Here is a 251,370-nt window from a genome sequence, read left to right as displayed (position 1 = left end):
GGAAGAAATACTGTGCTTTTAGATGCTCTAACTTGGAGGATTCCCCTGGTTAGTGACATTCCAACAATAATTTTTGGAGCTGATGTAACTCATCCAGAGTCAGGAGAGGACTCAAGTCCATCTATAGCTGCTGTAAGTGAATTAAACCCTGTGGATTAAAATCGTACTGTTGAATGTATCTTAGCCATTACTACTACTGCTACACAGGTTGTAGCCTCACAGGACTGGCCTGAAATTACAAAGTACGTGGGTTTGGTATGTGCTCAGCCTCATCGGCAAGAACTAATTCAAGATTTGTTCAAAACCTGGCAAGACCCTGAGAGGGGTACGGTTACTGGAGGCATGATCAGGTTTTATACCTTTTAACGCTGTTAGAGTTTCACACGACTAAATTTTGGGTTGTCATTAGTTAAGAGTCACCCTCCCAACGGTCTATAGGAATGAAGACGTTATACCGAGTTCTAGCTTGTTGATCCTGATTTGCTCATCTTCAATATGGCTGAGAATGGCACCCGTTTTGCAGTGATATTTAAAAAACTGGCTAAAGCATTGGACATAAATGCTTAGAAATATGAGGATCTATTTCATTTGGTAATAAAATGGATAGTTAATACAACCAAATTTCGTTGATATAGTTTTGAGATATTGGATTTTATAATTCATACAATACATAGCACTTTTTTTTTTCTTTTGTATTGAGTTTTGTAAGTGTCTTCAAGGAAGCACTTCTATTGTATTAATACTTGCTTACTGGGTAGCTTGCATTTTGCTTGAGAGTTGAGATCACTCACTGACTGCATGTATTAATGAACTCAAAATCTGCGTGTTAAGTATGAGCTGTTGTACACTTGTACTTACTGGCAGTTTAATAATTCATGCTACTGCAGGGAGCTCTTACTGTCGTTTAAGAAGGCCACTGGACAAAAACCACTAAGAATAATATTTTACCGGTACAGTCAGTACCCAAAGTTGATTAATCGCTAAGGGTCAAGGGTTTCAATTGTAATAATTTGTGTTGTATTCCATAATTTTTTTTAGAGACGGTGTTAGCGAAGGCCAGTTCTACCAGGTTCTGCTTTATGAACTTGATGCAATTCGTAAGGTTAGTGAACGCGGCTTATTTGGATTTTATGAATTATGCCTTTCATGTATTTAAATACTGGCTATGTTCAGGCTTGTGCATCACTGGAAGCTAGTTATCAACCCCCAGTTACATTTATTGTTGTCCAAAAGCGGCACCATACGAGACTCTTCTCGAGCAACCACGAAGACAGAAATAGCACTGACAAGAGCGGAAATATCCTACCTGGTAATAACTTCCGTTTCTGGTGGTTTTTTGTGTTTTTGTGATTGATCAATGGAATATAAATGAATTCTCCAAGGAACTAGTCAACCCTGCTGCCAGTGAAATTTAGTTCAAAGAAACCAAATAAACAACTGCATCCTTTGTGCCACAGATCTAGTCAAATTCTGTGGCTGAGCTAGTTTACGTTATTCAAAAGTAAAAACTGAGTTCTTATGAATTTGATGTTTTCAACTGCGCTGCAGGAACAGTGGTGGACACTAAGATTTGTCATCCTACTGAATTTGACTTTTATCTATGTAGTCATGCAGGAATCCAGGTTTGGGTTGGAAATTTTGCTTTGAATTTTTGGCCATAGAATCCCAATCCCATATATGTATGTAGCATGTTTAGTCAAACGCTCACTTACGCGGAAATGCTAATTGACAGGGCACTAGTCGACCTGCTCATTATAATGTTCTCTGGGACGAGAACAATTTTACTGCAGATGAGATACAATCTCTGACAAATAACCTTTGTTATACGTAAGAAATCAGTACCCATGTTGTTCCTACAATTTGCTTTGTTTTTTTTTTTTTTTTACAGTAAGTAATTATGTGGTTGCAGGTATGCTCGATGCACACGATCAGTTTCTATAGGTAAAAATCTGGTTATCTCTTGTCTTGAAACATAGGTATATGTAAGCAAATACTAGTACTAACACCCCATGTTGTTCCATCTTATGTTGCTGGCTACAACTATATGAATATGATAGTTAACATGCAGTAAAAATATGATTATTAAATACAATTGTTACTATATATGCAGTGCCTCCTGCGTATTATGCTCATCTGGCAGCTTACCGAGCTCGATTCTACATGGAACCTGATGCCCCTGAAAATGGGAAAATCCGACACATCCGCCCCTTACCTCCTTTGAAAGACAAAGTCAAGAATCTGATGTTTTACTGTTAAACCAACTCAAACAAAGTGGAACACAAGTACATAGGATAGAGATATTTCTCTATCATTCACTCACTCTAATTATGTAGCTCTATGTTTTTATTAAGGTAAGGAATGAATATGTAGTCTCATACAAACGAATTAATTGGTGGGCAGAGCATATTAATGGTAGAAATGATGGATGGATGACCATCATATGAAATCAAAGTTGGTGACTTTTTTTATCTGAATAATTAATATTTATTATTATCTTTTCAAATATTGCTTCTGGGTTGATTTTTTAATCCAATAATGCATCTTAATTTCTCAGAGTTAGGGGGCCATCCTTTTCAATTTTGAATTCTATAAGTGTGAATTGTGAAAGTTATCAGAAAGTTCTTAGAATCTTCATAAAGGTACTTTTTTTCCAAAAACAGCTAATGAGGAAACTGGAAAGAGTGAAAAGAGGATATTCTAACGCCCCTAATTTCCTAATACCTTCCTACATCAACATTTTTTTTTTTTTTTTTTTATTTATTTATGACAGGAGATGTTTGAAGCACCTTATGTGCATCTTAACTGATCTTCGAGACTGTGAAACTACTCGATTGAATAAGAGCTTTAATAATTACTCTTACTTATATCTGAAAAAAGATTTGAACTCAGAATTTTTTGAATAGTAGACTTAAGAATCTTTTATCGAACTTTATTAAGAAGATTGGAGGTACCAATTTCATTAAATTACTAAGGTGTGTTTGTTTTAGTATTTTGGATAGTATTTTTGAAAAAGTAAGAGTTTGGTGATAATAACGACGTATGATTTAAAAATTAACAAAAACATCTCCTAGATTTATTAATTTATTAAACACCCCTGTAATAAAAACATTAAAAATTACAAAAATACCCCCATCCACCCATTAAATGCCCGTCACCACCGCCGAAGGGTGGTCGGAGTCGCCGTATCGACGCATAACCGGCTGGATTTGGTCGGTCGTGCGTTGAGATAGCATTTTTTAGCCAGATCCATCGTGGATCTGACTGGAAAAAACCAGATCTGGTCGCGTTTGGTCGTCACTGACTGTCATATCTTGATCGTTATTGACGACTAGTTATGGCTAAAGATATGGCATTTTTCGACCAAATTTATGGTAGATTTGGCTGGGAAGCCGGAAAATGTTATATCGGCGTATTACTAGCCAAATCCAACCAGTAGTGTACTATTATACTAGATTCTAGCCATCTTTCGGCAGTGATAGCCAGAATTTGGTAAATATGGGTAGGTGAGGGTGTTTTTGTTAATTTTTAAACTTTTTTAGAGATGGTGTTTAGTTAAATTAATAAATTTAAAGGGTTTAAATAATTGAAATTAGGGAAAAAAAATATGTATTTTGAAAATGATAGGAATAGGATTGGACAAGAATAGGAAACAAACGCACCCTTTAAGCTATCATAGCTCATTCAAAATATCTTAAAATGAAAGCAAAAAAATAAACACTTTAATTTGATAATATATAATGCTGACTAATAGTGTAAAGTGGGAGTGGGACCACATAACCAATGGAGTGGGACCCTTAGATTGATGGTGGATCTTTAATTTAAGAAATGTCGCCTTCATCACAAATTGACCGGGATTGCGAAAGGTTGCATCGCTTTCGACACATGTTAAGGAATTGACACGTGAACGTGCTACTTACTGCAGAAGATGGTCCCCACTCCCAGTAACATACTACTTTTTTTTATGGTCCACGTAGTTTATGCACATCACGATCACATCGGGATCAACTGTAGATAGAATTTGTAAAAAGATTAATATTAATTTCTTTTTTTGTTATCATCAATCAAGTTCTTAATTATAATTTTTTTTTTAAAAGGCACCGATTGAAATTTATAGCAGTGGAAATGGGACATGTGTCCACTCTTTCACTCGACCTCGAACTCTCCCTCACTTCACAGTCACACTGGGTCTGGCGGGCCTGTGGTCTGTGACTCTGCCTCGGCCTCATTATTATTACGGTGAAGGGTCCCGTTTGGTTAATTGCCTTTATTTGGTTTGTTGCAGAAACTCACATGACCCCCTTTTTGAATTCAATTTTAGAATTCTGTTACGATGCTACAGACGTTACTTGTTTACCTTTGCTTTCACATGCCAATGTTACATTGTGTGATAGTGATAGCTCCCACCATTAAATTAATTAATTACAATTATGTGTTAAATTGGGCAATCAGCTGTGGGTTTAATCTTGTAAAAGAATTTTGTGTACTTTGATGAAAAGGGACAAGGGTAGTAATAGTGTATGGTAAAAGTGATAGTTAAAGCTTATATTGACAGAAACTTTATATGGAAGCAATTCCTGGCCTAGAAAGTGGAAGATGCCGGTTTCTGTTATCATCTTTTAATAAAACCCTTTACCACCACTGGCGTGTTTCTGGGATTATACTACTACACTACTCCAGTGGGTATCATCTAAGACATACCCCACCTCATACATATGCATGGTCCTCATCTCCCCCTATATCTATCTATTAGTATTATATGAAGCTATGATACCTCTCTACACACTATACCTTACCATATTTTAATCTAAGTAGATGATATAAATAAAAGTAAAAATTTGTTGTGTGTATTATAGTTGCATGAAGAGGTAGTAATAAAAACAGTGCAAACTACATATATTTCCTCCTCCAAGTAAAATCTCCTTGAAACTAACAAGAACTTTACTTAAAATTTACATGATGTTATTACTATTATTGGCGTGATGATTGATGATGGGATCGGGCAAGGCTTGCCATGCCGAAGCGGCGATGAGAGGGCGGCTGTGCCAACCCAGTGTCAAACACCCTTCGTTTTCCTCAACACAATATCCCTCCGCCGAGAAAAGTGTGAGAAGCATACTGGCTTGCCTAAACGCGTTAGAACCCAAATGCAAAGGCCTAAAACCGGCTCCTTGAAGCCGCGTCCTCCACTTTGCCAGCGGCTCGTGCCTCTCCACCCTAGCAGCTCCCTCGCAACACACAACGTTACATATCTCTCTCTGTATATAAATTTCGGCTACAGCCTTCTCCGGCTGAAGTGAACAAGCCTCAAGTGAGTCGAACATCGTTGAGTAGTAATACAAAGCCTTACTAAACCGGTCCAAGAATTCGGGTTGGTTATGATTCGCTTCTTGCTCAACTACTGTCATGATCTTCGGGTTCAAGTTTCGGATCCAACCCAGTACCATTTCTATCGGTGAATTTCGGCTAGGGTCCGACCCTAGTAGTTTATGCAGCTGCATGATTGAATTGACCGCCAAGGCTTCCTTTGGGCTAACCTGGAGCATCCACGGCTTTACATCCTCCAGGCGCGAAGCCGCTACGCCACGAAAAGCGAACCTGATATTCACGGACCGGGCCAACTCCGCCAGCCGCAACCCGATTTCGCGGAGAGAGTCACGCCCATCCGGCGACGGTGGGCCAATGCCCGTTAACCGCAACAAGGGAGGCCCACCTGGACGCAAAGCCAATGCCTGAATCAACGCTGGCCATTGCAAACCATGCATCAAATTAAAATCAACCACGTGGACACAGTCGTGACCGTCGAAAGCTTCTAAAATCGCCTGATTAGCTGTGAAGTGAGCGAATTTTAAGTAAGGACAGGCCTCGTAGAAGTGATGATATAAAAACTCATTTTCGTAGGCGGAGCCGCAGACGGCGCCACCGACTCCGACAATCCGGCGGCTCAATGCGTCGATGAAGTACCCAGCCACTTTTCCGATACCGCAACCGGTATTAACATGAGTGAGCAAGCTTTTCATATCTTCGATGAGCGAACCAGCTAATGCCAGCTCTCCACGTTGTACTGATTCGGCGCAAGTCAATAACATGTGGACCAGTCTTATTCCGGAATCTTCTTCCATGGCCGTAACCACCATCAACTGCGGCTGTTGCGCAGGTATATTCTGCTCAGGTAGTTGAGATGGAATTATATTGTCGGCCAAGTAATTATTCACTACCGTCTGATTTGGTGGGGGGCCTGGACCGGGACCAGCCATTAGATCGGGAAAGTCGGGTAGATTGGTTGGTACAGGGACAGGCTGGTTAAATTCGGACAAAAGAGAGTCAACCCAGGAGGCAAGATCAGAGGGATTGTAATGGACGGTATCGGAGGCGAGTAGAGAAATCTCAGCGGGAGAGTTAACCATAACGTTTTCAAGTCGTTCAAGACGCTGAGCCACCTGACGGAGCTCGGAAGATCGTACCTTGTAACCGGCTCCAGCGAGTAACCCATCGATGTCGGCGGATGGTTTGTTAGCTGAAGAGGAAGAGGTTCCATTGCTGCTTCCACTGGAAGCAGCAGGGTCGTAAGTAACCATTTATTATTTAAAAAATAAAATATTGGTGATAGGTTGGGAAGATGTTGATCAGATTTGGATATGAAAAGGGTTTAATGTATCGGTTATATTAATCATTTGATGGCGCCGCCTGCCTGAGAGAGTGGGAGTGAAAAGTGATAAGTGAAAGAGAGGAGAAGATGAGTTTTTGAAAAAGAGAGAATACAGTTAACAGGAAAGCAGAAGCAGATGTGTAGAGACTAGAGAGTAGATGATATGTACCATCAACCTTCATTCAACTATAAATTTTGCCCCCCTATTTTCTTCAATATCCTTTCTTACCACTTCACTTTTTCATTTTCAAACTTACTTACATAGTAACTGTTTTAAGACAATATAAGTCAATGTACCACATACCTTGACTTAATAACAGCGGTTATACTATAAAACTTATTTTTTACTAAATAAATATTCCATTGTGAAAATATCCATACATATCTGCATCAATACGTGGATGTCCACGTCAAAGCAAGCATTAGTATCTATTAAACTGAACCGGGGAATGAAAACGGACATCTCCATTACAACATTGCAAGTGATAAGCAGAATCAGTGAATCAAAAATGGCCTCAATTAAATTATTATTCTTGTTATATTATACATCTACGTAAAATCTGAAAATGACTTTTGAACAGATTGAAAGGACTAATATGATTTAATGTGAAAACGAACTTTGTTTATATTGATTAATTAACTAATCTACATGTAGTTTTCGTTATTAATGAAGGGTTTAGTGTCAGTGATCTCTGGCTATAGCTGACATCATTGTTAGGCAGCTCCAATTACACTTTGACCCCTCACCTATCATAGAACAAGTTTCCTTTCTTTCATATCGAAAACATACAAGTCACTACCATTTTTCAAATTCAAACATTAAATTTAACAAAAACACTAAAAGGGTAATATTGCCATTTAGCCTATGTCAACATTAAATAAAAAAATAAACGTAACAAAGAATGCCAATATTGCCTGTTGTGTCAGAACTACACACTAATGTCAGCATCACCGATTAGAATTTAACAATCACTTAAAGATAAAGTAGTATTAGCTGTCAAAACCCAAATCGATTCAAATATATATTTTATATCAATTATATCTCTTAATAAGATAAGGATTAAGAAGTGATCTTCACATGTCAAGACAACTTACAAAAACACTCATTCACCTCTCTTTAAGAAAGAAGGGGCCGGACATATAAGAGGTGGGCACAAACGAGAACTTCAACCATTATTTTTTCTCTGTAAATAAAATATTTCTCTATTTTTGTACACCTTGTAGGCAATATCAGAAAGATAGTCAGAGAATAGTAAAATAATAGTGGATGTATGATTCGTTTTAAGCATCCAAACCACTATAAAAATCTCTCTTGTCAATCTATTATTTATGTTTCTTGCAAACATGTATAATCTCTGCACCATAATCAACTGTCATAATCATTCACGTGTAATTTTTAAAACTTTTTTAGTATTTTACACATGCAAAGTTGTTGGAGTCAAAATCATGCATCAATATTACCCTTTTAAGAGGGTAATATTGGAGACACACAAACACTGTACATCTCTTTCTACCAAGAAGATGTAAGCGAATACAAAAATGAAACTTTACTCATATTTGCAAAACTAGATTTAATGGAGTACAATCACTGCACCAACAAGAGCTTAGCCATGTCACAAACCTAAAACAAAGAGGAGTAATGCTATGCTTACTCACGATCTTACTAACCATCTTACTATCCTGTATAAATATAAAGCATAATACGGATACTATACATATGGTACCCGTACTATGCTTTATATTTACACAAAATAGTAAGATGGTTAATAAGATCGTGAGTAAGCATAGTATTATTGAAACAAAGAGAGCCCCACCTCTCTCATGAGTCAATATTTCGTGTAGAGTGATGTGGAAAAGATTTGAAATATTTGGGAATGGTGGATGAAATTTGTTGTATGGAATATTTTTTTTTTTTTTTTATAATCCTCCGGAGTTCGAAATTATCGATTAAGTAAGAACTCTAATAAACTAGCGGTGGTTTTGTATGAAAGAATTTGTTGTATTTATAAGTTTGATTTTATTTAATTGGTGATCTAAATACTGGGAAGAATTCAAATATTTGAAGGCCGTGAATGAATNTGGATGTTTTTGGCTGGCTATGATGACAAAAAGGCCAGACTTACGGCTGCCACTAATTGTTTGGTATAGAAAGTGTACGTGTTGAGCCAGTTGATTTGATTTATTTACGTTTTAATGATTTTTCTAAAGTTTTTTTTTTTTTTTTTTTCCCTAATTCTAAACAATAATTTTTCTTACGGTTACCTGCTTGGTTGTTTTAGGTCTCCATCTCCTGTCAAATTTTAGCTGTTGAAAAGATAATGCAAGTATATTAATTGATATTAGGTCAGTATTCTTGCTTGGTTGATGCTGGCTTCACTTGAGTTTGTTGAGTTTTGATGATTTCATTGTGTTACAAGAGAAAAAAAAGATTTAAAAACTATAAATATCACGAGTAATGTTATATGTATTAACCAATTTGTACTAATTCAAGTATTAACGCCGAAAATTTGAATTTTTTTTTTTCTTTTGAGGAATTTTAAATTTTAAATTTTAGTACTTGAATTAGTATAAAATAGTTAGTGCACATAGTATTATTCAAATATCACAACAATTGATGTGTAAGATCTGTTTCTTCTTGAAAACAATTATTATTTGTGCAAAAAAGATAGATATTTGTTGATACGGACATACGTACATCGCGTTGCGTTGTAGTATTATATTTCACAGTAATTTTTTCTGTAAAGCCAAAATTACCTGCAATTACAAAATATGATTAAAAAAAACCAACTACATCAAAGAAGTTCAAAACCCAGAATAAGTACACCATAATCCAAATAAAAAAATTATCCCACCCCCCAAAAAAAAAAAAAAAACTGAAGAAATTAGTTGATATCTAAATATAAGTTGATGACTATTACAAATAATAATAATTTGATAAAAAGATTTGTTGAAGAGATTTCGGATGGAAATACATTGAAGAATGCTTTTTGCCCATTACTGAGGTTCAAAGGAAAATTTAATCGTACAATGTCTACAAATACATAGAAATACGTTCTCAGAAATAATCTTACCATTGCTTGTTATATAGTCAAAGGACTCAAGCGCCTCAGAAGTATTATGGTAGGATAAGACATGCACCAAGTGATTATCAACCCATCTAACACCATGAAGGCATAAATTAATATATTACAAAGTAAATGGAAATCTCAAATATGTAATATCATAATAATGTTATAAATCGAATTAAATTTCTTTACAAATCTCCAAAAGTCTAAGCTCAAATAATTACAAACCAAATTTACAATATGTGAGCTTAAATGCATCATCAGCGGATTTGGGGTCGGTGCGGGGGCCCCTCGGCCTGGGTTGCAAATGGCAACGCCGCGCGGGCCCGTGGGTTCTATTTTGGCCGTATCTGCAGGAGGGGTAGGCGGTGCGCAACGCGCTAGGCGTTGTTTGCGGCGGGTTTGCTGTTGCACAAGCGCCAACCGCGTGGCAAACACAACTCCGTCGGGTTTGGCCAAAAAAAAATTAAAAAAAAATGCAAAATTAATTTAGTTTTTTAAATTCACTTTTAACCCTTAAATAATCCGTTTATAGCCTTGGAGGGGTCTTTTTCGTCATTTTCTTTCCCCATTTTTTTCTAGAAATTGGCCCTAAACTCTCATATTTTTCTCAACTCAAATTCCTCTCATTCTCTCGAGGTGTCTGGGGCTCTATTGCTCGATTGTGCCTCTCATTATTCATTATTCTCTTACTCTTTTTTATCATTTGGCTCCTTATTTTAATTTTTATTAGTTTTTTGTCAATTTAATTCATATTTCCAATTTTCCAAATTCCAATTTCCATATTCCAACTTCCTCTTTCTTTAATTTTTATTTCTTCTACATCCATTTTTTTTTTCAACTACATGGATAGATATTTTCTGGGGTCGACCGTCGCGCGGTTGTGTTCTGGAAGTAAGGTGTCGTCTGAATGTCTCTGGCTATTGCGGGTCTATCCTAGTCCTCCCTGATTTTACTATGAATGCAAAGATTCAAATAGTTCCACTGTCCCAATCCCAGTCTCAGAAGCCGATACACCGCAAAATTGCCGTCGTGAGGGGGGGTGGGTCCAGACGAGGGGGAGCTCCCGGTGGTTCTAGAATCGTCCTCAGTAATCGTTGTCCTCGTCCACTTCATCTCAAGCTGAGGCGGGATCATCAACTCTGTCGAAAGCGCGACAGAGCACGACACAAGACGGTGGGTTGGGCGCATTTCGACAAGTTTAACGAGACAAACATGGCGTTCAAGCAAGAAAGCCAGATGCAATTTGTTCAAATGTTATAGAGTTGAGATTCAGTAATGGTACTAGTACTTTAAAAGGCATGCTAATAAACTATTATGGGAGGGGGGACTGCGGGGGGGGGGGGGTATGGGAATGGGGGGTCAACCCACAACGCGCCCAACACATTTTAGGATTTATTTAGTTAGGGGGGGGGGGGGGGGGGTTTGGCGGTGGGGGGTGAACCGGGGCCGTACCAATGGGGGTGGGGGGGGGGGGGGGGGGGCGAGGGGGGTGAGGAAATAGAGAAAGTAATCAAGCGCAGCAAATAACTATATGGGTACTGGGCGCTTGGCCGTTAATTCTGATGTAGGGTGATAGGGGAACATTACTTTATATATTGCTGCAAGCGGGGGATCAACCTAGGTCAGTGGGGGGTGAGGTGCTTTAAAATAGTAGTTTTGAAAGATGTGTTCAAATTCATTGTGTTCCCAGTGGATTGAAAAGGTGGGTGGCTAACATTGGAACTGAAAATTATGTGCAATAAAATTGGTTAAAAAATGAAATTAGAATTAAAAAATAAATTTTCATACTGGTCCGATATATGTGCTTCTACCTACTGCGCGATATTTGGATTGGTAGCATGCTCAAGGATTATATTGTATGTACAGTCATTCTTTGTGATAATACATTTAAATTAAATAAACGTTAGTAGGATTAGAGATTTAAGATTGGAAAAAAAAATCATAATGGTTTAGAAATCTATAATAAAATTAGTGAGTTTTAGAAGATTGGCGTGGGGCGATGATTGGGGACGTTTGTAGGTAAAGTGATAAGGTGGTCGGGGGTCGTTGAATACTGGCAATTCTAATAGTATACTATAGATTGGTTTCAAACTAATTATCGCTTATATAACACTTTGAAGTGTTTTCACTCAATCGTTGTGGCAGTGTCATTATTGAGTTTAATTGGTGAGACTAGGTGTTATGCAACAATTAAAAAAAATAGTGATAGAATTATGGATCTGATCTTGGAGAGGGTTACTGTAGTAATAAAAGAGCGGTGTTGAATTTCCGAAGCTTGTGTATAAAATCGATGATATTGCTTGCCTAAGGACTTTCCTGTGGATCTGGTTGCCGTAGGAGGGGTGGGAGAAACTTCGTTAGGAATGCTTGCGGATTGTTGGTGCCCTTATGCGTAATAGAATTAGTTGTATGTGGGGCGAAATAAGAGCTCCGTGCAGTAGTTTTGCATGTTGTAAAAGATTGAATTGGATATGAAGGGTTTGCTGTGCGTTCATTGTCATAATGGGGTGGGTGGTTGGGGGGTGAACGCGGGGGGGGTTGGGTGGTGGGGGGTCCGTGCTCGCCTGTGGTGCACGTTGGCGGGTGTTGGATTATTATGATCGCGACTAGGCCATTGGTACCCTACATGATAAACAATTTTCCGGAGTGTATTGTACAAAAAACAGAGCAATGAAAGTTAAAGCACCAAAGGGCAATGGAATTTTTTTGTAATATATGGGAGAACGCAGTCCTTTCTTGTATTTAGGTCTATATTTGATTCTAGAATAAATGACAGTTTAGAAAATGTCTTGGGAACAATGGGAAGTGAAACGTACAAACGAATCATTTTTGTCAATCAAATAGGAGAGGTAACAATGTCCTTTTCGAAGTAGTTTCCAATATGAATAACAGTCATTGGAGGAAACCCGGCAGTCGCAAGAAGCAAAGTGGATCCGGGGGGGAGAAGTTGAGCAGAAGAAACAGCAAATAAGACTTAACTCTTGAATTGCTTGAATAGGCCGAAGAGGACCCGAATCGCGAAGCACAGCCGGCAGCCTCTCTTCAACGCCACCACCACCACCACCAACAACAACAACAAACAACACTCTACTGTGGTCCCCATGGAGTCGCATATTAAGAACTTCACAACTTGGCACCCCCAAAGACACGAAATGTTTTCACAGGTCACTTTGATCGTGTATCTGTAGACTACCAGAAAATGTATTTTTCCGGTATTATCAAGACTTGCCTTGGATGTTTTCGCTGTTCCGGTCTCAACCGTCTCATCCGAACAAACATTTGTGCAAGTGGAAGGATTTTACATGAAAGAGGACTAACGTTGCTCCAAAAATGATGAGTCGCACATTCTTCGGATTGGGAACGTCGCCCATCAAATAAACGATTAGCGACAATGATTTAGTAGATCGTCAATTTTGTATATAAATGATACAAATAATGGATCCTTTGAACCGCCGCGCCAGAGCTGATTAGTTGGTTGTTTTTTTTGTAAAATGTAATTGTGGTGGTCAGTGCAATTGGTGGTTGTCATCGTAGGCAGCTGTCTTTGTTCTTACCAGAGTGCTCCCATTGGTTTCCTTGGTGAGTTTTGTAACGAGGCAATAATTTATAATTTCTTATTTATTTTTTGATAAATGAATAATTTTCTTATATTATAATTTTATGGTATCAAAATTGAATAATATTGGAAATGTTCAAACACAAAATTGAAATTGAATTATTGATATTTGCAAAAGTTAATTAAAAGCATATATTATAATTATTATTTTGAAAGTTAAATAAAAAAACACAAAAACAAAAAAAAAAAGAAAATCGGCGAAGGTCCGTGCGCCCAGCCCGCCACCATCCCGGCGGTATGCTGGCGGGCCGGGGGTGGGCAGCCATGATGTTTAAAAATGGCGGGCCTAACCCGGCTCTTCTTTGCTGGCAGCGGTTTAGCCCGCGCGGCGCGCAAACAAAGTAACTCGGCCGCGGGCTTGGGCGCGGCCGAGTTTACTTTTTCCACCTCTAGCTACAACACTGAAAACTGCATCGAAATCGTGTATTAGCCTAGCGTGAACACCCGCTCATTTTTTTACAATTTTTTTTTAGTGAACGGCCGTCCATCAAATTTGAACAATCATTACATTAATGGACGTCCATCCATATTTGAACGGCGTCCTATACAGGGACGGATGTCCCCATTTAAAGACGTCCGTCCTAAATAATTATGAAAATAAAAAAAAAAAAAACTTTGGGGAGCGGGCCGGTCCTACCCGTCCATACTTTAAAAAAAAAAAAAAAGTTCCCGTCCCACCAAAGTCTGTGAAGATATTACCTTGCTTCCCAAATAAACACTCATGTGACAAAGGGCATAAGAGGATCTTCATACGCAACTTCATTTGCTTGTGGAGGTGCCACCTCCACTTCTTCAATCACCAATGGCTTCCCAGCTTCCCACGCCCCAGCACTCATAAAGAAAACAAAACTCATAGTTTACAGTAACGAGTGATAACTAGACACATAAAAATCCTAACTCAGTCCCATTAAACATAAAATTCTTAACTATTCAGGAAAGAAGAAAACACGTACCTTTGCAGCGAAGACCTGCCAACAGTGCCATGCCTCTCTTCTTAAACTTTGAAATTGAGAACAAATAATAACACATATGAAGACTAATTTCTTATAAGCTTTATGACTCTTTTGTTTCGTGGGTAATGGTCCTTTTGAGGGATATTTATACTCCATGAAAGTAGACATAGTTAAATGAAGGTAAATATATTAATTCTTACTGGCTAATTTAGACTTTTCAAATGACAGTTTTTGAAAAACACTGCAATTGGGCGGTTGTGACAAAACCATTCCAAGATGTTGTTCACGGGATTTTTAAGCCCTGGTTTAGTGGTTTCACTGTTGGTTAAGGTAAAGTAAAATGAAGATAAAAGATGATGATGTGTTTTTTGTATTGTTTTAAATATCAAGTCAATGTTTTGAAATTCTAACCTGTTAAATCAAATGGATGCAATAAAGTTTCCATGGAGGCAAGTGAAGAAGGTGCAGACTTCCGCCCTCTACTTCTTCGTCTTCATTCACCTGTGTTTTTTTGAGAGAGGCAAGAGTTTTAATTTTTCGGGGAAGTCAGTACGATGAGAGAATAAGGATAGCTACAGAACTTCAACCAGGATGCAAACGTGCTATACGGCTGGAGACCCAAAAGTTGGCTGATGATGGCAGGAGATCCTGCATGAGATTGGCTATCACTGGAAAGAGTTCCAACAAAAACTTAAGTAATGAACGGGCGTCCATTCCTTACGGACGCTCGTCCCATCCAAAGTTTTTCTTTAATTTGTATAAACCAAAATAATGGATGCCCATCCAAACATTTTTTTTTTTTTTTTTAAGTATGGACGTGTTCATTAGAATGGACGCCCTTACCAAACGAAGGACAGCCCATCCAGTTTTTTTTTTTTTTTTCATAATTTATTTATGGACGGATCCTTTAATGGGGTGCCGTCCTTTGTATGACGCCCGTCCATCTATATGGACGGGCATCCATGTAGTGAATGGCCTTCCAAATTTATTTACGGGCGTTCACTAAAAAAAAATTGTAAAAAAAATGAGAGGCTTGTTACACTAGGTCGGTACAGTACGATTTCGGTTTTCAGTTTTCAGTGTCCGTAGGCATTATTGAATACATTAGAATACATCCGTATTTTTTTTTTAAATTAATGTTAAGTAACATTACAACTAATGCAATTGTTTTACTTAGCATTATTTAAAGTGGAGTATATTGCATTATTTTAGATTTGTAATTATTTAATTCTATACAATTTTGTCACTAACCACATGATTGCATTATTTAGTGCTATTCAATGTTTTTAATGCTATGCTGTGTCGTGTGTCAAACATGTCCTTAAAGGACAACTTAGTCTCGTGAATGTATTGGATATTGTGAGTGTATTGGGCGGACCGACAAAAAACTTGTTCCCAAATGTATTTAGGATCTTATTTTCCTCCATATATTTTGTTGATATATGCTAGCTCCAAATACATGGTAGGTAGGTTCGTAAAGGTATTATCCGCTTTGGGTTTTAAGGGCAGCACAATTTTGTCTTGAAAATGCCCCTTTGGGTGGTTAGTGTGTTTTTGTACTATATAAGCGACTAAGACCCTCGTCTCATAATCGATGTGAGATTTTGACACCAACATATTTGTTTATGAATAATTTAAAGTTTATTATTGTTACATAATTTCTAAATCCTATTTTTGTAGTTTAAAATTATTTTGGAATCACAAATAAATAGTAATAAAATATATTTCAAAAACCTGAAGGGGCGAATTGTAATTTTGGATAACCTGAGGGACTGTGAATTTTCCGGTTTATATTTTTAATTCAAAATTTCGAATGCTCTTTTATTTAACCCAAGCCCAAACGTCTCCTTTATTGTTCCCCCCAAAACCTCTCCCCAAACCCTAGTTTTCAATAGACGCAGAAAGAGATGGACGATAGAGACGACTCTAGGTTTCTGAAGCTAAACGATGCCGTTCTTTGTATAAATCAAAAAGTTAGCTTAATCGGCGTTATTCTAGAGGTTGCTTGCCGTAAGGAAAACGAAGACTCCGATAATCACTAATCATCTCTTGAAATCCTTCTAGTTAGTTCAATTTTTGTTCATCTTTCAGTTAACTATAAGTGTTTCAAAAACGGATGTTTTTGGCTGGCTGTGATGACAAAAAGGCCAGACTTACGACTGCCACTAATTGTTTGGTAGAATGATTAATGCTTCTATAAGGGGCACGTGTTCAGCCAGTTGATTTGATTTATTTACGTTTTAATGATTTTTCTAAAGTTTTTTTTTTTTCTAATTCTAAACAATAATTTTTCTTACGGTTACTAGCTTGGTTGTTTTAGGTCTCCGTCTCCTGTCAAATTTTAGCTGTTGAAAAGATAATGCAAATGCAAGTATATTAATTGATATTAGGTTAGTATTCTTGCTTGGTTGATGCTGGCTTCACTTGAGTTTGTTGAGTTTTGATGATTTCATTGTGTTACAGGGAAAAAAAAGATTTAAAAGCTATAAATATCACGAATAATGTTATATGCATTAATCAATTTGTATTAATTCAAATACTAATATTGAAAATTTGAAATTTTTTTTTTTAGAAAAATTTTAAATTTTAAATGTTAGTACTTAAATTAGTGCATATAATATTATTCAAATATCAAAACAATTGATGTGTAAGATCTGTTACTTCTTGAAAACAATTATTATTTGTGCAAAAAAGATAGATATTTGTTGATAAGGACATGCGTACATCGCGTCGCGTTGTAGTGTCATATTTCACAGTATTTTTTTCTGTGAAGCCAAAATTACCTGCAATTACAAAATATGATTAAAAAAAACCAACTGCATCAAAGAAGTTCAAAACCCAGAATAAGTACACCATAATCCAAATAAAAAAATTATCCCCCCCCCCCAAAAAAAAAAAAACTAAAAACTGAAGAAATTTGTTGAGATCTAAATATAAGTTGATGACTATTACAAATAATAATAATTTGATCAAAAGATTTGTTGAAGAGATTTCGGACGGAAATACATCGAAGAATGCTTTTTGCCCATTACTGAGGTTCAAAGGAAAATTTAATCGTACAATGTCTACAAATACATAGCAATAATGCTACGAATAGAGGTGGAAAAAATGGGCCGGGTTAGGCGGGTCAACCCTAACCCGGCCTGTAATAAAGAGGGTTCAGCCCGACCCGCCTTAATGGCGGGCCGGGTTGAGCCCAACCCGCCAGCAACCCCCGGGCGGGCCGGGTTGCAAAATGGCAACCCGCCNCATTCCTCCATTTTATGTAAACGATGATGTTATGACAATAATGGAATACCATTTCTATTCTATACATCACTAATTGTTAGCCCTCGTAATAGCCATAGCAAAGCTTTTGGAACAGGTAGTAGGAAGACTCAACCATACCAATCTTTTTGTAGAATACTAGCCATGGGCGATATTAAAGTCCCATGTAACATGAGTTCGGTAATTATGTAATGCAGTGACAGCCACCTAATCGTCTACATGTGTGATTAACAGGCGTTCGCAGATGCATCTTTTAGTAAGGTCTCCTCCATACCTGCTCTTCATACTCTGTTGCAGCTTCTTTAGGGCGCCCAGACTTACACTTTAGGCAGACTTCATTCTTGCTATAATTTAAGAAATCACACCTGTTGAAACAGAATGCAAACTGTGTTAGTAAAACTTACCGCTAAACCTTGAGACGAAACCTCAGCCATGAGAAATTGGTAGAGACTCACGAGGGACAGTCCCACTCTCCATGATATAGCAGTCTATTAGGCCGTTGCTCACGGCAACGCAAACAATTTTTATTGCGAGCAAAGTTCATGAAAAAGCACCTGCAAGCACATAGATGCCAATTGCTGAGAGTAGATCAAATTTACAGATGAACATATAATGCAAATAATAAGGAAACCTAAAAGCTCATGCTAAAGTCACCAATCCTAGAGATAGACTAAACATCAGAATGAAAGTCAAGCACTAGATTATATTTTTGGTCCTTGACGACAGCCAGGTTACAATTGAGAACATTAATTGACAATAATGTAGCTCCCATGCCAAAATGATAATACAGAAGCTTGAGCAAATATTTGTAGAAGGATAGCTTGTTATTGAAAAGAACTACCAAACACTTACCGAGGGCAGTTCCACTCTCCCTTCCTCACTTCTACCTCGTCCACAGCAAGCCTCTTTGGACCCCCTGCTTTGCACTTTAGGCATCGCGTATTTTTAGAAAAATTCATGAAATTGCATCTACAATACAAAGTGCAACAGTGAAAGGACAGGAAAAAGAGTGACAAGTTGGTATGCAATAACTTAATTATAACATATAAAAAAGGGGGTCGTCAGGGGTTGCTTGTCCATAATTTGTTGGATTGAGAACATCATCACATCCGAGATAAATACACACACCTACAGAGCATGAAGTGTATTACCACATACTAAAAGTATAAGCATAAAATCGGAACAGTGATTTATAATAATCGTGTCCGCACTATTTAGGAGAGGGGTGAAGGGCCAGCATTACACTGCTTTTGAGCACATTTAAAAAGAAACAATAAGGATATTTGTAGAAGCTCCCATGCAAAGACAATATGTAGCTCCCATGCACAATATAATACAGAAGCTTGGCAAATATTTGTAGAAGGATAGCTTGTTATTGAAAAGAACTACCAAACACTTACTGAGGGCAGTCCAATCTCCTTTCTTCATTCTACCCTGTCCACAGCAAGCCTCTTTGGACCCCTGCTTGCACTTTAGGCATCGGCATATTCTAGAAAAACATGATTGCATCTGCAATACAAAGTGCACCAGTGAAGGACAGGAAAAAGAGTGACAAGTTGGTATGCAATAACTTAATTATAACTATAAAAAGGGGGTCGTCAGGGTTGCTTGTCCTAATTTGTTGGATTGAGACATCATCACATCCGAGATAAATACACCACTACAGAGCATAGTGTATTACCACATACAAAAAGTATAGCATAAAATCGGAACAGTGATTTATATATCATGTCAGCTATTTAGGAGGAGGTGAAGGGCCAGCATTATACTGCTTTTGAGCACAATTTAAAGAATTACCAATAAGTTTTCACCAACATAACCAATGACCCCTACAACTCAATGGCACATGAAATGCAGGGATATATTGAACGAATATTTTTGTTTCCATAAAAAAATAGATATAATAAAATATATTCAACGACAGCAAGGTGAATAAAATTATCTTTGAACACAAAAACTACTGAGACCTAAAACCCATGTGAGATGGCAGGTGAGCAACATTCAATATTTTATAGTTTCTGTCCCCCAAGGGATTTATTTATTTATTATTTGTGGACAACTGGCCAATTTTGCATCTCATTTTACTTCTTTCCAACAATTTTCAGTTTCCAATTTAAAAAAAAAATATGGAGCTAGAGATGATTGCACACTACTCAGAGAATCCAGTCTCCTCCTTCTTTCAAGTCACCCACCAGAACTTTTAGGACCTCTTCCTTACACTTTAGACATATTAATTTCTAGCGAAGTTAAGAAATTGCATCTGCGAACAGAAGTGAAAGAGAGTCAAATTTTTGAATTGTTTGCTTTGAATTAGTTTATCCTTAAACCATAGATTCTGGGAACTTGATTCAATCTAAAAACACCTAATGCAAAAAGTTTCCATTTGAGTCTTAACAAATAATGTTCATTCTATTTATTTTTACTTTTTGTGTCTCATAGACCAATGAGTTAAAGTCCAGTCATACCACACTGAATAGGTTGATCAATAGTTCCTTCAAGTCATAAAGTATTGTAAATTATATTAACTTTCAAACCTTAAAAAAATTACACAGCAATAAAGTATGATAGATAAAAGTGTTAGGCTGCAGCAAAAGCCCTGAAGCCATATGATTATCCATTACACACTGGTCAATAACAACTAGTCTCAAGATGTTCTAACCCTTCATAATTATGCATCAGGTGTCAGCCATCAAAATTCACCTCCATGCTTGCCTTGGAAGCCTAAACCTTTGAAAAACAATCCTCAAGAACATCTAAGCACAAAAATCAAATATTTAACTTGATGCATCCCTAAGCATTTTGGTTCCCTACAATTGCCAAAATCAAAAAGTGGCTTCCCAATACGAAGGAAATACTTTTGTCAGATTTTCTCAAACTACATTCTACTTTAGTATCTCTTCTAGGTTTCAATACATGAGCTGTTAGAGGTCTAATTTCCCTCTAACAACTGTCAGATTCATATCAATCTAGAAGATGTTTTTTCGCCATAAAATCATTGGCAAGATAGAGATTCAACTTGAAGAAGAGAATATAAATTTTCAAGTGCTTACTTGGCCACATCCATCGCCTCTTTTCATTTCAACATCCTGTAATAGTTCATCCTTAACAAATTTGACTTGTTTCTTTTGCTGGACAGGTTTGAAGCGGTTTGAACGGCCTTGGAAGCAATGGATGGGGCTGTCTCACTCACTTGGCGAATCTGTGTACATCCCGTGACAGCATCCACCGCCACGGAGGAACTGTAGCGGCGAAACCGGAGCGAGGAAATTGAAACGTGGGCGAGGATACGTGGAGGATTAGAGAGAGGGATTATGGTTAGGTGTTCGACGTGAGAAGGTTGTGAAGAGGAATACCTCGTCGCTGACTTGTTTTGGCGAGTGTAGAAGAAAACTGAACCTTGAAGCTTATGTGCCTGAGACTTTTGAAGAAGAGCTGGGTTTTACTAGGGTTTTAAGCAAAAAAATTAAAATCTGAAAGTAAATCTTGATTCTTTTATTACACCCCTTTGTTCAGAAACTTAACCTTTCACCCCTTCAATTTTTTTCTCGTTCTCTCTAACGGATAACTTGTTAACTTTTAGTATGCACCAACATTCTTTGGTATTTAGTTGCTTTTGAACTTGTCGTGATCTTAGTTTTAAGGGCAAAAAATTTGATCTTGAGATTAGTTTCATTATTAGATTAAATTGATAATAGAAAAAGAAATTAAAATATAATAAGATAACTATTATTTAAACATATCAAGACCATGTTAATAATGGATTATCTTATATTGTGTCGTGGAATTATTCTTAATTATGTTTTGTATGCAACATAGCATAGTATAGGTAATTGCATAGCATAACATAAAATTACATTTATTTAATGTCATGCTAAATATTGTTGATGGTGTAGTAGAACATTGCTTTTATTATTTTTATACTGTCCTATATTTGGTGTATGATTACATTGTATAATTTTTTTCTAATAAAAAATTTATTTATTAAAAACCAATATATTTTTCAATTATCATTTAACTAAAAAAAGTTAAATTGAAACGGGTTAGTAGTTAATGTCAGGTCAAACAGTAGTCAAGACCATTGACCAACATCGACCATATTTTGATCAATTAGTATATATTTAAGTTACTATATTAAATTAATTGACAATTTTTTTTTTTTAAATTAATGTTAAGTAACATTACAACTATTCAATTGTTTTACTTACGCTTATTTAAGTGGAGTATATTGCATTTATTTATGATTTGTAATTATTAATTCTATACAATTTTGTCACTAACCACTGATTGCATTATTTAGTGAATTCAATGTTTTTAATGCTATGCTGTGTCGTTTGTCAACCTGTCCTTAAAGGACAACTTAGTCTCGTGAATGTATTGGATATTGTAGTGTGTGGGCGAACCGACAAAAAACTTGTTCCCAAATGTATTAGGATCTATTTTCCTCCATATATTTTTGAATATTGCTAGCTCCAATACATGTTAGGTAGGTTCGTAAAGGTATTATCCGCTTTGGGTTTTAAGGGCATACATTTTGTCTTGAAAATGCACCTTTGAGTGTTAGTGTGTTTTTGTACTATATAACGACTAAGACCCTCGTCTCATATCGATGTGAGATTTTGACACCAACATATTTGTTTATGAATAATTCAAATTTTATTATTGTTCATAATTTCTAATCCTATTTTTGTAGTTTAAAATTATTTTGGAATCACAAATAAATATAATAATATATTTCAAAAACCTGAAGGGCGCATTGTGATTTTGATAACCTGAGGGACTGTGGATTCTTCTCCGGTTTGTATTTTTAATTCAAATTTCGAATGCTCTTTTATTTAACCCAAGCCCAAACGTCTCCTTTATTGTTCCCCCCAAAACCTCTGCACCCCGCCCTGTTTTAATAGACGCAGAAAGAGATGGACGATAGAGACGACTCTAGGATTCTGAAGCTAAACGATGCGTTCTTTGTATAACAAAAAGTTAGCTTAATCGGCGTTATTCTGGATGTTTTTTGGCTGGCTATGATGTCAAAAAGGCCGCACTTACGGCTGCCACTATTGTTTGGTATAGAAAGTGTACGTGTTTTGAGCCAGTTGATTTGATTTATTTACGTTTATGATTTTTTCTAAAGTTTTTTTTTTTTTTTTTCCCTAATTCTAAACAATATTTTTCTTACGGTTACCTGCTTGGTTGTTTTAGGTCTCCATCTCCTGTCAAATTTTAGCTTTTGAAAAGATAATGCAAGTATATATTTGATATTAGGTCATATTCTTGCTTGGTTGATGCTGGCTTCACTTGAGTTTGTTGAGTTTTGATGATTTCATGTGTTACAGAGAAAAAAAGATTTAAAAACTATAATATCACGAGTAATGTATATGTATTAACCAATTTGTACTATTTCAAGTATAAAACGCCGAAATTTGAATTTTTTTTTTTCTTTTGAGGAATTTTAAATTTTAAATTTTAGTACTTGAATTAGTATAAAAATAGTTAGTGCACATAGTATTATTCAAATATCACAACAATTGTGTGTAAGTCTGTTTCTTCTTCTTGAAACACATTATTATTTGTGCAAAAAAGATAGATATTTGTTGTACGGACATACGTCATCGCGTTGCGTGTAGTATTATATTTCACAGTAATTTTTTCTGTAAAGCCAAAATTACCTGCATTACAAAATATGATTAAAAAAAACCAACTACATCAAAGAAGTTCAAAACCCAGAAAAGTACACCATAATCCAATAAAAATTAATCCCACCCCCCAAAAAAAAAAAACAACTGAAGAATTAGTTATGATCTAAATATAATTGATGACTATTACAATAATAATATTTGATAAAAGATTTGTTGAAGAGATTTCGGATGGAAATACATTGAAGAATGCTTTTTGCCATTACTGAGTTCAAAGGAAAATTTAATCGTACAATGTCTACAAATACATAGATACGTTTCAGAATAATCTTACCATTGCTTGTTATATAGTCAAAGGACTCAAGCGCCTAATAAGTATTATGTTAGGATAAGACATGCACCAAGTGATTATCAACCCATCTAACACCATGAGGCATAATTAATATTCAAAGTAAATGGAATCTCAAAAATGTAATATAATAATGTTATAAATGAATTAAATTTCTTTACAAATCTCCAAAAGTCAAGCTCAAATAATTACAAACCAATTTACAATATGTGAGCTTAAGCATCAGCACATTGTATTAACCTAAATTGTTTTATAAGCTGAACAGGTGAAAGTACATTGTAACCAATTTTTTAGACTTAGATAGCATTTTTTTTTTTTTCAATTTAAATATGTCATTTGGATAATATGAGTTCACTTGAAAATTTGTTTTCCAGGAGGTCCCATATTATCTGAAACCTATCTAGAACACAAAAACAGACAAGCATCAACCTTTCGAACCAACCTTAAACTGATCCTTTTTCAAAGACTCTCTGTGACTCTGTCTAATATATCCTACTTACTAACCATCAGTTATTCAATCAAATGACCTCAAAATCAGCAATCCACCTCTACAAATTCTGCCATTGTATAGTATTTCAGCTCCCCAATTCAAATATCATCAATCTCTAAGCCTTCTTATTATATCACACACCATACCCTGTTCACTTAAGTTTCTTGAATGCAGCCAGTACAAGGCAAAATGTAAGCAACAGATGCTCAAAAAGTAACCAAAATTAGATTCAAAGTTGATTCAAGTAGCAGATATCAAATAACAGAATAAAACACACGAATTACAAAGCAAAAAACGAAACAAACTGATAAAGAACAACATCTAGAACCAAATCAGCCGGCGGCTTGTTCCTTAGCATAGACCTTTGAAACGACAGCGACGCGACTGCAGCGAGCGCTCCGGCGAAGCCGAGAGAACGGCTCCCGGAGCGGCGGCCGTACGAACCGCAATTGCCACTGATGCCGCCGCCTGAGAGAAAGCGCCGGTGGGTTGTGGTGGCCACCGAGGCAAAGTGGTAGTAGAAGCGAGGGCTCTGGAAAGCAAAAACGAGTAAGAGGGAAGCTCTACGGATCGCCGCCATTCTCAAGCATAAGAAAGAACGGAAGATCTTTAGATATCTGATTTGAAAATTCAAGAATTTAACGTCGTTTTGAGAATTTTTAGTAATGGGGTTTAAGGAGGCTTTTAGAATGGGAACTAACTAGAAGGAGAACAATGTTACCGACCGGCGGTTCACTTGGAATTCCCTTTCAAGGTGTGCAAGGTTCGTTTGGTATAGGAACTCCTTATTTATACGATTTTTAAGTTTATAAGAGTGACACATCGTTGAGTATAGATGACACACGTTTGAAATTGAAAATCATTTAAAGAGTATAAACTATTTATAATTTGTATCAAACTAAATAAATAATATATTAAAGTTTAAATTAGGGTTAGAAAATTTGAACCGACTTAGGTTTAAATCATTTAGGTTGCGGTTTAATATTTTAATCATTTTGACACATTATTCAGAGATTTTGTCCAACAAATGATTATTTTGTCATATTTGGGACTTATGTAAGTGCTGTTCATCTTGTATTAGAGATGGGAATTTGGGCCTGGACCCAAAAACCAAGCCTAGACCAATCCTTGTGAGAACCGACCTATAAGGTTCAATCCCAAACCGGACCAGGGACTTGAAGAGGGCTCAGCCCAAGTTCGGTCCCTCCTGCAAGGCACAGGCTTAGGACGATCCTAACTTGGTCCTAAACCCTCCTGCCTAATTTTTTTTAACCCCTAATAATATCTAAAACACCCCTATTTATACAAATAGATAATAAATATAAGGCTATACAAAATTTTTACGTATTAGGGGTATATTAAAATTTTCTAGGCCCAAGGCCTGACTAATCCTAGGATCGATTCGGGCCCTAACAATTTCATGGCCTAAGACAATCCTAAAACCGATTAGGCTCGATCCTAATTGAGACTGACCCATTGGGCCAAACCCCAGACCGTTGGGCCCAGTCCTTACCCACCTCTCTCTTGTATGTGATTGGGCCAGAAAACCCCAATATCCCAAAAAAACAAAAAACAAAAAAACAAAAAAAAAAATTTTAGCCAACCTAGGTCACATCAAGAAATAAAATAGTTTCGGGTGAAATCCGAATTTGATTGAAGTTTGTGCATTTCCACATATTTATGGATTCGATTGTCATCAAACGTTCAACATTGTATCAATGTAAAGAGAGAAACCAAATCTCTATTTTTCAAATCCCCACAAAAATCAATCTCAACCCCTTTTGCTTTCTATTTTCTTGACAACATGTAGCCTTTCCTAGTTGGAATTGCCATGAATTTTAAGTACATGTGAAAGTAAGGAGAACACATTTCTCATCCTTACTAGCAACAAACCACAAATTTCATACAAATATTAGTCCTAAAGATTGTAGACAAAAAAATGATCTTCCTCCATTTATGTAAACGATTATGTTATGAAAATAATGGATACCATTTTCATTCTATCATCACTAATTGTTGGCAGCAAACAAATCTGGAATCTACTACAAATTGGGTAACGGTAGCCCTGTAACAGCCATAGCATAGCTTTTGGAACAGGTAATAGGAAGACTCAACCATACCAATCTTTTTTGTAGAATACTAGCCATGTGGGATATTAAATTCCCATGTAACATGAGTTCGGTAATTATATCATGCAGTGACAGCCACCTAATCGTCTACATGTGTGATTAACGGGCGTTCGCAGATGCATCCTTTAGTAAGGTCTCCTCCACACCTGCTCTTCATACGCTGTTGCATCTTCTTTAGGGCGCCCAGACTTACACTTTCGGCAGACTTCATTCCTGCTATAATTTAAGTAATCACACCTATTGAAACAGAATGCAACTGTGTTAGTAAAACTTACTGCTAAACCTTGAGACGAAACCTCAACTGTGAGAGATTGGGAGAGACTCCACTCACGAGGGACATTCCCACTCTCCATAGTTTAGCAGTCTCTTAGGCCGTTGCTCACGGCAACGCAAACAATTTTTATTGCGAGCAAAGTTCACGAAAAGGCACCTGCAAGCACATAGATGCCAATTGCTGAGAGTAGATCAAATTTACAGATGAACATATAATGCAAATAATAAGGAAACCTAAAAGCTCATGCTAAAGTCACCAATCCTAGAGATAGACTAAACATCAGAATGAAAGTCAAGCGCTAGATTATATTTTTGGTCCTTGACGACAGCCAGGTTACAATTGAGAACATTAATTGACAATAATGTAGCTCCCATGCCAAAATGATAATGCAGAAGCTTGAGCAAATATTTGTAGAAGGATAGCTTGTTATTGAAAAGATCTACCAAACACTTACAGAGGGCAGTTCCAATCATCTTTCCTCACTTCGAACTCGTCCACAGCAAGCCCCTTTGGACCCCCTGCTTTGCACTTGAAGCATCGCGTATTTCTAGAAAAATTCATGAAATTGCATCTGCAATACAAAGTGCACCAGTCAAAGGACAGGAAAAAGAGTGACAAGTTGGTATGCAATAACTTAATTATAACATATAAAAAAGGGGGTCGTCAGGGGTTGCTTGTCCATAATTTGTTGGATTGAGAACATCATCACATCCGAGATAAATACACGCACCTACAGAGCATCAAGTGTATTACCACATACTAAAAGTATAAGCATAAAATCGGAACAGTGATTTATAATATCATGTCAGCACTATTTAGGAGAGGAGGTGAAGGGCCAGCATTATAACTGCTTTTGAGCACAATTTAAAAGAATTAACCAGATAAGTTTTCACCAACATAACCAAACATGAAATGCAGGGATATATTGAACGAATAATTTTTGTTTCTCATAAAAAAATAGATAGATAAATAAATATATTCAACGACAGCAAGGTGAATAAAATTATCTTTTGAACACAAAAACCACTGAGACCTAAAACCCAATGTGAGATGGAGCAGTGAGCAACATTCAATATTTTATAGTTTCTGTCCCCCAAGGGATTTATTTATTTATTTATTTGTGGGATGCAACATTATAATGCAAAATAATAAGGAAACCTAAAAGCTCATGCCAAAGTCACCACATCCTAGAGATAGACTAAAAAAATAGAGAAGTCAAGGCGATTATATTTTTGGTCCTTGACGACAGCCAGGTTACAATTAGAACATTAATTGACAATAATGAGCCCCATGCCAAATGAAATAAGAGAAGCTTGAGCAAATATTTGTAGAAGGATAGCTTGTTATTGAAAAGAACTAACAAACACTTACTGAGGGCAGTTCCATCTCCTTTCCTCACTTCTACCTGTCCACAGCAAGCCTCTTTGGACCCCCGCTTTGCACTTTAGGCATCGCGTATTTCTAGAAAAATTCATGAAATTGCATCTGCAATACAAAGTGCACCCGTAAAGGACAGGAAAAAAGTGACAAGTTGGTATGCAATAACTTAATTATAACATATAAAAAGGGGGTCGTCAGGGGTTGCTTGTCCATAATTTGTTGGATTGAGAAAACACTCACATCCGAGATAAATACACGCACTACAGAGCATAAGTGTATACACCATACTAAAAGTATAAGCAAAATCGGAACAGTGATTTATAATATCTGTCAGCACATAGGAGAGGAGGTGAAGGGCCAGCATAAACTGCTTTGAGCACAATTTAAAAGAATATAACATAAGGATATTGTAGAAGCTCCCATGCAAAAGGTTTAAGGAGGCTTTTAGAGTGGGAACCAACTAGAATGGAGAACAATGTAACCGGACCGGCCGGTTCAGCTTGGAATTCATTTATCCAAGCGTGTGCAAGGTTCGGTATGGTACAGGAACTCCTTTTTTATTCGCCATTTGAAAATATAAATTTAAAATATTATTTAAAAGGTATTAAATTATTTATAATTTGTATTAATCTAAAATAAACAAATTTAATTAAAGTTTATAATTAGGTTCAGAAAATTTGAACTGACTTAGGTTGTTGTCAGATAGTAAGATTATAACCATTTGAATAAATTATCCAAAGATCCTCCATTAGAGTTCGTCAAAATGATTATTTATCACATTTACAACTTATTTGACTCATTCATCTTGTATGGTGTTAAATAAACCTCACAGATTAATTAAAATGCAAGTAAAATTATAAACTGGTCCAAACATCCCAATTATCCCAAAAAAATTAAAAAAAAAAATTTAGCCAACCTAAGCCAAATCAAGAAATATAGTAGTTCCGGGTGAGAATCGAATTTGATTGAAGTTTGTGCATTTTCACATATTATATCCATCCTATTGTCATCAAACGTTCAACATTGTATCAATGTAAAGAGAGAAACCAAATCTCTATTTTTCAAATCCCACAAAATATCAATCTCAAACCCATTTTGCTTTCCATTTTCTTGACAAAATGTAGCCTTTTCTAGTTGGAATTGCCATGAATTTAAGTACATGTGAAAGGTAAAGGAGAACACATTTCTCATCCTTACTAGCAACAAACCACAAAATTTCATACAAATATTAGTCCTAAAGATTGTAGACAAAAACAATAGATCATTCCTTCATTTTATGTAAACGATAATGTTATGACAATAATGGAATACAATTTCTATTCTATACATCAATAATTATTAGCAGCCACCAAATCTGGAATCTACTACAATATTGGGTAACGGTAGCCCTCGTAATAGCCATGGCAAAGCTTTTGGAACAGGTAGTAGGAAGACTCAACCATACCAATCTTTTTGTAGAATACTAGCCATGGGCGATATTAAAGTCCCATGTAACATGAGTTCGGTAATTATGTAATGCAGTGACAGCCACCTAATCGTCTACATGTGTGATTAATGAGCATTTGCAGATGCATCTTTTAGTAAGGTCTCCTCCATACCTGCTCTTCATACTCTGTTGCATCTTCTTTAGGGCGCCCAGACTTACACTTTAGGCAGACTTCATTCTTGCTATAATTTAAGAAATCACACCTATTGAAACAGAATGCAAACTGTGTTAGTAAAACTTACTGCTAAACCTTGAGACGAAACCTCAGCCATGAGAAATTGGTAGAGACTCACGATGGACAGTCCCACTCTCCATGATATAGCAGTCTATTAGGCCGTTGCTCACGGCAACGCAAACAATTTTTATTGCGAGCAAAGTTCATGAAAAAGCACCTGCAAGCACATAGATGCCAATTGCTGAGAGTAGATCAAATTACAGATGACATATAATGCAAATATAAGGAAACCTAAGCTCATGCCAAAGTCACCAATCCTACAGATAGACTAAACATTAGAATGAAAGTCAAGTGCTAGATTATATTGGTCCTTGCCGACAGCCAGTTACAATTGAGAACATTAATTGACAATAATGTAGCTCCCATGCCAAAATGATAATACAGAAGCTTGAGCAAATATTTGTAGAAGGATAGCTTGTTATTGAAAGAACAACAAACACTTACTGAGGGCAGTTCCACTCTCCTTTCCTCACTTCTACCTCGTCCACAGCAAGCCTCTTTGGACCCATGCTTTGCACTTTAGGCATCGCGTATTTTCTAGAAAAATTCATGAATTGCATCTGCAATACAAAGTGCACCCGTGAAAGACGGAAATTGACAAGTTGGTATGCAAGACTTAATTATAACATATAAAAAAGGGTCGTCAGGGTTTTGCTTGTCCATAATTTGTTGGATTGAGAAATCATCACATCCGAGATAAATACACGCACCTACAGAGCATTAAGTGTATTACCACATACAAAGTATAACTAAAATCGGAACAGTGATTATAATATCGTGTCAGCACTATTTAGGAGAGGAGTGGAGGGCCAGCATTACAACTGCTTTTGAGCACAATTTAAAAGAATTAACATAAGGATATTTGTAGAAGCCCCATGCCAAAGGACAATAATGTAGCTCCCATGCCAAAATATAATACAGAAGCTTGCGCAAATATTTGTAAAGATAGCTTGTTATTGAAAAGAACTACCAAACACTTACTGAGGGCAGTTCCAATCTCCTTTCTTCACTTCTACCCTGTCCACAGCAAGCCTCTTTGGACCCCATGCTCTGCACTTTAGGCATCGCATACTTCTAGAAAAATGCTGAAATTGCATCTGCAATACAAGTGCACCAGTGAAGGCAGGAAAAAAGAGTGACAAGTTGGTATGCAATAACTTAATTATAACATATAAAAAGGGGGTCGTCAGGGGTTGCTTGTCCATAATTTGTTGGATTGAGGCAATCATCACATCCAGATAATACACGCACCTACAGAGCATCAAGTGTATTACCACAACTAAAGAATAAGCATAAATCGGAACGTGATTTATAATATCATGTCAGCACTATTTAGGAGAGGAGGTGAAGGGCAGCATTATACTGCTTTTGAGCACAATTAAAAAATTAACCAGATAGTTTTCACCAACATAACCAAATGACCCCTACAACTCAATGGCACATGAAATGCAGGGATATATGAACGAATAATTTTTGTTTCTCATAAAAAAATAGATAGATAATAAATATATTCAACGACAGCAAGTGAATAAAATTACTTTTGAACACAAAACTACTGAGACCTAAAACCCAATGTGAGATGGAGCAGTGAGCAACATTCATATTTTATAGTTTCTGTCCCCACGGATTTATTTATTTATTTATTTGTGGAACAACTGGTCCAATTTTGCATCTCATTTTACTTCTTTCGAACAAATTTTCAGTTTCCAATTTAAAAAAAAAATATGGAGCTAGAGATGATTGCACACTCACTCAGAGCAGATCCAGTCTCCATCCTTCGTTTCAATGTCACCACCACGAATGCTTTTAGGACCATCTTCCTTACACTTTAGACATATTAAATTTCTAGCGAAGTTTAGAAATTGCATCTGCAAACAGAAGTGAAAGAGAGTCAATTTTTTGAATTGTTTGCTTTGAATTGTTTATCCTTAAACCATAGATTCTGGAACTTGATTCAATCTAAAAAACACCTAATGCAAAAAGTTTCCATTTGAGTCTTACAAATAATGGTTCATTCTATTTATTTTTACTTTTTGGTCTCATAGACAATGAGTTAAGTCCGTCATATCACACTGAATTAGGTTGATCATAGTTCCTTCAAGTCATAAAGTATTGTAATTAATGTTAACTTTCAAACCTTAAAAAATTAACACAGCAATAAAGTATGATAGATATAAAAGTGTTAACTGCAGCAAAACCCTGAGCCATATGATTATCCATTAACTGGTCCATTAACAACTAGTCTCAAGATGTTCTAACCCTTCATAATTATGCTCAAGTGTCAGCCATCAAAATTCAACCTCCATGCTTGCACTTGGAAGCCTAAAACCTTTTGAAAAACAAAATCCTCAAGAACATCTAAACAAAAATCAATATTTAACTTGATGCATCCCCTAGCCATTTTGGTTCCCTACAATTGCCAAAATCAAAAGTGGCTTCCCAATACGAAGGCAAATACTTTTGTCAGATTTTCTCAAACTAACATTCATACTTTAGTATCTCTTCTAGGTTTCAATACATGAGCTGTTAGGATTCTAATTTTCCCTCACAAACTGTCAGATTCATACAATTCTAGGAAGATGTTTTTTCGCCATAAAAATCTTAGCAAGATAGAGATTCAATTGAGAAGAGAATAATAAATTTTCAATGTGACTTACTTGAGACACATCCAATCGCCTCTTTTCATTTCAACATCCTGATAGTTTCATCCTTAACAAATTTGACTTGTTTCTTTGCTGGACAGGGTTTGAAGTGTTTTGAAGCAGGCCTTGGAAGCAATGGATGGGGGGCTGTCTCACTCCCTTGGCGAAATCTGTGTTACATCCCGTGACAGCATCCACCGCCACGGAGGAACTGTAGCGGCGAAACCGGAGCGAGGAGAAATTGAAACGTTGGGCGAGGATACGTGGAGGGATTAGAGAGAGGGATTTATGGTTAGGGGTTCGACGTGAGAAGGTTGTGAAGAGGAATAACCTCGTCGCTGACATTGTTTTGGCGAGTGTAGAAGAAGAAGCTGAACCTCTGAAGCTTATGTGGGCACCTGAGACTTTTGAAGACGATGGAGCTGGGTTTTATCTAGGGTTTTAAGCAAAAAAATTAAAATCTGAAAGTAAATCTTGATTCTTTTATTACACCCCCTTTGTTCAGAAACTTAACCTTTCACCCCTTCAATTTTTTTCTCGTCTCTCTAACGGGTAACATTGTTAACTTTTAAGTATGTCACCAACATTCTTTTGGTATTTAGTTGCTTTTGAACTTGTCGTGATCTTAGTTTTTAAGGGCAAAAAATTTGATCTTGAGATTAGTAATTCATTATTAGATTAAATTGATAATAGAAAAAAGAAAATTAAAATATAATAAGAATAACTATTATTTAAAGCATATCAAGACCATGTTAATAAATGGATTATCTTATTATTGTGTCGTGGAATTAGTCTTAAATTATGTTTTGTATGCAACATAGCATAGTATTAGGTAAATTGCATAGCATAACATAAAATTACATTGTATTATATAATGTCATGCTAAATATTGTATGATGTGTAGTAGAACATTGCATTTTATTATTTTTATACTGTCCTATATTTGGTGTATGAATTACATTGTATAATATTTTTTTCTAATAAAAATTTATTTATTAAAAACCAATATATTTTTCAATTATCATTTAACTAAAAAAAGTTAAAAATTGAAACGGGTTAGTAGTTAATGTCAGTCAAACAGTAGTCAAGACCATTGACCAACATCGACCATATTTTGATCAATTAGTATATATTTAAATTTATACATATATTAAATTAATTGACAATTTTTTTTTTTTAAATTAATGTTAAGTAACATTACAACTAATGCAATTGTTTTACTTAGCATTATTTAAAGTGGAGTATATTGCATTATTTTAGATTTGTAATTAATTAATTCTATACAATTTTGTCACTAACCACATGATTGCATTATTTAGTGCTATTCAATGTTNTTGATCAATTAATGTATATTTAAATTTATATATATTAAATTAATTGACACTATTTTATTTTTTTAAAATTAATGTTAAGTAACATTACATTAACTAATGCAATTGTTTTACTTAGCATTATTAAAAGTGGAGTATATTGCATTATTTTAGATTTGTAATTATTTAATGCTATACAATTTTGTCACCAACCACATGATTGCATTATTTAGTGCTATTCAATGTTTTTAATGCTATGCTACGTCGTGTGTCAAACATATCCTTAAAGGACAACTTAGCCTTGTGAGTGTACAACTTAGTTTCATGAGTGTATTGGATATTATGAGTGTATTGGGCGGACTGACAAAAAACTTGTTCCCAAATACATTTATGATCTTATTTTCCTCCATATACTTTGTTGATATATGCTAGATTCACACACATGATAGACAGGTTCTTAAAGGTATTATCTGCTTTGGGTTTTGAGGGCGGCACAGTTTTGTCTTGAAAAGACGCGTCTGGGTGATTATTGTGTCTTTGTGCTATATAAGCGACTAAGACTCTCGTCTTGTAACCGATGTGAGATTTTGACACTAACATATTTGTTTATGAATAATTCAAAGTTTGTTATTGTTACATATAACTAAATTTCTAAATTCGATTTTTGTAGTTTAAAATTATTTTGGAATCACAAATAAATAGTAATAAAATATATTTCAAAAACATGAAGGGGCTCATTGTGATTTGGGATAACCCGAGGGACTGTGATTTCTTCCGGTTTATATTTTAAATTCAAAATTTCGAATGCTCTATTTATTAACCCAAGCCCAAACGTCTCCTTCATTGTTCCTCCCGAAAACCTCTCGCCAAACCCTAGTTTTTAATAGACGCAGAAAGAGATGGACGATAGAGACGACTATAGGTTTCTGAAGCTAAACGATGCCGTTCTTTGTATAAATCAAAAAGTTAGCTTAATCGGCGTTATTCTGGAGGTTGGTTGCCGTAAGGAAAACCAAGGCTCCGGTAATCACTAATCATCTCTTGAAATCCTTCTAGCTAGTTCAATTTTTGTTCATTTTTCAGTTAACTATGAGTGTTTCGAAAATGAATGTTTTTGGCTGGCTGTGATGACAAAAAGGCCGGACTTACGGCTGCCACTAGTTGTTTGGTAGTAGAATGATTAATGCTTCTATAAGGTGTACGTGCTGAGCCAGTTGATTTGATTTATTTACGTTTTAATGACTTTTCTTAAGTTATTTTTTTTTTTTTTTTCCTAATTCTAAACAATAATTTTTCTTAAGGTTACTTGCGCCATTGTTTTAGGTCTCCGTCTCCTGTCAAATTTTAGCTGTTGAAAAGATAATGCAAGTATATTAAGTGATATTGGGTTAGTATTCTTGCTTGGTTGATGCTGGCTTCTCTTGAGTTTGTTGAGTTTTGATGATTTCATTGTGTTATGGGGAAAAATAAATAATTTTAAAGCCTTAAATATCACAACAGTTGATGTGTAAGATCTGTTTCTTCTTGAAAACAATTATTATTTGTGCAAAAAAAGATAGATATTTGTTGATAAGGACATATGTACATCGCGATGTAGTATCGTATTTCACAGTAATTTTTTCTGTGAAGCCAAAATTACCTGCAATTACAAAATATGATTAAAAAAACCAACTACATCAAAGAAGTTCAAAACCCAGAATAAGTACACCATAATCCAAATAAAAAAATTATCCCAAAAAAAAAAAAAAACCGGAAGAAATTAGTTGAGATCTAAATATAAGTTGATGACTATTACAAATAATAATAATTTGATCAAAAGATTTGTTGAAGAGATTTCGGATGGAAATACATTGAACAATGCTTTTTGCCCATTACTGAGGTTCAAAGGAAAATTTAATCGTACAATGTCTACAAATACATAGAAATACATTCTCAGAAATAATCTTACCATTGCTTGTTATATAAATAATGCTAGTCTTACTCACTCTTCCTACTCACTTCTTTTACTCATTTTTGTTAAAACAGTAAAAAAGTGGATAAGACTAACATTTTAACAAAAGTGAGTAAGAGAAGTGAGTAAGGCTAACATTACTCTTATTATATAGTCAAAGCACTCAAGCACCTCAGAAGTATTATAGTACATATTTGGGGATAAGACATGAACCAAGTGATTATCAACCCATCTGTTATGCCTAAGGAAGTAAAGGGCTGACGTGGGAAGAGTCACGTGAAGGGCGACCTGCTTCCGTCAGAGCAGCATACAGACGTCAGACCTGCCAAGTGATGTGGAGCCCACACGCGTCCATTCTCCTGCCACAAGTCGTGCGATGTCAGCTTGGAAAAAGGGAAAATGGGACATAAAGCCTGATTATATACTGACAATCACACCAAATCACAAGCATCCGTTTCAAGTAGCTCTGTGATGCTGGAGACAGCAGAAACAATAATTCTAGTGAAGAGGGAAAAGATTGTGGTGAGCGTAGATGTTGCTGATGAAGGAAGGAACTTCAGTTGACACAGCACCGACGATCATGAGCAGGATTTTGTCGATAAGCACCTGGCCATTTGAATGAGGCAGAAAAAAACAACATTTTGGGCAAGCTTCAATGCACAAGTGTTCAGAAAAAGTTATCGACACCCCTAATAGTGAGAAAACGAGAACCTAACGGCTCAGAAGCAGAGGCAAATGCTAATTCCAGAGGTTCACCTCCCAGAATGGACAGATGAACAACTGGATGAGCTCTTATCATTTGATTGAGATGAGGGGCTTTTCCCTTCACCTACGGACTATTCATTTTGTTACATAGGTATAGCTGATATGTAGCATGTAAATTCTGTAGTTCCTTTTCATTTGAGAAGATAAATAAATGCTTTGCACACAGAATATATAAAGGATTACGAAGATCCATCTACTGAATGCAGTGTATTCAAAATTCAAAGGAGTTCCTACCAAATCAATCGAATTAGGGAAGATGGCAATTGTGATTCATCGTCCCCATTGATTCTCTCAACAGTCATCTTCTCCAAATTGGATGTAATATAATGCAAATATGGAGGTTATTTTACCCATGTTATTCTATAGACGTAACGTTAAATTACGATATCATTGTAATAGTATTACAGAAAATTTTAATTAGTCCTTAAAATTTTTATTTTTTAAAAAATACCCCAAAAAATTACTATATAATCTCTAAACTTTTGATAATCTCCAAAACACCCCTATAATTAATTTAACCCTTTATTTTGAAATATTAAAAAACCCCTTAACCTGAACCGGACAGAAAAGCTGCCGGGTCCCTCCGATCGACCGTCGGTTCGGTTTTTAAAACAGAGCTCTTTATAACTAAAACTTCTTTATTATAAAGTGTTTTACAGAAAAGATCCAACAGACTCCTTATTCTTTAAATATAAATTAAAGAGTGAGTTTGACTCTCCCACATTTGGAGAGTCAATTTTACTCTCCACATTTAGAGGGTCAATTTTTACTCTTTATCCTAATTTTAAAATAAATTGCAAGTTTCTATGCATTTTATTATTATTTATCTCTCCTACTAAGTTTCTTTCTTGAAAAAACAATTCTCTCTCCTATATTTAAAAAGTCTATTGATATTAAATAAAAATTTTGTTTTTATATTTAAAAATCAATAAAATGTTTTTTATTATACAAAAATGCCTTTAAAATGAAGACCACTATTAGAGATTCTCTAATATCCTATGAATACATTCTCAATGTAATTGCGAAGTAACGTTCTTCGGGGTAATGGTTCTGGGAAGTTTGAATTAAATGTGACACTGTAACAGAAAGGGTGAAAGAGTAATGCTATCTTCTCACCATCTCCTATCCTTGAATATACGCATAGTACGTGGTATCATACTAGTACAGGTACTATATGTAATTTTAACAAAGATAAACAAGACGTTAGAAACTCGTGAATAAGACTAGTATTCTGGGTGGGAAATACCCTACAACCTAACTGTTTATTGACGTTAGTTAATTTACATATAACAACGTTTAATCATGGCACATCTTTTAGCTTAACATTGTTAATTAACACAACAGATGTGCCGTTATTTAACAGGAATTGTTTTAGCCATTATTTACTGTACTGGCTCAGTGTCAAAGAGTACTATCCTATACTATATGATCACCTGCTTCAACCACTCCTCCTACCACTTAAGTTACATTGGTATTGAAATTTTAATATTATGAGTTGTGTTACCATAAATTAGTAGTAACTGAAAATATCATGAAGATGGTGTTGTGTGTATAACTGTATATTCACATAGTTACAACATGATCATATCTTATCGTAAAGTGGGAACTGTATACATCTATCAACCTAAACTGTAAATCTTTAAAATTTCAAATTTTCGTAAGTACAAAGATGCTACCCAGGATAAACTATCATACTACTCTTACAATACACGCGAGAAAACTTCTCATCGAAGATAAAACTACAAGCAGAATGTATATATTATATCCGAAGCAAAAAGCCCGAAACAAATTGGACTATACTTACAAATCGTTATAACATAAATCTCACCGAATAGATTCTTCTTCTTATAAAGAACGACGCAAAGAATTCTCTTCTGTGGATCCAATCGAGATGTATGGTGCTTAATGTCGTCTTACCCGTCCTTCAAAGACAGATGGTCATTTGCAGAATGAGAATCAGTTCTGTGATATGCCCAACCCTCCCAAAATATTCCATCAATCTTCCCGTGATTCTACAAATTACCTTCCTTAATCTATCAGCAGAAACGGAGGCTCTTTTATTGGTTGGCTCCAACACCAGTGCATATTGAAAATCTGCAAGAGTCCACGAGGCCAATGACATCAGTTAAAGAGACTGGTACCATATCAGGGAGTATCCCAGAAATCCTTCTGGGCCAGAGCATTCTTGACAAATACTTGCTTTAATAACTCTCGGCTACACACTGTTGTCCAAGAATACCCAACTACAGGAAAAGGAAGAAGATTACCTGGCCCTCTGAGAAAGACCTAACTTTGGTTGTAAAGTTTCATTCACATCCCTCAAGGTTTGCAGTGTGGGAAATTTTCCTGGTTTGTAAAATAGGTAGAGACTCCCCATACAAGCAGGGTTTCTAGTAAATCTTATGGGAAATTTATTACGATTTTCATATTAATGAGTGATGTTTACAAATCTGAAAAAAGCAGGTTAGACTGTATTTTAATTAAAGCTTAGAGAGAAGGTTAATGAAATTTCCCTTGATTTAATTGTTTTGGTAAGTAACTATTGTCTCGGAAGCCACTGTCTTGAATTCATATTATTACGTCTGCTCTTTCCTTCTAACTAATGTTTACAAAGTACCAATTCCATTTTATCCTACAAGATGAAGATAATAATCTACCTTCAATTGCCTCCTTATAATAGCCAAGCATCTCTCCGCTGTGCCTCTTCGCAAATAAGCTTTCACTACTGACAAAAGATGGAAAAAAGAAAAACAAAAAATGTTATTATTCTCGTGAATAGACTTGATACAGCACAAAATATTTACTGCACCATCAAAATAAAACCTATGTCTCAAATCCTGAGCAGATTGAAAATTTGCAAGTCAAGAATCATGTCACTATTATGCTTGCACCCAAGCTCTAAGCACTGGCACCTATTTTCCCATGAATTAGCTCAAGAAATACATCTTAAAGGCTCTTAATTATCTTGTACCCACTAAAATAATTACTTATGTCATAGCTATTAAAGTAATTTACAAGACAGATGTTCGATATTCTGAGAGGATCTAGAGCAAAGTAACAATAAAACAACTACCATAATGCAAACTTTTACTAATGAATCTTGATCAATCAGAAAACTCATACCATAAAGTGGTCAAATAAAAAGCTAAAATCCCAAATTTATAAAATAGTAAAATGTAACGAGAACTGTGAAACTGCGCACACATAACAGCGTGTAAAAGAAAGCTTCAGTTTTGTTGGTCTCATTATCTTTAGTAAACAACATTAGAAAAACACACTAACATGTCTTTAATGATAACCAACTTATCACTCTTATCATAGCTCGTAGACACACTGTTGCGTCACATGTTGTGGTCCTGGTCCGAGACCTGAAGACCATCACCTAGCCCAAAGAGTAGAACTACCAAATTGCAAACTAAAAGAATTTGCTTTATGAGATATAGTCACCTTTTGTCAAGCTTTATAGCGTTCGTACAATCTGCTTCAGCTTGAAGGAAACTGAGAGAAAAAATGAAATTTAACAAACCATATTGCAATATATTAAAATAGGGAATTAACTACCAATAATAAACAATACCTCCCACCTCAAGATATGCTGCAGATCTGTTACTGTAATACGTTCGTTATTTCCATTATTTTGATCCTTCTGTATAAAGCCATAGCCTTCTGCCATTGTTTTCTTTTATATGTTGGTTGCCCTAAGTCAAATTCAGAGAATAATTGAGAATGATTTGTGAAGTGAATATGCTCTTGCTTAGTCAATTCACCAAACCAAATTTAGCAATGTAACAGCATAATTCAGCATACTGATATGAAGAAAAAAAAGAGAATGCACATAATCCAGACAATGATTAAAAACTTGTTCTTAGTTTGGAGATTTCAGAGGCTTCATTCCTAATATATCAAAGCGAAATATATTTATACACCACAACACCAAGACCGAACCTGATGCTGGTAATGACCTTGACTAACAATACCATAATATGATGAATTTATTCCCCCAGATAGTTCTACCATTCCACTAACATATTCAAGAGAGAATCACATATTTGTTAGGATTGAAAAGACCAAGTTATGTCCTCTATTTATTGTCTTGATAGCACACAGTAAGCATACATCTCATTATGGTCTATTTGTAACAATTGTTAACTTTAACTCCAAAGTCTGAAAAATTTGCACATGCAAAAATGAAAACACAGTAAAATAAATATGATAATATACTTTTTTTAGCAATCTCTGCAGATTGTTCCTTGCTGATAGCATTACTTGAGATTTGGATGTAGCTACAACATCAACCTGCTCTTGTAGAGACTTGAACATATTCTGCAGAGTATCCGCAAAAAGCGATCACCCCCATGCTTGGCAAAAGGAAACTGAAATAGACAGTTGTCATGGTATCCAAGTGGCACGTGACCTGAAAAATGAAGAGAAAAAGTTAAATAAAAATTGCATCACTTTCATCATAAATAAGTAAACCTAAACTGACAATGCAATTTGATTTTGTTCCATCCAACCAATGAAACTGTAGGTCAGTCAATTGAGAGAATATTTCACCTGACAGCACCTGATAAACTCGCAATACTCAGTAGACTGAATGCAGAGTTCTGATAATCCTCTGATGTAACTCTTTCCCACCAAGTTTTGGAGGAGGATAACAGTGGTTGGGATCACAAGTATTCTATCATCCTAACAAATACCACATCACAAGTAGTGCAGCAGCATTAGATATAGAAATCAAAATAGCACCACCTTATCTATTAGCAGAAAGACAACAAATTAGGACTCTAAACCCGACAATAAACAATGAAACACATAAAGATCTCTTTCTTATGGTAGAACTTAAAATGACTAATAAAACGACGTGTAGGTAAGTATGGTACATTCGCACAGCGGAGACTGAAAGGAGAAAAGACAAAGCCACAACTTTTTACATACTACCAACCGCAAATTTCTTTGTCTTTGTACATGTCAAGAGGAAGTAAAGAGTGAGGAAAAGAGTTGCTAGCACTTTTCTATAAATTGGCTTAAGGCAAATCTGAAAAGAGGTTTCAAGTTAATTCTTCTGATACCCTTTTCCGATTACTTCCCACCAATGTTCATTCCTCCTTTCCCCTTTTTCAAAACCATCAACAAAAAAAGACTTAGCTTACTTCCCACCCTTAAAGACCTGATATTTTCTTTTTGTATTTACAAATGGAGAAAGATGAAAGAAGCAAACAGTTTTTAAGAGTACAAAGCCAATCAATCCCAGAAATATTAGGTAAATACAGAAAACATGATCATTCACACCAAAAGCTATAATAATATAATAATTGTCATTGTTTTTTATACATAAAAAATATGTATACAAAATTTAGCCAAAAGCAATACCTGCAAAAGAGAATTAATAGCAAAACGCATTTCGTTCCTAACAGATTTGCAGTTTTCTATCTCTGTGTCCGATGTTTCCAGCATGTCTATTTGTGCTGAGATGGCAGGATCTAGAGTAGGCTTTTCTGAGTTAATCCATTCCTCATGATTATATTTGAACTCGTGTCTGCATTTAAAAGAGAGGCACCCTTAGTTAACCCATTACTTAGTGAAGACAACAAAGCATCAAATCTACCCAAATAAATACTTTGAAGCACATGCGCAATATTGTGTATTCCTGACCTAGTAGGAGAAAGACACATTTTGGTTAGAGTAGGACAACAAAATTTGATCACTTGAGTGACCTTAACATTAGCAGTTTTGACTGCAACAAATGAATATGGGCATAAAAAAGATTTAATCAGCCCCTCCTTAGCACAAAATCCCGTCAACTAGCTCTGGAGAAGGCCAAATTTGGCAGCCAACCAACAAATGATGTATTAAATACTCAATCCCCTTTTTCAGCTCTAAACTAAACAGCAGTTGACTTCACAGAATAAACTGCACGGACATGGATTTCAGTTATTAGAGGATGCAATGGAATAAAATCCAATAAGCACATTAAATTTATTTTGCACATAGTGCACTGTAAAGAATAGAATCCACGAGTGGAACAAAAACATATCCACTTCACTGGCTTATATCAAATTGACAACAGTGGACCACTAATTCAGCAAGAATGATCCTTTCATCTCAGTTTAAAGCTTTCCTGTGTTATACTTCAACACATGCATCATCCACTTTTTAATAATTTGTGCCCCCATCAATAGTAATCAGTCAACCAAACTTCAAAATCACGTTTCCTTAATAAGAAATTAAATGAGTACTTCCCAAGAAATTGAATAAATGACGGCAAAACTTCCCAGAATCTCCCACTGCACAACTCCATATGCAATGGGAGTCAAAATCCCAGGTAACCATATACCAGAACTAACTAATCATTTCAGCATGGAGAAGAGAAAACTAAGCCTGCTATCAAACCAACAAATGGTAAAAACAAATAAGAAATTACATAATCATCAGAGGCAATTTGCAAATGTGAGGTAAAACCACTAAATTGTATTTTTTTCAAATCATGCCACACAAGCAGATTTTGCACATAGCATCATGCACCACAGACAAAATGCTATAGAGGAGAAGTCTAGCAGATTCTAACAATATTCATATCACTAAACAAGAAAGCTCACCTTTGAATAAAACCGCATAAGGTTCGCAAGCACCCTTATTGAAGAAGTTTTAACTTCACCTTTTGTTTAATGAACAATTTCAAGCTTGGAACGTTAGAAGATAAATACTGCCCAAGATTTTCATGTTTCAACACTTGTCCTGAAGAAAATTAATAAATATATATTCAGAGAAATGACAAAGAACAAAAGTAAAAATTGAAAAGAGAAAAGCTAAAAGAAAGCTCCGCGAAAAGAACTTGCAGCTTCAGCATGAAACAGAAAAATCTTACTTCCGAAAAGCTTCTCAGTTGACTTTGTTACCACCTGAACATCCTGTCCACAGGAATTTTTGGCAGTTCAAAACAATCATCAGCTTGTAATTGGCCTGGGACTACGTTGAATTCCATAGGAAGCTGCGCAGCACATGGCACAACGGCGAAGAATATTAGGATCCCTAGCAAACCATCCTGCACATGATTTCACAAGTCAAAAGGTAATGAAATTTTAATAGGACACTGGCTACAATTACACCATGCACACAGCACTGCAACTGGTACAAAAATGACACATAAGCTTTGAAGTTTTCAATTCCAAACTCATGGGTAAAGACTAAAGTATCGGTCGGAGGGCCACAAATGAGCAACATAGCACAATACAAACTTAAATTTTTACTTAATGTTAGCCGATCTTGAATTTTAGGTTCTTTTAGTCACGATAACTTATCATGAATGTGGAATATATTCATGAACTTATATCACATTAATGAAGTACAACCACAAGATCAATGACCCAATCATGGTAGTTGGCACCAACTGGCACAAAGGACAAATTTCGGTTAGACTTCCCATCAAATTGCCAAAGTTTTGGTTTGAATCATTACTAGGGGGCAATAAACGGGTCTGAATTTCATAAGAAATTATATATAATTTAAATCCAATTATGTAATGCTGACCACAGAAGAAATGGCCAAGATAATCAATTGCATAAAAATTTTTTCTTTTTTACAATTGACTTACTTCTTTTGTTTTACATAGATGATCGTACACATTTATTCATCCAATACTGGCATTACCATCTAGATTTAAATTCATATCCAATCTTGCGTATATATATATATATTATTATATATTATATATATATATATAATATAGAAAGTTTGATTGAAATTTTGTCTTTTATATTAGTTGATGTAACTAATTGTTCTCGAAGCCCACTCATAAGCTTTGTATTTTAAAAAAATACCGATATACACATAAGTCATCACCATTTTCTTAAAATAAAAACTTAATTGACCTCACTAACAATTAGTTTGCACCAACTATCTAAAAGACAAAATTTCAATCATCTTTCTCACATCAATACTAAAATAATCTTTAATGTTAACTAGCACCATAATCGAGTATTTTCAAAATGTGAATATATCCACATCTGAAAATTTCATATAAGAATAAAGATCTCATTTCATTTTTGGATGTCCAAAACAACCCAAAAAACCACATAGCTTACGAAGAACTAACAGGGAACACCAAGACAATTAACTCAAATACTCATTCCCAAAAACACAAAAATGAAGATGAGATATAAAGTTTAAATATGGATTGTGTAATGCTAACAATAGATGAAATAAATGGCCAAGAGCGTCTATTGCATTAAAATTTCCCCTAATTAATGCAATTGGTTGCCAAAGATGATCTTGCCATTTTTTTCCTACTTCATCTAACATTGCACATCTATACACACACACACACATTTTTATAAATATGGCATGTTTATAAGCTTACCTCTCATTGGCCATTAAAATAATATACATTTTAACAATTGTAAAGAAAAAATTTAATCTTCATCATTAACTTGATAAGTCTTCAAGTACATCTGTTAGCCTTCTAACAACTAAGCACAACTCTTAGAAGGCTTATCAAGTTAATGATGAACATTAAATGTTCTCTTTATAGGTATTAAAATGTACATTATTTAATAACTAATGAAACATTAATTGCTTATATATATGACCCTTTCCTTTGTATATTACGCATGTTTTCCTTAAGTAACAAGGCTTCTTAATTGGTCCTTTTCAATACAAGTTGCACCTCATTGTTGTGAGCCATAAAAAGTAGTATAGTTTCATATTAGCCCCCTTAATATCCTCTTATCTATTTTAACCACTTTATTTTTTCTACTTTAGTGTATGTGTGAGTGTGTGTGTGTGTGTGTGAAGCGTTAGTAACTTTAGGACAAAATTTTGAAATCTTCGATGTGAGAAAATTTGACTAAAATTTTGTCTTTTAGCGTTTATTAATGCCAAATAATTGTTAATCGATGTCAATTAATGAGGTTCGTATTTTAAGAAAATGGCAATAGCTGGCATAATAAACACTAAAAGACAAATTTCAGTCAAACTTTCTCACATTGAAAACTGCAAAGTCATATTCTTTCAGGTAACGAACGCACGTAATCAAGAGAGTAACTTTAAAAAATTAGATATCCACACTGGAAATTATCATACATATTATAAAGATCTTAACTTGTTTAGCATGCCAATGACAACCAAAACATCCACAATGCTTACAATATTATAGGTAACAACAAAGGATATGAACCTATTATCTCAAACAAAAACACAAACATGAGACGAGATTCATTTGGGAATAAAGTTGCAAATGGTCATATCATTTTTTTTTCTTAGAGTCATGTAATTGATCAATACATACCAATGTGTCGAGGCTTTTTGAAACAGGCATCGTTCCACATGAGAAACAGCCCCATGAGAGGATCGAAACCCTATAATTCCACAAAATGAGGCAGGAACTCTCACACCACCAACAGTATCGATACCTGCCATAAGTGTACATAAGAATCACTCTCCTAAATTTAACACACTGTTTAATATAAATATTAAATAAACAATAGAAAAAAGTCAAAACCAAAACATACTAGCACAATTCTCATTAAATATAGAGCATGTAGCACTCAATATCATATGAATACACAAAAAATTAAGACTTTCCATAATTACATGCAATAGATCCAAATTTATCCTTCTCTGAGAAACACACACACACACACAAAAAAAAAAAAAAAAAAAAAAAAAAAAAAAATTAACATCAACACGATTATAGATATAGAAATATATTATTGAATCTTTGACATTATTACTGTATATAGGCCGAGATGCTTGCATATACCAAAATTTTGAGGAATTATTGTGAGAAATTTTAAGACAACAAACACGTTCTTGACCACAATAATTTAATCCATCGTATTTCAATCAATCAGTTCATGCTAGGGAAAGTAAGAGGTAATAAGTTACAAAAGATCACAAAAAGAAACTCACCCAAAGAGAAGTCAACAAGATTAGCTGCCACGCCACAGCAGCCCCACTACATGATCCACCAGGTACTCGAGCATGTGCGGCAGGATTAGTTGGTGTCCCAATACTTGTTCACTCCATTGATACTGAAAATAAAGCACCCAAAAACAATCCATAACCAACGTAAACCAAACGATACAAAAATTTACACATCACATCGAGAATAAGAACAGATATTAAAAAATCCAACATTCACCCACCAAAGTAGGATAATCAGTAAGTAATGATATATATGTCTCTTCAATGGCTTAATGTCACCATGACTAAGTTCTTTTTTTTCTTTTTCTTAATCATATGACTTCTAAACCAAAAACTGGACTTTTCAATCTTCAATGATGCAAAATCTACATTAAAAGCAAAATGTCGAGATTTCAGTACTTCAATACTATTTTTGGCCATTTCTCATGAACTTGATAATAAATTTCTCACTCAAATACAGAAGCAAAAACAAAAATTACAAACCTATAAGCCAGTTCATCCACGACCGTTTTACCAACGCAAGTGGCACCTCCTTCCACAAGAGTCGAAACCACCGTCGCCGTTCTAGAAGCTGCACCCCTTGTAGTCGCCCACTGAATGGCCGAAACCGGTCACATAACCCTCGATATCAAATCTATTAAACAACACACATTAATAAACACAACAAAAAACATAAATATCATCATTATTTCGAGCCAGACAGCGAGCGAGAGAGCGTACACACTCGGAGAAGGCGAAGGTGAGAGAAGTGAGAGGATGAGCCTTGGGAGGAGCAGGCTGAGGCGGAGGAGAAGCTGAAGCTTCTCAACGAAGGCTCCGAAGTCTTCTTTAATGTTCTTTTTGACTTTTTTGTGAGAGAGAATTCCGCGAGTCCGAGGCCAAGTAAAACCAGAGATTATGGTGTGAGAGCCATGGCTGAAGTGAACCGAAGATGAATCGCCGATGAAGAACAGAAATTTTGGATATGTCGAGTTTTTGAGTTGAGTTTGGGTTTTGGTTCAGTAACGACTAGGTTACCGAAACCTAAAAAGGATTTTTTTCGAAGACGGAAGCTCCGAGTTTTATTGTACGAATAATTACATTAGGGTCCCTGTACTATTTCGACTAATCTATTCCCCTCTTTTGTGATTTTTATTCTATACTGACCATGTAAATTTTGATAGTTTTATTATTATTTAAAATATTATTAATGTAAAAAAATAAATAGGTTTTATTTTTTATTTTTTTAAATTTCAACGGGAGCTTTTAGTTATAGGCAATTGAATTAATTGCTTTATATATTATAATATAAAAAATTCGGATTTATAATTGTCGGTTATTTTTTCTAAGTTTTGAAATGTGAAAAAGTTCATATGATAGGTCCATTTATTAATTTATCGATCTTTTGCTCTTTTTCGGTAGAATTTTATATTCATGATATTTTTTTTTTTTTTTTTTTTTTTTAATCAAGAAGTCCGTCAACTTTTCACTAATCCAAAGAGAGACTACTACAATAATCCAACACCATAACCCTATTTAAATCGCAGATGTTCGAATAGGGAATCAAACCTGAATGGATTTTTTCTATAAACTCTTATCCAAGAAAATGTTTGATTATAATGTTTATTTTGTTAGATTATTTTCTCTTTAGAAGTATCATAACAAAGGATCCATAGTATTATTAAGTGGTAAGATTTGGAACATTAATAAAAGAGTACTCCGCAAAGACTTCCCTTCAAGTTTGTGGAAGTATTAATCAAACCCAATTTTATATTATAAGAACCTACCATACTCAAAGCTAATATGTCGTATACCGTATACGTATACCGCCCTCTTCCAAACTTCAGGATCTCACTACAAATTACCCTGTACTAAATGCTTCACAGAAACTCTCTTCATAATACAAAGTAAACAATATTGATCCAAAACAACTCTTGGCTGAAATTTTATACAATCCACATTAAGTGTAGTGTTCTTCGTTTAATCGACTAATGATGACCAAAACTTTAGTCTAGAAACGATGAAGTGCAATACAGTATAACGCATAAATTATAATCATTTATCGCAAAACGAAAGGATAAAAAATGTTACTTATGATGGTCTGTTTCGCTTCTTGCAGAGGCACAGATATTTTAGCGCAAAAGCGATGAACTAAATGCTCCAAAAGAATGGTAAGGAAATCCAGTCTAGGCCTTAATTCTTGAAGACTCTCCCACAACGTTCTCCATTCTAGTGTACCCACCCGATTCGAGTGTGCTCCCCCATGTCTCTACCAGACCTTAGGTGACGAATTGGTCTTAAATACTCAATACAGCAAGTCAGCTAAATTAGGCTTCGAACCTCCTGTCATAAGAAGAAACTCGAAATACATTAGTATCGTGAAGGCTACTACAAAGAAGTGCGAGTTTATGCCATTGCAAGTCTCCTCAAGGCATTTGCTTCATTTTTTCTTTTTCTTTTTTTCCTTTCCCCTCTTTCTGTGGGTAACAGAAACAACAAAAGAAAATGCTCTTGCCATGCATTAAAAAACTTATTTTATATGTTAAATTAATGTTCTAAACATTTACCATTTAAAGTGATAGCTTGGCTTAAATAGTGGATTTTCAGGATAAGTGAACTACAATTGTCATAGTTGCTTAGTTTTTAAAAATTATGATATTGGTGAATACATGATAATAACCAATTACTAACTATTTATGCTGAAAATTGATGACAGAAACAATATCGAACACATACCAAGAAAGTCCCTACCATCTAGAGCTCCCCCCAGGTTTCTGCAGCTTCATACAGTGCAGCACGTTCATCAGTAATGTTAACTTCTTTTTCAATTTCTTGGACACAAATACATTGCTGCAGCTCCAGCATATTTCACAGTAATTTTTTCTGTGAAGCCAAAATTACCTGCAATTACAAAATATGATTAAAAAAAAAACCAACACCCAAGAAGTTCAAAACCCGAATAAGTACACCATAACCAAATAAAAAAATTATCCCAAAAAAAAACACTGAAGAAATTAGTTGAATCTAAATATAAGTTATGACCTATTACAAATAAAAATAATTTGATCAAAAGATTTGTTGAAGAGATTTCGGATGGAAATACATTAAGAATGCTTTTTTGCCCATTACTGAGGTTCAAATGAAAATTTAATAGTAAATGTCTACAAATACATTCTCAGAAATAATCTTACCATTGCTTGTTATATAGTCAAAGGACTCAAGCGCTCACAGAAGTATACGGTATATATTTGGGGATAAGACATGCACCCAGTGATTATCAACCCATCTACACACCATGAAGGCTAAATTAATATATTACAAGTAAATAGAAATCTCAAATATGTAATAATATTATATAATGTTATAAATTGAATTACATTTCTTTACAAATCTCCAAAGTCTAAGCTCAAATAATTACAAACCAAATTTACAATATGTGAGCTTAAATGCATCACACAATGTATTAAACCTAAATTGTTTTATAAGCTGAACATGTAAAAATCACATTGTGAACCAATTTGTAGACTTAGATAGCATTTTTTTTCAATTTAATATGTCATTTGGATAATATGAGTTCACTTGAAAATATGTTTTTCCAGGAGGTCCAATATATCTGAAACCTACACAGAACACAAAAACAGACAAGGCATCAACCTTTACAAACCAAACCTTAAACTGATCCCTTTTCAAAGACTCTCTGTGACTCTGTTAATATAATCCTACTTACTAACCATCAGTTATTCAATCAAATGTACCCAAAATCAGCAATCCACCTCTACAATTCTGCCATTGTATAGTATTTCAAGCTCCCCCAATTCATATCATTCAATCTCTAAGCCTTCTCATTATATCACACACCAATACCCTATGCACTTAAGTTTTCTTGAATGCAAGCGCAGTACAAGAAATGTAAGCAACAGATGCGGAAAAAATTAGCATTATGGAATATATCCATACCGCGCCCTTTGTCTCTTCATCATCTTCAAAGGATCCGCCATTTTCTCAGGAATTATCTTGTGGCCCAACTTATCAATTATACTGCACACACCACAGCAACATTAATGAAATCAGAAGGAATGTAGCTTGGACAATGCTTCAGGATTCTACAATTTAATTCAAAATTTCAAACCAAGAATTAACACAATCCATTTTAAATAAAAAATAAGATAACCTGATGAGTCAACCAGCTGTTCTCCATCCCCATCAGTGGTTACCTTTTATAAATCGGACCACTTGATCTCTTTCTTACTAAGTATTGACTTCCACAACTTTATATGGATATCATAATAGTCCAGGAAAGCTGAATACCCAAAAAAAAAAAAAATGTGATGCATTGTAAACAACTATAGCGAAGAGCAAAACAAGAATAAAAGAGTAACACTAGATAAGAACTTTTTCCAAGAACCTTAATCGCAAGAAATTAAACAAATCAAATAGAAGACATACCAGCTTATTAAATTTTCAATAAATCTTCATGAATTAAACAGTCAATGATCCTGATAAGTACACAATTCACTAGTAAAACCACATAATCATCTTACACTCACAAACTAAAGTTTCTTAATGAGAGATGCTGAAAATAAAAGAAACTAATCATTCAAGGAAAAAATCTTCAGTAGACCCAGCATGCACATATTTCATCTCATACCAATCCAATAACATCCCATCACCCACATTTATTGTTCTCTCTCCACCTACCCACCGCCAATTCATTATTTTAAAATAAAAAAAAAATGTTTGAATGATGGATTTTATTAATGGACGCACTGAGATTTGAAACTGCGGTCATACTAAATATTTAGAGTGCAGAGCCAGTAACTTCCTGCCAAACTTCAACCTTATAAAACAGTAACACAAAAACTTGTTTAATGCTCTTCTATACTCTTCAGCAACAAACTACACATTCAAACTAACTTTTCAATTCTTTTGCAATGATAGATTCAAAAGTTGATTGAAGTAGCAAATTAATAACAGAATAAAAGCACCAATTACAAAGCAAAAAAGGAACAAACCTTTAACTTTGTTGCAAAAGGCAAGCCTCATACTGATAAAGAACACATCCTCAGGAACCAAATCAGCCGGCGGCGGTTCCTTAGCATGGACCTCTTGAAACGACAGCGATGCCGCCCGCAGCGAGCGCTCCGGCAAGCCGAGAGAGACGGCTCCAGCGAGAGGCGACGTACGAACCGCAATTGGCACTGATGCCGCCCTTGAGAGAAAGCGACGGTGGACGGTTGGCCACCGAGGAAAGAAGTGGTAGTTGAAGCGAGTGTTCTGGAAAGCAAAACGAAGTAGATTGGAGGCTCTACGGATCGCCGCCATTTTCAAGCTAAGAAAAACGGAAAGATCTTTAGATATCTAGATTTGCAAATTCAAAGAATTTATGTCGTTCTGAGATTTTTTTTATTACTGGGGTTAGGGGCTTTTAGAGTGGGAACCAATTAAATGGAGACACATGTAACCGGACCGCCGGTTCAGCTTGGAATACATTTATTCAAGCGTGTGCAAGGTTCGGTATGGTATAGGAACTCCTTATTTATACCCATTTGAAGGGCGAACGACTTGTAATACCCAAAATTTACTATAATAACAGTTGGTACCCAAAAGGTTTAAAACGACAAATAAGTACCTTCCGTCATTTCTGTTAGTGATTTTTGTTTATTAATAGTGAAAAGACTAAAATGCCCTTCAAAGTTTCAATTTTGTTGTTTTTTATAAATTTAAAAATTTCTAAAAAACCCCCTGTTTTGCTAATTTTTAAACACCCCCATATATAAAAAGTTTGTTAATGACAAAAACACCCCCACCACCCAATGCCAGATTCCGGCCACCATCGCCGGAATCTGGCCGGAAAACTGATCCATTACGACACAGCCCCATCGGATCGTGTCGTAAAGTGCCGATGTGGCCTTTTCACAGCACGACCGCCACTCTCGGCCGGAAAAGGCAGATCTATGCCAGATTGGCCGTCGACCGCAGATGAGTTTTGCGGCGTCGACGGCCAGATCTAGCCGTAGATCTGGCCTTTTCGCGGCCGATCTAGCCGTAGATCTGCCTTTTCCGGCCAGATCTAGCCGTAGATCTGGCCTTTTCCGGCCAGATCAGCCACGGTCGGCCGGAAAAGGCCAGATCGACGCGTTACGACACAGATCCGACGGGTCGTGTCGTAACGCAAACTTTCCGGCCAGATTCCGGCTGGTGGCCGGAATCTGGCACTTGCCGGTGGGGGTGTTTTTGTTATTTATAAAACTTTATATTGGGGTTTTATGAATTTGTAAACTTAGGGGTTTTTTTGAAATTTTTAAATTTATAAAAAAACTAAAATTTAAACTTTTAAGGGTATTTTAGTCTTTTCACTTTTAATAAACAGTAATAAACAGAAATCACTAACAGACATGACAAAAGTACCTATTTGTCTTTCAAAACCTTTTGGGTACCAACTGTCGTTACGATAATCTTGGGTATGTATAAGTCTTTCTCCCCCATTTGAAAATAATAATTTAAATATTATTTAAAAGGTATTAAATTATTTTAATTTGTATTAAACTAAAATAACAAATTTAATTAAAGTTTAAATTAGGTTCAGAAAATTTGAACTGACTTAGGTCAAATCACTTAGGTTGCTGCCAGATAGTAAGATTTTAACCATTTCAATAATTATCCAAAGATCCTCTATTAGAGTTGGACTAATGATTATTTATCATTTACGACTTATTTGACAAATTCATCTTGTATGGTGTTAAAAACCTCACAGATTAATTAAAATACAAATAAAATTATAAACTGGTCCAATATTCCAGATATCCCAAAAAAAATTTAGCCAACCTAAGCCAAATCAAGAAATATAATAGTCCGGTGAGAATCGAATTTGATTGAAGTTTGTGCGTTTTCACATATAATATCGATCCTATTGTCATCAAACGTTCAACTTGTATCAATGTAAAGAGAGAAACAAATCTCTTTTTTTCAATCCCACAAATATCATCTCAAACCCCTTTTTGCTTTCCATTTTCTTGACACACATGTAGCCTTTTCTAGTTGAATTGCCATGAATTAAGTACTGTGAAAGGTAAAGGAGAACACATTTCTCACCTTACTAGCAACAAACCACCAAAATTTCATACAAATATAGTCCTAAATTGTAGACAAAACATTAGATCATTCCTCCATTTTATGTAAACGATGATGTTGATGACAATAATGGAATACCAGTTTCTATTCTATACATCACTAATTGTTAGCCCTCGTAATAGCCATAGCAAGCTTTTGGAACGGTAGTAGAAAGATTCACCATCCAATCTTTTGTAGAATACTAGCCATGGGCGATATTAAAGTCCCATGTAACCATGAGTTCGGTAAATGTAAGGCAGTGACAGCCACCTAATCGTCTACATGTGTGATTAACAGGCGTTCGCGATGCATCTTTTAGTACAGGTCTCCTCCATCCTGCCTTCATACTCTGTTGCAGCTTCTTTAGGGCGCCCAGACTTACCTTTAGGCAGACTTCATTCTTGCTAAATTTAAGAAATCACACCCTGTTGAAACAGAATGCAACTGGTGTTAGTAAACTTACCGCTAAACCTTGAGACAACCTCGCCATGGAGAATTGGTAGAGACTCACGAGGGACGTCCCACTCTCATGATATAGCATTCTATTAGCCGTTGCTCACGGCAACGCAACATTTTTATTGCGAGCAAAGTTCATGAAAAAGCACCTGCAAGCACATAGATGCCAATTACTGAGAGTAGACTCAATTTACAGATGAACATTAATCAATAATAAGGAAACCTAAAAGCTCATGCTAAGTCACCAATCCTAGAGATAGACTAAACATCAGAATGAAAGTCAGCACTAGATATATTTTTGGTCCTTGACGACAGCCAGGTTACAATTAGAACAGTTAATTGACAATATGTAGCTCCCATCCAAATGATAATACGAAGCTTGAGCAAATATTTGTAGAGGATAGCTTGTTATTGAAAAGAACTACCAAACACTTACCGAGGGCAGTTTCCACTCTCCCTTCCTCACTTCTACCTCGTCACACAAGCCTCTTTGGACCCCCTGCTTTGCACTTTAGGCATCGCGTATTTTAGAAAAATTCATGAAATTGCATCTACAATACAAGTGCAAACAGTGAAAGGACGGAAAAAGAGTGCACGTGGTATGCAATAACTTATTATAACATATAAAAGGGGGGGGTCGTCAGGGGTTGCTTGTCATAATTTGTTGGATTGAGACATCATCACATCCGAGATAAATACCACACACTACAGAGCATGAGTGTATTACCACATACTAAAAGTATAAGCTAAAATCGGAACAGGTTTATAATATCGTGTCAGCACTATTTAGGAAGGAGGTGAACGGCCGCATTATAACTGCTTTTGAGCACAATTTAAAAGAATTAACAATAGATATTTTGTAGAAGCTCCCATGCCAAAAGGACATAATGTAGCTCCTAGCCAAAATAATAATACAGAAGCTGCGCAAATATTTGTAAAGGATAGCTTGTTTATTAAAAAGAACTACCAAACACTTACTGAGGCAGTTCCAATCTCCTTTCTTCACTTCTACCACCCTGTCCCACGACAAGCCTCTTTGGACCCACATGCTCTGCACTTTAGTCACCGCATACTTCTAGAAAATGCATGAAATTGCATCTGCAATACAAAGTGCACCAGTGAAAGGACAGGAAAAGAGTGACAAGTTGGTATGCAAATAACTTATTATAACATATAAAAAGAGGGGGCGTCAGGGGTTCTTGTCCATAATTTGTTGGATTAGAACATCATCACATCCGAGATAAATACAACGCACTACGAGCTCAAGTGTTTACCACATACTAAAGTAAAGCATAAAATCAACAGGATTTATATATCATGTCAGCACTATTTAGGAGAGGAGGAAGGGCCACATTATAACTGCTTGTGACACAATTTAAAGAATTAACCAGATAAGTTTTCACCAACATAACCAAATGACCCCCTACAACTCAATGGCCACTGAATCAAGGGATATATGAACGAATATTTTTGTTTCTCATAAAAAAATAGATAGATAAATAAATATATTCCGACCGCAAGGTGATAAAATTATCTTTTGAACACAAAAACTCCTGAGACCTAAAACCCAATGTGAATGGACAGTGAGCAACATTCAATATTTTAATAGTCTGTCCCCCAAGGGATTTATTTATTTATTTATTTGTGGACAACTGGTCCAATTTTGCATCTCATTTTCTTCTTCGACAAATTTCAGTTTCCAATTAAAAAAAAATATGGAGCTAGAGATGATTGCACACTCACTCAGAGCAGATCCAGTCTCCATCCTTCATTTCAATGTCACCACCACGAACACTTTTAGGACCTCTCCTTACACTTTAGACATATTAATTTCTAGCGAAGTTATAGAAATTGTATCTGCAAACAGAAGTGAAAGAGAGTCAATTTTTTTGAATGTTTGCTTTGAATTAGTTTATCCTTAAACCATAGATTCTGGGAACTTGATTCAATCTAAAAACACCCTAATGCAAAATTTCCATGTTGAGTCTTAACAAATATGGTTCATCTATTTATTTTTACTTTTTTGTGTCATAAACCAATGGATTAAAGTCCAGTCAACGACACTGAATTAGGTTGTTACGTAGTCCTTCAAGTCATAAAGTATTGTAATTAATGTTAACTTTCAAACCTTCAAAAAATTACAAGGCAATGAAGTATGATAGATACAAAAGTGTTAGGACTGCAGCAAAAGCCCTGAAGCCATATGATTACCCATTAACAACTGTCCATTAACAACTAGTCTCAAGATGTCTAACCCTTCTATTATGCCATCAGTGTCAGCCATCAAAATTCAATCTCCATGCTTGCACTTGGAAGCCTAAAACCTTTTGAAAAAAATCCTCAAAACATCTAAGCCCAAAAATCCAATATTTAACTTGATGCATCCACTAGACAGTTTGGTTCCCTCAATTGCCAAAATCAAAGAGTGCTTCCCAAACGAAGGAAATACTTTGTCAGATTTTCTCAAACTAACATTTATACTTTAGTATCTCTTCTAGGTTCAATCATGAGCTGTGAGGTCTAATTTTCCCTCTAGAAACTGTCAGATTCATATCAATTCTAGGAAGATGTTTTTTCGTTCTCGCCTAAAAATCATTGGGCAAGATAGAGATTCATTGAATAAGAGAGTAATAAATTTTCAATGTGACTTACTTGAGACACATCAATCGCCTCTTTATTCATTCACATCCTGTAATAGTTCATTCCTTAACAAAATTGCCTTGTTTCTTTGCTGGACAGGGTTTGAAGCGGCCTTGGAAGCAATGGATCGAGCTCTCTCACTCAACTGGCGGAATCTGTGTTACTCCCTGACAGCATCCACCGCCACGGAGGAACTTTACGGGCGAAACCGGAGCGAGGAGAATTGAACGTTGGGCGAGGTACGTGAGGGATTAGGGAGAGGATTTATGGTTAGGGGTTCGACGTGAAAGGTTGTGTAAGAGGAATAACCTCGTCGCTGACATTGTTTTGGCGAGTGTAGAAGAAGAAGCTGACCTGAAGCTTATGTGGGCACCTGAACTTTGAAGACGATGGACTGGGTTTTATCTAGGGTTTTAAGCAAAAATTAAATCTGAAAGTAAATCTTGATTCTTTATTACACCCCCTTTGTCAAAACTTAACCTTTCACCCCTTCATTTTTTTTTCTCGTCTCTCTAATGGATACATTGTTAACTTTTAAGTATGTCACCACACTCTTTTGGTATTTTGCTTTTGAACTTGTCGTGATCTTAGTTTTAAGGACAAAAAATTTGATCTAGAGATTAGTAATTCATTATTAGATTAAATAGATAATAAAAAAGACAATTAAAATATAATAAGAATAACTATTATTTAAAGCATATCGAGACATGTTATAAATGGATTATCCTATTATTGTGTCGGGAATTAGTCGAACCATGTAGTCTTAAATATGTTTTGTATGCAACATAGCATAGTGTTGGTAAATTGCATAGCATACATAAATTACATTGTATTATATAATGTCCATGCTAAATGTTGTATGATTTGAGTAGTAAACATTGTATTTTATTTTTTTTACTGTCCTATATTAGTGTATGAATTACATTGTATAATATTTTTTTCTAATAAAATTTACTTTTTAAAACTAATTAGATTTTCAATTATCATTTAACTAAAAAAGTTAAATTGAAACGGGTTGTGGTTAATGTCAGTCAAATAGTAGTTAAGACCATTGACCACATCGACCATAGTTTGATCATTAGTGTATATTTAAATTTATACATATTAATTAATTGACATATTTTTTTTTTAAATTAATGTTAAGTAACATTACAACTAATGCAATTGTTTTACTATCATTATTTAAAGTGGAGTATATTGCATTATTTTTAGATTTGTAATTATTTAATTCTATACAATTTTGTCACCAACCACATATGCATTTTAGTCTATTCAATGGTTTTTAATGCTATGCTATGTTCGTTGTTCAAACATGTCCTTAAAGGACAACTTAGTCTCGTGAATGTATGGATATTGTGAGTGTATTGGGCGGACCGCCACAAAACTTGTTCCCAAATGTATTTAGGATCTATTTCCATCCATATATTTGCTGATATAGCTAGATCCAAATACATGTAGTGGGTTCGTAAAGGTATTATCCGCTTTGGTGGGTTTTAGGGCAGCACAATTTTGTCTTAAATGCCCCTTTGGGTGGTTAGTGTTTTTTGTGCTATATAAGCGACTAACCCTCTCTCATAATCGATGTGAATTTGACAACCACATATTGTTTATGAATATTTAAGTTTATTATTGTTACATAATTTCTAAATCCTATTTTGTAGTTTAAATTATTTTGGAATCACAAATAAATAGTAATAAAATATATTTCAAAAACCTGAAGGGGCGATTGAATTTGGATAACCTGAGGGAACTGATTTCCGGTTTATATTTTAATTCAAAATTTCGAATGCTCTTTTATTTACACAAGCCAAAGCTCTCCTTTATTGTCCCCCAAAACCTCTCCCCAAACCCTAGTTTTCAATAGACGCGAAAGGATGGACGATGAGACGACTCTAGGTTTCTGAAGCTAAACGATGCCGTTCTTTGTATAAATCAAAAAGTTAGCTTAATCGGCGTTATTCTAGAGGTTGCTTGCCGTAAGGAAAACGAAGACTCCGATAATCACTATCATCTCTTGAAATCCTTCTATTAGTTCAATTTTTGTTCATCTTTCAGTTAACTATAATGTTTCAAAACGGATGTTTTGGCTGGCTTGTATGACAAAAAGGCCAACTTACGACTGGCCACTAATTGTTTGGTAGAATGATTAATGCTTCTATAAGGGCACGTGTTCAGCCAGTTGATTTGATTTATTTACGTTTAAGAGCTTTTTCTAAAGTTTTTTTTTTTTTTCAATTCTAAACAATAATTTTTCTTACGGTTACTAGCTTGGTTGTTTTAGGTCTCCGTCTCCGTTCAAATTTTTAGCTGTTGAAAAGATAATGCAAATGCAAGTATATTAATTGATATTAGGTTAGTATTCTTGCTTGGTGATGCTGGCTTCACTTGAGTTTGTTGAGTTTTGATGATTTCATTGTGTTACGGGAAAAAAAAGATTAAAAGCTAAAATATCAGAATAATGTTGATATTACCATTTGTTAATCAAACTAATATGAAATTTGAAATTTTTTTTTTAGAAAAATTTAATTTTAAATGTTATATTAAATTAGTGCATATAATATTATTCAATATCAAACAATTATGTGTAAGATCTGTTACTTCTTGAAACAATTATATTTGTGCAAAAAGATAGATATTTGTTGATAAGGACATGCGTACATCGCGTCGCGTTGTAGTGTCATATTCACAGTATTTTTTTCTGTGAAGCCAAAATTACCTGCAATTACAAAATATTGATAAAAAAAACCAACTGCATCAAAGAAGTTCAAAACCCAGAATAAGTACACCATAATCCAAATAAAAAATTATCCCCCCCCCCAAAAAAAAAAAACTAAAAACTGAAAAATTTGTTGAGATCTAAATATAAGTTGATGACTATTACATAATAATATTGATCAAAAGATTTGTTGAAGAGATTTCGGACGAAATACATCGAAGATGCTTTTTGCCCATTACTGAGTTCAAAGGAATTTATCGTACACATGTCTACAAATACATAGCAATAATGCTACGAATCGAGGTGGAAAAAATGGGGCCGGGTTAGGCGGGTCAACCCTAACCCGGCCTGTAATAAGAGGGTTCAGCCGCCCGCCTTAATGGCGGCCGGGTTGAGCCCAACCCGCCAGCAACCCCCGGCGGGCCGGTTGCAAAATGGCAACCCCCACCCGTGGGTTGCTATTTTTGTCCTCTCTGCAGGAGGACCGCAACCCGACGGTTGCAGCGGGTTGGCTGTTGCCAACGGCCCACCCGCTTGGCAACAGCCAACTCGTCGGGTTGGCCAAAAAAATTAAAAAAAAATGCAAAATTAATTTAGTTTTTAAATTACAACTTTAACCCTTAAAATATAGCCGTTTTATAGCCGTTGGAGGGGTCTTTTTTCGTCATTTTCTTTCCCCATTTTTTCTATAATTGGCCCTAAACTCTATATTTTTTCTCAACAACTCAAATCTCTCATTCTCTCTCATATTCTCTAATCTCTATTTCTCCTCAATTATTCATTATCTCTACTTTTTTGTTATCAATTTGCTCTATTTTAATTTTTTTAGTTTTTGCAATTTCATCATATTTCCATTTTCCCAAATTCCAATTTCCATATTCCAATTCTCTTTCTTTAATTTTATTTCTTCTACATCAATTTTTTTTTTCAACACAATGGATAGATATTTCTCTCACCTCAATTTCAATAATGAAGAAAACTACTATCCTAGTCCTAGTCCCGCTGATTTACTATGATGCAGAAGATTCAAATAGTTCCACTGCCCCTCCCAGTCTCAGATCCGATACACCCAAAATATGCCGTCGATTCAAACTCCCGGTGGTTCTAGAAGTCGTCCTCGTAATCGTTGTCCTCGTCCACATTCATCTCACTGAGGCGGCGATCATCAACTGCTGTCGAAAGCGAAGACAGACCACATCAGACGTTTTGGCGCATTTCGACAAGTTTTACGAGACAGAAAATGGCGTTCAAGTCAAGAAAGCAGATGCAAAATTGTGCAAATGTTTATAAAGTTGATTCAGTAATGGTACTAGTACTTTAAAAGGCATCTAATAAACACTATAATCACATGGAAATAGAGAAGTAATCAACTCAATACTAATATGGGTACACTTGGCGTTATAATTCTGATGTATATAGGGAACGTTAGCTTATATATTGCTGCAGCTGATCAACTATTAATATGGCTGAAAATAAATATTTTGAAAGATTTGTTCAGAATTCATTTTTTCCCAGGATTTAAAAGTTTTCTAAAATTGTAACTAGAAATGATTTAATAAATTGTTTAAAAAATGAAATTAGAATTAAAAATAATTTCATACTTGTCTATTAGTGTGTCGCTAACTGCCGATATTTGGAGTGGTAGAGCTAAAACGAATATTATATTTATGTTACTAGTCATTATTTTGATAAAATTTAATATTAAATATAATCTTTTAGTAGGTTTAGATTAATAATGTGGACATAGTGGTTTAGAAATCTATAATAAAATATTGAAGTTTAGAAGATTATGATATTATTGATAATTGATAAGTTTAACTTTATAATGCAAGTTCTAAATGTAAAGCTATAGATTTTTTTCAAACTAATTATCCTTTATATAACAATTTAAGTTTTTTCACCAACGTTGTGCATGCACTGTTATAATTTAATTGTGAAAAGTGTTATGAAACACATTAAAAAATATTGATAGAATTAGGGAATCTTTAGCTTGGATTACTGGTAGTAATAAAGAAATGTTAATTTCAAGAAGCTTGTATAAATCAAATATGTCTCTGCGAGACTTTGCATAGAATATGCCTGTTAGATGAATAATACTTATTTAATGCTTGATTTATGTTTACCTTATGCCTAATATAATTAGTTTTTTGTAGCAATAATAGATGTCCTCATTATTTGAGGAATGATTGGAAGATAGTAAGTATTTCATCTCTTTTCTCAAATGTTTTTACCAATCCACTTTACAACTTTCTGGTTGTGTGTATTATCCTACTAGTCCATTGGTAATACATACAATTATAAAATTTCCGAGTTATTTACAAAAAACAGAGACAATGATTTTAAATGCACCAATAGAGCAATGAATTTTTTTTTTGAATATTGGGAACCCATTCCTTTTCTTTATTGTTTAGGTGCTATATTTGATTTAGAATTAAATTAGCACGTTTAAATGGTTTTTGACAATTTGTGAAAATTTACAAACCGAATCATTTTGTCAATCAATAGAGAGGTAAAAATAGTCTTTTCGAGATATTTCCAATATAAACAGGTGGGAACCCGCAGCTCAAAGAAGCGAAATATCCGGAGAAGTTGTAGCAGAAAAACAGCAAATGAAGACTTATACTCTTGGAATGCATTGAATGGCCGAAGAGGACCCGAATCCGAAGCACACCGCAGCCTTCCTTCAAGCACCACCACCACCACCACAACACAACAACAACACACAACTAATATACTGTCCTCCCATGGAGTCGCAGAGTAATGAACTTCAACAATATTTGCAACCCCCGAAATGTTTTCAACAGGTCACTTTGATATCTTAGAGTATTGGAGAGCCAGAAAATGTTTTTCCGGTATTATCAAGACTTGCCTTGGATGTTTTTCGCTGTTCCTGTCTCCACCGTCTCATCCGAACAAACTTATGGCAAGTGAAGGATTTTACATGGAAAGGAGGATAAACTTGCTCCAAAAAGATTTAAGTCGTCACATTTCTTCGAGATTGGGAACGATCGCGCATCAAGATTAATACGAGTTAGCTAAATACTTTAGTAGAATCGTTTCAATTTTGTATATAATGATACAAAAAGGGAGGTCCTAGTGAACCACCCCCAATTAGTTGTTTTGTAAAATGTAATTGGTAAATTAATTGTCATTATGCACTCTTTTTCTTTACCAAGTTTTTCTCCCATTGGGTTTTTCTTGGTGAGGTTTTTAACGAGGCAATATTTGTTATTTCTTATTTTATTTTTTGATAATGAATAATTTTTCTTATATTATAATTTATTGTATCAAATTGAATTAATATTTGAAATGTTAACAAACAAAAAAATTGAATTGAATTATTGATATTTGAAAAGTTAATTAAAGCAATTATATTTATAATTATTTATTTGAAAAGTTAAATAAAAAAACAAAAAACAAAAAAAAGGAAAATCGGGCTAACCCGGCCCAGCCCGCCACCTAACCCGGCGGGTAGGGCTGCGGCCGGGCTGGGCCAGCCATTTTGAAGAAAATGGCGGGCCTAACCCGCCTTCCTGCTGGCGAGCGGGTTAGGCCCGCCCCCACAAAGTAACCTCGCGCGGGCTGGGCCGGCCGGCATGTTACTTTTCCACCTCTAGCTACGAACACTGAAAAACTGCATCGAAATCGTGTATTAGCCTACGTTAACACGCCTCTCATTTTTTTTACAATTTTTTTTTAGTGAACGGTCCGTCCATCAAATTTGAACAATCATTCACTTACATGACGTCCATCCATATTATATGAACGGGCCGTCCATATACAAGGACGGATGTCCCCATTTAAAGGACGTCCGTCCATAAATAAATTATGAAAATAAAAAAAAAAAACTTTGGGGACGGCCTCCAAAGCCGCTCCATACTTTAAAAAAAAAAAAAAATGTTCCCGTCCCATCCAAAGTCATGTGAATATATTTACTTGGCTTCCCAGATAAACATCATGTGACAAAGGCGGTCTGAGAGGATCTTCATACGAACTTCATTTGCTTGTGGAGGTGCCACCTCCACTTCTTCAATCACCAATGGCTTCCATCTCCCACGCCACAGCAGCTACATAAAAGAAAACAAAACTCATTAGTTACAGTAACGAGTGATAACTGAGACCCAATAAAAATCCTAACTCGAGTCCACATTAAACATAAAATTCTTAAAACTGTATTCATGGAAAAAGAGAAAACGACTACCTTTGCAGCGAATGAACCTGACCAACAGTGCATGCCATCTCTCTTCTTAAACTTTGTAAATTGAGAACAAATTAAACACATAAGGAAAGACTATTTTCTTATAAGCTTATGACTCTTTTTGTTTCGGTGGGTAATGGTTCCAGTTTGAGGGGATATTTATACTCCATGAAAGTAGACATAGTTAAATTAAGGTAATATATTAATGAGTTCTTACTGGCTTAATTTAGACTTTCAAATGAACGTTTTGAAAACAACATGCAATTGGCGGTTGTGACAAAACCATCTTCCAAGATGTTGGTTTCACTGGATTTTAAGTCCCTGGTTTAGTGGTTTCCATCGTTGGTTAGGATAAAGATAAAATGAAGATAAAATGATGATTTTTTTGTAGTGTTTAAAAAAGTCTAAGCAATTGTTTTTGAAATTCAACCTTTAAATCAAATGTGCAATAAAGTTCCATGGAGGCAAGTGAAGAAGGTGCAGACTTCGCCCGTCTACTCTTTCGTCTTCATTCACTGTGTTTTTTTGAGAGAGGCACGTATTAATTTTTCGGGGAAGTCAGTAGCGATGAAGAAATAGATAACTACGAACTTCAACCAGGATGCAAACGTGCTATACTGGCTGAGGACGTCAAAAAGTTGCTGAATGGTCAGGAGATACTGCATGAGATTGCTATCACTGAAAGAGTTCACAAAAACGTGTAATGGACGGGCGTCCATTCCTTACGGACGCTCGCCCATCCAAAGTTTTTCTTTATTTGTAGAAACCAAAATAATGGATGCCCATCCAAACATTTTTTTTTTTTTTTTTAAGTATGGACCGGGTGTTCATTAGGAATGGACGCCCGTCCAAACGTAAGGGCCAGCCATCAGTTTTTTTTTTTTTTTTTCATATATTTATGACGGGCATCCTTTAATGGGATCCCGTCCCTTTTATGACGCCCGTCCAATAATATGGACGGGCATCCATGTGAGTGAATGGCCGTCCAAATTTGATGGACGGCCGTTCACTAAAAAAAAATTGTAAAAAAAAATAGAGGCGTGTTACACGGGTCTTTACACGATTTCGGTGCAGTTTTTTTCAGTGTCCGTAGCATTATTGAATAACAATAATCCACCTCAAAATAATCTTACCATTGCTTGTTATATAGTCAAAGGACTCAAGCGCCTCAGAAGTATTACGGTATATATTTTGGGGATCAAGTGCACCAAGTGATTATCAACACCATCTAACACCATAAGGCATAATTAATATATACAAATAAATGGAATCTCAAATAGGTAATCTCATAATAATGTTATAAATTGATTACATTTCTTTACAAATCTCCAAAGTCAAGCTCAAATAATTACAAACCAAATTTACAATATGTGGCTTAATGCATCAGCACAATTGTATTAAACCTAAATTTTTATAAGCTGAACCTGTAAAAGTCACATTGTAACCAATTTTTTAGACTTAGATAGCATTTTTTTTTTTTCAATTTAATATGTCATTTGGATAAATATGAGTTCACTTGAAAATTGGTTTTCCAAGGATGTCCAATATTATCTGAAACCTATCATAACATCAACAAGGCATCAACCTTCGAACCAAACCTTAAACTGTCCCTTTTCAAAGACCTCTATGACTCTGTCTAATATAATCCTACTTACTAACCATCATTATTAATCAAATGTACCTCAAAATCACAATCCACCTCTACAAATCTGCCATTGTATGTATTTCAAGCTCCCCCCAATTCAAATATCATTCAATCTCTAAGCCTTCTTATTATATCACACCCATACCTGTTCACTTAAGTTTCTTGATGCAAGCCCAGTACAAGGCAAAATGTAAGCAACAGATGCTCAAAAGTAACCAAAATGTAAGATTCAAAGTTGATTCAAGTAGCAAATAATCAATAACAGAATAAAAGCAACGAATTACAAAGCAAAAAACGAAACAACTGATAAAGAACAACATCCTTAGGAACCAAATCAGCCGGCGGCGGTCCTTAACATAGCCCTCTTGAAATGACAGGCGACGCGACTGCACGAGCGCTCCGGCGAAGCCGAGAGAGACGGCTCCAGCGGAGCGGCGGCCGTAACACCGCAATTGCCACTGATGCGCCGCCTGAGAGAAGCGCGGTGGATGGTGTGGCACCAAGGCAGAAGTGGTAGTAGAAGCGAGGGCTCTGGAAAGCAAAAACGAAGTAAGAGGGAAGCTCTACGGATCGCCGCCATTTTCAAGCTAAAAAGAACGGGAAGATCTTTAGATATCTAGATTTGAAATTCAAAGAATTTAACGTCGTTTTGAGAATTTTTTAGTAATGGGGTTTAGGAGGCTTTTAGAATGGAACTAACTAGAAGGAAACAATGTTACCGGACCGCCGGTTCAGCTGTGAATTCGTGCAAGGTTCGGTTTGGTATAGGAACTCCTTATTTATACGAATTTTAAGTTGTATAAGGTACACATCGTTGAGTATAAGATGACACATCGTTTGAAAATTGAAAATATCATTTAAAGAGTATAAAACTATTTATAATTTGTATCAAACTAAAATAATAAATATAATTAAAGTTTATATTAGGGTTAGAAAATTTGAACCGACTTAGGTTTAATCACTTAGGTTGCGGTTGATATTTTAATCTTTTGATACATTATTCAGAGATTTTGTCCAACAAAATGATATTTGTCATTTTTGGGACTTATGTAAATGGCTCGTTCATCTTGTATTAGAGATGGGAATTTGGGCCTGGACCCAAAACCAAGCCTAAGACCAATCCTGTGAGAACCGACCTATAGGTTCAATCCCAAAACCGACTAGGCCTTAAGAGGGCTCAGGCCCAAGTTCGGTCCCTCCTGCAGGCCATGTCTAGGACCGATCCTAAGCTTGGTCCTAAACCCTCCTGCCTAATTTTTTTTAAACCCTAATAAATATCAAAACACCCCTATTTTATACAAAATAGATAATAATATAAAGGTATACAAAATTTTACGTATTAAGGGGTATATTAAAATTTCTAGGCCCACAGGACTGACTAATCCTAGGGATCGATTCGGGCCCTAACAAATTTCAGGGGCTAAGACCAATCCTAAAACCGATTAGGCTCGATCCTAATTGAGACTGGACCATTGGGCCCAACCCCAACCGATTGGGCCCAGTCCTTGCCCACCTCTCTCTTGTATAGTGATGTGGGCCAGAAAACCCCAATTATCCCAAAAAAAAAACAAAACACAAAAACAAAAAAACAAAAATTTTAGCCACCTAGGTCACATCAAGAATAAAATAGTTTCGGGTGAAATCCGAATTTGTTGAAGTTGTGCATTTCCACATATGGATTCGATTGTCAACAAACTTCAACACCTGTATCAAGGTAAAGAGAGAAACCAATCTCTATTTTTCAAATCCCACAAAAATCATCTCAACCACCCCTTTGCTTTCTATTTTCTTGACAACAGGTAGCCTTTCCTATTGAATTGCCATGATTTTAAGTACATGTGAAGGTAAAGGAGAACACATTTCCATCCTACTAGCACCAACACCACAAATTTCATAACAATATTAGTCCTAAGATTGATACAAAAACAATAGATCATTCCTCCATTTTATGTAACGATTATGTTATGAAAATAATGGAAACCATTTTCATTATATACATCACTAATTGTTGGCAGCCAACAATCTGAATCTACTACATATTGGGTAACGGTAAGCCCTGGTAACAGCCATAGCATGGCTTTTGGAACAGGTATAGGAAGACTCAACCATACCACTCTTTTTTGTAGAATACTAGCCATGGCGCTATTAAAGTCCCATGTAACACTGAGTTCGGTTTATATCATGCAGTGACAGCCACCTAATCGTCTACATGTGTGATTAACGGGCGTTCGCAGATGCTCCTTTAGTAAGGTCTCCTCCACCCTGCTCTTCATACGCTGTTGCATCTCTTAGGGCGCCAGACTTACACTTTCGGCAGACTTCATTCCTGCTATAATTTAAGTATATCACACCTATTAAACAGAATGAAACTGTGTTAGTAAACTTACTGCTAAACCTTGAGACGAAACCTCAACTGTGAGAGATTGGGAGAGCTCCACTCACGAGGGACATTCCCACTCTCCATAGTTTGCATCTCTTGGCCGTTGCTCACGGCAACGCAAACAATTTTTTTGCGAGCAAGTTCACGAAAAGGCCTGCAAGCACATAGATGCCAATGCTGAGAGTAGAAGAAATCAAATTTACAGATGAACATATATGCAAATATAAGGAAACCTAAAAGCTCATGCTAAAGTCACCAATCCTAGAGATAGACTAAACTCAGAATGAAAGTCAAGCGCTAAGATTATATTTTTGGTCCTTACGACAGCCAGGTTACAATTGAAACATTAATTGCACAATGTAAGCTCCACTGCCAAAATGATCAATACGAAGCTTGCAAATATTTGTAGAAGGATGCTTGTTATTGAAAAGATCTACCAAACACTTACAGAGGGCAGTTCCAATCATCTTTCCTCACTTCGAACTCGTCCACAGCAAGCCCCTTGGACCCCCTGCTTTGCAGTTGAGGCATCGCGTATTCTAAAAAATTCTATGAAATTCGCATCGAATACCAAAGTGCACGCAGTGAACGGACGAAAAGAGTGACAAGTTGGTATGCATAACTTAATTATAACATATAAAAAAGGGGGTCTCAGGGGTTGCTTGTCCATAATTTTGTTGATTGAGAACCTCATCCACATCCAAGAAAATACACCACCTACAGAGATCAGTGTATTACCACTCTAAAAGTATAAGCATAAAATCGGAACAGTGATTTATAATATCAGTCAGCACTATTAGGAGGAGGGGTAGGGCCAGCATTATAACTAGCTTTTGAGCACAATTTAAAGAACTAACCAGATAAGTTTCACCAACATAACCAATGACCCCCTACAACCATGGCACATGAAATGCAGGGATATATTGAAAGAATAATTTTTGTTTCTCATAAAAAATAGATAGATAAATAAATATATTCAACGACAGCAAGGGGAATAAAATTATCTTTTGAACACACAAAACTACTGAGACCTAAAACCCAATGTGAGATGGAGCAGTGAGCAACATTCAATATTTTATAGTTTTCTGTCCCCCAGGATTTATTTATTTATTGTTTGTGGACAACTGTCCAATTTTGCATCTCTTTTACTTCTTTCAAACAATTTTCAGTATCCAATTTAAAAAAAAAAAATATGGAGCTAGAGTGATTGCACCTTACTAGAGAACAGATCCGTCTCTTCCTTCATTTCAACGTCACTACCCACGACACTTTTAGGAACATTTTCCGTACACTTTAGAATGTTACATTTCTAGCGAATTTCAAGAAATTGCATCGCAAACAGAAGTGAAAGAAGTCAAATGTTTTGAATGTTTGCTTTGAATTAGTTTATCCTTAAACCATAGATGCTGGAACTTTGATTCAATCTAAAAAAACACCATAAGCAAAAAGTTTCCATTTGAGTCTTTAACAAATAATGTTCATTCTATTTATTTTTTACTTTTTGTGTCCACAATAACCAATGAGTTAAAGTCCGTCAGTATCACACTGAATTAGGTTGATCAATAGTTCCTTAGTCATAAAGTATTGTATTAATGTTACTTTCAAACCTTAAAAAATTAACACAGCAATAAAGTATGATAGATACAAAAGTGTGTTAGGCTGCAGCAAAAGCCCTGCAAGCCATATGATTACTCCATTAAACAACTGGTCCATTAACAACTAGTCTCAAGATGTTCTAACCCTTCATAATTATGCATCAAGTGGTAGCCATCAAAATTCAATCTCCATGCTTGCACTTGGAAGCCTAAGACCTTGAACAAAATCCTCAAGAACATCTAAGCACAAAAATCCAAATTAACTTGATGCATCCCCTAGACATTTTGGTTCCCTACAATTGCCAAAATCAAAAGTGGCTTCCCAATCGAAAGGAAATACTTTTGTCAGATTTTCTCAAACAAACATCATACTTTAGTATCTCTTCTAGGTTTCATACAGGCTGTTAGAGGTCTAATTTTCCCTCTAGAACTGTCAATTCATATCAATTCTAGAAGATGTTTTTTTGCCATAAAATCATGGCAAGACATAGTGATTCACTGTGAAGAAGAGAGTAATAAATTTCAATGTGACTTACTTGGGACACATCCATCGCCTCTTTTCATTTCAACGTCCTGTAATAGTTCATCCTCAGCAAGTTGACTTGTTCTTTTGCTGGACAGGGTTTGAAGCAGGCCTTGGAAGCAAAGGATCGGGAGCTGTCTCACTCTTTGATCAACTCTGAAAACAGTTTCTTCACAGACCACGCTGATCTCTCTACCAGCAGTTTTCCCCCTCCTGAAATAACAAGCGGATCTATGCATAACAATAGTAATCCGTACTATGTCAACAGTACTTCAGCCCCTTCGGATCCTTTACTGTCACGTAAGCTCTATCACATGAACCTCGCAGATTGCATGCACTGCAACCTGCACAGAGGGTGACTTAGCCAGGTCAAAGTGAAAATTATTGAAACTTCATATGATAAACCTCCATTAATATTTCTCAAATACATGTTATTAACGTTTACTCACTTTTCTAGTTCATATTTTAATGCAATAAATAACATAAAATGAAAAAATAACATACATCTCCTTCTTCAAGCCGGGTATAGCTCTCAACCTTTTTGCTGAATTTACAGCATTAAGTAAAAGATTAGGGCATCCCTGCTCTACCACTTTTGAACATCTTCCACAGGCAACGATCTGCATCAACCAAAACACAATAGCACTTTTAAGTAGCCACTTTCACACTTCTAAAATAAAAACTCCCTTAATTCTAACTATATAAACCACATCTGCAGTATGCTTGAAATCCAAAGCATATCAAAACTACTTCTACTTCACATGAAATCTCCGTTTACTTCTGCTGTTCAAAATTAAAAGCTCACGGGTTACTTTATTCAGTATCTTTTTTTCCTCTAAATACCAAAGACTTCAAAACTAAGATAATATATCTAACAAAAACATTAAAACTATAGCAATGAAATGAAAACTAATGGCAGTTTTAAAACAAACCCGAGTTAAATATGCTTAGACAAATCAAAACTGCTATTACTTCGCATGCAATCTCCATTTATGAAATTAAAGCACCTTAACGAGACCAGTTAATATATGAGCAACCCAAGGAAAAGTATTGACAAAATGTCCGTGAGAATGAAACTAGATAACAAAAACAGAAAACCCTTAAACTTAAACCATCGTAGCAGTAACGCGAAGCTGAGACAAGCGGCCTTAAACCAAATTCATGTCCGTATAAACATTAACACTCTCATCAATTGAACTGTTCTCGCCCTCGAAGTAGCCCTTGGCCTTCAATCGGTCCACGAAAGTGACCCCACTCGGCCACGGTGATGAGGAGGGAACTTGGCGGAATCTTGTCACAATCCCGTGACAGCTTCCACCGCAACGGAGGTAACTGTAGCGGCAAACCGGAGCGAGGAGAAATTGACGTGCGAGGAAACGTGGAGGGATTAGAGAGAGGGTTTATGGTTACGAGTGAGAAGTGAGAAGGTTTGAAGAGGATAACCCTCGTCGCTGACATTGTTTTAGCGAGTGTAGAAGAAGACGCTGAAGCTTATGTCGGCACTTGAGAGTTGACGACAATGGAGCTGGGTTTTATCTAGGGTTTTAAGCAAAAAATTAAAAATCTGAAAGTAAATCTTGAATTTTCATTACACCCCGTTTGTTCAGAAACTCACAGTTCACCCCTTAATTTTTTTTTTTCTCGTTTCTCTCTAATGGATTACATTGTATACTTTTAAGTATGTCACCAACACTCTTCTGGTATTTAGTTGCTTTTGAACTTGTCGTGATCTTATTTTAAAGGACAAAAATTTGATTTAGAGATTAAGTATTCATTATTAATTAAATTGATAATAGAAAAAAAAAATTAAAAAATAATAAGAATAACTATTATTTAAAGTATATCAAGACCATGTTAAAATGGATTATTCTATTATTGTGCTAACTTAGATGACCATATATCTTAGGTATGTTTTGTAGCAACATACATAGTTTTAGGTAAATCGAATAGCATAACATTAAATTATATTGTATTATACAATGTCATGCTAAATGTTATGATGTTTATAGGACTTGCATTTTATTATTTTATACTAGCCTATTTGGTGTATGAATTACATTGTATAATATTTTTTCTATAATAAAATGTATTTATTAAAAACTAATATGTTTTTCAATTATTATTTAACTAAAAAAGTAAAAGTTGAAACTGGTTAGTGGTTAATGTCGGTCAACACATTGTCAAAAAGGTCAACACCATTGACCAACACACATGGACCATAGTTTGATCACAGCAAAACGGTTTGCCTTCCGGTCCGGGTTTTAAAACAATGAGTTTAACATGTCATTAGTGATGTCGTTTTTGTCCATTTTGATATTTAATTTTTAAAAAATCAATAAAATAAACCATTTTATTTCTTCAAAAGGTTTTTTTTAATAATTTTTTTAGAATTCTATATAAAAATTCATCGGTTATATTGATATAATTAAAAAAAAAAAAAGAATAGAATTGGTGTTACAATTATACTCCAGTTAATAGCATTATTCTATTCTCATGGGTGTTTCTGAAAAAATTGGGTGTAAAATGAAAAAACTAATCTCTCAAGGAGTCCGCATATGTTTCTTATTTCATAAATAGGAGTTCTTATTAACCCTTGATTTTTTATTTTACTTCACTTAACCCCCAAAAAAACCCCCAAGAAAGATTCGGAAATCTTCCCTCCCGAAAACAAACACGACCAACTCAAATGGAACCAGAACCCTGGGAAGCCCTCGACATTGATGAAGCTGAAGACTCTCTTCTCCTCCTTCCATGCAAACGTAAGAGCTCAATTTTAATCTCATCCACCAACTCCAACAAATTTGATCTTCGCCCCTGCTCTTTCAATCCTACTATTCCCGGCCCCGCTGGAGCCGTACAGTCGGCAATGCACCGTAAAAGCTCGATGAGTATCGGTGAGGAGCCAATCCCTACTCAGGAGTACATAAGAAGAGTTGTGGAGGACCCCTCTCTTCAAAACGACGACGATTTCGCTCGCGATCCTTGGCTTTTTGCTGTGGATTTTGTTCGCCGTCAAGGTATATGACTACAATTACAAACACTAGAGCTCATTGGATTTTTTTAAATACGATTTTACCCTCTGCCATTTCCCTTGAATGGTAGTGAAATTACAAGTTTATAAACTAAGGATTCTTGAAAATTATGATCTTTAAGCTGTTTGTGAATTGTTTTCTTTGTGTTATGGAAGGCTTGGTGGGTGAAGATGGCGTGGCGATCGGAACCCCGTTGAGTTGCATCAAGAATGGGATTAATATGGATAAGATTTCTCAGGTAAATTTATGCCAATTCTGTAGATTTATGTTGAAGCAAATAAAAAGCTCTTGAAGGGTGTTTTAGAGAAGCACTTGATAAAGGCTTTTCAAAAAAATGCTTTTATGTGCTTTCGGTTTCTGTTAAAGTAATAAATTTACTTAGTTATAGTGTATCGCATTAGTTTTTTCAAAGAATTTGTAATTTATGCGTTCTTTATGTGTTTACCTTTAATTAGATTGTCGCCATTGTAAAATCTAGCACCCCGAATGGCCTTGGCGGTATGATGGTGACTTTGAAGGTAAACTACTTAAAAATGAAGCTGTTTTTGCGGATATATTTCTTGTGTTTCGTTTGGTTTAGAGAAGATGCCAGATATAACTGATGGGGCTCAAATTTTGATTTCAGGATCCGACTGGTACAATTGATGCAAGCATTCATCATAGAGTCCTTACTGAGAGTGAATTTTCTAAAGACATATCGGTTGGAACAGTGTTAATACTCCAGAAAGTTAATATTGGTTTCCTTTATATATATATATATTGAGTTCTTCCAAACAGTCTCTAATGAAGGAAATATTTTTCTTAATAATTAATGTCTCAAATGGGAGTTAATGTTGTTGTTATCAGCATTGAAAGATTGACAGAAACATGATTTTTCAGGTTGCAGTTTTCTCCCCTTCTCATTCTACACATTATCTTAATATAACACTTGGCAACATAGTCAAGGTATGTATTATTTCTGTTTTCAGAATTTTCCATCATCAAGTGGTTAAAGACTTCTTTAAGTGCTTATAAATGAGCTCTATCGGCATCCAAGAATTAGTTCTCTTCTTCTTTTCCTTTGTCAGTCCATTTTGTATGGTACAGGGACAATATTGATACTTACCCTTTTTTCTGTAGCGATTAGTGAATGTAATATCTGTTTTTTGGTCTACATATATGTTTTTTTGGTGTACTTTTGGATCATAAAGAAAACATCCAATGGTTTTTCTGTCCTATGTTCTGCTATTTAATGATTGGCTTTATAGGTCATCTCTAAGGATTGTGAAATTCCGCTAGATCAAACTTATCCTTCATTAATGGTCAAACATGCTTCCACTACTGCTGGTAGGCGACAATTCTTCTTCAAATTTCTCAATTTGTTATTATACCAAATTTATTTTTATGTTATGAACTGTTTTGCTGGCAATGAGATTGATTATTAGTCTTGAATGTGACTGTCTTTGTATCAAATTGCTTAGCCGCTCTGTTACATAACTTCCTTGTGTTATAATAGAAATCAGAAATCTACAGCAAAATTTGATGTCACATCCTTCTCTTTTATTATAACAGAAAGCAGTGAGAAGTCCTGGGAGCCGCCTAAGACAGTCTGTGTGTCACAAGGAAGAACTGAAGGAATCTTGAATTGTCTCAGACAGAATACTAATATGAGAGGGGCTGAACACAATGACAAAGAATTGGAAAAAGGAAACGCATCAGTTTCAAGTAGCTTCTGTGATGCTGGAGACAGCAGAAACAATAATTCAGTTGAAGAGGAGGAAACGATTGTGGTGAGCGTAGATGTTGCTGATGGAAGGAAAGGAACTTCAGTTGACACAGGCACCGACGATCATGAGCAAGGGATTTTGTCAAGTAAGCAGCCTGGCCATTTAAATGAGGCAAGAAAAAACAACATTTTGGGCAAGCTTCAATGCACAAGTGTTACAGAAAAAGTTATCGACACCCCTAATAGTGAAGAAAACGAGAACACTAACGGCGTCAAGAAGCAGAGGCAAATGCTAATTTCCAGAGGTTCACTCCCAGAATGGACAGATGAACAACTGGATGAGCTCTTATCATTTGATTGAGATGAGGGTGGCTTTTCCATTCACCTACGGACTATTCATTTTGTTACATAGGTAATGCTGATAGATAGCATGTAAATTCTGTAGGTTCCTTTTCATTTGAGAAGATAAAGAAATGCTTTGCTACACAAAAGTTGATAAAGGATTACGAAGATCCATCTAACTGAATGCAGTGTATTCAAAATTCAAAGGAGTTCCTACCAAATCAATCGAATTAGGGAAGATGGGCAATTGTGATTCATCGTCCCCATTGATTCTCTCAACAGTCATCTTCTCCAAATATGGATGTAATATAATGGCAAATATGGAGGTTACTTTACCCATGTTATTCTATAGACAGTAACGTTAAATTACGATATCATTGTAATAGTATTACATAAAGTTTTAATTAGTCCCTAAAATTTTTATTTATTTCAAAAATACCCCAAAAAATTATCAATTAATCCCTAAACTTTTGACATATCTCCAAAACACCCCTATAAAATTACAGTTAACCTTTATAATTTTGAAATATTACAAAAAAACCCCTTAACCTTGAACCGGACCAGAGAAGCTGCCTGGTCCCAATCCGATCGATCGGCCTGGTTCGGTTTTTAAAACAGAGCTCTTTATATGAACAAAACTTTTTATTATAAAGAGTTTATCTACAGAAACAAGAGTCCAACAGACTCCTTATTCTTTAAATATAAATTAAAGAGTGAGTTTGACTCTCCACATTTAGAGAGTCAAATTTCACTCTCAATATTTAGAGAGTCAAATTTTACTCTCTATCCTAATTTTAAATAATAAATTGCAAGTTTCTATGCATTTTATGTATTATTTATCTCTCCTACTAAGTTTCTTTCCTGAAAAAACATATTCTCTTTCTTATAATTTAAAAGTCTATTGAATTTAAATAAAAATTTTGTTTTTCATATTTAAAAATCAATGAAGATTTTTTTATTGAGTAATGTTACAGCCACCGACGGTAGTGCACCGAATTTGTGCACTGAATGACATGATAAAATCCTGACCATTGATTAATATTAAGTTAAAATTAATCAACGGTCAAAATTTTACCACGTCATTCGGTGCACAAATTCGATACACTACCATCGGTGGTTGTATTATTATTATTTTTTTATTTATATGAAAGATGTCCTTTAAAATTGAAGACCAATATTAGAGATTCTCTAATGTCCTATGAGAATACATTAGTTCAATGTGATTGCGAAGTAACGTTACTTCGTGGTAATGGTTACTGGGAAGTTTGAATTAAAGGGTGACACCGTAACAGACAAGGGTGGAAAATAACCTACAACCTAACTGTTTAATTGACGTTAGTTAATTGTACATATAAACAACGTTTAATCATCATGGCACATCTTGAACACAATACCGAACGACACATCTTTTAGTCTTAACATTGTTAATTAACACAACAATGATTGCCGTTATTTACCAGGAATTGTTTTAGCCATTATTTAACTGTACTGGCTCAAGGGTCAAAGAGATTACTATCCTATGACTATATGATCACCTGCTTCAAACACTCCTCCTACCACTTAAGTTACATTGGTATTGAAATTTTAATATTATGAGATTGTGTTACCATAAATTAGTAGTAACTGAAAATAATCAATTGAAGATGGTGTTTGTGTGTATAACTGTATATAATATCACATAGTTACAACATGATCATTATTCATTATCGTAAAGTAAGGGAGACCTGTATACATATACTATCAACCATAAACTGTGAATAATCTTTAAAATTTCAAATTTTCGTAAGTACAAAGATGCTAACCAGGATAAACTATCATACTACTCTTACAATAACGCGGAGAAAACTTCTCATCGAAGATAAAAACTACAAGCAGAATGTATATATTATTATCCGAAGCAAGAAAGCACCGAAACAAAATTGGACTATACTTACAAATCGTTATAACATAAATCTCACCGAATAGATTCTTCTTCTTATAACAAAGAACGACGCAAAGAATTCTCTTCTGTGGATCCAATCGAGATGTATGGTGGCTTAATGTCGTCTTACCCGTCCTTCAAAGACAGAATGGTCGAGTTTGCAGAATGAGAATCAGTTCTGTGATATGCCCAACCCTCCCAAAATATTCCATCAATCTTCCCGTGACTCTACATGAATACCTTCCTTAATCTATCAGCAGAAACGGAGGCTCTTTTATTGGTTGGCTCCAACACCAGTGCATATTGAAAATCTGCAAGAGTGCCACGAAGGCCAATGACATCAGTTAAAGAGACTGGTACCAGATTACAGGGAGTATCCCAGAAATCCTTCTGGGCCAGAGCAGTCTTGACAAATACTTGCATTTAATAACTCTCGGCTACACACTGTTGTCCAAGAATTACCCAACTACAGGAAAAGGAAGAAGATTACCTGGCCCTCTGAGAAAGACCTAACTTTTTTGGTTGTAAAGTTTCATTCACATCCCTCAAGGTTTGGCAGTGTAGGGAAATTTTCCTGGTTTGTAAAATAGGTAGAGACTCCCCATACATGCATGGTTTCTAGTAAATCTTATGGGAAATTTATTACGATTTTCATAATTTAATGAGTGATGTTTGACAAAGTCTGAAAAAAGCAAGGTTAGACTGTATTTTAATTAAAGCTTAGAGAGAAGGTTAATGAAATTTCCCTTGATTTAATTAGTTTTTGGTAAGTAACTATTGTCTCGGAAGCCACTGTCTTGAATTCATATTTTTACGTTGCTCTTTCCTTCTAGACTACTGTTTACAAAGTACAAGTTCCATTTTATCCTACAAGATGAAGAGTAATAATCTACCTTCAATTGCCTCCTTATAATAGCCAAGCATCTCTCTCGCTGTGCCTCTTCGCAAATAAGCTTTCACATACTGACAAAAGATGGAAAAAAGAAAAACAGAAAAAATGTTATTATTCTCGTGATATATAGATCTTGATACAGCACAAAATATTTACTGCACCATCAAAATAAAACCTATATGTCTCAAATCCTGAGCAGATTGAAAATTTGCAAGTCAAGAATCATGTCAGCTATTATGCGTGCATCCCAAGCTCTAAGCACTGGCACTATTTTCCCATGAATTTAGCTCAAGAAATACATCTTAAAGGCTCTTAATTATCTTGTACCCACTAAAATAATTGCTTATGTCATAGCTATTAAAGTAATTTACAAGAGCAGATGTTCAGATATTCTGAGAGGATCTAGAGCATAAGTAACAATAAAAAACAATACCATAATGCAAACATTTTACTAATGAATCTTGATCAATCAGAAAACTCATACCATAAAAGGTGGTCAAATAAAAAGCATAAAATCCCAAATTTATAAAATAGTAAAATGTAACGAGAACTGTGAAACTGCTGCGCACATAACAGGCTGTAAAAGAAAGCTTCAGTTTTGTTGGTCTCATTATCATTCTAGTAAACAACATTAGGAAAAAACACTAACATGTCTTTAATGATAACCAACTTATCACTCTATCATAGCATCAGTAATGACACACTGTTGCGGTCACATGTTGTGGTCACATGGTCCGAGACCTGAAGACCATCACCTAGCCTCAAAGAGTAGAACTACCAAATTGCAAAACTAAAAGAATTTGCTTTATGAGATAAGTCACCTTTTTGTCAAGCTTTATAGCGTTCGTACAATCTGCTTCAGCTTGAAGGAAACTGGAGAGAAAAAATGAAATTTAACAAGACCATATTGCAATATATTAAAATAGGGGAATTAACTACCAATAATATAACAATACCTCCCCAGCTCAAGATATGCTGCAGATCTGTTACTGTAATACGTTGCATTATTTCCATTAAGTTTGATAGCTTCTGTATAAAAGCCAATAGCCTTCTGCCATTGTTTTTCTTTATATGCTTGGTTGCCCTAAGTCAAATTCAGAGAATAAATGAGAATGATTTGTGAAGTGAAATATGCTCTTGCTTAGTCAATTCACCAAACCAAAATTTAGCAATGTAACAGCATAAATTCAGCATACTGTATATGAAGAAAGAAAAAGAGAATGCACATGATCCAGACAATGATTAAAAAACATGTTCTTAGTTTGGAGATTTCAGAGGGCTTCCATTCCTAATATATCAAAGCGAAATATATTTATACACACATCACCACCCAAGACCGAACTCTAATGCTGGTAATGACGTTGACTAACAATATAGCCATAATATGATGAATTTATTCCCCCAGATAGTTCTACACATTCCACTAACATATTCAAGAAAGAGAATCACATATTTGTTAGGATTGAAAAGACCAAGTTATGTCCCTCTATTTATTGTCTTGATAGTCACACAGTAAGCAGTACATCTCATTATGGTCATATTTGTAACAATTGTATACTTTAACTCCAAAGTGCTGAAAAATTTTGCACATGCAAAAATGAAAACACAGTAAAAATAAATATGATAATATACCTTTTCTTTAGCAATCTCTGCAGATTGTTCCTTGCTGATAGCATTACTTGAAGATTTGGATGTAGCTACAACATCAACCTGCTCTTGTAGAGACTTGAACATATTCTGCAGAGTATCCAGCAAAAAGCGATCACCCCCATGCTTGGCAAGAAAGGAAACTGAAATAGGACAGTTGTCATGGTATCCAAGTGGCACAGTGACCTGAAAAATGAAGAGAAAAAAAGTTAAATAAAAATTGCATCACTTTCATCATAATATAAGTAAAACCTAAACTGACAATGCAATTTGATTTTGTTCCATCCAAGCCAATGAACAATGTAGGTCAGTCAATTGAGAGAATATTTCACCTGACAGCAACCTGATAAACTCGCAATACTCAGTAGACTGAATGCAGAGTTCTGATAATCCTCTGATAGTAACTCTTTCCCACCAAGTTTTGGAGGAGGATAAGCAGTGGTTGGGATCACAAGTATTCTATCATCCTAAACAAATACCACATACAACAAGTAGTGCAGCAGCATTAGATATAGAAATCAAAATAGCACCACCTTATCTATTAGCAGAAAGACAACAAATATTATGAAGCTAAAGCCCGAACAATAAACAATGAAACACATAAAGATCTCTTTTCTTAATGGTAGAACTTAAAATGACTAATAAAACGAAGTGTAGGTAAGTATGGTACATTCACACAGCAGGAAGACTGAAGAAGGAGAAAAGACAAAGCCAACAACTTTTTACTATACTACCAACATGCAAATTTCTGTGTCTTTGTACATGTCAAGAGGAGAGTAAGAGAGTGAGGAAAAGAGTTGCTAGCACTTTTCTATAAAGATTGCTTAAGGCAGAATCTGAAAAGAGGTTTCAAGTTATATTCTTCTGATACCCTTTTCCGATTACTTCCCACCAATGTTCATTCCTCCTTTCCCCTTTTTCAAAACCATCAACAAAAAAAGACTTAGCATTACTTCCCACCCTTAAAGACCTGATATTTTCTTTTTGTATTTACAAATGGAGAAAGATGAAAGAAGCAAACAGTTTTTAAGAGTACAAAGCCAATCAATCCCAGAAATATTAGGTAAATACAGAAAACATGATCTATTCAGCACCAAAAGCTATAATAATATAATAAACTTGTCATTGTTTTTATACATAAAAAAATAATGTATACAAAATTTAGCCAAAAGCAATACCTGCAAAAGAGAATTAATAGCAAAACGCATTTCGTTCCTAACAGATTTGCAGTTTTCTATCTCTGTGTCCGATGTTTCCAGCATGTCAGATATTTGTGCTGAGATGGCAGGATCTAGAGTAGGCTTTTCTGAGTTAATCCATTCCTCATGATTATATTTGAACTCGTGTCTGCATTTAAAAAGAGAGGCAACCCTTAGTTAACCCATTACTTAGTGAAGACAACAAAGCATCAAATCTACCCACAATATAATACTTATTGAAGCACATGCGCAATATTGTAGTATTCCTGACCTAGGTAGGAGAAAGACACATTTTGGTTAGGAGTAGGACAACAAAATTTGATCACTTGAGTGACCTTAACATTAGCAGTTTTGACTTGCAACAAATGAATTATGGGGCATAAAAAAGATTTAATCAGTCCACTCCATTAGACACAAATCCCGTCAAACTAGCTCTGGAGAAGGCCAAATATGGCAGCCAACCAACAAATGATGTGATTAAATGACTCAATCCACTTTTTCAGCTCTAAACTAAACAGCAGTTGACTTCACAGAATAAACTGCACGGACATGGATTTCAGTTATTAGAGGATGCAATGGAATAAAATCCAATAGGAGCACATATAAATTTATATTTGCACATAGATGCACTGTAAAAGAATAAGAATCCACGAGTGGAACAAAAACATATCCACTTCACTGGCTTATATCAAATTGACAACAAGTGGACCACTAAGTTCAGCAAGAATGATCCTTTCATCTCAGTATTAAAGCTTTCCTGTGTTATAACTTCAAACACATGCATCATCCACTTTTTAATAATTTGTGCCCCTCATCAATAGTAATCAGTCAACCAAACTTCAAAATCACAGTTTCCTTAATAAGGAAATTAAATGAGTACTTCCCAAGAAATTGAATAAATGACGGCAAAACTTCCCAGAATCTCCCACTGCACAACTCCATATTGCAATGGGAGTCAAAAATCCTCAGGTAACACCATATACCAGAACTAACTAATCATTTCAGCATGGAGAAGAGAAAACTAAGCCTGCTAATCAAACCAACAAGATGGTAAAAACAAATAAGAAATTACATAATCAAGTCAAGAGAGCAATTTGCAAATGTGAAGGTAAAACCACTAAATTGTATTTTTTTCAAAATCATGCCAGCACAAGCAGAATTTTGCACATAGCATCATGCACCACAGAACAAAAATGCTATAGAAGGAGAAGTCTAGCAGATTCTAACAATATTCATATCACATAACAAGAAAGCTCACCTTTGAATAAACCGCATAATGTTCGCAAGCACCCTTATTGAAGAAGTTTTAACTTCACCATTTGTTTTATGAAACAATTTCAAGCTTGGAACGTTAGAAGATAAATACTGCCCAAGATTTTCATGTTTCAACACTTGTCCTGAAGAAAATTAATAAAATATAATTCAGAGAAATGACAAAGAACAAAAAGTAAAAATTGAAAAGAGAAAAGCTAAAAGAAAGCTCCGCGAAAAGAACTTGCAGCTTCAGGCATAGAACAGAAAAAAACTTACTTCCGAAAAGCTTCTCAGTTGACTTGGTTACCACCTGAACTATCCTGTCCACAGGAATTTTTGGCAGTTCAAAACAATCATCAGCTATGATAATTTGCCTGGGACTACGTTGAATTCCATAAGGAAGCTGCAGCAGCACATGGCCAACACGGCGAAGAATATTAGGATCCCTAGCAAACCATCCTGCACATGATTTCACAAGTCAAAAGGTAATGAAGTTTTAATAAGGACACTGGCTACAATTACACCATGCACACAGCAACTGCAACTGGTACAAAAATGACACATAAAGCTTTGAAGCTTTTTCAATTCCAGAACTCATGGGTAAAGACTAAAGAATATCGGTCGGGAGGGCACAGAATCAGCAACATAGCACAATACAAGCTTAAATTTTTTACTTAAATTGTTAGCCGATACTTGAATTTTAAGGTTCTTTTTAGTCACGATAACTTATCATGAATGTGGAATATATTCATGAACTTATATCACATTAATGAAGTACAAACCACAAGATCAATGACCCAATCATGGTTAGTTGGCACCAACTGGCACTAAAGGACAAATTTCGGTTAGACTTCCCGCATCAAATATGCCAAAGTTTTGGTTTGAATCATTACTAGGGGGCAATAAACAAGGGTCTGAATTTCATAAAGAAATTATATATATAAATTTAAATCCAATTATGTAATGCTGACCACAGAAGAAATGGCCAAGATAATCAATTGCATTAAAAATATTTTCTTTATTTAATGCAATTGACTTACTTCTTTTGTTTTACATAGATGATCTTACACATTTATTTCATCCAATAGCTGGCATTACACGTCTAGATTTAAATTTATATCCAATCATTTGCGTCTATATATATATGAGAAAGTTTGATTGAAATTTTGTCTTTTAATATTAGTTGATGTTAACTAATTGTTAATCGAAGCCCACTCATAAGCTTTGTATTTTAAAAAAATACCGATATACACATATAGTCATCACCATTTTCTTAAAATAAAAAACTCATAAATTGACCTCAACTAACAATTAGTTTGCACCAACTAATACTAAAAGACAAAATTTCAATCAATCTTTATCACATCGAACACTAAAAATAATCTTTTAATGTTAACTAGCACCAATAATCGAGTATTTTTAAAAAATGTGAATATATCCACATCTGAAAATTTTCATATAAAGAATTAAAGATCTCATTTCATTTTTGGATGTCCAAAGACAACCCAAAAATACCACATAGCTTACGAAGAACTAACAGGGAACACCAAAGGACAATTAACTCAAATATCTCATTCAGCAAAAACACAAAAAATGAAGATGAGATATAAGTTTAAATATGGATTGTGTAATGCTAACAATAGATGAAATAAATGGCCAAGAGCGTCTATTGCATTAAAATTATTCCCCTAATTCAATGCAATTGGGTTGCCAAAGATGATCTTGCCATTTATTTCCTACTTCATCTAACATTGCACATCCACACACACACACACACACACACACACACACACACACACACTCTTATAAATATGGCATGTTTATAAGCCAAATTACCGTCTCATTGGCCATTAAAATAATATACATTTTAACAATTGTAAAGAAAAAAATTTAATTCTTCATCATTAACTTGATAAGTCTTCAAGTACATCTGTTAAGTCTTCTAACAACTAAGCACAACTCTTAGAAGGCTTATCAAGTTAATGATGAAGCATTAAATGTTTCTCTTTATAGGTATTAAAATGTACATTATTTTAATAACTAATGAAACAATTAATATGCTTATATATATGACCCTTTCCTTTGTATATTACGCATGTTTTCCTTAAGTAACAAAGGCTTCTTAATTGTGCCTTTTTCAATACAAGTCTGCACCTCATTGTTGTGAGCCATAAAAAGTAGTATAGTTTCATATTAGCCCCCTTAATATTCCTCTTATCTATTTTAACCACTTTATTCTACTTTAGTGTATGTGAGTGTGTGTGTGTGTGTGTGTATAGCGTTAGCTAACTTTAAGGGACAAAATTTTGAAATCTTCGATGTGAGAAAATTTGACTAAAATTTTGTCTTTTAGCGTTTATTAATGCCAAATAATTGTTAATCGATGTCAATTAATGAGGTTCGTATTTTAAGAAAATGGCAATAGCTGGCATTAATAAACACTAAAAGACAAAATTTCAGTCAAACTTTCTCACATTGAAAACTGCAAAGTCATGTCTTTCAAGGTTAACGAACGCCAGTAATCAAGAGAGTAAAACTTTAAAAAATATAGATATCCACACCTGGAAATTTTCATACATATTATAAAAGATCTTAACTTGTTTTAGCATGTCCAATGACAACCAAAACATCCACATAGCTTACAAAGTATTAATAGGTAACAACAAAGGATAATTGAACCTATTATCTCAAACAAAAACACAAAACATGAAGACGAGAAGTCATTTGGGAATAAAGTTGCAAATGGTCATATCATTTTTTTTTCTTAGGAGATCATGTAGAATTTGATCAATACATACCAATAGTGTCGAGGCTTTTTGAAACAGGCATCGTTCCCACGTGAGAAACAGCCCCATGAGAAGATCGAAACCCGATAATTCCACAAAATGAGGCAGGAACTCTCACACCACCAACAGTATCGATACCTGCCATAAGTGTACGTAAGAATCACTCTCCTAAATTTAACACACTTGTTTAATATAAATATTAAGAAATAAACAATAGAAAAAAGTCAAAACCAAAACATACTAGCACAATTCTAACATTAAATAATAGAGCATGTAGCACTAGCAATATCATATGAATACACAAAAAATTAAGACTTTCCATAATTAGCATGCTAATAGATCCAAATTTATCCTTCTCTGAGAAACACACACGAAAAAAAAAAAATTAACATCAACACAGATTATAGATATGGAAAATATATTATTGAATCTTTGACATTATTACTGTGATTAAGCACCAGAGATGCTTGCATATACCAAAAAAATTTTGAGGAAATTTATTGTGAGAAATTTTAATGACAACAAACACGTTCTTGACCACAATAATTTAATCCATCGTATTTTCAAAATCAATCATGTTCATGCTAGGGAAAGTAAGAGGTAATAAGTTATCAAAAGATACAAAAAGAAAAACTCACCCAAAGAGAAGTCAACAAGATTAGCTGCCACAGCCACAGCAGCCCCACTACATGATCCACCAGGTACTCGAGCATGTGCGGCAGGATTAGTTGGTGTCCCATAATACTTGTTCACTCCATTGATACTGAAAATAAAGCACCCAAAAACAATCCATAACCAACACTAAACCAAACGATACAAAAATTTAACACATACAATCGAGAATAAGAACAGACTATTAAAAAATCCAACATTCACCCACCAAAAGTAGGATAAGTCAGTAAGTAATGACTTATAATTGTCTCTTCTAATGGCTTAAATGTCACCATGACTAAGTGTTCTTTTTTTTCTTTTTCTTAATCATATTGACTTCTAAACCAAAAACTGGACTTTTCAATCTTCAATGATGCAAAATCTACAATTAAAAGCAAAATGTCGAGATTTCAGTACTTCAATACTATGTTTGGCCATTTCTCATGAACTTGATAATAAATTTCTCACTCAAATACAGAAGCAAAAAACAAAAATTACAAACCTATAAGCCAGTTCATCCACCACCGTTTTACCAACGCAAGTGGCACCTCCTTCCACAAGAGTCGAAACCACCGTCGCCGTTCTAGAAGCTGCACCCCTTGTAGTCGCCCACTGAGGATGGCCGAAACCGGTCACATAACCCTCGATATCAAATCTATTAAACAAACACAAATTAATAAACACAACAAAAAAACATAAATATATCATCATTTTACGAGCCAGACAGCGAGCGAGAGAGCGTACACGTCGGAGAAGGCGAAGGTGAGAGAAGTGAGAGGATGAGGAGCCTTGGGAGGAGCAGGCTGAGGCGGAGGGAGAAGCTGAAGCTTCTCAACGAAGGCTCCGAAGTCTTCTTTAATGTTCTTTTTGAGCTTTCTTGTGACGAGGAGAATTCCGGCGAGTCCGAGGCCAAGTAAAACCCAGAGATTAGTGGTGTGAGAAGCCATGGCTGAAGTGAAACGAAGATGAATCGCCGATGAAGAAGAGAGAATTTTGGATATGTCGAGTTTTTGAGTTCAGTTTGGGTTTTGGTTCAGTAACGACTAGGTTACCGAAACCTAAAAAGGGATTATTTTTTCGAAGGACGGAAGCTCCGAGTTTTATAGTACGAATAATTACATGAGGGTCCCTGTACTATTTCGTCATAATCTATCCCCTCTTTTTGTGATTTTTATTCTATACTGACCATGTAAATTTTGGTAGTTTTATTTATTAGTTAAAATGTAAAAAAAATTACATAGGTTTTATTTTTTATTTTTTTTATTTCAACGGGAGCTTTTAGTTATAGGCAATTGAATTAATTTCTTTATATTTAATAATAAAAATAAAAATTCAAGATTTATAATTTTCGGTTTAGTTTTTTCTAAGTTTTGAAATGTGAAAAGAGTATCATATGATAGGGTCCATTTATTTAATTTATCGATCTTTTGCATCTTTTTCGTGTAGAAACTTTATATTCATGATAATTATTTTTTATGAGAATTTTTTTTTTTCTATAATCAAGGAGTCCGAATCAACTTTTTCAACTAATCCCTGAAAAAGACTACTACAATAATCCAATACCATAAACGCTATTTAAATCACAGATGTTCGAATAGGGAATCAAACCTGAATGGGATTTATTTCTATAAACTCTTATTCCAAGAAAATGTTTGATTATAAGTGTTTATTTTTGTTAGATTATTTTCTCTATTAGAAGATATCATAACAAAGGATCCATGAGTATTATTTAAGTGGTAAGAGATTTGGAACATTAATAAAAGAGTACTCCGCAAAGACTTCCCTTCAAGTTTGTGGAAGTATTAATCAAACCCAATATTTTATAATTATAAGAAGACCTACCTATACTCAAAGCTAATATGTCGTTATACCGTATACGGTATACCGCCATCTTTCCAAACTTCCGGAATCTCACTACAAATTACCCTGTAACTAAATGCTTCACAGAAACTCTGCTTCCATAATACAAAGTAAAACAATATTGATCCAAAACAACAATCTTGGCTGAAATTATTATACAATCCACATTTAAGTGTATCGTTCTTCCGTTTAATCGACTAATGATGACCAAAACTTTAGTCTAGAAACGATGAAGTGCAATAGCAGTATAACGCATAAATTATAATCATTTATCGGCAAAACGAAAGGATAAAAAATTGTTACTTATGATGTCTGTTTGCGCTTCTTGCAGAGGCACAGATATAGTTAGCGACAAAAGCGATGAACTAAATGCTCCAAAAAGAATGGTAAGGAAATCCAGTCTAGGCCTTAATTCTTGAAGACTCTCCCACAACGTTCTCCATTCTAGTGTACCAATCTCCGATTCGAGTGTGCTCCACCATGTCTCTACCAGACCTTAGGTGACGAATTGGTCTTAATACTCCAAATACAGCAAGGTCAGCTAAATTAGGCTTCGAACCTCCTGTCATAAGAAGAAACTCGAAATACATTAGTAGTCGTGAAGGCTACTACAAAGAATGTGCGAGTTTATGCCATTGCAAGTCTCCTCAAGGCATTTGCTTCATTTTTTCTTTTTCTTTTTTACCTTTTCCCCTCTTTCTGTGGGTAACAGAAACAACAAAAAGAAAATGCTCTTGCCATGCATAATAAAACTTATATTTATATGTTACAAATTAATGTTCTAAACATTTACCATTTAAAGTGATAGCTTGGCTTAAATAGTGGTATTTCAGGATAAGTGAACTACAATTGTCATAGTTAGCTTAAGTTTTTAAAAAATTATGATATGTGGTGAATACATGATAATCAACCAATTAACTGAACTATGTCGCTTGAAAATTGATGACAGAAAACAATATCGAAGCACATACCAAAAAGTCCCACCATCTAGAGCATCCACCCAGCGTTTCTGCAGCTTCATACAGTGCAGCACGTTCATCAGTAATGTTATACTTCTTTTTCAATTTCTTGGACACAAATACATTGCTGCAGCTCCAGCATATTTCACAGTAATTTTTCTGTGAAGCCAAAATTACCTGCAATTACAAAATATGATTAAAAAAAAAAAAACCACACCATCAAGAAGTTCAAAACCCAGAATAAGTACACCATAATCCAAATAAAAAAATATCCCAAAAAAAAAAAACCTGAAGAAATTAGTTGACATCTAAATATAGTTGATGACCTAATCCAATAAAATAATTTGATCAAAATTTGTTGAAGAGATTTCGGATGGAAATCATTAAGAGCTTAGAGATTTCGGATGGAAATAATTAAAGAAGCTTTTTGCCCATTACTGAGGTTCAAATGAAAATTTAATAGTATAATGTCTACAAATACATTCTCAGAAATAATTTACCATTGCTTGTTATATAGTCAAAGGACTCAAGCGCCTCAGAAGTATTACGTATATATTTGGGGATAAACATGCACCATGATTATCAACCCATCTAACACCATGAGGCATAATTAATATATTACAAAGTAAATAGAAATCTCAAATATGTAATATCATAATAATGTTATAAATTGAATTACATTTCTTTACAAATCTCCAAAAGCTAAGCTCAAATAATTACAAACCAAATTTACAATATGTGAGCTTAAATGCATCAGCACAATGTATTACAACACCTAAATTGTTTTATAAGCTGAACATGTAAGTCACATTGTAACCATTTTTAGACTTAGATAGCATTTTTTTTTTTTTTCAATTTAAATATGTCATTTGGATAAATATGAGTTCACTTGAAAATATGTTTTCCAGGAGGTCCAATATTATCTGAAACCTATCACAGAACATCAAAAACAGACAAGGCATCAACCTTTACAACCAACCTTAAACCGATCCCTTTTCAAAGACTCTCGTCTAATATAATCCTACTTACTAACCACCAGTTATTCAATCAAATGTACCTCAAAATCAGCAATCCCCCTCTACAAATTCTGCCTTGTATGTATTTCAGCTCCCCCAATTCAAATATCATTCAATCTCTAACCCTTCTCATTATATCACACACCATACCCTATGCACTTAAGTTTCTTGAATGCAAGCCCAGTACAAGGACAATGTAGCAACAGATGCTGAAAAAAGTAGACATTGTTATGGATATATGCCATACCGACGCCACTTTGTCTCTTCATCATCTTCAGAAGCTGATACGGCCATTTTCTCAGGAATTATCATGTGCCCCAACTTATCAAATAGCTGCACACACCACATGCAACATTAATGAAATCAGAAGGAATGTAGCTTGGACAATGCTTCAGAGATTCATACAATTTAATTCAAAATTTCAAACCAAGAATTAACACAATCCTTTTTAATAAAAAATAGAAAACCTGATGAGTCAACCAGCTGTTCTCCATCCACCATCGTATGGGTACCTTTTTAAATCGGACCACTGGATCTCTTCTTACTAAGTGGGACTTCCACAACTTATATGGTATATCATAATAGTCCAGGAAAGCTGAGATAGCCAAAAAAAAAAATGTATGCATTGTACGACTATAGCGAATAGCAAAACAAGAATAAAAAAGTAACAGCTGGATAAGAACTTTTATCAGAGGCCTTACATCGCAAGAAATTAAACAATCAAATAGAAGTCATACCAGCTATTATAAATTTTCAATAAATCTTCATGAATTAAACAGTCAATGATGCCTGATAAGTACACAATTCACTAGTAAACCACATAATCATCTTAAACTCACAAACTAAAGTTTTCTTAATGAGGAAATGCATGAAAATAAAAGAAACTAATCATTCAAGAAAAAAATCTTCGGTACCCAGCATACCACTATTTCACTCATACCAATCCAATACCATCCCATCACCCATCCATTTATTTTCTCTTCTCTCCACCTACCCACCGCCAATTCATAATTTTAAAATTAAAAAAAAAATGTTTTGATAGTGGATTTTATTAGATGGACGCACTGACGATTTGAAACTGCGGTCATACTAAAGATATTTCAGAGTGCAGAACCAGTAACTTCCTGCCAAACTTCAACCTTATAAAACAGTAACAACAAAAACTTTGTTAATGCTCTTCTTATACTCTTCAGCAGCACAACTAAACAAACTCAAACTAACTTTTCAATTCTTTTGCAATGATAAAATTCAAAAGTTGATTGAAGTAGCAATAATCAAATAACAGAATAAAAGCAACGAATTACAAAGCAAAGAAACAAACCTTTAACTTGTTTGCAAAAGGGCAAGCCTCATACTGTAAAGAACAACATCCTTAGGAACCAATCAGCCGGCGGCGGTTCCTTAGCATAGACCTCTTGAACCGACAGCGACGCCCCTGCAGCGAGCGCTCCGGCGAAGCCGAGAGAGACGGCTCCACGAGCGGCGGCCGTACGAACCGCAATTGGCACTGATGCCGCCGCTTGAGAGAAAGCGACGGTGGCCGGTGTGGGCCTCCGAGAGAAGTGGTAGTAGAAGCGAGGGCTCTGGAAAGCAAAAACGAAGTAAGAGTGGAGGCTACGGATCGCCGCTTTTTCAAGCTAAAGAAAGAACGGGAAAGATCTTTAATATCTAGATTGTCAATTCAAAGAATTTATGTCGTTCTGAGATTTTTTTTATTACCGGGTTTAGGAGGCTTTTAGAGTGGGAACCAACTAGAATGGAGAACAATGTAACCGGACCGGCCGGTTCAGCTTGGAATCCATTTATCCAAGCGTGTGCAAGGTTCGGTATGGTACAGGACCTCCTTTTTTATTCGCCATTGAAAATATAAATTTAAAATATTATTTAAAAGGTATTAAATTATTATAATTTGTATTAACCTAAAATAAACATTTAATTAAAGTTATATTAGGTTCAGAAATTTGAACTGACTTAGGTTGTTGTCAGATAGTAAGATTATAACCATTTGAATAAATTATCCAAAGATCCTCCATTAGAGTTCGTCAAAATATTATTTATCACATTTACAACTATTTGACTCATTCATCTTGTAGGGTGTTAAATAAACCTCACAATTATTTAAAAGCAAGTAAAATTATAACTGGTCCAACATCCCAATTATCCCAAAAAATTAAAAAAAATTTTAGCCAACCTAAGCCAAATCAAAAATATAAGTAGTTCCGGGTGAAATCGAATTTATTGAAGTTTGTGCATTTTCACATATTATATCCATCCTATTGTCATCAAACGTTCAACATTGTATCAATGAAAGAGAGAACCAAATCTCTATTTTTCAAATCCCACAAAATTCAATCTCAAACCCATTTGCTTTCCATTTTCTTGACAAAATGTAGCCTTTTCTAGTTGGAATTGCCATGAATTTAAGTACATGTGAAGGTAAAGGAGAACACATTTCTCATCCTTACTAGCAACAAACCACAAATTTCATACAAATTTAGTCCAAGATTGTAGACAAACAATAGATCATTCCTTCATTTTATGTAAACGATAATGTTATGACAATAATGAATACAATTCTATTCTATACATCATAATTATTAGCAGCCACCAAATCTGGAATCTACTACAATATTGGGTAACGGTAGCCCTCGTATAGCCATGGCAAAGCTTTTGGAACAGGTAGTAGGAAGACTCAACCATACCAATCTTTTTGTAGAATACTAGCCATGGGCGATTAATTGATCCCATGTAACATGAGTTCGTAATTATGTAATGCGTGACAGCCACCTAATCGTACATGTGTGATTAATGAGCATTTGCAGATGCATCTTTTAGTAAGGTCTCCTCCATACCTGCTCTTCATACTCTGTTGCATCTTCTTTAGGCGCCCCGACTTACACTTTAGGCGACTTCATTCTTGCTATAATTTAAGAAATCACACCTATTGAAACAGAATGCAAACTGTGTTAGTAAAACTTACTGCTAAACCTTGAGACGAAACCTCAGCCATGAGAAATTGGTAGAGACTCACGATGGACAGTCCCACTCTCCATGTATAGCGTCTATTAGGCCGTTGCTCACGCAACGCAAACATTTTTTATTGCGAGCAAAGTTCATGAAAAAGCACCTGCAAGCACATAGATGCCAATTGCTGAGAGTGATCAAATTTACAGATGAACATATAATGCAATAATAAGGAACCCTAAAAGCTCATGCCAAAGTCACCAATCCTACAGATAGACTAAACATTAGAATGAAAGTCAATGCTAGATTATATTTTTGGTCCTTGACGACAGCCAGGTTACAATTGAGAACATAATTGACAATAATGTAGCTCCCATGCCAAAATGATAATACGAAGCTTGAGCAAATATTTGTAAAGGATACTTGTTATTGAAAAGAACAACAAACACTTACTGAGGGCAGTTCCACTCTCCTTTCCTCACTTCTACCTCGTCCACAGCAAGCCTCTTTGGACCCCATGCTTTGCACTTTAGGCATCGCGTATTTCTAGAAAAATTCATGAAATTGCATCTGCAATCAATGCACCAGTGAAAGGACAGGAAAGAGTGACAAGTTTGGTATGCAATGACTTAATTATAACATATAAAAAAGGAGGTCGTCAGGGGTTGCTTGTCCATAATTTGTTGGATTGAGAACATCATCACATCCGAGATAATACACGCACCTACAGAGCATAAGTGTATACCACATACTAAAAGTATAAGCATAAAATCGAACAGTGATTTATAATATCGTGTCAGCACTATTTAGGAGGGAGTTGAAGGGCCAGCATTACAACTGCTTTTGAGCACAATTTAAAAGAATTAACAATAAGGATATTTGTAGAAGCTCCATGCCAAAGGACAATAATGTAGCTCCCATGCCAAAATAATAATACAAAGCTTGCGCAAATATTTGTAGAAGGATAGCTTGTTATTGAAAAACTACCAACACTTACTGAGGGCAGTTCCAATCTCCTTTCTTCACTTCTACCCTGTCCCAAGCAAGCCCTTTGGACCCCATGCTCTGCACTTTAGGCATCGCATACTTCTAGAAAAATGCAAAATTGCATCTGCAATACAAAGTGCACCATTGAAAGGACAGAAAAAGAGTGACAAGTTGGTATGCAATAACTTAATTATAACATATAAAAAGGGGGTCGTCAGGGTTGCTTGTCCATAATTTGTTGGATTGAGAGCATCATCACATCCGAGATAAAACCCGCACCTACAGAGCATCAAGTGTATTACCACATACTAAAAGAATAAGCATAAAATCGGAACAGTGATTTATAATATCATGTCAGCACTATTAGGAGAGGAGGTGAAGGGCCAGCATTATAACTGCTTTTGAGCACAATTTAAAAGAATTAACCAGATAAGTTTCACCAACATAACCAAATGACCCCCTACAACTCAATGGCACATGAAATGCAGGGATATTTGAACGAATAATTTTTGTTTCTCATAAAAAAATAGATAGATAAATAATATATTCAACACAGCAGGTGAATAAAATTATCTTTTGAACACAAAAACTACTGAGACCTAAAACCCAAGTGAGATGGAGCAGTGAGCAACATTCAATATTTATAGTTTCTGTCCCCCAAGGGATTTATTTATTTATTTATTTGTGGACAACTGGTCCAATTTTGCATCTCATTTTACTTCTTTCGAACAATTTTCAGTTTCCAATTTAAAAAAAAATATGGAGCTAGAGATGATTGCACACTCACTCAGAGCAGATCCAGTCTCCATCCTTCGTTTCAATGTCACCACCACGAATCTTTTAGGACCATCTTCCTTACACTTTAGACATATTAAATTTCTAGCGAAGTTTAGAATTGCATCTGCAAACAGAGTGAAAGAGAGTCAAATTTTTTGAATTGTTTGCTTTGAATTAGTTTATCCTTAACCATAGATTCTGGGAACTTGATTCAATCTAAAAACACCTAGCAAAAGTTTCCATTTGAGTCTTACAAATAAATGGTTCATTCTATTTATTTTTACTTTTTGGTCTCATAGACCAATGAGTTAAAGTCCAGTCATATCACACTGAATTAGGTTGATCAATAGTTCCTTCAAGTCATAAAGTATTGTAAATTAATGTTAACTTTCAAACCTTAAAAAATAACACAGCAATAGTTGATAGATATAAAAGTGTTGGACTGCAGCAAAAGCCCTGAAGCCATATGATATCCATTAACAACTGGTCCATTAACAACTATCTCAAGATGTTCTAACCCTTCATAATTATGCATCAAGTGTCAGCCATCAAAATTCAACCTCCATGCTTGCACTTGGAAGCCTAAAACCTTTGAAAAACAAAATCCTCAAGAACATCTAAGCACAAAAATCAATATTTAACTTGATGCATCCCCTAGCCTTTTTGGTTCCCTACAATTGCCAAATCAAAAAGTGGCTTTCCAATACGAAGGCAAATACTTTTGTCAGATTCTCAAACTAACATTCATACTTTAGTATCTCTTCTAGGTTTCAATACATGAGCTGTTAGAGGTCTAATTTTCCCTCTAAAACTGTCAGATTCATATCAATTCTAGGAAGATGTTTTTTCGCCATAAAAATCATTAGCAAGATAGAGATTCAACTTGAAGAAGAGAATAATAAATTTTCAATGTGACTTACTTGAGACACATCCAATCGCCTCTTTTCATTTCAACATCCTGTAATAGTTCATCCTTAACAAATTGACTTGTTTCTTTTGCTGGACAGGGTTTGAAGCTGGTTTTGAAGCAGGCCTTGGAAGCAATGGATGGGGCTGTCTCACTCCACTTGGCGAAATCTGTGTTACATCCCGTGACAGCATCCACCGCCACGGAGAACTGTAGCGGCGAAACCGGACGAGGAGAAATTGAAACGTTGGGCGAGGATACGTGGAGGATAGAGAGAGATTTATGTAGGGTTCGACGTGAGAAGGTTGTAAGAGGAATAACCTCGTCGCTGACATTGTTTTGGCGAGTGTAGAAGAAGAAGCTAACCTCTGAAGCTTATGTGGGCACCTGAGACTTTTGAAGACGATGGAGCTGGGTTTTATCTAGGGTTTAAGCAAAAAAATTAAATCTGAAGTAAATCTTGATTCTTTTATTACACCCCTTTGTTCAGAAACTTAACCTTTCACCCCTTCAATTTTTTCTCGTCTCTCTAACGGTAACATTGTTAACTTTTAAGTATGTCACCAACATTCTTTTGGTATTAGTTGCTTTTGAACTTGTCGTGATCTTAGTTTTTAAGGGCAAAAATTTGATCTTGAGATTAGTAATTCATTATTTAGATTAATTGTAATAGAAAAAGAAAATTAAATATAATAAGAATAACTATTATTTAAAGCATATCAAGACCATGTTAATAAATGATTACTTATTATTGTGTCGTGGAATTGTCTTAAATTAGTTTTGTATGCAACATAGCATAGTATTAGGTAAATTGCATAGCATAACATAAATTACATTGTATTATATATGTCATGCTAAATATTGTATGATGTGTAGTGAAACTTGCATTTTATATTTTTATACTGTCCTATATTTGGTGTATGAATTACATTGTATATATTTTTTCTAATAAAAATTTATTATTTAAAAACCATATATTTTCAATTATCATTTAACTAAAAAGTTAAAAATTGAACGGGTTAGTAGTTAATGTCAGTCAAACAGTAGTCAAGACCATTGACAAACATCGACCATATTTTGATCAATTAGTATATATTTAAATTTATACATAATTAAATTAATTGACAATTTTTTTTTTTTAAATTAATGTTAAGTAACTTACAACTAATGCAATTGTTTTACTTAGCATTATTTAATGGAGTATATTGCTTTATTTTAGATTTGTATTAATTAATTCTATACAATTTTGTCACTAACCACATGATTGCATTATTTAGTGCTATTCAATGTTTTAATGCTATGCTGTGTCGTGTGTCAAACATGTCCTTAAGGACAACTTAGTCTCGTGAATGTTTGGATATTGTGAGTGTATTGGGCGGACCGACAAAAAACTTGTTCCCAAATGTATTTGGATCTTATTTTCCTCCATATATTTTGTTGATATATGCTAGCTCCAAATACATGGTAGGAGGTTCGTAAAGGTATTATCCGCTTTGGGTTTTAAGGGCAGCACAATTTTGTCTTAAAAATGCACCTTTGAGTGGTTAGTGTGTTTTTGTACTATATAAGCACTAAGACCCTCGTCTCATAATCATGTGAGATTTTGACACCAACATATTTGTTTATGAATATTCAAAGTTTATTATTGTTATAATTTCTAAATCCTATTTTTGTAGTTTAAAATTATTTTGGAATCACAATAAATAGTAATAAAATATATTTCAAAAACCTGAAGGGGCGCATTGTGATTTTGATAACCTGAGGGCCTGTGGATTCTTCCGTTTGTATTTTTAATTCAAAATTTCGAATGCTCTTTTATTTAACCCAAGCCCAAACGTCTCCTTTATTGTTCCCCCCAAACCTCTCGCCAAACCCGTTTTTTAATAGACGCAGAAAGAGATGGACGATAGAGACGACTCTAGGATTCTGAAGCTAAACGATGCCGTCTTTGTATAAATCAAAAATGTTAGCTTAATCGGCGTTATTCTGGATGTTTTTGGCTGGCTATGATGACAAAAAGGCCAGACTTACGGCTGCCACTAATTGTTTGGTATAGAAGTGTACGTGTTGAGCCAGTTGATTTGATTTATTTACGTTTTAATGATTTTTCTAAAGTTTTTTTTTTTTTTTTCCCTAATTCTAAACAATAATTTTTCTTACGGTTACCTGCTTGGTTGTTTTAGGTCTCCATCTCCTGTCAATTTTAGCTGTTGAAAAGATAATGCAAGTATATTAATTGATATTAGGTCATATTCTTGCTTGGTTGATGCTGGCTTCACTTGAGTTTGTTGAGTTTTGATGATTTCATTGTGTTACAAGAGAAAAAAAAGATTTAAAAACTATAAATATCACAGTATGTTATATGTATTAACCATTTGTACTAATTCAAGTATTAACGCCGAAAATTAATTTTTTTTTTCTTTTGAGGAATTTTAAATTTTAAATTTTAGTACTTGAATTAGTATAAAATAGTTAGTGCACATAGTTTATTCAAATATCACACAATTGATGTGTAAGATCTGTTTCTTCTTGAAAACAATTTATTTGTGCAAAAAAGATAGATATTTGTTGATACGACATACGTACTCGCGTTGCTTTGTAGTATTTATTTCACAGTAATTTTTTCTGTAAGCCAAAATTACCTGCAATTACAAAATATGATTAAAAAAAACCAACTACATCAAAGAAGTTCAAAACCCAGAATAAGTACACCATAATCCAAATAAAAAAATTATCCCACCCCCCAAAAAAAAAAAAAAACTGAAGAATTAGTTGATATCTAATATAAGTTGATGACTATTACAATAATAATAATTTGATAAAAGATTTGTGAAGAGATTTCGGATGGAAATACATTGAAGAATGCTTTTTGCCCATTACTGAGGTTCAAAGGAAAATTTAATCGTACATGTTCTCAAATACATAGAATACGTTCTCAAAATAATCTTACCATTGCTTGTTATATATCAAGGACTCAAGCGCCTCAGAAGTATTATGGTAGGATAAGACATGCACCAAGTGATTATCAACCCATCTAACACCATGAAGGCATAAATTAATATATTACAAAGTAAATGGAAATCTCAAATATGTAATATCATAATAATGTTATAACGAATTAATTTTCTTTACAAATCTCCAAAAGTCTAAGCTCAAATAATTACAAACAAATTTACAATATGTGAGCTTAAATGCATCAGCACAGTTGTTTACAACCTAAATTTTTTATAAGCTGAACATGTGAAAGTCAAATTGTAACCAATTTTAGACTTAGATAGCATTTTTTTTTTTTTTTTTCAATTTAAATATGTCATTTGATAAATATGAGTTCACCTTGAAAATTTGTTTTTCCAGGAGGTCCAATATTATCTGAACCTATCAATGAACTCAAAAACAGACAAGGCATCAACCTTTACGAACCAAACCTTAAACTGATCCCTTTTCAAAGACTCTCTGTGACTCTGTCAATATAATCCTACTTACTAACCATCAGTTATTCAATCAAATGTACCTCAAAATCAGCAATCCACCTCTACAAATTCTGCCATTGTATAGTATTTCAAGCTCCCCAATTCAAATATCATTCAATCTCTAAGCCTTCTTATTATATCACACACCAATACCCTTTTCACTTAAGTTTCTTGATGCAAGCCCAGTACAAGGCAAAATGTAAGCAACAGATGCTCAAAAAAGTAACCAAAAATGTAAGATTCAAAAGTTGATTCAAGTAGCAGATAATCAAATAACAGAATAAAAGCAACGAATTACAAAGCAAAAAACGAAACAAACTGATAAAGAACAACATCCTTAGGAACCAAATCAGCCGGCGGCTGTTCCTTAGCATAGACCTCTTGAAACGACAGCGACGCGACTGCAGCGAGCGCTCCGGCGAAGCCGAAGAGACGGCTCCAGGAGCGGCGGCCGTACGAACCGCAATTGCCACTGATGCCGCCGCCTGAGAGAAAGCGCCGGTGGATGGTGGTGGCCACCGAGGCAGAAGTGGTAGTAGAAGCGAGGGCTCTGGAAAGCAAAAACGAAGTAAGAGGGAGCTCTACGGATCGCCGCCATTCTCAAGCTAAAGAAAGAACGGGAAAGATCTTTAGATATCTAGATTTGAAAATTCAAAGAATTTAACGTCGTTTTGAGAATTTTTTAGTAATGGGGTTTAAGGAGGCTTTTAGAATGGGAACTAACTAGAAGGAGAACAATGTTACCGGACCGGTCGGTTCAGCTTGGAATTCAACTATTCAAGCGTGTGAAGTTCGTTTGGTATAGGAACTCCTTATTTATACATTTTTAAGTTGTATTGACCTGTTGGTAAGTGAGACACACGTTTGAAAATTGAAAATACATTTAAAGAGTAAAACCTATTATAATTTGTATCAAACTAAAATAATAAATATAATTAAAGTTTATAATTAGGGTTAGAAAATTTGAACCGACTTGGTTTAAATCATTTGGTTGCGGTTTAATATTTAATCATTTTGACACTATTCAGAGATTTTGTCCAACAAATGATGATTTTGTCATATTTGGACTTATGTAAATGGCCATTCATCTGTATTAGAGATGGGAATTTGGGCCTGGACCCAAAACCAAGCCTAAGACCAATCCTTGTGAGAACCGACCTATAAGGTTCAATCCCAAAACCGGACCAGGGCCATTGAAGAGGGCTCAGGCCCAAGTTCGGTCCCTCCTGCAAGGCCAGGCTTAGGATCGATCCTAACTTGTCCTACAACCCTCCTGCCTAATTTTTTTAAACCCCTAATAAATCTAAAACACCCCTATTTTATACAAATAGATAATAAATATAAAGGCTATACAAATTTTACGTATTAGGGGGTATTAAAATTTTCTAGGCCCATAGGACTGACTATCCTAGGGATCGATTCGGGCCCTAACAAATTTCATGGGCCTAAGACCAATCCTAAAACCGATTAGGCTCGATCCTAATTGAGACTGGACCCATTGGGCCCAACCCAAGACCGATTGGGCCCAGTCCTTACCCACCTCTCTCTTGTTAGTGATGGGCCAGAAACCCCAATTATCCCAAAAACAAAAAACAAAAAACAAAAAAAAAAAATTTTAGCCAACCTAGGTCACATCAAGAAATAAAATAGTTTCGGGTGAAATCCGAATTTGATTGAAGTTTGTGCATTTCCACATATTATATGGATTCGATTGTCATCAAACGTTCACATTGTATCAATGTAAAGAGAGAAACCAATCTCTATTTTCAAATCCCACAAAAATCAATCTCAAACCCCTTTTGCTTTCTATTTTCTTGACAACATGTAGCCTTTCCTAGTTGGAATTGCCATGAATTTTAAGTACATGTGAAGGTAAAGGAGAACACATTTCTCATCCTTACTAGCAACAAACCACAAAATTTCATACAAATATTAGTCCTAAAGATTGTAGACAAAAACAATAGATCATTCCTCCATTTTATGTAAACGATTATGTATGAAAATAATGGAATACCATTTCTATTCTATGCATCACTAATTGTTGGCAGCCAAAATCTGGAATCTACTACAATATTGGGTAACGGTAGCCCTGGTAACAGCCATAGCATAGCTTTTGGAACAGGTAATAGGAAGACTCAACCATACCAATCTTTTTTGTAGAATACTAGCCATGGGGGATATTAAGTCCCATGTAACATGAGTTCGGTAATATATCATGCAGTGACAGCCACCTAATCGTCTACATGTGTGATTAACGGGCGTTCGCAGATGCATCCTTTAGTAAGGTCTCCTCCACACCTGCTCTTCATACGCTGTTGCATCTTCTTTAGGGCGCCCAGACTTACACTTTCGGCAGACTTCATTCCTGCTAATTTAAGTAATCACACCTATTGAAACAGAATGCAACTGTGTTAGTAAAACTTACTGCTAAACCTTGAGACGAACCTCAACTGTGAGAGATTGGAGAGACTCCACTCACGAGGGACATTCCCACTCTCCATAGTTTAGCAGTCTCTTAGGCCGTTGCTCACGGCAACGCAAACAATTTTTATTGCGGCAAAGTTCACGAAAAGGCACCTGCAAGCACATAGATGCCAATTGCTGAAGTAGATCAAATTTACAGATGAACATATAATGCAATAATAAGGAACCTAAAAGCTCATGCTAAAGTCACCAATCCTAGAGATAGACTAAACATCAGAATGAAAGTCAAGCGCTAGATTATATTTTTGGTCCTTGACGCAGCCAGGTTACAATTGAGAACATTAATGACAATAATGCAGCTCCCATGCCAAAATGATAATGCAGAAGCTTGAGCAAATATTTGTAGAAGGATAGCTTGTTATTGAAAAGATCTACCAAACACTTACAGGGCAGTTCCAATCATCTTTCCTCACTTCGAACTCGTCCACAGCAAGCCCCTTTGGACCCCCTGCTTTGCACTTGGACATCGCGTATTTCTAGAAAAATTCATGAAATTGCATCTGCAATACAAAGTGCACCAGTCAAAGGACAGGAAAAGAGTGACAAGTTGGTATGCAATAACTTAATTATAACATATAAAAAAGGGGGTCGTCAGGGGTTGCTTGTCCAAATTTGTTGGATTGAGAACATCATCACATCCGAGATAATACACCACCTACAGAGCATCAAGTGTATTACCACATACTAAAAGTATAACATAAAATCGGAACAGTGATTTATAATATCATGTCAGCACTATTTAGGAGAGGAGGTGAAGGGCCAGCATTATAACTGCTTTTGAGCACAATTTAAAAGAATTAACCAGATAGTTTTCACCAACATAACCAAACATGAAATGCAGGGATATATTGAACGAATAATTTTTGTTTCTCATAAAAAATAGATAGATAAATAAAATATTCAACGACAGCAAGGTGAATAAATTATCTTTTGAACACAAAAACCACTGAGACCTAAAACCCAATGGAGATGGAGCAGTGAGCAACATTCAATTTTTATAGTTTCTGTCCCCAAGGGATTTATTATTTATTTATTTGTGGACAACTGGTCCAATTTTGCATCTCTTTTATACTTCTTTCAAACAAATTTTCAGTTTCCAATTTAAAAAAAAAAAATTGGAGCTAGAGATGATTGCACACTTACTCAGAGCAGATCCAGTCTCCTTCCTTCATTTCAACGTCACTCCCACACACTTTTAGGAACATATTCCGTACACTTTAGACATGTTACATTTCTAGCGAAGTTCAAGAAATTGCATCTGCAAACAGAAGTGAAAGAGAGTCAAATGTTTTGAATTGTTTGCTTTGAATTAGTTTATCCTAACCATAGATTCTGGGAACTTGATTCAATCTAAAAAACACCTAATGCAAAAAGTTTCCATTTGAGTCTTAACAAATAATGGTTCATCTATTTATTTTTACTTTTTGGTCTCATAGACCAATGAGTTAAGTCCAGTCATATCACACTGAATCAGGTTGATCATAGTTCCTTCAAGTCATAAAGTATTGTAAATTAATGTTAACTTTCAAACCTTCAAAAAATTAACACAGCAATAAAGTATGATAGATACAAAAGTTTTAGGACTGCAGCAAAAGCCCTGAAGCCATATGATTACTCCATTAACAACTGGTCCATTACAACTAGTCTCAAGATGTTCTAACCCTTCATAATTATGCATCAAGTGTCAGCCATCAAAATTCAACCTCCATGCTTGCATTTGAAGCCTAAGACCTTTTGAAGACAAAATCCTCAAGAACATCTAAGCACAAAAATCAAATATTTAACTTGATGCATCCACTAGACATTTTGGTTCCCTACAATTGCCAAAATTAAAAAGTGGCTTCCCAATGAGAAAGGAACTACTTTTGTCAGATTTTCTCAAACTAACATTCATACTTTAGTATCTCTTCTAGGTTTCAATACATGAGCTGTTAGAGGTCTAATTTTCCCTCTACAAACTGTCAGATCATCAATTCTAGGAAGATGTTTTTTTGCCATAAAAATCATTGGGCAAGACATAGTGATTCAACTGAAGAAGAGAGTAATAAATTTTCAATGTGACTTATTGGGACACATCCAATCGCCTCTTTTCATTTCAACGTCCTGTAATAGTTCATCCTCAGCAAATTTGACTTGTTTCTTTTGCTGGCAGGTTTGAAGCAGGCCTTGGAAGCAATGATAGGGAGCTGTCTCACTCAACTTGGCGGAATCTGTGTCACATCCCGTGACAGCATCCACCGCAACGGAGGAACTGTAGCGGCGAAACCGGAGCGAGGAGAAATGAAGCGTTGGGCGAGGAAACGTGGAGGGATTAGAGAGAGGGTGTTTTATGGTTACGAGTAGAAGTGAGAAGGTTGTGAAGAGGAATAACCTCGTCGCTGACATGTGTTTTAGCGAGTAGAGAAGAAGCTGAAGCTTATGTCGGCACTTGAGAGTTTTGACGACAATGGAGCTGGGTTTTATCTAGGGTTTTAAGCAAAAAATTAAAAATCTGAAAGTAAATCTTGATTTTTTCATTACACCCCCGTTTGTTCAGAAACTTCACAGTTCACCCTAAATTTTTTTTTTCTCGTTCTCTCTAATGGATTACTTTTAACTTTTAAGTATGTCACCAACACTCTTTTGTATTTAGTTGCTTTGAACTTGTCGTGATCTTAGTTTTAAAGGACAAAAAATTTGATTTAGAGATTAGTAATTCATTATTAGATTAAATTGATATAGAAAAAAAAAATTAAAATAATAAGAACAACTATTATTTAAAGTATATCAAGACCATGTTAATAAATGGATTATTCTATTATTGTGTCGTAGACTTAGACGAACCATATAATCTTAAGGTATGTTTTGTATGCAACATAGCATAATTTTAGGTAAATCGAATAGCATAACATTAAATTATATTGTATATACAATGTCATGCTAAATGTTGTATGATGTTTAATAGAACATTGCATTTATTATTTTTATACTAGCCTATATTTGGTGTATGAATTACATTGTATATATTTTTTCTAATAAAAATGTATTTATTAAAAACTAATATGTTTTTCAATTATTATTTAACTAAAAAAAGTTAAAAGTTGAAACGGGTTAGTGGTTAATGTCGGTCAACATTAGTCAAAAAGAGTCAACACCATTGACCAACATCGACCATAGTTTAATCAATTAATGTATATTTAAATTTATATATTATTAATTAATTGACACATTTTTATTTTTTTAAATTAATGTTAAGTAACATACATTAACTATGCAATTGTTTTACTTAGCATTATAAAGTGGAGTATATTGCATTATTTTAGATTTGTAATTATTTAATGCTATACAATTTTGTCACCAACCACATGATTGCATTTATTAGTGCTATTCAATGTTTTTAATGCTATGCTACGTAGGGGTGAGCACGGGTAATGGGTAGAACCGAACCGGGATAAGAACCAGAACCGGAATCAGAACCTACCCAGAACCTGCACTGTGCGGGTAGGTTCCGGTTCCATTTTTTAGAACCGCTACTGTGCGGTTCCGGTTCTGGTTCTTGCATATGGAGGAACCGAATCGGAACCGGAACCGGAACCGGAACCTGTAAAAAGGGTACCCGGTTTGGAACCTGTAGGGGTACCCGGTTTGAAGTTTGGAACCGTAGGGGGTACCCGGTTTGGAACCTGTTTGGAACCTGTTTGGAACCTGTTTTGGAACCTGTTTGGAACCTGTTTGGAACCTATTTGGAACCTGCTTTGGAACCTGTTGAAACCTATTTTGAACCTGTTTGAAACCTATTTTGGAACCTGTTTTTGAACCTATTTAGAACCTATTTGGAACCTGGACTATATGAAATATTGTTAAATGTAAATAATGGGGGAGTTTCTATTATTTTACATAAAAAAATTTAAAATAGAAAAAGTTAATTTTAGAATACCTAATTAAATAAATATACGAATACAATTATACTTATTACATATAAATTACACCATATTAAAAGCTTTAATATATTATAATACATTAATATTAAAGTTTTGATCAATTAAGTGAATAATTGGAATTATGATCCAATTAAAAGTGTTTTACATTTTTAATGTATTATAAATAATTTTTTTGAATAAAATAGTATATCTGATTGAGTAATATATATTTAGTTATTTCTTCAATTATCAAATTCTAAGTATATCTATAATAAATTAGTAATAATTAATTATATATGATAAATTGATAAACATTAATAAATTTAATTACTAGTTAAATATCATACTTAATCAATTATAACATTATATTATAGTTAAATGATTACTTAATTAATTATAATTTATAACATTACTTAATTGATTTATAGTATAATTAATTATAACATTACATTAATGATACTACTAATTAATTGACTTATAAGTTATAACATAATTAAATAGTTAATTAATTGACTTATAATTAGAAATTTAATTAATTATAGCATTACGTTATAGATTTCCAGTATAATTACTTAATCATTGTAACATTTTATTACAAACATTAGTACAAACTTAATTAAATGATTAAAAATTTAATTAATTATAATTACATTAAAATTTATATTATGATTACTTAATAGTTATTCACTATAACATTACATTATTATGACTATAATTAATTATAACATTACATAATTAAATAATTATAATTGATTATGTCTTATATTTATAATATAGTAATTACTAATTTACTACATAACATTAGCAATACTTAATTGAATGATAGAATTTAATTAATCATAACATTACCTTATAAACATTTCATTATAAACATTAATTAAGCATTACATTATAGTTAAATAATTACTCAATTAATTATAATATTATTATATTACATTATATATTATGATCACTTACTTAATTATAGCATTATATAGTTAAACGATTACATAATTACATAATTAGTTATGAATTTATAACATTACATTATAAACATTAGTAATTTCTATTTTATATATTATTGCATTACTTAATTAAACGATTAAAATTTAATTAATTATAACATTACTTTATATATTTATAATATGATTACTTAATCAATTATAACATTCCATTATAAACATTAGTATATTAATCAAATGATTTGAAATTTAATTAATTATAATATAATTATAGATTTATAGTATAATTACTTATACTATATAGTATGATCATATAATTAATATACATTCATAATTAAATGATTACTTAATTGATTATGAGTTATGATATTAGTTTTAAACATTAGTAATTACTAATTTACTACATAAACATTAGCACAATACTTAATTAAATAAGAAATTTAATTAATTATAACATTACCTTATAAACATTTCATTATAAACATTAATTAAACATTACATTATAGTCAAATAATTACTCAATTAAATTATAATATTATTATATTACATTATATATTATGATCACTTACTTAATTATAGCATTACATAGTTAAATGATTACATTTACTTAATTAGTTATGAATTTATAACATTACATTATAAACATTAGTAATTTACTATATTATTACATTACTTAATTAAACGATTAAAAATTTAATTAATTATAACATTACCTTATTATTTATAATATGATTAATTAATCATAACATTCTATTATAAACATTAGTATATTATCAATGATTTGAAATTTAATTATTATATATTAATTATAGATTATATATGATTACTTAATTCATTTAATATTACATTATACTATTATAGTATGATCATATAATTAATATAACATTACTAATTAATGATTACTTAATTGATTATGAGTTATGAATTATGTTTTAAACATTAGTAATTACTAATTTACTTCATAGACTTAGCATAATACTTAATTAAATGATAAGAAATTTAATTAATTATAATATTACCTTATAAACATTTCATTATAAACATAATTAAGCATTACATTATAGTTAAATAATTACTCAATTAAATTATAATATTATTATATTCTTATATATTATGATCACTTACTAATTATAGCATTAATAGTTAAATGATTACATAATTACTTAATTAGTTACGAATTTATAACATTACATTATAAACAGTAGATTTACTATATTATTACTTACTTAATTAAACGATTAAAAATTTAATTAATTATAACATTACTTTATATATTTGTAATATGATTACTTAATCATTAAACATTCCATTATAAACATTATTATTAATTAAATAATTTAAAATTTAATTAATTATAATATTATTATAGATTTATAGTATGATATTTTATCATTATAACTTACATTATACTATAAGTATGATCATATAATTAATATAACATTACATAATAAATGATTACTTAATTGATTAGACATTATATTATAAACATTAGTAATTTACATTTACACAATACTTAATCAAATTATCATACATTATATTATAAATTCATGGTATGATTATTAATTAATTAAACTTCTATTATAAACATATTACAATACTTAATTAAATATTAACAATTCAAGTGTTGCTTAGAGATTACAGGTTATGAGTTACATTGGACACAAATGAATGAATAATGAAAATTTGTTAGGGGTGTATTTATAAACTTATAAGGTTTTTTGTTATTTTTTAAACTAATAGGGGGGTAATTGATTTTTTACAGGATACCCTGGAAAGAACCGGAACCTGCATTTTAGGTTCTGGTTCCTTGAATTGAAGAACCTGCACTGTGCGGTTTCGTTCCGGTTCCCCCGAAAAATGCAGGTACCCGGAATCGCTCACCCCTAATGCTACGTCGTGTGTCAAACATATCCTTAAGGACAACTTAGTCTTGTGAGTGTACAACTTAGTCTCGTGAGTGTATGGATTATGCAGTGTATTGGGCGAACCAACAAAACTTGTTCCCAAATGTATTTAGGATCTTATTTTCCTCCATATATTTTGTTGATATATGCTAGATCCACACATATGGTAGGTGAGTTGTCGTAAGGTATTATCCACTTTGGGTTTAAGGCCGGCACAGTTTTGTCTTGAAAAAGCATCTCTGGATAGTGAGTGTGTTTTTGTGCTATATAAGCGACTAAGGCCTCCGTCTTATAACCGATGTGAGATTTTGACACCAACATATTTGTTTATGAATAATTCAAAGTTTATTATTGTTACATATAACAAATTTCTAAATCCTATTTTTGTAGATTAAAATTATTTTGGAATCACAAAAAATAGTAATAAAATATATTTCGAAAACCTGAAGGGGCGTCTTGTAATTTTGGATAACCTGAGGGACTGTGATATTCTGCCGGTTTATATTTTAATTCAAAATTTCGAATGCTCTTTTATTTAATTCAAAAGCCCAACAGTCTCCTTCATTTGTTCCCCCCGAAAACCTCTCGCCAACCCTAATTTAATAGACGCAGAAAGTGATGGACGATAGAACGAGTATAGGTTTCTGAAGCTAAACGATGCCGTTCTTTGTATAAATAAAAGTTAGCTTAATCGGCGTTATTCTGGAGGTTGGTTGCCGTAAGGAAGACCAAGGCTCCGGAATCACTAATCATCTCTTGAAATCCTTCTAGTTAGTTCAATTTTTGTTCATTTTTAACTTAACTATGAGTGTTCGAAAACGAATGTTTTTGGCTGGCTGTGATGACAAAAACCGGACTTACGGCTGCCACTAATTGTTTGTAGTAGAATGATTAATGCTTCTGTAAGGTGTACGTGCTGAGCCAGTTGATTTGATTTTTTACGTTTGAATGATTTTTCTGAAGTTTTTTTTTTCCTAATTCTAAACAATAATTTTTCTTAAGTGTACTTGCTGGCTGTTTTAGGTCTCCGTCTCCTGTCTTTTAAGTATAAATAATTTTAGCAGTTGAAAAGATAATGCGAGTGTATTAAGAGGGATTTGGTTCAAAAATGTTAGATATTAGGAATGTTAAATTATTTTGGAAGATTATTGAAAATTTTTTGGAAAATATGTTGATTAGTTGGTGGGTATGTTATTTAATATGTTTGATTATGGGAAATAGATTGGTGATTGTCCATTTTTAAATATTATATAATATTATTTTTATATTAATTTTTGAATAATTCTTTAACCTCCATTATTTCAGATTAGTTAAAATACCCTGTTTATATAAAATTTAATTTATTACAAAATCACCCCCACCTCCTACCGCCACCGCAAAGCACAGCTGAAAGCTCCGAAATTCCCCATGAAAGGCTCACCGTGACTAAGAGGCCTGATATGGCCATTTCTAGCCATATTGGCCAAAAACGGCCATATCAAGCCAGATTTGGCCGAAAATGTTCCGGTCATTTTCAGCCAGATCTGGCCCGATATGGCCTTTTCAACCATCAATATGGCTAGAAACGGCCATATCGAAGCCTCCTGGAGCCTCCCACCGAATCTCATTCTTTTTTAGGACTCTGATGACTTATCGACGACGATCCGTAGTGGTTGGCCACTGTCGACGGTGGTCGTTGGGTGACGTGGTGGTGGTGGCTAGTGGCAGTGGTGGTCTGTAAATTGTTTTAAATATAAGGATATTATTGTCCAAAATTTTAGTTAAATAAGGGTAAAATTAAAATAGGTATTATGTAAATTTATTTTAAAATGAGGGCATTATTGTCTAAAATTTTTATTAATAAAATAAAATTATAACAAAAAAAGATAACCCTGATATCTAGTATACCTAAGAAAACGGAGATAATCAGATTACCTTCAATATTATAATAGTACTACTATTGATATTTGAAGATTACCGGAATCTTATATATTTGACAACCAAACGTGGTAATCAATAATATAGATGACATTATCCCAATATCTTACATTACCGTCAACCAAACGCCCCTAAGTGTATTGGGTTAGTATTCTTGCTTGGTTGATGCTGGCTTCTCTTGAGTTTGTTGAGTTTTGATGATTTCATTGTGTTACGGGGAAAAAAAAGATTTAAATACAAATATCATAACAATTGATGTGTAAGATCTGTTTTCTTCTTGAAAACAATTATTATTTGTGCAAAAAAAAATAGATATTTGTTGATAAGGACATATGTACATCGCGATGTAGTATCGTATTTCACTGTATTTTTTCTGTGAAGCCAAAATTACCTGCAATTACAAAATATGATTAAAAAACCAACTACATCAAAGAAGTTCAAGACCCAAATAAGTACACCATAATCCAATAAAAATTATCCCCCCCCCCCCCCCCCCCAAAAAAAAAAAAAAAACCTTGAAGAAATTACAGAGGTTCAAAGGAAAATTTAACCGTACAATGTCTACAAATACATGGAAATACATTCTCAGAAATAATCTTACCATTGCTTGTTATATAGTCAAAGGACTCAAGCACCTTAGAAGTATTACGGTATATATTTGGGGATAAGACATGCACCAAGTGATTATCAACCCATCTAACACCATGAAGGCATAAATTAATATATTACGAAGTAGATAGAAATCTCAAATATGTAACATCATAATAATGTTATAAATTGAATTACATTTTCTTTACAAACCTCCAAAAGTCTAAGCTCAAATAATTACAAACCAAATTGACAATATAACGCTTGTTATGCTTAAATGCATCAGCACAATTGTATTATAACCTAAAGAGTAATGTTATGTTTACTCACGATCTTACTAACCATCTTACTATCCTGTATAAATATAACGCATAGTACAGGTACTATTCGTATGGTACTCGTACTATGCCATAAGATAGTAAGATAGTTAATAAGATCGTGAGTAAGCATAGTATTATTGTAACCTAAATTGTTTTATAAGCTGAACATGTAAAAGTCACATTGTAACCAATTTTTAGACTTAGATAGCATTTTTTTTTCCATTTAAATATGTCATTTGGATAAATATGAGTTCACTTGAAAATTTGTTTTCCCAGGAGGTCCAATATTATCTGAAACCTATCATAGAACATCAACAAGGCATCAACCTTTACGAACCAAACCTTAAACTGATCCCTTTTCAAAGCCTCTCTGTGACTCTTGTCTAATATAATCCTACTTACTAACCATCAGTTATTCAATCAAATGTACCTCAAAAATCAGCAATCCACCTCTACAAATTCTGCCATTGTATAGTATTTCAAGCTCCCCCAATTCAAATATCATTCAATCTCTAAGCCTTCTCATTATATCACGCACCAATACCCTATGCACTTAAGTTTCTTGAATGCAAGCCCAGTACAAGGAAAATGTAAGCAACAGATGCTGAAAAAAGTAGACATATGTTATGGAATATATGCCATACCGACGCCAATTTGTCTCTTCATCATCTTCAGAAGCTGATACGGCCATTTTCTCAGGAATTATCTTGTGGCCCAACTTATCAATTATAGCTGCACACACCACATGCAACATTAATGAAATCAGAAGGAATGTAGCTTAGACAATGCTTCAGAGATTCATACAATTTAATTCAAAATTTCAAACCAATAATTAACACAATCCATTTTTAATAAAAAAATAAGAAGAACCCTGATGAGTCAACCAGCTGTTCTCCATCCACCATCAGTATGGGTACCTTTTTATAATCGGACCACTTGATCTCTTTCTTACTAAGTGGATTGACTTCCACAACTTTATATGGTATATCATAATAGTCCAGGAAAGCTGAGATACCCAAAAAAAAAAAAAAAATGTGATGCATTGTAAACAACTATAGCGAAGAGCAAAACAAGAATAAAAGAAGTAACAGCTAGATAAGAACTTTTATCACAAGAACCTTATATCGCAAGAAATTAAACAAATCAAATAGAAGACATACCAGCTATTATTAAATTTTCAATAAATCTTCATGAATTAAACAGTCAATGATGCCTGATAAGTACACAATTCACTAGTAAAACCACATAATCAATCTAAAACCACATAATCAATCTTACACTCACAAAACTAAAGTTTTCTTAATGAGGAAATGCATGAAAATAAAAGAAACTAATCATTTAGACCCAGCATACCACATATTTCACTCATACCAATCCAATAACATCCCATCACCCATGCATTTATGTTCTCTTCTCTCCACCTACCCACCGCCAATTCATTAATTTTAAAATTAAAAAAAAAAATGTATTGATAGTGGATTTTATTAGATGGACGCACTGAGGATTTGAAACTGCGGTCATACTAAAGATATTTCAGAGTGCAGAACCAGTAACTTCCTGCCGAACTTCAACCTTATAAGACAGTAACAACAAAAACTTTGTTAATGCTTTTCTTATGCTCTTCAGCAACAAACTAAACAAACATAAACAGACTTTTCAATTCTTTTGCAATGATAAGATTCAAAAGTTGATTCAAGTAGCAAATAATCAAATAACAGAATAAAAGCAACGAATTACAAAGCAAAAAACGAAACAAACTGATAAAGAACAACATCCTTAGGAACCAAATCAGCCGGCGGCGGTTCCTTAGCATAGACCTCTTGAAACGACAGCGACGCGACTGCAGCGAGCGCTCCGGCGAAGCCGAGAGAGACGGCTCCAGCGTAGTGGCGGCCGTACGAACCGCAATTACCACTGATGCCGCCGCTTGAGAGAAAGCGACGGTGGACGGTGGTGGCCACCTAGGAAGAAGTGGTAGTTGAAGCGAGGGCTCTGGAAAGCAAAAACTAAGTAAGAGTGGAAGCTCTACGGATCGCCGTCATTTTCAAGCTAAAGAAAGAACGGGAAAGATCTTTAGATATCTAGATTTGAAAATTCAAAGAATTTAACGTCCTTTTGAGGATTTTTTTAGTAATGGGGGTTTAAGGAGGCTTTTAGAATGGGAAAATGGTAGAGTTACTGAAAATTACACACTGAATTCATGTACTAAATGATGTGATAAAATCCTGACTATTGATTAATATTAATATATAATGAATCAACGGTCAGGATTTTATTATGTCATTTGGTGTACGAATTCGGTACACATCTTTTGATAACTGTAACACTACTCGAATGGGAACTAACTAGAAAAAGAACAATGTTATCGAAACCGGTTGGTTCAGCTTGGAATTCAACTATTCAAGCGTGTGCAAGGTTCGGTTTGGTATCGAAACTCCTTATTTATATGGATTTTAAGTTGTATAAGATGTCACATCCTTTGAAAATTGAAAATATCATTTAGAGAGTATAAAACTACTTATAATTTGTATCAAACTAAAATAAATTAATATAATTAAAGTTTATAATTGGGTTAGAAAATTTGAACCAACTTAGGTCAAATCACTTAGGTTGTCGTCTGACAGTAAGATTTTAACCATTTTGATAAATTATCCAAAGGTTTTCTATTAGAGTCCAACAAAATGATTATTCGTCATATTTGAGACTTACCTAATTGGCTCATTCGTCTTGTATTAGAGATGGGAATTCAGGCTCGAACCCAAAAAACTTATCTAAAAAACCAGGTCTGGGACCCGTCCTATAAAGTCTAGTCCCAAAACTGGACCAAACCCATGGAGGAGGGCTGGACCCAAGTTCAGCCCCTCCTCCAAGGCCATGGCCTAGGACCGGTCATAAGCCTGGTCCCAAACCCCCCTGCTTAATTTTGTTTAAGCCCTTAGTAAATATCTAAAACCCCTCTGTTCTATACAAAATATATAATAAATATAGAGGTTAAACTAAAATTTTATTTATAAGGAGGGTATATCAAGATTTTCTAGGTCCTATAGGCCCATGATCGATCCTAGGGATCGATACGAGCCCTAAAAAATTTTATGAGCCTAAGACTGGTCCCGGGACCAATTGGGCTTGGTCATAATGGGACTAGTCACTAGTCCCAAATTGGGACTAGACCATTGGGCCCAACCCCGGGACTGATTACTCTCTTGTGTAGTGATGTTGGCCTGAACACCACAGTTATAAAAAAAAATAAAAAAAAAATTGAGTAGACCGAGGTCAAATCAAGAAATAAAACAGTTTCGGGTGAAAATCGAATTTTATTGAAGTTTGTGCATTTTCACATATTATATGGATCTGATTGTCATCAAACGTTCAACATTGTATCAATGTAAAGAGAGAAACCAAATCTCTATTTTTCAAATCCCACAAAATATCAATCTCAAACCCCTTTTGCTTTCTATTTTCTTGACAACATGTAGCCTTTCCTAGTTGGAATTGCCATGAATTTAAGTACATGTGAAAGGTAAAGGAGAACACATTTCTCATCCTTACTAGCAACAAACCACAAAATTTCATACAAATATTAGTCCTAAAGATTGTAGACAAAAACAATAGATCATTCCTCCATTTTATGTAAACGATGATGTTATGACAATAATGGAATACCATTTCTATTCTATACATCACTAATTGTTAGCAGCCACCGAATCGGGAATCTACTACAATATTGGGTAACGGTAGCCCTCGTAATAGCTATAGCAAAGCTTTTGGAACAGGTAGTAGGAAGACTCAACCATACCAATCTTTTTGTAGAATACTAGCCATGGGCGAATATTAAAGTCCCATATAACATGAGTTCGGTAATTATATCATGCAGTGACAGCCACCTCATCGTCTACATGTGTGATTAACAGGCGTTCCGATGCATCTTTTAGTGAGGTTCCTCATACCTGCTCTTCATACTCTGTTGCATCTTCTTTAGGGCGCCCAGACTTACACTTTAGGCAGACTTTATTCTGCTATAATTTAAGTAATCACACCTATTGAAACAGAATGCAACGGTGTTAGTAAAACTTACTGCTAAACCTTGAGACGAAACTCAACTGTGAGAGATTGGAGAGACTCACGAGGGACATTCCCACTCTCCATATATAGCAGTCTCTTAGGCCGTTGCTCACGGCAACGAAACAATTTTATTGCTAGCAAGTTCATGAAAAAGCACCTGCAAGCACATAGATGCCAATTGCTAAGAGTAGATCAAATTTACAGATGAAACTATAATGCAAATAATAAGGAAACCTAAAAGCTCATGCCAAAGTCACCAATCCTAGAGATAGACTAAACATCAGAATGAAGTCAAGCGCGAGATATATTTTGGTCCTTGACAACAGCCAGGTTACAATGAGAACATTAATTGACAATAAGTAGCTCCCATGCAAAATGATAATACAGAAACTTGAGCAATATTTGTAGAAGGATAGCTTGTTATTGAAAAGAACTACAAAACATTACTGAGGGCAGTTCCAATCTCCTTTCTATTTCTACCTCGTCACAGCAAGCCTCTTTGGACCCCGCTGCACTTTAGGCATGGTATTTCTAGAAAAATTCATGAAATTGCATCTGCAATACAAAGTGCACCAGTCAAAGGACAGGAAAAAGAGTGACAAGTGGTATGCATACTTCATTATAACATATTAAAAAGGAGGTCGTCAGGGGTTGCTTGTCCATAATTTGTTGGATTGAGAAAATCATCACATCCGAGATAAATGCATGCACCTACAGAGCATTAGTGTATACCACATACTAAAGTATAAGCATAAAATCGGAACAGTGATTTATAATATCATGTCAGCATTATTTAGGAGAGGAGGTGAAGGGCCAGCATTAGAATGCTTTTGAGCACAATTTAAAAGAATTAACCAGATAAGTTTTCACCAACATAACCAAATGACCCCCTACAACTCAATGGCACATGAAATGCAGGGATATATTGAACGAATAATTTTTGTTTCTCATAAAAAAATAGATAGATAAATAAATATATTCAACGACAGCAAGGTGAATAAAATTATCTTTTGAACACAAAAACTACTGAGACCTAAAACCCAATGTGAGATGGAGCAGTGAGCAACATTCAATATTTTATAGTTTCTGTCCCCCAAGGGATTTATTTATTTATTTATTTGTGGACAACTGGTCCAATTTTGCATCTCATTTTACTTCTTTCGAACAAATTTTCAGTTTCCAATTTAAAAAAAAAATATGGAGCTAGAGATGATTGCACACTCACTCAGAGCAGATCCAGTCTCCATCCTTCATTTCAATGTCACCACCACGAATTCTTTTAGGACCATCTTCCTTACACTTTAGACATATTAAATTTCTAGCGAAGTTATAGAAATTGCATCTGCAAACAGAAGTGAAAGAGAGTCAAATTTTTTGAATTGTTTGCTTTGAATTAGTTTATCCTTAAACCATAGATTCTGGGAACTTGATTCAATCTAAAAAACACCTAATGCAAAAAGTTTCCATTTGAGTCTTAACAAATAATGGTTCATTCTATTTATTTTTACTTTTTGGTTTCATAGACCAATGAGTTAAAGTCCAGTCATACGACACTGAATTAGGTTGATCGATAGTTCCTTCAAGTCATAAAGTATTGTAAATTAATGTTAACTTTCAAACCTTCAAAAAATTAACACAGCAATGAAGTATGATAGATACAAAAGTGTTAGGACTGCAGCAAAAGCCCTGAAGCCATATGATTACTCCATTAACAACTGGTCCATTAACAACTAGTCTCAAGATGTTCTAACCCTTCATAATTATGCATCAAGTGTCAGCCATCAAAATTCAATCTCCATGCTTGCACTTGGAAGCCTAAAACCTTTTGAAGAAAAAAATCCTCAAGAACATCTAAGCACAAAAATCCAATATTTAACTTGATACGACACAGATCCCCATCGGATCTGTGTCGTTCAGTGCCGATGTGGCCTTTTCAGGCCAATCCGCCACGGATCTGGCCGAAAAGGCCAGATACTGCCAGATCTGGCCGTCGAGCCGCAGATGGAGTTTTGCGGCGTCGACGGCCAGATCTAGCCGTAGATCGTGGCCTTTTCCGGCCAGTCTAGCCGTAATTCTGGCCTTTTCCCGGCCAGATCTAGCCGTAGATCTGGTCCTTTTCCGGCCAGATCAGCCACGATCTGGCCGAAAAGGCCAGATCGACGCGTTTACGACACAGATCCGACGGTTCCGTGTCGTAACGCAACTTTCCGGCCAGATTCCGCGGCTGGTGGCCGAATCTGGCACTTGCCGGTGGGGGTGTTTTTGTTATTTATAAACTTTTATATATGGGTATTTAGTGAAATTTGTAAACTTAGGGTTTTTTTTGAAATGTTTTAAATTTATAAAAAACTAAAATTTAAAACTTTAAGGGTATTTAGTCTTTCACTTTTAATAAACATTAATAAACGAAATCACTACACAACATGACAGAAAGTACCTATTTGTCATTTCAAAACCTTTTGGGTACCAACTTGTCCGTTACGATAATCTTGGGTATGTATAAGTCGTTCTCCCCCATTTGAAATATAAATTTAAATATTATTTAAAAGGTATTAAATTATTTATAATTTGTATTAAACACAATAAACAAATTTAATTAAAGTTTAATTAGTTTCAGAAAATTTGAACTGACTTAGGTTGTTGTCAGATAGTAAGATTAAACCATTTAATAATTACCAAAGATCCTCCATTAGAGTTGACTAAATGATTATTTATCATTTACACTTATTTGACAATTCATCTTGTATGGTGTTAAATAACCTCACAGATTAATTAAAATACAATAAATTATAACTGGTCCAAATCCATTATCCCAAAAAAAAATTTAGCCAACCTAAGCCAAATCAAGAAATAAAATAGTCCGGGTGAATCGAATTTGATTGAAGTTTGTGCTTTTCACATATTTAGATCGATTGTCATCAAACTTCAACATTGTATCAATGTAAAGAGAGAAACCAAATCTCTATTTTTCAAATCCCACAAAATATCAATCTCAAACCCCTTTTGCTTTCATTTTCTTGCACCATGTAGCCTTTTCTAGTTGGAATTGCCATGAATTTAAGTACATGTGAAAGGTAAAGGAAACATCTTCTCATCCTTACTAGCAACAACCACAAAATTTCATACAAATATAGTCCTAAAGATTGTAGACAAAAATAGATCATTCCTCCATTTTATGTAAACGATGAGTTATGACAATAATGAATACCCTTCTATTCTATACATCATCTAATTGTTAAGCCCTCGTAATAGCCATAGCAAAGCTTTTGGAACAGGTAGTAAGACTCAACCAACTTTTTTTTGTAGAATACTAGCCATGGGCGATATTAAAGTCCCTGTAACATGAGTTCGTAATTATGTAATGCATTGCCAGCCACCTAATCGTCTACATGTGTGATTAACAGCGTTCGCGATGCATCTTTTAGTAAGGTCTCCTCCATACCTGCTCTTCATACTCTGTTGCCTTCTTTAGGGCGCCCAGACTTACACTTTAGGCAGACTATTCTTTGCTATAATTTAAGAAATCACACCTATTGAAACAAATGCAACTGTGTGTTAGTAAACACTACTGCTAAACCTTGAGACGAAACCCCACATGAGAATTGGAGAGACTCCACGAGGACATCCCACTCTCCCTATATAGCAGTCTTTAGGCCGTTGCTCACGGCAACGCAAACATTTTTATTGCGAGCAAAGTTCATGAAAAGCACCTGCAAGCACATAGATGCCAATTGCTGAGAGTAGATCAAATTTACAGATGACATATAATGCAAATAATAAGGAAACCTAAAAGCTCATGCAAAGTCACCAATCCTAGAGATAGACTAAACATCAGAATGAAAGTCAAGCCTAGATTATATTTTTGGTCCTTGACACAGCCAGGTTACAATTGAGAACATTAATTGACAATAATGTAGCTCCCATGCCAAAATGATAATACAGAAGCTTGAGCAAATATTTGTAGAAGGATAGCTTGTTATTGAAAAGAACTACCACACCTTACTGAGGGCAGTTCCACTCTCCTTCCTCTTCTACCTCGTCCACAGCAAGCCTCTTTGGACCCCCTGCTTTGCACTTTAGGCATCGCGTATTTCGAAAAATTCATGAAATTGCATCTGCAATAAAGTGCACCGTAAAGGACAGGAAAAGAGTGACAGTTGGTATGCATAACTTATTATAACATATAAAAAGGGGTCGTCAGGGGTTGCTTGTCCATAATTTGTTGGATTGAGAACATCATCACATCCGATATAATACACTCACCTACAAGCATGATTATGTATTACCACATACTAAAGTATAAGCATAAAATCGGAACAGTGATTTATAATATCTGTCAGCACTATTTAGGAGAGGATGAAGGCCAGCATTAAACTGCTTTTGAGCACAATTTAAAGAATTAACAATAAGGTATTTGTAGAAGCCCCATGCCAAAGGACAATATGTAGCTCCATGCCAAAATAATAATACAGAAGCTTGCGCAAATATTTGTAGAAGAAGCTTGTTATTAAAAAGAACTACCAAACACTTACTGAGGGCAGTTCCAATCTCCTTTCTTCATTCTACCTGTCCACAGCACCCTCTTGGACCCCATGCTTGCACTTTAGGCATCGCATACTCTAGAAAAATGCATGAAATTGCTATCAATACAAAGTGCACCAGTGAAAGGACAGGAAAAAGAGTGACAGTTGGTATGCAATAACTTAATAAACTATAAAAAGGGGGTCGTCAGGGTTGCTTGTCCATAATTTGTTGGATTGAGACATCATCACATCCGATAATACAGCACCTACAGAGCATCAAGTGTATTACCCATACTAAAATATAAGCATAAAATCGGAACAGTGATTTAATATCATTCAGATCTGTCAGCATATTTAGGAGAGGAGGTGAAGGGCCACATTATAATGCTTTTGAGCACATTTAAAAGACTTAACTAGAAGACATACCAGCTATTATTAAATTTTCAATAAATCTTCATGAATTAAACAGTCAATGATGCCTGATAAGTACACAATTCACTAGTAAAACCACATAATCAATCTTACACTCACAAAACTAAAGTTTTCTTAATGAGGAGATGCATGAAAATAAAAGAAACTAATCATTCAAGGAAAAAATCTTCAGTAGACCCAGCATAGCACATATTTCACTCATACCAATCCAATAACATCCCATCACCCATGCATTTATGTTCTCTTCTCTCCACCTACCCACCGCCAATTCATTAATTTTAAAATTAAAAAAAAAAATGTATTGATAGTGGATTTTATTAGATGGACGCACTGAGGATTTGAAACTGCGGTCATACTAAAGATATTTCAGAGTGCAGAACCAGTAACTTCCTGCCAAACTTCAACCTTATAAAACAGTAACAACAAAAACTTTGTTAATGCTCTTCTTATACTCTTCAGCAACAAACTAAACAAATTCAAACTAACTTTTCAATTCTTTTGCAATGATAAGATTCAAAAGTTGATTGAAGTAGCAAATAATCAAATAACAGAATAAAAGCAACGAATTACAAAGCAAAAAAGGAAACAAACCTTTAACTTTGTTGCAAAAAGGGCAAGCCTCATACTGATAAAGAACAACATCCTCAGGAACCAAATCAGCCGGCGGCGGTTCCTTAGCATGGACCTCTTGAAACGACAGCGATGCGCCCGCAGCGAGCGCTCCGGCGAAGCCGAGAGAGACGGCTCCAGCGGAGCGGCGACTGTACGAACCGCAATTGGCACTGATGCCGCCGCTTGAGAGAAAGCGACGGTGGACGGTGGTGGCCACCGAGGAAGAAGTGGTAGTTGAAGCGAGTGTTCTGGAAAGCAAAAACGAAGTAAGAGTGGAGGCTCTACGGATCGCCGCCATTTTCAAGCTAAAGAAAGAACGGGAAAGATCTTTAGATATCTAGATTTGCAAATTCAAAGAATTTAATGTCGTTCTGAGATTTTTTTTATTACTGGGGTTTAAGGAGGCTTTTAGAGTGGGAACCAACTAGAATGGAGAACAATGTAACCGGACCGGCCGGTTCAGCTTGGAATACATTTATTCAAGCGTGTGCAAGGTTCGGTATGGTATAGGAACTCCTTATTTATACGCCATTTGAAAGGGCGAACGACTTGTACATACCCAAAATTTACTATAATAACAAGTTGGTACCCAAAAGGTTTTAAAACGACAAATAAGTACCTTCCGTCATATTCTGTTAGTGATTTTTGTTTATTAATAGTGAAAAGACTAAAATGCCCTTCAAAGTTTCAATTTTTGTTTTTTATAAATTTAAAAATTTCTAAAAAACCCCTTAGGTTTGCTAATTTAATTAAACACCCCCATATATAAAAAGTTTGTTAAATGACAAAAACACCCCCACCACCCAATGCCAGATTCCGGCCACCATCGCCGGAATCTGGCCGGAAAACTGCATTACGACNGGATACCCTGGAAAGGAACCGGAACCTGCATTTTAGGTTCTGGTTCCTTGAATTGAAGAACCTGCACTGTGCGGTTTCGGTTCCGGTTCCCCCGAAAAATGCAGGGTACCCGGAATCGCTCACCCCTAATGCTACGTCGTGTGTCAAACATATCCTTAAGGACAACTTAGTCTTGTGAGTGTACAACTTAGTCTCGTGAGTGTATTGGATATTGCGAGTGTATTGGGCGAACCAACGAAAAACTTGTTCCCAAATGTATTTAGGATCTTATTTTCCTCCATATATTTTGTTGATATATGCTAGATCCACACATATGGTAGGTGAGTTCGTAAAGGTATTATCCACTTTGGGTTTTAAGGCCGGCACAGTTTTGTCTTGAAAAAGCATCTCTGGATAGTGAGTGTGTTTTTGTGCTATATAAGCGACTAAGGCCTCCGTCTTATAACCGATGTGAGATTTTGACACCAACATATTTGTTTATGAATAATTCAAAGTTTATTATTGTTACATATAACTAAATTTCTAAATCCTATTTTTGTAGATTAAAATTATTTTGGAATCACAAAAAATAGTAATAAAATATATTTCGAAAACCTGAAGGGGCGTCTTGTAATTTTGGATAACCTGAGGGACTGTGATATTCTGCCGGTTTATATTTTTAATTCAAAATTTCGAATGCTCTTTTATTTAATTCAAAAGCCCAAACGTCTCCTTCATTGTTCCCCCCGAAAACCTCTCGCCAAACCCTAATTTTTAATAGACGCAGAAAGTGATGGACGATAGAGACGAGTATAGGTTTCTGAAGCTAAACGATGCCGTTCTTTGTATAAATAAAAAAGTTAGCTTAATCGGCGTTATTCTGGAGGTTGGTTGCCGTAAGGAAGACCAAGGCTCCGGTAATCACTAATCATCTCTTGAAATCCTTCTAGTTAGTTCAATTTTTGTTCATTTTTAACTTAACTATGAGTGTTTCGAAAACGAATGTTTTTGGCTGGCTGTGATGACAAAAAGGCCGGACTTACGGCTGCCACTAATTGTTTGGTAGTAGAATGATTAATGCTTCTGTAAGGTGTACGTGCTGAGCCAGTTGATTTGATTTATTTACGTTTGAATGATTTTTCTGAAGTTTTTTTTTTCCTAATTCTAAACAATAATTTTTCTTAAGGTTACTTGCTTGGCTGTTTTAGGTCTCCGTCTCCTGTCTTTTAAGTATAAATAAATTTTAGCAGTTGAAAAGATAATGCGAGTGTATTAAGAGGGATTTGGTTCAAAAATGTTAGATTATTAGGAATGTTAAATTATTTTGGAAGATTATTGAAAATTTTTTGGAAAATATGTTTGATTAGTTGGTGGGTATGTTATATTAATATGTTTGATTATGGGAAATAGATTGGTGATTGTCTCATTTTTAAATATTAATATAATATTATTTTTATTATTAATTTTTGAATAATTTCTTTTAACCTCCATTATTTCAGATTTAGTTAAAATACCCTGTTTATATAAAATTTTAATTTATTACAAAATCACCCCCACCTCCTACCGCCACCGCAAAGCACAGCTGAAAGCTCCGAAATTCCCCATGAAAGGCTCACCGTGACTAAGAGGCTCTGATATGGCCATTTCTAGCCATATTGATGGCCAAAAACGGCCATATCAAGCCAGATTTGGCCGAAAATGTTCCGGTCATTTTCAGCCAGATCTGGCCCGATATGGCCTTTTTCAACCATCAATATGGCTAGAAACGGCCATATCGAAGCCTCCTGGAGCCTCCCACCGAATCTCATTCTTTTTTAGGGACTCTGATGACTTATCGACGACGATCCGTAGTGGTTGGCCACTGTCGACGGTGGTCGTTGGGTGACAGTGGTGGTGGTGGCTAAGTGGCAGTGGTGGTCTGTAAATTGTTTTAAATATAAGGATATTATTGTCCAAAATTTTAGTTAAATAAGGGTAAAATTAAAATAGGATATTAATGTAAATTTATTTTAAAATGAGGGCATTATTGTCTAAAATTTTTATTAATAAAAGATAAAATTATAACAAAAAAAGATAACCCTGATAATCTTAGAATACCTAAGAAAACGGAGATAATCAGATTACCTTCAATATTACTAATAGTAACTACTATTGATATTTGAAGATTACCGGAATCTTATATTATTTGACAACCAAACGTGGTAATCAAATAATATAAGATGACATTATCCCAATAATCTTACATTACCGTCAACCAAACGCCCCTAAGTGATATTGGGTTAGTATTCTTGCTTGGTTGATGCTGGCTTCTCTTGAGTTTGTTGAGTTTTGATGATTTCATTGTGTTACGGGGAAAAAAAAGATTTAAAAGCTTTAAATATCACAACAATTGATGTGTAAGATCTGTTTCTTCTTGAAAACAATTATTATTTGTGCAAAAAAAATATAGATATTTGTTGATAAGGACATATGTACATCGCGATGTAGTATCTTATGTTTGAGTCGATTTCTGAAATGGTCAAAAGAGGTTTTGTCTTTTTTGTTCCAAATTTTACTTGCTGGTAGTTTAGATGGGTCAATTTTGGGCTTTTATGAGAAGTGAATGTATCAAATTGTAAAGAGAATTATACAATGCCCAAAACATTCTTTTCTATGATTTGATTGCTGAGACCAACAACTTTTGCGAACAGTTCTACTCGTAAAAACTTTTATTAATAAAAATGCCTTCTGCAAAACTGTACTTGGACTAGTCTTACCGAACAAACTTATTATATATGCTTTAACTAAGCACTGGTTGCTCTACTGCTGAGTTTGGAACCTTGGATTTGTGTCATCTTAGTTTTTCACCAAGTATATATGTATTATTTGCAGATAGCTTTTATGCACTAACAATAATTGATGAATCATATAATGAAGCTGGGATTCCAGTTAATTTTTCCACTGACACTGTGGAAAAGCTACCTCGTATTGCTTCTATTGGGGACATTATTCTGCTTTCTAATGTCATGGTATGATCTGATACTGACTTACTTTCTATTGGAATATAACTTTCCCAGCGCTTTTCTAGGCTTTGCTTCTTTTAATGTTAGTATTGAGATACATTTTGGAACATGTTCTCCACATGTTGTGAGTTTCATCAGATCCTATTTCATTTTCATGTTGGGAACAATCAATACTTTGATGAAATTCTTAGAGCATTTGTTGGTGAAAGATGAACAAAGAGAAGGGGAAAAGGCAATAAAGCAATAGGAAAGAGCGAAAACCTTAAACTTACTTTAAATTGCTATTTATACCAACCATAAAACTGTCAGGGGAAGACGATTAGTGAAGAATATTCCCAAATTTGAGATTAAAATTGATGTTAAATGTTAGCTATATGCTACATTGAAGACAAAAAGTGGATAATTTTAGGCAATGAAGCTTTAAGGACTTTGTTGGTTATGACATAGGCAGATTCTGTTGTTCTATGGGTATTGTTAATATTATTATTGTGAACATTACTGATTAATTTCAACATGCATTTTGCAGTATATTGCGCATTAGATTAAATATCATATTGGTTTGTATGGTCACTGTCAATCCATATAGCAATCTTTTTTTTTTTTTGTGTATTTTTCTTGGAAAAATAAATTTTGGCTAGAATGCTTTAAGTGGGCAGATATAATTCTGCAGATGAAAACTGATGACGGCCAAGCATATGCTTTGTTCTACAAGAAGTTTTCTTCCTTTGCTTTGTATGAAAGGAAGGATGGTGAAGACATCCTTCCTTACCAAGTTTCCGTAAGATTTCACCCAAGAGAGTTCGACAAGAAGCTTATAGCAGGCTTGAGAAAATGGTTTCACAGTTTTCAACTTAAGGAAGGTTCGCACGACAATATGTATTAATGGACAATGATTTCATTTTTAATCATATTGATATTTCCACCAGCAAGCTATATGTTAAATGCTATAATATGAAGATGCTAACGAAATTAAAGCTATCAGTTGATTTAAATAAGAGAATTATTTGTGATTTTAGTTGAGGAATTCAGTACTGTGTCCTGGATGCCTTTTCAATGAAATTCTGGAAAAATAACGTTTTCCATGTAGTTAATTGTGCTTCAAAAAATAAAAGAATTGGTACATGCATTATTGACATATAATGCCCATGTGTATCTATACCGCAACTACCAATGGCTATGGTATTTATAATATTAACTAGAATTAGTACTTGCATTATTGATGTCTGATACTTATTTTCTAATGCCCTTGTTTTCTTGTCATAGTGCCCTGCTGCTAAGTTTCAGATCATGCTTCATATTCTGATAACATGTTTCAAACTTTTTGTGCTTGATAGATTTTTTAAACTTCACGTTGTTAAAAGAAATCAAGGAAGGTCAGAGCAGTAATTTGGTTTGCAAGGTGGTTCAATCATATTTTTTTATCCTTATATCCAGTTAATCAGTTGTCAAGAATTTAATCTGATTTATTTGATTGGAAAAGTTTCGTGCTAAGTCTGTTATATTTCATTTTTGTTTAATGCAAACTACTGATCAGTTTTGTTCCAATTTCTTTTTGCCACATTAAGATACTTCATGTTTGTGAAGTTGCGAAGAGTGAGTGGATGGCCTTTGTTTGGGATGGAACTGATACTTGGCCTGTCTGTATTCATTCAAAGTGAGTTGATATAAGTTATTTTTCCAGTTTTAATAGTCACTTATTTACCATATTTTTAATGTATATGAATTGTGCATGCGTAAAACTCACATACTCAATTACAATAGTTGCTATTAGAATTTGTTTTATAAACTTAAAGTTTAGGGCTTATTGAAAGAAATTAAAAGGAGAATATGAGGTAAGGAGGGGATTTAGGGGAGGGAAAATGGGCAATACGAGGAATAGATAGATCGAACCCAAGTTGGGTTTCAGAAAGAGAGGGATTGGGAAGAGGAGTGACTATTCTTATAATAATTTAATTTTCCAAATTTTCACTTTTCTTACAATCCTAATTTTTGGTTTCTAGGGTTATTAATCCTGAACTTATAAAAATGACTTCAACTTATTGCTCTGTTAAGAAAACCTAAAATTAGGTTCGCAATGTTTACATTTTTCTCTTTTTTATCCACTCCTGAAAATACGTGAAATCCCATTGTGATTTGACTTGCACTACATAAATATGTAGCATAACTATTATCTAATCTTTTCTTTTCAACATTTTGGTGAATAGTTATCTTAATTGTGAAAATGATACATCCATCCTCGTTCTTAGTAGATTTTTTTTGGGTCTTCTTACAAAATAAGTTAATTCATCAACGAACTCTTTCAAAAGCTACTTTCTTGACTACAAATGTCAGTTAGAATGGTGGTTGCTTTATAATTAATTTGTATCTTTGGTATTAAATTTTGAATATTTTCTGAAAGCTTGTTTTATGTTGTTAACTATGAACCTTAGGCTAGAAGATGAAATGGAGCACGAGCTTCCATTACAATTGGAGCCCTTTCCTTTATCAAAAGATATATTGTGTTCATTTCCCGCCGTTGGAAGTATCTTGAGATTGATCATAGACAAAGACATTGAAAAGCATATCCTTCACTTGCTAAACACCTTTAAATGGGTAAAAATGTTAAACGTGCATTGCAAAGTGAATGCAGGGTTATGGTGTGGTGTGTTGACACACTTCACAAGGCTAAGTTATTTGCCAGATGAGGACTGTCTCATATTGGAGCGACAAAGGTTTATTGTACTTGACTATTTGTTTCACAAATGTCCTTATTACTGACATGTATAAGTTTGATATAATAATTATTGTTTTATATTTGGTATCATGTTTATATTACTCAGGTCTTTTGGTAAGCGAATGTCAATGACATATCCCCGGTTGCCATACTGGTGCTTTCCTTGGACTTCAGGAGTTACAGGTTTCAGATTTTTGTTTTATTAATGATTACATTCTCTGTCTATTTGAATTTTGAACTTCTTGGTTGTTTGGCTGATTCAGTCTCCTGGAAACTAATCTCTATACCCAAAACCTCTGTTATCATGATGATGTTTAACTATGTCTTTCTTTGTTTTATCAGAGCTTGACTGTAATAAACGTGTGCCATTTGTTACATTGATGGATGTTCTCACGCATTCAGAGGTATCATATCTTGTATAAAGTTTTTTTTTCCCTCTTAATATTTCAGAAATAATTTTCTTTATCTTTCTACTTATATCCATGATAGATGTAAAAGGAGGTGTTTTCTTTTTCTTTGTTATTTTGAACTTTGCTATGGAAGACAGGTTCTTTGACGGTCAAAATTTGAAGACAAACATGATTATGCTGTATACTAATTCTCGTCTTTCTTAAACTATCTCCTTGGTCCTTGGCTGTCAATTGACTTGTTTTCCACTGACTCTATGTTATGTTTTTCTGTATATTGGTTTCAAAATTAGCTCTCATTTTAGCTCACTTAGCTCACCTTGCTAGTTCTTCACTGTCAGTAAACCTTCATCTAAATTGTTTGCTGTCATGGAAACATTTGATGCATATTAATGCAGCTCTAGAAGTTAAAGCTTTAAAATCTTTTGCAGAACAAGGGTGTGTGTATGGTATATTACCACCTCACATTTGGCGTTTTTCATTTCCCACTATTTTGGATTTAGAGTATTCAAATCTTTGGGAAGTTTAAGGATGAGGAGTTTGAGTTCCTTAGCAAAGTTTGGAACAGCTCAAGGAGCCCCTTATAATGGGCAGTGGGAAATGACTTGCAAAAGGGCACAGAAGTCATTTCCTGATAGGTGAAAGACAGATAGTGTAGAAGGTAGAAAGGAAGAGGTATGTAGACAAAGTTTGTGTCGAGAAATGTTCCATTTAACAGAAAATCTCTTTCCCAAACAGAAGCAGAAATCTTTTTGTAAGGAGGCAGCAAGTTTTATTGATAAGAGATTTAAGCCTTTCTAGATCATTTCATTGGCATGGATTTCTGTTGGCACATACATGCTGTAGCCTGTTGAAATGGAAAAACATTTTGCTTTCGTGAAGTGATTTAGGGCTACATACAGCCTAATGGCACTTAATGCATGACGACAGGTGACCGCTAAATACAGGTGCATGGTTCGAGTTGTTGCTGCATTTCCCTATCGAGCTGAGGATCTTCGCTGTAATCGTGGGAGTTATGGGTTGAGGCTCACCCTAGAGGATCCAACTGCACGAATCCAAGCTTTTGTTTATGCCGAAGATGGGGTGAGCTCATCTTTACCTCCTAACTTCATATACATTCATAAATTTTCCTTTATACTCATTTCGGGCATTTCTCAGAGCCACTCACGGGTTCCTCTTACAAGTTCTTTTCCAACCTACCTTTTCGAATGACATCTATTAACTGAAGTCCTTACAATCTTTGCTTTGAAACTGCATATTTCAGTGTCTTGTTCTGCGTTTCCAAATTTTTTTTTTTCTCAATTTCAATAGGCGTCTCTTAATTTTATAATATTTAATCCATAACAGGAGAAATTATTTGACGGTTATCCCTCCATCGATATAGTGCAAAGAAAGCTGAACAAACTGCTTGGAGTGGTAGTAACTGATGATGGCATGGTAGATAACAGCGCTCCCAGAAATCCGCCATGGGTACAGTGTTGTCTGATGTCTTATTACATCGACAAAAATGACAAATGGGGAAGCAGAAACTACAGAATCTTTATGACCAAAATCGTGGATTAAGGTTTGATCATATCATCATCAGTGTCAGTGTTAAAACTGCTTTCATGACAAGTGCATTTTTTGTCGTAAGAGTGAATGTTATAAATTTTAACTTTCGTCGAACCTAGGCTGCTTTATAATGTAGCAACGCACAACCAATCAATCTGTACAAATCATGGTAGCGTTTGTGTATATATATTACTTACATTGCCATTGAAAAGAATCGTTGTAACTTTCTGTATAAAGAAATTGCAGGGGCAAGTTTCTTTAGGGTTTATTTTGTTAATGCCTTAATGGTTAAATGTTTGCCTTCTATGTCTTTTTTTTAATTATATATATATATCTTTTATGAGAATATGTTCATCCTTAAATGTTCCTCGAGCTGAAAAAAAAAAAAATAAAAAAAATGAATTTATCAGCGTAAAGAATCAGCAGAATAACTGCTATGACCTGATCTAGCATACAATCATTCTAAAGGCCAAAAAATTGCTTTTGGTATAAAATAATTGAAAACAATAACAACTAATCAGTAATCACAAGAAGTTGTATCTTTTACAACACAAATTCCCCTATAACAAAATCTATGTTAAAATATTGTTTATCTTTCAGATTTCGCCTGCCAAAAGAAGACTTCTTATTCCTCCTTGCTTAAGTTTTCTTATCTATGGTACACTGTAAGAAGCTCTTTTTACCTAAAAGCTACAGAAAACCTTCATTCTGTACATCATGTGAAAGTTTCCATGGTTGGGAAGGCCCAAAACTACCTCTGTTGTCGATTAATGGATTGCCCGAGGCGCATGCTCATGGTGCTGGTTTGGCAATACTACCTCACCAGCAGCCTGAACTGCATTCCTACGGTGCCGATCACGAAGATATAGGACGGTAAGAAGGCAGAGAAAGAGAGTTAGTATTGTTGCATTTCCTTCTTCCAAGATGACGTTATCCACCCATGCCTCCACTTTTGGATAGACTTCAGGCAATGAATCGATTATGTGAACCTAATTAAGACATAGCATATCAGTTAAGAGACCCGAGGATAAATGAAATATGGCTGAATCTTTTACTATTTTTATCAATAAGAAGCTTCTGAGGAAAAAAAAAAATTTAAAGAAGCAAAAAAAAAAAAAAAAAAAAAAGAAAACCTGCACATTCTGTTCATCAGAAAATGAAACTAATAAGAGCAAAATTGAACTCAATGAATTTCAAAATCTGTAGGAGTACAAGCAAATCATAAACAGTAACACGACTTTGGTTTATCTGCTATTTACTCATATAGAAGGCAAGGAGAACCCTTTTGCTATCTTATCCACTCAGATATCTAATATTGGTAAGATATCAAACTTTTTTCCCTTTCCAAAATCTATGAAGACAGAATAACCATTAAACTTTTCAAGATTTAAATCTAAGCAGTTTATGTGTTGAACCACATAATACTAATGGCCTTGGGCCAGAGCCGATCTTATCAAGCAAATTAAACTGAGCATAACCTGAAAGTGTGCTTTAGTGTAACTTTTTTACTATTTCGGAAAAAGCAAGCAAATAGACGAGACTAAGAGAATCACCATGAAACTGTCAGCATAGTTATTTCGTATCCACAAACTTGTGAGGGCAAGTGTAACAGGTAACTTTGCAGCGGGATCATTCTCTAGGGCCTGATCATAGTAACGTTTGGCAAGATGAAGATCGAGTGGAAGTCCCAGCCCATGCTCATGCATGTATCCAAGATTGAACATGGCCTGTGCATTGGCTTGGGAGTTGGCATGCTTGTAAGCCTCTGCTGCACGCTCATAATCCCTCTCAGTTCCCTAGAAAATGACGGCAAAATTAGAGTTATGGAAGCACCAGATGCAAGAATATAAAACTCTGAACCTAGAGCATGTCATTTATGTTTAGACACTTACCCGACCATAGTAATATGCATCCCCAATCAGCAAAGCTGCATGTTCATTACCCTGTTCAGAAGCTTGCCACCACAAAGAGTGAGCACATTGATGTCTTTCCACATCAGTACATAAGCCCGATTCTCCCATGCACATGCTTCGTTCTCCGTATTTGTCAAGGATCCAGGCAGCATTACTTTGTGCTACCTCATAGCCTAGCTCAGCCATCCTTGCATACAGGAAGTATGCCTTACCCACATCACCTTTCAAGTATGATTCAAGTGCCCATCTAGACAAGGAATTCCATGGTCCTCGTTCCGCAACTAGTTTGTACAATGCAGTAGCCTGTTAAAAAGTGAAGCTCAGATGTGTTGGTATACTGATGTACATGCACTTCATAATAAAATAGGTCTAACAGTTTAGAACCTATCTCCATATAAAAGTAATGCTCACAAAGAAGCCATGCAAAGAGAGAGAAAGAGACTCAAATTATCATTAAACTAAGTCAGTGACCCAAGCAACTGCAAAAAGCTATTAGGGCAGGCCACCAACCCAAGTGTTTCAAAGTAAGAGAAAACTGTATATGGTACAGTTAAAAGAAAAGGCACAAAAACAAGAAATGCTTTAAGTATGAAGACAAAGTTCATCTAGAAACAAAATAAAATTATGCACAATAGCACTAAATTTACCGTTTGTAGATTCTGCTTAAGCCCCACGCCTGTGTGGAACATTTTTGCCAACTGGTAAAATGCCTTCTGGTGAGCTGCATTGGCAGCCACAAAAAAGTATTTGCATGCTAACTTCACATCTCTCTTTACACCAACCCCTTTAAGGTACATTACTCCAAGGTTATAATGCCCGCTAGCCTCATCATTATCAGCTGCCTTCTCAAAGCACTCTTTTGCCTGTAGTACAAAGAATTGGTTTTCATTCTAAACTCTTCAAATAACTCTTAACAGAATTTAAAGAACTTAATCAATATAGATGAGAGCAAAAAGGATACTAACATTCAAGCAAGAATAGTGAAAAAAAATTTGCTGATGCTATTAGTAGGATTAAATCTCTTTTGGTTAGTTACTCCTAAATTCAATTTTATATGAAGCCAACCCAAGAGTAATTATCTCAGACACTAAAGAAATGCACTAGAAAACTCAAAATGTACAAAAATCACTACAGAAGCAAATGAACATACTTTGGTGTAGTTCTTCTTTTCCACTCCATAGCCCTTGACATACAAATACCCCATTCCATTATACGCCGAATAAAGCTTCTGTCTAGAAGCAAGTGTCAGCCATTCAAGTGCCTTAGTGTAGTTCCTTTCAACACCAGCTCCTCTTGCATATATCTCTCCAAGAAATTCCATGGACTGGGGTTCACCCCTATCCGCAGCCTTCGAAAACCATGCCAATGCCTTGGCACGATCACGCCTCAATCCTCTCAATCCAAAGTAATAAAACAACCCAACTTTGTACATTGCCCCGACATTCCCTTTCTGCGCCTGATACTCTAAAATCTGAAAGGCCTCGTCGTCCTCCCCTCGAGACTTCCTTAATGCCCCCTTATTCTCTTCAGCTCCATTATGAATCCTAACTGGTTCAATCACCGGTGAATCCTTTGAAATCAAAAAACTATTCACTGCTATCTCAGCTAATTCAGCATATAATTTAACCGCATTCTCATGCATCTGCGACCACAAAGAAAAATTATCAAAACAAAGATCGTTCATCACAAAAAAATCAATCCAAATTCTTTCTGATTTCAATTCTAGAGCTTGAACAAGCTTAAAAAACATAAGAAAAAAAAAAAAAAAACTCGAACGGCACAAAGAATTCCCCTCACATCTTGACGCAAATACGTGTATGCTAAAGCCATCTTCGATTGAATGTTACCACCTTCAGCAGCAAAATGATGATACATAAAAGCCTTGGCCTTGTTCCGCTCTCGCATCATTCCCATTCCGTACAAAAACGCCAAGACCGACCGAGCGTGTGGTTCACCTTCATCAGCCGCCGCTTCAATCTCGGCCGTGGCCTCCCGCATCTTCCGCTCGTCGCCGTCACTGACAGCCGACATCATCTTTGCGACGGTGGAATAGTAGCTCCGATTCAGCGCGTCCGGGTCCATCGAAGGCTCGAAGATGGGGTTCCAGGAACCCGGATCGAGATTCTCCTCGGGCTCCGTCTCAGAGTCGCCGAAGTCGTCCCAGTCGGCCGAGTCGTCATCCTGAGGAGACGGCGGCGTGTCCTTGATGTCGTCCTGTGAAAGGACGAGAATGAAGGGCCGCGCGTAGAGGGAAAGAGGATACAGAGTGAGAATCAGAAGAGTAAAGATTAGTTTTCTTGAGATGAGTCGCATTTTTTCCTTTTTTTTTTTTGGGGAGGGCTGCTCAAGTGGAAGAAGAAAAAGGAGGAAGAAGATGGGTGCCGCTGAAATCGGGGATTTTTGGGGAAGAAGAAGGTTCAGGTAGGGGTAGATTTGGTATTTCAATGCCACGTAAAGTTTTGTCATCTGACCAGTTATATTTTGCCACGTGTTAATGTCACTTAAATTTTTTAATCCTCCAAGGTTTGTTTAGATCTCAAAGACACCCCCTGGTTTACTTTTCGACTTTTCGTTACAAGTTTCCAGGGGTCTTATTGTATCTTTTAAACAATAGTGGGAGTGGTTAGGATTTAAAACCCCATCTGTACTGTAAGGTGATTTTACTAAAATTAAAAGAGGGCTAAATTGTCAGAATTCAATCCATATAGAACTGAATTTGAAAAAGTTCATCTTCTTCCGCAGTTGAAAATGCCCAGCATAGAGCTGAAGCTCTCCCGATTCAATCGTATATATCAACCATCTGTACGCGCTCTTCCTCTCTCTATATCTCCGCTTCTTTTTTTTTTTTTTTTTTTAAAAAAAAAAATAATTTATTTATAGTTTTTAAGCTTAGTTATATAATGCTGCTGCTGTAATACGATATCAGGATTTTCTGGAGGGCAAAATCTTAATAAGGTCATCTTCCTCCATTTCTCACTATGGGATTGTCCTCACCCTCAATGGATCGGTCAACTTGCAGGTAGGCTTTCTTTCATTTTAGAAAAGTTTCAGCTACGTTTCTTTGAGTATTCAAAATTGCACTGTTTAATTTTCTCGGAAACCAAACGGAACCGAGCCTAAGCTAATTTTGATATTCACTGTTGTTTTTTGAAGGTTCGTGGAGGATCAGCTGGTGTCATCGAGTCTTTCTATGGTGTTGTGAAGCCTATTCCAATTGTGTAAGTTCAAAGTTTCTTTTTTTATTGTTGAATTGTGCTTCATTCATGGTTTGCCAGTAGCACTTGTAAAATTCCAGTATATGTTATGATTTGATTACATCGCTGAAACTAACCAACTAGTTAGAAGTGGTAATTTCATGCTTCCAGAGCCTTAAGAAAACCAAAGACACATAATTAATCAGGCGTAGCAAATTGCCGAATTGTCACAAACCTTTTTAACGTTCTAGTAGTTACATTTCGTGTGTGTTACGTGTGCTTATGAGGCGTTGTTTCCGAGGACTGTCATCGTTGATTTCAGCATCATGGTTTCACTACAGATCACCCTTTTGTTATTAACCATGGTTTCTGAGGTCTTTCAACTGGAAAACTCTGAATTTTCATTATTTATGTGTCCAAGGATTGTAGCAACTGTCAACAATTTGCTTCTGTGAATTTGAATTTTCATTCAATTTGTTGAAGCTTCTTTTTAACATTTTAATTCAGTAATTTCTTACAACCATCAGACTCACCAGGCCTATGATCTTGGATAAACTTAAGGACTTCTCAATGGTCCTGTATCTATTATATTTTTGAGAGAAAGGAAGCTTGAGACTACTGAAACTTTTGGATTTGGAGTTGGTTATCTTTGGTCTCTTAGAGATGTAGGAATAGACTCTGATCCTGAGTAGGATTAGCATTAAAGCAAGCTCTAATCTAGGAAATTTGGTGTTGATTGATGTGGCTTCACTCTTTTATTTTTCTTTTTGTATGTTGCTGGTCAAACTTGAACAGAACTGAAACTTTCCTGTCTAAGCTGGAGTACTTTTGGGTAGTAAAAATGTGTAATAATGATTGAACTGGAGCAAACTTGCTCCATATTCTGTACCTTTCTATGTGGCTGGACTGTGGGCTGATTTATAGTGTATATCTTATAACATCAGGTTATTGACTGTTACTAAGTTTGGTTAGTACAAAATTGGAGTGTTACAGTCATAATCATTCTTGTCCAAGTTTACTATTGGCTTTGTGTTTGTGTAGGATAACTTTTATTTTTATTCTTCTTAAATTCTTTAAAGCTATTTCATCTTTCTGTTGTTTTATATTTTCGTGACTTGGAAACAGGAAGAAGAACATTGAGATCAGAACTTCTGGGAAGATTGGTCCAGGCACAACAGAGGTAGAATTTCTATTAGAAATTTCCTAATTGTAGAAGTACAGATGTTTTATTCATACTGAGAATAATCTAATTGTAGTGATGTTTATACAATCTTATAATTGTAGCTGATGCTAGTTTATTAAACTTAGATGAAATCTCTAATATTTCAGAACTGTTAATAAGCATTTTAGCTTTCTCTGTGCAGTTGTGTATGTCCTCTGTTGTGTGAAAAACCTCTTCATTTTCCTAGTCTTTTCAAATTAGCTTTTTCCATTTCTAATTGTTTTCTTAAATTAGACAGTTCTCTCTGTTAATTCTCTGTTGGGATGAGAATTAAGTCTTGTTCCCTCTGTTTTCAGTCCATGTCTATTCTTAATAGTTGTTATTATACTTCAATAGACTTTAACCTCCTTTTGCAAGGTATCAGAACAGTTTTTTTCCTCACCTCTAGTTTCCCTTAAGTATTTGCAAAATAACTATTCCTTCCTTTACAGTGTACACATTTTGCTTATTTTGCAGATACCATTTTCCATAAATCTGAGGCAGCGTGGAGAAGAAAATTTAGAGAGGTTCTATGAGACCTTCCATGGAAGGAATATTAGCATCCAGGTGAGGTTATTTCATGTCACACAGGTGAAAAACTTCACTTTGGACCCTTGCAATGAGACAGTTGCGGGGGAATCCTCACTTTTTCCCATCTCATGCCCTATAAATGTTTTACCAAACATTGACGATTAATGAATCCTATGTTAGTATTTGATAACTGTAGACGTAATGCGGGGATACCTACATAAATCGTTATCTGCAACGCTGGAATTCATTGTTGAAACTGATAAAGGTATGGACTTATATTTACTTTTTAAAAAGATTTTGAGAAATCTTTTATATAATTCAACAATATGGGCTTTGTCCTTCCTGTTGTTATGCTTTCAGCTGATATTCTTCAGAGACCGATTTCTCCTGAGATGGTTGTCTTTTACATTACTCAGGATACTCAGAAACATCCGTTACTCCCTGAACTAAAAACAGGTCTGCTTCTGATCCCATCTTCTGCACATACACTGTCTGGTGACTTTTGATTTTAATTTAAATCTTTGAAGTAACCTTTCTAATCATAAATTGGAATGTATGTTCTCTACAACTTTTATTGGAGATTGCATCATATGGAATTCCAGCTGCAATGCATTTTGATGTCTTATTGATGCGGTCTTCTGAAATTTTAGAATTGGGTTTGTATGATAATGACATGATTCTGGAACTGACAAGATGTATGGTTAAAAAGGTGGCTTTAAGGTGACAGGAAAAGTGTCAACTCAATGTTCTTTAGTGGATCCTATCAATGGAGAGCTAACCGTAGAAGCATCTTCAGTTCCTATTCAATCTATTGACTTGCACTTGCTCCAAGTAGAGTCAATTCTTCTAGGGGAAAAAATTGTAACTGAAACATCCTTGATACAGACAACACAGGTTTGCCACATTCCACGTCTTTTCAGAAATTTTTTAACTCATGTAATGTTTATTTGACATCCTTGTTTTTGTATTGTATACTAGATAGCAGATGGAGATGTTTGTCGTAAAATGACTCTGCCTATCTATGTGATACTCCCCCGTCTTCTGACTTGTCCAACTGTTTTTGCTGGGTGAGTTGCTAGTTTAGCATGGACTTATCCTTTGATATTATTCTTATATGTTGTAATGATAGCTGAAATACATAATATGGCTCTCCTTTTTTTTTCTCTTATCCTCTATATTTCAACTTGTTCAACTATTTTAGTTAAGTTACAGTTTGACATAGATATTTCCTCTATATGCTTGTTTGTTTTCATAAATAATTTGGTGTTTATTTACTGAATGAATGAAAACCCTTAGTTAATTTGGTGTTGTCTACTTGATGAATTCTTTCTTACTATTTTCTACTTAGCTGAAAACCAACAAAGCATCATTCAATTTGAAGTACTTATGTGATGTTCTGCAGCAATAGCTAATTAGATGTCTGTTTTTCAGGTCAAGCTAGCGATTAGGTTTTATTTTCCTGTTTAACGTTACTCTTTCTGCTAAGCCTTTTATATAGTTTCTATTACTATTGGCTGCTAGTGAAATGTTAACCTTCTGCATGTTATCATCATCAGAATTTTTATTTCCTCATAGTAATGGTATTATTCAAACTCCACATTTGTAATGGTTTGAGTTGGTGTTTTCTTTGTAAATGTTATTTGTAGTCCATTTTCGATCGAGTTCAAAATTTGCATAGTTATCACCTTTCAGTCTGAGCTCGCCAAATTACATACAAAGTCTGATCCTACAACTCCAAGACTCTGGGTAAGCATTCTTTAAAGTATTTACGATAGATGGAAACTACTTATAGCTACTGAAACTTCACAAATTTCAGCTGGCCATGGAGACTCTACCGCTTGAACTTGTCCGAGCAAAGTGAGACGATGTGTGCTAAGCAAGGTCAAAGCTATCTATTCATAAAACTTATTAAAACTACCATCCTAAACAGGCATAAGGGCACGATGCAAATCCATTTCTGTTGTGCATTGTTCTGGAAATTCGAGTCCAGAATTGCAGTTTGTGTGTAAGCTGAAAGAGTGTTGAAACTTCAATGTGCATGTAATTCCCAAATTACAAATGGGAACGTCATGTAAGTCGATACAAAAATTGAATGTATTAGAATCCTGAATGTCAAGAAAAGAACGTAATAGGTTTTGGTATTTTTTAGTTTGATAAAATATAGAATTTGTTTGTAAGAACTTGATTTTATATATTGCATTGTTAATTACAATCATCTACTGCTGAAAAAAAGATCTTTGAAATGAGAGATTATCATACACTACCTTTAAGTTTTTCAAATTCATCATTTGGATAACAACTTTTATACTTTTTATCATAAACTATCTTTGAAGTTTGATACTATATTGTAGTTTACAGTAGATGAGTTAAATGATAACTTTGGTCATCTCTAATTTGTTTTATAAGAAAATATTTTACAAATCAACAGCGTGATAGGGTTAGGACAAAAAGATATTTGTGATCAAATTTTTGAACTTTGAAGATCCATCTAATAACATTTGATAAACGAAAGAGAGATCCATGATACAATTTCAAAATTTGAGGATAATCTACAATAAAAGAAAAAAAAAAAAAAAAAAAAAGCAAAAATTATCATAAAAAACCTTCAAGGATAATCTTCCTACTTGAAATTGGTTGCGTGCACTAAAATTGACCTTATTTTGATGTGATTCAAACAAATTATTACAAACCAGGTCAACTAGAGGACCTTTAAGGATAATCTTCCTACTTGAAATTGGTTGTGTGCACTAAAATTGACCTTATTTTGATGTGATTAAAACAAATTATTACAAACCAGGTCAACTAGAGGCTTTTCATTTCCCTTTTTCAATCAGAAATATTGGAAATGAATCAGAATTTTGCAGAAGTCTAAAGAGCTCGTGTCACACTTTCAAAATAAACACCCCTTAGGCCCTTGGGAATTTTAATTTTTGATAATAGGCAACCCATCTCTACCAAGTCCACCAAGTTTATTTATGCACATAAATGTCAGTGTACTAGATATTTTAAGTTTTGATCATTGAAAATAATCTCTTATTCACCGTTGGCAAACCCAAAACAGACCTTTATTTCAAAATCGACACTTCAAGAGAATACTACTTCACTCAACCGAAAACTCATACAACATTGAATGTTTGTATGTCTCGCCTGGTCGAACCACAACAGATGGGAAGTTATATTGGTTTATGGCATTAGGAAATCCCTGCGTCTCTAAGCAGACACCAGCATGCTTTCCATAAACTGCACCTCCTTTTCCGACGACTCCATCGACATAGTTCCCGGTGTAAAACTGCATCCCAGGGGCATTGGTCCACAGGTTAAGGACCCTTGAGGATGCCGGGTCCTTCAGTTTTACAGCATGCTTCAACCCTGATTTCTCTTCCCCACAATCAAGCACATAGTTGTGGTCATACCCTAAACCCACTTCATGGATTGATACACCGATCTTCTTCTCAGAGGTGAAATCAAAAGGGGTTCCTTTGACTGGCTTAATTTCACCAGTTGGGACAGTGTTCTCATCTACGGGAGTAATGTGCTGCCCCCAAATCTGAATTGAGTGCTCAAGTACGTTCCCAGAGTTGTGGCCTGCTAAGTTCCAGTAGGTGTGTTGAGCTAAGCTGATTGGAGTTGGCTTATTCTCCGGAACTGCTTCCATGTCAAGTCTCAACGTTGTTTTTGAAGTAAGTGTGTAAGTTGCAGTCACAGACACATCTCCTGGGTAACCTATTACCAGGCAAAACAGAAGAATTAGAGATGGAAAAATGAGAGAAGAGGGGAACAGGGAGAACCAGAGAGAGAGAGAGAGAGAGAGAATGAACCTTCTTCCCCATCGTCACTATGATACTTAAAAGTAATAGATGGGTTTTCACCATTCTTTTGTTCTGCTACCTTCCATATCACTTTATCATAACCCTTGAAACCGCCTAAAGAAAAGAAAAGACAGAAGAATTTATCAGGGAAATAAATTTGCAAAAATTAAAATACATTCTGCCCAGTCCTCAGAAGCCACTACTATTATGTTCTTCTAAGATAAGTTCCCAACGATTGATTTGCAATGGCATTTTTCAGTTGGATAAGTGTCTGTGTGTCTTAGATCAGACAAGGAGCGTATACTTATTAATTTAACAACAACTTGATATTGATAAAGTTGATAAAAGAATGGGGTATCTTCTTCAAGTTGATAATAAGGATAATTCTTCACTTCGTTGGAAAGCAAACTTTTAGTAGCCTGGTTTGTAGAGTTACAGATGCAATATTCTGCAGTTTATATTTTCTCTAAGTGCTGTGGCTACTATATTAATGCCACAAAGCAATATGGAAAAGTGCTGGTAAAGTTCCCACCTGCCAGAAAACAGAAGAAAAGCTTTTGCTGGACTACAAAAGTTTTAATACTGACCTAAAACAACACAAGATTTTCACACAATCAAATAAGAAAATGAAAAATCTAACACTACGACTCTAGCAAATTCATACCATGGAGACTGTTCGGCGGCTTGTTGATTGGCAAAGTGTACTCCGTCCCATCGAGAGTAAATTTGCCCTCTTTGATTCGATTTGCAACCCGACCCACTATGCACCCAAAAAAAGGTGCTGCACCATTCTGATAACACCATAATTCATCATAGGCAGAATGCAGAAGAAACAATAACTTGAATTCCCCATATATATATATATATATGTAGATTCATAAACTCTCAAGAACCAGAATAGCTTATTCATTTAAAAAAAACAAAGTGCATATATACGATATCTTTTATCCTCACAATTACCAACATGAACAAATCTCCAAATTTCATTGACCTCCCAACACTTCTGCATAGTTAAAAACACACCCTTGGATGGAAAAATCGCATTAGGAAAAAAAATAGTCAAAGGGTTTACACAATCTAATCAATGTACCCAGAATTAGTCATCCGATCATAAAAAGATGACAAAAAATCAAATGGGGTTGAGAAAAGATAGAAAATTTACCACATATGGTTCAATAGAATCGAATCCAAGAACAACATCAGCCAAATTTCCTTCAAAAAATTACAAAAAGAAAAAAAATATCATCCATCAGCAAAAATAAAGTGACTGAGTAGTAAATTTAAATAAATAAATAAATACCCTGTTTGTCAGGCAAAGAGAGCGACAAGATTGTGGCGCCAAAATTGGAGATTTTGACATGCATGGATCCATTGTTAAGTTCAAAGACCTCTGGTTTCTCGCTCTGATCAGCCATCTTCGTCTGAGTTTTGAAAATGGTAAGACTGGAGTTGAGCAAATGATCTGTTATATTTTTTTAATGGAATAGGGTAGAGATTAGCGGGGGCATTTCTGTCTTTTTCAAATCTGATTTTTATCTAAATATAAATCATCAGTTTGTTTCTAATCTGTCTACTCAGCATTTTCACACATCTTATTTGGGCCATAATGGGCCGAAAGTAGAGATGATAATTTGAGCCGGGTCATGGATAATCCCATAATTGACCTGACCCGATAATAATTAGTTTTCAGTTAAAAATCATTGGTAATTATTTAGGCATCTTTTTAAGTGCAAAAATAAACATATTTTGGTTCCATTCCAACTCAGCTCCACGTCGATAATGTACATAACCTTACCTTATTGTTTACAATGTTACGGGAAACACTATCAAAAACTTGATTTCAAAGATTATATTGAGTCAATAACATTATCGATTCGATAATACAACCTGAATTTATTGTTATATATTTATTTGTTCAATATCAAATTATCACCGTACTTTGTCCCCAAGAAAAGAAAACAAGTTTCACTTGCATCCCAAGTATAGATATCCAATAGTTTAAGTATTCCATATTAAATAACATTAATACTATAGTATATATTTAACATTAAATTATATTTTATACTAAGCTTTGCGTTTCAAATTGTAGTACTTTCTATTGCAAAACAAACAAAAAATGGTGCGTTTAAAGCTTCAGAAAATGCAAGTGTTCTCAACTGTGGTAAGGGGAGAGTGTGACATAAGGCTTACGTTTAATGATAAATGAAAACTTGCAATTGCAGGAATGAACAACAAGTGCTTAGGAAATTGCTTTTCAAGTACAGGGAGCTCCAAAAGATTGATAAGCACCTGCAACATAAGCTCTACTTGAAGGTCAAGGGAAGTGCTTTTAAGAACAAAAGGGTGCTTTTGGAGAGTATTCATAAGTTAAAAGAGTGAAAAATGTAAGAGAGAAACAGCTTTTTCATCATCAATTTGTGACCAAATCTACCTTATTCAACGTTAATTAGTTTTCACACAATACACTTATTAAGTTCCTGGTACAAAACTGCATAGAGTTTAAGATAATTAAAGGAATCAGAATTCAGGTGGGCAACAACAAATTGAAATAAGCAAACAAAAAAACTTAAAAATAATATAAAGGATTTAAATACGTGAAGAGTTATGATCAAAGGATGCTACATGGAAAATAAAAAGAGAAAATACTATCCTATACATTCACAGCATTGAAGATGGTTTTTACAGTCAAGTGCACCAATATTTTATCATTTCAGCTTCTTGTTGACTTTTGCAGAGAAAATTGAGGAAGCAACTCCATACATTCACGATAATTTTCATGCTTTACAAGCAGATCTACAACTGTAGACAATGTTGATTCATCTGGTATCACATTTCTGTCATTCATTTTGTGAAGAAGTTCAACCACTTTAGCTGCGTCATTATTTTGCAAAAAGCCTCGCATAAGAGTATTGAATGTAACAGCATTTGGAGCACAACCCTTTTTTTCCATATCAAATAACAAATCATACGCCTTTTGTAGTTTCCCCTCTTTACAAAACCCGTTGATTAAGATGGTATATGTCATAACGTCTGGCATTAGGCCTTTCTGAGGCAATTTGTGAAATATCTCCCAAGCAATTTCGATCATTCCATTTTTACACAACCCATTTTCATTATTTATGTGTCCAAGGATTGTAGCAACTGTCAACAATTTGCTTCTGTGAATTTGAATTTTCATTCAATTTGTTGAAGCTTCTTTTTAACATTAATTCAGTAATTTCTTACAACCACAGACTCACCGGCCTATAATCTTGGATAAACTAAGGACTTCTCAATGGTCCTGTATCTATTATATTTTGAGAGAAAGGAAGCTTGGACTACTGAAACTTTTGGATTGGAGTTGGTTATCTTTGGTCTCTTAGAGATGTAGGAATAGACTCTGATCCTGAGTGATTAGCATTAAAGCAAGCTCTAATCTAGGAAATTTGGTGTTGTTATGTGGCTCACTCTTTTTTTTTTCTTTTGTATGTTGCGGGTCAAACTTGAACAACTGAAACTTTCCTGTCTAAGCTGGAGTACTTTTGGGTAGTAAAATGTGTAATAATGATTGAACTGGACAAACTTGCTCCTATTCTGTACCTTCTATGTGGCTGGACTGTGGGCTGATTTATAGTGATATCTTATAACATCAGGTTATTGACTGTTACTAAGTTTGGTTAGTACAAAATTGGAGTGTACAGTCATAATCATCCTTGTCCAAGTTTACTATTGGCTTGTGGTTTGTGTAGGATACTTTTATTTTTATTCTTCTTAAATTCTTAAAGCTATTTCACTTTCTGTTGTTTTATATTTTCGTGACTTGGAAACAGAAGAAGAACATTGAGATCAGAACTTCTGGAAAGATTGGTCCAGGCACAACAGGTAAATTTCTATTAGAAATTTCCTAATTGTAGAAGTACAGATGTTTTATTCATACTGAGAATAATCTAATTGTAGTGATGTTTATACAATCTTATAATTGTAGCTGATGCTAGTTTATAAACTTAGATAAATCTCTAATATTTCAGAACTGTTAATAGCATTTTAGCTTTCTCTGTGCAGTTGTGTTTGTCCTCTGTTGTGTGAAAAACCTCTTCATTTTCCTAGTCTTTTCAAATTAGCTTTTTCCATTTCTAATTGTTTTCTTAAATTAGACAGTTCTCTCTGTTATTCTCTGTTGGGATGAAAATTAAGTCTTGTTCCCTGTTTTCATTCCATGTCTATTCTTATAGTTGTTATTATACTTCAATAGACTAACCTCCTTTTGCAAGGTATCAGAACGTTTTTTTCCTCACCTCTAGTTTCCCTAAGTATTTGCAAATAACTTTCCTTCCTTTACAGTGTACACTTTTGCTTTTTTTGCAGATACCATTTTCCATAAATCTGAGGCAGCGTGAGAAAAAATTAGGGTTCTATGAGACCTTCCATGGAAGGAATATTAGCATCCAGGTGGGTTATTTATCTCACACAGTGAAAAACTTCACTTTGGACCCTTGCAATGAGACGTTGGGGGGATCCTCACTTTTTCCCATCTCATGCCCTATAAATGTTTTCCAAACATTGACGATTAATGAATCCTATTTTATTATTATACTGTAGAGTAATGCGGGGATACCTACATAAATCGTTATCTGCAACGCTGGAATTCATTGTTGAAACTGATAAAGGTATGGACTTATATTTATTTTTAAAAGATTTTGAGAAATTTTATATAATTCAACAATATGGCTTTGTCTTTCCTGTTGTTATGCTTTCAGCTGATATTCTTCAGAGACCGATTTCTCCTGAGATGGTTGTCTTTTACATTACTCAGGATACTCAGAAACATACTTCCCTGACTAAAAACAGTCTGCTTGATCCATCTTCTGCACAACACTGTTGGTGACTTTTGATTTTAATTTAAATCTTTGAAGTAACCTTTCTAATCTAAATTGGAATTATGTTCTCTACAACTTTTATTGGAGATTGCATCAATGGATTCCAGCGCATGCATTTTGATGTCTTATTGATGCGGTCTTCTAAAATTTTAGAATTGGGTTCGTATGATAATGACATGATTCTGGAACTGACAAGATGTATGGTTAAAAAGGTGGCTTTAAGGTGACAGAAAAGTGTCAACTCAATGTTCTTTGTGGATCCTATCAATGGAGAGCTAACAGTAAGCATCTTCATTTCCTATTCAATCTATGACTTGCACTTGCTCCAAGTAGAGTCAATCTTCTGGGGAAAAAATTGTACTGAAACATCCTTGATACAACAACACAGGTTTGCCACATTCCAGTCTTTTCAGAAATTTTTAACTATTAATGTTTATTTAGCCATCCTTGTTTTTGTATTTATACTAGATAGCAGATGGAGATGTTTCGTAAAATGACTCTGCCTATCTATGTGATACTCCCCCTCTTCTGACATGTCCAACTGTTTTTGCTGGGTGAGTTGCTAGTTTACATGGACTTATCCTTGATATTATTCTTATATGTGGTAATGATGCTGAAATACATAATATGCTCTTTTTTTTTTTCTCTATCCTCTATATTCAACTTGTTCAACTATTTTTATTAGTTACATTTGACATAGATATTTCCTCTATATGCTTGTTTGTTTTCATAAATAATTGGTGTTTATTTACTGAATGAATGAAACCCTTAGTTATTTGTGTTGTCTACTTGATGAATTTCTTTCTTGCTATTTTCTACTTAGCTGAAAACCAACAAAGCATCATTCAATTTGAAGTACTTATGTGATGTTCTGCGCAATAGCTAATTAGATGTCTGTTTTTCAGGTCAAGCTAGCATTAGTTTTATTTCCTGTTTAACGTTACCTTTCTGCTAAGCCTTTTATATGTTTTCTATTCTATTGGTGCTAGTGAAATGTTAACCTTCTGCATGTATCATCACAAATTTTTATTTCCTCATAGAATGGTGGTATTTCAACACTCCACTTGTAAGTTTGAGTTGGTGTTTTCTTTGTAATGTATTTGAGTCCATTTTCGTCGAGTTCAAAATTTGCTAGTTATCACCTTTCAGTCTGAGCTCGCCAAATACATACAAAGTCTGATCCTACAACTCCAAGACTTGGGTAAGCTTCTTTAAGTATTTACGATAGATGGAACTACTTATAGCACTGAAACTTCACAAATTTCAGCTGGCCATGAGACTCTACCGCTTGAACTTGTCCGAGCAAAGTGAGACGATTGTGCTAAGCAAGGTCAAAGCTATCTATCATAAAACTTATTAAACTACCATCCTAAACGGCTAAGGGCACGATGCAAATCCATTTCTGTTGTGCATTGTCTGGAAATTCGTCCAGAATTCAGTTTGTGTGTAGATGAAGAGTGTTGAAACTTCAATGTGCATGTAATTCCCAAATTACAAATGGGAACGTCATGTAAGTCATACAAAAATTGAATGTATTAGAATCCTGAATTCAAGAAAAGAACGTAATAGGTTTTGTATTTTTAGTTTATAAAATATAGAATTTGTTTGTAAGAACTTGATTTATATATTGCATTGTTAATTCAATCATCTACGCTGAAAAAAGATCTTTGAAATGAAGATTATCATAACTACTTTAAGTTTTCAAATTCATCATTTGATAACTTTATACTTTTTATCATAATATCTTTGAAGTTTGAACTATATTGTAGTTAACGTAGATGAGTTAATGATAACTTTGGTCTCTCTATTTGTTTTTAGAAAATATTTTACAAATCAACACCTGATAGGGTTAGGACAAAAGATATTTGTGTCAAATTTTTGAACTTTGAAGTATCCATCTAATAATTTGATAAACGAAAGAGAGATCCATGAAAATTTCAAAATTTGAGGATAATCTACAATAAAAAAAAAAAAAAAAAAAAAAAGCAAAAATTATCATAAAAAACCTTCAAGGATAATCTTCCTACTTGAAATTGGTTGCTGCTAAATGACTTATTTGATGTGATTCAAACAATTATACACCAGTCAACTAGAGGACTTTAAGGATAATCTTCCTACTTGAAATTGGTTTGCACTAAAATTGACTATTTTTGATGTGATTAAACAATATACAAACCAGGTCAACTAGAGGCTTTTCTTTCCCTTTTTTCAATCAGAAATATTGGAAATGAATCAGAATTTTGCAGAAGTCTAAAGGCTCGTGTCACACTTTCAAACAACACCCTTAGGCCCTTGGGAATTTTAATTTTTGATAATAGGCAACCCATCTCTACCAATCCACCAAGTTTATTTATGCAATAAATGTCTGTACTAATATTTTAAGTTTTGATCATTGAAAATATCTCTTATTCCACCGTTGGCAAACCCAAAACAGACCTTTATTTCAAAATCGACACTTCAAGAGAAACTACTTCACTCAACCGAAAACCCATACACATGAATTTTTGTATGTCTCGCCTGGTCGAACCACAACAGATGGGAAGTTATATTGGTTTATGGCATTAGGAAATCCCTGCGTCTCTAAGCAGACACCGCATGCTTTCCATAAACTGCACCTCCTTTCCCGACGACCCATCGACTAGTTTCCCGGTGTAAAACTGCATCCCAGGGGCATTGGTCCACAGGTTAAGGACCCTTGAGGATGACGGGTCCTCAGTTTTACAGCAGCTTCAACCCTGATTTCTCTTCCCCACAATCAAGCACATAGTTGTGGTCATACCCTAAACCCACTTCATGGATTGATCACCGACTTCTTCTCAGAGTGAAATCAAAAGGTTCCTTTGACTGGCTTAATTTCACCGTTGGGACAGTGTTCTCATCTACGGAGTAATGTGCTGCCCCCAAATCTGAATTGAGTGCTCAATACGTTCCCAGAGTTGTGGCCTGCTAAGTTCCAGTAGGTGTGTTGAGCTAAGCTGATTGGAGTTGGCTTATTCTCCGGAACTGCTTCCATGTCAAGTCTCAACGTGTTTTTGAAGTAAGTGTGTAAGTTGCAGTCACCAGACACATCTCCTGGTAACCTATTACCGGCAAAACAGAAGAATTAGAGATGAAAAATGAGAGAGAGGGAACAGGGAGAACAGAGAGAGAGAGAGAGAGAGAGAATGACCTTCTTCCCCATCCACTAGATCTTAAAAGTAATAGATGGGTTTTCACCATTCTTTTGTTCTGCTACCTTCCATATCACTTATCATAACCCTTGAAACCGCTAAAGAAAAAAAAGACAGAAGAATTTATCAGGGAAATAAATTTGCAAAAATTAAAATACATTCTGCCCAGTCCTCAGAAGCCACTACTATTATGTTCTTCTAAGATAAGTTCCCAACGATTGATTTGCAATGGCATTTTTCAGTTGGATAAGTGTCTGTTGTCTTAGATCGACAAGGAGTTATACTTATTAATTTAACAACAACTTGATATTGATAAAGTTGAAAAAGAATGGGGTATCTTCTTCAAGTTGATAATAGGATAATTCTTCACTACGTTGGAAAGCAAACTTTTAGTACCTGGTTTGTAGAGTTACAGATGCAATATTCTGCAGTTTATATTTTCTCTAAGTGCTGTGGCTATATATAATGCCACAAAGCAATATGGAAAAGTGCTGGTAAAGTTCCCACCTGCCAGAAAACAGAAGAAAGCTTTTGCTGGACTACAAAAGTTTAATACTGACCTAAACAACACAAGATTTTTCAACAAATCAATGCACTAGAAAACTCAAAATGTACAAAAATCACTACAGAAGCAAATGAACATACTTTGGTGTAGTTCTTCTTTTCCACTCCATAGCCCTTGACATACAAATACCCCATTCCATTATACGCCGAATAAAGCTGCTGTCTGGAAGCAAGTGTCAGCCATTCAAGTGCCTTAGTGTAGTTCCTTTCAACACCAGCTCCTCTTGCATATATCTCTCCAAGAAATTCCATGGACTGGGGTTCACCCCTATCCGCAGCCTTTGAAAACCATGCCAATGCCTTGGCACGATCACGCCTCAATCCTCTCAATCCAAAGTAATAGAACAACCCAACTTTGTACATTGCCCCGACATTCCCTTTCTGCGCCTGATACTCTAAAATCTGAAAGGCCTCGTCGTCCTCCCCTCGAGACTTCCTTAATGCCCCCTTATTCTCTTCAGCTCCATTATGAATCCTAACTGGTTCAATCACCGGTGAATCCTTTGAAATCAAAAAACTATTCACTGCTATCTCAGCTAATTCAGCATATAATTTAACCGCATTCTCATGCATCTGCGACCAGAAAGAAAAATTATCAAAACAAAGATCATTCATCACAAAAAAATAAATCCAAATTCTTTCTTATTTCAATTCTAGAGCTTGAACAAGCTTAAAAAATATAAGGAAAAAAAAAAAAAAAACTCGAACGGCACAAAGAATTCCACTCACATCTTGACGCAAATACGTGTATGCTAAAGCCATCTTCGATTGAATGTTACCACCTTCAGCAGCAAAATGATGATACATAAAAGCCTTGGCCTTGTTCCGCTCTCGCATCATCCCCATTCCGTACAAAAACGCCAAGACCGACCGAGCGTGTGGTTCACCTTCATCAGCCGCCGCTTCAATCTCGGCCGTGGCCTCCCGCATCTTCCGCTTGTCGCCGTCACTGACAGCCGACATCATCTTTGCGACGGTGGAATAGTAGCTCCGATTCAGCGCGTCCGGGTCCATCGAAGGCTCGAAGATGGGGTTCCAGGAACCCGGATCGAGATTCTCCTCGGGCTCCGTCTCAGAGTCGCCGAAGTCGTCCCAGTCGGCCGAGTCGTCATCCTGAGGAGACGGCGGCGTGTCCTTGATGTCGTCCTGTGAAAGGACGAGAATGAAGGGCCGCGCGTAGAGGGAAAGAGGATACAGAGTGAGAATCAGAAGAGTAAAGATTAGTTTTCTTGAGATGAGTCGCATTTTTTCCTTTTTTTTTTTTGGGGAGGGCTGCTCAAGTGGAAGAAGAAAAAGGAGGAAGAAGATGGGTGCCGCTGAAATCGGGGATTTTTGGGGAAGAAGAAGGTTCAGGTAGGGGTAGATTTGGTATTTCAATGCCACGTAAAGTTTTGTCATCTGACCAGTTATATTTTGCCACGTGTTAATGTCACTTAAATTTTTTAATCCTCCAAGGTTTGTTTAGATCTCAAAGACACCCCCTGGTTTACTTTTCGACTTTTCGTTACAAGTTTCCAGGGGTCTTATTGTATCTTTTAAACAATAGTGGGAGTGGTTAGGATTTAAAACCCCATCTGTACTGTAAGGTGATTTTACTAAAATTAAAAGAGGGCTAAATTGTCAGAATTCAATCCATATAGAACTGAATTTGAAAAAGTTCATCTTCTTCCGCAGTTGAAAATGCCCAGCATAGAGCTGAAGCTCTCCCGATTCAATCGTATATATCAACCATCTGTACGCGCTCTTCCTCTCTCTATATCTCCGCTTCTTTTTTTTTTTTTTTTTTTAAAAAAAAAAATAATTTATTTATAGTTTTTAAGCTTAGTTATATAATGCTGCTGCTGTAATACGATATCAGGATTTTCTGGAGGGCAAAATCTTAATAAGGTCATCTTCCTCCATTTCTCACTATGGGATTGTCCTCACCCTCAATGGATCGGTCAACTTGCAGGTAGGCTTTCTTTCATTTTAGAAAAGTTTCAGCTACGTTTCTTTGAGTATTCAAAATTGCACTGTTTAATTTTCTCGGAAACCAAACGGAACCGAGCCTAAGCTAATTTTGATATTCACTGTTGTTTTTTGAAGGTTCGTGGAGGATCAGCTGGTGTCATCGAGTCTTTCTATGGTGTTGTGAAGCCTATTCCAATTGTGTAAGTTCAAAGTTTCTTTTTTTATTGTTGAATTGTGCTTCATTCATGGTTTGCCAGTAGCACTTGTAAAATTCCAGTATATGTTATGATTTGATTACATCGCTGAAACTAACCAACTAGTTAGAAGTGGTAATTTCATGCTTCCAGAGCCTTAAGAAAACCAAAGACACATAATTAATCAGGCGTAGCAAATTGCCGAATTGTCACAAACCTTTTTAACGTTCTAGTAGTTACATTTCGTGTGTGTTACGTGTGCTTATGAGGCGTTGTTTCCGAGGACTGTCATCGTTGATTTCAGCATCATGGTTTCACTACAGATCACCCTTTTGTTATTAACCATGGTTTCTGAGGTCTTTCAACTGGAAAACTCTGAATTTTCATTATTTATGTGTCCAAGGATTGTAGCAACTGTCAACAATTTGCTTCTGTGAATTTGAATTTTCATTCAATTTGTTGAAGCTTCTTTTTAACATTTTAATTCAGTAATTTCTTACAACCATCAGACTCACCAGGCCTATGATCTTGGATAAACTTAAGGACTTCTCAATGGTCCTGTATCTATTATATTTTTGAGAGAAAGGAAGCTTGAGACTACTGAAACTTTTGGATTTGGAGTTGGTTATCTTTGGTCTCTTAGAGATGTAGGAATAGACTCTGATCCTGAGTAGGATTAGCATTAAAGCAAGCTCTAATCTAGGAAATTTGGTGTTGATTGATGTGGCTTCACTCTTTTATTTTTCTTTTTGTATGTTGCTGGTCAAACTTGAACAGAACTGAAACTTTCCTGTCTAAGCTGGAGTACTTTTGGGTAGTAAAAATGTGTAATAATGATTGAACTGGAGCAAACTTGCTCCATATTCTGTACCTTTCTATGTGGCTGGACTGTGGGCTGATTTATAGTGTATATCTTATAACATCAGGTTATTGACTGTTACTAAGTTTGGTTAGTACAAAATTGGAGTGCTACAGTCATAATCATTCTTGTCCAAGTTTACTATTGGCTTTGTGTTTGTGTAGGATAACTTTTATTTTTATTCTTCTTAAATTCTTTAAAGCTATTTCATCTTTCTGTTGTTTTATATTTTCGTGACTTGGAAACAGGAAGAAGAACATTGAGATCAGAACTTCTGGGAAGATTGGTCCAGGCACAGCAGAGGTAGAATTTCTATTAGAAATTTCCTAATTGTAGAAGTACAGATGTTTTATTCATACTGAGAATAATCTAATTGTACGATGTTTATACAATCTTATAATTGTAGCTGATGCTAGTTTATAAAACTTAGATTAAATCTCTAATATTTCAGAACTGTTAATACGCATTTTAGCTTTCTCTGTGCAGTTGTGTATGTCCTCTGTTGTGTGAAAAACCTCTTCATTTTCCTAGTCTTTTCAAATTAGCTTTTCCCATTTCTAATTGTTTTCTTAAATTAGACAGTTCTCTCTGTTAATTCTCTGTTGGGATGAGAATTAAGTCTTGTTCACTCTGTTTTCAGTCCATGTCTATTCTTAATAGTTGTTATTATACTTCAATAGACTTTAACCTCCTTTTGCAAGGCATCAGAACAGTTTTTTTCCTCACCTCTAGTTTCCCTTAAGTATTTGCAAAATAACTATTCCTTCCTTTACAGTGTATACATTTTGCTTATTTTGCAGATACCATTTTCCATAAATCTGAGGCAGCGTGGAGAAGAAAATTTAGAGAGGTTCTATGAGACCTTCCATGGAAGGAATATTAGCATCCAGGTGAGGTTATTTGATCTCACACAAGTGAAAAACTTCACTTTGGACCCTTGCAATGAGACAGTTTTGGGGGGATCCTCACTTTTTCCCATCTCATGCCCTATAAATGTTTTGCCAAACATTGACGATTAATGAATCCTATGTTAGTATTTGATAACTGTAGATGTAATGCGGGGATACCTACATAAATCGTTATCTGCAACGCTGGAATTCATTGTTGAAACTGATAAAGGTATGGACTTATATTTACTTTTAAAAAGATTTTGAGAAATGTTTTATATAATTCAACAATATGGACTTTGTTCTTCCTGTTGTTATGCTTTCAGCTGATATTCTTCAGAGACCGATTTCTCCTGAGATGGTTGTCTTTTACATTACTCAGGATACTCAGAAACACCCGTTACTTCCTGAACTAAAAACAGGTCTGCTTTTGATCCCATCTTCTGCACACACACTGTTTGATGACTTTTGATTTTAATTTAAATCTTTGAAGTAACCTTTCTAATCATAAATTGGAATATATGTTCTCTACAACTTTTATTGGAGACTGCATCATATGGAATTCCAGATGCAATGCATTTTGATGTCTTATTGATGCGGTCTTCTAAAATTTTAGAATTAGGTTCGTATGATAATGACATGATTCTGGAACTGACAAGATGTATGGTTAAAAAGGTGGCTTTAAGGTGACAGGAAAAGTGTCAACTCAATGTTCTTTGGTGGATTCTATCAATGGAGAGCTAACAGTAGAAGCATCTTCAGTTCCTATTCAATCTATTGACTTGCACTTGCTCCAAGTAGAGTCAATTCTTCTCGGGGAAAAAATTGTAACTGAAACATCCTTGATACAAACAACACAGGTTTGCCACATTCCATGTCTTTTCAGAAATGTTTTAACTTATGTAATGTTTATTTGACATCCTTGTTGTCGTATTGTATACTAGATAGCAGATGGAGATGTTTGTCATAAAATGACTCTGCCTATCTATGTGATACTCCCCCGTCTTCTGACATGTCCAACTGTTTTTGCTGGGTGAGTTGCTAGTTTAACATGGACTTATCCTTTGATATTATTCTTATATGTTGTAATGATAGCTGAAATACATAATATGGCTCTTTTTTTTTTTTTCTTATCCTCTGTATTTCAACTTGTTCAACTGTTTTACCTAAGTTACAATTTGACATAGATATTTCCTCTATATGCTTGTTTGTTTTCATAAATAATTCGGTGTTTATTTACTGAATGAATGAAAGCCCTTAGTTAATTTGGTGTCGTCTACTTGATGAATTTTCTCTTGCTATTTTCTACTTAGCTGAAAACCAACAAAGCATCATTCAATTTGAAGTACTTATGTGATGTTCTGCAGCAATAGCTAATTAGATGTCTGTTTTTCAGGTCAAGCTAGCCATTACGTTTTATTTCCCTGTTTAACGTTACCCTTTCTGCTAAGCCTTTTATATTGTTTCTATTGCTATTGGTTGCTGATGAAATGTTAACCTTCTGCATGTTGTCACATCACAATTTTTATTTCCTCATAGCAATGGTGGTATTATTCAAACTCCACATTTGTAATGGTTTGAGTTGGTGTTTTCCTTTGTAAATGCTATTTGCAGTCCATTTTCGATCGAGTTCAAAATTTGCTTAGTTATCACCTTTCAGTCTGAGCTCGCCAAATTACATACAAAGTCTGATCCTACAACTCCAAGACTTTGGGTAAGCATTCTTTAAAGTATTTACGATAGATGGAAACTACTTATAGCTACTGAAACTTCACAAATTTCAGCTGGCCATGGAGACTCTACCACTTGAACTTGTCCGAGCAAAGTGAGACGATCTGTGCTAAGCAAGGTCAAAGCTATCTATTCATAAAACTTATTAAAACTACCATCCTAAACAGGCATAAGGGCACAATGCAAATCCATTTCTGTTGTGCATTGTTCTGGAAATTCGTTTCCAGAATCGCAGTTTGTGTGTAAGCTGAAAGAATGTTGAAACTTCAATGTGCATGTAATTCCCAAATTACAAATGGGAACGTCATGTAAGTCGATATGAAAATTGAATGTATTAGAATCCTGAATATCAAGAAAAGAACGTAATAGGTTTTGATACTTTTTCTAGTTTAATAAAATATAGAATTTGTTTGTAAGAACTTGATTTTATATACTGCATTGTTAATTCCAACCATCGACTACTGAAAAAAAGATCTTTGAAATCGGAGATTATCATAGACTATCTTTAAGGTTTCCAAATTCATCATTCGAATGACAACTTTGATACTTTTTATCATAAACTATCTTTGAAGTTTGAAACTATATTGTAGTTTACGGTAGATGAGTTAAATGATAACTTTGGTCTTCTCTAACTTGTTTTATAAGAAAATATTTTACAAATCAACAACCTGATAGGGTTAGTGCAAAAAGATATTTGTGATCAAATTTTTGAACTTTGAAGATCCTTCTAATAACATTTGATAATAGAAAGAGGTATGCATGATACAATTTCAAATTTCGAGGATAATCTACAATAAAAAAAAATGCAAAAATTATCATCAAAAACCTTTAAGGATAATCTTCCTACTTGAAATTGGTTGCGTTATTTTGATGTGATTCAAATAAAAATTATTACAAACCAGGTCAACTAGAGGCTTTTCTTTCCCCTTTTTCAATCAGAAATATTGGAAATGAATCAGAATTTTGAAGTATAAAGAGCTCGTGTCACACTTTCAAAACAAACAACCCTTAGGAGTTAGGCCCTTGGGAATTTTAATTTTTGATAATAGGCAACCCATCTCTACCAAGTCCACCAAGTTTATTTATGCATATAAATGTCAGTGTACTAAATATTTTAAGTTTTGATCATTGAAAATACTCTCTTATTCACCGTTGGCAAACCCAAAACAGACCTTTATTTCAAAATCGACACTTCAAGAGAATACTACTTCACTCAACTGAAAACTCATACAACATTGAATGTTTGTATGTCTCGCCCGGTCGAACCACAACAGATGGGAAGTTAGATTGGTTTATGGCATTAGGAAATCCCTGCGTCTCTAAGCAGACACCGGCATGCTTTCCATAAACTACACCTTCTTTTCCGACGACTCCATTGACATAGTTCCCGGTGTAAAACTGCATCCCAGGGGCATTGGTCCACAGGTTAAGGACCCTTGAGGATGACGGCTCCTTCAGTTTTACAGCATGCTTCAACCCTGATTTCTCTTCCCCACAATCAAGCACATAGTTGTGGTCATACCCTAAACCCACTTCATGGATTGATGCACCGATCTTCTTCTCAGAGGTGAAATCAAAAGGGGTTCCTTTGACTGGCTTAATTTCACCGGTTGGGACAGTGTTCTCATCTACGGGAGTAATGTGCTGCCCCCAAATCTGAATTGAGTGCTCAAGTACGTTCCCAGAGTTGTGGCCTGCTAAGTTCCAGTAGGTGTGTTGAGCTAAGCTGATTGGAGTTGGCTTATTCTCCGGAACTGCTTCCATGTCAAGTCTCAACGTCGTTTTTGAAGTAAGTGTGTAAGTTGCAGTCACAGACACATCTCCTGGGTAACCTATTACCAGGCGAAACAGAAGAATTAGAGATGGAAAAATGAGAGAAGAGGGGAACAGGGAGAACGAGACAGAGAGAGAGCGAACCTTCTTCCCCATCACCACTATGATACTTAAAAGTAATAGATGGGTTTTCACCATTCTTTTGTTCTGCTACCTTCCATATCACTTTATCATAACCCTTGAAACCGCCTAAAGGAAAGAAAAGACAGAAGAATTTATCAAGGAAATAAATTTGCAAAAATTCAAATACATTCTAGTGCATAAAGATATCATACATCTGCCCAGTCCTCAGAAGCCACTACTATTATGTTCTTCTAAGATAAGCTCCCAACGATTGATTTGCAATGGCATTTTTCAGTTGGATAAGTGTCTGTGTGTCTTAGATCAGACAAGGAGGGTATACTTATTAATTTAACAACAACTTGATATTGATAAAGTTGATAAAGGAATGGGGTATCTTCTTCAAGTTGATAATNCAAAATCATTGGTAATTATTTAGGCATCTTTTTAAGTGCAAAAATAAACTTATTTTGGTTCCATTCCAACTCAGCTCCACGTCGATAATGAACATAACCTTACCTTATTGTTTACAATGTTACGGGAAACACTATCAAAAACTTGATTTCAAAGATTATATTGAGTCAATAACATTATCGATTCGATAATACAACCTGAATTTATTGTTATATATTTATTTGTTCAATATCAAATTATCACCGTACTTTGTCCCCAAGAAAAGAAAACAAGTTTCACTTGCATCCCAAGTATAGATATCCAATAGTTTAAGTATTCCATATTAAATAACATTAATACTATAGTATATATTTAACATTAAATTATATTTTATACTAAGCTTTGCGTTTCAAATTGTAGTACTTTCTATTGCAAAACAAACAAAAAATGGTGCGTTTAAAGCTTCAGAAAATGCAAGTGTTCTCAACTGTGGTAAGGGGAGAGTGTGACATAAGGCTTACGTTTAATGATAAATGAAAACTTGCAATTGCAGGAATGAACAACAAGTGCTTAGGAAATTGCTTTTCAAGTACAGGGAGCTCCAAAAGATTGATAAGCACCTGCATCATAAGCTCTACTTGAAGGTCAAGGGAAGTGCTTTTAAGAACAAAAGGGTGCTTTTGGAGAGTATTCATAAGTTAAAAGAGTGAAAAATGTAAGAGAGAAACAGCTTTTTCATCATCAATTTGTGACCAAATCTACCTTATTCAACCTTAATTAGTTTTCACACAATACTCTTATTAAGTTCCTGGTACAAAACTGCATAGAGTTTAAGATAATTAAAGGAATCAGAATTCAGGTGGGCAACAACAAATTGAAATAAGCAAACAAAAACACTTAAAAATAATATAAAGGATTAAATACGTGAAGAGTTATGATCGAAGGATGCTACATGGAAAATAAAAAGAGAAAATACTATCCTATACATTCACAGCATTGAAGATGGTTTTTACAGTCAAGTGCAGCAATATTTTATCATTTCAGCTTCTTGTTGACTTTTGCAGAGGAAATTGAGGAAGCAACTCCAAACATTCACGATAATTTTCATGCTTTACAAGCAGATCTACGACTGTGGACAATGTTGATTCATCTGGTATCACATTTCTGTCATTCATTTTGTGCAGAAGTTCAACCACTTTAGCTGCGTCATTATTTTGCAAAAAGCCTCGCATAAGAGTATTGAATGTAACAGCATTTGGAGCACAACCTTTTTTTTCCATATCAAATAACAAATCATATGCCTTTTGTAGTTTCCCCTCTTTACAAAACCCATTGATTAAGATGGTATATGTCATAACGTCTGGCATTAGGCCTTTTTGAGGCAATTTGTGAAATATCTCCCAAGCAATTTCGATCATTCCATTTTTACACAACCCATCAATGAGGCTGCTATAGATTTCAATACTAAGTTTAAACTCATAGTACTCCAAAGTACGAAACCATTTTGCTGCCTCCAGAACACAGCCATTCTTGCATAGCCCATCAATCAAAATACCATATGTACGNTTGTTATATATTTATTTGTTCAATATCAAATTATCACCGTACTTTGTCCCCAAGAAAAGAAAACAAGTTTCACTTGCATCCCAAGTATAGATATCCAAGGCTTCGTTTGGTTCAAAATTTTGGGTTTTTGGGAAAAGTTTTTTGAAAAAAGTTAAAAAAAACTTGAATTGGACGGGTATTACGATGTAAGATTTATAAATTATAAAATACCCCTTATGTTTGTTTTTTTACAAAATACCCCCTATAATAAAACATTAAGAGTTAACAAAAACACCCCTCACCCATCCTCAAATACCGACAGCCGGCCACCACCACCGGAGGGTGGCCGGAGTCGCCGTATCGGCGCATGACTAGCTGGATCTTGCCAGTCGTGAGCCGATATAACTTTTTCCGGCCAGATCTGGCCGTATTTGCTTGTCAACGACGGCCAACAAACGGTCTTCATTGACCATCAACAACGACCATTTGTTGGCCGTCGTAACAGACTGTTACTTCCAGATCTTTGGCCTTAGATCTGGCCTTTTCCGACCAGATCCACCGTGGATCTGGCTGGAAAATGCTAGATCGGCGCACTACCGGCCAGATTCAGCTGGTAGTGCGCCATCCTACCAGATTCCGGCCATTTTCCGACGGTGGTGGCCGAAATCTGGTAATTGTGGATTACTAGGGTGTTTTTACAATTTTTTAAAAAATATTTAAGGGTATTTAATTAAATTAACAAATTTAAGGGGTTTAAAAAAAATTGAATAATATTGAGAGTAGTATTCCCAAAAACTCTGGTTTTTGGGTATTTTATTATTTAACTTTTTTGGGAATACTAAAAATAGTATTCCCAATTGGCAACCAAACGAAGCCCAATATTTTAAGTATTCCATATTAAATAACATTAACACTATAGTATATATTTAACATTAAATTATATTTTATACTAAGCTTTGCGTTTCAAATTGTAATACTTTCTATTGCAAAACAAACAAAAAATGGTGTGTTTAAAGCTTCAGAAAATGCAAGTGTTCTCAACTGTGGTAAGGGGAGAGTGTGATCCTAATGAGGCCAATCACATCTCCTTCTCCATAAGGCTTACGTTTAATGATAAATGAAAACTTGCAATTGCAGGAATGAACAACAAGTGCTTAGGAAATTGCTTTTCAAGTACAGGGAGCTCCAAAAGATTGATAAGCACCTGCACCATAAGCTCTACTTGAAGGTCAAGGGAAGTGCTTTTAAGAACAAANAAAAAAAAAAAAAAACTTTTTTTTAACCATCATTAAGTGACTCAACGGTTAATTAGGACTTTTAAGTATATTACTCAATAGGGGTGGTCATTGAAGAGATTTTCCTAAGAGATTATTTGAGATATGTATAAGCTGACTCAAACACCCCTGAGCCCTTAAGCATTACTTGACCATTAAATCCAATATCAACCAATTATTTGTAGCCTGGTTTTGGCTAAACTTTCTTTTTAATCTTGGATCAACATTTCCTCTATCTAATTCTCCTCCCCACACTGCAATTTCCTTTTCACAATCTGCACAATTCTTGTTACTTAGCTTCTTGCTCCTCCATCACCTTGCTCTACCGTCACGTCCGAAACTCAAATTCCTTTCACCGTTTCGAGAATCACCCTCCGATGGTATAACATCAACCTTGGAAGTAATACACAGATTCATAGTGTACTTTAGAGCGATGTAACCCTTTGTATTGCAAATTCTGGAGACTTCTGAAGTTTATTTGTCTTTGTGCCGCTAATCTTATTATCAAAATAAAACGTTAAAATAAAAATAAAGAATTTCACAAATTAAATTCAAATCTTATCGGGATTCATATTTTTTTTGTAATTTTGCCAACAAATTCCAATTATTGATTTGGTAATATAGTGTGCGCTTGTGGTTATATATTCATTTTTTCAATATCAAATTATCACCCTACTTCGTCCCAAGAAAAGTCCCAAGAAAAGAAAACAAGATTCACTTACATCCCAAGTATAGATATCCAATATTTCAGGTATTTCATATTAAATAACATTAATAGTATAGTATTTATGTAACCTTAATCAATTAAAGGCTCTCGATAGAACATAATACAATTTAAATTATGAATTTGTTTTTATATACTGCATTGCTAATTACAACCATCTATAACAAAAAAAAAAAAAATCTTTGAAATGGGAGATTATCATAGACTATGGCTCCGTTTGGTTCACTTTTTTGTATTTTTTAGAAAAAGTTTTTTGAAAAAAGTTAAAAAAAAGTTGAATTTGGCGGGTATTACAATGTAGGATTTAGAAACTAATAAAAATACCCCCTATATTTGTTTATTTACTAAATACCCCTATAATAAAACTTTAAAAGTTAACAAAAATACTCCCAACCCACCTATTGAATAATCACAGCCGACCACCACCGTTGGAGGGTGGCCAGAGTCGCCGTATCGGTGCATGACCGGCTGAATCTTGCCGATCGTGCACCGATATGGCCTTTCCCGGCCATATCCATGGTAGATCTAGCCATTGAAGGCCAGATCTGGCCGCATTTGCTCGTCAACGATGGCCAACATACAATCGTCGTTGATGGTCAATGACGACCATATGTTGGCCGTCGTTGACGATTGGCTACGGCCAAAGATCTGGCCGTTAACGGTCAGATCCACAGTGGATCTGGCTGGAAAAGGCTAGATCGGTGTACTACCGGCCAGACTCAGCCAGTAGTGGGCCATTATACCAGATTCCAACCATCTTCCGGCAGTGGTGGCCGAAATGTGGTATAATGTGGGTTTAGGGGTGTTTTTGCAATTTCAAAAAAAATATTTAAGGATATTTAATTAAATTAACCAATTTAAAGGGTTTAAAAAAAGTTGAATAATATTAGATAATATTGTGAGTTTTTGCAATTTTACTGTTTAATTTTGTTGGGAATACTAATAATAGTATTCCTAAAAACGAAACAAACGGAGCCTATTATATTGTAGTTTGTGGTAGATGGGTGAAACGGTAACTTTGTTCTTCTTGAACTTGTTTTACAAGAAAATGTTCTACAAATCGACAAAGCTATAGGATTAATGCAAAAAGATATTTGTGATCAAATTTTTAAACTTTCAAGATCCATTTAATAACATTAGGCGTTATGTAACTAAAAGAACTCGTGTCACCAGTCAAAATTTCAACACCACACTTTAAAAATAAACACCCCTTATTTGGGAATTTTAATTTTTGATAATAGGCAACCAATCTCTGCCAAGTCTAACGTAACCTGGTTTAATTATGCAGTGTACTAAATATTACAAGTTTTGAACTTTTGATCATTGAGAATACTCTCTTATTCACCGTCGGCAAACCTAAAACAAACCTTTATTTCAATATCCACACTTAAAGAGAATACTACTTCACTCAACTGAAAACTCATACAACATTGAATGTTTGTATATTTCGCCCAGTCGAACCACAGCAGATGGGAAGTTAGATTGGTTTTTGGCATTAGGAAATCCCTGCGTCTCTAAGCAGACACCAGCATGCTTTCTATAAACTGCACCTCCTATTCCGACGACTTCATTGACATAGTTTCCGGTGTAAAACTGCATCCCAGGGGCATTGGTCCACAGGTTAAGGACCCTCGAAGATGACGGGTCCTTCAGTTTTACAGCATGCTTCAACCCCAATTTCTCTTCCCCACAATCAAGCACGTAGTTGTGGTCATACCCTAATCCCACTTCATGGATTGATGCACCGATCTTCTTCTCAGAGGTGAAATCAAAAGCGGTTCCCTTGACTGGCTCAATTTCACCGGTTGGGACAGTGTTCTCATCTACGGGAGTAATGTGTTGCCCCCAAATCTGAATTGAGTGCTCAAGTATGTTCCCAGAGTTGTGGCCTGCCAAGTTCCAGTAGGTGTGTTGAGCTAAGCTGATTGGACGTGGCTTGTTCTCTGGAACTGCTTCCATGTCAAGTCTAACGTCGTTTTTGAAGTAAGTGTGCAAGTTGCAGTCAGAGACATATTTTGTTCCCCATCACGACTGTGATTATTAAATGTAATAGATGGGTTTTCACTATTCTTTTGTTCTGCTACCTTCCATATCACTTTATCGTAACCCTTGAAACCGCCTAAAGAAAAGAAAAGACAGAAGAATTTATCAGGGAAATAAATTTGCAAAAATTCAAATGCATTCTAGTGCATAAAGATATCATACATCCACCCAGTCCTCAGATGCCACTACTATTATGTTTTTCTATGACAAACTCCCAACGATTGATTTGCAATGGCATTTTTCAATTGGATAAGTGTCCGAGTGTCTTAGATCAAACAAGGAGGGTATACTTATTAGTTTGACGACAACTTGATATCGCTAAAGTCAATAAAGGAATGGGGTATCTTCTTCAAAGTGATAAGACGGACAATTCTTTACTACATTGGAAAGCAAACTTTTAGGTACCCTAGTCTGTAGCATTACAAAAGCAATATGCTGCGGCTTATTTTTCTTCTCTAAGTACTGTGGCTACTGTATTAATACCACAAAGCAATATGGAAAAGTGCTCTTATTGATGAGTGGCAAAGTTCCCACCTGCCTGAAAACAGAAGACAAGCTTTTGCTGGACTACAACAGTTTTAACAGGGACTGACATAAAACAACACAAGATTTTCACACAATCAACTAAGAAAATGAAAAACCTAACACTCCGACTCAAGCAAATTCATACCATGGAGACTGTTCGGTGGCTTGTTGATTGGCAAAGTGTACTTGGTCCCATCTAGAGTAAATTTACCCTCTTTGATTCGATTTGCAGCCCGACCAACAATGCACCCAAAAAAAGGTGCTGCACCATTCTGATAACACCATAATTCATCATAGGCAGAAAGCAGAAGAAACAAAAACTTGAATTCCAAAAAAAAAAAAAAAAAAAATTCTATAAACTGTCAAGAACCAAAATTACTTATTCATCTCACAAAAAAATAGTGCAGATACATATGTATGGTAACTTTTATCCTTACAACTACCAACATGAAATCATCTCCAAATCATTGGCATGGTTAAAAACTTGGATGGAAAAATTGCATTATGAAAAAAATAGTCAAAGTGTTTACAATCTATACACAACCTAATCAATGTACCCAGAAACAGAATTTTCATCTGATCATAAAAAGATGACAAAATATCAAATGGGGTTGAGAAAAGATAGAAAATTTACCACATATGATTTGATAGAATCGAATCCAAGAACAACATCAGCAAAATTTCCTTCAAAAAATTACAAAATGAAAAAAAAAAAAAAAAAATCATCCATCAGCATAAATAAAGTGAATTGAGTAATAAATTTAAATTAATAAATAAATACCCTGTTTGTGGCGCCAAAATTGGAGATTTTGACATGCATAGATCCATTGTTAAGTTCGAAGACCTCTGGTTTTTCACTCTGATCAGCAATCTTAGTTTGAGTTTTAGTCTTGAAAATGGTAAGACCGGATTTGAGCAACCGATTTGTTATGTTTTTTTATGGATTAGAGTGGAGATTAATGGGGGCATTTCTGTCTTTTAATAATCTGGTTTTTCTCCAAATATAAATCATCAGTTTGGTGTCTAATTAATTATAAGTATGTTTATTTTTAAATCATATTCTATTTTGAGTCATCTTATGAGCCATAATGGGCCAAAAATAGGGATGACACTTTGGGCCATGGATAATCCCATGATATACCTGGCCCGATAACAATTAATTTTTAGTTAAAAATCAGTACAATAACTATATTATTTAGGCATCTTTTAAGTTAAAAAAATAAACATATTTTGGTCATAACCTTACCAAGTTGTATATAATGCCACGAAAAACAACTATAGAAAACTCGAATTTGAAGATTATAACAAGTCAATAATATTATCGATTTATTTTTTCGATATCAAACTATCACCTTACTTTGTCTCCAAGGAAAGAAAACAAGCACAAAATTGAAAGAGTTTAAAATAATCAGAATTCAGGTGAGCAACAAAAATTGAGATAAGCAAAAAAAAAAAAAAAAAAAAAAAAAAAAAAAAAAAAAAAATTAAAAATAACATAAATGATTAAATACGTGAAGACTTATGATCAAAAGATGCTACATAGAAAATAGAAAGAGAAAATACTATCATTTGTAGTGTAAACTTACATACATTCTGTTGAGCAACCAGAGGGTATGGTCTACCATAGGAAGAAGAGAAGGAAGAAGCAGGGGAATATTGGTTAGGCAGGAGGTTAGAGTTTGTTATAAGTAGGACATGTGGCTTGTGAGGAGTGGAGAGAAGAGAATTCTGTTAGAAATCAAAAGGTGTTAGGAGAGAATAAAAAGGGCTGGATGCAAGAGGGAGGGTATTCAGAGATTTAAGCCATTTTGGAAGGGAGGCTACTGACCCTCGAAGTCAGTCATTGTGGAGGCTGCTGAACCTCGAAGTCAGTCCTACAATTTCCATTTTCGTTTGTACTTGTTTTTTTGATCTCTGTCATAGGCCATTGAGTACTGCTAGGACATTACTATTGAATGAATATTCTGTGGATGTATGGTAGTATTTGGTTAGTAATATAACAGGATCTTTGTCATTTGAGTGTGTGTCGGTTGTGTGTGGATAGATTGTTGGACTGTCTGTGGATTTGCAGGTCGGGTGTTCATCAATTGGTATAAGAGCATTGTGTTCCGGGTTATGGTTGTGACAAGAATGGACTCTAGACTGGATAATGTGGAAAAAGAGGTTACGAAGTTGGGAGTTGAGATAGGTACTATCTGAGAATGTCTGGTAGAATTACAATCCTAGGTACGAAGGAAGGATGAAGAAGAAACTGGTAGAACTGAGATACGATTGTCTGAAAATGGCCGATCTCACTAGGATGAAAATCCAAATGGGGCTGACACCAGCAATCAAAGTCACAATGGAATGAGTGGGAGAAAGTTGGAGATGCCGATATTTTTCAGCGAAGACCCTTATGGATGGATCTTTAGAGTTGAGCGCTACTTTCACCTCAACAGAGTAACTGAAGAAGGGAGCTTAACAGCGGCAGCTGTTTGTATGGAGGGTGAAGCCATTAACTGGTTTCAGTGGACGGAATCCAGAACCCCGGCAACGTCGTGGGCCATGTTTAAGTTGGCACTTCTTCAAAGGTTTAGTGGATCCCAAGAACTCAACCCATATGAGTCGTTAATGGCCATGAAGCAAACTGGGATAGTAATGGAGTTTAGACGTCAGTTTGAAGCCGTCGCTGCCCTTTTGGTAGGGGAGAAGGAGGAAATCTTACAAGCAGCCTTTATCAATGGGCTGAAATTGGAAGTGAGAGCTGAAGTCTGTTTAGCTCAGCCCACATCTCTAACTCAAATAATTGAGCTGGCCCAATGCATAGAGGAAAGAAATAATGTTATTGAAGAGGCCCAAGTGGGAGTAAGTAAACACACACGTGTTAATGGGCTGGGATATCCCTATGGACCCAGAAACTTGACCCGACCCGATAGTCACCCAAACCCAAAATTCCCAAATAACGCAGAATCCCTAAAATCAAATCCTAACCCCTTTTTCCATCGACGATCGCCAGAAACTTCAACCCATAGCTCGTCGACCAACTCTTCCAGTCGCGATCAACCACTGACAGCCTTTTGACACTACGACAGACCCAACTTCCAACCATCACCGACAGCCTTTCGACCTTACGATAGACCCAACTTCTAACGACGCGAGTTCCCATTCCGACGAATGATAGACGCCAAAATCCAGAAAAAAAAAAGAGAAAGGTCTTTGCTTCAGATGTGATGGTAAGTTTTCTTTGGGTCACAAATGTGGGGAAAAGCAGTTTCAGATTATCTTAATCGATGAAGAGGAGGATGATCCAGACCCAAATGGTAGAGGAGAGTATGTCGAATCTGAAAGGCAACCACCGCAGGAACAGGTTGAGCTATCTCTTAGCTCAGTGGTGGGGATTCACGATCCAAGGACCATGAAGCTTAAGGGGCAGAATCTATGGTAAGGAGCTGATGGTGTTAATTGATAGTGGGGCTTCCCACAATTTCATTAGCTCAAAGGTTGTGGAGTGTTTGGGTATTTCTGTGATGAAAACTCAATCCTTTGGGGTTCGAGTGGGTGATGGGTATAGTGTGCGATGTGAGGGGGAATGTAAGAAGGTTTGCATGGAGCTACAAGGGGTGATGATTATCCAAAATTTCTTCCCATTTGATATGAGCAGTGCGGATGTTGTTCTTAGAATTGCATGGTTGGAAACCTTAGGTGAAACGACCACGGACTGGAGAAAGCAAACCATGAGGTTCAAACTGGGAGACCATATTGTGTGTTTGCGCAGGGACCCGTCTCTCAGCAAAACCATGGTTTCTCTTAAAGCTATGATCAAAGCATTGCAGAGTGAAGGACAAGGGTGTTTGGTAGAGTTTGGACAGATTCAGAAATAGAGTGATAACAGTGAGGCAATTGATGATCGGTTATTGGAAGTTTTGCAGGAATTTAGTAGCATCTTTGATCCACTCCCCGGATTACCACCCGCCAGAACTAGAGACCACGCCATCCAGTTAGTGCCGGGGACTCAACCACCAAATTTATGACCTTATAGGTACCTTTACTACCAGAAAAATGAAATAGAGCGTATCGTCAAAGAGATGTTAGCCTCGGGAATAATAAAACCTAGCATCAGTCCCTTCTCAAGTCCAGTTTTATTGGTAAAGAAAAAAGATGGGGGGTGGAGATTCTGTGTTGATTACAGGGCAGTTAACAAAGTGACAGTTCCGGATAAGTTTCCGATTCCAACCATCGACGAATTATTTGATGAGTTAGATGGAGCGACGGTATTTTCTAAGCTAGATTTAAAATCGGGCTATCACCAAATCCGAGTGAAACCAGAGGATACCCTTAAGACAGCCTTCCGGACGCACGAAGGGCATTATGAGTTTATGGTAATGCCCTTCGGCCTCATCAATGCACCAGCTACCTTCCAAGCAGTCATGAATGACGTTTTCAAACCGTATCTAAGAAAATTTCTGTTGGTTTTCTTTGACGATATATTGGTCTATAGTAAGGAGATGGATGAGCATGCGCAGCATCTACGTATTACCTTGTAGGTACTCCTGGACAATCAGTTGGTGGTCAATAAAAAAAAGTGTAACTTCGGGCAGTCACCTTTTTGAATATTTGGGGCATGTGGTTTCAGCTAAAGGGGTGTCCGTTAACCCTTCAAAGATTGAGAGTATCCTCAAATGGCCAGCACCGCGAGACGTCAGAGCACTAAGAGGGTTTCTCAGATTGACGGGATACTATCGCCGATTTGTTCGCGATTATGGCAAAATCGCCCTTCCACTCACTGCCCTGTTAAAGAAATATCACAGTATAAAACAATTCAACTTGATAGTGATGCAAACTTGTCATGTGCACAACTCCCGGTCGTGGCTGCCTTCAAATTACAAACATGTCATCCATATTCAAAATGGCAATGTCATGCTTTTGGCAAAATGAAGAAACTTCACATAACAAAGATTCTCATCCTTCATGTCTCAACAACTGTAACTATTGTTTGGAAACTTTGACTATGGCCTACCATTTTCAAAACTAAGATGGGTGATCAGAGTGAGAAACCAAAGGTCTTTGAACTTAACAATAGATCCATGCACGTCAAAATCTCCAATTTTGGCGCCACACTCTTGTTACTCTCTTTACCTGACAAACAGGGCATTTATTTGTTTATTTAAATTTATTACTTAGTCACTTTATTTTTGCTGATGGATGATTTTTTTTTTTTTTCATTTCGTAATTTTTTGAAGGAAATTGGGATGATGTTGTTCTTGGATTCGATTATATTGAAACATATGTGGTAAACTTTCAATCTTTTCTCGACCCCATTTGATATTTTGTCATCCTTTTATGATCGGATGACAATTCTTATTCTGGGTTAGGGGTCTATACGAGTCGAGTCGAGCTGAGTATCTGGACACTCAAGCTCGGTTCGTGATGAACAGTGTCGAATTCGAGTTCGAGCCGAGCTCGTTTGAGCTTGAATACTTGGGCTCGAGGTTGAGCTCGGGGAGTATGGGTGGCAACTCGAGCTCGAGCTTCGAGTTTGTTGTGAAAAGGGGGTTGTTTGTCATTTTAACAACTTGAAAATAAAAAAAAGTTACAAAACTTGCAATTTGGCCCTCCTAGTGAGATGAAGCTCGCGAGCGTATCGAGCCGATCTTCGCCCTGATCGAACTCGTCTTGACCCCTTAAATGAGCCACTAAAGCTCGAGCTCAACTAGATAGACTTCAAGTCGAGTTCGAGCTTTTCACGAGCGGAGCTGAGTAGTCGGGAACTGCTCGACTCGCTTCTCTTCCATATTCTGGGTACATTGATTACATTGTGTATGGATCTTAAACCCTTTGACTATTTTTTTCAAAATGCCATTTTTCCATCCAAGGATGTGTTTTTAACTTTGCCAGAGTTTTTGGGAGGTCAATAAAATTTGGAGATTTGTTCATGTTGGTAATTGTAAGGATAAAAGTTATAATATATACATTGGAATATTTTAATAAATTGAATGAAATAAATGGAATGAAAGTGGTGGTGTAAGTTGAGAATTTGAAAGATGAAAGGTTAGTGGATTAATGCGGGAGGTTTTAAGAATTGGAAAGTGAACAAGGGAAAATAACAGTGGAATTCAATGTTTTTTCCCACCTTGATAGTATAAAAAGGTGTTCTTCCTCTTATTTCAAACACACCAAAAATTTCAATCTCTCATTTTCTCTTTAGTTTTTAAGGTTTTCCTTGGTTAGAGTTAAAGCTTAATTCAGTTCGTTAGAATAGAAGAGTGGTGTTTTTTTTGCTATTCATCAGTTGTTGTATCCTGGGAAACAGACATTGCTTAAATCCTTGTGCACCCAAGTGAAGGTGGCAAATCTGTTTTAAGGAAACTGTGTGTTACATAGGCCTTGGCATTCATCCTAAGGTTTTATTCTTTACTAGATCTCTTCCTGTCAATCTAAAGGATCTCCTACACGTGATTCAATAAATAATTTTTTGGTTTAGATTTTTCAGAAAATGACATCTAAATCAAACCCCGGTGATGTGCCAAACCAAGTTGTGGCTCCCACACCAACTCATGTGGCACTGGTCTCTATTCTTATGAACAATGCAGAAAAACCGAAAAAAATCAGTGGATCATTTCAAGAGGGGGCAACAAAAGATGTTTTTCTATTTGACCATCTGAATCTTGCGAGATTCTTGATTGAGATGCTCCTACGCTCAAAGAAGATGAACACAATGTTCAAGTTATTAGTACTATTGATACTTGGAAACATTATGAATTTTTGTGCCAAAATTATTTCATGGATTGTCTGACAGATTCATTGTATAGTAAAAAATAATAATAATAATAATAATTTTCTTTTAACCATCATTAGGTGACTCAACGGTCAATTATGACTTTTGAGTATATTACTCAAGAAATAGTTAGTTTGATCCATTTGGGTTATTAATAGGGGTGGCCATTGAAGAGATTTTCCTAAGGGATTATTTGAGATATACGTAAGCTGACCCAAACACCCCTGAGCCCTTAAGCATTACTTGACTATTAAATCCAATATCAACCAATTATTTGTAGCTTGGTTTTGGCTAAACTTTCTTTTTAATCTTGGATCAACATTTCCTCTATCTAATTCTCCTCCCCACACTGCAATTTCCTTTTCACAATCTGCATAATTCTTGTCACTTAGCTTCTTGCTCCTCCATCACCTTCCTCTACCATCACGTCCGAAACTCAAATTCCTTTCACCGTTTCGAGAATCACCCTCCGATGGTATAACATCAACCTTGGAAGTAATACAAAGATTCATAGCGTACTTTGGAGCGATGTAACCCTTTGTACTGCAAATTCTGGAGACTTCTGAAGTTTATTTGTCTTTGTGCCACTGATCTTATTATTAAAATAAAACGTTAAAATAAAAATAAAGAGTTTCACTAGTTAAATTCAAATCCTATCAGGATTCATATTTTTTTGTAATTTTACCAACAAATTCCGATTATCGTTTTGGTAATACAGTGTGAGCTTGTGGTTATATATTTATTTTTTTCAATATCAAATTATCACCCAACTTTGTCCCCAAGAAAAGAAAACCAGATACATTTGCATCCCAAGCATAGATATCCAATACTTCAGGTATTCCATATTAAATAACATTAATAGTATAGTATATATATAATCTTAATCAATTAAAGGCTCTCAATAGAACATAATACAATTTAAATTATAAAATAAGGTGCAATGTTTGCTTTTGCAATAAGTAAATTGAGGTATAAACGTAAAATATTTGCATTTCAAATTGAAATAATTTCTATTACAAAAGATATTAGAATTAAAAATGGTATGTTTAAAGCTTCAGAAAAGGCCGGCTACAAGTCTTCTCCAGTGTGGTAAGGGGAGAGTGTAGCAATTGTATAAGTTAATGTATCCATATTATATAAGTTATTTTTAGTTTAAAAACCTTCAATTACATGAATTATCAAGATAGATAAGAGAGAAGATTAGACATTTATGTATTTATTGACTTGTATATATATAATGAAGTATTATTTAGTAAAGCATAAATATATTTTAAGCATATTATTTTGTTTATAATGTCATGAGAAACAGGCATAAGGGCACGAAGCAAATCCATTTCTATTGTGCAAGGAAATTCGTTTCCAGAATTGCAGTTTGTGTGTAAGCTGAAAAAATGTCAAAACTTCATTGTGCATGTAATTCCCAAATTACAAATGAGAATTTCATTTAAGTTCAATATGAAAGTTGAATGTATTAGAATACTGAATGTCAAGAAAAGAACGTAGTAGGTTTTGATACTTTTCTGGTTTAATAAAATATAGAATTTGTGTGTAAGAACTTGTTTTTATATTATGCATTGCTAATTACAATCATCTATTGCTAAAACAAGATCTTTGAAATGGGAGATTATCATAGACTATCTTTAAGGTTTCCAAATTCATCATTCCAGCGACAATTTTCATACTTTTTATCATAAATTATCTTCGAATTTTGAAATTATATCATGGATATCCTTTGTCTTTACTCTATTATATTGCAGTTTGTGGTAGATGGGTGAAACAGTAACTTTGGTCTTCTTTTAACTTGTTTTATAAGAAAATGTTTTACAAATCAACAACGCTATAGGATTAACGCAAAAAGATATTTGTGATCAAATTTTTAAACTTCGAAGATCCATTTAATAATATTAGGCGTTACGTAACTAAAAGAGCTCGTGTCACCAGTAAAAATTTCAACACCACACTTTCAAAATAAACACCCCTTATTTGGGAATTTTTATTTTTGATAATAGGCAACAAATCTCTACCAAGTCTAGAATAACCTGGTTTATTTATGCATATAAATGCCAGTGTACTAAATATTATAAGTTTTGAACTTTTGATCATTGAAAATACTCTCTTATTCACCATCGGCAAACCTAAAACAAACCTTTATTTCAATTTCCACACTTCAAGAGAATACTACTTCACTCAACTGAAAACTCAAACAACATTGAATGTTTGTATGTTTCGCCCGGTCGAACCACAACAGATGGGAAGTTAGATTGGTTTATGGCATTCGGAAATCCCTGCGTCTCTAAGCAGACACCAGCATGCTTTCCATAAACGGCACCTCCCATTCCGACGACTCCATTGACATAATTTCCGGTGTAAAACTGCATCCCAGGGGCATTGGTCCACAGGTTAAGGACCCTTGAAGATGACGGGTCCTTCAGTTTTACAGCATGCTTCAACCCCGATTTGTCTTCCCCACAATCAAGCACGTAGTTGTGGTCATACCCTAAACCCACTTCTGGATTGATGCACTGATCTTCTTCTCAGAGGTGAAATCAAAAGGGGTTCCTCTGACTGGCTTAATTTCACCGGTTGGGACAGTGTTCTCATCTACTGGAGTAATGTGCGGCCCCCCAATCTGAATTGAGTGCTCAAGAATGTTCCCACAGTTGTGGCCTGCTAAGTTCCAGTAGGTTTGTTGAGCTTAGCTGATTGAAGTTGGCTTATTCTCCGGAACTGCTTCCATGTCAAGTCTCAACGTCGTTTTTGAAGTAAGTTTGTAACCTGCAGTCACAGACACATCTCTTGGGTAACCTATTACGAGGCAAACAGAAGAATTAGAGATGGAAAAATGAGAGAAGAGGGGAACAGGGAGAAAGAGAGAGAGAGAGAGAGAGAGAGAGAGAGAACGAACCTTCTTCCCCATCACGACTGTGATACTTAAATGTAATAGATGGGTTTTCACTATTCTTTTGTTCTGCTACCTTCCATATCACTTCATCATAACCCTTGAAACCGCCTAAAGAAAAGAAAAGACAGAAGAGTTTATCAAGGAAATAAATTTGCAAAAATTCAAATGCATTCTAGTGCATAAAGATATCATACATCCACCCAGTCCTCAGATGCCACTACTATTATGTTTTTCTATGATAAACTCCCAACGATTGATTTGCAATGGCATTCTTCAGTTGGATTAGTGTCTGTGTGTCTTAGATCAAACAAGAAGGGTATACTTATTAGTTTGACAACAACTTGACATCGCTAAAGTCGATAAAGGAATGGGTAACTCCTTCAAGTTGATAAGATGGACAATTCTTTACTACATTGGAAAGCAAACTTTTAGGTACCCTAGTTTGTAGCGTTACAAAAGCAATACGCTGCGGCTTATATTTCTTCTCTAAGAACTGTGGCTACTATATTAATGCCACAAAGCAATATGGAAAAGTGCTTTTATTGATGAGTGGCAAAGTTCCCACCTGCCTGAAAGCAGAAGACAAGCTTTTGCTGGACTACAACAGTTTTAACAGGGACTGACATAAAACAACACAAGATTTTCACACAATCAAATAAGAAAATGAAAAACCTAACTCTCTGACTCAAGCAAATTCATACCATGGAGACTGTTCGGCAGCTTGTTGATTGGCAAGGTGTACTTGGTCCCATCTAGAGTAAATTTACCCTCTTTGATTCAATTTGCAACCCGACCAACAATGCACCCAAAAAAAGGTGCCGCCCCATTCTGATAATAACATAATTCATCATAGGCAGAATGCAGAAGAAACAAGAACTTGAATTCCCAATATATATATAAATAAAGTGACTGAGTAGTAAATTTAAATAAATAAATAAATACCCTGTTTGTCAGGTAAAGAGAGCGACAAGATTGTGGCGCCAAAATTGGAGATTTTGACATGCATGGATCCATTGTTAAGTTCAAAGACCTCTGGTTTCTCACTCTGATCAGCCATCTTCGTCTGAGTTTTAGTTTTGAAAATGGTTAAGATTAGTGGAATAGAGTAGAGATTAGTGGGGGCATTTCTGTCTTTTTCTCGTCTGATTTTTCACTAAGTATAAATCATCAGTTTGTTTCTAATCTGTCTACTCAGCATTTTCACACATCTTATTTGGGCCATAATAGGGCGAAAGTAGAGATGATAATTTGGGCCGGGCCATGGACAATCCCAGGATTGACCTGACCCGATAATAATTATTTTTTAGTTAAAAATCATTGGTAAAACTATATTATTTAGGCATCTTTTTAAGTACAAAAATAAACATATTTTGGTTCTATTCCAACTCCGCTTCACCTTCACGTCGATAATGTGCATAACCTTACTTTATTGTTTATAATGTCAGGAGAAACACTATCAAAAACTTGATTTCGATGATTATATTGAGTTAATAACATTATCGATTCGATAATACAACCTGAGTTTATCATTATATATTTATTTGTTCAATATCAAACTATCACCGTACTTTGTTCCTAAGAAAAGAAAACAAGTTTCACTTGCATCCAAAGCATAGATATCCAATATTTTAAGTATTCCATATTAAATAACATTAATACTATAGTATATATTTAACATTAAATTATATTTTATATTAAGCTTTGCGTTTCAAATTGTAATACTTTCTATTTCAAAACAAACAAAAAATGGTGTGTTCTCAACTGTGGGGAGAGTGTGACTTGATCCTAATGAGGCCAATCACATCTCCTTCTCCATTTCAAATAAGTCTTAATTATTATGAAAACTTGCAATTGCAGGAATGAACATAAGAAAGCTAGTAAAGGATGGATTGATAGTGAAAAAGCCTAGCACAATCCAGTCAAGATCAAGAACAAAGCAATCCCATGAAGCAAAGAGAAAAGGGAGGCATTCAGGATATGGGAAGAGGAAGGGAGGCTTCCATCAAGTGCTTAGGAAATTGCTTTTCAAGTACAGGGAGCTCCAAAAGATTGATAAGCACTTGCACCATAAGCTCTACTTGAAGGTCAAGGGAAGTGCTTTTAAGATCAAAAGGGTGCTTTTGGAGAATATTCATAAGTTGAAAGAGTGAAAATGTAAGAGAGAAACAGCTTTTTCATCATCAATTTGTGACCAAATCTACCTTATTCAACGTTAATTAGTTTTTACACAATACTCTTATTAAGTTCCTAGTACAAAATTGCATAGAGTTTAAGATGAATAGAGGAATTAGAATTCAGGTGGGCAACCAAAAATTGAAATAAGCAAACAAAAAAACCTTAAAAATAATATAAAGGATTAAATACGTGAAGACTTATGATCGAAGGATGCTACATGGAAAATAAAAGAGAAAATACTACCCTTTACATTCACAGCATTGAAGATGGTTTTTACAGTCAAGTGCAGCAATATTTATCATTTCAGTTTCTTGTTGACTTTTGCAGAGGAAATTGAGGAAGCAACTCCAAACATTCACGATAATTTTCATGCTTTACAAGCAGATCTACGACTGTAGACAATGTTGATTCATCTGGTATCACATTTCTGTCATTCATTTTGTGAAGAAGTTCAACCACTTTAGCTGCGTCATTATTTTGCAAAAAGCCTCGCATAAGAGTATTGAATGTAACAGCATTTGGAGCACAACCCTTTTTTTCCATATCAAATAACAAATCATATGCCTTTTGTAGTTTCCCCTCTTTACAAAACCCATTGATTAAGATGGTATATGTCATAACGTCTGGCATTAGGCCTTTCTGAGGCAATTTGTGAAATATCTCCCAAGCAATTTCGATCATTCCATTTTTACACAACCCATCAATGAGGCTGCTATAGATTTCAATACTAAGTTTAAACTCATAGTACTCCAAAGTACGAAACCATTTTGCTGCCTCCAGAACACAGCCATTCTTGCATAGCCCATCAATCAAAATTGCATATGTACGTAAATTAGGAGAAACATTATGAAGTTTCATCTCATCAAATAGTTTCCGTGCAGTTCCAACCTTATTTGATAGAAAAAGACTAGTCAGCAAAGTGTTATATGCAGCAACGTCGGGTCTAATTCCCTTTGAAATCATTTCCCTGAAAAGACTCATAGCATTCTCTAATTTCCTATTCTTGCCATAGGCATTGATCAAAGTAGTATAACTTACAACATCAGGCTTACAACCCTTACTCTCCATAGAGATTAGCAGCTCCCTTGCATCATCAAAACTATGCAGCAAGCAATAACCATCCATCAAAGTACTATAAGTATATATGCTTGGTTGCAAACCTCTTTGGATCATCAATTCCAACAACCAATTGGCTTCCTCTATCTTCCCCTCCTTGCAAAACCCACTTATCATTGTATTATAAGTCAGTAAATCAGGCTGCAAACCTTGATCCGCCATCTCAATAAAAAAGCCTTTAGCCTCCTCCAAATTTCCCACAAAACACCAACCGTAAATTAGAGAGTTACAAACAACCACATTTGGTTTAATTCCTCCACTCTTCATTTCCAAAAAAATTTCTTTCGCCCTATCTACCGACCCATCTCTACAAAGACCATGGATAATACTAGCGTAAGAAATAATATTAGGCCTAACCCCAAAGACAACCATTTTCTTGAACAACCTAGTAGCCTCCGTAACCCTATTCTCCAAACACAAACCTTTAATCAAAGAATTAAAAGTCACAGCATCTGGGTTAAAACCCCACCTCAAAATCCACCCGAAAACAACAAAACCATCACAAACTCGACCCACATTACAAAAACAATTAATCAAAACATTCAAAGTAATTAAATCTGGCAACAAACCCATCGAATCCGCTTGCTTGTACAGCAAAATAACGTCTTCATAAAATTTTTTCTTAGCAAGAGCTCCAAACAACCGGTTGAATAACGAAATCGGTGGTTTGGGTTGCATATCAATCATTAAACAAAAGAAAAAGCGTGCTTCATCAAGAGTGATATTACCTTCTTTACAATCTTTTTTAAGGAATTTATCAAGTCTCGCAACCTCTTCAGCGTTATCTACTGAATCTTGTGGTATGGTTGCTGTTACTTTACATGAATTTGTGAATAAAGATGAGAGTTTGGTTTTCGTAATCGTTTCAGTAGAAGAAGAACAACGACGAAGAAAGCTTTTGAAGGCCATTTGATTAGCGCCGTTTGCGGATTATCTCGGGTTCAAAATGGGTGAGTCGTTTGTGGGTTTACCTATAAATAATACAATCTCACCCGAAATGAGGTGGGATAAAATGTAGTTGTCTGAAACCTGTGGGGTTCACAGTTATTATCCAGACACCAAGGGCATGTTAAAAGAAATAAAATTTCTCTCACTGAAGAAATTTTTCTAAGGGAGTATTTGAGATGTGCATAACCTGACCCAAACACCTCTAGGCCCTTAAGCATTACTGTTGACTATTAAATCCAATTTCAACCAATTATTGCTAAACTTTCTTTTCAATCTTGGATCAACCATTTCCTCTATCTAATTCTCCTCCCCACATTGCAATTTCGTTTTCACAATCTGCACAATTCTTGTCACTCAGCTTCTTGCTCCTCCATCACCTTCCTTTACCATCACGTCTGAAACTCAAATTCCTTTCTCCGTTTCGAGAATCACCCTCCGAAGGTATAACATCAACCTTGGAAGTAATACAAAGATTCATAGCCTGCTTTAGAGCCATGTAACCCTTTGTACTGCAAATTCTAGAGACTTCTGAAGTTTGTTTGTCTTTGTGTTGCAGATCTTATTATCAAAATAAAACGTTAAAATAAAAATAAAGAATTTCACTAATTAAATTCAAATAGTACAGGATTCATATTCTTTTGTAATTTTACCAACAAATTCGAGCTATAGATTTGGTAATACAGTGTGAGCTTGTGGTTATATATTTATTTTTTAAATATCAAATAATCACCCTACTTCGTCTCCAAGAAAAGAAAACAAGTTTCACTTGCATCCCAAGCATAGATATCCAATATTTTAAGTACTCCATATTAGTATACATATAATCGTAGTCAATTAAAGGCTCTCAATAGAACATAATACAATTTAAATTATAAAATAAGGTGCAAAATTGCAACAAGTAAATTGAGGTATAAATGTAGAATATTTGCATTTCAAATTGAAATAATTTTTTTTTTTTTTTTTTTTTTTTTTTTTTTTTTTTTTTTTTTACACAGGAAATTTGCAAACAAGACATTGAAAGCCATCGAAGTAATCCATCCACCTTGTATGGCTCTTGGCTTGTCGCGAAAAATGTATCAAAACCAAATACTTGATCCTTAAGAATGTCTATTTTTTCCTTGGGAATCCTCATTGTTTCATTTAGTTGTTGTGGCTGTTCAGGAAATAAATGAAGAGAGGTGAAATAAGAAGACACAAAGATAATATTTGTGTTCTAATGCACAACACTTCACGGTGGTAAGAAAAATCACCTTCACACTTGGCAAATGGATCCACTAGCAACTTCGACATCATTGGCATCCTGCATCAAACATATATAGGGATCAGAGGAATGATGGAATTTCGAGGAATCCACGACGCTCAATGTGTTCACTTGTCTCTTTTGGTTCCTCTGTCAAACTTTAGAAGCTTTGAAACGAATGGGTCAAACTCTCTATGGTTTTGGTGGTTAGGGTTAGGGTTTCAGTGGAGAGAAGAGCAATGGTGAAGAAGAAATACAAAAATTGGAATTTGAAATAATAAAGTGAAAGTTGATTTAGGGTTAGCAATTTTTCTTTTTTAAATTTGGGGGTAAATGATGTGGTAGATGAGGTAGTACTGCCACGTAAGCTGCCACGTCATGATGTAAGAGAATGGTGGATGGGGATGGGGATGATGTAAACGTAGTATTACTCATCTAAAATTATCTGTTTGTTGTCTAATCTATCTACTGAGCATTTTCATACATCTTATTTGGGCCATAACGGGCCGAAAATAGGGATGACAATTTGGGTTGTGGACATGACAATTTGGGCTGACCATCGGCCGATTCTAGCATCATTGTGATATCATATTTTAAGTATGGTGTCACTTGCATCCCAAGCATAGATATCCAATATTTTAAGTATTCCATACTAGATAACATTAATACTATAGTACTATATTTAATCTTAGTCAACTAAAGGCTCTCAATAGAACGTAATACAATCATATAAAATTACTAAGTTCATTCAGTCTAATAAAATTCAAATCATAGAATAAGGTGCAAAGTTTGCTTTTGCATCAAATAAATTTAGCTATATATCTAGAAGATTTGCATTTCAAATTGTAATATTTTCTATTGCAAAACAAACTAAAAACGGTGTGTTTAAAGCTTTAGAAAAGGTTGGCTGCAAGTGTTCTCAAACTAAAATTATGTTTAATGATAAATGAAAACTTGCAATTGCAAGAATGGACATAAGAAAGCCAGTAAAGGATGGATTGATAGTGAAGAAGCCCAGCACAATCCACTGAAGATCGAGAACAAAGCAAGCCCATCAAGCAAAGAGAAAAGGGATGCATTCAGGAAATGGGAAGAGGAAGGGGACAAAAGAAGCAAGGCTTCAAGCAGAGGAAATAGAGGCAATCAGATTACCTTCTATATTACTAATAGTAACTACTATTGGTATTGGAAGATTACTGGAATCTTATATTACATGACAACCAAACATGGTAATCAAGCAATGTACGGTGACATTACCTCAGTAATCTCATTGACCCCCCAACCAAATACACCCTAATGCTATAGTATATATTTAATCTTAGTCAATTAAAGGCTCTCAATAGAACATAATGCAATTTAAATTATAGAATAAGGTGCAAAGTTTGCTTTTGCAACAAGTAAATTGAGGTATAAATGTAGAATATTTGCGTTTCTAATTGAAATAATTCCCTATTGTTAAAGATATATTAAAATTAAAAATAGTGTGTTTAAAGCTTCGGAAAAGACTAGCTGCAAGTCTTCTCCAGTGTGGTAAGGGGAGAGTGTGGCAATTGCATAAGTTAATATAGGGGTGAGCACGGGTACTGGGTAAAACCGAAACCTGTGGATAGAACGGAATCGGAACCGGAACCTACCAGGAACCGGCATTCTGAGGGTAGGTTCTGGTTCCATTTTATTGGAACCGACATTGTGCGGTTCCGATTCTTATGTGTGGAGGAAACGAAACCGGAATCTGGAAAAAGAACCGAAAATGAGTACCCGGTTTGGAACCTATTTGGAACCTATAGCGGGTACCCGGTTTAGAACCTGTTTGGAACATGTTTTAGAACCTGTTTGAAACCTGTTTTGGAACCTGAAAATATTTGTGAAATGTGAATAATGGGAGGTTTCTATTATTTTACATATAAAAAAAATTTAAAATAGAAAAAGTTAAATTTTTAGAATAACCTAATTAAATAAATATACAGTTATACTTATTACATATAAATTACACCATATTAAAAACTTTAATATATTATAAGAGTAATACTAGCCTTACAAAGAGGCATACAAAGAGTCATACAAAGAGTCAAATCTAACCCTTGAAATTTATGATTGCCTCTTTCTCTCTCTCTTTTTCCCTTCTTTCAAGGGCTGGATTTGACTCTTTGTATGACTCTTTGTATGCCTCTTTGTAAGGCTAGTATTACTCATATTATAATATAGTAATATTACTACACATCATGATTCAAACTTCAAATTCAATAACAATTCTAGCATAATTTAAGTATTTAACAACAATCTAAAATCCAAGTCCAAAACAATCTAATATCCAAATCCAAATCCAAAACATGATATTGTGTTCATCCATTACATATTAAATGACAAAATACATAATAATTAATAACAAAACATTTGGTGCAAGTGTTTTTTCTTTCATCCGTCTCTATGTTGATTGAGCTTCACACACTAGCATCAAAATTCTTCACCATCTTCATCATAATAACCATCACCATCATCGCACACTGCAGCCAAGAACTAGAATACACAAACCTCAGCTACTTAATCTGGAAACATAAATCATCAGAACAAACGATATGAACATGACCAAGGCTCGAATGAACACAAAAACCAGATCTTGATCACAAAAATCATAGCTTTCTGACCAGACCAAGCATTGATCCAAAGCAACAACGTAAGCCCAGATACATAAAGCAAGATCACAAGGTAAAAGAGTGAGAACCCATCAAGTAAAAAACAAGAAAACAAAAACAAAAAAACAAAAAAAGGGTACCTAATTTCGAGGATCAAAACTATATACCAATCAACACTTAAACTGGTCATAATTTACACTACAGAGACAAATAAGCAAACAAAAATAAATTACAGTTTCAGAATCAAACACATCGCCTAAACTTCTTCTTCAAAAATAAAAAAATAAAAAAGTCTAAGTTTAGCTTGCTTATTATTTGCACTAAATTAAAAAGAAAAAATGCAACACTTACAAGTAAGAAACATCGATTTTGCGAAGCAGATCAGCAATTCGACTGGATGAGCGAGAATCTCGGGACGATTCAATGACCTATAACTACCATAACTACCAGTACTCACTTCATCGAATAGACAGAGGAACCTCAGCTGTCGAGGAATGGCGTGTTTATTACCTGGATCGAGGAATGGAGCTGTCATCAACGAATGGAGCTGTTGCCGTCGATTTCCAGTGAGGAACGAAGCTGTCGTCGATTTCCGGCGAGGGAGGAAGACATCGTCGAATTCAGAGAGTTTAGTTGCGATTTGGTGAATGGTTGCGATTTCAGACTTTAGGGAGTGGAGTTGATTGCGATTTGAGTGGGATTTCAGAGAGAAATTTTCATAGAAAAGCTGAGAAATCTGAGAAATTTTCATAGAGAAACTGAGAAAGAGAAGAAGCTGAGAAACAAAGATGGAAATCAGATGGAATGTGCTACGATAGTGTGATTGCGTAGGGTTAGGGTTTTTTGAAATCAGACTGGTTTATATGACGGTTCATTGATTTTATCCTGTTTTTAAATAGGTTAAAGCGGTTTAATGGATAATGGCGGGTTTAATGTTGACTCGAACTAGATACGTGACCGGTTCTCGGTCCAACTGGTTGGATCGACCGATTTGGTCTGGCTTTTAAAACAGTGATTACAACATTACATTATAAATTTATAGTACGATTACATAATTAATTGTAACATTACATTATAATTAAATGATCACTTAATTAATTATAACATTATATTATAAACAGATTAATTATAATATTATATTCAAGATTTATAGTATGATTACTTAATTCATTATAGTATGATTACATAATTAGTTATAACATTACATAATTATATGACTATTTAATTGATTATGACATTATATTATAAACATTAATTGTAACATTACATTATAAACAAATGATTACTTCATTAAATTATCTTAAATTTAATTAATTAAACATTACATTATAGTTAAATAATTACTTAATTAAATTATAACATTATTATATTACATTATATTATGATCACTTAATTAATTATAGTATTATATAGTTTAATGATTATATAATTAGTTATGAATTTATAACATTACATTATAAATATGAGTAATTTACTACATTATTATATTACTTAATTAAATGATTAAGAATTTAATTAATTATAATATTACCTTATATATTTATAGTATGATTACTTAATCAATTATAACATTCTATTATAAATATTAGTATATTAATAAAATGATGAGAAATTTAATTAATTACAATATTAAATTATAGATTTATAGTATGATTACTTAATTCATTATAATATTACATTAGTTAAATAGTATATTACTTAATTAATTATAATATTATAATTTACATTGTTGTATGATCACTTATTTAATTATAGCATTACATAATTAAATGATTACTTAATTAATTATGACATTGTATTATAAACATTAAACATAAATAATTAATTAAATTATTAGAAATTTAATTGATTATAAAATTACATTATTATTAAATAACTACTTAAATAATTATAACATTACATTATAGTATAATCATTTAATTATGTATAACATTGCATAGTTAAACGATTACTTAATTAATTATAAATTTATAACATTACATTATAAACATTATTAATTTATTACATTAGTCATTAGTACATTACTTAATTAGATGGTTAAAAGATCTAATTAATTGTAACATTACATTATAAATTAATAGTATGATTTCTTAATTAATTATAAAATTACATTATAAACATTAATACAATATTTAATTAAATAATTAGAAATTTAATTCATTATAATATTATATTATAAATGCATAGTATGATTATTTAATTAATTATAATATTACATTATAATTTAATAATTACTTAATTAATTACAATATTACTATATTACATTATAAACATTACTAATTTATAATATTAAATTTACTACACTACATTTAGTATATTATAAATACCCAATTATAACATTAAATTGATAAATTTATAAACATTAATAATTTATTAATTTATCAAATAGACCCCTGGAATGTTAGTATAAATAATGGGGTATTTTGTAATTTTACATTTACAAACAAAGCAAAATACCCAATTCTTGTTTGTTTCATGAGAAACTTAGACTTTTCCCGGAAACTTTGGTTTTGATTCATAGATTTTATGTGAATTGTGATGAATTGATTGAATTCAAGTGTTGCCTAGAGATTATAGGCTATGAGTTACATTGGACACAAATGAATGAGTAATCAAAATTTGTTAGGGGTGTATTTGTAAACTTTTAATGTATTTTTGTCATTTTTTAAACTAATAGGGGGTAATTAATTTTTTACAGGGTACCCGGGAAAGGAACCAGAACCTGCATTTTAGGTTCTGGTTCCTTGAATTTAAGAATCTTCATTGTGCGATTCCGGTTCCTTTTTTTGGGAACCTGCACTGTGTGATTTCGATTCCGATTCCCCCAGAAAATGCAGGGTACTTGGAATCGCTCACCCTAAGTTAATGTATGCATATTATATAAGTTATTTTTAGTTTATAAACCTTCAATTACATGAATTGTCAAGATAGATAAGAGAGAATATTGGACATTTATGTATGTATTGACTAGTATATAAAATGAAGTATCATTTAGTAAAACTATATTATTTAATCACATTTTAAGTGAACAAATAAACATATTTTGTTTATAATGTCAAGAGAAACAACTATCGAAAACTCGAATTCTAAGATTATACCGAATCCATAACATTATTGATTCGGTAATACGATGTGAGCTTATGGTTATAATTTAGGTATTCCATATTAAATGACATTAATACTATAGTATATATTTAATCTTTAATCAATTACAGGCTCCCAATAGAACATAATACAATTTAAATCATAGAATAAGGTGCAAAGTTTGCTTCTGTATCAAGTAAATTTAGCTTCCGGAAAGGGCTGGCTGCAAGTGTTCTCAAGCGTGGCAAAGGGAAAGCGTGGCTTGATCCTAATAAGGCCAATCACATCTCCTTAAACTACCATCCAAAACAGGCATAAGGACTATCCAATTCTGTTGTGCAAGGAAATTCGTATCCAGAATTACAGTTTGTGTGTGAGTTGAAAGAATATCAAAACTTCAATGTGCATGTAATTCCCAAATTACAAATGGGAATTTCATTTAAGTCAATATGAAAGTTGAATATCTTAGAATATTGAATGTCAAGAAAAGAACGTAATTGGTTTTGATACTTTTCTAGTTTAATGAAATACATAATTTGTGTGCAAGAACTTGTTTTTATATACTGTATCTCTAATTACAACCATCTATTGTTAAAAAAAAAAAAAAAAATCTTTGAAATGGGAGATTATCATCGACTATCTTTAAGGTTTCTAAATTCATCATTCGAATGACAACTTTCATACTTTTTATCATAAAATATCTTTGAAGTTTGAAACTATATTGTAGTTTACCATAGATGAGTTAAATGGTAACTTTGGTCTTCTTTAACTTGTTTATAAGAAAATGTTTTATAAACGGACAACGAGACGGGCTAGTGCAAAAAAATACTTGTGATCAAAATTTTAAATTTTGAAGATCCGTCTAATAATATTTGATAACAAAAAGAGGTATCCATGATACAATTTCAAAATTTGAGGATAATTTATGATTAAAAAAAAAAAAAGCAAAAATTATCATCTAAAACCTTTAAGGATCCTATTTGAAATTGGTTGCATGAATAAAATTGACCTTATTTTGATGTGATTCAAACAAATTATTACAGACCAGGTCAACTAGAGGCTTTTTAGTTCCTTTTCTTTTTCCCATTTCAATAATAAATATTTTAAATGAATTAGAATTTTGCAGAAATTTAAAGAGCTCGTTACTTGGGAAGGTTAATTTTTGATAATAGGCAACCAATCTCTACCAAGTCTGGTTATTACCAAGTCCAGAATAACCTGATTTATTTATGTATAGAAATGTCACAGTGTACTAAATATTTTAAATTTTGATCATTGAAAATACTCTCTTATTCACCGTTGGCAAGCCTAGAACAAACCTTTATTTCAATATCCACACTTCAAGAGAATACTACTTCACATAGTTCCCGGTGTAAAACTACATCCCAGGGGCATTGGTCCACATGCTTCAACCTCGATTTCTCTTCCCCACAATCAAGCAGTCATACCCTAAACCCACTTCGTGGATTGATGCACCGATCTTCTTCTCAGAGGTGAAGTCAAAAGGGGTTCCTTTGACTGGCTTAATTTCATTGGTTGGGACAGTGTTCTCATCTACGGGAGTAATGTGCTACCCCCCAATCTGAATTGAGTGCTCAAGTACGTTCCCACAGTTATAGCCTGCCAAGTTCCAGTAGGTGTGTTGAGCTAAACTGATTGGAGTTGGCTTCCATGTCAAGTCTCAACATCGTTTTTGAAGTAAGAGTGTAAGTTGCAGTCACAGACACATCTCCTGGGTAACCTATTACCAGGCGAAACAGAAGAATTAGAGACTTGCTATTGCTGGACTACAAAAGTTTTAATAGTGCTGTGGCAAAGTTCCCACCTGCCGGAAAACAGAAGGCAAGCTTTTGCAAGGATTTGAGTAGCATCTGTTTCCCAAGATACAACGACAGATGAATAGCAAGAGAAACACCACTCTTTTACTCTAATGAACTGAATTAAGTCTTATCTCCAACAAAGGAAAACCTTAAAAACTAGAGAGAAAATGAGAGACTGAAATTTTTGGTGCGTTTGAAATGAGAGAAAGAACACATTTTTATACTACTCAAGGTGGGACAAAACATTGAATTCCACCATTATTTTCCACCTTTTCACTTTCCAATTTTTAAAACCTCCTCCATTAATCCACTAACCTTTCATCTTTCAAATTCTCAACTTACATCACCACTTTCATTCCATTTATTTCATTCAATTTATTAAAATATTCCCACAATCCCCTACATGAATGAAATTAACAGATCTATACATAAGACGCAGTGATGGAATTTAAATAGTTGGACTTGCATAGAATAGGTAGGTGTTACCCTTTGAACCTACCTTTGTGAAAGTGATTTTACTTTACTGACTAATTAGTAAATATGATGTCCTTAAACTAATTTGTCATTTATGTAAATGATGACATAGTTCACACAAGAATCCTCCGTGATATTATTCAGTTCTCATTATTATGTTCGTTTTGGCCATAAACATACCCCTGGTTCTACAAGAAGTTCTTAAGAATTGAACCCTATACAATTCCCTTTAGAAGCGACCATACTTCTTCCTCACATATGTGATATCTTTAAGAGTATCCCGCATTACTCTGCTCGGAAACCCGATGCATAAGAATCATTAAAAGCTTTGCTTAACCTTATTCCTTACGGGCATCATTGTTTCATTTAATCATAGAAACAGATTGAGAGTAACTCTTACAGTGATCTATCTAAGTCTATTAAGTTGTCTCTTTGAACCTAAATCTTGGGATCTCCACTCAATTAGGGTGAGTTTCCATTATATTGACTTATTTCATGGGATTTAGTCTCATTCCTCTCTATGATTTTTCAACAATCTCTCTATTTAACCCTTTGGTTAGCAGATCTACTAAATTATCTTTTAACTTCACATAATCAATATAGATAATTCTTGTTGAGAGTAGTTGTCTAATGGCATCATGTCAACGACGTATTTTAGAGTTATGAAAGTGACTCTATTTTGATGATAAAAAGACCCTTTGTGCAATTAAATTGAAGTTATATTGAGACAATTGAAAAAAAAAATTTGGAATTATTAATGAAAAATCACATTTTAATTTTTTCTTACAATTTGTGCATTTTTGGAATGATTTTTGAGATGTTTGTAGTTGATATTAGGGTGTGAATCATTTGTTAGGTCTAAATTTGTCTCATTTATTTTGTTTTGGGGGTAAATTTTCATATTTTTAGGGGTTGATTTTGTCAGTTTTCATTCATGTAGGCACTGATCTAAAATTTACCAGACATAGTATAAAACAACATGAATAGTTCCAGATCTGGGCAGCCGCCTCCCATCAAACCCAAGCTCATCTTGCCAGATTCCGATGACCATCTAATGACCGTTCATCTCCCCCAAGCATCGGTTCACCTTCCACCATCACGCCCACCGTGTTTCCTCCATTTTTCGGCCATGTTACACACTCTACCACCACGTTTCTTCACAATCTGATGACATTTGAGCTTCTCTGGTGACTCTTTCACTCCCTTGGTGGCCGATCTACCTTCCCCACACTAAGATCCACCTTCCTCCAAGCTTTGTTGACACCAAAATCGCTGGAATCCCTCATTGCCGCCACCCCTTTTCAGTTTTCATGCCAGTTTTCATGCATTTTTTGGCCTATTTTCACCTTCCAATCAGTCGATCTATCATCACCATCACCTGATCTATCTTTCAGTACCCTTGCATCCCACTTCTGCCTCCATTTACTGGAAGACCTGTAAAAAAACTAACGTATTCCAACGACTTGCGACTATTTGTATTTCGGGTTGTCCGTTGGTCATTTCCGCACCTTTTTGCATCATCTTGTTGTCGGTTACGTCCTCTTCACCATGATCAGCCCCATTTCCAACTTTTCGACCTTTGTCAACACCACCATGTGCGGTTGAGCTTTCAGTTGTCTGTTACAGTGTAGGTGAGATCGAGATCGACACCCATGACTCTTCTCAACAGCTATTGACTAGTTGGATGAACCTGATTGTCAGACATTTGGTTTAGTATTGTGTATTGAATTATATTTGTTTTTGTTTCATGTTTGATTACTATAGTTTAATGTAGTTTGATACATGATTTGTGATTGTTGGTGTTGTCCATTGAGATTAATTGTTGATATAAACCTATTGCATGATGAATGTTGGTTTGAGATAATTAAATGTTGAGTATTGCTTTAAATTACTTCAAATCAATTGTAATCGAGTTATATTCGCATTTAATGCCATTTCTACTTGTGTTGCATTGATTATGTAGTTGGGTTGATTGGATGATATGTGTTGACAAATTGAATTTGTTAATCGCTACCAATTAGTGGTATTGTCTTGTAGTGTTTGTCAATACTCAATGATAGTCTTTAACCAATCGAACTTGAGTGATCGGGGTGAGACAGGATATATTATACCTAGAGTACCAGAAACTGATTTCATTGGTCTACCTTGCCTTGTAGGTTTAGGGGATCGTAGAGTGTAGAGGAGAATTGTGTGAGTTGGTCTCGTGTCGAACAAAAATCGTAGCAGCAACGTTTTTATTATAAAGTCTTCATTAGTTTTAATTTCAAACTTTTGTTATTTGCATTTAGTTCGTTTAGTTTTAATTAAGTTCTTCAATATTAGCAATTAGCTTTCCTAGTTTAATCATTCATTTGCCATCTTCATTTAGTTTGCTCAAATATGTAATAGGTTATTAGTCTTTGTTCCCTGTGCATTCGAGCATGCTTACCACTGACTATGGTAATTAAGATTAATTTTGCGATTGGCTTGACACATATATGTCTAGACTTACCATTATACATTGCTCTGTGTCCTTCCAATTGCATATTGATTATCACAGTGAATGCAGATTGCTAGCACAGGCTTTGGCCACTTTGGAATATCCTTTAAGAATTACCTTGGAACTTTTTTGGCTTCTTGGAGATGCCTCCTTTTGGCCCCAGCTTGGCCTTTGTCCCTATGTTCTTAAATTTAGAACTGTGACCATGCTTCACAACATTTTCTTTTGCTGCTATAGGAATAAACCCTCTTTTTTTAGAACTTTTGTTGTTTCCTTCAATCCGAAGTCTAACAATGAGTTCTTCAAGATTCATCTCCTTTTGTTCGTGCTTAAGATAGTTCTTGAAATCTTTCCATGCGGGAGGTAGCTTCTCAATACTAGCAACTATTTGGAAAGTTTCACTTAGCACCATCCCTTCAGAATGAATTTCTTGTAAAATCAATTGGATCTCTTGCACTTGACTGATAATAGCTCTTGAGTCCACCATTTTATAATCGAGGAATCGTCCCACCAAAAACTTTTTGGACCCAGCATCCTCAGTTTTATACTTACAGTCTAAAGACTCCCATAATTCTTTGGCCATTTTCTTCGAAGCGTATACATTATACAATGAATCTGTCAGACAATTCATGACATAATTTTGGCACAAAAATTCATAATGTTTCCAAGCATCAATAGCACTAATAACTTAAACATTGTGCTCATCTTCTTTGAGCGTAGGAGCATCTCAGTCAAGAATCTCGCAAGATTCAGGTGGTCAAATAGAAAAACATCTTTTGTTGCCACCTCTTGAAATGATCCACTGATTTTTTTTCGATTTTTCTGCATTGTTCATAGGAATAGAGACCGATGCCACATGAGTTGGTGTGGGAGCCACAACTTGTTTCGGCACATCACCGGGGTTATATTCAGATGTCATTTTCTGAAAATCTAAACCAAAAAATTATTTATTGAATCACGTGTAGGAGATCTTTCAGATTGACAGGAAGAGATCTAGTAAAGAATAAAACCTTAGGATGAATGCCAAGGCCTATGTAACACATGGTTTCCTTAAAACAGATTTGCCTCCTTCACTTGGGTGCATAAGGATTTGAGCAACGTCTGTTTCCCAGGATACAACAACTGATGAATAGCAAAAAGAAGCATCACTCTTCTATGCTAACGAACTGAATTAAGCCTTAACTCCAACAAAGGAAAACCTTAAAAACTAGAGAGAAAATGAGAGTTTGAAATTTTTGGTGTGTTTGAAATGAGAGGAAGAACACCTTTTTATACTACTCAAGGTGGGAAAAAACATTGAATTCCACTATTATTTTCCCCTTTTCACTTTCCAATTCTTAAAACCTCTTGCATTAATCCACTAACCTTTCATCTTTCAAATTCTCAACTTACACCACCACTTTCATTCCATTTATTTCATTCAATTTATTAAAATATTCCAATATATATATTATAACTTTTATCCTTACAATTACCAACATGAACAAATCTCCAAATTTTATTGACCTCCCAAAAACTCTGGCAAAGTTAAAAACACATCCTTGGATGGAAAAATGGCATTTTGAAAAAAATAGTCAAATGGTTTAAGATCCATACACAATGTAATCAATGTACCTAGAATATGGATGAGAAGCGAGTCGAGTAGTTCCCGACTACTCAGCTCCGCTCATGAAAAGCTCGAACTCAACTTGAAGTCTATCGAGTCGAGCTTGAGCTTTAGTGGCTCATTTAAGGGGTCAAGACGAGTTCGATCAGGGTGAAGCTCGGTTCGATAGGCTTGCGAGCTTCATCTCTCTAGGAGGGCCAAATTGCAAGTTTTGTAACTTTTTTTTTTTTATTTTTAAGTTTTTAAAATGACAAACAACCCCCTTCTCACAACAAACTCGAAGCTCGAGCTCGAGTAGCCACCCATACTCCCGAGCTCAAGCTCGAGCCCAAGTATTCAAGCTCGAACGATCTCGGATCGAACTCGAATTCGATACTATTCATCACGAACCGAGCTTGAGTGTCCAGATACTCGGGTCGACTTGACTTGTATAGACCCCTAACCCAGAATAAGATTTTTCATCCGATCATAAAAGGATGACAAAATATCAAATGGGGTCGAGAAAAGATTGAAAGTTTACGACATATGGTTCAATAGAATCGAATCCAAGAACAACATCAGCCCAATTTCCTTCAAAAAATTACGAAATGAAAAAAAAAAAAATCATCGATCAGCAAAAATAAAGTGACTAAGTAATAAATTTAAATAAACAAATAAATGCCCTGTTTGTCAGGTACAGAGAGCAACAAGATTGTGGCGCCAAAATTGGAGATTTTGACGTGCATGGATCCATTGTTAAGTTCAAAGACCTTTGGTTTCTCACTCTGATCACCCATCTTAGTTTTGAAAATGGTAAGACTGGAGTTGAGCAAAGGATTTGTTATGTTTTTTAATGGAATAAAGTGGGGGCATTTCTGTCATTTTCACATCTGATTTTTCTCTAAATATAAAATCATCAGTTTGGTGTCTAATCTATCTACTCAACATTTGCACACATTTTATTTCGGCCATAATGGGCCGGAAATAGGGCGGACAATTTGGGTCATGGATAATCCCATAAAAATTTGGGCTAACCGTTGGCCAATTCTGACATCGTTGTGACACCATACCACAATCATTTGTTTCCCTGTTCATCACTCACCATAACCCTCAAACCTTGCTCTCACCGACCCAGTAATCATCGACAATCAAGCGGTTTGTGATAACATTATTGATTTGATAATATAGTGTGAGCTTGTGGTTATATATTTATTTGTTCAGTATCAAATTATCCGTACTCTGTCCCCAAGAAAAGACAAGAAGTTTCACTTGAATCCCAAGCATAGATATCCAATATTTTAAGTATTCCATATTAAATAATATTAATACAATAGTAATATATTTAACATTAAATTATATTTTATACTAAGCTCATTCAGCCTAAAAAAATTTAAATTATATAATAAGGTGCAAAGTTTGCATTTGCATCAAGTAAATTTAGCAATATATCTAGAAGATTTGCGTTTCAAATTGTAATACTTTCTATTGCAAAACAAACTAAAAATGTTGTGTTTAAAGCTTTAGAAAAGGCTGGCTGCAAGTGTTCTCAACAGTGGTAAGGGGAGAGTGTGGCTCGATCCTAATGAGGCCAATCACATCTCCTTCTCCATTTCCTAAGGGGAGAGTGCAGGAATGGACATAAGAAAGCTGGTAAAGGATGGATTGATAGTGAAAAAGCCTATGGGAAGAGGAAGCCCATGAATCAAAAGAGAAAAGGGAGGCATTCAGGATCAAGAAAACTCAATAAATTGAACTCAAATCTACCTTATTCAACTTTAATTAGCTTTCACAAAAAATTGCATAGAGTTTCAAATAATTAGAGGAATCAGAATTCAGGTGAGCAACAACAAATTGCAATAAGCAAAAAAACTTAAAAATAATATAAATGATTAAATACGTGAAGACTTATGATCGACGGACGCTACATAGAAAATAGAAAGAGAAAATACAATCACTTGTAGCATAAACTTACAGACATTCACAGCATTGAAGATGGTTTTTATAGTCAAGTGCAGCAATATTTATCATGTCAGCCACTTGTTGACTTTTGCAGAGGAAATTGAGGAAGCAACTTCAAAAGTTCTTTATCCTTTGACAGTAAACCCACAACTATGGAAAATGTGATATCATCCGGTATCACATTTCTGTCATTCATTTTGTGAAGAAGTTCAACCACTTTAGTTGCATCATCATTTTGTAAGAAACCTTGCATAAGCGCATTGAATGTTATTACGTCTGGAGCAATGCCATTCATTTCCATATCAAATAACAAATCATATGCCTTTTGTAGTTTCCCCTCTTTACAAAACCCATTGATTAAGATGGTATATGTCGTAACGTCTGGCATTAGGCCTTTTTGAGGCAATTTGTGAAATATCTCCCAAGCAATTTCGATCATTCCATTTTTACACAACCCATCAATGAGGCTGCTATAGATTTCAATACTAAGTTTAAACTCATAGTACTCCAAAGTACGAAACCATTTTGCTGCCTCCAGAACACAGCCATTCTTGCATAGCCCATCAATCAAAATTGTATATGTACATAAATTAGGAGAAACATTATGAAGTTTCATCTCATCAAATAGTTTCCGTGCAGTTCCAACCTTATTTGATAGAAAAAGACTAGTCAGCAAAGTGTTATATGCAGCAATGTTGGGTCTAATTCCCTTTGAATTCATTTCCCTGAAAAGACTCATAGCATTCTCTAACTTCCTATTCTTGCCATAGGCATTGATCAAAGTAGTATAACTGACAACATCAGGCTTACAACCCTTACTCTCCATAGAGATTAGCAGCTCCTTTGCATCATCAAATCTATGCAGCAAGCAATAACCATCCATCAAAGTATTATAAGTATATGTGCATGGTTGCAAACCACTTTGGATCATCAATTCCAACAATCCATTAGCTTCCTCTATCTTCCTCTCCTTGCAAAACCCATTTATCATTGTATTATAAGTCAGTAAATCAGGCTGCAAACCTCGATTCGCCATCTCAATAAACAAGCCTTTAGCCTCCTTCAGATTTCCCACAAAACACCAACCGTAAATTAAAGAGGTACAAACAACCACATTTGGCTTAATTCCTCTACTCTTCATTTCTATAAACAATTCTTTTGCCCTTTCTACCAACCCATCTTTACAAAGACCATCAATAATACTACCATAACAAACAATATCCGGCTTACAAAAAAAACCCCGTTCACCATTACCAGCAACCATTTCTTCATGCAATCTAAGCGCAACACTCGTGTTCCCTGTCCGACACAACCCGTTAATCAAAGTGGCATACGTAATCACGTTAGGCCTAACCCCAAAGACAACCATTTTCTTGAACAACCTCGTAGCCTCCGTACCCCTTTTCTCCAAACACAAACCTTTAATCAAAGAAGTCAAAGTCACAACATTTGGGCTAAAACCCCACCTCAAAAGCCTCCCGAAAACAACAAAACTATCACAAACTCGACCCACGTTACAAAAACAATTAATCAAAACATTCAAAGTAATTAAATCTGGCAACAAACCCATCGAATCCGCTTGCTTGTACAGCAAAATAACGTCTTCATAAAATTTTTTCTTAGCAAGAGCTCCAAACAACCAGTTGAATGATGAAATCGGTGGTTTGGGTTGCATATCAATCATTAAACAAAAGAAATAGCGTGCTTCATCAAGATTGATATTACCTTGTTTACAATTTTTTTGAAGGAATTTATCAAGCCTCGCTACCTCTTCCACATTATGTACTGAACCTTGTGGTATACTTGTAGTCACCTTACATGAATTTGTAAATAAAGATGAGAGTTTGGTTTTCGTAACCGTTTCAGAAGAAGAAGAACAACGACGAAGAAAGGTTTTGGAGGCCATTTGAGTAGCGCCGTTTGTGGAGCATCTAGAGTTCAAACTGGCTTGGCCTTTTGTGGGCTTTGAGCCTTTCACTCCCGCTCTCATTTTCCCTTTGATGTAATGACACGAATTCATCTTATTTTTAAACCATGTTTGCTTTATTTTATTACAACTTTGCCATTTTCTTTATGGATCAAACTATGGTTGTTAGTATCCTACGATACCCGATACGTATCATACGATATGACTCGATAGAGGTCACCAACGATACGTATCTGAGAGTGTATCATAAACTTTTCAATACATTAATATGTATCCTACGATACGATGCGATACGTATCCGTAAAAATATCGATATAAATCGATATGACTTTATTAATTTGGGCTAAAGGTTCAAAAAAATTCGGGTCAAAACCGGATCACCCAACTCGATTCACTAAAATCTGTCCAAATTTACCTATTTTGCATAAAGAAAGTGAAGAGGAATATGTATTGCCCATTTTACATGAGAATAATAATATAAATGGAGATATAGATATTAATATTGATCTTAGAATTTTATGATTAATTTTGATTATGTAATACCATAATTTAAAGGCAATAATACCACAAAATTCTTTAATTAATCTTGGGGATGATATTAATTTTTAGAAAATTTTGATTATTTTATTAATTATTTTGAAAAAGTATATCTTATGATACAATACGATATACGATATACTATTTAAAAAATTAGGTTTTTGATACATGGTATGATACACGATTTGATAAGCATGGACCAAACTTCATCCTTCGTTTTTATATATTTTTTATTTACATTTTTAATTATTTATTTATTTACATGACATCCACGGATCCATTTACTTACTCTATTATGAGAGATGGGATTCCTTTATTATTTTATATTTATTTAATTTCAACATCACATCATTATTCATTAACCACCCTTATAATTAATCCATTTATATGCCACCTTTTATCCCTTTAATCAAAGAATACTCTCGATTTTGAAAAATCCATCATTACATCTGTATCTGTCTAACTTCAGTTTATTAGCTAAGGTTAAAATTGTCTTTTTATTAATTAATTAATGAATATATACCATTGAAGAAATCACTCATGGCGTAAAAATCAGCCTAATCCTAAACTTTGTTTGGGTTATAATTAATGCGGCCGAGCGACTTACACATACCCAAGTTTGTTAAAATAACATGTTGGTATCTAAAAGATTTTAAAATAATAAATAAGTACCTTTCGTCATGTTTTATTAGTGATTTTCATTTGATAATAGTGAAAAAATTAGAATATCCTTGAAAGTTTGATATTTTAGTTTTTTATAAATTTAAAATTTTCTAAAAAACCCTCTAAATTTGCTAATTTGATTAAATACCTCAATATATAAAAACTTTATAAAATAATAAAAACACCCCTACTACTCGTAGTACCAGATTCTGGTAACACCACTGGAAAATTACGTTACGACACAGACTCATCGGATCTATGTCATAACACGTCAATCTGGCATTTTTCGACCAGATTTGGCCGCAGATTTGGCATTTTTCGGCCAAATCCTCCACGGATCTGGCCGAAAATTACCAGATCGACATGTTATGACACAGATCCGACAGGTCTGTGTTGTAACGAAATTATCCAACCAGATTCTGGCCTCGATGGCCAGATCTGGCCTTTTCTGGTCAGACTAGCCCCGGATCTTACTGGAAAATGCCAGATCTACGCGTTACAACACAGATCCGACGGGTGTGTATCGTAACACAATTTTTCAGCTAGATTCTGGCGGTGGTGGCCGAAATCTGGCACTGTAGATGACAGAGGTGTTATTGTTATTTTATAAAAAATTTATATATTGAGGTATTTAGTCAAATTAGCAAACCTAGGTTATCAAACGAAAATCACTAATAGAATATGACATAAAGTATCTATTTGTCGTTTCAAAATATTTTGGGTACCAACTGTCGTACGGCCTAATTAATACTAATCAACTAATCACGTACTTAATCACTAACTCACGCTCTCTCTCTCGCTCTCTCTCTCATGAAATGAAAGCTGCATACTCAACGACATAGCAGTTGATAGACTCTCAGGATCAACACCAAAATCACTTCATTTTTCAAAAATCACAACAAAACCCCCCAAGATGTTGATGCGATTTTCTTCTATTCAACGAGGTATCTTTTGATTTAATCTTCTTTTCTCCATTTATGTTCTTTTATTCTTCTTATTTTGATTTTGTTTAAGTCTTTTTCATTTTGAAGCGAGGAATTTGAAGGCTGTGAGGCCTCAGATTTTTGCTAAGTTTTCTACAGCTGCTGAGCCGTCTTCAAAGCAGCCTAGCCCTCTGGTAACTCCGGATAATATTTTACCGGGAATTTACGATTTTTCTCCAGAAATTAGTATGAATTCTTGGTTGCTTGTATGTATTTATGATGTTATCTAATTAAATGGACTTTCAATGATTTCTGTTTGGTTCATTGTGAATTGCTGTTGAGGTGGTTTATCTTGCGTTTTCTTTTTGAAAAAGTGTGTGAAAGAGTAAGATGATTGAAAATCAATATTTTTAAAATGCTATATTTGAATTTAACTCCATCAACACTAATTTCTAATTGCTTTATATATCAGTGGAATGAATGTGATTCATAGTGTTTAAGGATTTTGGAGTCTTACCAAAACAAAACTTCAAAACAAGTCTAATTTCATGCTTCCTAAAAGAGCCTTATGATTGGTGCTTCTTACATTTTCGATCATCTCATTGTTGTGTTTATTTTGTATCAGAGGGTTCCAAATCTAATTGGTGGTGCTTTTGTTGATTCGCGATCATCTACGTCCATAGACGTTATAAACCCTGTAAGTATATGAATTACTATAATTTTTTTATTTTTTTTTTTTCAATTTCATTTCTAAGCTTGTGTAGCAAGAAGATTGTGTTTTATAGGTTCTAATGGATTTATGATTTGCCTATAGGCAACACAAGAAGTTGTTTCGCAAGTTCCTTTAACTACAAATGAAGAGTTTAAAGCTGCAGTTTCTGCAGCAAAGCAAACTTTTCCATCGTGGCGTAACACAACAATAGCAACCCGTCAGCGTATCATGTTTAAGCTCCAAGAGCTTATTCGGAGAGACATTGTATGCTTGTCATAAGTTTGAGTTTCCTATTTGTATATCATTTTTTATTCTTTTAAAAAAGAACCGTGAGTAATGGAATTTACTGCCATCTTATTTTAGGATAAGCTGGCCATAAATATTACAACTGAACAGGGAAAGACATTGAAGGATGCCCACGGAGACGTTTTTCGTGGCCTCGGTGAGTTTCTATTGTCTATATTTTGTTCTCTTACTAGATTTCATAGTATGACGATGATCAAGCTCATTATTTATATGTAGGTCTCTTATTGTTATTTTTATTATTTTCAATTAGAGGTGGTGGAACATGCATGTGGAATGGCAACTCTGCAGATGGGGGAGTATGTCCCCAATGTATCAAATGGAATTGATACTTATAGCATTAGAGAGCCTCTCGGAGTTTGTGCTGGTATTTGTCCCTTCAACTTCCCAGCAATGATTCCCTTGTGGGTAAGCCCATTCCATAGTTTTCCTTTATTTGTTTGCTCTTCTCTTCTCATTCAACAATTGTTTTGCTGTACAGGCAGACCTGACCAGATATTAGAATGCTTTTGTATGTATTTACAGTTATCAGACAAGGGGTTGAAAGAATTACTTTTAAAACTCATTATTAGGATGAGTAGAAAGAGTTAGCTAGATTGGCTTTTAGGTTTTTCTTATGATCACTTCCTTTTTCACAAGTTTAAGGCAGTATGGGTTTTTGTAGTTTCAACTATTCATTTCTTGAAAAGAAGAATTCCTTTTACAGAAGTTTGATTTATTACTTTGCTCCAGATGTTTCCAGTGGCTGTTACATGTGGTAATACCTTTGTCTTAAAGCCATCGGAAAAGGATCCAGGTAAATCTGTTTTCTTAGTATTGTGGTGTATAAAGTTCCTTTAGCTTATCTGCTTTACAGTAGTGCTGAATATTATATCACCTAGATCATAGCAAAATCCTTGTTTGGACTTTAGCCATGAATGATGTTGCTGGCGTCTAATGGACTACAATATGCGTGAATGTGCAAAACATCAATGATTAGGAATTGAAGGGATTGGCCATAGTTTTGTCAATTGCTTCATTTACCAAAGAAGTGTTTGAAACCTAATTTTTGGCGTTATCATATTATATCTGGTAAACTCTTCATCGATCCAGAATTGTGCAAAGTCAGATGTACTTTGTAAATGTTGTCAATCACCAATTTGTATTTTGTAGGAAAGCAAATAATGTTCCTGAATTTTTGTTCTTTGGGTTTTAAAAAGGGCAATTAGTAATTAGACAAACAAATTGTTGTTATTCTTTTTTGCTTTTTTTTTTTAATTATTATTATTATTATGATGTTTTTTGCTGAAGCAGAGATCATAATATATTTATTTTGGATTCTTCACAAAGCACCAAACAGAACTGTTGCATTTCAATTAATATCCCTGGTTCTACATATTAGGGTGTAAATACTAGTTTTGGACCTTACCTATCAGATTAAGCTTTCGGGTAAAGTGCTTAATTAATATAGTTTCAGATCCAAGCTGACCAAGTGGCCACATGTTAGAATCACTGTTTATACTAGTTAAATTTACAAGAAGTTGTGTTTCTGTTTATTTTATGTTTATGGCTGTGGTTTGCTGTGTTTCATCCAAGTGCCTTACATGTGACTGGGTATTTTAGAGCTTAAATATTGTTGTTAGACTCTATCTATCATCTTAAGCTCTTGGGTGCGGTGGTTACAATATTGTTGTTTAATTTTTGTGTACTGTCTAATTATGCCTTTGTTTCTTCTGTCTCACTCTCAACACAAATCCTGAGTGTTGAAGGGTAATCTTGAGAGGTCATTTTCCTGTTTAGACCCTAGGACTGTCAATAAAGAGATCAAATCGTTATTGGAAATAAATCCTTCATTGATTGAAAGTGCAGCTTTGAGAAAAGTATGGGCTGACTTGCCCATATTGGTTGCTAAAATCTATGTCTAGGCCAACCTCAGCTGTATCTAAACCATTTTCATTTTTGGCACTGATAACTTCATGTACATAGGTACTCATATGTATGATTATAGGCTTGCAAAGCACATAACTATGCATGCACGAGACATTTACTCAGACAATATCTATGGTTTCCATTTTCTTGGAGAATGGACAACAAATCACTCTGGTACTAGTAGTTATGGAAATTTCAGCTATGCTTTCTGGCCATTAGTTTGATAAACCATTCTTATGCATAAATTCTGCTTGGCAGATTATCTTTGCTTTTCACATGAAGGTCAGTTTAATATGATCTAGTTGACTCTATAATAATACTGATAGGAACCCACTCCAATAACTCAACAATTTAGGTTGGGCCATGGGTCTTTCATGAGTTTGGGTAGAACTCTCTTTAGAAAACCGGCTTGCCAAGGGAGGGTGCCCAAGCCTTTATAACCCACATGCCCACCCTTTTCCCTTTCAATGTGGGATCCTAACATTCCACCACGCTTCCGCAACCGACGTCCACGTTGGCCTCTTTACCCTCGTCGGCCTCTTTACCCCTTGGGTGACTACGCGAATCCCCTTTTCCCTTAGGCCTCCATGCCCTTTCTCGAGGTAGCAGCCCGGGCCCAAGGTCAGCCTGCCACGGGTTAGCCTGCCACTCGTGCGCTGCCACATAGGCGCAGGTTCATGCTCTGATACCAATTGATAGGAACCCACTCCAATAACTCAACAATTTAGGTTGGGCCATGAGTCTTTCATGGGCTTGGGTAGAACTCTCCTTGGAAAACCAACTTGCCAAGGGAGGGTGCCCAAGCCTTTATAACCCACATGCCCACCCTTTTCCCTTTCAATGTGGGATCCTAACATTCCACCACGCTTCCGCAACCGACGTCCACGTCAGCCTCTTTACCCCCGTCGGCCTCTTTACTCCTTAGGTGACTACGCGGATCTCCTTTTCCCTCAGGCCTCCATGCCCTTTCTTGGGGTAGCAGCCTGGGCCCAAGTTCACCTTGCCACGGGTCAACCTGCCATGCGTGCGCTGCCACATAGGTGCAGGATCATACTCTGATACCAATTGATAGGAACCCACTCCAATAACTCAACAATTTTGGACTGGGCCATGGGTTTTTCATGGGCTTAGGTAAAACTCTCCTTGGAAAACCGGCTTGCCTAGGGAGGGTGCCCAAGCCTTTATAACCCACTTGCCCACCCTTTTCCCTTTCAATGTGGGATCCTAACATCTGGGTGGGCATGTGGGTTATAAAGGCTTGGTCACCTTCCCTAGGCAAGCCGGTTTTCTAAGGAGAGTTCTAACTAAGCTCATGAAAGACCCATGGCCCAGTCCAAAATTGTTGAGTTATTGGAGTGGGTTCCTATCAATTGATATCAGAGCATGATCCTGCGCCTATGTGGCAGCGCAGGCGTGGCAGGCTGACCTTGGGCCCGGGCTGCTACCCCGAGAAAAGGGCATGGAGGCCCGAGGGAAAAGGGGATCCGCGTAGTCACCTAAGGGGTAAAGAGGCTGAGAGGGTAAAGAGGCCGACGTGGACGTCGGTTGCGAAAGCGTGGTGGAATGTTAGGATCCCACATTGAAAGGGAAAAGGGTGGGCATGTGGGTTATAAAGGCTTGAGCACCCTCCCTTGACAAGCCGGTTTTCCAAGGAGAGTTCTATCCAAGCCCATGAAAGACTCATGGCCCAGTCCAAATTGTTGAGTTATTGGAGTGGGTTCCTATCAAATACCCATTTTAAATTCTTTGGAAACTCGAGTAGCTTTAACTTTGTAAAGTGAGCTTTATCTCAACTATTAATATGTGTGGTGTCACAAGATCAAATTTTCCTGTTCATATCATATGAATTAATTAATTTTTAATAGCTGGTATTTTATGATTCATGCCATTCGTTTTCTCTAATTTTCTATATTGCAAAGTTTCTGTTACAGATTGATCTATGTCCAGTTTTCCTTGCTTCACTTCAAATTTTGTGCATTTACGTTAGAGTTTTCTTGGGTGTTCTTGCAGGGGCTTCTATAATGCTTGCAGAGTTAGCAATGGAGGCTGGTTTGCCGAATGGTGTTTTGAATATTGTTCATGGAACCAATTTATGTCATATTGAAAACAATAGCTATTATGTATTTTGTTATCTTCACTTTTAACTGTTGAAGGTTCAATAAATTTTTGTTGAAGAAATCTATTTAATATTACAAGTCAATATCATATGTCCATGAAAATATTTTTTATTTCACAATTGTATGAAGACCTGAATTGATCTCTATCGATGATCTCCTATGAATAGATGTTGCTAATGTTGTATCTCTAATTTAATTGGTTTTCTTAATTTATTTCTTTGTCTCAGGATATTGTCATCAATTGCGAGTGATGAGGATATCAGAGCTATATCTTTTGTCGGTTCAAATACTGTAGCTAATTTAGGAAACTCAGCTTCTTGAAATCAATTCCATATGATGCTTCTGTACTTGACTCTGACAAGCAAAAGACAATAACATTAACTGAAATTGGTTATGCTCATCTCCGTGTATGAACATATAATATAGTTTTAAGTAATCTGTATGCAATTGCTGAGGCTTCTTTCTTTGTCTAGGGCTTGATGTTAAGTTGATATTTATCAGCCTATTATGTGTTGTTATTTTCTTCTCAACTCTCTCTTTGTCCATTATTAAGTTTCTTAGACTCTAATTGAGTCTTTCTGGCTGATGCCATTTTCTTCTTGGGAGTTTTTGATTGTTGACTTTGGCATGACTTGGGTCCACCCAATTGTGGTATTACAGACATGTGACTGCACTCATGGTCTATTTAGGATCAAGGAGAAGGGTTTTAAGGATATGATTTGGTTGAATGGGTGGTAGAGGCAACAATTATTTGAGTAGCTCTTTTGCTTCAAAATCTTTTGAGCAGTTTAGAGGGATTGTATGTGTGGTATTTAGTTATATCAGGTAAAAAGCAGTGTTTATGTAGTCATAATCTGTGTGCTACAGTCTTCTTTTGTCCTTTTTTTATCATCATTTGATTTAAGTATCGTCAATTAGTTTGTCTTTTTTCTTCTTGTTCTTTTGTTTTCTCATATATGTAATAATTGTAGTTTTTTAGTTTTTTTTTCTTGATGTCTTCCATTATCTGTGAAGGCTGGAATGCACATATATGCAAGAGGATCAGCCACAGGGAAACGTTTTCAGGTAACTGCATTTCTTTATTTTGGTAACAGTGATCGTTCTTTTATGGGCACATATGATTTTTTTAATCATGTAATTTGGGTTGACATTAATTGACTACTTGATTAACTATCGTGCTAGTCCAACATGGGAGCCAAAAATCATGGAATTGTCCTCCTGATGCAAGCATAGTTGCTACTTTAATGCTTTTTGCTGCTGGCTTTGGCTGCTGGACAAAGATGCATGGCACTCAGCACTGTAGTTTTTGTTGGAGACTCAAAATCATGGTATTGCATGTTCCAACTTCATCTAATTTCAAGGGTTTTGTGAAGTACAATGGTGTTTTATATCCTTTTGCTGACTTGTTTCTCAGCATTTGCATGCATGAAAATTATCCCTGGTATTGGATACTCAATGTTTTGAATTGTTCATTTAACACAAGATTTTCTTGGAAATTGCCAGGGAGGACAAACTAGTGGAGCGTGCAAAGCTCTTAAGTAATGCTGCAACAGAACCTGATGCAGACCTTGGTCCAGTTATTAGCAAACAGGTTAGTGTATGTAAAATTCAGAATTTCCATCTCTTCAGTACTAGCTCTATCAGTTTTCGCATCTCACTTCCAAGACTTCACTATGCATTATAACAAAAACTGCTGATCTTGCTGTTTTATGTTGTCCAAATAACAATCTTTTGATAGTCAAAGATTTACTTTCCGAAGTGATCCTGAGAAGTTTCATTGCTAAGTTTTTCTTGGGAATGCTTCTCTTACGGACAGGCGAAGGAACGAATATGCCGATTAATTCAAGTGTGTTGAAAGTGGTGCCGACTACTGCTTGATGGGAGGAATATAGTGGTATTTAAACTTCTTATTGATTATTTTTTGCTTCTTTATGACAGATCATGGTTATGTACTATCAATGATTTTCTCATATCCATTTATGTTCAAAGTTGTCAATCAAATGTTATGCAGAAGCATGCGACATGTACTGAGAAATATTAAATGATTAGAAATTACAAGAAAGTCAATTCTGATTTAGTAATAAATATATAAACGAAAGATCAAATGGTATAAAAGTAAAGTTGTCCAAGTGGTCTTGTGTTCAACCCCACATTGCATCGGTTAAAGTTATAATAAGTTTATCTAGTGTTTCTTGTTGTAATTTGGATGAGATTGTGTTCGATGTATAGTCTTGAGCTTGAAGGGGTCTTAGAGTTTAGACGCTATTGTTGCAACGTTATTTATAAGTTTAAGCTGAAGCTTTTTGCTGAAGTGGTAATATAAATCATTTATGAGAATATTAGAATAACATCTTATCGAAGTATTATTTCAACAAATTAATATCTTATCTTATTAAAAAGTATTAGTTTGACAACTTCATGATGACTGAAATCCCATCCATGGCTTTTACAATACACCTACTCTTAAATGGGAGCTTAATGTCATGCACTTAACTTCTTTGCTAAGTTCGGTCGCACTTAACCCCTTCGAAAGTGAGTTAACAGCCTAACGCTCCACAAACTAACAGGCTCAAAGTATACAAGTGAGAGAAGTTTAGAGAAAATATAAACTCTGTATTGATGAATTCAAGTTATGAAATTTACAAAAGAGGGTGGCCTATTTCTAGGCTAAACCTCCTCAAAGAAATGACTACATACATCGAATACTTAGTCCTTAAGTAAACTTAATCCCTAAGTAACATTAGGTGGCAACCTTAGGTGGTGGATAAGCATTATCCTTTAAGTTTCTTTGCCACTAAGTTTACTTAACTAAGTATACTTAGCCACTAAGCAATGTGCAACCCACTTGAGTCACCAAGCAAGCTGGTCGTGACATTCTCCCACCTAATGCTGCGACGCCCTCGTCGCATTATCCTTATAGTGCAGAGCAGTCTTGGAATTGCCATAATGAGTCTTCGGTCTCCCAACTGGCTTCACATCAGGAAGTCCCTTCCATTTAATGAGTATTCCCGGTAATTTGGCACACCACATCGGCGAATTACTCTGTCGGCAAGTATTTCTTCAACTTCCTTGTCAAAGGATGTGACAACGGCTGTAGGTGCTCTTTTAGAGATTCCTCGGATGGCTCCTCCGGGTCTTCATGGAAAGGCTTCACAAGCTTACATTAAAGACCGGGTGTATTTTTAGTTTTGGAGGAATTTGGAGTCGATACGAAACTTTGCCGATGCTTGTTTATCACTTGAGGCCCTTCATATTGCGCACGAGGCTTTTGTGCACCTTCCTTAATGTCTTGAACTGCTGGGGCGTGAGCTTTACGAGAACAAGATCCCCTTCTTGGAACTCAACATGCCTTCTTTTCTTGTCGACCCACTTTTTCATCCTCTTGCTGCCTTATGTAGGGCTGCACGAGCAAGTTCAGTTTGTTCGTGCCATGACTTGGCTAACCTAAAGGCTGCTGGGCTCTTCCCATCATTGCGTGTGGCTAGGGAAAGAGGTGTGTTCGTTGTCGTCCCATGATGATCTCAAAAGGACTTTTGTTAGTTTCTTGCTCCGCTGCAAGTTAAATGAGAATTGGGCTGTGTCAAGGAGCTTTGCCCAATCCCGCTGGCTAGCGCTCACATAGTGTCGCAAATATAGCTCTAACAGTGCATTTATGTGCTCGGTTTGACCATCAGTTTGGGGATGAAAGTTGGTCGAGAAGTCTAGGTTTGATCCTAGCATCTTGAATACTCTGTCCAAAATCTCCCGGTGAACCAGGACTCGATCACTGACTATGCTTGTCGAAATGCCCCATAACTTGATGATGTTGCAAAAGAAGCTTGGCTGTTTCTTCCGCTGTGCAATCGGTGGATGCGGGTGAGGTGGCATACTTGCTAAAGCTGTCCACAATGACTATGATGCTTCCCGACCCCTCGGACTTTGGCAAACTGTGATGAAGTCCATTGAGACACTCTCCCATGGTCTCTCGGGCACGGGTAATGGTTGTAGTAAGCTTGCCGTTGTTGTTGCCACTACCTTGTCTTGCTGGCAACAAGGCACTGTACGCACATATCCCTCAATGCTATCCTGCCCCAGGCCAATAGTAGGCAGATTTTAAGAGGCAAGGGTGCGTCTCATACCTGGATGGCCTACCCACAAGGAGTCATGCACTCCTTGGTTATTTCTTCCTCAGATTGTCCCATCTCGGATGTAAAGGCGGTTGCCTTTGGTGTAGAGTAAGCCATCAGTTAACCAAACCTCCGGGTTTTCCTTCTTCTACCAAGGCAATGATGTTTCGAGCCAATGGCTCATGCTGGAGTCCTTGCTTGATTCTGTCAGCAATGCACTTGTGACTTGACTGATACTTGCCAACTCGGCCTTGCGGCTCAGTGCATCTGCATCACATTGGTCTTTCCTGGCTTGTACTCCAGACATAATCAAACTCGGCAAGAGAATCCTGTCACGTGCCTGCTTCGACTCAACTCTTTTGAGTCTGAAAATAGCTTGTTGCGACGTTATCTGTCAAAATAACAACTTAGACCCCAGTAAGTAGTGTCGCACCTCTAAGACAATGGATGGGCTGTCATCTCCTTTTCTTGCCACGGTGTAACGCCGCTCAGTCTCATTGAGCTTTCGACTCTCATAAGCAATCGGATGCCCATCTGCATGAGTACTCCCCGATGGCAAAGTCCGATGCGTCCGTGTGCACTTCATATGTCTGAGTGTGTCTAGCAGGGCAAGCACTGGTTCCCTGTTGATTGCAGTTTTCAACTCTTTCAAGGCTGCTTGACATTCATCTGACCTTCCCACGGCTTGTTCTTCTTGAGTAATCTGTTAGTGGGGCTGCCTTTGCCGAGTAGCCCTTGATGAACCGACGATAGTAGTTAACTAATCCTAAGGATCGTAACTCTGGCACCTTGGTGGGTGTTTCCCACTCTTGAATACCCCGCACTTTTTCATCTCTATCTAATTTGCCCATCCTTGATCTTGTGACCCAAGAACATTACTTCCGGCTTGGCGAAAGAGCATTTCTCCTTCTTGATATACAGCTTGTTGTCCCGCAGTACTTGGAACACTTCCTTAGGTGGTGCACATGCTCCTCCCAAGTTTTGCTATATACTACTATGTCATCTAAGTAGACGACCACAAACCGGTCGAAATATGGATGAAATATCTTATTCATTAAGGTACAAAAAGTAGCAGGTGCATTTGTTAGACTAAATGGCATAACTAAAAACTCGTAAGACCCATACCTTGTAACGCAAGTGGTCTTGGGCTCGTCGCCTTCAGCTATGCGCACTTGATAGCCTGACCGCAGATCCAGCTTGGTAAGTAGCGGCATGCCCCAGCTGTCGAAAAGATCAGCAATCAAAGGAATGGGATAGCTATTTTTCAAGATACCTTGTTGAGTGCTCGGTATGTCATGCACATTTGCAAGGAACCATCTTTCTTCCTTTGAAATAGACCGGGCTCACAGGGAGCTTTGGAGGCTTGATAAACCCTGCATCCAGAAGTTCCCGCAATTGCCTCTTTAGCTCGCTAGCTTTGGTGGTGCCATTCGGTAAGGACCCTTAGTAGGTGGCTTGGCGCCCGGTTCTAGCTCATATGATATCTACCTCCCTTCTAGGGGTAGCTCTTTCGACAGCTCATTTGGTGGACATCAACAACTCTTCGAGTACTTGTTTACTTCCCGGGCACTGCCTCTGGCGGATTGGTTCCTCATCATCATACTGCTTGAGAATGGCCAAGTAACTTTCCTCTTTTCTATTGATGCCTTTCTTGACACTGCATGGCTGAGAGTACTGTTGTCTCCGGTTTGGTAGAGCGGCTAGTACAACACACAAGTTGCTCCCCGTCCATTATACACATGGTGTTGGTTGATGGCAAGGGAAATGCCTTGACTTGTTCCATGAACTCTAAGCCAAGCACAACTGATAGTCATCCATCGGTGCAACCGAGATCTAAGTAGTCGGACCAGTTCCCATTGTCGTTTTGACATGTCGAGCCACTCCTTGTATCATTTTGAGCCACTGAGTTGACTGCCTTGATTGGCCTCCGCCTCTTGAAGCTTGAAGGCCTAGCCGGCACGCTTCACTTATTGAAACGAAGTTGTGCGAAGCTCTCGTATCTACCATGGCTTTGGTGGCCTCCCATTGATGGTCATATCAACATAGAGCAACCTTTTGGCTTGGGTTTTTGGTGCGGACTGGATCCCTTGAGTATTTGCATTGATCCCATATGTGCCCTATCGCTACTACTTTCGGCCTACTTGCCCTCTTGATGTTGGCTATGAGGGAAGTGAAGCTTTCTTCTCCGGACAATCTCTCCCCCAATGTGGCCCGTTGCAAATGAACCAGTTGTTATAGGGTTTGTTGGAGCCCTTTTCCCAACGTTTGCCCTTGTCCTTGCCCTTGGATGAGGAGTTGTCTTGGCGGTGTCTCGGTAGCTCTCCTTAGATTGCCCCTTATCTCCCGCACCTTTACAAAGCACCCTTCTTCTCTTTGGACTTGCCGTGTGTTCTTTTTTACTGCTATAATCAATCAAACTCTCAGCAACTGCTATGGCTGTGGCAAGTCTTGCACTCCCCGACGCCTTAGCTCTGTTTTTACCCATGACTGTAACCCATCCATAAGTTGAAGAGTGAATCTTTGTCGGACATCCCAGGAATCTCTAGTATCAAGTCGGTGAAATCTTTGATGTAATCACGGTTTGTCCCTGTTTGCTTGATCCTTCGCAAGCGAGCTCTTGCCTCATCCTCGGCATTTTCCGGGTAAAACTGCCGCCTAAGCTCTTCTTAAAATCATTAAAGGTAGAGATAGTACAAATACCTTTTTCAATGTCTCCTTCTCTTCTCCTCCACCATAGCCTTGCGTATCTGTAAGGTAGAGGACTGCAGTTTCAATCCTTGAGCTTTCCTCCGTGACGCCACGGCCCCAAAGTACTTGTCAAGTCCCCACAAGAAGTTTTAACCTCTTGTGCCTTGCGTGAGCCACCAAAGCTTTTAGGCCTGGTATGTCAATTCGTTGGCTTTCAACGACGTACTGCCGGTCCTTGCAACCATGGCGCACTTGCATCACGCTAAATCGCTTGCACCTCGTCTAACGAGCAAGGGTGCCGTTGACTTCGTTTTTGGAACACATGACGGGTTTTGGCAAGCTCCCCCTCGAACTCCTCACGGATTTTCCTCATTTCTGCCCTTAACGACTCCTCCATTTGAAGCAACATGGCTTTCGCAACATGTGAGTTTCGAACCCTCCGTCTCTAGCTCATCCCCCGATGATCTAGCTCATCCACGGCGCGCTCACCCTTTCTTCTATACGAGATAGGCGTGAGTCAAATTGAAAATAAGTCTTTGGACTTACCTCTCTGCCTTGAGGGGTTGGGGTTGGGGTCTACTTTCTCTGAGCGACCACGTTCTTCGGAAGCCTCCATCTCAGCCGTCTTGGATCCCTTTGTTGAAGCGACAGTGTCTTCCACCATTGAATAAAAACCGGGTTATGCTAACGAGGCTCTGATACCACTTGTCACGCACTTATCTTTGCTAAGTTCGTGCGGCCTTAACCCTTCGAAGTGAGTTAAGCAGCCTAACGCTCACACAAACTAACAGGCTCAAAGTATACAAGTGAGAGAAGTTTAGAGAAAATATAACTCTGTATTGATGGAATTCAAGTTATAATTTTACAAAGAGGGTGGCCTATTTATGGCTAAACCTCCTCAAAGAAATGACTACATACATAGAATACTTAGTCCTTAAGTAAACTTAATCCCTAAGTAAACATTAGGTGGCAACCTTAGGTGGATGGTAAACATTATCTTTTAATTTTCTTGCCACTTTTTACTTAACTATAAAGTATACTAGCCACTAAGCAACGTGCAGCCCACTTGAGTGTACCAAGCAAGCTGATCGTGACATTAACTCTGATAAACCGGCGTGCATAAGTGTACACCCTTAAGGGGCGTAATAGACATTAGGAGGTTTGTTACGGTGTAGGGTCCACAAATCACAGGTGTAGGGTGGGTATGAGTCTGTTATGAGAATAAGAATTGTGTGAGTAAGGGCAATTGTGGAAAGGGTTAGTATATAAACAGGATGGTCTTAGTAGCAGATTAGCCTAATTTTGGTGGTAAAATAGTGGAGGTTCCTGGCTCCTCAAAATGCTAGGATTTAGGCTACCGATTCATTCCATTCCATTATCTTCTTATTCCATTTGTTTTCTGCTATCTGATTAATATAATATAGTTGAGGTTTATACAGATTGGTGTTTCTTCCATTCTTATTGTTGTGGATTGGTTGTGTGTGGGTTCCTTGCATTATTATTGTTGCGGATTGGTTGTGGATTGGGTTTGATTGCAGGTGAACGTATCAATTGGTATCAGAGCTAGAGTGGGGAATGGTAAAATCCAAATGGGAATAGGATGGATAACATGGAGAAGGAGATGAATACAGTAAAGGAAGACATAAGTACCTTGAAGTTGACATGGTGTGTTTAAGGAATATTTGACAGAAATGAGGAATTAATGCGCATGAGAGAAGAAAGAGATGGAAGAAGACCGAGAAAGAGAGAAATCCTCTTCATCAGCAAAGAACCAGAACAACGGTGGAGAAAAGGAACCAGATCGAGACAGTGGGAAGTTGGGAAAGAGGAGAAAAAGAACCACATGCAAGCTGGAGTTGCCAATCTTTAATGGCGAAGATCATATGGATGGTCCTTCAGAGCAGATCGTTTACTTCACCTCAATCTGTTATCAGACAAAGATGGTAGAAGCAGCAGCAGTTTGCATGGAAGGGAGAGCTGTGAGCTGGTATCAAGGGTTTGAATCCAGAGCACCATTTCAGTCGTGGGATGCATTCAAAACAACACTGATTGATCGATTTCGGCCATCATTTAAGGGATCTCCTATGAGGCCTTAGTAGCCTTGAAGCAGATGGACAGTCACGGAGTACCGAGAACATTTTGAAGCCAACGCTGCACCATTGAAGGATCTGGTGAAGATCTGTTAAAGGGGATTTTTGCAAATGGTTGAAGGGGAAATTAAAGCTGAAATACGATTAACTTAGCCAACTTCATTGTTTGGCTGATGGACCAGCCCACAGGGGTGAAGAAAGGAATTGGTGTTAGAAAAGTATAGGCCCAATCATTTAAAAATCAAATGGTAGAGGGGAGCCTATTCACGGGTCAGCCCAAACCCGATGCCTCTCAAACTAGTGGAACACCAGCCAAAGCCCCCAGATCCCCTTTCGTTTTTGTCAAACTCCAGCAAGGGGCCTAGCAAAGGGAGAAGTCGACTGAGTCTGTGGGGTCCAGCAACCGGAACGACAACTTCCAACGACTCTCCGAGGCCGAAATACAGTTCAAAAGAGAGCGCGGGCTATGCTATCGCTGTGACGAAAAATTTGGGCCAAACCACAGGTGTAAACCAGATCTCTGCAAGTGTTTACTCCTCTTGGATGACGAAGATGCAACCCATCAGAAATTGAGACAGAAACTGACGATGAACCTAACTGTAAAGGTAAATCTTTAGCTCTTTCGATGAACTCCTCGTGGGTACTCTTCGGGAAAACTCTGAAGTTAAAGGGCAGATTGGGGATTAGAGTGTGTGTGGTGTTGGTGGATAGTGGGGCTCCCCACAATTTCATTTCCCTGAGATTGTACAAAGCTAGGGTTGAAGGTGGTAAGGGGAAACCCTTTGGAGTAATGTTTGGGGATGGATGTACCATTCGGGGAGAAGGAATTTGTAGGGCATTAGGCTGAAACTCCAGGGGCTTGATAGATCCGAGTTTTTTCCGTTTGAATTAGGAGGTGCAACGTTGTGTTGGGAATTACATGGTTGAGTAGTTTGGAGATGTGAGTGCCATTGAAGAGTCTACGATGGAGTTTGACTGGGAAGGAAAAGGGTAGAGTGTGCGAGGGGATCCTTTACTGGTGAAGACTGAAGTTTCACTGAAGACTATGGTCAGGTCCTTGCATTCTGCGGAACTGGCTACGTAGTGGAGTTTGGAGCCATAGGGCTGAAGGAAGATTCAGTGCAGGAGGAAACTGATCCTAAAATATTAGAGGTGATAGAAAATTACCCCATTTGTTTGACCAGAAATCCTAAACTACCTCCCCATAGGGTCCACGACCATGCCATAAAACTCCAACCAGGTTCTAAACCCCCAAATATCAGGCCATACAAATATCCGTATTTTCAGAAGATAGAATCAAAAGCTGGTTGGGGAAATGTTGACTGCCGGAATTATTCAACCTAGTTTAGCCCGTATGCCAGCCCGTTCTATTTCAAAGAAAGATATGAGTTGGCGATTTTGTGTGGATTATCGGGCATTAAACGACATTACGATACCCAACAAATTCCCAATTCCGACCATTGAAAGTTACTTGATGATTGGCTGGGGCTACGTTTCACAAAACTGTATTAAAGTCAGGATACCACCAATCAGTGTCGCGAGGTTGATGTTCCCAAGACACCTTCGGCACTCATGAGGGCATTACGAGTTCCTTGTTATGCCCTTCGGTCTCACTAATGCCCCCTCAACATTCCAAGCTTTAATGAACTCAGTGTTTAGGCCTGTCCTACGCAAATTCACCTGGTTTTCTTTGATGATATCCTTATATATAACCTTAGCGTCTCCACCCACTCCAACATTTACACTAACATTTCAGATTTTGTAACAACGAGTTGGTTGTCAACAAGAAAAAATGTTCGTTTGGCCAATCTAAGCTGGAGTATTTGGGTCACCTGGTCTCGAAAGGGGAGTGGAGGCAGATCCGAAAAGATTGAGGCCATGGTTCTTGGCCACAACCACTGAATGTGAAGGGTTTGAGAGGATTTTCTGGGTTGACAGGTTATTACAGAGATTTGTAAAAGGGTATGGTTCCATCGCACAGCCCCTTACTCAACTACTGAAAAGACTCCTTCACTTGGAATGACTCAGCCCAATTGGCTTTTGATAGACTCAAGAAGCCATGACTACTGTCCAGTTTTGGCAGCTCCAGATTTCACACTTCCGTTTGAGATTCAGACAGACGCATCCGGTAGAGGACTTGGGCTGTTCGTTGCAGTAGTCGCCCCCTAGCCTTCCTCAGCAAGGCCTTTTCCCCTACAGCCAAGCTTAATCGATTTACGAGCGAGATTGATGGCCATTGTCTTTGCGGTCAGAAGTGGGTCCTATTTGGTCGGCAGGAAATTCATAATAAAGACTGATCAGCGTACCTCCAATTTTTAACGACCAGAGATCAAACCCCGGAACAACACAAGTGGATTTCCAAGCTCATAGGTTTTACCTTTGAAATTCAGTACTATCCAGGGGCTTCAAACAGATGCAGACGCTCTTCAAAAGAGAAGACGGGACTGAATTGGCCAACCTGACAGCCTTATCTATGGTACAATTTTCTGAGTATGAGGACATGGCGTCGGAGGCCAAAACAGATCCAAACTACGGTAATCATACAAGACTTCTCCTTTTCTTCTAGTCGACCTAACTATCAACTCCGCAGGGGTTGCCTATTCTATAGAAGACTGGTAATTCCAAAGGGTCAGGTTTGTTTCAACATTACTTGCTAGTTCCACCAAAGTCCCAGTGGAGGACACGCGAGTTTCTTCAGAACATATAAGAGATCTCCTCGGTGGTTATTGGGAGGGTATTCGGGGAGATATACAACACTATTCACAGGTCTGCACTACCTGTCACTAAACAAACAGTCGTCGTTAAAACCAGCCGGACTCCTACAGCCCCTGCCCATTCCAATCAGGTTTTTGAGGATCTCTCTATGGACTTTATCGGGACTACCACGTTCAAAAGGAGTGGATACCATTTTTGTGGTTGCTGACCGCCTTACCAAATACAGCCATTTTTTTTGCCTTGGTCCACCCCTACACGACAAGGATGTGGCTGCCATATTTGTTAAGAAGTGGTCAAGCTCCCGGCTTCCCGAATTCCATTGTTTTCTGACAGAGACTTTTTATGAGTCAATTTTGCAGGAATTGTTCAAGGCGCTGGCACTGTCCTGAATTTAGTTCGGCTTCCCATCCACAAACAGATGACAAACGAGGTGGTCAATAGGTGCCTCGAGGCTTATCTCTTGTTTCTGCAGTTCTCACCACGACAGTGGCCTATGTGTTTCTTGGGTAGAAATTCTGTACAACACAACTTATCACAGCTCCATCCGAATGACCCCCGTTAAAGCCCTCTATGGAGAGATCCCCCCACCCTTTTAATTTACAGACTGCCCCTCAGTCGTGGAGATGTAAATTACAAATGAAGAGAGGAATTCCATGTTAAAGGAGCTTAAGGATAATTTAGCTTTAGCTCAAGCTCACATGAAGAAAATGTTGACCTTCATCGACGAGATGAGTGCTTCCGACTGGTGACTCAGTTTTTTCTGAAGCTACAGCCCTACATTTTAAATATCTTGTCCGGAAGATGAATGAAAAACTCAGTCCCCGCTTCTATGGTCCTTAGACTGTTTTGGAACGAATTGGACCAGTGGCTTATAAACTGGACGCTCCCCTCCACGGCCCGTATTCACCTGTCTTCATATTTTCTCAGCTCAAGAGGAGCTTACATAAATCGGTGCCCACCAACCCCTACCGGAATCACTTTCGGAAGACCTGGAATTCCTGTCAGCCAGCCACAGTCCTCTATGCGTACTCTATTAGATGGCTCTAAGGAGGTCCTCATCAATGGCAGATTTACCTGAGTTTGAAGCCCTTGGGAACATATGAAGTGATTAAAACGCAGTTTTTCCTCAGTTTCACCTTGTCCTCAAGGTATCTTCTGAGGGGGGGGGGGGGGGGGATTGATAAACCTACGGTCATAAGTGTACCCCTTAACGGGGCGTAATAGACATTAAGGAGGTGTTACGGTGTAGGGTCCACAAATCAAGTGTAGGGTGGGTAGGAGTCTGTTAGAATAAAGAATTGTGAGTAAGGGCAATTGTGAAAGGGTTGTATATAAACAGGATGAGTCTTAGTAGCAGATAGCCTAATTTTGTGTAAAATAGTGGAGGTTCGGGCCCTTGAAATGCTAGGATTTATGGTTACCGATTCATTCCATTCCTTATCTTCTGATTCCATTTGTTTTCTGCCCATCTGATTATAAAATATAGCTGAGTTATACAGATTGTGTTTCTTGCATCTTATTGTTGTGATTGGTTGTGTGTGGGTTCCTTGCATATATTGTTGCGGATTGGTTGTGGATGTTGGATTGCAGTTGAACGTATCAACCCCAAAAGGTGATAACTTTTGTGATCACTCTCTGTCTTCATCAAAAATTTGTCATTTTTGACATATGGAAGAATAACTGAATTAAAAGAAATGAAAGAAAATAATATAAGCCACCACCTCCCTGGCCTGCTTTGATCAATGAAACAAACACACTGGAACTGAAAGCTAATAGCAAACTTGTCTTCAATTTCTCTCCAAGTGGTCTATTTTGTCATTGATTGGGTAATTTGCATTACTCAACCATAAGTTTTAGAATGAAACCAGTTGCTTTTTATGGTGACAAACAGGTTCCAGGATACGAGCATGGGAATTTTATTGGTCCCACTATCTTAACTGATGTCACAGCTGACATGGAGTGTTACAAGGTATGTTTGTTTTCTTTCTATGACACTTTGCATGTACTCTTAAGATGTGGAAAATTTATTATTCCTAGTAGATGAAGGGATGCGAGTTTCAAATTGCATAAACTTAACAATACTTTACATCTGCTTTGCAGGAGGAAATCTTGGCCCAGTTCTTCTTTGCATGCGGGTTTGTTATTGCTCCTTTCTCTTTCTCTGCCTTATGCTTCTCTTTACTTGTTAGGTAGTTCTTGACTATGTTTTTGTATCCTCTTAACATTTAGGCTGACAGCTTGGAAGAGGCCATAAACATTGTTAACAAAAACAAGTAACTCCTTTATTATTACCCTTTTTTAGAAGAAAAATTACAATACACTATCCCTTTGAAATTGCATTCAAGTTGTAATTCTCTTACAGATATGGTAATGGAGCTTCTATTTTTACATCATCTGGCATAGCTGCAAGGAAATTCCATACTGAGATTGAGGCCGGGCAGGTAAAAGTCAACCCTATCGGAAATTACATTTAATTGGACATTAGTTAAAGCTGCAAGTTGTAGGTATCACTTTTCCAGCATATATTGTCCCCTCCCCCTTTTATTCTTTGATTGAAACTAGATTGCAGATAAAAGAAAGCACTTTTTCACTGCCAAATTAGATATTAATTTTCGGTTGAATAGGCCGTCATTGGTTATATTCAAATTCTCATAATAGTAGGTCAACTAAAGTGAGTTCATTCTCTTGGAGTTTTATATGAAATTCCTACCAGTTTGCTCTGATACAGGTTGGCATCAATGTGCCAATACCAGTTCCCTTGCCCTTTTTCTCATTTACGGGCTCCAAGGCATCTTTTGCAGGCGATCTTAATTTTTATGGTAAGATTTTCCTAGGAATATTTATGCTCCTGTCTTCCCCGTCTGTACTAGATTTTTATTTTGTTTTTTGCTACTTCCATTTCACTACTTGCTTAAAGATGGCGAAATAGGGTGAATCTTATGAACTCGCGAGTTTTTATACTGCAGGCAAGGCTGGAGTTAACTTCTACACCCAAATCAAAACAATAACTCAACAATGGAAGGATTTACCTGGTGGCAGTGGAGTTTCACTGGCAATGCCAACTTCTCAGAAGTAAACATGGTTGCAATGAGTGTAATTCTATGGCATTCTGCAATTTGTGTGAACCCTTCAATAAATTAGTACCAAATCTCTCTCTCTCTCTCTTTCTCTCTCTCTCTCTCGTATATATGCGCCTTTTGCTCTCTTTAGTTTTCTGTTTTCTTTGGTGGAATTGCAACTTAAACGGGAGCGGATAAATTCGACCAATAATAAAAATGGAATACAAAATGTTTTGCTTCAAACATGTTAAGCAATTCTGCTCTTGGAACTTGGTGACAGTGTGAGTTTTATTAAATAGCAAGACTTAAAAGGCTGATGTTTTGGTATATAAGCATGTTTAATAGGGATGCCCAGATTTTTACGTCTTTGGTGTTATAGGTTGAAGCTATTTTTCTCCAACCCTTCTTGGATGGTATGCTAAACTTGAATCAATGTCTGGATAATAGATCATATATAAAAAAAAGTAAAAAATAAAAATTGAATATTTGTCAATTGTCATGATTCGAGGTGAATGATACATTTACTGGGACTCCTCTATAACTAGAAAGATTAATATTATATTTACAAATTTTTTTTTATAAATATCTATATACAAAGTGATGTGACAAAAAATGAAGAAGAGTGAAACAAAACTCATTAATAATGAATGGAAGAGTGAAATTTTACAAATATCTACATTTCCTGAATTGCAATATTGGACGTAGGAAAGCCAGTAAAGGATGGATTGATAGTGAAAAAGCCCATTAAGCAAAAGAAAAGGGAGGCATTCAGGAAATGGGAACCGGGAAGAGGAAGGGGACAAAAGAAGCAAGGCTTCCAGGAAAGGTTTTGTACAGGGAGCTCCAAAAGATTGACAAGCACTTGTACCATAAGCTCTACGTGAAGGTCAGGGGAAGTGCTTTTAAATTTAATATAAATATGAACAAACTAAACAGAATATTACAGATTGAATGATAGTGTAATCAAATATTACACATTTCATAACATAAAGTAATTGAATGAAAACAGAAAAAATAACAAAACTAATACAAGTTTTATTGATTTAAAAGCTGCTTCTTCACTAAATCACCCTCCTCATTATTCAGATCAAACATTTGCAAACTTTACAAACCACTACATGGAGTGACTGAGTAATCGATGAACAAACCATTGCTTCATTCGCAAAATATCATCATGCTTTTCAAGCTGAACCAGGAAGATAAATCTTCTCAGCAACAACGGCTTTCATGGCGTCTTTCGCAGCTGCCATGACATGGACCAGATCCTTCTTCGGGCTCTTGAGTGACTCCATGTAAGCCATGCGTACCTCAGTGTTCACGCAGAATTTCGTCACACCTCTCTCTATACATCCCTGTTCAAAGCAAAAGCATACATGTTATGGATACATATTTAGTTTTTATTATTAATATTTTATTTACAGTTTTTGAATTATGAGGGATCTCGAGATGAAGAGATTTACCTTGATAAGTTCCACTGACAAACCAGAGGCTCCATGAAGCACCAAATAAACACATTTCTTCGAGCTCAAGGCATGTAGATCCTAAACATGGAAGAAAAGTGGGGAATGAGCAAACAAGTGAATGAGGATAAAGCTAGGTTCGAAGGTGAAGATATTAATCCCAGATACTAAACCGAAGTAAAGTAAATTAGTCGAACAATGAGATGTTGCAGATTATGGTTTCATGTTGATAGCGAGGGACAGGCACACTTTTTGCCAGTCAATATGTGTTGTAAAATGTTAAATACCATGGAGTTAGAACTGTTGTACTCTTCCTTTAAAGAAATTGTTGCCCGCAATCAACATATAAAACACGATTGATGGGTGAAATATGTTTAATGCATGAAGAGTTTGAACTTAATTGGCATAATGTAAAAGGTTTCTTTCTCATTACTGTTGGCGCCTTTAAGGCATTAACATCAATGTGTAGTAATCTCAACTTAACACAAAAAGCTGAAATAGAAAATGTATGACATTTATATTTCACCTTCAGCAAACTGAGTCTCAGACTGGGGCCCTTGGAGGGTATTTTCCATGGACGTTTGCGACAGACAGAGCTAAAGCATCTATACCAGTCTCATCAATGAATTCTTCAGCCTGAAATTTGATATACAGATTGTGACGATATTGACAATGTATAGCATGACTGCATGAGGAATGTTATTTTCTTAAGTACATCACATCAGAACCTGATTAATGTATACTCTTATTAAGTTCTAGTACAAAATTGCAAAGAGTATTAAAATAATTAGAGGAATCAGAATTCAGGTGAGCAACAACAAACTGAGATAAGCAAAAAAAAAAAAAAACTTAAATAATATAAATGATTAAATACGTTAAGACGTAGGATCAAAGGATGCTACATAGAAAAATAGAAAGCGAAAATATTGTAGCATAAACTTACAGACATTCACAGCATTGAAGATGGTTTTTATAGTAAAGTGCAGCAACATTTATCATGTCAACCTCTTGTTGACTTCTGGAGGAAATGAAGGAAGCAACTCCAAACATTCACGATAATTTTCATGCTTTAAAAGTAGATCTACAACTATGGAAAATGTGGATTCATCTGGCGTTACATTTCTGTCCTTCATTTTGTGAAGAAGTTCAACCACTTTAGCTGCCTCATTATTTTGTAAAAAACCTCGCATAAGAGTATTGAATGTAACAACATTTGGAGCACAACCATTCTTTTCCATATCTGATAACAAATCATATGCCTTTTGTAGTTTCCTTTCTTTACAAAACCCATGGATTAATATGGAATATGTCACAACAGTAGGCATTAGGCCTTTTTGTGGCAACTTGTGAAACAACTCCAAAGCAATTTCGATCATTCCATTTTTACACAACCCATCATTGAGGCTGTTGAAGATTTCAATATCAATTTTAAACTCATAGTACTCCAAAGTACGAAACCATTTTGCTGCCTCCAGAACACAGCCATTCTTGCATAGCCCATCAATCAAAATACTATATGTAAATGAATCCGGAGCAACATTATTAAGTTTCATCTCATCAAATAGTTTCTGTGCAGTTCCAACCTTATTTGATAGAAAAAGACTAGTTAACAACCCATTGTATGTATATACTGTTGGTCTAATTCCTTTTGAAATCATTTCATTGAAAAGACTCATAGCATTCTCTAACTTCCTATTCTTGCCATAGGCGTTGATCAAAGTATTATAACTAACAACATCAGCCTTACAACCCTTACTCTCCATAGAGATTAGCAGCTCCCTTGCATCATCAAATCTAAGCTGCAAGCAATAACCATCCATCAAAGTGTTATAAATAAACGCGTCAGGTTGCAAACCTCTTTGGATCATCAATTCCAAAAACCAATTAGCTTCCTCCATCTTCCCCTCCTTGCAAAACCCACTTATCATTGTATTATAAGTCAGTAAATTAGGCTGCAAACCTTGATCCGCCATCTCAATAAACAAGCCTTTAGCCTCCTCCAGATTTCCCACAAAACACCAACCGTAAATTAAAGAGGTACAAACAACCACATCTGGCTTAATTCCTCTACTCTTCATTTCTATAAACAATTCTTTTGCCCTATCTACCAACCCATCTTTACAAAGACCATCAATAATACTACTATAACAAACAATATCCAGCTTACAAATAAAACCCCATTCACCATTACCAGCAACCATTTCTTCATGCAATCTAAGCGCACCACTCGTGTTCCCTGTCCGACACAACCCGTTAATCAAAGTGGCATACGTAATCACGTTAGGCATAACCCCAAAGACAACCATTTTCTTGAACAACCTCGTAGCCTCCGTACCCCTATTCTCCAAACACAAACCTTTAATCAAAGAAGTGAAAGTCACAACATTTGGGCTAAAACAGCACCTCAAAATCCTCCCGAAAACAACAAAACTATCACAAACTCGACCCACGTTACAAAAACAATTAATCAAAACATTCAAAGTAATTAAATCTGGCAACAAACCCATCGAATGCGCTTGCTTGTACAGCAAAATAACGTCTTCATAAAATTTTTTCTTTGCAAGAGCTCCAAACAACCAGTTGAATGATGAAATCGGTGGTTTACGTTGCATATCAATCATTAAACAAAAGAAATAGCGTGCTTCATCAAGAGTGATATTACCTTCTTTACAATCTTTTTGAAGGAATTTATCAAGCCTCGCTACCTCTTCCACATTATGTACTGAACCTTGTGGTATACTTGTAGTCCCCTTACATGAATTTGTAAATAAAGATGAGAGTTTGGTTTTCGTAACCGTTTCAGAAGAAGAAGAACAACGACGAAGAAAGGTTTTGGAGGCCATTTGAGTAGCGCCGTTTGTGGAGCATCTAGGGTTCAAACTGGCTTGGTCTTTTGTGGGTTTTGAGCCTTTCACTCCCGCTCTCATTTTCCCTTTGATGTAATGACACGTATTCATCTTATTTTTAAACCATGTTTGATATATTTTATTACAACTTTGCCATTTTCTTTACGGACCAAACTTCATCAGTTCAACTTTCGTTTTTATATATTTTTTATTTACATTTTTTTAATTGAAAATGGGGGCTTCACTCAAAATAGGTCGGGGCTATTTAGAATCACTCTTTATTATATGATTAAAATTTTTATTATTAATAACATTTACACTTTAGAAAAAATTAAACTTTAATAACTAATTTATAAAAATGTGTATAAAAATAATTAAATTTTTTTTTAAAGCATAATACTTGAGTCAGTTTTTTTTAATATGTCATTCCTCCGTGCTAATTGAGTAATGCACTCAGTTTGTAAATATACGATCAAAGATACAATGAAATATTACTCTGTGTGCAATTCGCACGAACAAAAGTATACACAGATGAAGGCAAATAAATAATTTTGAACACAATGGAGCATTATTATTGACTAATGAATCCAATGACAAATAAAAACTTGCAATAACCCCAAAGAGTTGATCTAGCGATCAAGAGGGTTTTTACTTCATTGAATTCTTCCAACCTTGGGGTCACTTATTAATTATGAAAATTGATCTTTTGGGTTTATAGGTTGTTAAATAAACTTCAAAAATTAGTTGAGGTGCGTATAAACTAACCCAAATACCAAAAAAAAAAAAAAAAAAAAAAAAAAATTCCTGAATTGTAGGAATGGACATAAGAAAGGCAGTAAAGGATGCATTGAGGGGGTGTTTTGTTCAAGAATGTTAGATTACTGGGAATGTTGGATTACTAGAAAGATAGATTACCTTGGAAGATTACTGGGAATCTTTAAGAAAATATGTTTGGTTAGTTGGTGGGTATGTTATATTAATATGTTTGGTTATGGGAATAAATTGGTGGGTATGTTATTTAAATTACTAAATTGACCCTCTTTTAAATATTAATATAATATTATTTTTATTATTAATTTTTGAATAATTTGTTAACCCCCAATATTTCAGATTTAGCTAAAACACCCCCGCTTATAAAAAACTTTAATTTATGATGAAATCACCCCCACCTCCTGCCACCGCCTGCCGCCACTGCGAACCATCGTCGGAAAATCGCCGGAACCCCTAAAAAAGAAGAAAATTCTGTGGGAGGCTCCGGAAGGCTTCGTTATGGCCGTTTCCGGCCATATTGATGGCTGAAAACAGCCATATCAGGCCAGATCTGGTCGGAAATGGCCAGAACTATTTTGGCCATTTCCGACCAGATCTGGCCTGATATGGCTGTTTTCGGCCATCAATATGGCCGGAAACGGCCATAACGAAGCTCCCCGGAGCCTCCCACGGAATTTTCTTCTTCATTAGGGACTCCGGCGATTTTCCGGCGGTGGTCCATGGTGGTTGGCCTGCTGTCGGCAGTGGTGGTGGTAGCTAGGTGGCTGTGGTGGTCCGTAAATAATTTTAAATATAAGGGTATTATTGTCCAAAATTTTAATTAAACAAGGGTAAAATTGAAATAGGATATTAATGTAAATTTGTTTTAAAGTAGGGGTATCATTGTCTAAAATTTTTATTAATAAGGGATAAAATTGTAACAAAAAAAGATAATCCTGGTAATCTTAGAATACCTAAGAAAATGGAGGTAATCAGATTACCTCTGATATTACCAATAGTAACCACTATTAGTATTTGAAGATTATCGATATCTGATATTACTTGACAACCAAACATGGTAATCAAGTAATATAAGATGACATTACCCCAGTAATCACACTTAACCCCCAACCAAACGCCCCTGATAGTAAAAAGGCCCATTAAGCAAAGAGAAAAGGGAAGCATTCAGGAAATGGGAAGAGGAAGGGAACAAAAGAAGCAAGGCTTCAGCAAATGTTTTGTACAAGGAACTCAAAAAGATTGACAAGCACTTGCACCATAAGCTCTACTTGAAGACATTGTTTTAAAAACTAGACCGGACTAACCAGTCCAACCAGTTGGACCTGGACCTGGTCACGTGTCCGATTCGAGTCAACACTAAACTCGCTACTATGTAATAACCCGATTTAAACCGTTTAAAAACCGGATAAAATGTGTGAACCGTTGGTCCAATCGGACCTGCGGATAAACCAATCAAAAGTTGCAAAATGAGAAAAAAATCCCCAACTCTATGCAAGTCGCAACTCGTAAGGCCATTCCATTCTAATTTCATTTCTCACTTTCTCTGTTTCTCACATTTCTCAGCTTCTTCTCTACGCAAATTTCTCTCTGAAATCCCACTCAAATCGCAATGAACTTCATTCCTTGAAGTTTGAAATCGCAATCATTTAGCAAATCACAACTAAACTCTCTGAAATCAACAACGACGCCTTCCTCCCTCGCCAGAAATCGACGACGACAGCTCCATTCCCTGCTAGAAATGGACGACGACGACAACTGCTTCATTCCTCGCTAGAAATCGACGACGACGACGACAACTCCATTCTTGGACAATGATGACAGTACCGTTCCTCGCTGGAAAGCAACGCCGACAACTCCATTCCTCGATGATCCAGGTAATAAATATGCCATTCACAGGTTCATCTTCAATAATGATTTCGTTTTTAATGCTTAAATGTGACTCTTTTGTTTGCAAAAATTTTACATTTCATTACTCTGAAACAAAGTTCATTTGTATGAGGAGCGCAGTTTTTCTATCGAGTAAACAATAATAGCTTGCAGATTAAATGCTTTGGGATTACTTCAGTGAATTTTTTAACAAAAATGAATTTCCTGATTGATTATTATCAACATAAATTAACTTATTGTTCTTTCCGTAGTATTGCATGGTGCCATTACATGCCTGAGATGAATTTATATCTGTGCTTGAGATGTGGCACTGCTAGGAGTTGTATACCCATGAATTATCAAACTTTTGTCTGCCCTGAGGCATTGTTGTCTATAGCTAATTTTCAGCGGGTCTTGTAACAGGTTGTTTCTGATTGGATTGAGTAAATTTGGAAAGGGTGATTGGAGGAGTATTTCAAGGAATGTAGTGGTGTCAAGAACACCAACTCGGGTGGCTAGTCATGCTTAAATGTGATTTCGTTTTTAATGCTTAAATGTGATTCTTTTGTTTGCAACAATTTTTACTATTATGTTTGGGATTGTTATTGAATTTGAACTTTAAATCATGTTGAGTAGTAGTTAAGTTGTTATTGTCTTATTAAAAAATAGAAATCTTAAAATACAAAATAAAAAAAACAGGTTTTTTTTTTGTGCTGATGTCACCGGTCCAACCGACAATGCAACCGGTTGAACTGTGACCTGAGCAACAGGGCGAGTTGCCCTCCGGTCTGGGTTTTAAAACAGTGCTTGAAGGCAATGTTTTAAAACCCGACCCAACCCAACCAGTTTAACCAGGACCCGACTGGTGAGCCCGGTCGGATGAGGCTCAAAATCGCTTATATCAGTCTGCCTATTTATACCTACGGTTGGACTGATGCATCGTAGCACCCGCCGGTCCAACTGTTATTTTTAAAAAATCCGGGTCAACTAATTTATAAAATTATAATTATAATTATATAAAAATATAAAATTAATAAATTATATATTGAACTGAACAATAAAAGCCCCTTATCCAAAGCAAATATCAACATTTCCCACTAGGGCTGTGCAAAAAAAACCGGTAACCGAATCGAACTGAACCCGAATTTTTGGGTAAATTCGGGTCGATTTCGGGTAATTTTTATAAGATATCCGAATTTTCGGTTTGGGTATCGGTTATTTAATTTAAGATAACCGGATACCCGATACTTGGTTTTATTAAAAAAAAAAAAACCCTGTTTTTAAAATTTTTTTTTTACTTTCAATTTTCAAAGGGCAAAAGCCCCAAATAGGCAAATACATTGCCCTAAAATTTCAGCCTGTCAGCGTCACTGCGGCAAGTCCCGCACTTTGCTCTCATCTCTCTCAAATTCTCTAGTCTCTAATTCCACTCTCTAGTAAAGTGCGTCAGGTCCCGCAATCTTAAGCATGTGGATTACATTTGATCTTTTATAATTAAGTGATATTTGAAAGGCAAAAAGAATATTAAGGATAAGAAAAGAAAAAAAAAAGTAGAAGAAAGAGTAGCAAAGATTTGATTCTGTATTTCTATTTCCTTTCACATACTTCTTTGCTGCTGCTTCTTCAGTTGTAAAATTGTTGTAAAATTATTGAATGAAATACCCCTGATGGAATTGTATCTTGTAAAAAATTAAAATTCATGATGAATTTTAATCAAATTCGGGTCATAAACCGGGTATCCGATTTTTGACCCTAATATTCAGGTACCTGCAAACCGGGTATTCTAAAAACCGGTTCGGTTTGTGAGTACCTTTTTAGGGGTACCTAAATATTCGGGTACCCGGTTTTGCACAGCCCTATTTCCCACCCAGTTTCATGGCATCTCCCACCCTTTGGTTTGAAAGTCTAAAAATAACCGTGGAGTCTCCCCTTCACCATCAAATCTTGTCGCTGTAGCCTTCACTGTCAACAGCTTACTTCGTTGTCAGCTGGGGTACTGCAAATCTCCTTCCATTTCACAATCTTCTCTGTCCTCACACACTCTTCTTCACCGTCGATCTACGCTGTTCATCCATCGTCGTCAACCTTCTCGAAGCTGCACAGTGATCTCGTCTTCTTCTTGCGTAGGAACTGTTGCCTCTTCCCGTCACATTGCTTGAATCTCAACTCTTCATAGTTGCCTTGTTCACAGCCGAGCTCCACCTCCCCGACGGTCAACTCAACTGTTAACGCCTCAACATCAGCTCATCTTCACCAGCACTAGGTAACTGTCATGGTGTCACCTTACTGATGTACATCCCTCTATTCCAACAGATTGTATATAGATCATAGATGCCATTACATTTTAATAATTTGATTCAATTACATTTAGCTATTAAATAATTGAGCTAATCTATGGTGGATTTCAATTAGATTGTGGCCATACTGCTTTGTTGACGTCAATTTTTTGAGTTTGGGCTAGAATTGGGTTACTCAAACCTTTGAGGGTGGGTGATACTTTCTGAATATGGGTTGAGACTCTGGCTAATAGGTAGGTTTTCCGACCTATGCTCAAGTTAGCTTAGTATCTCTCGTCCTTGGATTTGGAGCCAAATTCTGGAAATTTACAATCTGTGAATAGTAAATTTGCTGACATCATCATGATGACATCATCAATTGAACCAGCTGGTTAAACCGATCGACCCGAGACCCAGCCACCTTGTCGGGTTTTGTCCCATGTCGATTTTTAAAACATTGCTTGAAGGTCAAGGGAAGTGCTTTTAAATTTAGTAAATTATTAACAAACTAGACAGAATATTACAGGTTGAATGATAGAGTAATAAAATATTACACATTTCATAACATAAAGCAATTGAATGAAAACAGAAAAAATAACAAAACTAATACAAATCTTATTGATTTAAAAGCTTCTTCTTCACTAAATCACCCTCCTCATTATTCAGATCAAACATTTGCAAGCTTTACAAACCACTACATGGAGTGGCTGAGTAATCGATGAACAAACCATTGCTTCATTTGCAAAAAATCATCATGCTTTTCCAGCTGAACCAAAAAGATGCATCTTCTCAGCAACAAAGGCTTTCATGGCATCTTTCGCAGCTGCCATGACATGGACCAGATCCTTCTTTGGGCTCTTGAGTGACTACATGTAAGCCATGCGTACCTCAGTGTTCACATAGAATTTCGTCACACCTCTCTCTATACGTCCCTCTTCAAAGCAAAAGCATACATGGTATGGATACATATTTAGTTTTTATTATTAATATTTTATTTACGGTTTTTGAAATACGAGGGATCTCGAGATGAAGAGATTTACGTTGATAAGTTCCACTGACAAACCAGAGGCTCCATGAAGCACCAAATAAACACCGTTCTTCGAGCACAAGGCATGTAGATCCTAAACATGGAAGAAAACTGGGAATGAGCAAACAAGTTGATGAGGATAAAGCTAGGGTCCAAGATGAAGATATTAATCCCGGATACTAAACTGAAATAAAGTAAATTAGTCAAACAATGAGATGTTGCAGATTATGGTTTCATGTTGATAGCGAGGGATGGGCACACTTTCTGCCAGTCAATATGTGTTGTAAAATGTTAAATACTATGGAGTTAGAACTGCTGTACTCATTCTTTAAAGAAATGTTGCCCTGAACCAACATATAAAACACGATTGATGGGTGAAATATACTTGATGCATGAAGAGTTTGAACTTAATTGGAATAATGTAAAAGGTTTCTTTATCGTTAGTGTTGGCACCTTTAAGGCATTAACATCAGTCTGTACTAATCTCAACTTAACAGAAAAAGCCGAAATCTGAAATTTAGACTTCACCTTCAGCAAATCGAGTCTCAGATTGGGGCCACTTGGAGGGTATTTTCCATGGACGTTTCTGATACACACAGCTAAAGCATCTATAACAGTCTCATCAACAAATTCTTCAGCCTGAAATTTGATATACAGATTGTGACGATATTGACGATGTATAGCATGAGGAATGTTATTTTCTTAATTGCATCGCATCAGAACCTGATTAATGTCAGTCAGCTTTGCTTCATAATCTTCAACAGTCAAATCATCCTCCGTTCCCGACAATCTTCCTAGTTTGGCTTCTACCAGAAAATCTTTTGAGTGGGCCAAGCACGATACCAAGCAAGATATGAAATTTGTATACGAGATGTTATCCTTTAAGGGAAGATGTAAACCATCAGGCATATGACTGAATCAAATCCCTGTCATGGTTGGATTCATAAAAGCAATTTCAGAGACAATGGGTACTAATGAAATATTGGAATGTTGCTAAAACTGAACCATTTTGTAACAGCAAGATGAACTAATAATAGGACATTAACGGGAATCATGCTTAACTCACCAACTCAAGAGCTTCCATCAACTCTTGCTTTGAATTTCCATGATCGAAGTGAACAGTTATGGGTACCTGTTATACATGGATAAGCAATTAACTTCTACAGTTATATATAAATGCAGTATGAAAAAAAATTCATTCACATAGACTTTCATCATAAAATTCCATTCCTATGGATTACTATAATGATTCACTTTTTTCAGAGTCAGTAACTTGTTTCTTTTATCCGTCTTGAGTAAAACTTTCCACAAAAACCAAAACATAACCAGTTGGAGATAACAACTAAAAGGCCTTCATGCCAATAAGCCCCAAACTGGGATTAGTTTTGTAGCAATTTTTTTCTTTTCAATATGACAATAGAAGAATGTTAATAAACATCAGTAAAGTTATTAGGCAGTCAATGAACTACAGCTATGCTTTGTAAGTACCATTAGGATTCCTTACTTGGTTTATTGTAGTTCTGATACAACTTTATTTTAGATAAATATATGAAAATTAAAGGAAAAATTAATGTCATGATTGGATAGAGAGTTGTGTTAGAGAAAGAAAAAGAGGATACTACAAGGGAAACATGAGATCATCTTAATTAAAGGATGAGTAAGAGCCAGGAAATTGAGGGAGACAAGGATAAGCACCACTGTCCACAGTGCATCGTGAGCAACAACAATCAAAAACTCGATTTCTAAGATCAATAACATTGCAATTTCAGTATAACAATATGAGCTTGATGTTATATATTCACTTGCACTGCAAGCTCTACTTGAAGGTCAAGGGAAGTGCTTTTAAGAACAAAAGGGTGCTTTTGGAGATTATTTATAAGTTAAAAGAGTGAAAATGTAAGAGAGAAACAGCTTTTTCATCATCAGTTTGTGACCAAGAAAACTCAATAAATTTAGTTTGTAAAAATTGCTCTCATGGTTAGATAAATTGTATTAAATGCAATCCAACCTAATTATGGATTAGATCAAATTCAATAATGAACTCAAATCTACCTTATTCAACTTTAATTAGTTTCCACACAATACTCTTATTAAGTTCCTAGTACAAAACTGCAAAGAGTATAAAATAATTAGAGGAATCAGAAGTCAAGTGAGCAACAACAAATTGAGATAAGCACAAAAAACTTAAAAATAATATAAATGATTAAATACGTGAAGACTTATGATCAAAGGATGCTACATAGAAAATAGAAAGTGAAAATACTATCACTTGTAGCATAAACTTACAGACATTCACAGCATTGAAGATGGTTTTTATAGTTAAGTGCAGCAACATTTATCATGTCCACCTCCTGTTGACTTTTGGAGGAAATGAAGGAAGCAACTCCAAACATTCACGATAATTTTCATGCTTTAAAAGTAGATCTACAACTATGGAAAATGTGGATTCATCTGGCGTTACATTTCTGTCCTTCATTTTGTGAAGAAGTTCAACCACTTTAGCAGCCTCATTATTTTGTAAAAAACCTCGCATAAGAGTATTGTATGTAACAACATTTGGAGCACAACCATTCTTTTCCATATCTGATAACAAATCATATGCCTTTTGTAGTTTCCTTTCTTTACAAAACCCATGGATTAAAATGTTATACGTCACAACGTCTGGCATTAAGCCTTTTTGAGGCAACTTGTGAAATAACTCTAAAACTATTTCAAGCATTCCTCTTTTACACAACCCATCAATGAGGCTGTTAAAGATTTCAATACTAAGTTTAAACTCATAGTACTCTAAAGTACGAAACCATTTTGCTGCCTCCAGAACACAACCATTCTTGCATAGCCCATTGATCAAAATATTAAATGTAAATGAATTCGGTGCAACATTATCAAGTTTCATCTCATCAAATAGTTTCTGTGCAGCTCCAACCTTATTTGATAGAAATAGACTAGTTAACAAACCGTTATATGTATATACTGTTGGTCTAATTCCCTTTGAAATCATTTCCTTGTACAGACTCATAGCATTCTCTAACTTCCTATTCTTGCCATAGGCATTGATCAAAGTGGTATAACTGACAACGTTAGGCTTACAACCCTTGCTCTCCATGGAGATTAAAATATCCCTTGCATCATCAAATCTACCAGTCAAGCAATAACCATCCATCAAACTGCTATAAATAAATGTGTTTGGTTGCAAACCTCTTTGGATCATCAATTCCAACAACCAATTAGCTTCCTCTATCTTCCCCTCCTTGCAAAACCCACTTATCATTGTATTATATGTCAGTAAATCAGGCTGCAAACCTTGATCCGCCATCTCAATAAATAAGCCTTTAGCCTCCTCCAAATTTCCCACAAAACACCAACCGTAAATTAGAGAGGTACAAATAACCACATTTGGTGTAATTCCATTATCCTTCATTTCCAGAAACAGTTCTTTCGCTTTATCTACCAAACCATCTTTGCAAAGACCGTAGATAATACTACCATAAGAAACAATATTAGGTTTACAAATAACACCCCCTTCACCATTCCCATTAACCATTTCTTCGTGTATCCTAAGCGCATTACTCGTATTCCCTGTCCGACACAAGCCGATAATCAAAGTTTCATACGTAATCACGTCAGGCCTAACCCCAAACACAGCCATTTTCTTGAACAAACTCATAGCCTCCGTACCCCTATTCTCCAAAGGCAAACCTTTAATCAAAGAGTTGAAAGTCACATTATCTGGGCTAAAACCCCGCCTCAAAATACTTCCAAAAACAACAAAACCATCACAAACTCGACCCACATTACAGAAGCAATTAATCAAAATATTCAAAGTAACAAGATCCGGCAACAACCCCATTGAACCCACTCGCTTGTAAAGCAAAATGACGTCTTTATAAAACTTCTTCTTAGCAAGAGCTCCAAAAAACCGGTTGAATGATGAAATCGGTGGTTTGGGTTGCATATGAATCATTAAACAAAAGAAATAGCGTGCTTCATCAAGAGTGATATTACCTTCTTTACAGTCTTTTTGAAGGAATTTATCAAGCCTCGCTACCTCTTCAACGTTATGTACTGAATCTTGTGGCATAGTTGTAGTCACTTTACATGAATTGGTGAATAAAGATGAGAGTTTTGTCTTCGTCACCGTTTCAGAACAAGAACAACAACGACGAAGAAAGGTTTTGGACGCCATTTGAGTAGCGGCGTTTGTGGATTACCCCCTATCTAGGGTTCAATCTGGCTTAGTCTTTTGTGGAAAATAACAGTGGGATAAAATGTAGTTGTCTGAAACCTGTAGGGTTGACAAATAATTATCCAGACACTTTCAGGCAGTTTCAGCCTTTCACTCCCTCTCTCATTCTATCTTTAATGTAATACTGTAATGACACGTATTAACCTTTGCTCTTCATCTTATTTATAAACCATATTTGCTATATTATATTACAACTTTGCCATTTTCTTTATTTTTAAACATACAATTTTGTTTATTTTTAATAGGTTACAAAAAATTGAATATGAATAAAATTAAACAATTTTTTTATCATTTTTTTTGGAAGAATAATATAAAATAAATCATTAATTTCAAATCAAATCAAAAGCTTATTTTTAATAATATATTTTTTATTTACATTTTTATCTTAATAAAAATTGAAAATGGGGGCTTAATAGAAAATAGGTGGGGGATATTTAGCATTACTCTTTATTGTATGATTAAAAATTTTATTATTAATACCATTTACACCTTTATGTTGAAAAGAATGTAAAAATGTAATAAGTTTGTAAATATAATAAATAATTTATAAAAATGTGTACAAAAATAATTAATTTGTTTTAAAGCATAATATCGTGTCATTTTTTTTTTTTTTTTTAAAGATGTTATTCATACATACTAATTGAGTAATGTACCAAGTTTGTAAATATACATTCCAAGACACAATAAAGCATTACTTTGTTCGCATTATGTATGAACGAAAGTAAATATGAATACATTCTTGAATGTATTTGTTATCCACGGATGGAAGTAAATAAATAATTTTGAATTCAATGAAGCATTATTATTGACTATAACCCACTGTTAGTATGGTTATTAAAAAAGTTTACTCTCTTCCTTGAGTTCTTGTATTCAAATTTTGGAGTCACCTATTACAATAATATTTTAGCTTATCCAGTCCTTTAGGTTTATAGGGTGTTCAATTAACCCATACAATTAACTGAGATGCACGCAAGCTGACCTGAATACCTCGATTACCAAAAATGTTAGTCTCTTGTTTTTTCTTCCTCCATGCAAGATTATCCCAATTTCAACCAATTTTGTAGCCTGCTTTTCGTTAAACTTTCTTTTCAATTTTGGATCAACAGTCTCCTTTATCCAATTCTCCTCCTGACATTGCAATTTCCTTTTCACAACCATCTCCACTATTACAATAATATTTTGACTTATCCTGATCTTTAGGTTTGTAGGATGTTCAATTAACCTATACAATTAATTGATGTATACGCAAACTGACATAAAAACCTCGATTACCATAAATGTTGGTCTCTTGTTTTTTTCTTCCTCCATGCAAGATTATCCCAATTTCAACCAATTTTGTAGCTTGGCTTCCGTTAAACTTCCTTTTCAATTTTGGATCAACCATTTCCTCTATCCAGTTCTCCTCCCCACATTTCAATTTCCTTTTCACAATCTGCACAATTCTTGTCACTCAGCTTCTTACTCCTCCATCACCTTCCTCTACTGTCAAATTCGAAACTCAAATTCCTTTCACCATTTCGAGAATCACCCTCCGTAGCTATACACATCAACCTTAGAAGTAATACGAAGATTCATAGCTCACTCTGGAGCTATGTAACCCTTTTGTACCGCGAATCTTAGAGACTTCTAAAGTTTGTTTGCATAGATGTAGTTAAATAAATATACATGTAACATAAAGTTTTTAACTTAAAAAATAATGAGTTGTTGAGAGAGTTAACAAAAACGTGCTGAAAATATATTATAAAAAAATATTATCAAATATTTTAAGGGTAAAGTCGTAATTTCACCAAAGCTCGATAATACAAAATACCATATAATAGCATGTCTAGTGACGCCACGTGTTGGCAGCCCAACTCTAATCAACACATTAGTGGAGGAGCAAAGAATTAAATTGACTTTAAATTATGAAATACATTATTCTTTTAAGTTATTAATTCAATAAAACCATCATCATGCTTTTCCAGCTGAACCAAAAAGATGCATCTTCTCAGCAACAACGGCTTTCATGGCGTCTTTCGCAGCTGCCATGACATGGACCAGATCCTTCTTCGGGCTCTTGAGTGACTCCATGTAAGCCGTGCGTACCTCAGTGTTCACGTTGAATTTCGTCACACCTCTCTCTATACATCCCTGTTCAAATCAAACAAAATGTGCATACATGATATGGATACATCTTTAGATTTTATTATTAATATTTTCATTTTTCGGTTTCTGAATTACTATTAATCTCGACATGAAAAGATTTACCTTGATGAGTTCCACTGACAAACCAGAGGCTCCATGAAGCACCAAATAAACACCTTTCTTTGAGCTCAAGGCATGCAGATCCTAAACATGGAAGAAAAGTGGGAATGAGCAAACAAGTTAATGAGGATAAAGCTAGGGTCGAAGGTGTAAGATTTTAAATACTATAAAACAGGATTGATCGGAAAAATCTGTTTAACGAATGAAGAGTTTGAACTTAAAACACGATTGATCGGTGACTTTAGGCGTTAACATTCAGTGTGTTTGTAGTAACCTCAACTTAACAGAAAAAGCTGAAGTAGAAAAATGTACGACATTTATACTTCACCTTCAGCAAATCGAGTCTCAGATTGGGGCCACTTGGAGGGTATTTTCCATGGACATTTCCGATACACACAGCTAAAGCGTCTATACCAGTCTCATCAATGAATTCTTCAGCCTGAAATTTGATTTACAGATTGTGACGATATTGATAATGTATAGCATGAGGAATGTTATTTTCTTAATTACATCACATCAGAACCTGATTAATGTCAGTCAGCTTTGCTTCATAATCTTCAACAGTCAAATCATCCTCCGTTCCTGACAATCTTCCTAGTTCGGCTTCTACCAGCAGATCTTTTGAGTGGGCCAAGCGAGATATGAACTTTGTATACAAGATATTATCCTTGAAGGGAAGATGTGAACCGTCGGCCATGACTGAATCAAATCCCTGGCATGGTTGGATTCATAAAAGCAATTTCAGAGACAATGGGTACTAATGAAATATTGGGAAGTTGTTAAAACTTAACCATTTTGTAACTGCAAGATGAACTAATAATAGACATTGACGGAAATCATGCTTAACTCACCAACTCAAGAGCTTCCATCAACTCTTGCTTTGAATTTCCATGATCGAAGTGAACAGTTATGGGTACCTGTCGTACATGGATGTGCAATTAACTTATACAGTTATATATAAACGCAGTATGAAAAAAAATTCATTCACAAAGACGTTCATCATAAAATTCCAGTCTAGGGATTACTATAATGATACACTTTTTCCAGAGTCAGTAACTTGTTTCTTTTATCCGTCCAAAAACCAAAACATAATAAGTTGGAGATAACAACTACAAGGCCTTCCTGCCAATAAGCCCCAAACTGAAATTAGTTTCGCAGCAATTTTTTTTTTTTTCAATATGACATGAGAAGAATGTTAATAAACATCAGTAAATTTATTAAGCAGTCAATGAACTACAGTTAGGCTTTGTAAGTATCTTTTGAGATTCCTTGTTTATTTTAGTTGTAATACAATTTTATATTAGATAAATATATGAAATGTCACTTACACTGGCCCTTTCAGCAGCAGAAATACAGCACGCAACCAATGGAATTCCTCCTTCCTTTAGAGCACTAGGATGAATCTGGAAAAAGAAGATCCATAATTTAGAAATTTGCTGACATGAAAATTAAAGGGAAAATTGATGTCGTGATGGGATAGAGAGCTGTGTTAGAGAAAGAAAAAGTGGAATATACAAGGGAGACATGAGATCATCTTAATTAAAGGATATGTAAGAGCCAGGAAATTGAGGGAGACAAGAACAAAACCACTGTTCACAGTCCATCTTTAGTTAATTCATAAAATATTGAGACTGATTCAAAAATTATAGGAATGCATGACTAAATGACAAGTACCGAATCTTGGTCAATGTCCAAATTGTTCATTGAATTGTAGACTGATTCTAACCTGTAAAATGGCGGGGCTACGCTCTTCCTCAGCAGCAGCAACAACTGCCTCCACTCCTTCCATGTTATAAACATTGAATGCTCCGACAGCATATTTACCCTGGTCTGCATTCTTTTAACAGAATATTATTGTCAGTATCAGTGGATGAAACTAACTGTAAAAATCTTACAATTGATACTTACAATTAGGAGCTCCTTTGTTGATGAAAGTCTGGCTGGACGAGCCCAAGATTTCACCACTTGTGCGAGTGCATTATTGTCACCAACATTACCTAAAGCAAATTTCAGAAGTTTTAAGATTCAAATACATAATTCTAACAGATATTCCAGAAACAAATAAATTTTAAATTTACCAGGGAACACTATGTATGGAACTCCTGGGTGTCTACTTTCAGGACCTAGCTGCCATAGGGGAACACCAGCTAGGGCTTGCCCAACTACTTTGGCACGCTTTGCTTCTAAAGCTTTTGTAGCAGTGTCTGATGATGTAATTCCCCCCTAAAGAGGAAAAGCAAAAAAAGAAGGTTTCTTAAGAATCAACCAAAATGAAACTCCTGATAAATATTCAAATGAACAATTACAAAATTCAGATATTAATCAATCATATTATGCAAGTTCAAATTTTCCAAGTGACTACTATAGTCAGCACCCAGGGGCTGTAACCTAGGCTCAGAGGCATTAAATCCTTAGAAAGTACTCTGTCAAAAGTTGCTTGTCAATTAAACCTTAAAAAAACCAACTAAAAATAGCGTAAAAATTTAGGAGATATTAGAAAGGGAAAGAGGAACGATATGGAATTCAGGAAGTCAGCAGCCACTGGTTCAAAAAATCTTGGAGGATTGTGTTCGATGCAAGGGTCTTGTTAATGTTATAAGTGTACAGTAGTTATACAATACAAATCTGTATATCACTTAGTTTTACAGATACCTCAATCAGGGCCGAGTGGACATTTGGTCCATCTCTTCTCTTATCATTATATAATTTCAGTGCCTTATAAAAATAAAATAATAGAAGCAGATAGCAGCCATGGGTTCTATCGTAACAATAGAGCACTCAATTTGAAGTATTAATATACCTTTGCAAGAATGTAACGGGGTCTTGTAGTTATACGCCTAACTATTTCCACCAGCGCAGAGCTCACCTTGAAATTGATTTCCAAACTCTCAGAAGAAGCTGCCAAAAAGATAAAAATGTCATTAGAAGAACAAGAAAATAAGTAATATTTCCCATACTGAAGAAATATCCATACTATTATCTGCGTCTTTTCTCATAGTGAAAACATACATCTTGTTTCAACATTTAAATATAAGTCTATATGTGCAAACTGTTTGGCAACTTTCTTACAGAAAAAAATATTTTTTTATGTTTAAATATTCACAAAACATTATCTAATAACAATTAATAAGCAAAATAATACATTAAGGCAGAGGAAACTAACTTTTTCCAGTGATGAGTTCTCGGCTCGTCATTACAAGAGTATCTTTCCGACACCGAAGGAGTACGTCTACCATCTCAACCGTTCTATTGATTTCCTCCTCTCTTTCTTCTAATGATTTCATTGCAACTTTATCAACAGAAACCTATTCATCAGAAAGAATGGTGATGAAGATCCTTGATGCTAATAACACTTGAGATTCAAAGACAGGTGGTACTCTAACCCAGTGGCTACAGTCTCCTCTTACTAAAACAACTAAATTGACCCTAAAAGAATACACACAGAAACTTTGTGTTGGCTCACCTCAATGCTTCTTATGATATGTCCACACTGTGATTTAAGCTCTCCAACCTGTGGAGTTAAAGAAATATCATGTGAGAATAATACAGAAAAATTAACATCGCAGGGAATTTCAGAACAGAAAGTCAACCTGTTTTGTAGTTTTTGGTACATATGATCCCACAACTATGATGGCACCATTTGTTTCTCTGTTGATTCCCAAATCCTTTGGCAGAATTGGAGCTTTCGGGATAATTCCAATCCTGGCAGAAACAAAGCTAGCAGCAGTACGGCATATGAAAGACTTTCCCTTCAATTCTGCCTGTTAATTGAACATAGCTTAGAAAAGAACTTCCCAATGCTTTCAGCAACCCGAGCCAAAAGAATATAAGGGTGAAAATAGTGTAAGAATAACCGAATATCATGCCTGGATCATTCCAGCTGCAAAGACAGCCATATCTCTCTCACTAGCAGCATTAACTATGCACGTAGAACCCTGCTTCACCCAATAAATGAGAGACATTGTGAATAATACTGTCCAGCTTAATAGATTTTTACAAGATTTCCCATAATTTTGTTAAGGAACTTTCATTAATTGACACTTGAGAGTTTGAAATGCAATTACTTGTATGCATAAAATAAATAAAAGTATCAATAGTAGATCCATACATTAATGTTCCTTAATATAGTTTATCATATTCTTATTAGAAAAAACATCATGTACCTTCTGTAGACTGCAAAGATGTTCACAAACTGCATCTGGTCCTCCTTTCCTCAGAAGTTGGACAGAAATAGATGCAACACTGCTGGCTGAAATCCGTCCTGCTGTTTTCTCTTCTACCCACTAAATTCAGACAAATAGAATTACAAGAGTACAACTCAAACTCAACTCATTTTCAAGAATAGATGAGACCATTATCATTTTAATAGAAAATGGAATTATCTAGACCTCTCGCAGGTTTGACGACTTATAGCCAAAAGCAGCATCCTTCGCAAATTCCGTGTCTCCAGCAGGAACAAGCCTGCAAACATCATCATCCAAAACCGTATTAACATCAGCAAAAGCAATCTCTCTCTTCTCTCCTGGTATGTGTATTGTACAAGGGAAAGCGTGACAGAAAGACATACCGATCAACGTCTGCAACATAATGTACATCTTCAATAGTATAACGACCTCCTTGAAGAAAAAAGGGGCAAATTATTGATGCATCCATTTCACCCAATACTGACACAGCAGCATCTGTCTCCTATAATCAGGCAGCATCATGTCATGATGAAGTTAAAAGTTTAATTTGCAGTACTGTTGACATTATAATATTGAATTCGCTAAAATTTCTGTCCTTGCCTCTGGAAAATGACCACGTAATGTTGAATCACCTCTCAAAACTACTGTGAATTTAGTATTCTCAACTGAATTAGCTGCTGTACAGAGGTTTCTGCAGATTTCTTTGGTCAATTCACCAGCCTGTGAAAAGCCAATCCTCTAATCAGAAATATAAGTCTTAAAAAAATGTATGTATAGAGAGAATCACTGATTGAGAGAAATTTCAAAATAAGAAATTAAATTATACTGATAAAAAAAAAAAGAAATAAGAAATGAATAATTTCCAGATCTTGAAGAACAAATTACCTTTTCAGAGCTCAGTGCCCTGGAGTTAGTCAAAATGAAGAAGCACAAAGGTTTTTTTGTAAACTGCTCAACAAGTGACTCAACACTCCTGCAGAGGAGCCCACAAGTAGGAGAGTTGAAGAACGCCGTAAGGAAAGCTCAACTTGTTGAAATAAATTGATACTAATTACAAAATAGAATGAAGATCTAAAATGTCATAATTTCCCTAGATATGAAAACAAAATGAATCAATCTGGGTTTTACAATAATACGCTATATAAATCCCAATCCCTCATACATAACAATGTGAAGATAACAATTGGCAGAGGAAATATATAATCATACAGAAAGAACAAAACTCACCATTCTGTCAATACTTCAATATCATGAACAGTTTGGGTCCCAGTTGGATCATCATCTAGAACAACGAGAGTCTTTGAACTGTTCTGAATTAGTCCCTTTGTATCATCAATGGGATCCACTGGCCACTCAGATGGCAGAGATTGCAAAACAACTTCTTTCTTAACCATGGGAAGCTTTCCTTCAACTTTAACACCAGTAAGTGTCTCATACACCTATGGAACACAGAGTCAGTACACCTTGGCTGGCACCAAGAATATAACAATCAGAGGTGATTATGTCCAAAGCAAAAAACTTTAAATACATTTCTGAGTGTTTCTTGTAACATGAAATTTCATAGCAATAACATTAAATATAAATATGGAGCCAAAACTGACTTGTTACTTAAATGAAATATTGTTTCTACTGGGCTAGCGATAAAAATCCCCCTGAGAAATCTAGAAATAACAAAAACCCTCCTATCATCAAATTTTAGGTTTAAAATAAACCATACAAGGGAAATTAAGTAAATATTTCTTAACTTATAATAGTATAAGTCTATCCGTTCACTAGTGGTTCCACAAAGACATAAGGATTTTTGTTATTTTGGAAATTTCAACGGGATTTTCATTATTTTGGAAACTTCAAGGAATTTTCGTTATCAGTTAAACCTCAGGGGTTTAAACATAACTCTTACTAATAACATAAAACTTCTAACAGGTTAAGAAAAAAACTTGTCACATAGAAGTTCATGTTCGTATTAAATGAACGTGGGATGTAAATACACAGGGCCTGGGCCGGGCTTGCTTGGGTTTGGCACAAGGTCCCTTTTAAAGGGGTCTTTTGAAATTGTATTTGATGTATGGATGCTGGAGTAATTTTCCAGGGGGTTACTTGTAATTTTACTATATGAAATAGAGATGGAGTAGTTTTCACAGGGTTTTCTGAAATTTTGCTCGATAAGATGTGTGCATCTTAAATTTTTAGGGGGTTAACAGTAATTTTCCAGGGGTTAACTAGAGTTTTTTAAATTTTCATATAATAAACCCGGGCTTGGGCAGGCTATGCCCCAGACCTGATTTTCCAGGCCCTGCCCGGCTTCCCTTTTTTTACATCCCTAAACTAAAAAGATTAGTATAGTAGCTTAAAAGAAAAAAAAAATTGAAACAGACTGAGACTAGTAACACTGAACCTAGGAATTGAAATATTGAATTAAAACTTGTAACAATAACATAAAATGTGTGCTAAGTTTCATGTGAATTGTAACATAAAACATAATACTTGGGACATATAACTTGCAGTATTAAACACAAAGTTGTAAACATCATGCAATTATACAAAGAAATATAATACTTGAACATAATTGAAATATATTAACTTAAAAACTATGACTAAATGTGACACTAGCTATTAGTAGATCATATTAGAACAATAACCAAAAAAAAAAATCTGAGGCATTAGGCATAAATTTTCTGTTTTCTCAGATTCCTGTGAATATAAAAATGCAGATGATAATTGAATAACAAAAGCTCCCGCTCAAAATAATAGAGGCAAACCACAAATAAATGTTACATTGACATATGAAACATTAAACCACTTATTTATTTATATTTTTTTTTGGAGAAAAAAGCATCATATCATTACTTCGGCTATATGTACAGACCTTAACCACACCAGCATCATCTTGACGACCCCAGCCAGCAGCAGAGCCTGCTCAAGAGTAGTATTATGAGTGGGTACTATATGCTAACTCACTCAAATATTATAATAAGAAAATAATAGACAACAAAATTTAATAATCGAAAAGACTGTCCGTTTTCAACATAAAAATTGATATTGCAATATCATTTTCTGCTACTAGAACTGTTCAATGAAGACTATTTGCTAAATGTTAAAAGGATTCAAAGAAATTTTGCTATATCATATCCCTCGATTTGGAATACAACTAATATATGAACTTCTTGGCATACCGAAGAGAAGTTAACTCTGATCAAACTTTTTTTGAGACTTCATGGGGACATAGCAACTCAGTTTAGTTCAAAGAATTGCAAATCGAAATATTTAAGAACCCTCCATATGTAAACTGTTCTTAAAAATTAATATGAACAAGAGACTGGAACAGCACGATTGGCAAGACAAATCTAGAAGATAAGATTTACGTGCGGTGTCTAAAAACACAAAGGAAAACCAAGGGTGCATAGGAATCAGACTGGACAGCAGTGTGTAAGAAATTCTCTCCAAAGTTTCTGCATAGTAATATACAGAACTGTCTTTCACCAATAATATGTAAGGCATTTGACAATAAACAATGTCCTTTTTTCCCTTCCGTAATTTTATTTCTATTTCAATGTAAAGTATGCAAGGTCACCTAAAGCATGCTTCATTCTTTTAGATCATTTACATCAATATTAATTATATAGAAAATTGAAAAGAATCTATATTTAGGTAACAGGTCTTCTAAAGTTAAAAACAAAAAATAACATAAAGTGAACTTGAACAAATTTACTATAAAAGTCGAGTGCTCTTCACCTGCCAAGAACAGTTGATGTGCAATAGTTGAAATATGCAGCGGAACTTTTTGAGCTGAGCTTTCATGAGTAACAATACCCTGTAGACAATTACAAGAAGTTAAAAAGATTGTATTTTCATTAAAACAAGTAACAATACACTATCAATAATTTATTAAAACAAGTATTTTCATTCAACATGAAGAGTAGCCAATGTTTTAGCTGACCAGATCCTTCACAAAGATATCGAGTGCAGAGTGAGGTGTGTAGTCATTGTCTAACATATGTGGACCACGATTCTCAAACATCCTGCAAAAGATGTAAAATCTGCTCAGACTAACTCATAGGCTTGTAATACTTAACATTATTTCAGATCTGCAACAACGTGTCTTGAAGGTCATTTGTCAAGGTGAACTTCATATGATCATTGTGTAAATTGTATTAAAAGACAAGTGATCAACTTTTGAAACTTTTTATGAAAATATGTAAGAATTCTAGTGAACATCTTCACCAATTTTACGGGTCGTAACTATCATTTGGCATAATTGCGTGGTGTCATCTGATTAGGTTAGGCACAAGAACATTAGCACAATGCATTACGGTGTCACTCAAGAGTCAAGAACGTTAGAATCATGAACTAAGGTTAGACAGGCCTACAACCGAAGGTTATTTAATGCCACTTTTTATTAGATTTTGACATTTAACCTTTTGCCAGTCAAAATCAAATGAAATTGAAGTTAACAAGCACAACTCACAAGATCTTTTTCATAAATGAAGCAATCACTTAAGATATAAAATAGCTTAATTGCTTTTTACATGATGCATACCAAGATGTTCCCCCACTGTTGGAGATGATATCAAACAACACTCTGGTATTAAGACCTAATCGAGCTCCAAAGGCCATCGCCTCAGCTGTTGATGCTATATGGACTCCAGCAAGCAACTGATTAACCATCTTTACACCACTACAGAACATATTAAACGTAAATATAATAACTACTCATTTCCAAGCACATCCAAAATACCTAATGCATGACATACCTTCCAGCACCACAACCCCCTTTGATAACATAAAGCTTCTCACTTAATGCTGTTCATGGTCAAAAACCACATGTCAATGTGAATTTAGAAATCTTTCCACCAAAGAATGGACATGATATAACATGATCCTTACCTGAGAGAACTGAACCCGTGCTTGTAAGGGCTTCATCTGTACCGGCAGCCATTATCTGATAATAATAAATATACCGTAGTTGCAATTTTAGTCAACAAAATTGTATAAAAATCAGTTTCCTTAGAAGGAAAAGGTCTTTGCGCACCGTAAGTTCTCCGGTGGATGCCCTCTTAACACCACCAGAAACAGGAGCATCTACCAATTTCAAATCCTTGCCTTCAACTATGACATTGGCAGATACATTAGTGTATGAAAGAACCATAAGAGAATGAAATGTTGAGGAATTATAAATGTGTTCATTTCTTGCCTAAAAATCCAATGGAGGGAAAGAAACCAGAAGTTTGAGAATCAGAGTGCTCTACATTTGTAGTTCTACTTTTATTATTTGGACTGTTGATCCACTCCTTTCTAATTCTCATCTTTCATTTTTCCCAATAAGGTTTCTATTTCCTACTCAGAAAGAGAGAGAGAGAGAAACTAACTTCAGACCCATTTCTTCGTACAGCTAAGATTCCTTGGTCTAATCTAAGGTCAAGTGTAGTAAGTTGATGGATTAAACAGATTTTTTATCTACTGAAATGGGAGCAATCATTCCCTGATGTGATACAAGAAGACATCACCAGAACAACATTTGATAACTGTTCTATTACTACGGATTCTAATTTCAAGCAGTGGGACCCAATACCTTTCTGATCTAAAAACTTTAGCTAGAGTACCGTAAGCTTATTGTTCCATTATGCCACTTGCAACCTTAAGAATAAGGGGCTCCAAGTTTAATAAGTAAACAATAGAGATGTAAATTCACCAAGCAAGAGTTGTGGTTTGCATAAACAAACAATTGATAAATATATCTAATCAAGGGCATACGTTGCAAGCGCCGCTCTAGTTGAACCACGAATCCCAGAGAGACAGTGGATGAAAGGATTATTGATGCTCCAGATGGAAGAGCTATAAGAAAAGGCACATTGCTGTTAGTGCAGCTAAAAATATGTAGCCACTATACTGATAATGACTTGAGAATTACCTGGAACTGCACCATGATCTCCATACAAAACACTCTCTGCTTGAGATTCATTTGTAACCATGACTACAAGCACATCAATGTCTGAAATGGAAAATGTGTCAAAAGGATGTATATTGTTCCATGAATAACATTGAGCATGAAGCATTATGATACAGTTCCAAAAGTTTGATTATCAACTATCCATTCAAGTATGGAATTGAGATACAAAGGTAAATGGATTGATGTGCTTGTACATCAACAGGCAAACACACACATGTATGAATGAGTTAATAAGCAGCACGAAGACGAGTGTGCATGTAATTACCCACATCTAGTCTAGAGCAAAGGCACCATTTTCAAGCATAAGATGGTATCAAACTTGATATTACGATAACTGCACGCCTTGGGCAGCAAGCCTTAGCTTGTCGAAGCTCCATAATTGCAAGGTTCAGTCTCACAGCCAATCAGTTTTTTATTCTTATTTAATTGCTTATATACGAACTTAGATTGGTGACTTTTAAAAAATGACTTGTACCTTTAGATACTTCTTCTGGAGAGTTCGCAATTAAGCCACCAGCATTTTCAAATCGCGTAAGTGTTGGTTTATAAACCTGTAATCCATAAAAGATGCAAATAAATTGATATTTAAATATAGTGATGTGGAAAAGGCATCTAAAGAAATATGCACTCAGAAACTCATATACTTTTTGCATTCTGGCTGGAAATATCCATATAATCTGGTACAACAGTCCAAACTAAAGGTTTAAGCGACTACTTGGAAAGTTCCAACTCACATTACAAGCCATACTAGAAACTATATGCAACCAATATGGATAATAAACATTACTAAACACACTCACTCTGGAACAAGCCCAACGGAAGACATAATTTAATCGTCCTACTTTGACCTGGAAACAGATAGGCATACAACCCAGAAACTGACCAGGTACATGACGCAGAAAATTCAACAGGGAGATAAACAAGTCTCTAATGCCATACTGAAATATTAAACCAAGAGCTCAAGCTATTAGGTGGAGAAGCCTAACTTGTATGCAAACCTATTCTAACTATCAAATGCAATTAAAATTGAACATTATTTAACACATAAATCTGCGCCCAAACTCCTACAATCCACGTACAATGACATGGTCTCAGGCCACCTCAAGTACAACACAAGGACAGGTCACTTTTAGTCCCTAAAATCATGATACCAAATGACCAAGTAAAAGAGTCAAAAAATCTACACAGTGCCTAATGGATTGTTAACGTTTCAAATGCATGAACAGATGATCCACCCAACTTGAATACCAAAGGAGAAAACCACAACTTTTGCCATTACAACAAAGACAGTGCAGGGAAGATACTATAGGCACTTTTTTTATCATTGTATGTACAGAAAGTAGATTTTGAATATCAAGAGCCTTAATAAATATGTCATTGAACACAGAACTACTTTAATGCTTCAAACCTCTAAGAAAGGAAAGAAAGTACAATAGCATTTGCTAAGTCATCTTCTTAGTTAAATGAAAGGGCGATCATCCAAAGAGGCGATTAAAAAGCTTTCACAAGACAACCCAAGGTCTATTGACATTATTCTTCATCAAGAGTCGATTTTCTTTCAAAACCCTATATCAAGCTGGATCAGCAAAGGGTTCAGTCTTTCAACACAGATAGATTGAAGGGATGACATCATAACTAGTGATGCAGAAATTCAATCTCATCCAGTGAAACCAGACACAAAATTACTACTATATCAAACAGTCTCATCAAATAATTGACACTCTTAATAGAGAAAGGTGGAAGTGAGAGATTACATCATAACCAACAACAGAACAAAATTTCAGCAGGTGAGTAGCCATGCCAAATCCCATTGCTCCAAGGCCAATGAAACCAACTCGCTTAACAGTATTTGATTTGGCAATGATTTGTTGTGCAAGTTGCTCCGGTTGGTAGGGTTCCAGATTGGCTGCATCTATGATATTCACTCCCATCACTTTCTCCCAAACCTGTTCAAGAATTGTACAGTGAATAGATAGATATGACCAAACCAATGTTTTGAAATCTGAAACTTTTTTTTTTTAAATAAATTTTTGGTCTATGAAATTGCATACACTGGGTCAGCTTGTTTTGCAACTTGACTAAAAGCCAAAAAAAAAAAAAAAAACTCTACAGACTAACCTTAACCAATGGGGTGCTACCATCATCACCATGAACATGAGACCCTGAAAAAGAAATGTAGAACACAGGTAAGATGAAACCAGATTGTTTTAAACCCCTAAAAGATCATCACATGTGATAGGGTGATTTAAGATAAAACAGCAGATTTAGGTTACTACCATGAAGTAGTTGTTGACGAGCAACAGCCAAAAGTGGAAGAGGAAAAGTAAGCGTCTTAGCCATGTCCAAAATAATACCCTTCAAATCAAAATATTCCATTAGAATTCTTTTATGTCATAAAAACATCATGAAAGAGGTCGAAAAGAGATGATCGTACATGATAATTCAAAGGCCAAAAAGTGTTTATATTAAAATTTGGTACTTGTAATCTTTGCAGTATTAGCTTATGATAATTAACTTACATGATTAGAATTGTTCTCGATATGATTGTTAAAAGAAAAAAAAAAGTAAAATTAACATATACTGGTAATAGAAGTTTTAATTAAGTATACAAAACCATTAAGTTGAAAAAAATAGAGTAAACATTATGATTTGTTATTAACATACATGAAAATCTATCTACCACAAAAACAAACTCGTCAGTTGTGGTGGACAGTTTTAGGAATCTATCAAGATTAAAATTGAAACCCTTTACTCAAAAAGCAAAGAAAGAAAGTTCCTTAATCAATGATCTAAACATGAACTTGATATATACTTAATATTTGGAGTAAGCTTATTAAAAGTACAATATGCAAGCAACGAAACTTTTAAAAGAAAATAGTTGCCTAGTAATAACATGAAAACTGATTAGCTCCTAGAACAATATTGCATACAGAAGTATCCCTTACAACAGACTAAACTCTACAAAGCTCAAGAATTTGTCATTCTTACCAAATTCTGAATAACTGGATTCAGGAACTGAAGTTTCGCATCACCCCTCAATAACTGGGGAATGTGATTCTTGAAAATCCTGCATTTGAACACCCCCACAAAAATATAAATGAACACCAAAAACAAAATAATATGTGTGGTTATAAGCATCAAACAAAGTACAAGCAGGAAGTCAGATACACATTAACCATCTAAAATCATGAAAAAGCAATAGCTTCAGCTGATGACTCAGAATCCTTGGATTGATAGGAAACCTTGTGTAGGGAAAATTTGGCCATTGAGTTTTTGAGTGGTTATTTCGAGTGTATGGCCATCATATGAGAAATGGATAAAGGTAGACAGGTTTAGGGTATAGAGGTGGGTTGTCATGTATAGATTGTGCTTCAAACTGGGCATATTTGATCTTTATGAGACAGCTTGAGGAGGAGTATTTTTTTGTAATTAGGTTGTGTTTCATGATGTCAGGTTTTTGAGCCAGACAGACCTACAGTATTATATTATTGTCACAGTAGGAGAAAATAAAATAAGAAAACACAATTTAGGTAGCATCAAACCATGAATTTCCAGCAGCATTGGAAATGATATCATAGAGAATTAATGGATGAATCCCAACTTTAGCACCAAGAGAAATAGCCTCTACAGAAGCAATAAGGTGAATGCCCTCAAGTAGTTCATTAACCATTTTGGATTTGCTGCAATAAGAAGAGAATCAAAATTGAATAGCAAATTCTAAAGCATCAAGTACCACAAGAAAAACTTTAAAGTATCCAAATAACTTCATCATTTCAAGAAACACACAAGGAAACAATTGATGTTATCAAATTAGCTTGTCAGTAATTATTTAACTTTCATATAAAATAACTACCATAACAATTAGATAAAAGAACTTTTTAACTTAATAGCAATTCATTGTAAAAAAAAAAAAATAGTTTTAAAGACTGAAAAGAATGCATACCTTCCGGCACCAACTTCACCCTCAAAGACATAAAGCTTTTCACACATAGCTGTTAGCAAAACACAATAATTTGACTGAGAGATGAAAAAGACACATTATAAAGTATGGAACCACATTAGGAAGTTCTCACAAGAATATTTAAGATGATACAAACAGATTTACCAGAGAGAAATGGCCGCGCCCTTGCAATGGCATTTGACCTTCCTGAAGATGTTATCTAAACAGTTTACATGTTACCAATTCAGTCAATGTAAACAGTAACTAATGCCAAGATTATTACGAGTCTAGGGAAAAAAAAGCCAAAAGAAGAAACAATATTATTTAAGATATATGTTACCATGACTTTCCCTTTCAAAACCTCAGACATTGCCCGAGAGACATAGGCATCAACCAGATAAGCTGTCTCACCATTCTCTGTAAGAGAAAAAAACAGGATAATGTCAGCAAAACTTTGGTGACTGGTGTTGCATATAATAGAAGGAAAGCAAATATGAGAATAGTGAAGAGATAATTAGTATGTACAACAACTTGCATTATATAAATAAACATGGCTCTATGATCACAGTTTTGGAATCACCCCTCACTGTTAATTAATTGATGGAACCAATAAAATAGGAAGATGAAGATGTAGGAGTTTCAAAAATGTGCCCTTGTTTGGAACATAAGACTAGTGAAGAGATAATTAGTATGTACAATAACTTGCATTATTGGGGCTCAAAATATGCAAAAGTGGTTGCCTGAAAGATTCTTCTCCAATTTCTGGAAATGTGATGGCAGCATGGTTGAACGAAGAATTAAGACAGAGCCTTTGTGCAACCCTGCAAACACATAAAAGTCTACCATCTCTAGATCAGAAAAGTCACCAAAGTTTATATTACCAAGTTAATATAACTCTATCTATATACCTTTTAATGCACCGTCGTGACCAAAGATTACATCATCAATTTGATCAGCATGAGATATTAGCACAACCAAAGCTGCTACATCTGCACATGGAAACACAAACATGAATGGAACCAAGTAGATATAAAACATTGGATATAATGAGATTTGTTAAAGGTAAATTTTTTGTACATGAGAAAGATCACATAAAACATTAACTAATTCCATTGACCTCCCTTAAGGTCTGGTCTAAATCAGATAAACCTTGTTTGTTAATTTTTTTACGCAGAGACTTCTGCAGCCTTTAGTGCTCATACATCAAATCTTTGCTTTTAGGATTTTACAGTAATTTTGTAATACTCATAAGAAAAATAAGTTCATGCTTGGCTTAGCTTAATTATTGTACTTCTCACAAATCCAAACACAACATTCACAAATTCATTTTCTTTTGAATTCCTTAATTTTCTAAGAAACTAAACAAAACCAAAAGGAAATCCATGCACAGTCAAACAAGGTTACCACATGATTATCGTCCAAACTGTACTACACCAAAACTAATATCCCATTAATTCATGAATAGAATCACTTAGAAAAGAAGAAATGGAACTTAATATTTTTTCTCAAACTACAAAACATCTGATTATACTCCATTATATTCACATTTACACTCTGTACCTCACATGCATACAAGGCTGCTAATTCGAGGCTCATGTCCATATACTGAGCAGAATTTAATGAATATAAAGAAAAAGAGAAGGGAAATAAAAAAGAGTCTAACTGAATACAATATGCGAACTAAGCAGAATTTAAAGAATATAAAGGAAAACAAAGGGAACAGAAAAGAAGTTAACCAAATAAGAACCCAATGTAGAATACCTTTCCCTGCCTCCTGAGGGCTCGCACATCTAGATCCCCCTAGCTTCAGAAACTCATTTATCAAAGGCTCATGTATCTGTTGATAAAAAAATACAAACATTCAAACATGAAATTAACACTTTGAACAATATATAATAATATCAGGAACAACCTTAGAGTACAGTCAATTTAATTTGTGGTTGTATATCAGAAAGAGTGGAGTGGAATGTGTGACAAGCAAATATTTTATCTTAAATTTTATTTTTGAAAGACTAAAGCATGGTTTTTTGTACATCATTCAGATATAAAGCTCGGCAAAATCCTAATGAATGTACCTCATTTTTTACTGCAGTTGTCATTTCAAAATAAACAATGTTAAATTATATAAAAATCAGAAACAATTACCAAAAGCTTCCAAGGACTTCAAAATCATATAACAACAAAAATTTAAGTATATATATGAGAATAACAACTTCATTAAAAGTTCACTACGACAAATATTCCAGTATTAACAACTTCATCAAAAGTTCAGGACGAAAAAATTTCCAGTATTTAAAATTCATAAATAAATAAAATTAAATTCAAATTTTTCAGTATTAACAACTTCATCAAAAGTTCAGTACGAAAATTTTTCCAGTATCTTAAGTTCATAAATATATAAAATTAAATTCAAATTTTTCAGTATTAACAACTTCATCAAAAGTTCAGTACGGAATATTTTCCAGTATTTTAAATTCATAAATAAATAACATCTTCAAATTTTCCAACATTAACAACATCATCGAAAGTTCAGTACGATAAATTTTCCAGTACATTAAATTAATTAATATATAAATAAATAAAATGAAGTCAAATGCAACAGAACGAAAAGCTTCTGAGACATCCAAACCAAGCCGCCGAGCAACAACTATTCAACAAATGCAATTATATATATATATATGATGATGATGATGATGAACAAATTACATAAAAAAAATTAGAACGAAAAGGAACCTCAAAAGCCTGGATATTGTAACCGGAGCGAAGAAGTGAAGCGGCCATGTCCAAGCTCAGTTCGTCCAGGCCGACGAAGCCAACACAACCTTGAGACGCCATTGCAATTCCACGGAGAGAGAATTTTTTGTTTTTCTCTGTTTTTTTTTTTTTTTTTTTTTAATAATTTTTTTTCAACCGTCCAGAGCACTTTGAAGTATCAAAATACTAATAATCCTCCTCTCTTCACCGTTACACGCCACTTCTCTATCGTCAGTTTTCAATTGCGCGAGACATTTGAATAACCGTACCTGTATATATAAAATATTTTTATATTAATCTTTTAATTTGCTGAGCTGGCATCTCTACTATTTTCCAGTTTCCCTGCATTTGCTCCTTTTTTTTATTCTCTGAATTACGTTACAGGTACAGATTCTTCAAATCTTAAATCAAATCCTCAAAAGTTATTAAATTTCTTATTTTGCACGTGACTAAAAAGCAACTTTAATTTTTTTTTTTAAATATTTTTGTTGATAAAGTAAGAGAATAAATTATTAATTAATTTGGATGTGCAAATTTTTTGGGTATTTTCCGAGGGTGGTTTGGTTGGTTAGAGAATCTTTGGTGGAGCAGGGTTTAGGACAAGACTATAACACCTTTTTTTGTTTCATTAATTGCATTCTTGGCACTGACTAGGATGCCTCCTTCAAACTCGTTTATCCTTTTGCTACTTGCATAGGAAAAGGTCTGTTTTTTTAGTAATTATTGTATGTACGTCCGTCTAATTATTTAATATTTAAGAGCTATATTAAATAAAATAATATTATATTAATAATCTTTTTTCATAAAATTTTTTTCATAATTCTGACGTGATAATTTATAATTGATTGGTTCACAACAGATCCCATATAAATCTTGTATGCAGTGACGAATTCAGAAATTTCTGTTAGGATGGATCAAAATAAAAATTGATTATACATTAATATTTTTGTCCATTAATATTTTTTTTAAGATAGGTTAAAATATATAAATTATACATATTAATATTTAAAAAAAAAATTGAGGATGGGTTAAATTGGTTAGATCCGCCCATATTTATATGAATTTCACTAATTAATTATGAACTGATCAATTATAAATTATCACGTTAAAATTATGAGAAAATGATATAGTATTATTCTATTAAATATTATCGTGATCGATTTGTATTTGTTAGATACACGATAAAAATATCTGAGAAAATAATGACAAAAACTACGTGAAGGCGAGTGGGGGATGATGACCCCACTTATCTTGTGCACCGACTTTTGTTTTTATTTTTTGCGTCTAGTTTATTTATGATATGGGTTATTGACTTATTGTCGCTTACATCCCTTAACTTGCAAAGTTGATTGTGTAATTACAAATTTACCCTTTGACTAAAACCTAGCTATTTGTGATATGATCATCGTGAGATTTTATGATCACATTAATTTTATGTTTCGAAATTAATTGATTATTGTAAACTTAAATTTAACAATATTGACATAATTATGTTTTCAACTGTTGGATAAAGGATTCTATGGAACTTTTCGTTTAACTTTTCGAACTCAATCTTATTCTACTATCCTACTTTAAAAAATGAAAAACGTGTTTGTTTTAATATTAACTATTCAATTCAAAATTTAATTATATTTTATTTAATTTAAAATATTTAATAATTATTTTTCTCAATAAAAATTTATAAATTAACAAAAACATCCGCACCCATCCAAGCAACAGTTGCCCACCAACAATCACTGTGGACCGTCACAACTGCTATTGTCGATCGCCGACATCAGAATGATGCACAATCGGTTGGATTTGGCCAATCGTGTGTCATTCCGGTGACTTCCAACCACCGTCCAACGGTGGTGGCCGACTGTCAATAATTAGTTGAGTGGGTAGAGGTATTTTTGTTAATTTATAAACTTTTATTGTGGAGGTATTTTTGTAAATTTATAAACTTTTATTATGGAGGTGTACTAAATTAACAAATATAGGGGGTTAAAAATAATTTAAATATTTTTAAAAAATATACTAAATACATTCTCATAATTATATCATATTTGATTAAATCTTATCCTATCATATTATTTAAAAAAAAATTGTATTAAACGGAGCCTATACTTTTAGGGGATACTATCATTGACCTCCCTTAAGCTTTCAGATTCTACAGTGACACCCCATATGCATTAAAAACTAAAAAGCTTAATGGAGCTAAAATTGCCACCAAATCCTACTAATCCATTGATTCAATCATTATTCTTTTCTTTTCTTTCAAAATTTTCCACCCAATTATGATGTCACGTGAAAACTGCAAAACATGTGCAAAACAAGATTGCAAATATATTTTATTTATAAATAATATATTTCACCTCTTATTTTGGCCCCCTTTATTCCTTAAGCTTACTATTTGACCCTCTTAAATACAATTTTCTAAATATATTTTTTTCTTTTGATCCCCTTATTTCTCAAGGGACAAATAAAAGTAACCCTTTAATCAATTTCCAAATCTTTTTTGTTATATTGCACTTTTTTTCATTCAATCAAGCATTAATCTATTGATTTTATATTTAATTTCGTGATGGAATTATTAAAAATGTTACTATTTTGGGTGCATATTTTAATCATGTGTGTATTGAGTTGAGAATAATAAATGGGAAGATAAAATATCTTTCTAAAGAAACAATCATGAAAATGTGTTTTTTATATAAAGATTAAAAAAAAAAAAAAAATTAATGGGTACTTGTTTCTAGTGTGAATAAGACTGGAACAACTAAATTTGTACAGGGTGATGCTCATCCATTGAGAAAGAAGGAAACAAAAATTGGAAATTTCTTGGTAATTTCTTGGAAATTTCTTATATTTTTGTTTGTGTTTTATATTATTGGTGAAGTCAAATAGTAGAATGGGCTCAATAGGACAATTTGCAAAAAAATAAAGAAATAACAATCTATATATTAATTTTATTAAGTATACATATTATATTTTTTTACCAAATAATTCAAATTCATAGATTTTCTATACATATAAAATAATTACGGGCTGTAATGTCAACCCATATAATGTAACATGCATTGGTCCATGGCTATTTTGAAATAATTAAATTGACTAAGAGGCATAATGGTCATTTACTTTTGATGAATATGTTTATTAACTGCAGTTTGAGAGTTAATAAAACTGTTATATAAAAGGGGTTCTCTCTCTGTTCCTCACGTAAGTTTTTCTTTATCCATAAAAAAGAAATATGCTATTACAATAATGGAATAAAGGGAGAGATATTACCTTTTTTCAAAGTTCATTAAGAAATTAATCATGAAACCAAATATGTATTACTCTCACCAAGATTCAAATTATGAGATTTATGTTTATGTGATTTAGGGCATAGAAATATAATTATATTATTGATTATTTGCCATTGATGAAATTGCAATTAAGTGTTACAATTGATTGTATAAAAGATGATCATATATAGTTAAATCTCGATAAATTAATATCGTTCGGACCATGAAAATTTATTAATTAATTGACATATTATTTAATTGTATAAATTAATAAGATATTCTTTATTTTCTTTTTCTAAAATATTGAACTTACTGCATGTACATATTGTGTATAGTTAATGTGGTATAGGAAATAAGTCATAATTAATGTAGTATATAAAAAATTGTTTTCTCCTTGTAAAAATCATATTGTATTTCTTCTTGTTGTATATAAATACATTGAGCCTTTTTTTCTT

The 251,370-nt window shown here is 35.3% G+C and overlaps 22 protein-coding genes, 2 long non-coding RNA genes, 8 other non-coding genes and 3 pseudogenes across 37 annotated transcripts in view; 15 read left to right on the top strand and 20 right to left on the bottom strand.

Annotated features, from left to right (window-relative positions):
- The window catches only part of LOC116140538 (protein argonaute PNH1-like), an 18,878-nt gene extending 16,429 nt beyond the window's left edge, over window positions 1-2,449 (top strand). The window contains exons 2-10 of the mRNA XM_031426161.1: window positions 6-132; window positions 208-350; window positions 888-950; window positions 1,039-1,102; window positions 1,174-1,309; window positions 1,549-1,622; window positions 1,733-1,827; window positions 1,910-1,941; window positions 2,111-2,449. Coding sequence (XP_031282021.1) covers window positions 6-132; window positions 208-350; window positions 888-950; window positions 1,039-1,102; window positions 1,174-1,309; window positions 1,549-1,622; window positions 1,733-1,827; window positions 1,910-1,941; window positions 2,111-2,256 — 880 coding nt within the window. The 3' untranslated portion in view covers window positions 2,257-2,449. The remainder of the gene's footprint in view (window positions 1-5; window positions 133-207; window positions 351-887; window positions 951-1,038; window positions 1,103-1,173; window positions 1,310-1,548; window positions 1,623-1,732; window positions 1,828-1,909; window positions 1,942-2,110) is intronic.
- A 2,500-nt stretch (window positions 2,450-4,949) lies between these two features.
- Window positions 4,950-6,575, bottom strand: LOC116140537 (DELLA protein SLR1-like). The gene has a single exon (XM_031426160.1). The coding sequence runs from the start codon at window positions 6,573-6,575 to the stop codon at window positions 4,950-4,952; it is 1,626 nt and encodes a 541-aa protein (XP_031282020.1).
- Window positions 6,576-8,739: 2,164 nt separating this feature from the next.
- LOC116140553 lies at window positions 8,740-8,815 on the top strand. Its single transcript, XR_004129642.1, has one exon. It is a non-coding gene; the product is annotated as a small nucleolar RNA snoR113 (small nucleolar RNA).
- Window positions 8,816-16,410: 7,595 nt separating this feature from the next.
- Window positions 16,411-16,502, top strand: LOC116140552. Its single transcript, XR_004129641.1, has one exon. It is a non-coding gene; the product is annotated as a small nucleolar RNA snoR113 (small nucleolar RNA).
- Window positions 16,503-22,563: 6,061 nt separating this feature from the next.
- LOC116140555 lies at window positions 22,564-22,640 on the top strand. The gene has a single exon (XR_004129644.1). It is a non-coding gene; the product is annotated as a small nucleolar RNA snoR113 (small nucleolar RNA).
- A 3,402-nt stretch (window positions 22,641-26,042) lies between these two features.
- On the bottom strand, window positions 26,043-94,459 carry LOC116140460 (E3 SUMO-protein ligase RanBP2-like). Of its 3 annotated transcripts, none has more exons than XR_004129632.1 (5): window positions 32,181-32,227; window positions 31,276-31,391; window positions 26,877-27,152; window positions 26,480-26,578; window positions 26,043-26,385 (listed from the first exon to the last, which is right to left on the bottom strand). XR_004129632.1 is itself a non-coding variant. In XM_031426083.1 (5 exons), the coding sequence occupies exons 2-5, from the start codon at window positions 31,389-31,391 to the stop codon at window positions 26,274-26,276; spliced, it is 444 nt and encodes a 147-aa protein (XP_031281943.1). In that variant the 5' UTR covers window positions 94,267-94,459; the 3' UTR covers window positions 26,043-26,273. The 3 variants fall into 3 exon arrangements, 2 of the variants coding, with proteins under 2 accessions (XP_031281943.1, XP_031281942.1); XM_031426083.1 differs by lacking the exon at window positions 32,181-32,227 and adding an exon at window positions 94,267-94,459 and having other exon boundaries at window positions 26,877-26,993; XM_031426082.1 differs by having other exon boundaries at window positions 26,877-26,993.
- On the bottom strand, window positions 29,044-30,047 carry LOC116140461 (zinc finger protein VAR3, chloroplastic-like). The gene is made up of 3 exons (XM_031426084.1): window positions 29,968-30,047; window positions 29,582-29,680; window positions 29,044-29,491 (listed from the first exon to the last, which is right to left on the bottom strand). Exons 1-3 carry the CDS (start codon window positions 30,030-30,032, stop codon window positions 29,380-29,382), a joined length of 276 nt encoding a protein of 91 aa, XP_031281944.1. The 5' UTR covers window positions 30,033-30,047; the 3' UTR covers window positions 29,044-29,379.
- On the top strand, window positions 34,398-128,192 carry LOC116140458 (protection of telomeres protein 1b-like). Of its 2 annotated transcripts, XM_031426080.1 has the most exons (10): window positions 121,006-121,162; window positions 123,117-123,253; window positions 123,918-124,107; window positions 124,582-124,646; window positions 124,813-124,901; window positions 125,677-125,958; window positions 126,067-126,143; window positions 126,303-126,364; window positions 127,298-127,450; window positions 127,715-128,192. In XM_031426080.1, exons 1-10 carry the CDS (start codon window positions 121,039-121,041, stop codon window positions 127,928-127,930), a joined length of 1,395 nt encoding a protein of 464 aa, XP_031281940.1. In that variant the 5' UTR covers window positions 121,006-121,038; the 3' UTR covers window positions 127,931-128,192. The 2 variants fall into 2 exon arrangements, with proteins under 2 accessions (XP_031281939.1, XP_031281940.1); XM_031426079.1 differs by lacking the exons at window positions 121,006-121,162; window positions 123,117-123,253 and adding an exon at window positions 34,398-34,498.
- Window positions 34,595-34,689, top strand: LOC116140558. The gene has a single exon (XR_004129647.1). It is a non-coding gene; the product is annotated as a small nucleolar RNA snoR113 (small nucleolar RNA).
- On the bottom strand, window positions 40,321-51,413 carry LOC116140535 (translocon at the outer membrane of chloroplasts 64-like). The gene is made up of 9 exons (XM_031426159.1): window positions 51,104-51,413; window positions 45,475-45,598; window positions 43,230-43,233; window positions 43,024-43,099; window positions 41,844-41,925; window positions 41,562-41,727; window positions 40,746-40,877; window positions 40,488-40,605; window positions 40,321-40,355 (listed from the first exon to the last, which is right to left on the bottom strand). The coding sequence occupies exons 1-9, from the start codon at window positions 51,411-51,413 to the stop codon at window positions 40,321-40,323; spliced, it is 1,047 nt and encodes a 348-aa protein (XP_031282019.1).
- On the top strand, window positions 72,008-74,748 carry LOC116140456. The gene is made up of 7 exons (XM_031426078.1): window positions 72,008-72,371; window positions 72,542-72,624; window positions 72,842-72,904; window positions 73,012-73,113; window positions 73,266-73,331; window positions 73,634-73,712; window positions 73,938-74,748. The coding sequence occupies exons 1-7, from the start codon at window positions 72,041-72,043 to the stop codon at window positions 74,450-74,452; spliced, it is 1,239 nt and encodes a 412-aa protein (XP_031281938.1). The 5' UTR covers window positions 72,008-72,040; the 3' UTR covers window positions 74,453-74,748.
- On the top strand, window positions 74,588-74,732 carry LOC116140556. Its single transcript, XR_004129645.1, has one exon. It is a non-coding gene; the product is annotated as a small nucleolar RNA snoR135 (small nucleolar RNA).
- Window positions 76,144-85,838, bottom strand: LOC116140455 (outer envelope protein 64, chloroplastic). Its single transcript, XM_031426077.1, has 13 exons — window positions 85,528-85,838; window positions 85,286-85,438; window positions 84,771-84,895; window positions 84,145-84,270; window positions 81,623-81,805; window positions 81,351-81,489; window positions 80,072-80,240; window positions 79,226-79,360; window positions 78,879-79,079; window positions 78,203-78,330; window positions 78,068-78,119; window positions 77,248-77,317; window positions 76,144-76,665 (listed from the first exon to the last, which is right to left on the bottom strand). Exons 1-13 carry the CDS (start codon window positions 85,728-85,730, stop codon window positions 76,583-76,585), a joined length of 1,767 nt encoding a protein of 588 aa, XP_031281937.1. The 5' UTR covers window positions 85,731-85,838; the 3' UTR covers window positions 76,144-76,582.
- Window positions 86,564-100,674, bottom strand: LOC116140534 (annotated as a pseudogene).
- Window positions 96,255-96,329, top strand: LOC116140554. The gene has a single exon (XR_004129643.1). It is a non-coding gene; the product is annotated as a small nucleolar RNA snoR113 (small nucleolar RNA).
- LOC116140560 lies at window positions 107,785-107,876 on the top strand. Its single transcript, XR_004129649.1, has one exon. It is a non-coding gene; the product is annotated as a small nucleolar RNA snoR113 (small nucleolar RNA).
- On the bottom strand, window positions 109,210-119,857 carry LOC116140459 (prostaglandin E synthase 2-like). Its single transcript, XM_031426081.1, has 5 exons — window positions 119,385-119,857; window positions 110,648-110,782; window positions 110,421-110,508; window positions 109,470-109,564; window positions 109,210-109,259 (listed from the first exon to the last, which is right to left on the bottom strand). The coding sequence occupies exons 1-5, from the start codon at window positions 119,701-119,703 to the stop codon at window positions 109,228-109,230; spliced, it is 669 nt and encodes a 222-aa protein (XP_031281941.1). The 5' UTR covers window positions 119,704-119,857; the 3' UTR covers window positions 109,210-109,227.
- LOC116140462 lies at window positions 113,370-113,995 on the bottom strand. Its single transcript, XR_004129633.1, has 2 exons — window positions 113,901-113,995; window positions 113,370-113,813 (listed from the first exon to the last, which is right to left on the bottom strand). It is a non-coding gene; the product is annotated as an uncharacterized LOC116140462 (long non-coding RNA).
- Window positions 121,259-121,353, top strand: LOC116140559. Its single transcript, XR_004129648.1, has one exon. It is a non-coding gene; the product is annotated as a small nucleolar RNA snoR113 (small nucleolar RNA).
- Window positions 128,193-128,412: 220 nt separating the features above from the next.
- On the bottom strand, window positions 128,413-132,157 carry LOC116140545 (ERAD-associated E3 ubiquitin-protein ligase component HRD3A). Its single transcript, XM_031426168.1, has 6 exons — window positions 131,629-132,157; window positions 130,982-131,473; window positions 130,479-130,694; window positions 129,811-130,134; window positions 129,472-129,714; window positions 128,413-128,907 (listed from the first exon to the last, which is right to left on the bottom strand). Exons 1-6 carry the CDS (start codon window positions 132,142-132,144, stop codon window positions 128,686-128,688), a joined length of 2,013 nt encoding a protein of 670 aa, XP_031282028.1. The 5' UTR covers window positions 132,145-132,157; the 3' UTR covers window positions 128,413-128,685.
- Window positions 132,158-132,525: 368 nt separating this feature from the next.
- On the top strand, window positions 132,526-136,767 carry LOC116140482 (vacuolar protein sorting-associated protein 26C-like). Its single transcript, XM_031426108.1, has 11 exons — window positions 132,526-132,633; window positions 132,758-132,850; window positions 132,985-133,049; window positions 134,151-134,205; window positions 134,704-134,793; window positions 134,938-135,022; window positions 135,118-135,213; window positions 135,467-135,651; window positions 135,736-135,824; window positions 136,404-136,503; window positions 136,574-136,767. Exons 1-11 carry the CDS (start codon window positions 132,580-132,582, stop codon window positions 136,616-136,618), a joined length of 957 nt encoding a protein of 318 aa, XP_031281968.1. The 5' UTR covers window positions 132,526-132,579; the 3' UTR covers window positions 136,619-136,767.
- A 976-nt stretch (window positions 136,768-137,743) lies between these two features.
- LOC116140475 (aldose 1-epimerase-like) lies at window positions 137,744-140,027 on the bottom strand. Its single transcript, XM_031426103.1, has 5 exons — window positions 139,867-140,027; window positions 139,729-139,778; window positions 139,231-139,357; window positions 138,576-138,680; window positions 137,744-138,480 (listed from the first exon to the last, which is right to left on the bottom strand). The coding sequence occupies exons 1-5, from the start codon at window positions 139,979-139,981 to the stop codon at window positions 137,858-137,860; spliced, it is 1,020 nt and encodes a 339-aa protein (XP_031281963.1). The 5' UTR covers window positions 139,982-140,027; the 3' UTR covers window positions 137,744-137,857.
- Window positions 140,028-145,898: 5,871 nt separating this feature from the next.
- On the bottom strand, window positions 145,899-146,752 carry LOC116140533 (annotated as a pseudogene).
- A 419-nt stretch (window positions 146,753-147,171) lies between these two features.
- LOC116140532 (ERAD-associated E3 ubiquitin-protein ligase component HRD3A-like) lies at window positions 147,172-148,414 on the bottom strand. The gene is made up of 2 exons (XM_031426158.1): window positions 147,886-148,414; window positions 147,172-147,729 (listed from the first exon to the last, which is right to left on the bottom strand). The coding sequence occupies exons 1-2, from the start codon at window positions 148,399-148,401 to the stop codon at window positions 147,172-147,174; spliced, it is 1,074 nt and encodes a 357-aa protein (XP_031282018.1). The 5' UTR covers window positions 148,402-148,414.
- A 422-nt stretch (window positions 148,415-148,836) lies between these two features.
- Window positions 148,837-151,963, top strand: LOC116140531 (vacuolar protein sorting-associated protein 26C-like). Its single transcript, XM_031426157.1, has 8 exons — window positions 148,837-148,890; window positions 148,982-149,107; window positions 149,242-149,306; window positions 150,408-150,462; window positions 150,960-151,049; window positions 151,194-151,278; window positions 151,373-151,468; window positions 151,722-151,963. Exons 1-8 carry the CDS (start codon window positions 148,837-148,839, stop codon window positions 151,961-151,963), a joined length of 813 nt encoding a protein of 270 aa, XP_031282017.1.
- A 42-nt stretch (window positions 151,964-152,005) lies between these two features.
- Window positions 152,006-153,005, top strand: LOC116140483. Its single transcript, XR_004129635.1, has 3 exons — window positions 152,006-152,079; window positions 152,661-152,760; window positions 152,831-153,005. It is a non-coding gene; the product is annotated as an uncharacterized LOC116140483 (long non-coding RNA).
- A 966-nt stretch (window positions 153,006-153,971) lies between these two features.
- On the bottom strand, window positions 153,972-161,998 carry LOC116140479 (aldose 1-epimerase-like; the record flags this gene model as incomplete). The annotated part of the gene is made up of 5 exons (XM_031426106.1): window positions 153,972-154,609; window positions 154,695-154,799; window positions 161,320-161,446; window positions 161,809-161,858; window positions 161,956-161,998. Coding segments are annotated over 5 exons (948 nt in total), but the record flags the coding sequence as incomplete, so codon positions are not given.
- An 8,113-nt stretch (window positions 161,999-170,111) lies between these two features.
- Window positions 170,112-189,163, bottom strand: LOC116140480 (annotated as a pseudogene).
- LOC116140469 (putative pentatricopeptide repeat-containing protein At1g12700, mitochondrial) lies at window positions 171,773-192,290 on the bottom strand. Its single transcript, XM_031426097.1, has 2 exons — window positions 190,357-192,290; window positions 171,773-171,893 (listed from the first exon to the last, which is right to left on the bottom strand). The coding sequence occupies exon 1, from the start codon at window positions 192,247-192,249 to the stop codon at window positions 190,414-190,416; it is 1,836 nt and encodes a 611-aa protein (XP_031281957.1). The 5' UTR covers window positions 192,250-192,290; the 3' UTR covers window positions 171,773-171,893; window positions 190,357-190,413.
- LOC116140472 (putative pentatricopeptide repeat-containing protein At1g12700, mitochondrial) lies at window positions 173,198-175,052 on the bottom strand. Its single transcript, XM_031426099.1, has one exon. It carries the CDS (start codon window positions 175,028-175,030, stop codon window positions 173,309-173,311), a length of 1,722 nt encoding a protein of 573 aa, XP_031281959.1. The 5' UTR covers window positions 175,031-175,052; the 3' UTR covers window positions 173,198-173,308.
- A 1,977-nt stretch (window positions 192,291-194,267) lies between the features above and the next one.
- Window positions 194,268-214,334, top strand: LOC116140481 (methylmalonate-semialdehyde dehydrogenase [acylating], mitochondrial-like). Its single transcript, XM_031426107.1, is given in 21 exon segments — window positions 194,268-194,414; window positions 194,502-194,587; window positions 195,019-195,090; window positions 195,208-195,369; window positions 195,469-195,547; window positions 195,662-195,816; window positions 196,141-196,204; window positions 199,327-199,405; window positions 199,658-199,724; window positions 200,448-200,498; window positions 200,616-200,646; window positions 200,649-200,700; window positions 200,702-200,761; window positions 200,937-201,024; window positions 201,250-201,327; window positions 212,924-213,005; window positions 213,136-213,167; window positions 213,262-213,305; window positions 213,395-213,473; window positions 213,761-213,851; window positions 213,999-214,334. Coding segments are annotated over 21 exon segments (1,593 nt in total). The 5' UTR covers window positions 194,268-194,383; the 3' UTR covers window positions 214,109-214,334.
- An 816-nt stretch (window positions 214,335-215,150) lies between these two features.
- Window positions 215,151-218,478, bottom strand: LOC116140529 (putative pentatricopeptide repeat-containing protein At1g12700, mitochondrial). The gene is made up of 3 exons (XM_031426155.1): window positions 216,495-218,478; window positions 215,552-215,632; window positions 215,151-215,443 (listed from the first exon to the last, which is right to left on the bottom strand). The coding sequence occupies exon 1, from the start codon at window positions 218,476-218,478 to the stop codon at window positions 216,547-216,549; it is 1,932 nt and encodes a 643-aa protein (XP_031282015.1). The 3' UTR covers window positions 215,151-215,443; window positions 215,552-215,632; window positions 216,495-216,546.
- LOC116140530 (uncharacterized protein YdjI-like) lies at window positions 215,273-216,500 on the bottom strand. The gene is made up of 4 exons (XM_031426156.1): window positions 216,495-216,500; window positions 216,101-216,187; window positions 215,552-215,632; window positions 215,273-215,443 (listed from the first exon to the last, which is right to left on the bottom strand). Exons 1-4 carry the CDS (start codon window positions 216,498-216,500, stop codon window positions 215,273-215,275), a joined length of 345 nt encoding a protein of 114 aa, XP_031282016.1.
- Window positions 218,479-223,869: 5,391 nt separating the features above from the next.
- On the bottom strand, window positions 223,870-228,610 carry LOC116140468 (putative pentatricopeptide repeat-containing protein At1g12700, mitochondrial). 3 transcript variants are annotated; one of them, XM_031426096.1, is made up of 6 exons: window positions 226,624-226,688; window positions 225,404-225,469; window positions 225,061-225,263; window positions 224,866-224,976; window positions 224,351-224,431; window positions 223,870-224,176 (listed from the first exon to the last, which is right to left on the bottom strand). In XM_031426096.1, the coding sequence occupies exons 3-6, from the start codon at window positions 225,244-225,246 to the stop codon at window positions 224,063-224,065; spliced, it is 492 nt and encodes a 163-aa protein (XP_031281956.1). In that variant the 5' UTR covers window positions 225,247-225,263; window positions 225,404-225,469; window positions 226,624-226,688; the 3' UTR covers window positions 223,870-224,062. The 3 variants fall into 3 exon arrangements, with proteins under 3 accessions (XP_031281956.1, XP_031281954.1, XP_031281955.1); XM_031426094.1 differs by lacking the exons at window positions 223,870-224,176; window positions 224,351-224,431; window positions 224,866-224,976 and having other exon boundaries at window positions 225,200-225,263; window positions 226,624-228,610; XM_031426095.1 differs by lacking the exons at window positions 223,870-224,176; window positions 224,351-224,431; window positions 224,866-224,976; window positions 225,061-225,263 and adding an exon at window positions 226,390-226,446 and having other exon boundaries at window positions 225,403-225,469; window positions 226,624-228,610.
- Window positions 228,611-230,454: 1,844 nt separating this feature from the next.
- LOC116140467 lies at window positions 230,455-247,884 on the bottom strand. Its single transcript, XM_031426093.1, has 42 exons — window positions 247,632-247,884; window positions 246,660-246,735; window positions 245,807-245,887; window positions 245,639-245,719; window positions 245,239-245,315; window positions 245,064-245,118; window positions 244,902-244,950; window positions 244,501-244,638; window positions 243,947-244,025; window positions 243,235-243,313; window positions 243,077-243,120; window positions 242,713-242,904; window positions 241,434-241,509; window positions 240,920-241,000; window positions 240,763-240,843; window positions 240,041-240,117; window positions 239,896-239,950; window positions 239,763-239,811; window positions 239,549-239,686; window positions 238,949-239,030; window positions 238,744-238,822; window positions 237,878-237,924; window positions 236,239-236,450; window positions 235,897-235,984; window positions 235,612-235,731; window positions 235,395-235,513; window positions 235,216-235,288; window positions 234,991-235,110; window positions 234,694-234,762; window positions 234,418-234,588; window positions 234,291-234,338; window positions 233,991-234,132; window positions 233,628-233,725; window positions 232,906-233,050; window positions 232,736-232,824; window positions 232,554-232,664; window positions 232,156-232,230; window positions 231,679-231,744; window positions 231,351-231,539; window positions 231,156-231,266; window positions 230,831-230,911; window positions 230,455-230,713 (listed from the first exon to the last, which is right to left on the bottom strand). Exons 1-42 carry the CDS (start codon window positions 247,731-247,733, stop codon window positions 230,534-230,536), a joined length of 4,125 nt encoding a protein of 1,374 aa, XP_031281953.1. The 5' UTR covers window positions 247,734-247,884; the 3' UTR covers window positions 230,455-230,533.
- Window positions 247,885-251,370: the final 3,486 nt, after the last annotated feature.

The sequence above is a fragment of the Pistacia vera genome, unplaced genomic scaffold (assembly GCF_008641045.1).
Source record: "Pistacia vera cultivar Batoury unplaced genomic scaffold, PisVer_v2 Contig373, whole genome shotgun sequence".
Lineage (NCBI taxonomy): Eukaryota > Viridiplantae > Streptophyta > Magnoliopsida > Sapindales > Anacardiaceae > Pistacia > Pistacia vera.
This window is presented reverse-complemented; position numbering and strand designations above follow the sequence as displayed.

Excerpts from the sequence above, each read along its gene's own strand:
- LOC116140537 (XM_031426160.1), bottom strand. The coding sequence starts at position 6,575 with ATGGTTACTTACGACCCTGCTGCTTCCAGTGGAAGCAGCAATGGAACC.
- LOC116140461 (XM_031426084.1), bottom strand. The coding sequence starts at position 30,032 with ATGGGTCCAAAGAGGCTTGCTGTGGACGAGGTAGAAGTGAGGAAAGGA. Across the intron at positions 29,681-29,967 it reads GGAGAGTGGAACTGCCCTCA|GTGCTTTTTCATGAACTTTG; the intron begins GTAAGTGTTTGT and ends ATGTGCTTGCAG. Across the intron at positions 29,492-29,581 it reads GGAGAGTGGGACTGTCCATC|GTGTGATTTCTTAAATTATA; the intron begins GTGAGTCTCTAC and ends CTGTTTCAATAG.
- LOC116140460 (XM_031426083.1), bottom strand. The coding sequence starts at position 31,391 with ATGCAATTTCTAAACTTCGCTAGAAATTTAATATGTCTAAAGTGTAAG. Across the intron at positions 26,579-26,876 it reads GATGATTGGAACTGCCCTCT|GTGCCTTTTCGTGAACTTTG; the intron begins GTAAGTGTTTGG and ends ATGTGCTTGCAG. Across the intron at positions 26,386-26,479 it reads GGAGAGTGGGAATGTCCCTC|GTGTGATTACTTAAATTATA; the intron begins GTGAGTGGAGTC and ends CTGTTTCAATAG.
- LOC116140535 (XM_031426159.1), bottom strand. The coding sequence starts at position 51,413 with ATGGCGGCGATCCGTAGAGCCTCCAATCTACTTCGTTTTGCTTTCCAG. Across the intron at positions 40,878-41,561 it reads CTATTAATTCTCTTTTGCAG|GATGATAGAATACTTGTGAT; the intron begins GTATTGCTTTTG and ends GGTATTTGTTAG. Across the intron at positions 40,356-40,487 it reads TCAAGTCTCTACAAGAGCAG|ACTTTGGAGTTAAAGTTAAC; the intron begins GTTGATGTTGTA and ends CAAATTTTTCAG.
- LOC116140456 (XM_031426078.1), top strand. The coding sequence starts at position 72,041 with ATGGAACCAGAACCCTGGGAAGCCCTCGACATTGATGAAGCTGAAGAC. Across the intron at positions 72,625-72,841 it reads ATATGGATAAGATTTCTCAG|ATTGTCGCCATTGTAAAATC; the intron begins GTAAATTTATGC and ends ACCTTTAATTAG. Across the intron at positions 73,332-73,633 it reads CACTTGGCAACATAGTCAAG|GTCATCTCTAAGGATTGTGA; the intron begins GTATGTATTATT and ends TTGGCTTTATAG.
- LOC116140455 (XM_031426077.1), bottom strand. The coding sequence starts at position 85,730 with ATGGCTTCTCACACCACTAATCTCTGGGTTTTACTTGGCCTCGGACTC. Across the intron at positions 77,318-78,067 it reads CTATAAAGCTTGACAAAAAG|TATGTGAAAGCTTATTTGCG; the intron begins GTGACTTATCTC and ends ATCTTTTGTCAG. Across the intron at positions 76,666-77,247 it reads TTATAAGGAGGCAATTGAAG|ATTTTCAATATGCACTGGTG; the intron begins GTAGATTATTAC and ends GCACTCTTGCAG.
- LOC116140459 (XM_031426081.1), bottom strand. The coding sequence starts at position 119,703 with ATGGCGGCGATCCGTAGAGCCTCCACTCTTACTTCGTTTTTGCTTTCC. Across the intron at positions 110,783-119,384 it reads TTTTTGCAACAAAGTTAAAG|CTTTCCTGGACTATTATGAT; the intron begins GTTTGTTTCCTT and ends TGGGTATCTCAG. Across the intron at positions 109,565-110,420 it reads GAAGAGACAAATTGGCGTCG|ATGGGTTGATAATCACTTGG; the intron begins GTATGGCATATA and ends TCATGGTGTTAG.
- LOC116140458 (XM_031426080.1), top strand. The coding sequence starts at position 121,039 with ATGGACGATAGAGACGAGTATAGGTTTCTGAAGCTAAACGATGCCGTT. Across the intron at positions 124,647-124,812 it reads GCAGTAATTTGGTTTGCAAG|ATACTTCATGTTTGTGAAGT; the intron begins GTGGTTCAATCA and ends TGCCACATTAAG. Across the intron at positions 124,902-125,676 it reads CCTGTCTGTATTCATTCAAA|GCTAGAAGATGAAATGGAGC; the intron begins GTGAGTTGATAT and ends TATGAACCTTAG.
- LOC116140545 (XM_031426168.1), bottom strand. The coding sequence starts at position 132,144 with ATGCGACTCATCTCAAGAAAACTAATCTTTACTCTTCTGATTCTCACT. Across the intron at positions 129,715-129,810 it reads ATGCATATTACTATGGTCGG|GGAACTGAGAGGGATTATGA; the intron begins GTAAGTGTCTAA and ends GTCATTTTCTAG. Across the intron at positions 128,908-129,471 it reads ACTATGCTGACAGTTTCATG|GTTCACATAATCGATTCATT; the intron begins GTGATTCTCTTA and ends TGTCTTAATTAG.
- LOC116140482 (XM_031426108.1), top strand. The coding sequence starts at position 132,580 with ATGCCCAGCATAGAGCTGAAGCTCTCCCGATTCAATCGTATATATCAA. Across the intron at positions 134,794-134,937 it reads GAAGGAATATTAGCATCCAG|TATTTGATAACTGTAGACGT; the intron begins GTGAGGTTATTT and ends ATCCTATGTTAG. Across the intron at positions 135,825-136,403 it reads TGTCCAACTGTTTTTGCTGG|TCCATTTTCGATCGAGTTCA; the intron begins GTGAGTTGCTAG and ends TGTTATTTGTAG.
- LOC116140475 (XM_031426103.1), bottom strand. The coding sequence starts at position 139,981 with ATGGCTGATCAGAGCGAGAAACCAGAGGTCTTTGAACTTAACAATGGA. Across the intron at positions 139,779-139,866 it reads CTCTTTGCCTGACAAACAGG|GAAATTTGGCTGATGTTGTT; the intron begins GTATTTATTTAT and ends AATTTTTTGAAG. Across the intron at positions 138,481-138,575 it reads TAGTGACGATGGGGAAGAAG|GTTACCCAGGAGATGTGTCT; the intron begins GTTCATTCTCTC and ends GCCTGGTAATAG.
- LOC116140532 (XM_031426158.1), bottom strand. The coding sequence starts at position 148,401 with ATGCGACTCATCTCAAGAAAACTAATCTTTACTCTTCTGATTCTCACT. Across the intron at positions 147,730-147,885 it reads ACACGTATTTGCGTCAAGAT|ATGCATGAGAATGCGGTTAA; the intron begins GTGAGTGGAATT and ends TTCTGGTCGCAG.
- LOC116140531 (XM_031426157.1), top strand. The coding sequence starts at position 148,837 with ATGCCCAGCATAGAGCTGAAGCTCTCCCGATTCAATCGTATATATCAA. Across the intron at positions 149,307-150,407 it reads GTGAAGCCTATTCCAATTGT|GAAGAAGAACATTGAGATCA; the intron begins GTAAGTTCAAAG and ends ACTTGGAAACAG. Across the intron at positions 151,050-151,193 it reads GAAGGAATATTAGCATCCAG|TATTTGATAACTGTAGATGT; the intron begins GTGAGGTTATTT and ends ATCCTATGTTAG.
- LOC116140472 (XM_031426099.1), bottom strand. The coding sequence starts at position 175,030 with ATGGCCTTCAAAAGCTTTCTTCGTCGTTGTTCTTCTTCTACTGAAACG.
- LOC116140469 (XM_031426097.1), bottom strand. The coding sequence starts at position 192,249 with ATGGCCTCCAAAACCTTTCTTCGTCGTTGTTCTTCTTCTTCTGAAACG.
- LOC116140530 (XM_031426156.1), bottom strand. Across the intron at positions 215,633-216,100 it reads AATACCCTCCAAGGGCCCCA|GATCTACATGCCTTGAGCTC; the intron begins GTCTGAGACTCA and ends TTCCATGTTTAG. Across the intron at positions 215,444-215,551 it reads TGTCAGTGGAACTTATCAAG|GGATGTATAGAGAGAGGTGT; the intron begins GTAAATCTCTTC and ends TGCTTTGAACAG.
- LOC116140529 (XM_031426155.1), bottom strand. The coding sequence starts at position 218,478 with ATGAGAGCGGGAGTGAAAGGCTCAAAACCCACAAAAGACCAAGCCAGT.
- LOC116140468 (XM_031426094.1), bottom strand. The coding sequence starts at position 228,523 with ATGGCGTCCAAAACCTTTCTTCGTCGTTGTTGTTCTTGTTCTGAAACG.
- LOC116140467 (XM_031426093.1), bottom strand. The coding sequence starts at position 247,733 with ATGGCGTCTCAAGGTTGTGTTGGCTTCGTCGGCCTGGACGAACTGAGC. Across the intron at positions 242,905-243,076 it reads GTAGCACCCCATTGGTTAAG|GTTTGGGAGAAAGTGATGGG; the intron begins GTTAGTCTGTAG and ends ATTCTTGAACAG. Across the intron at positions 239,031-239,548 it reads AACAGTGGGGGAACATCTTG|GATGTTTGAGAATCGTGGTC; the intron begins GTATGCATCATG and ends CATCTTTTGCAG.